The 248,678-nt window shown below is 38.5% G+C and overlaps 38 protein-coding genes, 1 long non-coding RNA gene and 4 other non-coding genes across 55 annotated transcripts; 30 read left to right on the top strand and 13 right to left on the bottom strand.

Annotated features, from left to right (window-relative positions):
• The first annotated feature begins 14,817 nt into the window (after positions 1-14,817).
• Positions 14,818-18,118, top strand: LOC112192300 (polyadenylate-binding protein 1). The gene is made up of 6 exons (XM_024331993.2): positions 14,818-15,040; positions 15,160-15,262; positions 16,018-16,088; positions 16,650-16,841; positions 16,974-17,098; positions 17,660-18,118. The coding sequence occupies exons 1-6, from the start codon at positions 14,918-14,920 to the stop codon at positions 17,703-17,705; spliced, it is 660 nt and encodes a 219-aa protein (XP_024187761.1). The 5' UTR covers positions 14,818-14,917; the 3' UTR covers positions 17,706-18,118.
• Positions 18,119-18,643: 525 nt separating this feature from the next.
• On the bottom strand, positions 18,644-20,185 carry LOC112171342. Its single transcript, XM_024308543.1, has one exon. It carries the CDS (start codon positions 20,183-20,185, stop codon positions 18,644-18,646), a length of 1,542 nt encoding a protein of 513 aa, XP_024164311.1.
• Positions 20,186-21,458: 1,273 nt separating this feature from the next.
• LOC112171351 lies at positions 21,459-22,178 on the top strand. Its single transcript, XM_024308549.2, has one exon. It carries the CDS (start codon positions 21,459-21,461, stop codon positions 22,176-22,178), a length of 720 nt encoding a protein of 239 aa, XP_024164317.1.
• Positions 22,179-22,871: 693 nt separating this feature from the next.
• On the top strand, positions 22,872-26,518 carry LOC112192372 (mediator of RNA polymerase II transcription subunit 31). 2 transcript variants are annotated; one of them, XM_024332176.2, is made up of 7 exons: positions 22,872-23,030; positions 23,131-23,225; positions 23,342-23,438; positions 23,527-23,605; positions 24,098-24,375; positions 24,523-24,583; positions 26,145-26,518. In XM_024332176.2, exons 1-6 carry the CDS (start codon positions 22,993-22,995, stop codon positions 24,533-24,535), a joined length of 600 nt encoding a protein of 199 aa, XP_024187944.1. In that variant the 5' UTR covers positions 22,872-22,992; the 3' UTR covers positions 24,536-24,583; positions 26,145-26,518. The 2 variants fall into 2 exon arrangements, with proteins under 2 accessions (XP_024187944.1, XP_024187871.1); XM_024332103.2 differs by lacking the exon at positions 24,523-24,583.
• Positions 26,519-28,163: 1,645 nt separating this feature from the next.
• LOC112192490 (glutamate dehydrogenase 2) lies at positions 28,164-31,017 on the top strand. Its single transcript, XM_024332272.2, has 8 exons — positions 28,164-28,436; positions 28,579-28,692; positions 29,283-29,579; positions 29,669-29,785; positions 29,873-30,123; positions 30,230-30,305; positions 30,392-30,478; positions 30,580-31,017. The coding sequence occupies exons 1-8, from the start codon at positions 28,329-28,331 to the stop codon at positions 30,763-30,765; spliced, it is 1,236 nt and encodes a 411-aa protein (XP_024188040.1). The 5' UTR covers positions 28,164-28,328; the 3' UTR covers positions 30,766-31,017.
• A 199-nt stretch (positions 31,018-31,216) lies between these two features.
• On the top strand, positions 31,217-32,812 carry LOC112192556 (light-harvesting complex-like protein 3 isotype 1, chloroplastic). The gene is made up of 3 exons (XM_024332378.2): positions 31,217-31,743; positions 31,853-31,990; positions 32,419-32,812. The coding sequence occupies exons 1-3, from the start codon at positions 31,383-31,385 to the stop codon at positions 32,691-32,693; spliced, it is 774 nt and encodes a 257-aa protein (XP_024188146.1). The 5' UTR covers positions 31,217-31,382; the 3' UTR covers positions 32,694-32,812.
• A 142-nt stretch (positions 32,813-32,954) lies between these two features.
• On the top strand, positions 32,955-36,938 carry LOC112189485 (receptor-like protein EIX1). 3 transcript variants are annotated; one of them, XM_040511401.1, is made up of 2 exons: positions 32,955-33,594; positions 33,888-36,938. In XM_040511401.1, the coding sequence occupies exon 2, from the start codon at positions 33,918-33,920 to the stop codon at positions 36,828-36,830; it is 2,913 nt and encodes a 970-aa protein (XP_040367335.1). In that variant the 5' UTR covers positions 32,955-33,594; positions 33,888-33,917; the 3' UTR covers positions 36,831-36,938. The 3 variants fall into 3 exon arrangements, with proteins under 3 accessions (XP_040367335.1, XP_024184602.1, XP_024184595.1); XM_024328834.2 differs by having other exon boundaries at positions 34,093-36,938; XM_024328827.2 differs by having other exon boundaries at positions 33,580-33,594; positions 33,838-36,938.
• A 4,136-nt stretch (positions 36,939-41,074) lies between these two features.
• Positions 41,075-48,213, top strand: LOC112188893 (receptor-like protein EIX1). Its single transcript, XM_040512849.1, is given in 5 exon segments — positions 41,075-42,476; positions 42,549-43,686; positions 43,819-43,828; positions 47,583-47,773; positions 47,776-48,213. Coding segments are annotated over 5 exon segments (3,066 nt in total). The 5' UTR covers positions 41,075-41,187.
• A 799-nt stretch (positions 48,214-49,012) lies between these two features.
• LOC112192710 lies at positions 49,013-52,569 on the top strand. The gene is made up of 8 exons (XM_024332598.2): positions 49,013-49,522; positions 49,802-49,941; positions 50,039-50,138; positions 50,219-50,317; positions 50,452-50,796; positions 51,277-51,369; positions 51,468-51,674; positions 52,084-52,569. Exons 1-8 carry the CDS (start codon positions 49,193-49,195, stop codon positions 52,345-52,347), a joined length of 1,578 nt encoding a protein of 525 aa, XP_024188366.1. The 5' UTR covers positions 49,013-49,192; the 3' UTR covers positions 52,348-52,569.
• Positions 52,570-52,700: 131 nt separating this feature from the next.
• On the top strand, positions 52,701-55,495 carry LOC112179598 (ankyrin-3). The gene is made up of 2 exons (XM_024318063.2): positions 52,701-53,882; positions 54,028-55,495. The coding sequence occupies exons 1-2, from the start codon at positions 53,310-53,312 to the stop codon at positions 55,354-55,356; spliced, it is 1,902 nt and encodes a 633-aa protein (XP_024173831.1). The 5' UTR covers positions 52,701-53,309; the 3' UTR covers positions 55,357-55,495.
• A 383-nt stretch (positions 55,496-55,878) lies between these two features.
• LOC112178535 (ankyrin repeat-containing protein BDA1) lies at positions 55,879-63,559 on the top strand. The gene is made up of 4 exons (XM_024316681.2): positions 55,879-56,451; positions 57,025-57,783; positions 63,077-63,092; positions 63,408-63,559. The coding sequence occupies exons 1-4, from the start codon at positions 55,879-55,881 to the stop codon at positions 63,557-63,559; spliced, it is 1,500 nt and encodes a 499-aa protein (XP_024172449.2).
• Positions 63,560-65,536: 1,977 nt separating this feature from the next.
• LOC112182818 (ankyrin repeat-containing protein ITN1) lies at positions 65,537-66,648 on the top strand. Its single transcript, XM_024321363.2, has 2 exons — positions 65,537-65,890; positions 66,316-66,648. Exons 1-2 carry the CDS (start codon positions 65,537-65,539, stop codon positions 66,646-66,648), a joined length of 687 nt encoding a protein of 228 aa, XP_024177131.1.
• A 1,080-nt stretch (positions 66,649-67,728) lies between these two features.
• On the bottom strand, positions 67,729-77,018 carry LOC112193001 (ATP-dependent DNA helicase SRS2-like protein At4g25120). Of its 2 annotated transcripts, XM_024333030.2 has the most exons (28): positions 76,571-77,018; positions 75,937-76,492; positions 75,683-75,846; positions 75,398-75,596; positions 75,090-75,146; positions 74,907-75,012; positions 74,693-74,826; positions 74,458-74,532; positions 74,167-74,292; positions 73,930-74,061; positions 73,750-73,833; positions 73,137-73,250; positions 72,903-73,003; positions 72,600-72,666; positions 72,141-72,191; positions 71,893-71,970; positions 71,088-71,297; positions 70,913-70,951; positions 70,635-70,706; positions 70,463-70,549; positions 70,319-70,375; positions 69,562-69,767; positions 69,383-69,476; positions 69,040-69,090; positions 68,667-68,729; positions 68,399-68,458; positions 68,203-68,265; positions 67,729-67,992 (listed from the first exon to the last, which is right to left on the bottom strand). In XM_024333030.2, the coding sequence occupies exons 1-28, from the start codon at positions 76,726-76,728 to the stop codon at positions 67,903-67,905; spliced, it is 3,294 nt and encodes a 1,097-aa protein (XP_024188798.1). In that variant the 5' UTR covers positions 76,729-77,018; the 3' UTR covers positions 67,729-67,902. The 2 variants fall into 2 exon arrangements, with proteins under 2 accessions (XP_024188798.1, XP_040367347.1); XM_040511413.1 differs by lacking the exons at positions 67,729-67,992; positions 68,203-68,265; positions 68,399-68,458 and having other exon boundaries at positions 68,729-68,801.
• Positions 76,881-78,753, top strand: LOC112193216 (U6 snRNA phosphodiesterase). The gene is made up of 6 exons (XM_024333325.2): positions 76,881-77,055; positions 77,141-77,233; positions 77,302-77,551; positions 77,671-77,767; positions 78,260-78,325; positions 78,419-78,753. Exons 1-6 carry the CDS (start codon positions 76,902-76,904, stop codon positions 78,614-78,616), a joined length of 858 nt encoding a protein of 285 aa, XP_024189093.1. The 5' UTR covers positions 76,881-76,901; the 3' UTR covers positions 78,617-78,753.
• On the bottom strand, positions 78,696-82,144 carry LOC112193137 (protein ORANGE-GREEN, chloroplastic). Its single transcript, XM_024333219.2, has 8 exons — positions 81,610-82,144; positions 81,157-81,271; positions 80,892-81,008; positions 80,677-80,763; positions 80,436-80,512; positions 80,017-80,144; positions 79,229-79,365; positions 78,696-79,040 (listed from the first exon to the last, which is right to left on the bottom strand). The coding sequence occupies exons 1-8, from the start codon at positions 81,804-81,806 to the stop codon at positions 78,963-78,965; spliced, it is 936 nt and encodes a 311-aa protein (XP_024188987.1). The 5' UTR covers positions 81,807-82,144; the 3' UTR covers positions 78,696-78,962.
• Positions 82,145-83,962: 1,818 nt separating this feature from the next.
• LOC112192840 (leucine--tRNA ligase, cytoplasmic) lies at positions 83,963-88,708 on the top strand. Of its 3 annotated transcripts, none has more exons than XM_024332907.2 (3): positions 83,963-84,114; positions 84,539-87,817; positions 88,362-88,708. In XM_024332907.2, coding segments are annotated over exons 2-3 (3,261 nt in total). In that variant the 5' UTR covers positions 83,963-84,114; positions 84,539-84,557; the 3' UTR covers positions 88,363-88,708. The 3 variants fall into 3 exon arrangements, with proteins under 3 accessions (XP_024188675.1, XP_040367345.1, XP_024188542.1); XM_040511411.1 differs by having other exon boundaries at positions 83,975-84,114; positions 84,525-87,817; XM_024332774.2 differs by lacking the exon at positions 83,963-84,114 and adding an exon at positions 84,140-84,429.
• A 1,691-nt stretch (positions 88,709-90,399) lies between these two features.
• Positions 90,400-90,497, top strand: LOC112183180. Its single transcript, XR_002929771.1, has one exon. It is a non-coding gene; the product is annotated as a small nucleolar RNA SNORD34 (small nucleolar RNA).
• Positions 90,498-92,854: 2,357 nt separating this feature from the next.
• On the top strand, positions 92,855-94,460 carry LOC121050990. The gene is made up of 2 exons (XR_005804661.1): positions 92,855-93,057; positions 93,782-94,460. It is a non-coding gene; the product is annotated as an uncharacterized LOC121050990 (long non-coding RNA).
• A 5,069-nt stretch (positions 94,461-99,529) lies between these two features.
• On the top strand, positions 99,530-100,507 carry LOC112171358. Its single transcript, XM_024308556.1, has one exon. The coding sequence runs from the start codon at positions 99,530-99,532 to the stop codon at positions 100,505-100,507; it is 978 nt and encodes a 325-aa protein (XP_024164324.1).
• A 9,310-nt stretch (positions 100,508-109,817) lies between these two features.
• On the top strand, positions 109,818-109,925 carry LOC112183194. The gene has a single exon (XR_002929784.1). It is a non-coding gene; the product is annotated as a small nucleolar RNA Z107/R87 (small nucleolar RNA).
• Positions 109,926-110,039: 114 nt separating this feature from the next.
• On the top strand, positions 110,040-110,137 carry LOC112183150. The gene has a single exon (XR_002929744.1). It is a non-coding gene; the product is annotated as a small nucleolar RNA R30/Z108 (small nucleolar RNA).
• An 84-nt stretch (positions 110,138-110,221) lies between these two features.
• Positions 110,222-110,314, top strand: LOC112183201. The gene has a single exon (XR_002929791.1). It is a non-coding gene; the product is annotated as a small nucleolar RNA snoR31 (small nucleolar RNA).
• Positions 110,315-112,745: 2,431 nt separating this feature from the next.
• On the top strand, positions 112,746-113,441 carry LOC112175722 (putative glycine-rich cell wall structural protein 1). Its single transcript, XM_024313451.2, has one exon. The coding sequence runs from the start codon at positions 112,812-112,814 to the stop codon at positions 113,181-113,183; it is 372 nt and encodes a 123-aa protein (XP_024169219.1). The 5' UTR covers positions 112,746-112,811; the 3' UTR covers positions 113,184-113,441.
• A 165-nt stretch (positions 113,442-113,606) lies between these two features.
• On the bottom strand, positions 113,607-115,783 carry LOC112195888 (histone-lysine N-methyltransferase, H3 lysine-9 specific SUVH5). The gene is made up of 2 exons (XM_024336121.2): positions 114,735-115,783; positions 113,607-114,605 (listed from the first exon to the last, which is right to left on the bottom strand). The coding sequence occupies exons 1-2, from the start codon at positions 115,098-115,100 to the stop codon at positions 113,982-113,984; spliced, it is 990 nt and encodes a 329-aa protein (XP_024191889.1). The 5' UTR covers positions 115,101-115,783; the 3' UTR covers positions 113,607-113,981.
• Positions 115,784-130,909: 15,126 nt separating this feature from the next.
• On the bottom strand, positions 130,910-132,359 carry LOC112171362 (pentatricopeptide repeat-containing protein DOT4, chloroplastic). Its single transcript, XM_024308562.1, has 4 exons — positions 132,287-132,359; positions 132,060-132,163; positions 131,192-131,917; positions 130,910-130,939 (listed from the first exon to the last, which is right to left on the bottom strand). Exons 1-4 carry the CDS (start codon positions 132,357-132,359, stop codon positions 130,910-130,912), a joined length of 933 nt encoding a protein of 310 aa, XP_024164330.1.
• Positions 132,360-135,703: 3,344 nt separating this feature from the next.
• LOC121049820 (nudix hydrolase 15, mitochondrial-like) lies at positions 135,704-139,094 on the top strand. The gene is made up of 5 exons (XM_040508041.1): positions 135,704-135,766; positions 137,250-137,448; positions 137,833-137,975; positions 138,677-138,796; positions 138,889-139,094. The coding sequence occupies exons 1-5, from the start codon at positions 135,704-135,706 to the stop codon at positions 139,066-139,068; spliced, it is 705 nt and encodes a 234-aa protein (XP_040363975.1). The 3' UTR covers positions 139,069-139,094.
• Positions 139,095-141,457: 2,363 nt separating this feature from the next.
• Positions 141,458-142,006, top strand: LOC121050977 (putative DNA glycosylase At3g47830). Its single transcript, XM_040512655.1, has 2 exons — positions 141,458-141,614; positions 141,695-142,006. The coding sequence occupies exons 1-2, from the start codon at positions 141,573-141,575 to the stop codon at positions 141,938-141,940; spliced, it is 288 nt and encodes a 95-aa protein (XP_040368589.1). The 5' UTR covers positions 141,458-141,572; the 3' UTR covers positions 141,941-142,006.
• A 7,137-nt stretch (positions 142,007-149,143) lies between these two features.
• On the bottom strand, positions 149,144-150,862 carry LOC112177069 (cyclin-U4-1). The gene is made up of 2 exons (XM_024315259.2): positions 150,464-150,862; positions 149,144-149,652 (listed from the first exon to the last, which is right to left on the bottom strand). Exons 1-2 carry the CDS (start codon positions 150,796-150,798, stop codon positions 149,376-149,378), a joined length of 612 nt encoding a protein of 203 aa, XP_024171027.1. The 5' UTR covers positions 150,799-150,862; the 3' UTR covers positions 149,144-149,375.
• A 7,110-nt stretch (positions 150,863-157,972) lies between these two features.
• Positions 157,973-160,440, bottom strand: LOC112193679 (peptide methionine sulfoxide reductase A1). The gene is made up of 2 exons (XM_024333933.2): positions 159,816-160,440; positions 157,973-158,449 (listed from the first exon to the last, which is right to left on the bottom strand). Exons 1-2 carry the CDS (start codon positions 160,362-160,364, stop codon positions 158,198-158,200), a joined length of 801 nt encoding a protein of 266 aa, XP_024189701.1. The 5' UTR covers positions 160,365-160,440; the 3' UTR covers positions 157,973-158,197.
• A 1,188-nt stretch (positions 160,441-161,628) lies between these two features.
• Positions 161,629-162,440, bottom strand: LOC112181865 (mavicyanin). The gene is made up of 2 exons (XM_024320266.2): positions 162,273-162,440; positions 161,629-162,075 (listed from the first exon to the last, which is right to left on the bottom strand). Exons 1-2 carry the CDS (start codon positions 162,433-162,435, stop codon positions 161,681-161,683), a joined length of 558 nt encoding a protein of 185 aa, XP_024176034.2. The 5' UTR covers positions 162,436-162,440; the 3' UTR covers positions 161,629-161,680.
• Positions 162,441-165,805: 3,365 nt separating this feature from the next.
• On the top strand, positions 165,806-168,093 carry LOC112182955 (flavanone 3-dioxygenase 3). Its single transcript, XM_024321528.2, has 3 exons — positions 165,806-166,091; positions 166,196-166,443; positions 167,172-168,093. The coding sequence occupies exons 1-3, from the start codon at positions 165,849-165,851 to the stop codon at positions 167,746-167,748; spliced, it is 1,068 nt and encodes a 355-aa protein (XP_024177296.1). The 5' UTR covers positions 165,806-165,848; the 3' UTR covers positions 167,749-168,093.
• A 418-nt stretch (positions 168,094-168,511) lies between these two features.
• Positions 168,512-169,621, top strand: LOC112171384. The gene is made up of 2 exons (XM_024308580.2): positions 168,512-168,901; positions 169,225-169,621. Exons 1-2 carry the CDS (start codon positions 168,643-168,645, stop codon positions 169,389-169,391), a joined length of 426 nt encoding a protein of 141 aa, XP_024164348.1. The 5' UTR covers positions 168,512-168,642; the 3' UTR covers positions 169,392-169,621.
• Positions 169,622-179,867: 10,246 nt separating this feature from the next.
• On the top strand, positions 179,868-182,635 carry LOC112193765 (GTP-binding protein YPTM2). Its single transcript, XM_024334026.2, has 8 exons — positions 179,868-180,038; positions 180,414-180,486; positions 180,906-180,953; positions 181,031-181,078; positions 181,466-181,537; positions 181,645-181,800; positions 181,905-182,008; positions 182,238-182,635. The coding sequence occupies exons 1-8, from the start codon at positions 180,025-180,027 to the stop codon at positions 182,329-182,331; spliced, it is 609 nt and encodes a 202-aa protein (XP_024189794.1). The 5' UTR covers positions 179,868-180,024; the 3' UTR covers positions 182,332-182,635.
• A 2,577-nt stretch (positions 182,636-185,212) lies between these two features.
• On the bottom strand, positions 185,213-187,188 carry LOC112171391 (probable transcription factor At5g61620). The gene is made up of 4 exons (XM_024308587.2): positions 186,796-187,188; positions 186,010-186,224; positions 185,665-185,925; positions 185,213-185,509 (listed from the first exon to the last, which is right to left on the bottom strand). The coding sequence occupies exons 1-4, from the start codon at positions 187,100-187,102 to the stop codon at positions 185,213-185,215; spliced, it is 1,080 nt and encodes a 359-aa protein (XP_024164355.1). The 5' UTR covers positions 187,103-187,188.
• A 3,444-nt stretch (positions 187,189-190,632) lies between these two features.
• Positions 190,633-191,355, top strand: LOC112183383 (zinc finger CCCH domain-containing protein 54). The gene has a single exon (XM_024321748.2). It carries the CDS (start codon positions 190,633-190,635, stop codon positions 191,353-191,355), a length of 723 nt encoding a protein of 240 aa, XP_024177516.1.
• A 3,063-nt stretch (positions 191,356-194,418) lies between these two features.
• LOC112171400 (cyclic nucleotide-gated ion channel 2) lies at positions 194,419-199,262 on the top strand. Of its 3 annotated transcripts, XM_040513026.1 has the most exons (9): positions 194,419-194,781; positions 194,886-195,462; positions 196,071-196,292; positions 196,366-196,655; positions 196,765-196,876; positions 197,171-197,407; positions 197,898-197,984; positions 198,080-198,571; positions 199,133-199,262. In XM_040513026.1, exons 1-8 carry the CDS (start codon positions 194,726-194,728, stop codon positions 198,560-198,562), a joined length of 2,064 nt encoding a protein of 687 aa, XP_040368960.1. In that variant the 5' UTR covers positions 194,419-194,725; the 3' UTR covers positions 198,563-198,571; positions 199,133-199,262. The 3 variants fall into 3 exon arrangements, with proteins under 3 accessions (XP_040368960.1, XP_024164360.2, XP_040368961.1); XM_024308592.2 differs by lacking the exon at positions 199,133-199,262 and having other exon boundaries at positions 198,080-198,672; XM_040513027.1 differs by lacking the exon at positions 199,133-199,262 and having other exon boundaries at positions 196,366-196,382; positions 198,080-198,672.
• Positions 199,263-200,605: 1,343 nt separating this feature from the next.
• LOC112189375 (oleosin 1) lies at positions 200,606-201,079 on the bottom strand. The gene has a single exon (XM_024328697.2). It carries the CDS (start codon positions 201,077-201,079, stop codon positions 200,606-200,608), a length of 474 nt encoding a protein of 157 aa, XP_024184465.2.
• A 1,680-nt stretch (positions 201,080-202,759) lies between these two features.
• Positions 202,760-211,129, bottom strand: LOC112181777. 2 transcript variants are annotated; one of them, XM_040514716.1, is made up of 5 exons: positions 210,737-211,129; positions 210,516-210,572; positions 210,007-210,158; positions 203,528-203,878; positions 202,760-203,436 (listed from the first exon to the last, which is right to left on the bottom strand). In XM_040514716.1, exons 1-5 carry the CDS (start codon positions 210,756-210,758, stop codon positions 202,930-202,932), a joined length of 1,089 nt encoding a protein of 362 aa, XP_040370650.1. In that variant the 5' UTR covers positions 210,759-211,129; the 3' UTR covers positions 202,760-202,929. The 2 variants fall into 2 exon arrangements, with proteins under 2 accessions (XP_040370650.1, XP_040370657.1); XM_040514723.1 differs by lacking the exon at positions 210,516-210,572.
• Positions 211,130-215,281: 4,152 nt separating this feature from the next.
• LOC112193851 (ethylene-responsive transcription factor 2) lies at positions 215,282-216,364 on the top strand. The gene has a single exon (XM_024334127.2). The coding sequence runs from the start codon at positions 215,372-215,374 to the stop codon at positions 216,230-216,232; it is 861 nt and encodes a 286-aa protein (XP_024189895.1). The 5' UTR covers positions 215,282-215,371; the 3' UTR covers positions 216,233-216,364.
• A 10,269-nt stretch (positions 216,365-226,633) lies between these two features.
• LOC112193936 (ethylene-responsive transcription factor ERF104) lies at positions 226,634-227,818 on the top strand. The gene has a single exon (XM_024334228.2). The coding sequence runs from the start codon at positions 226,774-226,776 to the stop codon at positions 227,653-227,655; it is 882 nt and encodes a 293-aa protein (XP_024189996.1). The 5' UTR covers positions 226,634-226,773; the 3' UTR covers positions 227,656-227,818.
• Positions 227,819-229,899: 2,081 nt separating this feature from the next.
• On the top strand, positions 229,900-230,866 carry LOC112164284 (ethylene-responsive transcription factor ERF107). The gene has a single exon (XM_024300524.2). It carries the CDS (start codon positions 229,971-229,973, stop codon positions 230,613-230,615), a length of 645 nt encoding a protein of 214 aa, XP_024156292.1. The 5' UTR covers positions 229,900-229,970; the 3' UTR covers positions 230,616-230,866.
• Positions 230,867-231,996: 1,130 nt separating this feature from the next.
• On the bottom strand, positions 231,997-236,918 carry LOC112194105 (ATP-dependent 6-phosphofructokinase 4, chloroplastic). Its single transcript, XM_024334385.2, has 14 exons — positions 236,538-236,918; positions 236,400-236,446; positions 236,255-236,294; positions 236,101-236,163; positions 235,889-236,026; positions 235,500-235,658; positions 235,308-235,361; positions 235,168-235,236; positions 234,597-234,726; positions 234,452-234,492; positions 233,871-234,095; positions 233,437-233,485; positions 233,110-233,264; positions 231,997-232,454 (listed from the first exon to the last, which is right to left on the bottom strand). The coding sequence occupies exons 1-14, from the start codon at positions 236,793-236,795 to the stop codon at positions 232,302-232,304; spliced, it is 1,581 nt and encodes a 526-aa protein (XP_024190153.1). The 5' UTR covers positions 236,796-236,918; the 3' UTR covers positions 231,997-232,301.
• A 388-nt stretch (positions 236,919-237,306) lies between these two features.
• On the bottom strand, positions 237,307-241,066 carry LOC112194206 (lipid droplet phospholipase 1). Of its 4 annotated transcripts, none has more exons than XM_040511453.1 (10): positions 240,735-241,066; positions 240,150-240,217; positions 239,542-239,612; positions 239,176-239,418; positions 238,520-238,683; positions 238,356-238,411; positions 238,213-238,265; positions 238,011-238,131; positions 237,754-237,851; positions 237,307-237,550 (listed from the first exon to the last, which is right to left on the bottom strand). In XM_040511453.1, the coding sequence occupies exons 1-10, from the start codon at positions 240,872-240,874 to the stop codon at positions 237,500-237,502; spliced, it is 1,065 nt and encodes a 354-aa protein (XP_040367387.1). In that variant the 5' UTR covers positions 240,875-241,066; the 3' UTR covers positions 237,307-237,499. The 4 variants fall into 4 exon arrangements, with proteins under 4 accessions (XP_040367387.1, XP_040367385.1, XP_024190245.1 ...); XM_040511451.1 differs by having other exon boundaries at positions 237,661-237,851; XM_024334477.2 differs by having other exon boundaries at positions 237,307-237,660; positions 240,735-241,065.
• Between the last annotated feature and the right edge of the window lie 7,612 nt (positions 241,067-248,678).

Genomic DNA, 248,678 nt, shown 5'->3' on the forward strand with positions numbered 1-248,678 from the left:
TAAAGGCATCAGATACAAGAACAAAATTTAGTATATACTACTTGTGAGTTAACTGTTTATCGGTTTAGTAACAGTATCGGCTCGAGCCGAACCGATATTGTGAAAAGACAATGTTGCTCCTGCAGTCCTGCCTGCTGTTTCTTGCCTCGACACTAGGTGTATTGCTTAGTCCTATCGTGACTTTAATGAGATCTTAACTCTAGTGTGTAGAAGAAAACAGAGAAAAGAGAAAGAAAACACTAAGATGAAAAGATAATTCTTCGATAAATTCATAAAGCTTGGCCAAGCCAATACATATAGATGCTAAGGTCTCAAAATGAACTGGACACCTGTCCATTGCAACAAAGGATCCAATGCACACATGATCCTATGCTTGACAGCTATAGTGACACCTCACACCCATATTCTTTCCTAAACACCTTAAGAAAAGACTAGATAATAATTCAGTAACAAAGTAACTAAGGATGAGATGGGGATCTCATCATCCCACCGCCCTTGCAAGGACCAAACTTAACCCTTGAAATCTGGAAAACGCAACTGCAAATTGTTAACATCTTCCCAAGTAGCATCTTCTTCAGTACCATTCTTCCACTGTATCAACCACTTAACCACCGAAGCATTCCCTTGTTTAAACATAGCTCTATCCAACACTTTAGTAAGAGACCAATTCTCTTTGTTAGAGTCAAATTCAGGAGGAAAGTGAGGAGACATGATGACAGACTCACCCAATTTCTTCTTGAGCAAAGAAACATGAAAAATAGGATGAACTTTTGCAGTGGGAGGTAGCTGCAACTTATACGCCACTTTCCCAATTCTTTCTAAGACTCGGAAAGGTCCAAAAAACTTAGGAGCTAGTTTGTGTGACTTCCTCTTTTTACTGACTGTTGCCTATAAGGTTGAAGCTTGAGGAACACCCAATCCCCCACATTGAACTCCCTATCTGTGTGATGCTTGTCATAATATGCCTTCATCATTTGTTAGGCTTGAACAAAGTTTCGTTTGAGAGATCCCAACAATTCATCTCTATTTTTCAACATCTCATCTACCTGATGCACAAAGGTGGTGCCTGGACTGTATGAATGCACTTGAGGAGGAGGAACTCCAAACAATGCCTGAAAAGCACTCATCTTAATGGCTGAGTGGTAAGTGGTATTGTACCACCACTCAGCCCAAGGAAGCATCTCAGGCCAACTACTCTTCTTTTGCTCACATATCACACTTCTCAAATACTTCTCTAGAACTCGATTCAAGCATTTAGTCTGACCATCACTTTGTGGGCGGTATGCAGTATTCTGCCCCAATTTTGTACCCTGTAATTCAAAAAAAAACTATACCAAAAAGCACTGAGAAAGACTGGGTCTCTATCATTGATTATATGTTATGGCATTCCATGCAACTTGAAGATTTCTTTCACAAAAAGCTCAGCTATAGACTTAGCTGTATATGGATGATTGAGAGCAAGAAAGTGGCCATATTTAGTTAACCTATCTACTACCACTAAAATAGAGGTTGATGGGAGTCCATCTATGAAGTCCACTAAAATAGCAGTCTACACTCCTTCTGGCATAGGGTTTGGTTGAAGTAGACCGGGAGGTGATAACGACTCATAGTGAACTTGCTGGCAAATAATGCACTCATAAACAAAAGACTTTACTTCTTTTTTTATGCCCAGCCATAAGAAACTTCTCGAAATTCTCTTATAAGTGCGCAGCCACCCTGAGTGACCGCCTTCCTTACCCCCATGAAATTCTTGCATTATTTTCAGTCTCCGTCCATCTTTTGCAGGAACAAAAACCATGCGCCTGTAAAGCAGCTTCCCGTTATCGATTGAGAAATGCTTAGAACAAGCTGCTCCTTGCTCCAAATTCGCAATAAGTTGCCTTGTCTCCACATCAGACCTGCAAACATCAGCAATCTCTTGCATATAATCCAAGACCGGTATGGAAATTCCCATCAATTGCTTAAACTCAACTTGCCTTGAGAGAGCATCAGGGACAGTATTGTGAGTTCCAGACCTAAACAATGTTGTAATCATACCCAAGTAACTTCAATAACCACTTTTGCTGGGAGGAGTAATGATATGTTGGTTCAGGAAATACTGAATTGTTCTATGATCTGTGACTATATTGAAATGATGACCAAGAAGGTAAGGTCTCCAATGTTCCACAGCAAACACAACCGCCAACATTTCCTTGTCATAAACACTAAGTGCCAAGTGTTTAGGAGCCAAAGACTTGCTTAAAAAAGCGATTGGATGTCTGTCTTGAGAAAGAACAGCTCCCAAACCTAACCCTGAAGCGCCACACTCAACCACAAAGTCCTTAGAGAAATCAGGTAAAGTGCAGCAAGAACAGGGGTAGAAGTCATGACCAATTTAAGATCCTCAAAAGCCTTCTCTGCTGCAGGTGTCCACTGAAAATTGTTCTTCTTAAGCATATCAGTCAATGGTTTAGTAATCACACCATAACCCTTGGCAAATTTCCTGTAATACCCAGACATTCCTAAAAAACCTCTCAACCCCTTCAAAGTCATGGGTTTTGGCCAATTCCTAATGACTTCAATCTTCGCCGGATCTACGGCTACTCCTTGTGCAGAAATTATGTGTCCCAAATATTCTACTAGTAGTCAAAACGAGCAACTCACACATATTTAAATCTGTGTGCAATACTATTATTTCACACAGATGTCAGTATGAAAAAAGCTGTACCTACAGTGCAAGCAGGAAATGTTTTTCAGTTGTCTTCAAAGAAGGTACTAATGCTCAACTCACACTGTTTTAGGGGCCGTGTGAACCATTTCCGCGGGTCCCACTATATGTCTTTTCTGTGTGAAAAGAAAAATATCATTTAAAAAAAATTGCTGCCAGATAAAAAAAAAAAAAAAAAAAAGGATGATTCACATACAATAGCCAAAATTCCACAACAGCAGAACTTGAAGTTTAGACTTCTAATTGTAGCATAAACTAACTTATACAAGAAGGATTACATTGGCAGCAAGATGAAAGTTTAAACTTTAAACCCTTGATCACCTCCAATTTTATCCTTCCATATTTTGTGCTGAAGTCCTAATCTGTTGACTATATCTGCTGATCGAGCTTGACGCCACAGAAGGGAAGCCAGTGCACAGTGACCCATTGTATTTGTGGTCAAATAAGGATTAGGATTAGAGCAGCCACACGTTCTGGTGGTTCAAAACATACTCAACTGCTACAAGAGAACCAGCTGAATGCCTGAGATATTAGAGAGATATTGGCTTTCCGTTAAAGAACAATACTCATAAAGTCCCCTAAAGGAGTTAACAGAATGAAACAAAGAAATTAATAGAATCACATTCATGTAGAACCGGTTCACAATTTGTCGAAGATAACATGTGAAATCTATATTTTTTTTTTCCCTCCACGTTTGTGGATACGAATAATAACAATGGTAAGTAATACTCTACGGTTAAGTAGCATGGTATTCCCAAGGTCGCTTATACACACTTTGTGTTGTGCTTATTGTAGGGAAATTATTCATACATTGAAATCTGAGTTCGAATTCGGTACAATTCTGTTCATCAATAAACTTCTGGGGAGTGCCAATTCGATTAACTTCCCACGTGTTTTGATCAAATCGGTTTCTTTGAGTCCTTGTTGATTGCTCTCTGCAATGAAGCAGAGGAGGAAGAAGAAGAAAATCTTCAACTAGAAAGAATAGGAATGCAGGCATCTCAACAACTCCCCCCAAATAGATTTATAAGTTGGGGAGTAAAATACAACCGTTGCTGCTTTTGGGGACGATTCGGAGCAACACAGGGCCGTGTTTGAGGCTTAAGAATAGGAAACTTTAGACTTGGGGGTTGGGACTAGGTTCGGCCTAAAAACTAGAGGCAATTAATGCTCGAGAGAACCCTTTGTTTTATTTTTTAAGGTAAGAAAATAAATTATTGGAATTAGTGTTTATTCATCTAACTATTATCAAATATATATATTTTTTTAATCATATGCTACTAAAGAATCTGCAACATATAAAATGAGATATTAGAAATGAAAACAATTAGATAATGAGAGACTACCGTACGGAGTAAGAATGAAATTAAATAAGAATATTAATAAGAAATGTTGCTAACATAAAATGTACAATTAGAGGCTAATTGATGGTTGGTAAGACTAATTAAGGATCTAAACCTTCTTACTAATTAAACCAACTCGTCTTCCCAACCGGCCGTCGATGGGAACAATATTAGACTTACGATGTACGTACTATATTACTAAAACAAAACAAAATAGGAAAGTAAAGGCTAACCTTCATGAAAGAATTGTAATTTACCCGATTTTGCTCTGCCCATTGGTGGATCAAAAGAAGAAGAGAAGGCCTAGCATGAGAAAGAAGAGCCTGTCAAATTAGCCAGGATGCCTGCCTGGCCAAGCATGAGATTTAAACTATGAACACAGAGCTGGAAGTCTCTCCAATGGAGGAGCAGGCAAGTCATCCTTGGCTACCAAACAAGACTCTTGTTCCCATGTAAGGCCTCTCTTCCTCAACATTCACTGATCACTCTCTCTCTACAATGGAGGATGTGAAACACTGCATTCTAAACTCTCTCTTTATAGCCTGTAAAAGCTGAAAAATATTGCATAATTTCTGTTTCTATTGTGTCACCTGTGTGTTTGCGCAATTTAGCTGGCATGATGGAATATATTCCATGAGGGAAGAAAAGGAAAAGCTCATGAGGGTCAATCTGGGACAGTGAAAAGCCAACTTGATCAATTTGTCCTCGACTTACCCATGATGGTTTAATTTTCGGTCATGATGGTGATGCAAAATTTAGGGCTTGCAGTGGACATGGTCGACAATAATGATGTTTCCTTGCCTCAAATGGGTTGGTTCCCAGTCGCCATTTTTTGCAAAGATGTACTAAATTTTGGCTTTTGTTTTTTTAAAAGGCATTAAAAAAGCATATTTTTTGTTCATGTGGTATAAAATAATCATTTGCTTTATGCTAGGTGGAGGATTCTAGTGGGACAATATCAACCAAGTTAAAATGCCCTACCTACAAAGTCAATGCCTTGGCCACTCGCAAGATTTTGTTCTTGTTGACTGGTGTTCGGATTTCAAATGTATACCCTGTATTTGATGTGCTATAGGAATTACCTAAATACATCAAATATGAAGCAACTATACAATGATTCGGTTGGAATTTCATCTCTTGCTTTTGGTGGTAGAGAAAGATTGTACATTTTTAAAAGTCATCGATTATTGTTCAAAGAATATTAATATACACAACTAGATATATTATCTTATCATACAACGTCATTTTAACCCAAACGTTAATTTTAAGAACTAAAGCACATTTTTAGCTTAGTAATACATTACATTCATGTCTATCAGATTTCACAATCTAAAGGAAAAAAACAAGAACAATCATGATTTTGTCTTTGCATGATTGTGGCATTCACATGAATATATATAGCAATAATGGTAATGATATACACTTCAGTTACTTAACATTTCAATTGAGCTAACAATTTATATAGGGTGAGGCTGTTGTCATCATATTAAATATTTTGTTCACCCTACTTGCAATCTTTATACTATAAAGTTTCATTTTTATCAAGAAACGACCCAAAAAACACCTCTTCCTCCGTTCGACGGAGCGTCAATGGACGCTGTCGTCGGATGGGCTTTGTCAGTAGGCGATGATGGTTGGTGGAAGGGGGTAGGAGAGTTTGGCGGCACTGAAATGTTGGGCTTTAGATCTTGCAGGAGTGGAGGGTTTGCGGTTTCGTACTCAGTCATCGGCTTGGGGGCGGAGGGAACTGAAGCGGCGATGAACAGGCTTGGCCAACAGAGGGTCGCGGTTGGATCTGGGTTGGTCGCTGGTTTGGGTCTTCGTTGCAGAGGTTGGATCACAGTCACAGTTTTAGGTGCGGCAGCATGGGATTTCCGATGTGAATTCATAGTGCTAGTCCGAAGGTGGTGGTGGTGGTACGAAAAAGGTGACGGTGCGATCGTGGCGGGGCGGCAGTGGTAGGCGTGGCAGTTTGGGGGTGGATCTACAAGATCTGGGCTTGGCTTGCTTAGTGGGCTTGGACTCTCTCTTGGCTCCTTTGGTTTGGATTTGGGGTTGGGCTCAATTCTTGGGCTCTGCCCTAGCTGTTTTTTTAAATAATTTTGTTATTTATTTTTGTTATCTAGTTTGGTTGTGCTTTTTGCGAGCAATAAATCCCTACGCTTGTTGTGTAGGGCTAGTCGGGTTTTGTGCATGTGTGTGCACTCAATGTGCCTTGTCTGCTCTCGGTAGGCAGCGAGTTCCTTGCTTTGTTAAATGGTCGCTACCTCCTAGTGGTAGGGTGAAACTTGGTGTCACTGGATGTATTTTCCAGTGGCAACATGATGGGAAAGCTATGAGAATGGATATTATGCTATGTTGTATTCAAGTTGCAGATCGAGTTATCTTTTCGTTGTGTCACTGCTGAAAAGCAAATCGAACAGTCTGGAGCGAATTCTTTGCTAGTTGGTGCGTATTTGAATACAATTGTTTAGTAGAGACTCATGATATTATTTCAGGATGTACTCTAGGTGCCTATTGTAATAAGGAGTTTAGGCTCAATGTCCTCCTCTTGTATTCGACGGTTTCATTAATCAAGACTTGAGGGCAGCCGCACCAGCCATTTATTCAAAACAAAAAAATTTCATTTTTATCCTTGAATTCAATTAAAAATAAAACCAAATGAAGTGAAAAAGATACAAAATGTAAATAAAGTAAAATACTAACTGAAAAGCTATTACCCTTCCTGATAGAAAAGCTCTGCATTTTTGTATTCCTTGGAATTTTGTGTTTGTTTCTGCAACAAAAGGCTATTACTCTCTCTTTGTTCCATGATCCCATCTAACAAGACAATTATGCTGTTGAGAGTACATTCATACATACAATGACACAGTTAAACATGAGAAGAAAAATATGTTCATATTAATCTTGCAATGATCCTAAAACAACTGCCCTATTGATACACACAAAATTAGGAAACTGAATGCCTTAATTGAATGTTTATGAGAGAGAGAGAGAGAGAGAGAGAGAGAGAGAGAGAGGGAGAGAGAGAGAGAGAGAGAGAGAGAGAGAGAGAGAGAGAGAGAGAGAGAGAGAGAGAGAGAGAGAGAGAGAGAGAGAGAGAGAGAGTGTGTGTGTGTGTGTGTGTGTGTGTGTTAGCGTTGTTGGCTACCGACAAACATCAGAGGTTTGGGTTGATGGATTACGGCTTTAGAGTGAGTTGCTCGAATAGGGCCGTTGGCTTATTTGTTTTTGTTATCTTGAATTATCATTCATTTTTCAAAATAAAGGGGTCGTGACCGCTTACCAATTTTCAGCTTAAAAATTGCCCACTTACTCTACTAAGAGTTTTTTAACCCCATTTATCCAATTTAACATCTATTCACAATTTTGCCCCTATTTTTAATTAATAAATTACATCTCTTCTCAGACTCTCTTCGATTTATTTTCTCTCTCCTCCCCCTCACTGATCTCTCTCTCTCTCTCTCTCTCTCTCTCTCTCTCTCTCTCTCTCTCTCTCCATGTCTACTGATCTGGACTTCTGGATCGGATACACACCTCTCTCGCTCTCTCTCCCCCCACCCCTGAGACGGATTTCGAACCCGAAGTCTCCGACCCCAGCCTACTCCACGACGGAGGCTCCGGTGAGCTCGCGATGGCGCTGGAAGTTGTCGTTCGTCTGGGCTGAGCGAGGGAGAGCTCCGAAGCATCAGCGATTTGATCTCGGAAGAAGAACCAATGTTCGAACCCGGCTCACTCCACGATGGAGGTTCCGGTGAGCTCGCGAAGGCTCTGCAGGTCCTCGTTCGTCTGGGCTGAGCGAGGCGTAGCTTCGAAGCACCGGCTATCTGATCTCTGTCAAAGAACCAATGTTGACAGGAGGTTTGAAGGAGGAGATGGATCTTCTCCGACTGGTGCCCAGGGCTTTTTTTTTTTTTGGGTAAACTATGGGCAGAAGAAGGAAAGAAAAAAAAGAAAAAAAATGGAAAGTCGTGACTGGGCTTGGAGTCGAGTCGCCGGAAGAATGGGTGCATGTTTATTGCCCCAATAATATGTTTATTAGGGGGCAGTAATATTATTATTGGGGAATAGTACTATGATTATTGGGTAGCAATAATATGCACATAAATTGATCAATTGTGCTTGTAGTGTATTCATTTTAGTTTTGGGAGTTTATGCAATTCAATGGAGGGCAATAATATGATTATTGGAGGCAATAATATGAGTATTGGGGGGAAATAATATGATTACTAGGGGCAATAATATGGTTACTAGATATTATTAGCGGGAAATAAATTCAGACACCGGAATCCGGTCACCAGTCCGGTAGCAGGATTCCAGATTCCTGTGACCGGTCGCCGGATTCGGGTCATCGGTTGCCGAAGTCTCATCATAGGTCACAGGAGTCTAGTCACCAGTCGCCGGAGTCCGCCATCGGAGTCAAGCAAGGTCTCCAATAACTTCTTTCTCTAAGTGACAAAGAAGGAGAAGGCAAAATAGTCCCAAAAATAAATAAAAATGAATTAAAAAATACTTAATTGGGTATTAGGGAAATAATCTCTTATAGTGTTTGGGTAAGTGGGCAATCTCTTAGAGTATTTGGGTAAGTAGGCAATTTTAAAGCTAAAATTGGGTAAATTATCATTTCCCCAAATAAATATGTAGGGTGTGATAAGTATTTGGTAGGGTAGATATAGCGCTCTTTTGTATATTTACGTTACAAAAAGTCTATATATCTCACCACATTACAAAAATTTCACTAATTTCCTTTCTCAAACTACAAAATATAAATGTTATAATCATATTAATTATACGATTTGAGATGAGATCTTTTTTGCCAACTATCGCTTCAACGCTTCACTCCAATCAGTATATAGTAAACCAATACCATTCATTTATTCAAAAACAAAATCATATATGCTTTCAAATTATAAAAGTTTATATAGATGCATTGCAAAATAAACATAAATCCAATTTCTGTCAAGAAAAAAAAAACAAACTAGAAAATTATCCACAATGTGCAATCTATTGGGTCCAAAGTCCAAACCGGAAAAAAAAAGGGAGAGGATCCTCTCCTGAGCAACTTAATGACCTGAGCTACCTGAGCTTTCTATGAGATGACGACACGTGTAAAAACATCATCTAACGGTTTACATAGTGCCACATTGACTCTTCCAACTCTTCTCTCTCTCTAACCCATAGAACCATTGGCGAAACCATAACCTCATCCTCACTGATGCTCCCGTCCTTAGCTTTAGCTTCCTTAATGTCATCACCGGATTCTGACTTCGCATCGGATTCCAAATCATTGTTCATTATAGAGATCTCAATCACAACCAAGTTCTATAGACTCTCTCTATTAAGTTTTTTGACTCGTTCTTATGAGTTTTGGGGGTTGCTCATTTCCTTTTGGGATTGGTTGCGATTGAATTGATGGGATGAAATTGCTTGGGATTCAATTTCTGGGGACGAAATTGCTTGTGCATCATTTTGTTTTGTTTTTGTAAGAGAAGAGTTGCAGGCTTATTGTCACGCCCCGAATTTTGAATAAAGAATTCAAAAAAAAAACGAAATATGAATAAACTACTACAACACAAGCCACTCAAAATTCAAATCTCGAAAAACTCGAGTTAATTATTACAACTCACTCATACAAGTAAGATTGTAAAGCTCAAAGTGAGCATAACAAACCTCTCAATAGAAAATCAGAGTATCACATGCAGCTACTCTACACAGCTCGATCGCCTTCCTGATTCTTCTGTCCTGTAGGATTACCCGCTACACCATTTGAATAGTGTACCGGGAATTGCAACAACACAAAACCCGGTAACCTTTTTGCAAAGCTCGTATGAGTAAACAAGAAGGAACTGTTGATTGATTAAATTACAATTCTTACAAATCAAGTAACATTTCAACAGTAATACGTCTACAAAGAGACATCAAACCACTCATGGAAAATCACAAGGAATACATTTTCACAATCCTCAAATCACAATACACCACACTGGTCCTACAAAACCCAACCCACATAGCACCACTTTGGTCCAACTTGACCCTACGTTAGAGTTCTAACTACATTGTTGTCTGTCATCTCGGTTATTATTTAACCGGCGGTCTTCGGACTCTCCCTATCCTCAGAGCACTACATCTCGGTTATTGTTTAACCGGCGTTCTTCGGACTCTTCCGTCCTCAGAGCACTACATCTCGGTTATTATTTAACCGGCGTTCTTTGGACTCTTCCGTCCTCAGAGCACTACATCTCGGTTATTATTTAACCGGCGTTCTTTGGACTCTCCGTCCTCAGAGCACTACATCTCGGTTATTATTTAACCGGCGTTCTTTGGACTCTTCCGTCCTCAGAGCACTACATTTCTACCCTCTAATCAACTCAGAAGGTCAACATGATTATCACACACATTTATCGGTTAACATTATCATAATGATCATGGCAATTTCTAAGACAATATCATATCTCAACCAAATTATCGTAATTCCACACACACCTCAATGTCACACCATTCCATATATATATCCACGTAAATATATATATACGTAATCATCCGCACAGGGATAATCACTAATACCAACTATAATTCACACAAGAAAATCAAGAAATTCATTTTGTATAATTAAAACATTTTACTTACTTATGGACCGTAGTTGATCAAGTCCATATGATTAAAAACAAATATTTATTCCATAAATATTTTTCACACAATTACGACAAAATAAATTAATTAAAAGTGCTCGGTTCGTAATATGAACCACGTGAGGTTTACTCACCTTTAATCCAGCTACGTCTTCTTAACAGTTCAAACAACGATTCACAATCGTCCACCAACTCAAACCATTAACCACCTAATCAGATACGATCTTAACTTAGCAAATCATTCATAAACCACACAAATACTACAATCCAATGGTCGGATTCTAAAATAAAGACGATCCAACGGTCGGATTCGAAAATAAAGACTATCCAACGGTCGGATTCGAAAATAAAGGTGATCCAACGGTCGGATTAGAAAATAAAGACGATCCAACGGTCGGATTCGAAAATAAAGACGATCCAACGGTCGGATCGAAAATAAGGACGATCCAACGGTCGGATTCGAAAATAAAGACGATCCAACGGTCGGATTCGAAAATAAAGGTGATCCAACGGTCGGATCGAAAATAAAGACGATCCAACGGTCGGATTCGAAAATAAAGGTGATCCAACGGTCGGATCGAAAATATATGATGATCCAACGGTCGGATCCTCACGGATCGCCTTTAGGATCATCCTCCAAAATTATCACGAAGATCCAACGGTTGGATCTTCCTGAATCGTCCTTATAAACATCTCCACAAAATTTCATGAAAATCCGACGGTCGGATTCTCACGAATCGCCTTCCGAATCACTAAATCACAATTATACGAAGATCCAACGGTCGGATCTTAGCCCGTGACCTCACAAAGTCACCGGGACAGTCATACGATCAACATATTAAAATTTGAAGTAAAACCGATGGTCTGATCTTCACAGATCGAAAACCGAAGATAAACGTAAAAACGTAAATCCACTATTTATCAACTTTTTCTAAAATAACCTTATAATATATCAAAACGCTCGTATGGATGCATAGATGAATAAACTGAAAACAGAACACAAAAATACGGCTGGACGCGCCGCCACGCACCGCCACAAGCGGCGGTCAAACCGGTGGTCAACAGCGGCGGTCAACGCCGGGTCAACCACCTCCGATGGAAAAGTGACCAACTACAAACGTCTTCAGAATAAAAGGGTGATCAACTTTCATACCTGGAGCTAAGTCTGGTTCGGCCTAGATCGTCCTAGATCAAGCTTTGAAGTTTGGATTAATCTGGTGCGTCTGATCAGATCCTAGATCAAATCAGGGACGTTGCAAAAGTCAAACCATGATCTAGCGTTCTATGCACAAAATCGTGATGAAAGACTTACATGGGGATGATCAGCATGAGGACGAGATCACGAAAATAGGAAGCATCGGCCTAGGGGACGCCGGAAATCTGGAAATCCGGCCGGGTCGGGTTTCGCACGGCTGGAACTTCTTCGATCAGCGTCTGGGGGAAGCGACGGAGCACTGCGACACCGGAGTGAGGCTCGGCCTGAGGCGGCGATCCCAGGGGAGCCCGGTTCCGGGGCCGGAGGAGGCCGGAGGGTGGCGTTCCAGCCGGGTCGGGTTGAGAGCTAGGCAGCGGGTCTGAAGGCCGAGAGAGAGAGTTCGGAGGGACTGTTCCGCAATTTTGGAACAGTTCCGTCCTTAATGAAATAATCAGAATTTTTTTATATTTATAGAAAATTCCTAAATTTCAAATATTCATAACTTATTCATACGAACTTTGAATATTGCGTTCCACATATGCACGCGATCGTATTGACGAGCTCTACAACTTTCATGAAGGAAATTTTCCCAAATTCAGTACGTATAAAAAGTCACTTTTTGAGACCCCCCTAAATCACATACGTTTTCAAAATAAAATCGATCGAACTAATTTCACAACTCTTCTAAGCTTCGTACTTTCGCCCATGGCCACGAGATCATTTCCAAAATGTCATCGGAAAATAGGGAAAAATTCATGAATAGTACCCGAAGTAAGGCCCACTACGAATTTTAGTACACAAATTTCCAAAACATAAACTTTGGTACATCAAATATTAAGCCCGACCCAATATACGTACACGACGTCAATGACGCCGTTAGTTTAGTGCCAGCTGTCGTATTTTAAGGGGTAAAATGGTCTCTTCACATTTTTTTACTATGAGCACCAATCTATCTCTCTTCTTTTGTTCTGGCACCCAGCTCTCTCGCTCTCTCTCCCTCAATTGGAAATCTGAAGCAGGTTCCGGGATCCGATGCTACCATTGGCAGCGGACCGCTACTCGGCTACAACTCCTCCTTTCCAGAAGCTTCCTTCACTCTAACTCCACCACCAAACTCCAACTAATGCTCTTTCATTCCCTCTCTCCCCTCCTTCTCTCGCTTTCGGACTCTCCCGACCCGACCTGCCATGGCCATGGCTGTGGCCTCCGCCTCCCTGGACAGGATCGAAGTCACGCCGCAGTAGCAGCAGCACCTCGTCATCGAGCCCTCGCCGTCCAGATCCTCCACTGACTTCGACGCCACCTCGTCCTCACTGTTCGTCTCCTGCTCCGCCGACACATCTGTTTGCTTCTCCCAACGCCAATCAGATCCTCCCCGCCTCGTCTTCACTGTTCGTCAGCTCAGGTACTCTCTCTCTCTCTCTCTCTCTCTCTCTCTCTCTCTCTCTCTTCTCTCTGTTTTGCCCTTCACCATTCTCACGGCTCTGCTCTCCTCAAAGTGGTTCGGAACAGGAGAGAGGAAATACGTTGACAAACGAAAAATCAATTTTGCCCTTCATTATGTGCGTAATGGCACGACGTCTGACGGAGTCATTGACGTCGTGTACGTATATTGGGTCGGGCTTAATATTTGATGTACCAAAGTTTATGTTTTGGAAATTTGTGTACTGAAATTCGTAGTGGGTCTTAGTTCGGGTACTATTCATGCTTTTTTCCCCGGAAAATAATATGAATTTTCGGGGTATTACACTTATGTTTTGTTTTTATAAGAAACGGAAAGGGCAATTGTGTAGTGCAGGTTTCTGATGAGAAAAGATAGCTTACATTTGGGAGGTTAGCCAGTGTGTGTGTGCATATTCTGCAAGTTCATTATTTTCCTGGTTCAGAAAGATACAACAACCTTTAAAGTAGAGTTTGTAATCTAAAAGTTGTGCGCACATAAATGATCATTATGGAGAATAAAGAACTAAAATTTCAAGTTCAAAATCTAAACTTTCTACAAGAACATGGGTATATAACATGAACTTAATTCAAGGCAATCCCATATTTGAATAAAAGTGATGTTAAAAAAAGAAATTTAAGTAGGCCAATGAGCAATTCAATCACTGACCTGGAGCAATGTAACCACAAGAACCGGCAATGATTGACATGGATTTAGCCCATTTTCCAGTTGCATCAACCACCTTAGCTACTCCAAAATCCGCTACTCTGGCTCCAAAAGTCCAAACAATTCAATCCACTCCTATTGAACAAATCAATCTAAAATGCAGATCTCCATATTCGAGGGATGAAAAACAAGCCCAGATAATTCAGTATTAATTGAAAATTGCAATGGGTCATTCATACCCAGTACCCCGGTATTAGTTGATGAAATTTTACAGGGAAGAAACCCATCATTTTGAACACCTAGCCCCATAAATTGAACCCATCAATTGAATCCAAGCAATTTCGTCCCATCAATTCAATCGCAACCAATCCCAGAAGGAAATGAACAACCACCAAAACTCATATGAACGAGTCAAAAAACTTAACAAAGAGAGTTTATAGAACTTGGTTGTGATTGAGATCTCTATAATGAACAACGATTTAGAATCGGATGCGAAGTCGGAATCCGGTGATGACATTAAGGAAGCTAAAGCTAAGGACGGGAGCATAAGTGAGGATGAGGCTATGGTTTCGCCAATGGTTCTACGGGTTAGAGAGAGAGAAGAGTTGGGAGAGTCAATGTGGCACTATATAAACCGTTAGATGATGTTTTTACACGTGTCGTCATCTCGTAGAAAGCTCAGGTAGCTCAGGTCATTAAGTTGCTCAGAAGAGGATTATCTTAAAAAAAAAAAAAAAAAAAAAAAAACCCAACAGTTTTGGACAAACGTGCAAATAAAGAAAAGGCCGAAATTACCCCCACCGTTTCTCAAAATTTCAAATTTGAGCACCGCAGCCTCTTCTTCCCAAACCCCAACTTCTCTCCCAACCCTCACAAACCCAGACCGCCCGATCCCAAATCATAAATAATATCCAGAACCAAACCAGAGTCACGGCGATGGAGGAGCAACAGGAGCACGAGGTCTACGGCGGCGAGATTCCCAACGACGACGGCGAAGATGTCGACATGTCGTCCCGCGCCGACGACGACCAGGACTACAACGACGACCCTAACTCCAAGGTAGGGCCTTAGTAATCTAACCTAATCCAAGTCTTTTTCTTTTCTTCTTCTTCTGTAAATCTAGGTTTTTGTGGAGTTTTTCTTTGTGTTGATTCGGCGTCGTTTTTGGTTGTGAATAGGAGCTGGAGGACATGAAGAAGAGGCTGAAGGAGATTGAGGAAGAGGCCGGCGCGCTCCGCGATATGCAGGCTAAGGTCGAGAAGGAGATGGGAGCTGTTCAAGGTTTCTTCTTTTGTCCAGAATATGCTTTCTTGCTTTCTTGATTTGTAGGTATGAGTTATTGAGCTAGGGTTAGGTGTGTGTGTGTGTGTGATTTTGTGTAATTTGGTGAGCTAGGGTTAGGCTGCATTCTGTGTTTAGTTAGCTTTGAGCTTAGTGATGGCGTTCTTGCTAAGGCTAGGTCAGGCTTGAACTTTTGGTTTATTTGTGGTATTGTGTGGTGAAAACTGGTCTAATCAAGCTAAATAAAGACTGAAAATTTGAGTTTCGTTCAATTTTGATGTGTTTATCCGACTATGGTTGTCAGTTGTATGTAGATATATGGATATAAACAGGTGGGTTATTGATTTGTATAATTGAGTTTTCGGAGGTTTGTTTCTCATACATGTTGTTCTGTTGTCTTGAATTATTTTAGTAGGAGTTATTGTTGTTTTGTATAAGCTAGATTACTTATGGTGCACATCAATGTGTCTGATATGATAACTGGCCAAACATTGTTAGTTGAACCTCCACACCTGGGTTGTTACTATCAACTGTGGATCTGTTATTGTTTTTTTGTAGCTCTGTCATTGGTACACGTTAGGCTGCTTTAATATGTTTCCTGCAGTATTTTGACTTTGATGCTTTAATATGCATCTGCATGATCTCTCTTCTTTGATTCTGAAAAGTATTTTAGCTTTGAGGTTTGATGTTTCCTTAAGTATATCCGTCAACATTACCCAACATCTTATTTGTTTGTGTTTTGATTCTGAATGAAGATCCCAATGGCGGTTCTGCAAGTCAGGCAGAAAAGGAGGAGGTGGATGCTCGATCCATCTATGTTGGCAACGTAAGGCTTAACGGTCCTTTTTTATTATTATTTAAATTAGGAATATATATACCTTTTCTTTTGCGTGTGATTCTCTGAATCAAAGAACTCTTTGTACGAATCATTTTTTTAGAATCAGATATCGTTGTAAGAATTTAGTTCACTGATTTTTATGCTATCTATACAGAGCTTTGCTAGTCTCAGTAAGATGTAGTTTGAGCTTTTTATGTCATGTAGCCAACTAGTTCATGGCTATGCTGATTTTGGAAGAAAAACCTGTTTAGATTATTTCTGTAGATATAGTCGGGTCAATTGACTAATGACTTTTTTGTAACAATGCTCAGTTATTATTAATGTCTATTTCAGTGCAATAGAAACTATCCATCCAAACATTATAAGTTGAAAATCTATGTAGTTTATAATCTGGCTCAAATTACTTTCTTTTTTCTTTGTATTTGGATTAAGTTCACCTGTGTTAGCTCCAGCATTGATTTTAAAGTGTTTATATCTTGATATCTGCAATATCCTATCGAAGCATGACCGAGAGTGAGCACTTAATTTGTTCTTTTCTTTTAACTTCAGGTCGACTATGCATGCACTCCTGAAGAAGTCCAGCAGCATTTTCAATCTTGTGGAACTGTGAACAGAGTTACGATTTTGACAGACAAGTTTGGTCAACCAAAAGGATTTGCTTACGTTGAGTTTGTTGAAGTTGATGCTGTGCAGAATGCTCTCATACTAAATGAATCAGAATTGCATGGTCGTCAATTGAAGGTACTTGGTTTATATATACACAACCAATCACAACACCCCGGTCCCCCAAAAAAAAACACACACACAAATTTATATAGAGAAATTTCTCTGACTCAATTATTTTATAGTGATTGATTTTGTTATTGTTTCCAGGTCTCTGCTAAACGGACAAACGTTCCTGGACTGAAACAGTATCGAGGAAGGCGTCCTAACCCATTTTTCCGATCTAGGAGGCCCTTCATGGCTGCTGCGCCTTTCTACCCCTCGTATGGTTATGGGTAAGCACTGTAATCCTTTTATTCTACTTCGATGCTTTAAGGAGGCAACCAATAGGCATGAAAATTTGAAAGTATTTGTGTTGTGGCTTTTAAACCATTTTGTGTGCTTCAGTGTAGATTAGGATTCTTGATACAGTGTAGGAATTGGTAATGCAACATAACACGTGAAATAATATTTAGTACCAAGAATATGCTGGTGTTACATTAATTTAAAAAAATAATAATAATACTGATTACCGCCCAACATCTGCCGAGTATATACTGTTTTAGTGTTAGTATATAAACTATATATTGTACATGGCATACCTCAGCCTTCTGCTGAAACTGCCTAAATTTAGAAGCAATGACAATGGCAACTGGTCTGCCTCTCTTAGATTGCATTACTGGTTCTTTGAGAATTGCTGCAATACGGACAACTAGACAGAGTTTTAGTTTTTTATGTTATTGCATCGCTGGCAACTGTAGATTTCTTATTCTTTCACTTGCTCACTCTGAGATATGGATAAACTTTGCATCAACTCCTTATTGCTCGAAGCATTGATTTGATTTTCATGCGTGCAGGAGGGTTCCAAGGTTCAGACGGCCCATGCGTTACAGACCATACTAATGATGACACCTCCAGGTGGCCACATTTTGAGAAGGCCGTTTATGTTTCATGATGGTCATAGACGGTGCTAATGATAGACCGAAATCACTAAATGGGCCACATAGTGCAAAGGCCATTAATGTTTATTATGGCGTATCTATAGTTTTGGATACTAGAGAAAAGAACTTGAACTATCATTTGCATTGCTGATCCCGACTTGATTCTTTCTCGAATTTGTAGTGCACAAGAGCGTTTAGTTTATGTGTGGAGGGGAAGAAAGAAGGCTGATATGCAAATGCTGTATTGGAGATGATTTCTTACAAAATTCTGTGCTAGATTTTTAGTCTAAAGTCAGAGTCAGTGTGGATGATTATTAACATTGAAAGATTCCTATTTCAAGGAAGTGTTTGTGCATTCAGTTATGATTTCTATTATGACTTCTTTTCCTGTCAAAGATACATGTTAAAATGAAATGATCTTAGTATTTATATCATTTACCAGGAAAAATGGGAGTGCCATCCATGCCTTGGCGGTATAAATGTGGATTAAACATGCAAGGTTTAAAGTCATTATAGGTTTATGTCTGCAGAACACCGTCTCAGATTGATAACTGTTATTTTCATTCTTTGGTGCTTGTAATACTTGAATTACACTATAACCTAAGATGACTGACCTAATCTGCTTGTTACTACTACAATTTGGTTGTGCTAATAAAACGAACGGTTCTTTTTCCGGTCGTTACAATCTGAGAGTGCTTTGTGAACTAGTGAAGCTGTTGTAAATGGTAAATCAGTACAGTAAATTGGCTAAGAAAGAGGAAACAATCTGCAGTGAACATCCTTGAAATCTACCTTCTATAGTTTTAGGCATCCAAACACTTTTTGAAAGCATCCAGTAGTGCTAGATGACGACTACAGTGACCATGAGAAGATCTGTATTCATTAGGGGACTTCATTAAACTACCTAGGAGGACGGTATCCTAAACTTTCATGGGTATACTTGACAACCTGAGCTGCATGGCTTAAACTTTTGATACCGCGACCCAGACGAGCAACTGATGGAGCTGCAGGAAGCGAATCAGCAGCACATTTGATCCCAACTTTATGCCAAAACAACTTCATACGAATCGACATACTAACCACCAACCTGCTCAAAGGAAGGGGATGCACTTTCCCATCTCTCATCATTTCATAGAATGCTGTTCTCATTGCCCACCAGCTGGTGTTCTCTGCAGCCCGTATCACAAAATCAGAAGGCGTAGGAATTCTCAGTTTTCCTTTGATATTCATGATAATGGAAGCTTGAACAAGTTCCAAGAATGAGGACCCTTGTAGAACTGGCATAGCTGCCTCACCTTCATATCTTGTAACAATCTGTGCAGCTAGATCCTTGTATTCTGGAGGAATTGGAGTGTACCAGTATTTTCTAAGACCTTGCAAGTCCTTCGCATCCACAACTGCTACTATGGTCTTGAATCTTTTAGTCAAGCTTCGAAGAGCTTGTGCAGAGAGAGCATGTTTCTTGTCCTCTAATGCAAGCTCAGAAAACTCAATCCTACTTAGGATGGTTTTCATTCTATTGATTGGGAGTCGACCTTCATCATTATGAATACATCGCAACAGCTCCACCACTCTCCGAAAAGGGTACACTTCTGAAACCACTAGAGCATCTACAGCTTCACCTCTGTTGACACAATCATATATCTTCCTTACATGATCCAGAGCAGTCCCCAGAGATGGAAAACCATGCACAAGTTTATCATGAATTGCTACAAAAAATGGATCAATCGATTGCACAAATTGGGGGACCTCAAAACTGCATTGTGCTGGCTGATTAACTTCTGGTAAATTTGATTCCACATCAGAAAGACAACTCCATCCACATTGCACTTTTTGCGGAACCAAACTACTAGCCAAGTCTTGAAACCTGCTCATTCCATTACGTTTACCATCTGAATCACCTGATGTAGCACTCCAATGGGACAGAGTCAATGGAGTTCCAAGCAGCATTAGTGATGAGCCAACATGTTGAGCTGCCCTCTTGGCTACAGACCACTGTCCACTAGAGCCAACCCCAAAGATTTCCTGTAAAACAGAAGTTTGCGCAAGGCGCTTATACGTTTCGGCTCTCAACTCTTCCTTAAAACATCGTTTGATAACTTCAAAACTCGAAACTGGAACAGGATTTTCAACACTCAACATTCTCTCTTGCACTTGCAAGTCTTTCAGGTTCGAAACATCCTCCTTGACAATCACAGCATCAGGTTTAATCTCCCTAATCAGAAGTTCAGCATCCCATGCTGACCTTTCTGAGAAATCTTGAACACAAAGTACATAAATTACTGACTGAGTTTCGGGCTCACGAACTGCGTAAACAAATTTCTTTGTGTCTTCAGGTATCGGGAGCTTTTGGACTAACTCATAAGAGACTCTCAGGTCATCAGATTCGAGCACCGAAAAGGGCCAAAGATGTTGCTTTTTCCACAAAAATGCAAGTGCCATTGCAACAACAACACTACAGATTGTGACCAACTCAGCTCAGTACTAATTAAGTGATAAGGTAAAGCTTCAAATCCCAGCTAGAAAATTATAGTTTCTGAGCAACCAAACAGTCCCTAGTTGAAAACCCACTTGAGTAACCTCAGAAAAAACTAGAATCTGAACCAAAGATTCGAGCTTTTCACTTGCATGATTAGGACATCAAGAGTTGAGCATGGAAAAGGGACAAAGATCAAGTCTTTTCCACAAGTGCCATTACATTAATACTAACACTAACGACGTGACTAGCTTAGCTCATCTAACCAAGTGAGACTTTACAAATTCAAAAACCCAGATAGAAAATGCTAGCTCAAGAAACCCAAAATCCACCTTAATATGTCTCACAAATTACTATAATCTGAAACCAAAATTTGAGAGCTTCTCACATATATACCTGATTTAGCTGATTCAAGTGATGTTCTTCTTCTCTTTGGTCATCAACATTATTGTTCCTCCGTGTTTTGTTTCTTTTCTTTTATTTTGTGAGAGGGTTTTGAAATGAAAAATCTTGAAAAGAGAGACGAGGGAGCGGACAAGACAGACAAATGTTCCGTACTACAGTACTAGCTACTAGTGAGGTTAGAGCATTGAGCAAGAAATTGCTTTTTGTTTTTGGTTGGCGAAGCCTGCATGGGTCTCCGGGCCGGGTTAGGCCCAAACATGCATTCCTACTTTGTTGCATTCCATTCATGGCTGCTGACACTTCAGCCAAAACATGCAAAGTTTTGTTTCCTTTTACGAGATTATGTGTAATTTGTTCCTAATTTTTATAGAAGTTTATTGCTATAAAATGTTTGATTTGTTTCGAAAACAGGTTTACTTATTTTGATAAGGAATCTCATGAATCGGAGATGGAAGAAATTAATATTTGTGAGTCCGAACATGCACTCCCCTATTTGATGTTAGCTAATTCTCATTTCTTTTGTCGTGTTAGGATTGCCCTGTTTTCTTTTTTGAGAAAATATTAGAATTGCCACTTAGACATGGAAAGTTTTGTTTCCTTATTTCACTAGGTTAAGAGCAATATGTTCTACCGTCTCTAGGATTCTCATTCCTAGTGCATTCCTAATAATTTTAGACCGAGGACTAGCTAGGTGATAGCTTATATAGGACCTTAAAGAATATCAAAACCTTTAAAGATCGACTAAATTTTCTGCAACCGATCTCAGTCTCTCTTAGATTTTGCTTCTATTAGTTCCAAGGTGAGAAGATTCACGAAGTTCAGTGACAAAGAACAATGGGAAAAGCATGGTTCTTGCTTACCAAACTGCACTCCCTTGCTTGGCCTGGATTGACGTTGGCTTACCCTTTATACGCATCAATGATGGCCATGGAGGGCGGCGACACATCGAAACCAGACGTTCAGCAGTGGCTTGCTTATTGGATCATGTACGCTTTACTCTCTCCGTTGGGGATGATTCTCCAACCCCTGTTACAATGGATACCGTTCTGCTACGACGTGAAGCTTGTGTTGGTGGCATGGTTAGTTCTACCACAGTTCGGAGGGGCACGTTTCTTGTATGAGAAATATGTGAGAGACCATGCCCTTAGGCTTATAGGTCGCAAAGACCATCCAAGACATCAAGTAGCAACCTCGAGACCATTTCAACCCGCACCAGGGATTTTGCCCAATGCTGGGGACACAAGTACTCATCGTTCCAACTCGCCCAATGCTCAGGATGCAAGTTCTCATCAATCTTACAAACCCAATGCTCGGGACACAAGTACTCATCCGTCCAACACACCTAATGCTCGGGACGCGAGTACTCATCAGTCCAACACTGCCAATGTTCGGGACACGAGTACTCATCCGTCCAACATAGCTAATACTCGAGACACAAGTACTCGTGTTGGACGGATGTCCTCAACTGGCGGAGGAGAGAACAGGGTTGTGCATAAGCTGGGAAAACTTAGGTCAACTTGGAAGAATCTTGCTCGTCGTCACACGAGGTGGTAGGTCGGACAACCCTCGTCAACAATTTCCTTGTATCATTCATTGTTCTAGTTTATCTTCCAATAAAAGGACGTAACTTGAATTAGTGTGTATGTTTGCTTTGTTGTTTTTGGGATACCGATGAAACAATTATTTTAGTACCAATGTTGAGAACTATAGATGAATGTAAAGTACATTGTAGTGCTAAATAATAATTGTATTGGCCACCACATGGTATAACACCAGTCTTATTAGTGATTCAAAAATCTCTTGAAAATTTAAATGAGAAATTTCATGAAACATGTGTTCAGTGACAATTAATGTGAAAGTTTTCAATCTAAGCTAACCTTGCTAAAACTTGATTTCAATCAAGTTTTGCCTCCCAATAACATTCTTAAGAAAATGCCTTGTCACATAATTTGTAAGTATGGTAGATATTTGCACTCTTTCATTTTCAAAAACTATAAGATAGGACACAAGTTTGATATGTTAATGACATTCCTGCCTCACTCATTATTGACATTCTCATCTCATAATTTATCATGAAAATTCTAAGCTCACCCTTGTTCTTACTATCAAGGAAAATATTTTTATTTCTACATTGAACGAAATCGAATCCCTATACCGCAATTCAAGGTATTTTCTCCTCAACTGAGCTAACCCGAAAAACACTAGTTGAGCAAAGTTGAATATTTCAGCTCCATGCAAAGGCCCGACCCGGCCCATTTATACCAAGTAAAACTGGTCAAAGGTGCCCTTTAAATCGTAAAATCAGGTAAGAGACTGGTCACAGCAATATATTTCAGTTCAGAGAAGAAGAAGAAGAAGAAGGGTTCTAATGGCGTCTGGCACAGAGAGTGATGAAGCCTCTGACACGTAAGCAAAACCCTAAACCCCTTTCTTCTCCTCGCTTCGCCTATAAAATCCCCAATTCAATTTCCTCTAATTTGATCGGTTTTGTGTTCGTTAATTGCAGTCCAGAAATTTACAAAGACCCAGATGATGGGAGGCAGCGATTCTTGCTTGAATTGGAGTTCATCCAATGTCTCGCAAATCCCACTTACATTCACTGTAAATTTCTCTTCTTTCACCTTGCTTTTGTTGCAATTCGATTACTGGTAATTGGGTTTTTTTTTTTTTTTTTTTTTTTACCCTAAGGTGAATTTTCTGCCCTGTTGGTATTTCAGATTTGGCTCAAAATCGGTACTTTGAAGATGAAGCCTTCATTGGGTACTTGAAATATCTTCAGTATTGGCAGCGTCCTGATTACACCAAATTCATAATGTGAGATAAAGCCCAATGTTGTGTATTAGTTTTGTGGTGTGAGTTGTGATTATTGGATGGTATAACATTGTTTGCTATAACAATTCAGGTACCCTCATTGCTTGTTTTTTCTTGAGCAACTCCAAAATGCAAACTTTCGCAATGCAATGGCACATCCTGCCAACAAGGTCGATTGTTATGCCTCTCTTGTTTGTCTATGTTTTTTATATATTGAAATGAGCAGCATGATCTTTCAATATGTTATGTTTATACCGTCTTCTTTGTCTAGCGTAGATATATGGCCGCCCTGAAGTTTTATGAAGTTCTCCTGTATTTGTGTTTGAATATGTTAGGTCTGTTTTTATTTTGGTAAAAAAGTCACTATCTTTTCTGTTAAGTATACACTGAATCGCTATCTTAATTTGCAAACGGAAGTTTTTCTGCACTATCTGAAAGCACCATTCTTGTTCTTCACACTACAATATCTAGTTTTGACATATTGTAAGTTTTACTTAACAGTGCCTGAACCTAAACCCTGCAATTTATGGGGATTAGAATAATAGGAGCAAATCGTAAAATGTCTTTTGGAGATGGAACTTAAGCAGTTACTTGTCTTTCCTGTAGTACAACATGTGAACCCTGCATAGGTTCTAAAATCTTCAAGTTCTTGTAACTTTTAGGAATTGGCGCATAGGCAGCAATTCTACTTCTGGAAGAACTATAGGCACAACCGTTTGAAACACATATTACCTAGACCTCTTCCTGAACCCGAAGCTGCACCCCCCGTCTCTGCTCCGCCTCAGCAACCTGTGCCTGCTCTTCCACCTGTGCCAGCTGCAACCATTTCTGCTACAGCTACTGCTCCTGCCCTTCCCCCTATGCAGTATGCTAATGCCCCTGGATCTGCTCTTGCAAAGAATGATGCAAGGAATAGTGCGGTTGATCGAAGAAAGAGAAAGTAAGTAAATGAACTTTATCTGGTTAGCGCTTGCTAATTGTGAATTCTTTTCTTTATCATTGTCAAACCACAAGTCTTTTTACAGATTTTGCCCAAAAGACCATACTAGACCAGTGTCCTGATTTATATGTATGGTTATTACTATAGGAAAGAAGGCTAACTTGACATAGCATACATACTAACAGCAATGGAAATTATATCAGATGAGGTAAGTTTTAACTTCTTGGTCTTCAGGTTATGAGATTAATATTCTTCTCCTTGTAAAACTTATGATACAAGAATTGCTACAATGATAGAGGCATATTTTTTCAAAGAAGATACATATTTGTTTATCTACTCTTTGTATAGAATTTCAACAAGTTCAATATCTAATTTTTCCTGTCTAGGTGATTAACATTCTTTCTACACAGTAACTGCATATTTTTTAGTATGTATGTTTGACCTGCCAATTGAAGATGGGAGATATACAGGAAAAAAAACCAAGGAAGTTTTGTTCACTTTTTTTCTTTTTTCATTCCACTGGTTTTGGTTTGTGTGTTTGAGATGTTGTTTTTTCTTTTTTTTGGGGGTGGGGGATTGGTTTTGGGATGGGGATGGGGATTTAAAGAGCTTAACTCAAAATTTACAGAGCTAAGCCCCTACTCAGAGTCTCAGACACATAACAAGGGAGTGCAAACTGTGGTTGGGGCACCTGAAAATTCCTCATCAATAGTCTGAACATGAAATGCCACTCCTATTTGTGCATTGTTTCGAAAGTTGAACCTTTTCTTTGCTTCCCACCTATATATGGCAAAGATGATTTTGCATTTTTTCTGCACCTCTCAGGATGAGAATAGCTACTCTGTAGTTGTTCTTTGAGCTGAAGTAACGATCTGAGCCTTTTGTGGGAGACAATTCTAATAATTTTTGAAGGAAATATTTTTTATATTTTATTGATCTCCAAGTTGTTTTAGGTTGGGGGTGGGGTTGTTACTGAAAATTTAAAGGGCTAAACCCCTACTCAGTCACATCACAGGCTAATGGTGGTCGGGCTAGCCAGAAATTCCTTAAACGGCTGCCAGTCTTTCTGAACATGACATGCCACTCCCAATTGTTTATGGTTTCAAAAGTCGAACCTCTTTTTGTCTTTTGTGTTTTTTCTACCGACCTCTATATTGCAATGATGATATTTGCTTTTTGTCTACACCTCTCAGGATGAGAATTGTTACTCTGTAGTTGTTCTTTGAGCAGAACTACCATCTGAGTCGAACCTCTTTTTGTCTTTTGTGTTTTTTCTCCTGACCTCTATATGGCAATGATGATATTTTCTTTTTGTCTACACCTCTCAGGATGAGAATTGCTACTCTGTAGTTTTTCTTTGAGCAGAACTACCATCTGAGCCATTGGGTGGGAAACAATTAATGAAAAGTTTATTTCATTGATCTCAAAGTTGTTTAAGTTTGATGCTTTTTAGTAGGTGGGTGTGCTTACTTCATCCCAGCTCAATCATCTTTGCCAGGCTTAATGTTTGGAATCCGGGGTGGGGTGAAACAATATGACTATATAAGATCAATGACATTTTACCATTTCTTTTAACCATTTAAGCACTGTGGATGGTCTTCAATACCTGTCAACCCTGCAGTGGAATCATGTTGCTTACCTTTCATTATTTTATGAAATTATTTGAAGAATGAACTTCCAGCGTAGCATATTGCATATTTGTTTTCTGAAGGCAGTTTATGGTTTTCAGGCATTTATTTGTTTATTGACAGTTTTGTTATTGATTGCAGGAGAATTGTCAAGAACTGAAAAAAGACGGAAACAAGATTTTCCAACTCTCACTGACATTAGTGTTAGAATCTTCAAGACAATCTTTCAGACACTTCTGAGCGGACATTGAAGTTCAGTCAGACTTAACAATACCAGGGAAACTTTTTAGAAGTTCTGGCAGTTGTCAGTGTATTGATTGTGTTATACCCTCTAAGATGGTCTGTTTAAGAGTAAATGCGTGTAAGACTGTTTAAGCCCTCTTCTAGTTTCGACAGAGTTGAGGAAGCTAAATGCCTAGCCTCAGAATGTCATTTGATTCGTGGTTGACAACATTACTGATATGCAATGCATTCTGATTGTTTGTTGTAGTTGAATGATATGTTCTTGTGTGGCATTTATTGTTGTTGGCCTTCGAAGCCCCAGGATTTTCTGGTTAATGACCCTGGAGAGAATGGTTTGAGTTTTCGTTTCTCCTCGGTTAAAGATAAACTGAACAATGGTATAACTGCTGGCTAAAAAAAATGCGAGGAACTAACTCTACTTGTAAGAGAACCAACCGAACTAGAGAATGACAAGGGACTTGGGCAGTCCGAATATTGAACAGGAAACCAAATGCCAGAAACATAACGTGTTCTAAGAAGAGAAGATATGAACCGGAGGCCCCGTTTGATTTACGAATTAAGTTGTTATGGGAATGAAAGTTTCACTCTTCATTACATTATCAAGGTTCTAACAAGAGAAGAAATAAAGCCGAGGCCCCGTTTGATTTGTGAATCAAGTTACGAATGGAAGTTTCAGTACTCTTCACCACACGATCAATTACTTCGAAACAAAAGATGGAAGTTTCAGTACTCTTCACCACACGATCAATTACTTTGAAACAAAAGATTTGCGTGATATCTCCTAATTTACAACATTTTTTTGTATCCTTTACGAATCATACTCCGCTAGACCTGTTTATATTAACCAATCCATCAGCCAAATGCTCTATACACAGTTTTGTAGAGTTCAAAAAGAAAGACCAAATAAGAGTTTGAGTTGAACAAACAAGAATATCTGGAGTAATTTCATCAATACAAACAAAAAAAATATCTCGAGTATGACCTCCTTGTCACATGACAGGTCCGTTCACCCAATCAAACACTTTTCCATACTCCTACTATTAGCCCCCGAAATACTGAATTCACGTGTGACGAGCTACCAAGTTGGACATCTTCTCGAAGAAGCCAAAATCATCATAATCGAAAAAAAATTACAAGCCAAAATCAATATGACTACAACCAAGTCATCTTGACTTTTGAGCAAGGTGGTTTTAGTCCCAGAACTTGGACTAAATTCATATATTGTCGCTTATAGAATACTTCGTATTCATAGAAAGTAAGCAAAGGATAATAATTGTTCAATTAAACCTCAAGCATATCCCTCCAGCTCTCCATCCCATCACTGCTGACAAATACGCGGCGACCCGTCCCTCCTAATTAATAAACTTTCCGCGCGCTCCGCCGCGTCAATCCCCACGTGGCCCCTCACCATTCGCCGACGCTCATACTCTATCATAGTCTGAGTTGTCGTGACATAAGTGGTGGAGACGGATTACGATTCCACGTTAATCATCTTAATATGTTAATAAGCAACAGCATGAACGCAACTTTCACGTGAAAATATTCCCCCGCATTTGTGCCTCCTTTGGGTGGCTTTGCTTGACCAAAATAACAAAACGAAAATGCATTTGATGTTATTTAGCCGTCTGTTTCTGTTATCGCAAGTCTACGTCGGTGTTCTCAATCTCTTCAATATATTCAAATTACGATTGTATCCCTATTATCATGGAGAAGAGTAACCACCAGTATGATGGCTATTTAGTCAAATCAGTCGTGAATTACCGTTAGATTTGGGATTGACCCAGCATTCAATCTTATCAAATTCCAGTAATTTTCCTTAATAGTGTGCTCGTTCTCCACCTGTCTCCCTTTTTTCTTGTGACCAAAAATCCAAGAGAGCAGTAACAGCAGCACCCTTTTCCCCGCTGCTTCCCTATATATACTCACCCACCACTGTCACTCCTTTTTCATATATACCTTGCTTTCGTCTCTTTGCTTTCTTCACCGTGTCACAGTCCCATTTCCCCAATTTGATCGCTTCTGCAACTCTTTTGGTTTTCTGGGTCTGTTAAAGTTTTAAGCTTTCCCAATTTCTAGGCAGCCATGAACGCCCTCGCCGCAACAAGCCGTAACTTCAAGAACGCCGCACGACTTCTTGGGCTGGATGCTAAGATTGAGAAGAGTCTTTTGATCCCCTTCAGGGAGATCAAGGTTTCTCATCAGCTCTTTTCTTTTGTTCTTTCTTTGTTTTTTTTTTAAGTTTTTTGAGTTTTGGTGATCAGTCTTGTAATTCTGTTTGGTTCTTGAGAAAACTAATTTCTGGTTTGATATGATCGTGATGATGATAATTTAGGTGGAGTGCACGATTCCCAAGGATGATGGAACCTTGGTTTCGTACGTTGGATTTAGGGTGCAGCATGATAATGCACGTGGGCCCATGAAGGGAGGGATCAGATATCATCCTGAGGTGATTTTTTTGTCTTTTAAGCAAGTTCTGTTGCTTGGGATGATCTGTTTGTTCTTGATTTGATATTGCATCATATATGTGATCTGGGTTTTGGTGGGGTTTAAGACTTGAAAGCCATAAAGTATTGATTTTTTTAATCTGTTTGGGTTTTAAAGCTTTAAGCTTTTTCCATGAAGCCAATTTTTGGATGTCTCCGTTTGGACCCAGAAATAGTCCCCAGTCATTAAAGAGCTTTATCATCTGAGAGATATCAATTTTGGTTCCAGACTTTTGGGAACTAATCGAATTCATGGTCTTAATGATTTATTTGATAGAAAGAAGTTAAATTTATATTAAAGAATAATACACTTTAGGTTCCTGTATTGTTCTTTTGGATTCAGATAAAAAAGTCAGCTTGGTGGTGCCTAAACAGTTCATATGTAATCATTACAAAGGCTCTGTCTTTACTGAGATCACTTGGTCTATTTTCCAGAATCCCCTGTTTCTTCAAAACACTATGAAATGTTTAGCATTTATTTTCCTATATAGACAAATGGATGTGCTTTGTGGTTGAATTCTGTATTGAAATGTTTCTTTTTTCGGGGATGAAGGTTGATCCAGATGAAGTAAATGCCCTGGCTCAACTTATGACATGGAAGACTGCTGTGGCAGACATTCCATATGGTGGAGCAAAGGGTGGAATTGGATGCACCCCAAGGGAGTTGAGTAAGAGTGAGTTGGAGCGCCTGACTCGTGTCTTCACTCAGAAAATCCATGATCTCATTGGAATTCACACTGATGTTCCTGCACCTGATATGGGCACCAACGCTCAAACTATGGCATGGATTTTAGATGAGTACTCCAAATTTCATGGTCACTCACCAGCTGTTGTCACTGGAAAACCAATTGTAAGTACTAGTCCCGGGAAACTTGGATGGAAATCTGTTTAAAGTTTAGGGTCAAATAATTAACCTATGGATTAATTTTGGAATTTTAGGATCTTGGAGGATCTCTAGGTAGGGAGGCCGCAACTGGACGCGGTGTTGTTTTTGGAACAGAAGCTTTGCTAGCAGAACATGGGAAGTCAGTGAAAGGCTTGACTTTTGTTATTCAGGTACTAATGTTCCATATTGACATCTCTTCTTTGTTAAAAGCTTCTGTGGTCAAAGTGAAAAGATGTTTTATTGGTCAACATTTATAGGGTTTTGGAAATGTGGGATCCTGGGCAGCAAGGCTCTTGCATGAGAGAGGCGGGAAGGTTATTGCTGTTAGTGACATCACTGGTGCAGTTACTAACCCCAATGGATTAGATATCCCTGCGTTGGTTAAGCATAAAGAGGACACTGGGAGTTTGTTAAACTTCAGTGGTGGAGATATGATGAACCCTACTGAACTGCTTACAAAGGAATGTGATGTCCTTATCCCTTCTGCTCTGGGTGGGGTTCTGAACAGGTCTGAGCTTTTCCAAACTCACTGCTTTCATCGTTGTCTCTTGTAGAATGTTAAATCACACATAATTCCTCTCATTTTACCTGCATTCATTATTTATGGTGTAAAGGGATAATGCTTCATCAGTGAGAGCCAAGTTCATAGTTGAGGCAGCAAATCATCCTACTGATCCTGAAGCAGATGAGGTATAAATGCACATTCTTTATTAGGGGGGTATTAATAGGAAAAATATATGGTTAGGATTCTGATGAGTGATTTCTGATTGATGCAGATTTTATCTAAGAAAGGAGTCATCATTCTCCCAGATATATATGCAAATGCTGGTGGTGTGACTGTCAGCTACTTTGAGTGGGTTCAGGTGACTACGATATGACTCCTTTTCCCCTGTTGATAATTTTTGAGTTGTGTTTGAAGATTAGGGAGTTGATCTCTAATATGTTCAAAAATTTGTCTTGTCAGAATATTCAAGGTTTCATGTGGGAAGAAGAGAAGGTGAATAACGAGCTTCAGAGGTACATGACTCGGGCCTTCCATAACATCAAGAACATGTGCAAGACTCATGATTGTAATCTCAGAATGGGTGCCTTCACATTGGGTGTAAACCGGGTAGCCCGCGCAACTCTCTTGAGGGGTTGGGAAGCATGAGGAGCTTTTCAAATCACAACCTGTTTAGCAGTTTTTCTCTTTCCCTCTTTCGTAGGATCACAGCCTAAAAACACAGCTTGGAATCCGTTCTTAGTTGCCTTAAACATTCCTGTTATATTTTTCCACCGTTGTGACATTTTTTGGTGAGGTTTTGTATGCCTTAGGGGGATTGATTTATTCTGAAAATTCGGTCTCAATGTGTCTGAAAATATTGAGAACCATTATGCAATTTAGTTTAAAGTTGTATCTTTATCCATCGGCTCCCTTGTGTTTGAATCAACTTCTTTTATCCCTCTGATTTTTCGAAGTTATCTTGCACCAGATGCATAGTGATTCTAACAATCTAACTCCTTTTTCACAAAGAACCAGTGAAATGTGAGCTCAAAATCAACTGCAGTAAAATGCAAATGGTTGAAGCAGAGGCAGTAAACTGTTTGCCCATAACTTCACTGACAAAAGCTGCAGTGGGAGGGAAGATAAGCTTTAAAATTTCCAAGCATGGGCTTCCTTCCTAGTCTCTGATCTCTATCTATAAGATATTTTCTGAAGTGAAAAAACAAGAAACTGAAGCACCGAAACATCAAGAACTGCAGAGTAAGAGCTCTTAGATAAGGCATATGGCTTCCATTGCCATTTCTGCTTCATTGCAAATAGTGTGTGGCTCTGGTTCACAACATGTAACCAAGAAACAACAGCCCCAGGCCAGACCGGCTCGTGCCCTGGGGACTAAAGAGGCCACCCATGTTTCTCTCAATGTTGAAGCGCAGAATGGTTTCAAATTAGCAGAACAGGAGAAGTCCACTTCCCCTGTAGATAGGCCAGAGGCAGAGGGTCGTGCTGACTATAAATCGAAGCACGCTTTAGATACAGAATCTTCTGCTGTCAAATTCAGTGATGAGAGGTGGAAGAAGGGCACATGGGATTTGAATATGTTCACCAAAGATGGCAAGATGGACTGGGATGGTATCATTGTAGCAGGTATACTCATTAATAATGTTTCCAATACAATTTTCTTGTTGCTCTTTGCTTCTGTCCACCTCAATCTTCTTCATACTTGATGATTCTTTCACGTGTATTGGAATTTCAGAAGCAAAGAGGAGGAAATTTCTCGAACTTCATCCAGAAGCTTCTACCAACGAGGATCCAGTGCTGTTTAGGACCTCCACCATTCCTTGGTGGGCATGGATAATGAGATCACATCTCCCAGAGGCTGAGCTGATCAACGGTTCAATCCCATACTTATTATCATCATTTCCACAAACTAGCCTTCCTTTCTTAGTTCTTTGAACTATATATTTCTTAATTTGCTAGGCCTTCCCTCGAATCATTTGGATCACGGAACGACAAAATATTCAATTTTCGAGGGGTAGAAGTGTTTCAATTGTCTTCAGTTTAAGTGAATAACTCAAGTACTCAACCTCGCACTTAAAAAAAAAAATGCCCGAACTTATAATCTGAAAACAAAACCATTGCACCAACAAGCTAACTAGTTTGGTTTTTCCTGGGAATGTAAGCTGACAAGCTTTTGTGTCAACTAAATGTGTCACACTATCTAGTTCGTTAAGTTGGTCAAAATATGTGAACCATCTAGCATTGCTTGTGATTGCATATTAACTTTAGTTCTAATGAGCATTATGTATATTAATGTTATAGGTCGAGCAGCAATGGTTGGGTTCTTCATGGCATATGTTGTAGATGCTTTGACAGGGGTTGGCGTAGTCGGACAAACTGGTAACTTCATATGCAAGGCAGGTCTCTTGGCGACGGTGATTGGTATAATACTGTTCAGGCGAACCGAAGATTTTGACAACCTTAAGAAGCTAGCTGATGAGGCTACTTTTTATGATAAACAATGGCAAGCTTCTTGGAAAGAAGAAAATCAAAATGTAACGAGTGCCTCTACAGAGAAAACAGGAAACAAGAGTTAAATTTAATTTCTGACTGAAATGTTGTATACATATTATCCCTTCCAAGAGTGGTGTAAGTTATTTGTATACATTAATCTTTTTTGGCTTGGTGACATAATCTAATATTTTGATTGACCTAATGATTTTCGCGTGGTATGCGAAACAAAAAAATGGAAAAATTGAACAAGTGGCAAGTATAGAATTTTTCACATTTCTTCCTCTGTTCACCAGTAGGCAATAACACGTACTGTACATGATACATCGCACAAATATGAGATTAATGAGCAATAATTTAATATCAAAGTACCCTTGATATTTAAGGCCTAAACTATGAAATATTTGTTCATACTTCATACAGTTCAAATATTTGACTAAATGAACAATAACCTTCCAGTTATTTGTGCTGGGCTGGTCCTGAGCTAATAGTCTCGGGCCTACTTTCCCTGTGAAGTTTTCCACATATTTTAGGTCTCTCACTTACACTAATAAACCCGAGTCATCTGCTGTGAAATTCATTCACTGATGACGACGAGTTACGCTGCCCTATGTCATGGTTTCATTCATTCATAATTTCATATACAAGTAATCTTTCTTTGCTTTCGTTCAGTGCAATTTTCTTCATCCATTACTCGGATAACTCTTTTTTTTTGGGTTAATTTTGTTTTAAAACAGTAATTGTTAGTGAATAGGGTACTTTTTCCACCAAATTTCAACAAATTCTATTGGCACTGCAAAAGAAAACAGGAACAGGCTTATTGAAATTCATCCAGACGCAGCTACCATTTGGAAGCTCCATCTTTCAAGCTTGAATGTTGAACCTTTCTTTTGTTGAGGAATAAAAAAAAGGCTTACGATTATAATTGAAGGAGAAGATGATCTAAATGCAACAAGTGGCACTCGGTATCAAGCCAGAAACAAAAGGGTAAGTTTGCTCTCCTACATAAATTTTATTAGTGCAAGTAGTTATTCCGCTTATCGATCAATTGTTAATATATTGAGTGGTATTGTAAATTGTATAAATCTATTCCCTTTTGGCCTGCAATTCTAATCTATTCCCTTTTGGCCTGCAATTCAAGTATGGAAGCAGCCAAATAATAAATAGTGTTCTCTGAGAAAGAAACAACAACAAAACCTTAATCTAACAAAGTCCTGACTTCGTGTATAGCCGGCTGCTGACCCAAAGTGACTATATTATGTTCTTGTGTAAGCTTATAGATCAAAAGCAAAAACACTAAACACAACCTGATGGGTAGGATCATGGGAGCGACCTTACTTCTCTGGTTTCTAATCACTGCAACCACTAGCATTAGCTTGTGTAATGGGAACCCTGGTGTGGCTTGCAAAGAAAGTGAAAGACTAGCACTTCTGATGTTGAAGCAAGATTTTACTGATCCTTCAAATCGGCTTTTGTCATGGGCAGGTGAAGGAGACTGTTGCCATTGGACTGGAGTTGTCTGTGATAATGTAACCGGTCACATACGCGAGCTCCACCTTGGAAATTACTCTAATCTCAACTCTTTCTCTTACTTGGGAGGTAAGATAAATCCTTCTCTGCTCAATTTAACGCAACTAACCTACTTGGACCTGAGTAACAACTTTTTCCAAGGAATGCAGATCCCTAGCTTCTTTGGTTCTCTTAATAGTTTAACTCATCTTGACCTTTCAAGAAGCTTCGAAGGAATGGTTCCTCCTCAACTGGGGAATCTCTCGAATCTACGTGATCTACGTCTCAGTGGTTATGGTTTGAAGGCTGAGAACCTTCAATGGATTTCTGGTCTTTCTCAGTTGGAACACCTGGACGCGAGTTTTCTTGATCTTAGCAAAGTATCTGATGATTGGCTGCCAGTGATACAGATGCGGCTCCCCTCTTTGGTAGAGTTGCATATGTCAGCTTGCAGTCTCCATTACATTCCCCATTTAACTATCATCAATTTTACTTCACTTGCCATCCTCGATCTTTCTTTCAACAGCTTTAATTCTTTCATGCCTAAGTGGGTTTTCAGTTTCAGAAATCTGGTGTCTCTTTCTCTTAGAGATTGTGGTTTCCAAGGTCCAATTCCTAGCAGTAGGAGCCCACACAATATCACATCTTTCAGGGAGATTGATCTCTCAATTAATCACCTTAGGGATCCGATACCGAAATGGCTGCTCAACAACAAAGACCTTACTGTACTTGATCTAGGATACAATTCTTATACAGGACCAATTCCAGGTGGCATTGTGAATATGACTAGTCTTAAGGATCTTCATCTCGAGTCTAATTCTTTCATCTCTACCATACCTGAATGGTTGTCTAGTTTTAATAATCTTGAATCCTTGGATATTTCTAGCAATCACTTGCATGGTGAAATTTTGAGTTCCATTGGAAACTTGACATCCATTGTACATCTTGGTTTAGGTTTTAATCAGTTTGAAGGGACAATCCCAAACTCCTTGGGCAATCTGTCTTCCTTAGAGTCATTACAGATTTCATACAATTCGTTTCATGGAACTCTTCCAGAGACCATTGGCCAACTCAAAAGGCTAACAGCTTTGGATATATCTTTTAATTCATTTGAAGGTGTAGTGTCTGAAGTTCATTTTACACATCTTACTAGTTTAAAATCCTTCAGAGCACATGGAAACTCATTGACTCTAAAAACTAGTAGAGACTGGCTTCCTCCTTTTCAACTTCAAAGCTTGTATTTAGATTCTTGGCATTTGGGGCTTGAACTGCCTTCATGGCTTCGAACACAAACACAATTGCTGGAGCTAAGCCTATCGGGTACAGGAATTTCAGGCACCATTCCGAATTGGTGTTGGAACTTTTCTTCCGCACTAGTTTTCCTGGATCTGTCCAACAATCAATTACATGGGGAGATTCAATATATAAATGTTGGCGCCCCATTCTCAATAATTGACCTAAGTTCAAACCAGTTCAACGGTTCATTGCCTCTTGTCTCCTCCACTATAGAACTACTGGATCTTTCGAATTCTTCATTTTCTGGATCTCTGTTCCACTTCTTTTGTGATAGGATGGACATACCAAAAAAGCTCTATTTTCTTCATCTAGGGAACAATCATCTCAGTGGTGAAATTCCTGATTGTTGGATGAATTGGCTTAATTTGCAAGCCATAACATTAGGTAACAACAATTTGACTGGAAAAATTCCAAGCTCCATTGGACACTTGCACATTCTGGAATCATTGCACTTGCGCAACAATCACCTTTCTGGAGACCTACCTCAATCCTTGCAGAACTGTACACAATTGTTAGTAGTTGACCTTGGTAAAAATAAGCTCTCTGGAGGCTTGCCTATATGGATGGGGAAAAGCTTTCCAAACTTGGTGGTTCTTAGCCTTCGGTCAAATATGTTTCAAGGAGTCATTTCGGATCAACTTTGTAATATAAGCCGTCTCCAAATCTTGGACTTGGCAGATAATGTTCTCTCAGGAACAATACCGAGATGCTTCGGCAACTTTAGTGGAATTGCAAACTCGTCAATGTCAGATGCTTTCGCTACTTATGTTGGTAACTACAGACTGTACAGAGATAATACGTTCCTGGTGCAAAAAGGGAGAGAAGTGGAATTCGGCAAAATTCTTGGAATTGTAGCAAGCATAGATCTTTCTAACAACAACTTATCTGGGGATATTCCTGAGGAACTGACAAATCTCCTCAGTTTGCAAACATTGAATTTATCAGCAAATCTTTTGACCGGAGGAATCCCTTCGATGATCGGCAGATTGAGGCAGTTAGAATCACTTGATTTGTCTACAAACCAACTTTCTGGTGAAATTCCTCCAAGCATAACTAATTTGACGTTTCTGAGTCACTTGAACTTGTCTCACAACAGTCTGACAGGACAGATTCCACAAAGCACTCAGCTTCTGAGTCTTGATGAGTCCAGCTTTGTCGGCAATGAGCTTTGCGGACCTCCACTCAGCAAGAATTGCAGTGCAAACAAGGCGATGCCACCAACACTTGATCAGCAAGACAAAGGATATGATTTACTGGAAGATGAGTGGTTCTACCTGAGCTTGGGATTGGGATTCATGGTTGGTTTTTGGTGTATACTTGGTTCTTTGCTGGTAAACATGCCATGGAGCTTTGCTTTTTCACGATTCCTCAGTAGCATTGTGCTTAAACTTTACGCTGTAATTGTTAAATATGTGTAGTTAGTTATTTTTGTGGACTGTGTTTCGGCTTGCTAAAATGAACTAGTGTACGTGTTTCTTTTGGCTTTGTCTGTAATGTTCTCTTGGTTGTCACAATAAAAGACTAAAAGTCCTTCGTTCTATGATTTTGTTGCAGTTGCTATTCTGTTTTATTGTACTTTTCTTTTTCCTCTCTGCTTTGAAATTATAAGCCTTGCTTAGTTGCTTTACAAATAAGTCTTGCAAAAATCTGATGCAGAAATTTGAGTTTATTTTTATAAAAAAAAATATACACACTATATATATATATATATATATATATATATTTGTCAACCAAAACAGAAAAAATTTACCAAAATATCCCTCAAATATTAAAAAACATTTGAGCTGAAATATTTCAGAAAGACAAAATGGTCAATTCACAAATAAAAGAAAACAAAATAAATTTAACAAAAAAAAAATTAAAAACAAAATATGTGCAGCAATTTTCTTCACATTCTGTGGAATAACTTCCTAAGTAATTATCCACACCCATAGGGTGTGTTTATAGTCTAGTTATTATTAAGAGAAGAGAGTTTGTTAGCCAAAATAATTTTTTTTTTACAGAAATGACCCCAAAAGATTAAAAAACTTTGAGAGTTAATTAAATTATAAGGACAATTATGACATTTATAAAATATATTTTTATTAAAAAAATAGACAAAAAAAAAAGCCACAGTCCACTTTTCTCTTCTATAATCTTATGTCTGTAATAACCATTTTCTTTATCATTTTCTGCAAAAAAAAAAACTTGCATGTGCAGAGTATGTGTGGAGAAATGCTAGTACAGAAAATTGAGGTCGTCTTTCCTCTTACTCTAAGGCTCTAAGCCATCATTGGTGATAGTGATGGAATCCACTGTTTGGGTTGTGTTGGGCCGGGTCCTGTTTATAGTTATTGGTCCTACTGTGCTGTGATTTTCCTCTTACTCTAAGCCTCTAAGCCATCATTGATGATATTGATGGAGTACACTGTTTGGGTTGTGTTGGGCCGGGTCTTGATTATAGTTATTGGTCCTACTGTGCTGTGATTTTGGGTACTGACTTATGGTCTTGGGCCATAGGAAGTTGGGTGCAGTCATGGCAGACGTACTGCCATAGGACTAGAGGGTGTTGCCTGTGATGAAATTCAATTCATAGACCGATGAAGACGAGTTAGACATAGTGCCATGGCATTGTTCTACTAGCAGGTCCGTGTCTGAGATTTAAGTTTGGTATATTTTTTCTTTCTACTTTCTTATTAAAATTCAAGTTTTAGTAGTAATATATTGTTCTTTGCTTGCGTTCAATTCAAATCAATTGGGTAAAAATGTTGTTAATTTTGTTACTGCAAAAGAAAAGAGGAGGAGTTTGTTGAAGTTCATCCACAAGCAGCTACCGTCTGTTATGATTGAGCCTCCTTGATGGTAGGTGTTTCTGACTCTTCACCTTTCTGATGTGGGATTTCAAAGGGCTCTAATCTAAGCCACACTTTTCCAACACGTTTCAGTTTTCATACGTAGATGGGCCATGCCAGGGGCAGAAGGTGGTGCTAGCTTACTACAAATTGAAGCCCGCTTTGGATAGAGAATCTTCTGCTGTGAAATTTAGTGATGCGAGGTGGAAGAAGGGAACATGGGATTTGAATATGTTCGCCAAAGATAGGAATGAGCAAACGGGGAATTCCCGCGCCCCCCGCTCCCGCCCCCGCACCCAAATTCCCCTGCGCCCCCGTTCCCCGTCTGGGGATATTATCAGATGGGAGACTCCCCGCCCCGCCTCCGCGGGTAATGGGCTCCCCACCCCCGCCCCCGCCCCCCGCGTTGGTCTTCTTCTTCTTCTTCTTTTTTTTTTTTTTTTTTTTTTTTCTATTTTCTATCTTTTCAGTTTTTTTTTCCTTTTCTTTTTTGACAAAAAATAATTTTTTTATTCTTTTTATTTTCATCATTGTTTTGGTCGATTGAGTATTTCAAATGCTTGAGACAGTGTTTAAGAAACGAGGAAGCAATACATTTAAAACAAATATTTATTTCTATAAAACAATTTTCACAACCTGGCGATTAAATGTAAAGTAATAAAATCCCACTGCGTCTTCTCTCTTATTTCTATAAATCCCGCTGCGTCTTCTCTCTTTTTTTTCTTCTTTTTTTTGGCAAAAATCCGGCTGCGTCTTCTCTAACAGCCAAAATCACAAATCACAATTATACGACAATCCAACGGTCTGATCCTCAAGGATGGCTTAGAGGATCGTCTTTTCACAATTATACGATGATCCAATAGTCACCTCACGGATCGCCCTTAGGATCATCCTCTCAAAACTATATGAAGATCCAATTGTTGGATTGTCCCGGATCGCCCTCAGAATCATCCTCACAAAATTATTCGACGATCCAACGGTTGGATCCTCAAGGATCGCCTAGAGGATCGTCTTTTCACAATTATACTATGATCAAACGGTCAGATCCTCACGGATAGCCCTTAGGATCATCCTCTCAAAATTATACAAAGATCCAACGGTTGGATCGTCCCGGATCACCCTTAGAATCATCCTCACAAAATTATACGACCATCCAACGGTTGCATCCTCAAGGATCACCTAGAGGATCGTCTTTTCACAATTATACTATGATCCAACGGTCAGATCCTCATGGATCGCCCTTAGGATCATCCTCACAAAACTATACAAAGATCCAACGGTTGGATCGTCCCGGATCGCCTTTAGAATCATCCTCACAAAATTATACGACAATCCAACGGTCGGATCCTCCTGAATCGCTTTGAAGGTGTATTATGGATGGAAAAGATAAATACCCCATATAAGTTTTCTGTTTTTTTTTTTTTAGAATAAGAAAATTATAAAAATGTCTCATATGTTGGTTGAAAAATAATAGTTCTCAATTAAAAAAAAAAGAAAAAAAAAGATAAACAGGGACCCTGCATGGGTAATGGGAAACCCCGCCCCCACCCCCGCACCCCCGAGGGAGAAATAAGGGCCCCCACCCCTGCCCCCGCACATGTGATGGGGAACCCCGCCCCCGCCCCCGCTTGACAAATGCGGGGAAAACCCGCGAATACCCCGCCCCCCACCCCCGTTTGCTCATTCCTAGCCAAAGATGGCTGGGATGGTATCATTATAGCAGGAATACTCAATATATAATAATGTTTTCAATACAATTTTCAATATTGTGCTGTGCTTTCAAGGCAATTTCATTTTTCTCTTTCCTTGGGTCCAAATCAAGCTTCTTCATACTTACTGATTCTTTCATGTGTATTGACATTTCAGAAGCAAAGATGAGGAAATTGCTTGTACTTCATCCAGAAGCTTCTACCAACGACGATCCAGTACTGTTTAGAACCTCCATCGTTTCTTGGTGGGCATGGATAAAGAAATGACATCTCCTAGAGGCTGAGCTAAATTTGTCTTGTCAATTTACGACTTAAATTTCTAAAAAAACAATTGCAATATGAGTTCTTTACAGTTTCGTCATGAGGGGAGAACTCAAACTTAGATCTCATCCAACAATGTGATGAAAACAAATACTAGACCAATAGTTTTTTTTTTTTTTTTTTTTTTTTGAAGAAGAGATTAGGCGATATTAGCTCATCGGAGGCAAATGATGTAGGGAACAAGTCCCACCATTTATCCCGAAGGAGAGGAGTTTGCCACATTCTAAGAACCCACCGCCCGTCCCCCTATTTTTATTTTATTAATAATAATAAAAATAAAAAAAATACAACCTGGGGGGGACATAACCTTACCCCAAAAGCTAAACCAATAGTTAGTTGATCGCTCACTTTGGTTGCAAATACTAGTGCATCTCTACAAGCTTCCCATCCCACATTATTGCAAATAGACCAATGGTGTCTTTACCCCCCCATTCTTACGTTTACAGTCTTGAGTCTGAAAAACGTGTCTGCCAGTACGTCCTTGACGGGGTGGAACTACAATGGATCTAGCAAAAGTCACGATCTGTTTACTTTTAGGTAAAAAGTTGCTCTTGTCTTTGTGAGAACCATTGAATCCTCATGAAATTTAACTCGTTTTGTCGTTCCGTGTCCTTGCCAGCAGTTTTATGGGGAAGAATTACTTTTCTTGTTCACATGTAACTTCTTATCACTTTCCTACCTTTTTCATTTGTGAAATTGTCCAAAATCAAAATAACAATGGTTACAAGAAGTTCCTCCAAGGTATTTAGGATAGTGAAAATGATTGAGTTCTGGAGTATAGAGCAGAAGAAAAAGAAAAAAAATGATGAGAGTAAGCTCCCAGTTTGGACCCTGTTAGTGTATATAGCACAACAGACGGGTCTGTTTCATACACATCAACCTTCACCAACTTCATATAACTCTTGGAGAAGTCCATGAGAACCGTCTTACTTCACACGTTACTAACCATTGCAACCATTACTACTAGTATAGGTTCATGCAATGGAAACCTGGGTGTGCCTTGTATAGAAAGCGAAAAACAGGCGCTTCTCATTTTCAAGCAAGATCTTAAAGATCCTTCAAATCGGCTTTCATCATGGGTTGCTCAAGAAGATTCCAACTGCTGCAATTGGGCTGGAGTTGTCTGTCATTACTCCACCGGCCACATCTATGAGCTACATCTTGACAACCCGGTGGCTTCCATCTCTTCCTTGGGTGGTAAGATAAATCCTTCCCTGCTCAATTTAACGCATCTTACCTACTTGAACCTAAGTAACAATAACTTTCAAGGGACAAAGATTCCTGGCTTCTTTGGTTCTCTTAAGAGTTTAACTCACCTTGACCTCTCAGAAGCAAGCTTCGGAGGAATGGTTCCCCATCAACTGGGAAATCTTTCCAGTCTAAGCCATCTCTTTCTTGGTGGCGACGGCCTGAAAGTTGAGAACCTCCGATGGATTTCTGGTCTTTCTCGGTTGGAACACCTGGACATGAGTGGTGTTAATCTTAGCAAAGCATCTGATCATTGGCTGCTAGTGACAAACATGCTCCCCTCCTTGGTAGAATTACGCATGGTCTATTGTCAACTTCATAGCATTCCACTTCTACCTATCGTCAATTTTACTTCACTTGCCATCCTTGATCTTTCTCGGAACGAATTTAGTTCTTTCATTCCCGGGTGGGTTTTCAGTCTTAGAAATCTAGTTTCTCTTTATCTGGTGGGTTGTGGCTTCCAAGGTCCGATTCCGAACAGTCCACACAATATCACGTCTCTCAGGGAAATTGATCTCTCCAGGAATTTTCTTAATCTTACGATACCCGAGTGGTTGTTTCACTACAAACACCTCACTCTTTTGGACCTGGGTTACAATTACCTTGAAGGGCCACTGCCAGATGGTATGATGAATATGACTGGTCTTAAAGTTCTTAATCTCAAAGTGAACCAATTCAATTCAACCATACCTGAGTGGTTGTATAGTTTTAACCATCTTGAGTCCTTAATTCTTTCTTTCAATAACTTTCGGGGTGAAATTTCAAGTTCCATTGGAAAATTGACATCCATCATCAACCTAGAGTTGAAGCATAATCTGTTGGTAGGAAAAATGCCAAAGTCATTGGGAAATCTTTGTAAATTGATGGTTCTTGATCTTTCATGGAACCGATTCACGGTTGGAAGGTTAACAGAAATCTTTGAAGCTTTGTCTGTGTGTGGTTCAAATAGAATACGGTCATTGTCTATGGGATCTTGTAATCTTTCTGGTCAGTTAACAGAGCAGGTAGGAACCTTTACAAACTTGAGCGTCCTTTATCTTTCTCATAATTCATTATCCGGTCCCATTCCTGTGTCCCTGGGAAATCTGTCATGCTTAGTAACATTAGACATCTCTCAAAATCAGTTCAATGGAACTCTTCCAGAAAGCATTGGTCAACTCAAAATGCTAAAGTCTTTGAATATATCCCATAATTCATTGGAAGGTTTAGTCTCTGAAGTTCATTTTACTTGTCTTACAACATTGTCAAGCTTCCTTGGAAACGGAAATTCATTGATGCTCAATACTAGTCGAGATTGGACTCCTCCTTTTCAACTTCACGACTTAGGATTAGATTCCTGGCATATAGGTCCTGAATTTCCTATGTGGATTCAGCGACAAGTCCAGTTACAGAATCTAAGCTTATCTAGTACAGGACTTTCGGGTCCCATTCCCAATTGGGTTTGGAACTCATCTTTAGTTTTTCTTGATCTCTCTCGCAATCAATTGCATGGAGAGATCCAATGTTTAGTTGCTTCCCAGTTGTCGATAATTGACTTGAGTTCTAACCAGTTCAACGGTTCATTACCTCTTATTTCTTCCAATGTACGTACACTAGATCTTTCCAATTCATCATTTTCTGGATCTGTCACCAGCTTCTTTTGTGATACAAGAAATGGGCCAAAACAACTTGAAGTTCTTCATCTCGCGAACAATCATCTCGTTGGAAGAATTCCTGATTGTTGGATGAATTGGAAAAGCCTGAAAATTGTGAATTTAGAAGACAACAAGTTGACTGGGAATATTCCAAGCTCCATGGGATACTTGCTAGACCTCCGATCACTCCACCTGCGCAATAATCAGCTATCTGGGGAATTACCTCTATCATTGCAGAACTGTACTAAATTGCTGGTTGTTGACCTTGGTCTGAATAAGTTTGGAGGAAGCTTACCAACATGGATGGGAAAAAGCTTTCCAGACTTGATGGTTCTTAACCTTCGTTCAAATAAGCTTCAGGGAGACATTCCGTATGAACTATGTGATCTCGCAAATCTCCGAATCTTGGACATTGCAAATAACAATCTCTCGGGAACAATACCAAGATGCTTCAACCGTTTTCTTGCCATGAGCACCATGACAGAAGCTAATCTTACTTGGTTAAAAGATTTGTTTGGTATTGATCCGTCGGTTCTTGATAAGCTGTACAAAGAATATGCGGTCTTGATTTTTAAGGGGATAGAATTGCGCTTTAGCAAGATTCCTTTTCTTCTGACAAGCATGGACGTTTCAGCCAACATTATATCTGGGGAGATTCCTGAGGAACTGACTAGTCTCAATGCCTTGATAGCACTGAACTTATCAAACAATCTTTTGACCGGAAGAATCCCTTCAAAGATTGGTAATTTGGATCAGTTAGAAGCTCTTGATTTGTCTAAGAACCATCTTTTTGGTGAAATTCCTGCAAGCACGACGAGAATGACATTTCTGGGTCACCTGAACTTGTCCTACAACAATCTGGCTGGACGGATTCCAGAAAGCGGTCAGCTTCTGACCTTTGATGAGTCCAGCTTTGTTGGCAATGAACTTTGCGGTCCTCCACTCATCAAGAATTGCAGTGCAAGCAAGGTGACACCACCAACAGTTGACCAGCAGAGTGGATATGATTTATTTGATGACAAGTGGTTCTATCTGAGCTTGGAATTGGGATTCGTGGTCGGTTTCTGGAGTATACTTGGTTCTTTGCTGGTAAACATGCCATGGAGCGCTGTTTTCTCACGATTTCTGAATATCCTTGTGCTTAAAATTTATGATGTAATTGTTAAATATGTGTAGCCAGCTAGTTTTGTGGATTTTGTTTCTCCGTGCTAAAAAGAACGTCTGTTCATTTGGACCATTGTCTGTAGTTCGCTTGATGAAATGAAAGAAGGATCGTTCTATGATTTTATATTATTTGTTATTCTACTTTTTTTTTTCTTTTCTTTTTTCAAACACTTGAAATTATAAACCTTGGTTTACAAATAAGTCTTGCAAGACTCTGATGCAGAAATTTGAGTTTATTCCAATCGGATAAAAACAAAAAAAACAAAAACAAAAACAAATTGAGGTTGAGCACAGAATGAAAAACAGAGTAGCTGATATTCTAGCAATAGAACAATTTTCTTTGCAAGTCCTCCTGATACTGAGGGCATCAATTAAGTGGGCCTGCCGGGTATTTTGTAGTACTTGGGTTCTTTTGGGCTGATTCTGAGTACAGTCTTGGGCCTGCTTTGCTTGGGCGAGAAGAAAAGGGTTGAGAGGAATGGAAAACATATTTACCGATAGCAGATGGTTCTGATACGTTTTTATGAGATTTGTACCAAATTGAGGCTCTGTGTTTATATTACAATTTCCATATTATTTTTGAAAAATTCTTACATACGGCAGCCGCACCACGTGGCGATGCGGCTGACCAACAAAACCCACCAAACTTTACAATTATTATGAAACTGCCCTTAATTTTTAAAGTGAAATATCCAAAATACCCCCTACTAAGAACCTGATTGGCCAACCCGTACCACGTGTCCCTTACGTCGGCCGTACATAAAACTTTCTCATTATTTTTATGTGCAAGTTCAATTTTGATAAGTATTATTATTTGAATGATTACATTTCAAATTTCTTCATCCATTTATTGGATAAAAATATTGGTAATTTTGTAGGTATTGGCACTGCAGAAGAAAAGAGCAGGAGCTCCATCTTTTACCAAAGGCTTAGCTGCTCAAACGATTCAATTCAAAACTTTTCTCAGTCATCCAGTGATTATTTTTCTTGTTATTTTTCGTGTCAGTAACACATTAAATTAACCAAAGCTTTTTTATTTTGATCTTTTTTTTATTGAGATTCAATTATATGCAACTACGAGCCCCTAATGTGAATCTCCAGTCTCATCAATGTGACTTGGTGTTCAGAAGGAGTAACAAGCTGTCAAGCTCTTATCACTTGGTAAGCCTAGTTTTGTATCATGTTCAAGGTATAGAGATTTTAAATGAATAATTTGTCAATCCAATTCACGGGTTAAATTTTTACAACCATAATTGTAAAAGAAATTAATTATACTGTTTCATTGAAAGGAGACCAATTTCATGAGGACCTAAAATTTATTCGTAACTCAAATTTCATTCAATAATATTATGAGAAATAATACTAAATCAATGGCCATAGCAAGTTGTTCTGTCACCCATTTCTTTTGTGAAGGACCAAATAAGAAACTTGAACTTCTTTATCTTGGGAACAATCATCTCGTTGGGAGAATAAATGAGAATTCCTAATTGTTGGATGAATTGGAAAAGCCTGAAATTTGTGAATTTTTTTTTTGACAACGCTGAGATTTGTGAATTTGGAAAGCAACAATTTGACTCGGAATATTCCAAGCTCCGCGGGATATTTTTTTTTTTTGGCATTGAAGAAAATATTACAGGGGAAACGAACAAAAGAAAGAACCAAAGCAACAAACAATGAAACAAAGAAAGCAAGAAACAAACTCCAAAGGCACAGCTGGAGGGGGGGGGGGGGGTGGGCAGCATCGAAAAGCAAAATACGCATTAGGGAGGGGGGAGGATACTTGCAAGGCCTCATATCACTTCACTTGCGCAATAATCAGTTATCTGGGGAGATACCGCTATCATTGCAGAAGTGTACTAAATTGCGGGTTGTTGACCTTGGTCTAAATAAGTTTGAGGGAAGCTTACCAACATTGATGGGAAAAATCCTTCCATACATTTTTTTTTTTTTTGACTTTGTCAAGCAGAACTCAAAGACTTCTTAGGCCCAAGATAAACCCCTTCGGCGCATGTGAAATACTCGCATTGCAGCACAGTGCCTAACCACTTTGACAACTTCGGGGTTCGAACCTAGGTTGGGAGTACACCCAACTAGACAAGAACCACTAAGCCACTTACAGTGGTTAAAACCTTCCATACTTGGTGGTTCTTAATCTTCGCTCAAATAAGCTTCAGGGAGACATTCCGTACGAACTCTGTTATCTCGCACATCTCCAAATCTTGGACATTGCAAATAACAATCTATCGGGAACAATACCAAGATGCTTCAACCTACTTATTGCCATGAGCAACTTGTCAGAATCTGTAAGTATATTGGACTATCCCTATTCGACACATGACTTTCCCAAAGCCAAAAGGAAATCAGAAATTACAAAGCACTAGGAGAGTATCTCTCCTACTTATTCTTGGCTTAAAGGAAATTAAAGAAGTCTGCAAGACTGGATCTGCATGATTGGATCTTCAAGAGGAAATCAAGGAGGAATCAATCTCATTGATCTTGAGTATAAGTGGTATTCATTTCATATCATGCTAGATGATTCAAATTGATATGCATGTCGATTAAATTGATTTGGTATACATTTGCATTAAAGATTTTTTGACATGCATGGTGGATAAATAGGAAGTGTTGATTTCAGTTTTTACATCTTTCCATATTTATCTTATTTGTTAATTAAGAAAAGATTTGATTAAGGAGGAGTTTTCCTCCCTTATAAAAGGTTTCGAAACTGTAGTTAGAGGGAGTGTTTTTTTTATGCATAAAATTGTTCCTATGTGAAAAACTCTCTCTACTTGTTTCATGTTTTTCCATTGCATAATCTCTCACATTCATTCTCAAGATCAGTGATTCATTTGAGAGCAAGGAAGGTTGAAGATTGATTGTCTAGAATGTTGTATTAGGAGTTAGAATAGTTGTAAAACAAGTTAGCATTTGTTGCTAAATGAAAGTGTTTGTTATGAACAACACTACTTGTATTCTGTAAACTCTGGTGTTTCATATTGGATTGTTCCTTCGTGTTGGCTACGTTAAAAGCCACACAGTGAAGTTTCCTCAGTGGAGAGGTTTACACTGCGTCAGCAACTTTTCATGTTGTGAATTATATTTTCCTAGATAAATTCATTGAAGTAAAACACTTTCATCGATACTTGTTCCATCTAGTATTTTCAGAATCTAGTAGTCTTACTGTCTCAATCTCATTGCCAGGAGGTTTATTGAATCGTGTTGACGAGGCGTAGACAGTATGCCTTTTGAAAGATGGTACGAAGATAATGCGGTCATGGTGACAAAAGGGAGAGAAGTGCAATACAGCAAGATTCTTACACTTGTGAAAAGCATGGACATATCAGCCAACATTATATCTGGGGAGATTCCCGAGGAACTGACCAGCCTCATTGCCTTGCAAACATTGAACTTATCAAACAATCTTTTGACCGGAAGAATCCCTTCAAAGATTGGTAAGTCACTAAGCTGGGTCAGTTAGAATCTCTTGATTTGTCGACGAATCATGTTCTTGGTGAAATTCCTGCAAGCATGACCAAAATGACATTTCTGAGTCGCTTGAACTTGTCATACAACAATTTGACGGGACGGATTCCAGAAAGCACTCAACTTCAGAGCCTTGATCAATCCAGCTTTGTTGGCAATGAACTTTGTGGTCCTCCACTCATCAAGAATTGCAGTGCAAGGAAGGTGACACCACCAACAGTTGAGCAACAGAGAGGATATGATTTACTTGACGACAAGTGGTTCTACCTGAGCTTGGGATTGGGATTCGCGGTTGGTTTTTGGAGTATACTTGGCTCCTTGCTCATTAACATGCCATGGAGCTTTGCTTTTTCGCAATTCCTCGATAGCATTGTGCTTAAAATTTATGCTTTAATTGTTGAGTATGTTTAGCTAGTTACTTCTGTTCTTGCTGAAAAGAACTAGTATGCTCTGAATTTTGTCTGTAAGTTCTCGCATAAATAAACAACTCCGAAAATGGAGACTTTGCTTTGAATTAGTAATTTTGTCTTCCTTCAAAATAAAACTAAAATGACACACCATGGTGGAAAATTTTGTCGACAAATAATTTATGTATACAAATAAATAACAGTAGAGACAACTTCCGCTAATCATGTTTTTGTCTATAAAAACTTCTCATAAAAAAAGAAAAGAAAAAGTATTTAAATAGACTCATATTTTAGTTAAGAAAATTCAAAACTAACCATTTGTGGTGAGAGAATTCTGTACTCAAATGATAACTAAACTATGGCCGAATGTAATGATAAACGGCTCGTCTCGCCGTGACATTGTCTTGAATTCTCAAAACTTCTGTCTTTGGAGATGGAAAATTCGACCGCCGGAGATGCAAATTCACTGCTGCCTCCTGTAGGAGTTTGGGCCGTGTCTCAATCCCAGTGTGGCTGATCATCCATCGGAACTAAATTATTTTGTTACTTAAATTTTCAAACCTGCTCTGTTAATACATGGACTAATGTTACGTGAAGTCATGAACCACCTCAGAACCTCCAAAAAAATAAAAATAAAAAAAGTTGCCAAAATTGATAAGTAATTCACCATTAGTGGTCAACATGAACTCCCTCATAAACTTCATTATCACCGATCAGTGATCGCAGTACGGAAGAAAGAAGATACAGACAGAGACCTAAATACCCAGCATGACACTACAGACAAAACAGAGATAGACCAATAATATATTAACAGATAAAACACACCTTTCCTCTCCCATCTTCTTCCCCCAAAATTCCCAATTCCCAATTCCCAAAGATGATGATGACACCATTAATGACATCATAATCACTCCCCCAAATCCGTTGCAGATGCCAAGCCCAAACCCCAAGGCCCAAGCTTTCTCATCCTCCTCTCCCCCGCAATGCCGTCGCCGTCGTCTCTCCCCAAACCCCCGACCTCCCCGCCGCCGCCCCTAGACGCCGCCTCCTCCGACCCCCTCCGCGAGGCCGAGGACCGCCTCCGCGACGCCATTGAGGAGCTCCAGCGCCGCCAGCGCACCGCCGCAGCCCGTGGCTCCCAGCACCACCCCCCCTGCGACCACGCCAACGACGAGTCGTGCGTCGCCCACGCCATTGGGAACCTCTGCCAGAGCTTTCTCCTCTCTTATGGCGTCCGAGTTGGGATTGGGATTCTTCTTCGCGCGTTTAAGCTCGCTCGCAGACAATCCTACTCTTCCTTGCTCGATCTTAAGGTATGAGATTCAGTGGCATTTTATGTAATTACACTTGCATTTCGTGCCTGATTTGATTTTGGTAATTGTGGTGATGATAGAATTTGCATCAGAATTTAGTGTTTAGCATCGGATTAGTGAATTGCTTGATTGAAGATAGTGAATGTGGATTTTATAGTCCATAAGAATTGAACTTGTTTATCTAAGAATCAAAATTAGTTACAAAATGATTATTCTTTTCTAGGCTGTTGTTAAAATCAAACTATGAAGGAATTTCATATGCTGTTATTGTTTTCGCAGCAACTTGTCTCGGAAAAAGATCTGATTGTGAGAGAAGAAGCATGCCGAATTGGCTTATTTTTTGGTGGATTTAGTGGTTCTTACCATGCTATTAGATGCTTGTTGAGAAAGTACAGAAAGAAAGAGACACCATTGAATGCGTGAGTATTCTTCTGTGTGTTTCGGTTCATGTGTTTTGACTTGTTTTGAAGCTATTATTCCTTATATATGACTTTGTTTAAGGGGATGATGGAGCAGAATCTTAGCAGGTTCAATTGCGGGGTTGTCTATTTTAGCATTAGATGACTCAAACCGAAGGCGCACACTATCTCTGTACTTGTTGGCAAGGGTAGCACAGGTAAATTGATCCATGTTGTATTTCTGGATTTTTATTGGTAGTTCCAATTTCCGAATTTATGACCCCTTTTTTGCTTCCAGTCTGCTTATAATTCTGCAAAGTCTAAGAACAAGTTTCACTTTTGGGGAAGCCACTGGAGGCATGGCGATTCTCTGCTCTTTTCTATTGCATGTGCACAGGTAGCAGTTTGTCTATATACTTGTTCAGCTTGCATTTTTCATGTTTGCCAACTCTCTCTTTGTTTTGCTCAATTTCATCAGAATTATTTTGGAGTGACTATATCATTTCTATTTAGTAACAAATTTTGTTTCAGGTTATGTACGCCTTTGTAATGCGTCCTGAGAGCTTGCCTAAATCTTATCATGAATTTATCCAGAAGACTGGTCCTGTTGCTCAGCCTGTATACAAGGCCGTAAGGGAGTGTTGTAGAGGATACCGAGTGGATATTGCCTCACTGGCTGATTACTTGGCTGAGAAAGGGAGAAGCGATATAAAATTGGAAGAGTTTCCATCCATTTTGCCTTGTTCTGTTATTCATCCCCACACAAATTCTTGTTTAGTGCACAATGCAACTGCAACATCAGCTACATTTAGGAAAACATTTCCGCTTTACTTCTCTTTGACGTTTGTACCATTTGTCGTTCTTCGCCTACAGAAGGTAAATTCCTTTAAGTTTGTTTTCTTTCCTTTATAATGATTCTTGTCTTAAAATTTTGTATTTGACTCTTCAGTTGCAATAAGCAAGATACTGGATTGTAGCAATTTATTTTCTGTGACCAACTTGCCCTGTGTGCCTTATACCTACGAAACTATGCATTCTAGGGTAGTCCTCATATATCTCATGACTTGTGCGCCTTGTACATAGAAAAGTAGGCATTTCTAGGGTACTGTTGTTGCCATGTATGCACACCATTCTGACTTTCCATGCTTTTAGCCCTTGCAACTGCCACTATAATGGGGATTACAGAGCCGTTTCAACTCATCGCATGAATTTGTAATTTTTGTTCTTATGAGATTGTTATAGTGGCTAGCTAATCTCAAGAGGATAGTTAAGGGTGCTGAATGTATGCTTTCTCATTTGTCACTTCTTACTTTTGTTGGGTAATTCTGATGTTAATTTTAACTTGATGTCCTTCAGTTCCTGGCGGCCCCTGCTCGCACCTTTATGTTTGCTGTTAAAGATTCTGTTCGCTCAACAGCATTCTTGTCTGCTTTTGTTGGAATCTTTCAGGTAGCTTTTTTCTTCCCCCTACCTTTTTTGGTTTACTAATTTCTCTTATCTGTATGATTTGCATGGTTACGGTCTTAATGTTTCTTTGTTGGTGCTAGGGTGTGATATGTTTGCACAGAAAAGTTGCATCAAAAGACAACAAGCTTGTATATTGGATTGCTGGTGGTCTATCTGCTCTTTCAGTTCTACTGGAGAAAAAGGCTAGGCGTGGTGAACTTGCTCTATATGTTCTTCCACGGGCAGGAGATTCTTTGTGGTATATTTTAGTAAACCGTCACCTGCTTCCAGATATTAAGAATGCTGAGGTATTGCTTTACTACATTGCCACTTGTTCCTTGACTTTGATCTCTATCACCATTGAGAAGGAAACTTGTTTTCAACCAATCTTGAATTGAAATTTTTTGTTAGAAAATGTTTTCCTTGTTGAAATTAGCACTCGGTGACCATTTCCTTATTTAATTTTGAATTGATTGAACAAATAGATGAGAGAGTTGTTCTGACAATTTTGTGGTCCGAGTCTAGTGACAACCATGAGTCCATTGTTCTGACAATTTTGTGTTCCGAGTCTTGTGACAATTGTGAGTCATGTTCTCAAGTTGACTGAAACAGTTAATTTGTTGTGTGATAGTGCCTGATATATTAGGTGGTAGAATGGAGATTTGAGAGACTATTGAAGTGCTTAAATTAATGTTTTTTTTTTTTAAATTGTTACAGGTGTTCTTGTTCTGTTTGTGTATGGGAGGAATTATGTATTACTTGGAACATGAGCCAGGCACTATGGCTCCATTCCTGAGGGGTCTGATTCGCCGCTTTCTTGCTAGCCGAATTAGTAATCCAGTCAATTCGTCTAGTAGGAATGCTTCCTACACATATTTGCAAACTCTTGATGCCATGAAGAAGCCAAAGCTATTAGAGAATGATGGTTCTGAAGCACCTTCTGAGAAGAAATACAATCTTGAATCAATACCGGGGCTGTGAGGGATTGAGGTGCAGACGCCCACCCAGCTCCCACATTTTGAATACATTTTATCAGAGTTTAAATAAACATTATGTATGGAGAATCAGTGACGGTTTAGGTTTATTTTTACTATCGAAAAAGGTTCAATATTTTGCTTCCTTTTTCTATATGATTTGTTGTATAAAAGTCGAACTTATGCAATTGATGCAGTTGATTTGAAAGAAAAGAATGATTGTTCCGTAGTTTCCAACAGCTTACCCTGTTGGCTGTTGCCCATGGTTCATGCGTGATTATTTTATGTTCATCTCCTGAAGTATTATAATTAGAATGTTAGGTCATCAATGAATTAATAATTTTCTATAATAATTTACCAGAATAGATTCTGACTTGTATTACGTGTGATCCAGGACTTTGAACTTTAAAGGCCGGCGCTGGTGTTAATTGTTAGCTAGTGAAGACCTTTTTTCACCTGGAGGAGTGATTGCCGCGAGAACTTTTCTCTAGTGAAGAACCGTTTAACCTGAACAGAAAATATATAGTCCAATTTAGAAATACACCATGTCCCATCTGAATGGAGCTCTCCGAGTCGGACCAAACACAAAGGCTGTTTGAGGCATACAGATGTTGCATACAATTTTGCTTCCTTTTTCTATATGAATTTTTTGTATAAAAATGGAACCCACGCAATTGTTGTACCGAAAAGAATTATAAATGGAAGGATTGTTTCCTAGTTTCTAACATTTCTCTCTGTTGGCTATTGCACAGTCCCCGCGAGATTATTTTATGGTCATAAGTCATAACCCGAGGTTCCGAGAACGGATTCTGATAATGACTAATTGTCTGATCCAAGGATTTGTATGTTTAAGGACGGCATCTGGCGCCGGTTATCTGTAATCTAGTGAAGAACCTTTTCAACTGAACTGCATGGGACTATATATTGGTCCTACATAAAGACAGATGAGATGCTTTACATAACCCATCGATGGATACTAGGCTGCTTGAGGCTTCTCAAACTGGAAATGTCAAGCTTTTGCATCAATTGCTGAGAGACGATCCACAGCTTCTGCATAATGTTTTGCTAGCTTCCGGAGAGAATCCCTTGTATGTTGCTTCCGCTGCTGGTCATGTGGAATTTGTCGAGGTGATTCTAGAGTTGAAACCAGCTTTGGCCAAAGTATTCAACAAGGATGGCTTTAGCCCCATGGATGTGGCATCTGCCAATGGCTATCTGGAGATTGTAAGGGCTCTGCAGAAAGCTTTACCTGAACTCTCCCAGGATAAAGGAAAAGATCAGTGGACTCCACTGCATCATGCTGCTAGAAGAGGGAGGGTAGATGTTATCCGAGAAATAGTTTCGGCTTGTCCAGAAAGTGTTAGAGATGTGACAAGACAAGGGGAGACTGCGTTACACCTTGCTGTTAAGAATAGCCAATTTGAAGCAATAAGAGTCCTGTTGGAATTGGTGCGAGAAATGGACAAGCTGCATGTCATGAATATGAAGGATTATCTTGGCAACTCAGTTCTTCATGTAGCAACTTGGAAAAAGCAACACCAGGCAAGTGCCTTTTGACACTTCTATTTGAATCCTAGCTAAACTAGTGAATGGGAAAATATAGAGATGCAGTTTCTCGATATTGATCAAGAAAGTATGCAGTCAATAATCTTGAAATTTCTAATTATCTGAGTACATATCTTCACAGGTGGTGGAATGGCTAGTTGGCATTGGAACTGCTCCAGGGGGTGTGTTGGAAGTATACAGTGTAAATCAGAGGGGTCTCACTGCTCTTGATCTGCTACTACTTTTCCCTAGTGAAGCCGGTGATAGGGAAATTGAGGAGATCCTTCGTGATGCTGGAGCTTTGAGAGCACGAGAGAGAGTCCAGTCTAGTTCTGATGTACCTTCATATGCTCAAAACCATAGCCAAATGGCATCAGAGACTCATCAACAGCAGCCAAATAATGCGGCGTCGACAGCACTAGATACAGTCCATTCTAGTTCGGGTCAGAATCATAACCAAATGGCACAACAGGCCCATCAAGAGCAGGTGGCTCTGTCAGCAATAGATATAGTCCATCCTAGTTCTGATGTACCTTTACTTAATCAGAATCATAACCAATTGGCACAACAGACCAATCAAGAGCAGGGGGCTTCAACAGCAATAGATTTAGTCCATCCTAGTTCTGATGTGCCTTCACTTAATCAGAATCATAACCAAATGGCACCACAAGCCCATCAAGAGCAGGGTGCTTCGACAGCGATAGATATAGTCCATCCGAGTTCTGATGTGCCTTCACTTAATCAGAATCATAACCAAATAGCACCACAGACCACTCAAGAACATCCAAATAATGTGGCTTCGACAACATTAGCTCCAGTCCATCCTGTTTCTGCTCAAATCACTGGCTCTCCTAGTCAGAACCGCCCTCAAATTGGATCACAGACTGATCAAGAGGAGCTAGACAATAGGGAGTACTTCAAATTCAAAAAGGGTAAAGAACCCGTTGATAATGCACGTACCGCGCTGTTAGTTATAGCAGTATTAGTGGCTACAGCGAGCTATGAAATTGCACTCAACCCTCCAGGCGGTCTTTGGTCTGACACAAACTTGAGCACAAATGGCACGGAGCCACCACACCTTGCAGGGACTTCCAATATAGCTTCTTATTTTCCAGTTTACACCATCTTTGGAGCCATTTTAAACTGCATTGGGTTTTCAGTTTCTCTTCACATGATCTATGTCCTCACAACCAATTTCCCCTTGCGGTTGGAGCTTATTGTTTGTGGCCTTGCAATGTACGTAACTTTCATCAATGGATTGATTACTATTTCTCCAGGTGAGACCGCAGGTTGGTACTCACTGTTTGCACTTACGCCAGCTTTGCCTCCGGTGGTACTATTTGCTGCCAGAAGGGTTAGGAAACTTTTGATCAAGCTTAGAGACCTTGCTGCCAGAACGGTTGGGAAACTTCGGATCAAGCTTAAAACCCTTCTAATTAGCTGGTGGCCGAATTTGAGTAGATTCATTTAATTTGAATTAGATTATGAGTCATGACGACCATCTCTAGTTAATAAAAAAGTAACACATTAATTTCCTGGTTTCCATGCTTTTTGAACTTTGATTGCTACAGGTCATCTTGTTCTTCATGTATGTGGAAGGAATCATTGTACTACTTAAAACACAAAGCAGTTGGTAGCTCTTTCAGCAGATACATATCAATCCTAAGATTGTTTTTTATTTCAAAACGTTGACCCTGTTGCAGATGTTGCACTATATATACATGTCAAGGAAGTCCTTGTCATACGCAACAGCTAATTTTAACTGAGATTATTCTCTGGTCAATCTGAAATATTATAGTTTTCTGGCCGGTAAACAACTCATCATAGTTTGTCATCAATAAATTAATGATATTACACTAAAAGAGTTCTGACATTTGCACTGCTACGTGTTTTAGATTCTTTATTTACATACATAATGAAGAAATCTTTCCCTTGAACACACATATAATTGATATAATAGAAGCCATAAGGAAGCTTAACATAACCTGCCAGAATGGAGCAAAGGCTGTTTGAGGCTTCTCAAAGTGGAAATATCCAACTTCTGCACCAGTTGCTTGCAGAGAATCCACTCCTACTCCATAGTCTTGCTCTAGATTCTGCAGAGAACCCGGTACATGTTGCTTCACTTGCTGACCATGTTGGCTTTGTTAAGGAGATTCTAAGGTTGAAACCGGCTTTGGCCAAAGAAATGAACCCAGATGGCTTTAGCCCTATGCATATAGCATCTGCCAACGGATATTTGGAGATTGTAGGGGAGCTTCTGAAAGTTGATCAAAGACTCTGCCGGCTAAAGGGAAGAGATCAATGGACTCCTCTTCATCATGCTGCCAGGAGAGGAAGGGTAGATATTGTTAGAGAAATAGTCTTGGCTTGTCCAGAAAGTGTTGAAGATGTGACAGTACAAGGGGAAACTGCTTTGCACCTTGCTGTTAAGAACAGTCAGTTCGGAGCTGTTGAAGTTTTGGTGAAATCGGTCACAGAAATGAGGAAGATGAACATCCTGGATTTGAAGGATAAGCATGGCAATACAGTTCTTCACCTAGCAACATGGAAAAAACAACACCAGGTATGTACAATCTGATCACTTAGTTTTCCGTTTTCATTTTTCCATCAAGGAATTGAAGCAGGTAAACGGAGTTGTTTTTCGTGGCTTTGGCAGCCTCAAGATTAGCGTTGACTTCATTGTATTTACTGATGCGACAGTCTAGCTAGCTGTCCTCTTAAATAAATATATCTGGTAATCCCTCCCTTTGTTTAATTGATCGGTTTGCAACAACGATCCGGCCAGTGCGTTTTTGTTTGTGATAATTAACAAAATACTTCTTTGAAGGCCTGAAGGGGCAACTATCCTGTTCTTTAAGTAATGAAGAAAAACTGGGATTTTCAAATGAACAATGTATAGTCAAGGTCTACAAAACTCTGATGTTAATCCTTCTAGTCCTCTGAAGGAGGAACTCTAATAAAGTACAAATGTTCAAACGTGGCGAAATGTAGTTAGTCGATCATGAACTCAAGATATTTAAATGAGTTCTTGACTTTCTGAGAAGAAAACAATGTAGTTAGAATCATGTAATCATGTATAGTTAGTTGAAGGAGTAACGCGCGTTGAGAAAATCTAATGAAGTACAAATGTTAATAGGTGGTGGAATGGTTAATTGGAATTGGGGATAGTACCCCAGGCGCAATGGAAGTGAACAACGTAAACCAGAGTGGTCTCACTGCTCTTGATCTTCTACTACTTTTCCCAAGTGAAGCTGGTGATCGGGAAATCTACGACACCCTTAGTGGTGCTGGAGCTTTGAGAGCACAAGACTTGGTCCATTCTGCTATACCTTCATTTGACACTGATAACCAAACCTTCTTGAACTGCCCCGTGGCATCAGGGACACATCAGTTGCAGCATCCAAATGATTTCATCCAATACTTCAAGTTCAAAAAGGGCAGAGATTCTCCTAGTGATGCGCGCACCGCGCTGTTAGTTGTAGCCGTATTGGTGACTACAGCGACATTTCAAGTGGGACTAAGCCCTCCAACCGGTGTTTGGCAGGACACCGAGCTGAAAAATAATGGGACTAGCAGTGAACCAACACACAATGCAGGAACGTCTATATTGGGGTCTTATAACGCAGCTGCATTTGTGGTTTTCGTGGCTTTCAACTCCATTGGTTTTTCGGTTTCTCTTTACATGATCAACATTCTCACAAGCAATTTCCCTTTGCAGTTGGAGCTTCAGATCTGTATCATTGCCATGTATTGTACATACAACACAGCGATGATTAGCATTGCACCGAATAACACAAAAGTCTTCATTATTGTATTTACTTCGGTTTTGCCTACTGCGGTATCACTTGCTGCCAAATCGGTTAGGCAACTTGTTATGAGGCTTGGAGAACCTCTGGTAAATTCAGCGCGGAGATTCATTCATTCGAACTAGCTTGGTACGGTGATAAGATGAAATGTAACTTCTTCATAAAACATTAAAACCTCTGCGGTTCTCATTTCCCTCCGACAAGCAGGTGATCGATAACTATAATAGAACTACAATAGATTTTGATAATGGCTTGTAATCTGATAACTTTTCTGTTCAAAAGCCTTGTTATAGTATCCACTGTTTTGTATAAATTCTCCATTATAAGGATTTTTTTTACTTTCCTGCATGGGTGCTAAATGACGTAGAAAATGGAAGAGCGGAGAGTGTGTTTAATTTTCACATCAGGAGAGTAAAAAAAAAAGTGTTTAAGTAAAAGATTTGAGAGAGATTGATGAGAGAATTGTATATCATATTATTGAGAATAGGAGTCCTATATATAGGGATTACAAAGTACATATTCTAATGTTACAAGGAATACTAATCCATCTATGATTAGGAAATCTAGAACCTTCTCTCCTATTGCTACTCCTAGTTTGATAAGGCACACTAAGTCGATTTTCCTTCAACACTCCCGCTTGTGCCACTCAAACTTGGTGGTGACGCTTCATCCGTTGCCTCGTTAAAAACCTTGCTAGGTAACAAAAATCATGTGGGATAAAAATAACCCTGGTCGAAGGACCAAAAGAGCACAACACGTCATTCACTCTTCAAGATCGAACATGTAGACATCATAACTCCCCCTGATGTAGATATCTCCCCCTGATTGCTACAATCGTGGGAGTTAGGATAATTTTCTCAATCCGATGCTCTTCACATGTTTCTCGAAGGTGGATTTAGGTAACGACTTAGTGAATAAGTTCGCTACATTATCCTCTGATCAGATTTCATTCACTTCAATCTTTAGAAGTGATTGTTGTTGCTGATTATAAAAGAACTTAGGCGATATATGCTTGGTGTTGTCGCCCTTGATGAAACCTAACTTTATTTGTTCAATACAAGCTGCATTATCCTCATAAATGCATGTTGGTTATCCGTGGTAGACTTCAAACCACAACTTCCTTGAATATGTCTAATTATAGACCTTAGCCATATACATTTATGCACGGCTTCATGTAGAGCAATAATCTCTGCATGATTTGAGGAAGTAGCAACAAGGGTCTGGTTTGTAGACTTCCAAGATATCGCTGTGCTTCCCATGGTAAAGACATAACCAGTTTGGGAGTGACCTTTGTGAGGGTCAGAGAGGTACCCTGCATCAGCAAAACCCATCAAAACATCATTGTCGTTTTGATGGAAGGGGATAGGGTGAGGCCAGCCACCCTGGACGGCGGCGGCGGCAATCCTTTGGAAGGTGGCCCTTGGCCTCTTAGGGTCCAATCCCAAATTTCCGTCATATCTTTTCTCTCTGTAGGGATAGAATAGACCTATATCAATCGTACCTCGTAGGTATCGAAAGATTGTCTTTACACCAATCCAATAGCTGTGTGTTGGCGCAGAGCTATGTCTAGCTAACAAGTTCACTGCGAAGGAGATGTCTGGTCTTGTGCATTGAGCTAAGTACAATAATGCGCCTATTGCACTTAGATAGGACACTTCGGCCTCTAATGCTTCCTCATCCTTTGGACGAAAATGGTCTTTTCCGGGCTCAAGACTACGACCAATCATGGGAGTACTCAGAGGCTTTGCTTTATCTTCATGAAAGCGCCTTAGAATTTTCTGAGTATATGCAGACTGATGGATCAAAATCTCATCACTACGGTACTCGATTTCTAAATCGAGACAAAACCGTGTTTTCCCAAGATTTTTCATCTCAAATTTGGATTTCAAGTATTTAGCAGTTTCCTTTAACTCACCTAGAGTTCCAATTAGGTTCATGTCATCGACATAAACTGCTATGATTGCAAATCCGGAACTTGTTCTCTTAATGAACACGCATGGGCATATTTCATTGTTAATATATCCCTTTCCAATCAAGTAGTCACTTAGATGGTTATACCATATCCTTCCGGATTGTTTTAATCCATATAGTGAGCTTTTTAATCTTATTGAAAACGCTCTCCGTGGTTTAGAGTCACTTGATTTGGGTAATTGAAGTCCATCCAGAACCTTCATATATATCTCTGAATCTAGATCCCCATAAAGATATGCTGTAACCACATCCATAAGCTGCATGTTAAGTTTTTCGGAAACTACCAAACTGCCAAGGTAGCGGAACGTTATAACGTCCATTATGGGAGAATACGTCTCCTCGTAGTTGATTACAGGGCATTGTGAGAAACCTTGCGCCACAAGGCGGGCTTTATATCTTATCACCTCATTTTTCTCGTTACGTTTTCTAACAAAGACCCATTTATGGTCAACAGGCTTTACATTTGGGGGTGTCTGCGTTACAGGCCCAAATACCTGTCTCTTTGTTAGGGAATCCAATTCAACCTGGATCGCATCTTTCCATTTAGGCCAATCTTCTCTTCGTTGACATTCTTCAACAAAGCGAGGTTCGATATCATCATATTCTATAATTTCTTTTGCAACATGATATGCAAATGCATCATTAATAGCCATAGAATTTATATCCATTATCTCATGTATACTAATGTAATTCATGGAGATCTCTCTATTCTCTGGAGTTGGTTCTGACATTGGAGCGCCCTCCAATGATGTCTCTTGGACATAACCATAATCCGGAATATTCTCATGAGGTGGATTATTTACATCGATAATTAAGGGATTATTCTGTGCCAAACTTGCTTTCTTTCTTGGGCGAGAATCCATCAAACCTATGGGCCTCCCGCACTTCTTGGCAGGAGCCATGGCCCTAGCCACAACATCACCATCGCTGTGAGAGGGGACGTTGGCGCCATGCTCATGTACTCTTGAGTTGGTGTCATGTCCTCTAATTTTAGGGACATCAATCCTTGCAGGCACGTTTGCAGTAGGTATGTGTGATCTCGTCACTTTTGAGATATCAGAAAACGCATCAGGCATCTATTTTTCTACGTTCTGAAGATCGAGAATTCTCTGCACTTCAATTTCGGACTGTGCGGTTCAGGGATCAAGATGAGACAGAGTGGGGACAGACCACGACAATTCCTGTCGTTCCTGTTAAACATTGATGTTCTTATCTCCCCCGAACGACGGGAAGACTGTCTCATCGAAGTGACAATCCGCAAATCTAGCGGTAAAGAGATCATCTGTCAAGGGTTCTATGTAGCGGATAATCGTTGGAGAATCATATCCAACATAAATGCCTAATCGTCGTTGAGGACCCATTTTGGTGCGCTGTGGCAGCGCAATAGGCACATAAACTGCACAACCAAATATGCGTAAGTGTGAGACATTAGGCTCATACCCAGTCACCATCTGGGGCGCAGAAAAGGGTTGAGTGGCAGTGGGCCTCAGACGAATAAGCACAGCTGCATGCAATATTGCATAGCCCCAAGCAGAAATAGGGAGATTGGTGCGCATTACCAATGCCCTAGCAACCATTTGTAGTAGTTTAATGGCGGCTTCTGCGAGACCATTTTGGGTGTGAACATGAGGAACTAGATGTTCAACTTCTATCCCAATGGACATGCAATAATCATTAAAAGTCTTTGATGTAAACTCCCCAGCATTGTCTAATATTATAGACTTAATAGGATGATCAGGGTGGTGAGCCCTTAACTTAATTATTTGTGCTAGGAGTTTAGCAAATGCAGCGTTCCTTGAGGATTATAGCATGACATGTGACCAGCGTGTCGATGCGTCAACCAACACCATAAAATATCTAAATGGTCCGTATGGTGGTTGAATAGATCTACAAATATCACCTTGGATTCTTTGCAAGAATGGTATATTTTCTTTAGTGTCCTTTGCATAGGATGGTCTCGATCCTAATTTTGCTAAAGAGCAGGCTTTGCATAACGAATGATGGGCTTTAGAAACAACCAATGAGGATTTTGGTTGAGCTATGAAGTCGCAATTGACTTGAGAAGTAGAAATTTGAGTCAGGGGAGCAGAGGTGGCGTCAAAGCCACCCTTGGGCCGCAGGGGGATGGCGGCGCCGGCTTGTGGTGGCAGGACTTGAAGAGGGAAGGTGCCGTGAGGCGCAAGTGCTCCACCTTGATCCAAATTTCGAGTTTTACTTCCTTTCGTTCTGAAAAAGGGATGTCTGTGTGAAGTCTTTAATATACGGATCATCATGTCACGACCTGGGTGTCCCAAACAGTCGTGCCAAAGCCTATATGTGTCGGAATCCCATAAATCATCTCTCATGACATGGTTGGATTCAATGACTCAAATAATGGTTGCATACAACCCACTAGAGCAACACATAAGTTTCTCTAACACTCGTTTATGTCCATAGTCATTAAAGGTGATGCAACGGAACTCTTGTCCATTCTCACAATGTGTTTCCACATGAAAACCATTGGCTCTTATATCTTTGAAGCTCAAAAGGGTTCTTTCAGCCCTAGGAGCGTAGAGAGCTTCAGTGACATTAATGATTGTGCCATGTGACAACAAGAATTGAGCTGGTCCTCGACCATGAAGCAATTTAGATGACCCTGCCATCGTAGTCACTGAAGATTGAGTAGGCGTCATCTCAAGAAATAACTGCCTATTTCGAAGTATGGTGTGCGTAATAGCACTATCCACGAGGCATTCTAGCTTTCCGGGAAACATATTTGAATGAATAAAGTTCGAATCAAAATTGACACTTTATTTCAATGAAAGCCAATGACTACGTCAAAGTTTCTAAATTTAATCCAAAAAGGAAAATCAAGCATAGACAAGTAGTAGTGACTCAATCTGTTTGGTAATTCCAATTTGGTTGTGACCAGGTAAGGTAAGGCGAGATTTTGGTGGAGCGTTGCTTACTTTTAAACCGTTCCCTTAGTTCAAACCTTTCCTAGACATCACAATTACTCTTGAGTACGCCTAGTGAGAAAGAGTTATAACCACTGTCTTTGTTGATACTTTCCAAATTTTTGGATTTGGATTGAAACCAATGACGTTTATATGGTCAAATTTTTATGCTTATGAACGCTCTTAGTTCGTAGCCTACGAACCCTCTTAGTTCGTAAAAATCGATGCTCACGGACTCTCTTGGTCCGAAGATCACGAACGCTCTTAGTTCATATATAGCGTGAATCCCCACGATTACGCTTTTAGCAAATCGAACCCACGTTACAGAAAGGTGGGATGTAGAAGAAAGGATTTTGTAAGTCCTCGGAAAAATAAAAATAAATTTAAATTTCAAAAATGGGAACAACTTACTAGTGAAAACTTACTCATGAATTTCAGAATTTGAAATTCTCAATACATTCGCATGTTGATGCAGGCGTGTAGGATTGCAGGTGTGTTATCGATCCTGGGTCGGGATTGCATATGCTGCTTCAATCCTAAGCTAGGATTGAAGTGGATGTTCGATCCTAACCTGGGATTGTAACTTGTTTACAATCCTGGTTGTGGCTAATGGCTCGGCGGTGCTAGGCTTGTGCACTAATAGGATAGGGCCGAGAGTGTGGCCGGTAGGTTGCGTTGCTGACCGACGGAGCTGCAAAGGTAGCTGGGATGCAGGCCGAAAGCTGCTTCAATCCGGAGCTAGGATTATAGTAGTTGTTCAATCTTAAGTTGGGATTGCAACTGGTTTGCAATCCTGGTTATGTCAGATGGCTGGAACAAGGAACTGCAGGGGCAGTATGCTTGCTGCAGGGACAGTGGGCAAGGCAGCGAGGGCTGCTGTGAGGCTGCAGGGGCAGCGATACAGAGCTGCAAGCGCACAGGCGGGCAGGCTGTAGCGAAGGAGCGCAGGGACGAGTAGCAAGGGGCGCGCGAGGGCAGGCTGCAGCGAAGGCTCAGCTAGCTCGGGCTAGGGGCTGCTGTGGTGAAAGAAGATTTTCAGGTTTTTGGTTTTGTGGTTAGAACTCGTGCTGATAACGGGTTTAAGTAAAAGATTTGAGAGAGATTGATGAGAGAATTGTATATCATATTATTGAGAATAGGAGTCCTATATATAGGGATTACAAAGTACATATTCTAATGTTACAAGGAATACTAATCCATCTATGATTAGGAAATCTAAAACCTTCTCTCCTATTGCTACTCCTAGTTTGATAAGGCACACTAAGTCAATTTTCCTTCAACAAAAAGTACAACATCTAAGTGAGTAGTTTACTATTAATTACATCGTGATACCCAATACTATTTGGTCTAGTAGCATTAATACCTCTAACTTGATTTCAAATGAACAGTGCTTTTTACACCCGGTATAATTAATTCTTTAGGTTAATTCAATTGAAGCCATTCTTAAGATGAAAAATGACTATTTTAATTTTGAACTACTTATTAATTAATTCGAAATAGATTAAAATTATGTCTCATTACTATAGTCATGAGTCCTGATAAACAATATGATGTATTTCAATGACTCTTAAAAGTTAAAACCGTTTGATTTTGACATCATAATTCTATTTAGAGGCGGAACCAGGATTTAAATCTTGGGGGGGTCCAAGCCGTTACGTATATTTTTATTTTTGAAAAAAAATACTTGAAAAATATTAGAATAAATATTGTCAGATGTGTTTGCACAGAAACCTTCTAAAATGTTTGCTCGGATAGTCGGATCCCTGTTGTATATAGATTAATGCACACTATAACTATTATTCATTTAGTAGTTTATGTTTTTTCTTAGAAAATTAATTCCCTTATAATTTATCCAAAAAATTAGTCATGGATATCAGACTTCATTGGTCTTAATTGACAAAAGACTAGTATAATTATTTTTTGGGTACAGTAATAAATCTTATTGTTTGGTGAATAATAAAGTATATAATTTACCAAATAAATAGTCAAGTAATTAGTAAACTAACTAATTTAGTTTCTTAATATTATTGATTTCTGTTTTGAACTTTGATTAGTTATGATTTATGAGTGAGAAATTATTGGGACAGAGGGGAAAGCCTAATTAGCTAGTTAATTGAGATTACCAAAACATCTAGGGGAGTCTGGACCCCTTCAGGCCTTGGAATGGGTCTGCCTATCCTATCAGAAAAATATATGGGAAGGTAAGACGAATATTTAAAACGAGATGATTAGCCTTTGTTTTCTCAGATTTTTAAGTGTCAACACTAGCCTTGCATTTCTTTCGGTCGCTACGTGTAATTTATATTATTTTCAGCCTTTCAGGGCACAATTAGCTGGCAACTGGCAAGTAGCTAGGTTGTCTTGTTGATATCAATTTGCTGTAACGGCCGGAGGTGAAATTTTCATTAGTTCCGGAAGCACATATATATATATATATATATATATATATATATATATATATATATATATAAGAAATTAAGGACAATTACTAGAGGTTGCAGATGATTTTGCATAAATGCACCTTGATTTCTCAGTCTCAACAACCAAACAACTGAAAGCAAACAATTGCACAAAGAATTGTACGTACTACTGAAAATAATAATTCAACAGGGAAGACATCCAAGACATAAGGACGTGTAATAAAAAGCTTTCCCACCATCACATGTACGTGCATCAACACATCCTTGTTATAGGAAAATTAAGTCTAACCCGCTAGAATGGATGAAAGCTGATTGAGGCTTCTCGAAGCGGAAATGTCCAACTTTTGAAGCAATTGCTGGCAGAAAATCCAGACATACTCCATAGTGTTGCGCTGGCTTCGGGAGAGAACCCTTTACACATTGCTTCCTTGGCTGGCCATGTTGAGTTTGTTAAGGAGGTTCTAAGGTTGAAACCAGCTTTTGCTAAAGAAATCAACCAGGATTGTTATAGCCCGATGCATATTGCGTCTGCCAACGGCCATTTGGAGATTGTAAAGGAGCTGCTTCAAGTTGATCGAAGACTCTCCCAGGTTAAAGGAAGAGATCAATGTACAGCTCTTCATTATGCAGCTCGCAGAGGGAGGATAGAAATTATTAAAGAAATGGTTTCGGCTTGTTCAGAATGTGTCGAAGATGTGACCGAGCAAGGGGAGACTGTTTTTCACCTTGCTGTCAAGAACAACCAGTTTGAAGCTATTGATGCTATGGTGGAATTGGTCCTTGAAAGGAACAAACTTGACATCCTGAATATGAAAGATAATAATGGCAACTCAGTTCTTCACCTAGCAACCTGGAAGAAGCAACACCAGGCAAGTGCAATTTGATCCAGCACAATTTAATAATTAACTTTAAAAAGTATTTGTACACACTAATGGCTAACCCAAATTAGTTCTTCAGTAAGTATATCGAATCTACCATGCAGCAAAGTCATGTAGCTAGTGTATTTAGACACATTGTTCCCTAGAGTTAGAATTTAGCTTTCGGTGAAATTAATTAAGTAATTAACCACCTTGTGTGGCCTTGTTTCTGATATACAGTTATACACAACTAATGTAGTGTTAACATAATTGCTGCTCCACAAGGTGGAAACCTGTCAGTAATTAGGTTTGTAATATTCAAATTCATGCATACTCCGTTCGGTTTTGTTGGTAGAGTACGTTTTACTTTTGCCTTCACTCAATTTATTTCATTCCACAAAGATTTTGTTAGACATGTTTTTCCTTAATGATCACAGGTGGTGCAATGTTTACTTGCCAATAAAGGAACTAGTACTCCGGGTACATTGGACGTAAACAGTGTGAACCAGAGTGGCCTAACAGCTCTTGATCTGCTACTAATCTTCCCTAGTGGAGCCGGTGACCTGGAGATCGATGGAATCCTGAGCGGTGCAGGAGCTTTGAGAGCACGAGACATAGCCCACACTAATCACAACCTTACCGTATTAAGTGTCCCCGCAGCATCAGAGAGCCATGATATAGTTTGCTCATGGACCCAAAAAGTTTGGTGGAGTACTTCAAGTTCAAAAGGGTCAGAGACTCTCCTGATGACGCACGAACCGCTCTGTTAGTCGTGGCAGTACTGGTGGCTACGGCAACCTATGACACTGCAATAAACCCTCCAGGTGGTCTTTAGCAGGACACAAACTTAAGCAAGAATGGGACTGATCCACCACAACTTGTCGGGACGGCGAATATCGCCTCTTATAACACAGCTTACTACGTCGTTGGGGCGGTTTTCAACTCCATAGGGTTTTCAGTTTCTCTTCACATGATCAATATCCTCACAACCAATTTCCCTTTGCGATTGGAGCTTCAAGTTTGTGGTGTTGCAATGTACTTTACGTACGTCACTGCATTGATTACTATATCTCCAGGTTTGACCTCAGGGTGGTACACATTGTTTGTACTTGTGCCATTTCTGCCTAATACCTATGGTGGTACTACTTGCCGTGAGGTTTATCATCAAGCTGACAGAACCTCTGCGAAATCGACTGTAGACCTGCGGATTTGTACTAAATTAATTTACAGTCCTAATTCGATGTGTATATGCATGTCATTTGAACATTGATTCATCGAAGGAAAGGCGATAGAATAAACTTGTTTTTTCTCTATACAAAATCATCCAAGATACAAAATAAATATGTATATCTGATCTTTTGATTCTTTTCATTAGTAGTATGAATTATTAAAAAATTTAAATAGAAAGCATAAATACAAATTATTTTATTGTTTACTCATGTATTATACGTCTCTTACTTATTTGTATAGGCTGGTGACAAAAAGCCATACATATATACAGATCGAGATGGATTAAGCTAGAAAAACTTTAAAATAAATAAATAAAAAAGCTTGATGAAAATGATGCATACCATACCATATGCATTAGTTTTGTGAGGTCTCGACCTAATCTATCCACTTATCCAAGTCTTCTATAGGAAAGAAACAGTGAGGACTGGGTATCGATGTATAGGAGGTGTGTGATACAATAGGAAGAACAAGTTTCTTCAACATATCATTATTTTCTTCCATAGTTACATAATTTCCTTATTCAATTGAGTTTAGAGGTGTATTATATACTAAAACATAATAACAGCGACATATGGGTAAAAGCAGAAAGATTACTTTTAAAAACATTAGCTATTTGGCCTTTACATATATTAAGATGAATGAAAAGACCATTAACTATAACAAACTTACTAATAGATATAAACATGAAAACTGACTAAAATGATATTTACAAATGATCAAGATTTTCTATCAGTGTCGTAAGCTTTAAGAAAAAGATCGCCTGTTTTCCCGAAAATCGTACATACATCACACTATCACAGTGACTTGTACTGCTCAATCAAACGAGAAGCATGGAGGCGCGACGTCGGAGCCACGGTGCAACCCAAACTTTGCAGATAAGAAATCTGATGATCAACATAAGAAAGGGATTAATTTGGTCTGTTCACAATCCTAGAAACCAGCATCAGATGGCACTGGATGAAGTCTTTCAAAGTTTTTTACTGCAACTGAAGTGTAATGCAAAACTCAAAGATAACAAAATGAACTTTTAAGTCTATTATTCAAGAGACCACTGTGTCCACAAAGGAAATAATCAAGTGCTGAATCTTAGCAACCTGTTTCGGTGTTGGTGCAGATGAACCCATTGAGTTCTCAATCCTTAACTTCTGGAAATGCTCCTGAAAGTATATGAACAGTTAGAAGCAAAGTTTACTTGCGCACAGTAATTCTAAACCAAGCACATACAAGTGAGAGGTGTGCTGCTCATCTGAGCAACACTCTTTCAGCACCTATGTTAAAAACTATACTAACCTGCTTTTCCCGCATCATATGAGCACGTTGATCAGCAGGTATTTTCTGCCATCTTAAAACCTATTAGGAAGAAATATTATGCTGATGAAACATAAACCATAAATCAATTTAACTAATAACTAAAATAATCTTTGTTGCATAGTATGAAGTATGAACAGAGGTTAATGAAAAAACTTGCCCATTATAAATGTTAGATCATGGATTTCTTTTTCCTTTTAAGATAGTAAGCTTCCACATATTGTTAGAAAGCCACGAGTGTAATACTTACGTATTCCGCATATTGAAATGCATCGTCACCTTTCAGGTAAGACTTCAGCAAGCGCAACACATCCTGAGTTCCACAGAAGTCAAGTTACCGTTATGAATAAAAGCCGTAGATGCATCACATGGGCATACATAAAAGCTGTTAGAGAGTTAAAAGAGGGATGCTAAGTTTCAAGCAGGCATATAGCTATTCCGCTAAATCATATCCAATTAGGAGACTACAGAACTCAACAGTCATTTAAAAGCTGCATATAGGTTAAGAGAAACTTAGCCATTCGTTATCAACTTGGAAGTGAAAGTGAAAAATAATGACAGACAACATTTCCAAAACAGAGGTAGATAGTAATTGTATTAAAATGGAAGGACTAAATTTATACCTTGTGTTTGTAGTTCTTGACTCGCAGACGTTCATCTATTACAAAACCCACCTGCAAAAGGTACAACAGAAAACAGTAGTCAGCATCACCCTTCGCTTGGCCCGCAATTTAAAATTGGAGACTGTACAGGAAAAATAGAGTTTCTTATCTGTTTCAAAAATTTGAAACTATTCCTAACTCAGCAGAATCACACAAATTGCAAAAGACTAAGCCCTATACCGTACTGATATGGTTTATCTCAAGAGTATGTCACGACTACACATCATCAAATGAAATGAGTTTTACTTCCTTACATTTAGTATTGCATTGACTATATGCAGTAGTATAAGTAAAACCAATTCACCTTGTCAAGCAACCTCTTAGGATGTTGAAATGCTTGCTTCTTAGCCCACTCATTAAATAAATGTGAGATAATTGATCTCTCGTCCACACAGAATCTATTAAACAGTGACAAAAGAATAAAGTCAGATAAAACAAAATTGATACGGATATTAGTATACCCCTCACAATTGGAAACAGAACCTTTTTAAGAAACCAGTTCCAAAGTTTGCCTCCACAAATTCAGTCAACTCTGTAGAAGCTTCATCAATTTTGCTAGGGTGAAAATCATTCTGCACCACATCTTCTTCAGAGGGTCGAATGTTTGGTCGTAGATCAGCCGACAACCCAGTAGTTCCTTTTGAAATGTCATGATGCTTTGACTGTAAATCTTGCTTTTTTATGTCAGCCTGGATACATAATCCCATCCATCAACATAAAAATTTAAATTTATACATTGTAGCAAGTACAGTTTGAACAGTTAGAAATGAGGCTTAAATTGGTGTATTTAAAGAAGTTAACAGAAGATAAGATTCTTCAATGCAAAGCAAAAGCATGTTTAACTTTTACAAGAAATCATGTGAAATATGTGCATAAAGATCCTTGTGGAACTAAATCTACCAAATATTAGATCTTATAGTACATTCTCCAAAGTCAAAAGACAACAATAAACAAGAATCTATCTTGCCGATATCTCTATATGAGTTCAAAATGGTAACACCATTAACTACTAGCACCAAGGGTGGACAATATTCTGAATGCTAAGGCATTACACCGATATGACAACTCATGCAACAGCCCTGTCGGATGCAATGGCAACTAAACATCCATTTTCAATTCTCATTCTGGAAAAGTAGCATACTTATCAAAAGATTTAATTGCAAACATTTTGAAAAACATATCCATGATTATCTATTACTTGTAAACACAGCAGTTAAAATTAAAGAACAGTACAACACACCTGTTCTTCTCGAAGATGATTTGGAATTTCTCTGAGAAACCGTGAAGGTTGAAGCATCTGGAGGAATCACCTTGTTAGTCAGCACAATAATGAAAAAGTATATAGATAAATAAAAGTATGATAAAGCTTAAAGCTAAAACGGACCTGCCAATTGGAATCCGTCAAAACATAAAGAATGAAAAGTTTTGTTCGAGCACGAGTCATTGCAACATATAATAGGCGTCTTTCCTCCTACAATTTATATGAGACAGATTACTTGAGGAGAGCGCTACAAAAATCATATATATGAAAGAAATGTTGAGCAGTTACTACATACCTCAATGGACGCCCCATTCTCTTTTGCACTACCATTGAATTCATGCAACAACGGTATCTCACATTCATTTACCTGTTATTGATATGAGCATTAACCATGAGCAATAAAGAAAACTTCAAAGGACATCTCCATGAGTCTAAGCAAACAGAAATTCTAATCACAAGCCATCACAAGCATTAGCATGTCTAATCTCCAAGTCTACAAAGAAGATGACAGATCAACTCTACAAATAAATAAATAACACAAAATGATTTCAGTCACTTATTTAAGGCAAGTACCTTAATTATGAAAACAATGTCCCATTCTAAACCTTTTGACTGCATGAAAATGAAACAGAAAGACAGTAAGTTAATACAATAATGTTTGCAGAATCCAGAGGGAAACCAATGAGAATAATAGCATATATATATAAGAATTAGGGAGTTTTGAGTGATAGATGTAGATTAATAAAACCTGATGGATGGTAGTTAAGGTAACAGAAGTTTCATTGTCATGTCTTCGGGAGCGAAAGTTTTCACTCTCCCGCTCAGATATGTAGTCAATGAAAGCTTTGAGTAAATTAAGACATCCTTTATCTCCTTCTACAACTTCTCTCTCCCCTTCTGCCGCAGCAAAATGAGTGGATAGAAAATCAGATATATCATCCAGTAGGTACTGAAGAACCTGCAATAGGAACAAAGAAAAATTACATTTCTGCCACATGGATGACCAAAGAGTAATAGAAGAACCAAAGTTAACTCAACTTCACAAGTTCACATATAGAAGAAGTTCCACAAATTATTAAAAATAAAAACACAAGAATGTCCATTGGGTAATTGCTGTTCTTTACTTGCTGTTGAATAAAAATTATTATACTTGTAATTGGAACTAACAAGTAAGCAGGAGTTCGGAGTTCAATTGTTATACATGTTTTTAGCAGTGTAGAATATTTAGAATTCCTCGTACATATCTAGTTGAATTTTATATTTCTTGATAAGTCTAATTTCTGAGAAAGAAAATCAATTTTGATAATGAAGAAAACTCATTGGAAATGCCGAAATGAAACCTTTAGATCATGAGCAATACTCACCCTAATGAAGGAGTTAATTGCAGCAGTTAGAAGATTCAGATATTCTAAGACATATCCAACAGAATGATCAACAATCAAAATCAACGAGTGTGGAGAAGAATAAATGCAAAATCATGTTATTTATGTAGCAGATCTTTCAGATTATATCATAGTCACTTCTTTGCAATCAGCTAGAAACTCCAAACTCACAGATCTCATGTCATTGTCTTCATTTAGCAACTTCCCACCATCAACATCGACGATAGCACGCTGCTCCAGAAGGTATTTCTATACATTGAAGTGGGACGAGAGAAATGAGTGATGAAACATGGAATATAAGTATGAAAGAAAGAAGATTGTATCGAGCCTCTAACCACATTGCTAATAGTTAAGTAAAATACAGCTTGATCAAAAAACCATGTCAACACTACTCAACAGTGCATAAGTGAGATTCTAACCTGTGGTACCATGTTCGCCACTGAGGTTATGACAGCTGAAATTGATTGTTCCTGTATGCATGGATAAGTGAAACTATTTAACAAACTCAGAATTGAAGTAAAGAACAAATCCACAGTTATCTCAGAATGTGAAGAAAGAGATTGCAAATGACAAACTTTACCAGTTTAGAAACATGTGGGTCTAGTCTAACAGATGCTACCCATTGTGGAATATATAGTGAAAAATTCAAGAAAAATGCATGAAAGCAAGGAGTTTTCTTAAATTTTAATGACAAGGAGGCATGAATCTATGCAAAGCCACTTTAGACAACTCAAACCAAATAGAAAACAACCTCTTCAATTTATCACACCAAAAAGATGAAATCAAGGTCCTTATTATCCACTAGAATTCAAAAACTACTACTACTATGTCATGCCAATAAGAAGCCAGAGATGCTACATTTTACCAAATATATTTACCCTGTGAACGAGTTTTGAAATCATCTCTAATGTCAACAGCACCTTGCGTCCTTGAGTAAGCTGAGGCCTGTTAGTAATCCCAGGGACCGTTAATCAGTACAGAATAAACACACTCAACACTTGTCAAAAAAAAAAAGGAAAGGGAAAACACTGAAGCAGACAAAGCTAATAATAGACATACACATGAATAATAACCTGCATAGCACATATTTGCTGGGAGGTACAATAACTTTACAGAAAAGAAAGAAAAAAAATTGTGTAGAGCTAGCCATAAAAATGTTTAAGAAATCTTGTTATACGGACCTCTTCAAGTTCCCAGAAACTTTTGCACTGAAAATTTCACCAGCAGCTGATATGAAGCTGAATTTTCTGGCGGTAGAAATTTTGTCAATGTAATCAATCACCTGAGTGAGAGACTCAGAGGTGTGAGTTGAAGCATTGAGGGTGCAAAAAAGAACAGAGTTGAAATAGCACAAGCAAATACAACTGTAACACTGAAAGGAATGTCATAATGATAATGGTACATTGAACATGAACCTTCTTCTTTTCCTCTTTCTCAAAAGGAAGTAAAGCCTTGAAGACTCGGCGATATGATCCATCATCACAACCAGGCAAAGTTGTTCTAAGCATAGCAATAATGGCTCTAACTACCTACAATAAGACAAGCACTACATCAACAACCAACAACTACATATCACAGAGTGCATCAACTAATAAAATGTTAAAAATTGATTACATAATTCATTAAACAAACCAATATCTTACTACTGTATCAGGCCGAAATGTAAAGTAAAAACATGGGGAAAACATACACCTTGCCAAATAGAACGAAAGCAGCACATTTCTTTAAGTAACATAAGTTTCATCGGAATCATTGCATATTATCATTCCAGGACAGCCATAAAGAAAAGATAAGTTCTCTCTTAGTACATGAAACCTTGTTAAGATAGCTAACCCACTTGGTCACGAAAAGCAAGAACAAATATGAGAAGGGATGAGTGACTCCGAGATTCAGGTGAAAAGGGACAAAATTCTTGTTTGCGTAATTTCAACCACATTTATACTTGCAGCCACCTCAGGCAAAATGTTATTGAAAGACAAGTACAGATAGCAAAGAATGTTGGTTTTGAAATCTTAAAATATTGAATACCTTCTTCCGATAAACTGCTACTCCATGAACATTAAAAGGTATTTTCCTTTCACGAAAGGCTGTTTGGAAGACTTTTCCTGATACCTGTAGTACAAAAACAAAAGTAAATTCAGTCAAGAAGTACCAAATGTGTTCGCCCATCCCCCCATTCACGTTAACACTAGGGAAAGTACACTTGACCTGCCTCCGGTAAAGGATTGCGATGTTTCCGAATGAGCACTTTACATTTGATTGGTTAGATGTGGTCTCCAAGATCTTGTCAACAACAAAGGCACATTGTGCATCCTCATTGTGGCATTCTTTGATAACAATCTGCATTTTGTCAGCAAAACCATTCAAAACTGTATACCACTGACTAGCTAAAAAATGGAAAATGACATCAAATAGTACTTTTCACAGCATGGAAAAACTATACACCTTGGATCCAGAAGAGTTGTCAGTGTCAACATTCTTTAGCTGACATCTGTTCTTATTGTTTTTTATGACACATGATGCAGCTTCCACAATATAGCGTGTAGACCGATAGTTTTTATTGAGTCTAATCTGAATCACAAGATACCAAATTCCACATAGCCCTCATCAGGTGAAGTTTCGTTCTAGAATGTGTACGACATATGAATATGATCTGCAGATAAAATAATTATATATAATAAAGAAGAAATTGGGAATGACATGGCAAAGCATGCCAGTCAAGTATAAAAGCAAAACCTCTTTGTAAATGGGGAAATCCTTACGGAAGGAATCAAATCCAGAAATGTCTGCTCCATTGAAACTGAAAATCGACTGCAGCAGGAGATGTGCAACTGAACTTTAGAACAGCTAAGGAGCTTAATGAGAACGAACACTGTGTGAGTGTGTGTGTGTGTGTGTGTGTGTATGAGAGAGAGAGAGAGAGAGAGAGAGAGCTTCCTTCATGTGGAAATTCAATAAATAAACAGCATACTTGATCATCATCTCCAACAATGGTTATGTGGTTGTGAGAGGCAAGAATCCGCAAAAGACTATATTGCATAGCACTTGTGTCTTGAAACTCATCTATGACAATGGCTTTCCATGAATCCTGGCTCTCCTTTAACACTTGGTAATGGAGCAAGCAATAGTCAGAACATGACAAACATGTGAAACTACACATATAATTTAATATATCTGGATGCTACCTTCAGGAAAATCCATGAGCAGCTTCACAGAGCAGCTAATCAAGTCATGGTAGTCCAAGGCATTGCAAGATTTTAAGATATCATTGTAGTTTCCAAGAATCTCAGCCTGATTCAAATGCATAGATAAAAATCAAGAGCAGTAGTACTAGTAAACATGTCTGAATCATCTAGAAATCAGCTTACCCCTATCTCATTGCCCATTTTACTGTATTCTGCAGGAGTCTTTCCAGAAGCTTTGGCCTGAAGTAGAACAAAAGTTATTGATGATACCACACATGAAGTCAATTCATTAATACACAAAGAGACTAAGAACTGAGAGAGACTAGAAGATGCTCATACAGTAATGAAAATGTGTTTTAGGAAATATACATGATCTGGGGCCGACAATTCATATTCCATTATTCTTATTATACATTTGTCATTTGAGCATGTTTGTTATTCATCTCAATCCATTACAGAATGGAATATCAAAGTTGGTATTCAACACTAACCTGAGTTACAAATTTCAGCCATTTCTTTGACGCATCCTTAAAGTGATGAGGAGAAGTTAAACCATTAGACTCTTCACTGTCCATGCCGACATTATGTTTCGGCCAACTCTTTCCATTTTCTGATAACCGCACAGCTTCAATAATTGCTCTTCTCTGTTGTCCATGTCCATATATTAAGAACTCTGGTGTGCGCTCAAGTCTAGAACAGAAGCAGCCCAACATATCAGATCAGATTCATTAATATATGCATGTTACTCAAAATGGAGGTTTAAAAATACAGCGTACTTCTCTGCATGTAATCGACAAAGCTGCAATGAAAATGAATGAAAGGTGCTGATTGTAAGTTCTTTTGCCGCTGCTTTCCCAGCCACCTTTGCAATGCGCTCTCTCATCTCGGAAGCTGCTGCTATAGTGAAAGTCATTGCTAGAATGTTGGATGCACTAATCCCCTATATGCAAACAACACAAACCAAACCGAAGAGTATAAGATCATTGCAACATACGCAAAAATACACAATTGGGAGGAAACTTGGAAGTACCTCATTAAGCAGCATTAGAACACGCCCAACCATAGTTGAGGTCTTTCCACTTCCAGGTCCTGCAGCAATCATCAATGGTGTTGCAATGTCACTACAAGCTGCTTCGCGTTGCCGGTCATTGAGAGACTGTAAATACTTCAAGTACTCATCCGGCATGCTCGGTAATCCATGGCCAGTAGAATCACCTTCACCGCCACTAATCACACGCGCCACCACAGAACCATTCACATTAACATCACGCTGAACTTGTAGAGTTTTCTGCTCGATCAAAGCGTCAATCTCCTGCAAAACACTCTCATCGAAATCATCGTCGTCGTCCAGAATTCCGGTCGCCGCCGAGAAAGAATCAACTGGAGTACAAAACTGCGGTAGCCTGATCGGAGTAGTGAACGAATCTTCAATCCGAGTAATGACTGAGCTTGAGCTCTCACAATATGAACCGGTGCTGGATTCAGAAACTGCTGAGTTGCAGCGATTCACAGAAAATGGAGATGGAGTATTTACCGTTAGCTCAGCAAGAGGAGCTCGCCGATTAAGCTGAGTAGGAGTTCGGAATCTGAAATTGAACCCACGATTCAATCAATTACTTAAGAAATGAACTTGAACAGAGTATTGGTGAGAGTGTAGGACTTACTTGCTGTGAGGGAAGTGCGCATCAGGCGAAACGGCGTCGTTACGAGAGCGTTTACGGTCGAGAAGAGCCTTGGCGGCTCTGTAATTCCGAGAAATTCGGTTTCTTTGCTCCTCCGTGAGTCCGCCTCCGCCGTGGATTTGACCGTTTTCTTTGGACATCGTGCGACGGAGGTTTGCCCGAGAAGAAGACCAGTCTGCCCTAAAAGGACTCGGTTTTCCCTCCTATCCGCAGTGGTTCGAAAACAAATGGACCTTGGGCCTATTGGGCCTTACAACTCAGGCCCATTAACCTCACTAGTAAAACCGAAGCTCTTCCTTTTCGGGAGCCAAAGATGGAGGCACTGATAGCATCTTACGGAGACACGTCGTCGGACTCAGACTCCGAGTCGTCGCCGGCGCCACCGTCGGAGCAGAAAACGTCTCAAGAATCAACTCCTGTTCTTCCTCCGCCTCCGCTCTCACTTCTCGGCACCCCCAATTCATTAGGTAACCCCTAATTTCAATCTCTCTTCGTTTCGGATTTAGCTTTTAGAGTTTTGGACACCAACTGTTCGACGTTTTGCCTCTGAAGGATTTCTGGACTACTTGCCGAGCGCTCAGCCCAGCAGAGTTAGGAACTTCCCTCATATAGAAGGAAACTACGCTCTACATGTCTATATCCCAGGTACCCCAACTTCTCTGATTTTCAGCTATGACTTTGGGATTGGAATTAGAGCTTTTGTGTGGTTTCAGTGTATATACCGGCGGCGCCGAGGAAGGAGATGGCATTGTTTATGAGGAGACTGTCATCTGTTGTGCCTGGTCTCCATGCTGTGGACGTTGATGTGCCGCTTGACGTTTTGTGCAAAGATGAACAAAAGCTTGAACAGGTTGGGTTAGGGAGAGAGTTTCATATAAGCCTGGGGAGGACTGTGCCGATCAGGGTGCACCAGATTGACTCATTGGTGGCAATGCTGAAGCAGAAGCTTCAGACTCAGAGGCGGTATGGTTGCGTTCCCTTGTTTACATGAATTTTGGTTTTGTTGATGAACATGATGCTGTGGTTTTTTCATATCCAGTTTCCGATTGTCTGGTTTTTGACATATTGTTTGTGTGGAACAGTTATTGGATTGATTTTAGCAAGTGGGAGGTTTTTGTTAACGATGATCATACACGCACCTTTGTATCAGTGGAAGTTATTACTGCTGGATTAGCTGAGGTATGCTGGAGAGCTCTCTCTCTTAATAACAATTTCTATTGTGTTGAGTTTGATATAGATGTAAAAGTTCTAAATTGCTGAAAATGATAATATTATTGGAATTTTGAATCATTGAGTTCTTGCCTACATAGATTTGTTGTTGTGATGATGTACAGTTGTACACTGAATGATCAATAATATTTGCACTTCTGAGATAATGATGAAACAGATGAGTGAAAATGTATTGTGCATATGGGGTTTGGTGTTTGCTAATGGTTTAAATATTATTCATACATACGCTACAGACATAGGAATATATGAGACTTGATGGAAATGTGAGAAGCTACGCGTAAATCATGTTCTTATTATGGAAATCTGAAACATACCAGTGTTTAAACCATGACATTTATACGGCTTTTGAGTCAACTTGCTTGTTTCATGTATAATTGATGCATGCTGGAGTTAGATTATAGTGATATCAGATGTGATTCTTTCTGCGTCATTTGGTTTCAGATAACAAAGCAGATTCAAGCTGTCAATGAGGTGTATAAGCTTCACAATCTCCCTGAGTTTTACAAGGTTAGCATTTTTAATGCCTGTTTCAAACGCTAATGAATGACTGAGCATGAACATTACTCATTGCTTGTGCACAATCTTTGATGTTGATAACAGGATCCACGTCCCCATATATCAGTCGCTTGGGCATTGGGTGACACCAGGGAATCCCTAAAGAAAGTGGTTGAAGATGAAAGAAGAAAATCTACAGTTGGGGGGTCATTGCAGAAATGTATTTTTACCAGTAGATTCAGTGGCATAGACTGTAAGATAGGCAACAAAACATATAAAATATGTAAATTTTCTGATGAATAATGTATAATCAAATTCTTGTTCTTGTATTTGACTGAGCGATTCACTCAGGTTGTGTACTGGGTTGACTTGTTTATTAATAGATATAAAGGCAATGATCATCAGGGAACCATTGACCATTTGCCTAATCTCATTGCTAAGAATTTCACCAAAGTTGATATGGATTTTACCACCATAAAGAAGTTTCAAACGAAGGTGCAAAAGATAAGAAAACCCTTCAAGTGCATAATCATAATCTTGAACCGTTTGTATATACAGATATTGCAGGGTTCTATCAGAGGACAAACGTATGACACCAAGAGAGGTTGTAACGTGTAAGTGAAGGGGCAATAGATGCCAAGGATTAATGTTAATCAAAGGGATCGATTCGAGGGTCATGCTCGCTTGCCATGGCCATCCCAGTGCATAGGCATGTAGGGCACATAACCTGCCAGATTACAGACAAGGAAATAATGAGAACTTGTTGTCTAGCATTACCCCTGACCCCTGTTGCTCAAAATATCATATCAGCCATTAGTCACATGAAGCAGCTATCCTCGATCTATAGCCAAATATATTGATGTGGCAAGCAGGAAGAGTTAATTAGCAAGCAATAAACATGTTCAAATATCAAACCTTTCCGGATCCTGAGCAGTTTGAACATCTTTCGGTTTTAGGTAGTGATAAAGGCTGTTCTCCACCATCAATGGTTGATACTGCTTCAGCAAGCACGAGGGTTCCTGTGCTTGAACACCGAGCACAAGCAAGATATCCTGCATAAATATGGAGAAATAATTAGTTACCATCAGCTATATACACATAAACTAATAAGCAGAGTGAGGATGAGTGCCAAGAGTTGAATACTGAACTGAACAAGTGAAAACATGGAAGTGTGGAAGTGGGTGCAGGTGTGTGTGTATAAGTGAATATTGAACTGAATACTACACTAACTTGGCTAAGAGTTGAAACCAAACATTGTTAGGCAACAGGTATTTAAAAGCATTTCAATGAAGGAATCAGGTCTTTTAAGAAGTAATCTGATCATCCTACATACTGGAAAAACGAAGATTTTTGGGAATGCATGCATGGGAGGGTGGGTTGTGGCACTTGAAAGGTACTATGATATACAGATCGATTACCAAAAAAAGGCATAAAAGAAGAGGAACTTTGAATTCATAGTTGATCCCTTCAAAAGAAAATTGTGTCACTTCTCCCTTCCTCATCAAAATGTTTTACAAAATGTTTGTAAAAAGCTTCTCACTTCTCGCTTGCTCATCAGTAGAATGGAGCATACAGGACAACCTAGACTCTAGCTTAAGATGCAGCCATTTATTAAGCTAGAGATATGCTAACCAATACAAATATCTCACTCATAGATATTAAAAGCTATAATAAAACCTATAACAAGAACTAAAAGGTCATACCAGTTCCAAGACAATATTTGCATCTCTTATCCTCCTGCAGTTTTACATTGTTTATTTCAACTACCATCAGTGAGGAGATCACTCCAACTGCTCCTCCCGAGAAGGATGCAACTATGGGATCAACTTCACTGCAATTTGACAGAAAAGCAGGTCAATTAATGAAACTGGAAAAAAAAAAAAAAAAAACATTTGTATGAATATCCTCATATATAACATGGTACGTTTTCTACTGTGAAACCTGAGGATCCTCATCAGTTTAGATAATTTGGTTCCATTAGTAAAACTTAATACCTTCTGCTGCCACGTTTAGTGTCAAAATGATATGTATTTCATTGCAAGATTCATATCCAGAAAGGTAATCTGAAATTTCTAGATTTCTAGATTTCAAGAAAACCAATTATATATCAGGCTACACATACCTCAACTGCATAGGCAGATGCATACTAGTTATGAAGTCTTCATATGATGTGCCTCCTATTCCCAGCCTCAACTCTAACTGAAATATGAATATACAGAGATAATTGGGAAAGGAAGTTTAAAACAATTTGACCCATGTTGTCAAAAACTTAAAAAAAAAAAAAATCACAGAAGATGTGATGTTTATGAATCATTATTAGAAACTTAAAGTAATCAACGCAAGTTAATGAACAAATAACTTACAGTGGGTGCTAGGAGGCCACCGAAAAGGATGATTCCCGCAATAAGAGAAAAACAAATAGCATAATACTGCTTAAGGTTTGCTGAAGTCTGGAACAAATGAATTCACCATGTGATTAACACTTTGCAGAGACCTTTTTGTCCTTGACCGCTTCTTTGCCAAGTTACTCAAACCTTTATTACTCATAGAAACACAACTGTTCAGATAGGAAACTTACCAAGGGAGGCAAGAATGGAATGAATGATGGAAAGTTCGGAAGTTCATTTTCTTGCTCTTCACTTGACATTCCGAGCTCTGCGTTTTTAATCCTCTGTTGTATCCTCAGCCTGCGAACCTACACAAATTGAAGTTCATTTAGTCAAAAACCAAAAACAGATTTCTGACCATAAGGGAAAGAAAAAAAACTACAAAAGAGAGCCTAATTGTAACAGTAGACAAAGTAATAGTATACTAATACTCAGAAAGTGGTACAACTTGCACACCTCTTCCATATGCAAGAAAATTTTGTTGCGACGACTCCGAATATTATCCTGAATCTCTTGCAGTTCCATTTTGGCAAAGTCTTGCACTGTTTCCGGCCCCTCTATAATACAGAATCTGCACGTTGAAGGTACATCAGATGACTATATCACAATCCAGAAACCATCTTTCCTCATCAACCATTCATCAACAACAAATAGTCCCACAATTTTTAAGACAACATCAAAACAGAATCACACTTTTGTAAGCTTAACAAGAACTACAACGCGTTTAAACATAATCAAAATGTTAGTGGATAGTGAAAAAGAATCAGAACAATTCGATACCATTTTAGTTGCCAAAAAAAAAAACCCAACTACAACAATCTAAGTTGATTATATTCACAAGCATAAGCAACCATGCACAAAGCTTTAACTAATCAAAGCACAGAACTTTATTAAAGAAAAAGAGAGTACCCAGCAGGGTTTGTTTCAGCTGAATCAGAATCCACAGATTGAGCAAAAGAAGAAGGGTCAGACTCGGACGCCATCGATCGCAATCTGAAGCTTGATTTCTGGTTAAATCTGGAGCTGTAGCTATGCAAACTATACGATCCATAGCGATTTATTATAGGTGAAACCGCAACCAATCGACCCAAAGAGAGCGAGAGCATGACTCTAGCTCTATATGAAAACCACCCAGAACAGCAGAGCCACTTTTGTCTCTGTTTCTACAGAGAATAGCAGAGTAGCTAACTCAGCTAGTTCACTGAGTTGAGCTAGGCGAGTTGAGTTGAGTTGGGAAGTTGGGTTTTAGTAATGGAATGGTGACAAAGAATAAAATAGAAGGAGCACTATATGCGGGGGACTTGTCAGCTAGCTAAACAGTAGCTTCGGACTTTCTCTGAAACTGAGTTGGTGATTGATGCTCAGGAAATTGAAATGAAAATAAAAATCTGGATGGAAATGAATGGAGGGAAACTTGGGTGATTTGCAGACCATGAAATATAGGAAAAATGCTTTTTATTACAATGAAAAACAGAGTTTTGAGTGGTCCTGGAAATAGAAAACGGATATAGGGTCTGTCCCTTTCTGTTTTGGTTGTGTTAGACTTAAACCAGAAAACAGGGATCAATCTGTTTCATTATCCAATTCTATTGGTGTCTCTTTTACTAGTGTTGATTGATTTTATCTAAATTCAGCGTCTTGTGTTTGCCGGCGAAATGAAAGGGAGTGCAAGATTGGATATTAAAGTGGATAGTTGTTTGTATGACTCGTGGATAATGAATTATACATAATGGATGGGATGATATTTTGAGTTCATTTTCATGGTGAACATGACGTTGTAAAAGTTCTCATTGGGTACGACCATGATGGAATACTTCTTTGTTAGAAATGAAATTCCAACCATATATTTTGCAATTGTGGAGATTTATTTTTTATAGTATCGATGAGTTTATAATTTCATAACATCATTTCTACATGATTGTTCGAGATGAATCAAATGACAAAAGTTTTGCATTTTCCTCCCTTGCAAATGTCCGCTCTTAGTTCACTTTGCATTAGTTTTTAGTTTTTTCAAATTCTTAGACTTGGTCCTGAGTATTGTTCATGTTGAGAAATCCAACAAAAGTCTCAAAATAGGCTTGTCTACTTACACTAGTACTCGGATTTTTAAAGTACAAGATTTAACCTTTCAATAACATTATCAATCGTGAATTTGAGTTTCGTAATTAGAAATGAATATAAGATTTACGATTGATAATAATGAGTATGAAACTTTTTCATTGCATTTGATAGTTCATAATGACAAAAAAATGTGAAAGTTTCTCATTTGTATATATGATCTAAAGAGAAATTGATATTTGCATTGCTATAAGAATGTGTGAGGAATACCAGCGTCTTCGCCCTAGTGCCGCTTCGAAACAAGGACGACGGATGATTGCTGCAATGTGGGAGTTCCCCCCACGTGGAAAGTTGAAAATAAACATTGATGGTGCATTTCGCCATGAGAATGGAGTTGACGGAATTGGTGTGATTGTGAGAGATGATGATGAAGAATTTAAAGGTGCCTGGTCACGGTCCCTTACCAATATGTGTTCACCTCTTCACAACGAGTTCAAAGATTGTAGAGCGGGTTTGCTTATAGTCATTCATCAAGGGTGGAAATATATTGTTATGGAGAGCTCTCTCTTTCCGGTCCCCGTTTTAACCAAAAAAAAAAAAAACATATTGTTATGGAAAGTGATTCAGCTGTTTTGGTTACATCATTAAATCAAGATATGGAGTGTTTTTCAAAGGATAGTTGAATTGTTGACGAATGTAGAGTTTTTATTTTATTTTATTTTATTTTATTTTGAAAAGATAATCAAAGGGTTTCACTTTTGCGCTCATGGTGACTCGAACTCATAACTTCGTACATAGGTAGTGGGTGCTCTAATCACTGAGTTAACACCACTTCGTCATTGACGAATGAAGAGATTATTTGCATGCTTTTGATCCTATTACAATTCGACCTGTATTTCATGAAGCAAATAGTGTAGCTAATAAATTAGCGCACTTTATTAGTTTATGTCAGATTGTCTACCTATATTTGGAGGGGACACTTGCCGCTTTCTTGCAGGACGTACTCGATGAAGATATGTGTAATGCTTATAATAGTGTGGGTTTCAGATATTAAGTCTCCTGATTCACTAAAACTTTATAAATTAATATAGGTGTGGAGATGAGTCTCCTAACGACTTCCAAATCCCGTGCTATTGAAAAAAAAAAAAAAAAGTGCCGGTTATCAAATATGAACAAGCAATGAAACACTTTTGTAAATGTAGGGCTTTTTTCGTAAATAAATAGGAGATTTGGGTATAAGAAAAAACAAAGGAAAATCAAATAGTGGTAAACCTACTCTTGAGAGCGGCGGAGTCCTTCACATCTGGTTTCAGCAGCCCTTCCTTGTCGCAGTTCTCTTCTGTTCTTCAAGTTCGGGTAGGTTTGGTGTTTTTCCTTGTCAATCTCTTACTTCAAAGGTTGGCTGTGTTGTTTTAGGGATATGGGCATGTTAAAAGTCTCTCAATTTCTGGGATGAATCTGATGTACTGATTCGAAAATTGAATTCCTTTAGATAAAGAAATTGAGTGGTTGTATTTTCAATTTTTGCTGCATCCAGATAAATTGGTCCACCAGTTAGTTTTAGACTTTTAGTGCTAATGTTACAGTTACACTAGTGCTGCTGCTAATACTGAGAGAAAGAATGAGAATAAAGTGGACTACAAAATTCCACTGTGCCAGTTTGATTAAAAGGTTGTGACTTGTGAATGCGGGAGTTTGTTTTGTGATTAATAAACAATTTTGATGGAGGAATAGGGCTGTTTTTTTTTTTTTTCTTATGGAAACAGTTGGTGTTTTGCAGGTACTTTACTAGTGGTGATATGGCGGAGGAAGGCGGGAAGAGCTTTGCCAGGAGAGACCGGCTTTTAGAGATCGAGGCAAAGGCTCGAAACTGGTGGGAGGAGAAACAAGTTTTCAGGGCAGAGTCTTGTGAAAAGCCTCCCGGACCGGGGGAGAAGTTCTTTGGAAACTTCCCCTTCCCTTATATGAATGGTTTTCTGCATCTCGGACATGCTTTTTCACTCTCGAAGCTGGAGTTTGCTGCGGCCTATCATAGATTGAGAGGCGCAAATGTGCTCCTGCCGTTTGCTTTTCACTGTACTGGCATGCCCATCAAGGCCTCAGCTGATAAGCTTACTAGGGAGATTCAACAGTTTGGAGAACCTCCTGTTTTTCCCGAAAAAGTGGAGAAGGGGAACGAGGAAGTGGAAGTGGAAGCCGAGGATGTCAATGCAGGTGCACCTCCAGCCAAGCATAAGGGAAAGAAGTCGAAGGCTGCATCAAAATCAGGCGGCGAAGTGTACCAATGGGAAATTATGCGAAGCTTTGGCCTCTCTGACAGTGACATATCCAAATTTCAGGATCCTTATAAGTGGTTGACTTATTTTCCCCCATTGGCAGTGGAGGACCTCAAGGCTTTTGGCCTGGGCTGTGACTGGAGACGTTCCTTTATTACTACAGACATGAATCCTTTTTTCGATGCCTTTGTGAGGTGGCAGGTTAGGAAACTGAAATCCATGGGCAAGATTGTCAAAGATCTCCGTTACACGATATACTCTCCGATGGATGGGCAACCGTGTGCAGATCATGATAGGTCCAGTGGTGAAGGAGTTCAGCCTCAAGAATACACTGTCATCAAAATGGAACTGATGGCACCTTTTCCTCCTAAATTGGGAGTGTTGGAGGGGAGAAAAGTGTTCCTTGCTGCAGCAACACTGAGACCTGAGACCATGTATGGACAAACAAATGCATGGGTATTGCCTGATGGTAAGTATGGTGCCTTTGAAATCAATGAAACAGATGTGTTTATTCTTACTCAGAGAGCAGCACGTAATCTTGCTTATCAAAAGTACTCTAGGGTCCCAGAGAAACCTACTTGCTTGGTTGAACTGACTGGTTATGATTTGATTGGCCTTCCATTGAAGTCACCACTAGCACTGAACGAGATTATTTATGCTCTTCCTATGTTGACTGTCCTAACAGACAAAGGTACTGGGATTGTGACCAGTGTACCTACCGATTCTCCGGATGATTATATGGCCTTGCATGACTTGAAATCAAAACCTGCTTTTAGGGCAAAATATGGTGTGAAAGATGAGTGGGTACTGCCCTTTGAGAATATCCCTATCATTGATATTCCAGGATTTGGAAATAATGCTGCGGAAAAGGTCTGTGCAGAACTCAAGATCAAAAGCCAGAATGAGAAAGAGAAGCTAGCAGAAGCCAAGAGGTTGACATACTTGAAAGGATTCAATGAAGGAACAATGATTTTGGGGGAGTTTAAGGGAAGAAAAGTCCAGGAGGTTAAACCCTTGATAAGGAGCAAGCTTATAGAGGCGGGGGAGGCAATATCATATAGTGAACCTGAGAAGCGAGTACTATCACGATCAGGTGATGAATGTGTTGTTGCGCTTACAGATCAATGGTACATCACATACGGGGAAACTGAATGGAAAAAACTGGCTGAAGAGTGCTTGTCCGGCATGAATTTGTATTCTGATGAGACACGGCATGGATTTGAACACACATTGAGCTGGTTGAATCAGTGGGCTTGTTCACGATCTTTTGGTCTTGGGACTCGCATCCCCTGGGATGAAGAATTCTTAGTTGAGTCATTGTCTGATTCAACTATTTACATGGCTTATTACACCATTGCTCACTTCCTACACAATGGAGACATGTATGGTTCCAGCAAATCTGCAATTAAACCTGAACAAATGACTGATGAGGTCTGGGATTATGTTTTCTGTGATGGCCCATATCCTAAATCATCTGAGATCTCATCATCAATTCTGAGTAAGATGAAGCAGGAGTTTGAATATTGGTATCCTTTTGATCTTCGGGTGTCTGGCAAGGATCTAATACAAAATCATTTGACCTTCTGCATCTACAATCATACAGCTATTATGTCCAAGAAGCACTGGCCTCGTGGTTTCAGATGCAATGGGCACATAATGCTCAATGCTCAGAAAATGTCCAAGTCTACAGGGAACTTTAGAACAATTCGCCAGGCAATTGACGAATTTTCTGCTGATGCCACTCGGTTTTCTCTGGCTGATGCTGGAGATGGTGTTGATGATGCAAATTTTGCATTTGACACTGCCAATGCTGCAATCCTGCGGCTCACTAAAGAGATCTCATGGACGGAAGAAGTTTTGGGTGCAGAGTCTTCTTTGAGAACAGGCCCCCCAACTACTTATGCTGATAGGGTCTTTGCGAATGAGATAAATATTGCTGTGAACAGGACTGAGCAGAATTACAGCGGTTACATGTTCCGAGAAGCCCTCAAGACTGGATTTTATGATCTTCAAGCTGCTAGGGATGAGTATCGGTTTTCATGTGGTGATGGGGGAATGAACCGTGATTTGGTGTGGCGTTTTATGGATGTGCAGACACGTCTTATTACTCCAATCTGCCCACACTATGGAGAATACGTATGGAAGGAACTTTTGAAGAAGGACGGGTTTGTGGTAAACGCAGGATGGCCTTTGGCTGACGCTCCGGACCTAACCCTCCAGAGTGCCAATAAGTATTTGCAGGAATCAATCATTTTAATGAGGAAGCTCCTCCAAAAGCAAGTTTTAGGCTCAAAGAAGGGTAATAAGAAGGGTACTCCAGTTACAGTGTTGACAGAAGACCACAATCTAACTGGCTTAATTTATGTGAATGAGCACTTTGATGGATGGAAGGCAGAGTGCCTGAAAATCCTCCAAATTAACTTTAACAGAGACGGTCGTACTTTTTCTTCAGACAAGGTGATGCAAGAAGCATTGCAAAAAAGTTCTATTGGTCAGTCGAAAGATTTTAGACAAATCCAAAAGCTTTGTATGCCTTTCATGAAATTCAAGAAGGATGAGGCAATTGCAATTGGGGCTCAGGCCTTGGATTTGAAGCTGCCTTTTGGCGAGATTGAGGTCCTGCAAGAGAACTTGGACTTAATTAAGAGACAACTTGGTCTTCAAGAGGTAGAAATATTGTCTGCTACAAATCCTGATGCACTTTCTAAAGCAGGTTCTCTTGTCAAACTGTTAGAGCAGAATCCTCCAGCACCCGGAAGCCCTACTGCCATCTTCTTGACCTGGTAATTATAATCCTTTTGATACTGTTATATTCTGCAGTCTTTTTGCAGTTATTCATTGGTATTTGCATATATTGATGATAAACATTTGTTCATATCTTTTCAACCCTTTCCTGCTGATATACATATATGTCCTATGTGGTTGCATAAAGAGAAATGTCGCCATTGATTTGTATTTTTGTGTATCTACCGACTTTGTATATAGACATTCGATTGTATAATATGTAGTGTTTGTGTTTTTCGAGCTCTGTATTGGTGCGCTTGAATTATATTGTATTATTAAAAAATTGCTCTGTTCTGAGTTCTGGAACCAGTTTTGTTTTACTCATCTCATACTTATGATGTTGTCCCTAATGTTATTCAGTAGTCATTCCTGGTTTCTTTGTTGTTCTCTTCACTGTAGCTTTCATTCTCCTGCTTTTTGCCGATAATCGTAATGAATGTGTTCATTTGTATTTTGGTTATCCTTTGCTTAGTTTTTATGATTATGGGTCTGCCGTCTTTTGGACTTATGCCGGATGAACCTCATTTCTGTTTCTTTGTGTAGACCATCAATAGGTGATAAAGAGCTCCATAATAGTCAATAAACTATTTTGCGGAACTGGAAGATGATATTCATGTACTCTGGTGGGGAAGGAAGTCAGGAAGTGCATATATTGCTGCCCCCATTGTTGGTTCAACGAAGTGAAGAATTGATGGTCTGGGTGAGAGTCTTTGAGAGTGTGATGCACTATATTTGAATTTTTGAGTATTGGGTTAATTCCCCTTTGACTTGCGAACTATGTAGTTTTGTTCTAGGGCTGCATCTTACGGACAGCTAAGTTTGTTCGTAGTACATCTGGATTTGTTAACTTATCAACAGTATTCTACTTTTCAACCAAATTATTTCAAGAAGAAAACTTCTATGATACATTAAGATACATTAATGTACTAATACATCAAGTAGACTAAATTTGATATAAAGGTAGACCGACTCCATGAAACAGCAGACTAGCTTGAATTGGTCTACCTCTGTATCGAGGTAGTCTACCTCTGTATAGAATTAGTCTACTTGATGTATAGGTACATTAATGTACCATAGAGGCATAGACATCTCTTCCAAGAATATGAGTCCTTGTCAACAAGTTTGATTGGATCCAAAGTATACAGACGGGAGTGTGCATCCTTTTTTTTTTTCCTCCTCTTTTTTGGTTACCTGGTGTTATATGGATCCCATATTCAACAGAAGCAATGACATATATGTCATCCTATTGGAAACACAGACAATTTCTCATGAGATATTTACTCAGGGAAGAATGACCATCCTAGCTGCACCTATTGAAGTTTGTTTAGATCCATTCAGTACATCTGGATTTGTTATCTTATCAACAGTATTCAACCAAAACAACAGTTTTTATATTTCAAGAATAGAGGATAAGTTCAGGTATCATTTGTGATAATAATCTCCTGGTTGATAGTTTGATTGGATCCAAAGTACACAGATGGGAGTGTATATCCTTTTTTCTTTTATTTTTTTTCTCTTTTTTGGTTACCTGGTGTTGTATGGAACCCATATTCAACAGAAGCAATGACATATATGTCATCCTAATGGAAACTCAGACAATTTCTCATGAGATATATTCTCAGGGACGAATGATCGGTCTAGCTGCACCATCCCTGTGAGTTGTGACCAGGAATATCATAGTGCCTTGATCTCCCTTTCTGTTTTTTATCAAAACCTTCTGTTGCTGATATTTCTGTGTTCTTCTTCTACTTTTCCTGGGGTGATCATCAAGTTATGTAGATAAGAGAGTGGTGGGATATTGTTGAAGTTTGGCGAGTAGTTTGTTGATTTTTCTTATTTCACCTGATTAAGAAAGACAACGGGAAGGCGAGGACTCAAAGGAGGATAAGCTTAAGGTTGAGAGTTGATGCTTCTGGGTCTGCTGATATTCAGACGTCAGAGGAAGCGTTACTCCAATAGTCCTCATTGTAGTTGGGATTGTATATATGGCGCATATAATTCTTTTACCCATCACTTTTACATAGAAACCGCTAACAAGGAAGGCGATTCCGACGTGTATTGCAGTCTGGTTGGATCCTTTCTTCTTTTATATTCCGATCATCGATCAGGAAAACAAGTGGAGTTGACAAAAAAACTGAGGAATACACCTGCTCTGTTGCCATCACTGACGGATTTTGCTAGTGATCGCATATTGCCATATTGTATCTCCTTCGTAAGCATTTCACAATTGAATGAATGTATTGGGCTTGGAGGCAGATCCGAACAATCTAAATTGGAGTGGGCTTTTAGCGAATAGAGGCTAAAGCCTCGCTTAAACCCTAGCAAAGCTCCCCTATAAAACTACCGCCCCTCGAGTCTCGACTCGCTTCAGTCGCCAAGGGTACTTCAATTCAAGCAATTCAGCAACTCTGTATTTCCTCTTCCCATCCCAGAATATCAGAGCTGATGATGGTTTCAGATTCATGTTTAACTTCTTCAATCTCTCTGAATAGATTTCACAATTTCTCTTTGTTTATTTTCCAAAAAACCAATAATCATATTTTCTTGCCTTTTTTTATGGTTTTCCAAAGATTTCAGTTGCTGAGGCCGGTGATGATTTAAACATTCTGTATTGCCTACATTGCTTGATTATCTGGCTCACCCAGATAGTGATAAATGAAAATATAATCTGAGGCCTCGCTGGAATCAATTTCAATTTCTCAAGTGAAATATGCTTTATGCTTTGTCTGCTTATTCTTTCTATAATCATATTCGCTTTGCTGTGCTTGAATTTTGGTTGTTTGGTATGATGGTATCTGAAGAAATTGAAAACGAATCTCCTTTCTACAAGAGTAGAGACGAGGGACAAATATTGTTCATGTCTATTCGTTGGAGAAAAAAAGAAAGATGAATGGACCAGCAAACAAGACGAAGCAATATAATTAAAGAACGAACAAACCCAAATTCACAGATCAGTAGTATAACGTGAAAGGTCTGGAGTTTGCATTTACAATCTTGAAAAATCCAGTTCTCAAAGTGTGATTTAGCGGACAGAAATAAGGACGTGCACACATCCACTATGGAATATAGGTGAATCGAATATCAAAACATGTTGTATGTTTTTCCCATTCCGTGGAAATCATTTTTGGAATTTTTTTTCAAATTAACAGAGATCATGGATAGAAGGGAGAGGACGGAGAAAAAGGGTAGGAGGAGGGGAGAAGGAATAGGAGACGAGAGAAGGAAGATCGAACAAGGAAGAAAAAGGGAAGAAGGAAAAGGAGGTGATGGTTCTCGTTTTGTTTTCTCATTTTGGAAGATAGATTTGTGATTTGTCAATTAAAATTTGTGATGTAAAGCCTTTGTGAATGGCTATTATATTAAGCAAAGTACCAAACAGTTGAATAATTCTAGTTTAGATTAACAATAATTAATCGGACTTTGATTTTATATCATTGCCTTCGATTAGGTTTGGTAATTCATATTATGAAGCTGCTTGTACATCTGGGGATATCAGATATTTATTATTTATAGAGATTTGATTCATGAGTTATCTTGTGGGAGCGTTGGTATGTAATATCATGAGAATCCTCTAGCCAAAAGAGGGTGGTGTTTATGTTGCGCATATTCTTATGTTTATGATGTGACCATGATTAATGACATGTATATCGGGTTTAGGTAATCCTACTTTTTGATAGCTAATACATAATTAACGGGTGTGTAATGGTAGCCCATTATTATTAATGGATCGGGCTTAGGTAGTTTTAGGTTTTGATAGTTAATACATAACTAACGGAGTAACGGGTGTGTAATGACAGCCCATTATTATTAATGAATCGGGCTTAGGTAGCTAAACGGGTGTGCAATGGCAACTCTTTATTAGTGTATTGGGCTTAGGTAGTCTAAGAGCATCTCCAACAGTAGAATTTATTTTTTAGTTAAATTTAGCTAAACTTGTGAATTATAGCTATTGATTTAACAATGTTGCTCCATCAATGATAGCTATTTGTAATTGATATATTATGTTTCATCGAATCATAAACTGACATGTGGACAAAAGAGGAGAGAGAAATATAACTTTTGCTTTAACTATGTAGGATTCTCTAGCTAAATATGGCTAGCCAATTTAGCTAAAGTTAAATATAGCTAAGCTATAGCTAGTCTGTTGGAGCTGAATTTTGCTTCAAAAATAGTTAAATATAGCTAAAAATTAAATTTAGCTACTCTGTTGGAGATGCTCTAAGGCTTGAATAGCCAAGACATTACTAACAAATGTGCAATAACAGCCAATTATTAGTATATTGGTCTTAGGTAGCTCAAGGTTTGAATAGCTAAGACATAGCTAACAAGTGTACAATGGAAACCCAAATTATCACATTGTTTAATTATGTGCTATGGCTTTTGTTTTGGGGAAAATCGTGTGATCATCAAACCAATGGGTTGATCTTATTTTGTTTGGAAGTTTACTTGTTAAACAAAAAGATAGATGTGCTGTTATTTGAAACTTGAAAGAGAATAGTGAAATCAATCATCAATGTACATGTAATTTTTTGAGACAATTGCTTGTTTTAATTGTAATTTATTTTAAGTTCGGTCAATAATAACGTTTTGATCTAAATTTCGAGATTGAGGGTTGATTGTGAAATCCCAAATTTTGAAGTTGCTCAAATTTTATTTTTGAGGTTGGAAATGGAAGTAAAGGTTGCTACAAGTTCTTAACATTTTTCAGTGAATTTTTGTTCCCAAACCATTTTAATGATTTTTTTTTTCAAGTTTGGGTGGAAATTAAATTAGTTGGTGACGTGTCACCTTACTATTGGTTGATACTTGATGGGCATTACTTGGTTGCCAAGAGTATTGGTTGATAGACATTACTTGGTTGCCAAGGGTAGCAGCCCTATATTAGTCATATGGACTTTGTCACGTGCAAAGAAGAAAAGTCAGCACCTTGGTGGAAATTGGAATGTTTTAAGGTTACGCATGTCACTTTTTAATTTTTTATTGGTTTCCAAATCTTATAAATAGGTTGATCAGCAGCCTTCTCCATTCAGAAATTTTGAGACTCTCTCTCGAGTTCCCTCTCAAAAATAGTAGATCATAGTAACTCCAATTCAAAATCTACGAAAAGCTATGGATTTTTCTTGGTGCTCTCTTTCTATTTTTGGAGGTTTGAGTTAGATCAAACAGTTATTTTTAAAATGTTCGTATTAGGAGACTCGATTTACGATCAGTAGTCTAGAAGACGATTCGTCTTGTCAATGTGAGTGGGTTGTGTAATATGTTTCAAATATTCTTATTTGCTATAAAAATGATGGAAAAACATGATTTTAGCTATGCATGAAATATCTCTCTATTTTCAAGGGAAGCATGTCTATTTGCAATATATGCGGGGTTTATATATATTATGTGTTGGATCCATTGTTTGACTAGTCATAGAACATGTGAACTTCTACATGGGTTATGTCGAAGAAACAGTGACACAGTTGTATAGGACTATATAAGGCCATTAGGGTGCCCGTGGTGAAAACTAAAGCCTCATGACTCACTTGTGCCATTACGCCACAGTTGCCAATGGCTCTTCAATTCAAGCAATTCATCCAACTCTGTATTTCCTCTTCCCATCCCAAAATATCAGAGTTGATGATTTACTGAGATTCAAGCTCCCCTAATTCAATTTCATATTCATGTTTAACTTTTTCAATCTCTCCAAATAGAATTTAAAATTTCTCTTTGTTTATTTTCTAAAAACCAAATCACATTTTCTTGCCGTTTTGATGGTTTTCCAAGATTCAGTTGAGGCCAGTGATGGATTAAACATATTGCCTACATCGCCTGATTATCTGACTTAGCCAGATAGTGATAAATGAAAATATAAATCTGAGGCCTCGCTGGAATCAATTTCAATTTCTCAACTGAACGATGCTTTAAACTTTGTCTGCTTATTTTTCTATGATCATATACGCTTTGTTGTGTGTACATACCAGCATAACTATGCAGGTCCAGCACACGAACCCGCCCCGGTCACCAGGACACCTGACCGCACACTACTAACCACGGGCACCCCGACATCATGGTGCTCTAGAGGAGTGGCACCTACACCTACCATGCAAGGGTGGCATAGTGCTGGAGTAAATGCCTCGATCGGTGTTACGACAATATCAGTTATGAGGAGAGGCATTCTGTCCCACATCGATCGAAGAGGAGGAAAGCTTTCCCTCAGCTGAGAATGGACAGAAGAGAAAAGAAAGAGGGATGGAGGAGGGAGAAGGAATAGAATAGAATAGAATACGAGAGAAGATTCAATTTATACCTTGCTGGTTTTCGTTTGTGATTTAAAATGAGGATGGGCTGCTCTAGTTCCATAACCATATCGGATGTATTGAAGTATATTTATGCAGCAAGGTAATGGTGTACAGCCTACACCTTGAGGGTGAGGACTTAATGATTGGTTTGGTGTTTGCCACAGAATCTGTATTCTTGATATACTTCACTTTTTGTTTTCTCATTTTGGAAGATAGGTTTGTGATTTGTCAATTAGTCTATAATGAAAATTGTGATGTAAGGCCTCTGTGAATGGCTATTATATTAAGCAAACAGTTGATTTTATTAGTCGTATGTTTATTCTAGTTTAGATTATCAATAATACATCGGACTTTGATTTTATCTGCTATCCACCTGAGGTGGATATCAGCCTGGGGCAATCTGCCGTTGATTTGTTCATTGAGCAAATTAATCCAGCCGTCCACGTTGCTGTTTGGCCATATTGCCGTTAACGTGAGACGCTGATACAGAGATGGAAAAAAAAATTATGTAGACTCAATGAGGTAGAAAAAGGGAAGGGTAAACAAGCAACTGTATGGAACTGAGCAAACTAACCCAGATTGTGAATTAAGTTTCTGGAGGTGGAAGAAGAATGAGCAAAATCAGTTCCGATACCAGCCAAGATTTAGATAAAAGTGGAAGCACATTCATAAATGACGAGTTGGTGCAGTGGCTGATGTACAAAATAAGGTTGGGTTGTTTTGGGTTCGAATCTCCTCATTCCCTTCCCTTTTTCTGTTTATTTATTCATTTGATTTTTGTTTTTTTTTTTTAATTTTTTTACCTCAAATTTTTTTTTTTTGAGAAATTTACAAGCTGCCATTTTTTCGCTAAAAATTACATGTACAGTAATTTCACAATTCTTCTTCAAGTTTCAACTAACAGCACAAAGATAAAAGTATTTGTTTACCTAGTAAACTTCCAAACAAAATAAGATCAACCCATTGGTTTGATGATCACATGATTTTGCCGAAAACAAAAGCCATAGCACATAATTTGTACTTACATGAGCATTTGCCTAACCATAATTAACTATAATGAGTCACGCTTACACTACTGCCACCGGTTCCAACAACTATCAAGGATATGACCTACGGAAACACCATCAAATAGGCTATCACCCAAGCTTCGGCTGAGCCTAAGATCACCGCTAATGCGCCGCGCTAAGGTCACCTCGCTGAGGCATCAGGAGCTGGGAATAGAAGCACATCAGTCTCACATCGAAAACAATGAAGAGATCAGTCTCTTCCTCACCTATAAAATGTTCTCTCCTCTCTCTTCATTAACTACGCATTTACTACTTACCTAACGTTATTATGTCAACACAAATACATTGACTAACTTAGGCATCGGAGTAGAGAAGACCGCCAACCGCGGTCTCCCTTTGACGCCCTGTGTATTTTATTTGACAAGTAGCAGAAACACCAAGACCTCTACAAGTAGCAGTTCACTTCGTGGACCAGCGTTAACAGAAGTTTAGCTATTGCTAAATCTCAAACATTAACAGAATTAAACAATGTAATAATATGTGTTGATGTTGCATACTTGTTAGTTTGTTTTGGCTATTCAAGCTTTAGGTTACCTAAGCCTGATATACTAATAATGGATTGTCATTGCACACCCATTAGTTATGTCTTGGCTATTCAAGCCTTGGACTACCTGACTACCTAAGCCGAATATACTAATAATGGGTTGCCATTACACATCTGTCAGCTATGTCTTGACTATTCAAGCTTAGAACTACCTAAACTCGATCCATAAATAATAGTGGACTGCTATTGCACACCCGCTAACTTTATTTTGGCTATCAAAACCTAAGGCTACCAATGTACATGTCATTAATGATTGTCACATCTATAATAAACATAAGAATACACAACGTCAACACTTCTGACTTGGGGATTCTCATGATATTATATATAATTTCAATGCTCCCACAAGATAACCCATCAATCAAATCTCCATAAATATCTATAAATGATAAGAGAGCGTCTGCTGACCACCTGGAGTGGGTATCCAAGTGGGGTTTAACAGTGTGTGTAATACACGCTCTGTTATGTTAACCGTGAAGGAATACTAAAAAAACACAGAGGACAGTAAAATTATGTTTGCTGCAATCACATGCACTGCACGTGCTACCTAACTAAGGCTTAGTTTGGCATTGCTTCCCAGGGTGCTTTTGGGGCTGCTTCTGCTTTTGGGCCAAGAGCATGGTGTTTGGTAAAATCTTTGAAAGCTGCTTTTGGTTGAAATGGCTTCTCTGTAAAGCCGAAATTGGGAAGCCACGATTTGTAGCTTTTAAGAATTGCTTTGGGAAAACACGGAGCTCCAACAGTAAACAGTTTAATGAAATCATTCTAACTGCCAATTCTGTCCTCCTCCTTTTCTGAAAATTACATCGAACCCGGTAAAACCTATCGTTTCTCCATCGCGAGGCAGACATCTCCTCCTTCCTCTTCTTCAATTCGTGGATTTTCGCCGGCCTCGCCTCCATCCTCTGCTTTACGCAGACTTTGAGTCTTCTGGGTCATGCTTCTTCTCTGCAGATAGAATCAAACGGAACCCAATTTCTCTTATTCCTCCATATCTGCACAAAAAGGAGTAAGGTATGTGAGCTTTACAATACATGACTGGATCGCGTAAGCAGAGTGAGAGCAACCAACCACTCTCACACTCAAGCTCTCTCTTCTCTCTTTCTGTAATACAAACATAGATATAGATCTCCATCTCATTCTCTGTATGGTGATCATGAAAATTTGCACATGGTTGTTGGTATAGATCGAGCTCCAATATGGCCAACTATCTCGCTCAGTTCCAAACCATCAAGAATTCACTCGATCATCTCGTTATTGCTGGTAAATCTCACCATTTCATATTCCTATTTGAGCTTCATTTGAATTTTCGCGAACCATGGAGCTTCTGATCTTTGTGATTGTTAGTAACCTCTCTCACTTTTAGGTTCGAAATTGAGATTTGAGTAATTATGAGCCCTCATTTCGGGCAATTTGATTGTAGAAGCAAAACTGCAGATTCTCTGAGCATGATTAAAGTTTGCTTTATTGTATTTCGAAAAGAATTGGTAGTTACTACTGCAAGTATGCACAATTTTTGTGCTTGGAGTTTCGGAACATATAAAAATGTTTAGAGTGTACTATCATGCATGTGATGCTTAATTTAGCTGAAGAACTAATGCGGTGATCGTTCTTTGTTTAGTGACAAGCTAGATCAAGTTATTTCTGGTCATACATTGTTAACAATGCTTGTAATGTTACATATGCATGAAACAAATAGCTGCTAATACTGTAGCCGTGCTGTTAGTGTGGTGTTGAATTCAACTAACAGAAACGAATAGCTAAGTGTGTTTGTGCTCATCTTATGTTCTTGCTAATCTTATGTCCTTGAAGCTAAGGAATTGTCTTGTGTGTGTATTATCTGTGTGTGATTGGATGATGTTCATGTTCCTATCTGGACCAGATGGAAAAGGACTTGTCCCATGTTTGAATTTGCTAGTTAGTGCATATGAGAAACAATTGATCTCTGTTATATCTATAACTGAGTATTTTTGCTCAAAATGTACTGCAGTCAGCTTGAGCTAGAACTAATGCTCTGTTTTATGGCTATTATCTCCTGTAGATCTGATATACTTGTATTTCATTTGTGGCTGGAAATTGTCTTCGTTTTTTCTGTTTAAATGTGTTGTTGCTAGTCTACTAGTTCAATAACTTTTGTTTCTTTTTTAATTTTGTAGGATCTTGATGAGTTCACACTACTACAAAAACTGCATCACACAACGGTGGAAATCTGTTGTGTGATGTGAACCATGTCTGTCGTCTATCTCGATGTTGTGTGATGAGCACACTCACACAACGGTGAAACACCGTTGTGTGAATATCATAGACACAACGCACTGCTTAAAACCGTTGCACCAATTTTGCTCATGCCAATGCCAGAAATTGAATGCCGCGCATTCAATTGTTGTGTCGATGTGGTCAGACAACAGAAGTAAGTAGGGACCGTTGTTGGTTAACTTCTCACACAACAGAAAAATGACACTCAGACAACGAGAGTAATACCACACTGTTGTTGGTTAGCTTATCATACAACAGAAAAATATGACAACTGTTGTTGGCTGTTCCTTCACACAACAGATATCTAGAGTAATTGTTGTATGTGTGAGGCTCAGTGTTAAATTCTTCACAAGTCATACAACATATTGTTTTTATACCGTTATGTGATTTAATATTAGACAACAGATATATATTTGTTCTGTTGTGTGAGTACTAATGAGACAACAAAATTTTATAGGTACCGTTGTGTGATTACAAATGATTTGTTGTGTGATTAACGTAATGTAATTCACTATTGTTTGTTTATTATCGATTTTTTACCTGAAATATTTGCACAAATATAATACTCAAAATATACTATGTAATGAAGTTCTCTAATTCAAGCATCTAATGTACCAAAAGAGCTAGCATTTGTCAATCATCCATACATTCAAGTATCTATACAATGAAACAAAAAAAGAAGAAAGTAGCTTGATGACTGCTGCATTCTAACTAACAATGAAAAACAGCAAAAGCAGATACAATATATATTTATTCCAAAAATATGCACATATGCAGTTGCTACATATATGGCTCCTACATAAATCGGTCACTGCTTTCCAATTACTCAGTCCACTCCTACATATATGGCTCCTGCACGGAAACAAGAGTAAGCTCTTCAATTAAATGACCTGCCTCGTTTACTTCTCATAATCTTATGTGTAGTGACATGCAATACAAACTCAAAACATACTCTATTGTGCTTTCAATAAAATGTTAATGCAGGAGTATAAATGCTAAATCAATTACTTCTCCCTGTTTCAAAAATCTACCTCATCCATCTTGTACTAAAATCACATCCAATCTCGGCAGTTGAAACCATTTTGTGGCAAAATGCTGTTTCTCAGAAACACTCTCGATCATAGAAGCAAGTTCCTTGTGCTGACAAGCATAATATGTTAACAAGATTAGTCAGTCACTCTGTTTCCCCAACCATTGATTGATTGAACAAAAAAGCTAATGATAATTAAGCTGCAGAGGACACACAGTGGTTGAAGATTCAGGCCTGGGTTGGTTCCACATTGCAAACAAATATGGTTGGATAATATCTGCCATCATCAAGAACACTGACAAAACCCTAGCAGCACCAACTTGTATTCGCTGCATAGAAAACTTAAGATCTTTAATACAAACGCTCAAGTACAATTGTAGAAATGATCCCACACATACTATCAGCAATCACTAAACATACACCACTTGGTTCTAATTAGTAGTGATAATTAGGGCTTAAAAAAGACATATTTACCACATTATTGTATGAACGAACCTTCCATGTAATTACATGCAAAGGAGGAGCGCAGATCAATGAGTCCTATCCCTTTAAGAAGCCGGCCTCAATCTAAAACAGATCTTTTAATTCCTGCTATCACTCCAAAAGTTTCCCAACCTCCGAAAGTGGCAGGGTCTAGTGGGAAGGCACAAGTTAGTTCTAGTTCTCAAGCCAGCCCGGCAGTTTCTAGTCAGTCTATTAGTGCTAGCAAAGAAAAAGGAGATAAGTCTTATAGAAGTTCGTCAAAGCAGGATGTTGAAGTTCAAGATAAAGGGACAAAACGGAAGTTCGAGGAGAAAGAACATAAAGAATTAATTCCGATGGTTCGTACTAGCTCCAAACCCTCTATAATCCAGTGCCATTCAAACAATCACATATCCAGTCATCACAAGAGAAAGTTGAGATGTCTTTATATGTGTCCAGTGAATGATCAACTTTTTGCAACCAGCGCTTTGGATGGACTGGTCAACTTGTGGGAAGTTCAAGGCAGGGGGTCAGGTGCTTCTCTACTTAGTACTACAGATTGTCAATCCCCAAAGCAAAGGAGATGGCCAGAAGATATTGCCTGGCATCCCCATGGAAACAGCCTATTTTCTGTGTATACTGCTGATGGTGGGGAATCACAAGTATCAGTTCTAAATCTAAATCGAACACAAGGGAAACCTCGTGTTACTTTCTTGGAAGCCAAGCCTCATGTGAAAGGGATTATTAACAGCATAGTTTTCCCACCTTGGGAGAATACCTGCTTTGTCACTGGTGGTAGTGATCATGCTGTTGTACTCTGGAAAGAGACGGATGCAGAAAATGTCTGGAAACCAAAGCAATTGCATAGGAGTATACATTCATCTGCTGTTATGGGCGTTGCTGGGATGTGGCAAAAGCAAATTATACTATCTGTGGGAGCAGACAAGAGGATTATTGGCTTCGATGCTAATATGGAAAGAACAGAGTTTAAGCATCAGATAGATAGTAAATGCATGGTGGTTGCTGAATCAAAAGTTAAAAGAGTATGAATGGACCATAAGATAAAAAAAAAATTACATGCAAATAAAATGTATATACTGCCATCTTCTATGCATCATATAGCAAAAAAGCGAAAAAGATTAACACTACGCCTTTCATGCTCAACCCTCAAAGAAATTTTAATGAGAATAGGGGAAAAATAGCAACTGCATGCAACTATTAGTTTCTTATGTGTTAATAAGCATAGGGAAAGGCCATACTGGATTGCGAGAATAAGATATGAACGATACGAGCGCTGCAACTACAGGAATTGGTTTTGTTGCTGAGGAGAAAACTGCTTGGTGAAAAATTGGAAGGCTGGAAAATGTACCCTGGAAATAAACAAAACTGAACATCAGATTTCTACATAAAAGTGCTATAGATAATATCAACTGTCATACTATGATAAAGAGATATCTCTCACAGGTCCATATGGTTGACTCCTACATAGACACTCTAGGAAAGGGAAAAGAAGACCTGAGATTTTGTTATACAGTTCAGTGTTTGTTTGGTTGTCAATTTGTCATCATTAAACAAAGAAACAAAGAAAATCACAAATATAACATTAAAACTCTTTCAAATCACTACTATCTTACTTCCAAATTTACCTTAGAAAATTTGGAGAGCATGATGAAAAGAACATCTAGAACAGAACATATAGCCAGTTGTAAACCTTCAATCTCTGTTAGCTCAATAAGACGGCTGAAACATAGTCCCTACAGAAAAAATGTAGAACTGAAAATTTGACCGGAAAAGAACTGATTATGATAAGGGTGGAAGACATCTATGTAGGAGCATAAAAAGCTGGAAACCAATGGAAATTGTTGAGTGTATGTCTCCCATGTGTTTATCAATATTAAACTAGGCATAAGATCTCCTAAAACTTATGTCCAAAATTCTATCCAAACCTGTTTTGGTACTCGCAATGACAACGCACAACTGTATAGTTTATGAATAGAAAAAGAAATGTTTGAGCACAGATATAAAACCTTACAGTAGATTATTCACAGCAACTAAAATAGCATTCAAAATTTTGGATAGGAAGGATAAGTGGGCAATACTTTTTAGATTTCCGTAAGCATCTATCAGGGTATTGTATGTGATGGTGTTGGGTCTAATGTGCTGAATTTCCATATCTGAAAGCAGAGCCTGTACTTTGTCATGTGCAAAAACATGCAGGCAAGATTTTATGAGGATAGAATAGGTATGGACGTCAGGCTGGCAATCAGGAGTATTCTTCATCTGCTCAAGGAGGGAAAATGCTTTGTCAAAGAGACTGCTCCTACCATAGGCAGATATAAGAGCAGTATAAGGTTCATGGCTGACACCACAGCCTTCGTCAATCATAGCTTGAAAAAGCACCTCAGCTTTTTCTGGTTGTTTACATTTTCCTAGCATGACTATTAGCTTATTGTAAACACCAGGATTAACACCATTATATACATTCCTACATCAACTCATTAACTACGCGAAAATCGATCAAATGGAAAAACCTCAACCTAACCAAGCACATAGATTGCTTAAATCCTAGCATAGTAAATCCTTCAACCAAATGCAGAACAACTTAACAAGCACAACCCAGATAGAAATTTCAAACACCCAATTCTCGAAAACCAAGTCAGAATAAAACCAAGGTAAAAAGGAGTGACCTTGAGAGCAGACTCCCACCGCAGAGCAGTGATTCTCTCATGGAGGGCTTCGAGCACAATCCTCGGAAGCAGTCTCCTGGAGCCTTTCTTCTTCTCAATGTGGGATTCGGTAGCTTCTCTTCGCAAAAAGACCGAAATTGCTTTCCGATAAGCTATCTTCTTGTTGGTCTCCTCTTTTCTGTCCTTGGCCTCCTTATCTTTCAGCCTCTGAAGCTCTACTGCTTTTCTCTGTGTTACTGCCAGTGTAGCGTTGTTATCTGCACTGGTATTACTAGTGGGTTGAGCATGGGGCTTCGTCTGTGCCCGAAGAGTTGCTGGTTTGGTGGCCGGAGTTGCTGGCTTCGTCTAACCCAGCATAGCGCCGCCTCGTCGGCGTAGCACAGCACGTTCGCCTCCGCCGTCTTGGACACCGTCGTCTTCAGTATCTCTTCGATTGACCCTAGTTTGAAGTCGAGGAGGAGAGAGAAAGTGGATCTGGGGCACTCTATCTCCCCTGTCGCTGAAGAGGAAGATGAACAATCTAAGAGAATGGAACCCTAAGAACCCTAAATCTAAGAGAAACTCGCAATTACAAACAAACCCAATTCAATTTCGCAGAGGAGTTTGCCAGAAGACTAGGACGGAGGATGGAGGAGAGAGTAAACCAGTGACACAGAAGACAGGGTTTCGCGTTTTGTGAGAAGAGAGAGAGAGAGGCAATACGTGTATTGACAGAAGGAACTGACGAAGTAAATGAGACTATTGGTTCCAATTAAGTTGTTTAGTGGGAGACTTCGATTTGTTTCAAGTTTCTCCAACAACGGATAAATAAAGGACTGTTGTGTGAGTATATGATGACAAAGGCGGTTGGGAGGGAAAATTTGTTGCCTGTGTATAGATTTCATCAAATTAAAATTTGTCCGCGCGCGCTGTATTGCCTGTGCTTATATAGATTTCATCAAATTGAAATTTTTGCCGCCCGCTGCACCTTGCTTCCATGCTCAGACAACAGAACTGTGACTATTTGTTGTACAAATTTTTGCATCTTACATTAGGTGTACCTAGTACGATTTCTCAAACTTCATACAACATTTCGTTATACAACAGAAAATGAAAAACTGTTGTGTGTATAGTTCAAATTCCATTTTGATGAGCTCGTTCTGAGAGGGAATTATGTGCTCATTTCCCTCCATTCTAGACCTCACATTTACACAACAGAAAATTCTTAAATCTGTTGTGCAATATCTTCCAAAAAAAAAGTTTTCAATTTGCTTACATTCACACAACAGAAACATATTTGTACCGTTGTATGATAGAGTTTGTGTTAACACACAACAGCAGATTTTTGTTCTGTTGTGTGATGGGTGTTGTGTGATGCACTTTTTGTAGTAGTGTCAAGACCATTCTCAAACCACGGCTAAAACTAATTGTCCAAAATGATGAACAGGAATGGTTTATTGTTTTTGTATCCAAGGCACATCCAAACCAAGGTTCAAAATCTCTGCGATATATCCGATATATCCCCCGATATCTCCTTTTTTCGACGGACCGATATATTTATGGGGGTAAATATCTTATCTGTCACCGTTTCTGCGAAATTTCTCCGACATCGTCAAATATCCCCGATATATTAGATATTTGCGATATATCCCGATAAAGTGAAGAAATATCTGTAAAATTTGAGGTAAAAAAAAAAAAACTCAGTAATTCTCTACGTTATAAAAATAAAAAATAATGATTATATATATAGACTACGTTATAGTACTTCTAAAAAAAAATCAAACATATATAATATATATAAGTATATAACAAACTGCAACCGACAATTCTCTATTTTTCTCCCATTTTCTCCTCTTTTCTGTCGTCCCCTCCGGCCCTCCCCACCTTTTCTTCTCTTTTCAAATGGTTAATGTAGATTGTATGCTTTAGAGATGCAAAGGAATCATTTGGGTCAACCATAGCAAGAAAAACAAGAGAAACCAAAAATACAGGTTTGTGGTATATCCGTATATGTATACATTAAAACACACATATATAATTTCTTTAATAGAAAATGTTGATCTATTATAGTAGTAACTCATTGTAGTAGCTTTACAGCTGATTGGTGGACACAATTTGGGTATTCTGCACCAAACATGCAGAAAATTGCAATGCGTATTTTGGCACAAACGGCTTCTTCTTCTGCGTGTGAGAGAAATTGGAGTACATTTGCTATTATTCATACCAAGCAAAGGAACCGTTTGGCATATCAGAAGTTGGAAAAGCTTGTATACTGCTACTACAACATGAAGCTGCGGCTGCGAGATAAACAGGCAAAGAATAATGTGGTCAATGAAAACAACTATATAGATGTACTTCATGTTGCAAGCGATCCGCTTGATAATGGCATTGATCCACTTCATGATTGGATTATGTCTGCACACCTCGATGATGAAGCTGGAAGACCTCTTCCACAAGTTGTAGAAACTGCAACTAATGCTGGAATCAACGTAGAGAGAGTCTTATCTGAAGAAGTTGTTAAAAACCCAGAAGATAATTCAGATAGTGATGATGCGTGGGGTGGTACAGCAACTCCAAATAGTTCTGATGATGGTGGAGAGGGTGGAAGCCGAACAGGTGGTGGAGGTGAAAGATATGAATATGGACAATTTTCTGTGGATGAAGGCTTCCAATTTACCTGTGAAGGTAATTTTGATCATGCCACCCAAGATGAAGACCACGGAGTGAGAACAGCTGGTCATGGTGCTGAAGAGAAGACCTGATGTGGGAGGAGGACTAGAGGTGTAACTTATGATCAAAGTACTCCATCTGATGTTTCTTCAATTGCCTTAAGTTTTGACTCTATCAGTATAGACAAAGATCGCAGTGGGATCTCAAATGAATCTCATGAAGGCAACAATCAATTTGGTTTTGATGCTTATGGATATAATCAATATGGAGAAGTATATGATCAGTCATCTAGTTGGGTTCATCTTTATTATCCCCTTATAGGGGAAACAGTCGGCAGCTCTAAAGAGATCTATAACTATCATGTTCATCACTACAATTCGCACTATATGGGTCATATGTCTTGGTCTGATTATTGCATTTTTGTAGACCAGCGAGCGGCTTTTCAACCGCCTAGAGTCTCTTTTTAGATGTATATGAAGTTTACATTCATATGTATTTATATGTAGTTCTAAATTTCTAATAAATTGACTTTTTTCAAAAACGATATTTTCGTACACTGTATCCCCGATATATCCGATATCTCCCTTTTTCAAAGTACCGATAGATATGAAAATACCGATATTTAAAACCTTGATCCAAACAATGATCAAGCCACCAAATTGGCAAATAAAGTTTATGCCAAACTTGAAGTTGATTTTAGCTCCAAGAAGAGAGAGAGGTGAGCTAACTGTTTGTATAATTAGTGGATTTAGTAATATTGAGAAATTTGCACGTACTAATAATCACTGTGTATGATACCTTGCTAAAATTTTCTGCACGTGAAGCATATCTAAGTCCCCCCCCCCCCCCCCCCAGTTTGATGGTTTTCAAGAGCAATTGTTCTCAAGTGCTCTCCAATTTAGTTATATTGAGAAATTTGCACATATGAATGATCACTGTGTATGATAGCTTGCTAAAATTTAACTGCACCTTATATATAAGTATCTTACAAGAAAAAAACATGTGGCTTCCTCAGGTGCTGCAAATTCGACCTATATAGTGCTGAAGAAACCTTTTGGGAAGACTTGGAATCCAAGATAATGGAGTGCATCAGAAATACATTGGATAAACCACATGAGTTTTCTATCTAAAATCTAAATCAATTGTACCAAAAAGCTACCCAAAGAACTTGATATGCTCAACGAGATATTGATTTTGATGAAAGTGGAAATTACTCAAGTGAAGAGACTAGTGAAGAAATGGAGGATAATGAACATGATGGAGATGGTCCGGGAAGACAAGAAATGGAGGTGTTAAGAAATGCAATTGCACAAAGTCTAATGAATGCATCTACTTAGCATTTAGTTGCAAATTTCAAGTGACTTTAATATATTTTGTGTAATGGTTCCCGTTGACCTATGGTCGGGAAATTAATCCAAATATTCTAGACTTATTTTTGTGTAATAGTAAAACATAATATGCATATTGAAGAGTTTAAAGTAAATCTTTTATTCGGTCCAAGCAAGGGTACAAGAATAATACATGAGAAATTTTTTTAATTGGTATGGTTAAATAAAAAAAAAAAAAAATTATGTATTTTAGTAGCATATCTTAGCATGTATGACCATTTTGGTAATTATACTCATCCAAAGCACTTTTGTCTTGCAACTTACCAAACACCTAGAAATTGTTTTTCGTTCTCACAGCACTTTTAAAAACAGTTTACCAAACACCTCAGTTGATTCCTCTCACAGCAAGTTCGGAAGTGATTCATCTCACAGCAAGTTCGGAAGTGCTTCCCCTCACAGCACAGCAATCCCAAACTAAGCCTAAAAAAGGATGCGGACGGCCATTTTGGGAGGAGAGAAGAGAGATAGAATCAGTGTTATCCGAGTTCCGACTACGAGAGATTGGCTGGAGCTCGAGAACTGTCTAAGCCCGCATGTTTGCTCGCCGCCATGGCCTCAGCTCAAACCTTACTTGTTTTGGTCCAAATTTCAAGACTAGAGATTGATAACCCTTGATTGTGAGATTCCAAAATTTGAAGTTGCTCTAATTTTATTTTAGAGGTTGGAAATAGAAAATAGATGTCGGCACAAGTTTTAGCATTCCTACCATTTCTAATGAATTTTTTGGTTCCTAAACTATTTTTAATGTTTTTTTTTTACAATAGGTCAGTAAACGTTAATTGGTTGCCAAGAGTAGCAACTCACATGTCGACTTAGACCATCTCCAACGGAGTGGTCTTTTTCCATCTGGCAGCCCAACGTCTACTTTTGACTGTCCAAATTCCTCTTCAACCCATATGCCATTTACACGTGTATTTGACAATTTGAGGCTTTCTGTCAAATTTGACAGCCCAAACCTCATCTGTCTTTTTTTATATTATATTATTATTTCTCTCTCTTCTCCCTCTGCTTTCCCTTTTTCCTTCTCAGTTCTCACAGAACATCAAAATCCCTAAAATCCCTGAATAATCAAGAACATCAAAATCCATGATTAATCAAAAAAAGTTATTTCTACTATCTTCTTTCATCGACCTCATTCTCCACATCTGGGTCCTTAGCATCTCCATCATCGCCTGTTTAATTTACCAATTGGATGAATGATTTTGCAACAGCAATTTTGGATTGAGGGGCAGCACCCAGCACCCACAACGAAATCAAGACCAAGATCAACAATACCAGGGTTTGAAGGAACTCTTCGGCATAAGCCTGAGTTAATTGATTCTAAAGCTGGTTCTTGAAAATTTCAGGGTTGAATTGGGTTGAAGAAGATCCGCTTGACGACGGTGAAAAATCCATCATTGATCACTGAAAATCGTCTTTGACTCTCTTTCTTGATTTGCCTCTCCCTCTTTGTTAAGCCTCTACAACCCTACAGTTCTACACAACTCCTATTGCTACTCTCTTTCCATGGCTTCTTGAAGAGAAGAGATACAGAAGAAAAGAGATAGAGAAGAAAGAGAAAGTTAGTTTTATTATATTTTAGGGTAAATTACTATTCACACCCTGTACTTTGGGCGCGTCGACAGTTTATCATATTCGCTTTGTTGTGCTTGTGTAAATGAAGAACTTGAAAACGAATCTCTACCTACAAGAGTCGTCAGAGAAAAAGAAAGATGAATGGACCAGCAAAGAAGACGAAATAATATAAGAAAAGAACGAACAAAGCCAAATTCATAGACCAATAGCTCCATAACGGAATGAGGAGATGCACAGATCCACAATGGAAAAATATGTGTAATATACCCATATAGCATGACTGAGCGAGATAACACTTAACTTGATTTCTGAAAAAAAATTAAACACATAACATCCATGCAAGTGAAGCTAAGTATATCAAAACATGGTGTATGTTTTTCCAATATGTGGAAATCAATTTTTTTTTTGCAAATTATCAGAGACCATGAATTTTCACTCATAAATCAAAATCGTGGACTATAATACACCATTTTAAAGTCAAAGACACATGTTTATATTTTCTTACAAAAAACTGTCATTCAAATCATAAATTTTAAGTAATTTTAAAACTGACAAAACTCAAAAATCTTAACTCAAAATTTTTTTAAAAAAAATTCAAAATCAGAAAAATAAAAAAACCTGGTTGAGGTTTTTATGATCCATCACTTTAAAAGACTTTTGAAAATCATGGTTATTAGTTGTGAAATTATGGAGTAAAATTTTTTTAAGAAATAAAGGCCTAAACATAATTAGGCACTTTGATGAAAGTGTCACACGATAATTTCATATTTGGATTGTCTAAGTATATCACTAAACTAGTTATAAAACAACCAGGGTTGTTCTCTTTGGTCCGTAAAAACACGGGAGCTCTAGGGTTCGTAAAAAATAGGATTTGGTTCGTTTGCTTGTCCGGCGGCGCCCCCACTCTGACGGTGGCCTCTCGTCTCATCTGCGGGTGGTGGGTACTGCCGGACAGGTATGGTTGGTGGTGGTCAGCGGTGGGGCTATGGCAAGAAACTCTCTTTCATCTTATGACGGTGGCAACGGTGGCTTCATGGTTTCCAGTTTTTGTGGTCAGCAGCAAGTGAGGCCCTTGGTGGTCAGTCTGGGTGGCAGCGATGGGATCTAATCACACAGTTGCTTGGTTTGTGGAGGGCTGCTGCGCAGTGATTGGGGATGCATGGTTTGGTCGGTTCGATTGAAGTGCACGGTCAAAGTAGGTTTGGTGGGATTGGTTTGGCTGCGCTCGACGGGTCGCCAAAATTTGGGTTAATCTTGGAAGGGGACATCAATTTTGGAGGGGATTGAGAAAGTGGTTGGTGAGTATATGGATTTGGGGGAAACTTTGGCTGATCTGGAATTGATGTCCAGCGGGTATAAGTTCATACTGTTGGTGACTTTATGGGGTATGAGCAGGTTCTCTTCTCTAGTTGGAGTAATTGAAATTTTACAGAGTCATCCAATTTTTGTAATTTCTTGAATTAATGAATTTCTTCTATTCCTTTTTTTTTTTTTTAAAAGGTATATCACTAAACTAATCATGCCATTCAAATATATCCCATACTTCAATTGATAGTTAAAATTGAGAATGTGCTTAATATCCATTTAACAATTTTGAGTAACTCAATCGAGTCAATTTCAAACTAGTCCTTGGGTAGACAATAACAAGACAATACAGCTATACTATAGTATAGAGATGAACATGTTTCTTAGCCTCACCAACTTTAACTTTCTAAGCATTGTAAAGTTAAACCAAACCATTTTCTGTCAAACCAAACCATTTTTGTTCAAGTTAGGATCGAGTTTGGGTCGGGTCAAGATCCATATCTTTTTGAAAAGCCCAATAGATTGCTTTGCTGTGTAACCTAAAACCCCGGCGGCCCATTGAAGACTCATTCCACTCCAAACCCTAGCTCCCTTCTTCCTATAAAACCACACCCAAAAACCTCCTCTGCAGTCAAACCCTCATCCCCTCTCCTCCGCCTTTGGTACCTTCTACCCTTCATTCTTGGTCTCTCATTCTCCAAAACCCAGCAACTATCTTTTGTTTTTTCTTCTTCTGCAAAATTTTGAGAGAGAGAGCTGGCAGTGATGACCCAATAAATTCAAGCTCAACAGACCGGAATGCAGGCTTCTCTAATATTCTTAGAGATGTTTGCGTGTCGACAACCCCGCTGAACTGAGCCATCTCTCTCTGTTTTCTCCTCTTCAAAATTTCTTTACTTTCTTGAATGATTTGTCTTCGATCTTCAAAATTTCTATGCTTATCTGAATGATTTGTGTTTTCAAATCTGTGGGAAAGGAAAGTTTGCTATGAGGATAACAAGCTCCCTCTTCTGAGTATGGTTGAGGAAAATTGTTGGCAGAATCGAACCAATATACAATCGCCACCACTGAGTCAATCTTCCTTTCCCAGTTTTTCTATTTGTTTTTGTTTTTGTTTTGTGTGTTCTGTGCTTCTGAATCTAATTAGTGGTGTTTTGGTTAGATTGGGATGAAGCAAATATCAAATAATCCAACACTTGATCTGAGATATTCGTTATCGAGTGAAGCTAACTGATATCACTTCTGAATCTAATCTCATCTTGTGTTTTTGTAAATTAGTGAATCTGTGTTCACTGTGCTAATGTTTTACATCGTGTGATGAAAATGGAAATATCTTAGGACACCTTCCTACACAGTAATAATGTCTGCTGTGGATGAGAACAACTTTCCATTCTGATGATGATTCGAAATAATCTTTTTTCAAAATATGTTCTTTACATTTTGCATAATGATTTTTGTTTTCGACAAAAAAATTCTATCTTATCATGTTCTATTACTTGTATTTTGTTGGCTTGAAGACCGATCTGGTTCCTACGATATTTAAGATCCTGGAGGCTACAAAGTCTTGCACTCTCTTTACCTTTGGACGAGTTTTTGTGACAGAATATGGAAATGCAATTCTATTTTGATGTTGGTTCAATTTAAGTAACGAGTATTCCTGGGTTTGGAGGTTTATCAATCTAGCAGTTTCTCGAACAAAAATACAAAGTTGGATTGTTAAATGGCAATGCAAAGGGCAACGGAAATGTTGGAAGAGCACAACTAAGATGGAAAAGAGTTGAGCCACTTGTTAAGAATTGGTGCGTAACTGGATTAGACGATACTAATTGCTGTAAATCCAGTCTTTGTTAAAATTTGGATTTTGAATCCTCCTGAAATGAAGTTAGATGGGATTTTGAATCTTCTGAACTAGTATGACACTTATTGCCCAACCCTGCCTTGCCAAAAGGCCAAAAGTTGTCAGCAGTATATGCTCAACTTCCATTCGATTTTCTTCAAATGACATGACGGCTTTTGTTGCTATGGCAGTCGTCATCAATGGATAAATCTTTGATTACTTTCAGAATGTGCTCTATAACTGAGCTATCAGAGTTCAAAATTGAGTTTGACATAGCCTGCAAAAATATTTGGTCACAATTTAGGAGGGAAGAAACTATACGGCCTCTGTTTCCTTTCCTTTCAGTCTTTCTTTAATGCACTTCGGACTAGACCCTAAACCGTATTGATTGTTAAAAAACTTAAGTAGGTAGTGGATCACAGTGAGAATGCACCACAGTAACTGACCCCATATAACATGCAAAAATTCTAGCCCATATTTGAACTAGTTGCCTTTGCCATGCGCGGCATGTAATGCTTCACACTAGTACTGCTCTCCAGATTCCAGACAAAATACCGGACTAATCAAAACTTTCCATTCCTGCAACTTCCCCTAAACCTCAGCTCAATCATTCTTCAAATTTCCGGGAAGTGAAAGTGTGGTCCATTTGTAAATGAAGATATTTTCCCATCAACTGACTACCCCAGTTGCCACCTGCACTATAGTCACAGTGTTTCAAACTATCGAAATTCGATGTGCACCCTCAAATTTCTATCCAGATTTCCCGAGTTTCAGATCATTCATCCGTTGCACACGCGTCGCGATCATAGTCACTTCCTCAAAGGATTAGGATTAAAAGCAAGAATGAGGTAGTCAGAGTTAAAGAGGCACTGAACCACGATGGCACAATTTGATTAAAAGCAAATTGCAAGCAACTGGAGCTGTTTGGCTTGCTTGCTTACGTTTGCCTTGCTACCTCTCCTAGGTGGAATCAACTTTCTCATATACCAGATTTCTGCTTCTCCCATTTAGGCTTCCATTACATCCTATAACTTTAGCTCTAACTCGTACCAATTATGGTGCAATTACTGATTGCAAATTAAGTTGCTTTGTCATTCAAGATGTCGATCGCATGCGTCTTGACTCTTGAGTGTTTTGTTCATGTCGAAGCTAAGAATTGAGAGCGACTCTGGCTAATGGGTTTGTTATGTATGTAGAATAGGTATGAACAGAAACTATTTTGAATTTTGATGACTTCTCGTGACGAATTACGCAAGTGGATTTCACATCAAAAAGTATATACATTCTCCAAAAAATCTATGTCGATATTGGTTTTGACACATAAATCTTTCTATTTTTTATTAGTTGATCATTATCTTATGTTAAAAAAATGATTCAAAACGTTTCATTTTATAAATTATCAGTTATATATAATCACCATAAAATGAGAATTATTAGTTTTGTATAATTTCTTATTTGTTCGATATATTTGAGTGACTTTTTTTTTGCAATTTATATTGTAACACAAGGTACTAAATTAGCTATATTCACGGTATCAACTATTTTCAAAATAATGATGGAAACACTTTAACTATTAATTCATAAATTAAAATAAGAAGCGAGAAATACGAAATCTCATTTTCATCATTTGCCCCTCACTTGTTCATTTTCGGTTTCTATAGGTAAACCTATGATATTTTATCATAAAGCTTCAAAACAGAGATGATTATGAGGAGTTGTAATCAAGTCGGTGTGGTGCGAATTATCTTATAAGCTAACGTGTGCACTATATAGGCTTTCACATTATTAGTGAAATGTTAAGGTCCCGGTTGTGGATATCCACATCAAACCGCATTATAAATAGAGCACTACCAAGCATGCACAACTTACAAACTCACATGCAAAGCTTCCCAGCACAGCCTAAGAATTGAAAATGCAGCTCAATACATTTCAGTTCACCCTCTTCCTTTTCCTCTTCATCACCACCACCACTTGGGCTTCTGTTAGCGGTAGCGGCGGTGCTGCGGGCAGAAAGGTCATGTCCCGAGAAGCGTGGGAGACAGGGCCGACAAGTAGTGGTAGTGGCTCTGGCCATGGACCCAACTGGCAATATAGTTGGGGGTGGTGGAGTACTAGCCCGGGTGGTGGTTGGGGTTCTGGTTCTGGATCATCTGGTAGCAGGTCTGCTAATGGGTTTGGTAGGGGCTCAGGTTCTGGATATGGTTCGGGGTCTGGTGGTGGAGGAGGTGGTGGTGGTGGTGGTGGAGGAGGAGGAGGAGGAGGAGACAAAAACAACCATGGCTGAAACACTGCTGGCAAGTTCATGATCCGAGTGATATGATGATTTTATAAGCCTTTTATATTCCTGTATTGCTGTGTGTAACATTAATATGGTTATGACTCTGCTATGTAACATTTGCAGTGCTAGTAGTTTAAGTAGCAATCTATCTCTCTCATCATTATCATAAAGTAAAGCTTATGTCTCTGTCTAAGAAGATAATAGCGTTGATGGAGGTGTGGTTTTAACCATTTTTTCTTTATATAAAAAGCTACGCTTGAGACCTCTCCCCTGCTTCTTCCTTTTTTTTTTTTAACATCAGAATATAAACAATCATCACCATGATTCCTCTCCTCTGCTAATAAGGAAGAACAGAGTACAATCTGAAACAATGATGCAATGATTGAATAGTACTAAAACACAAGCATACATGGGTAGAAAGATTAGAAATAACAATGGAAACTTGTCAAAGTCTTGCTCTGTTTCAACTGAGATTAACCAGCTAGTTTGGTTCAAAAGAGAGCAACAAACACCTATCAGAGTGTTTTATACTAAGCTCCTGGTACTATATACATATATCCCAGTCTAAAAGTAGGTAGTCTACTTCTATATTCAAGCTCCTGGTACCACATACATACATCCCCAGTCCAAAAGTAGGTAGTCTACTTCTATACTCACTTGAAAGAGTTTGACTTGATTCTGAATGAGCTACAACAACAATTTGTACTCATATATATTCCTTCCACTAACCTTCATCAAAACATCCTCCTACACACTATATCAGCAGCAACAACAATTCTTCATCTTGGCATCACCATCACCATCTTAACTGTTGCAAACTGTGAGTTTTGGTTGACCCGAAATCCTCCTCAACGAAAATCTAAACACAAATTTACCATAAACCCCTCTTTCTCGCCAAAAATCATCAACAATGTAGAGACCATCATAAACATAACCAGATTCCTCCCGAAATTTATAGCTCCGGATTACCCTCACAGGATTTCCTGCTGCCTTGCTATTCATCAGTGCACGGTTTCCACGGTCGGGCTTTTGATCTATTGGTTCCCCTTTTGAAACCTTTGGATTTCCACCTTGACCTGTGTATATCATGACATCAGGTGATTCTGTCTCGTTCGCATAGCGGCCAGATTCAACAATACTTGTGGCAATCATTTCCCCGTCCTGTGTCATATAATCAATACCGCATTGAAAGTGACTATGAAGACCAACAATAGCTAATTCAGGTCTATACCGAAACTTGTCACCAACCTTCACTCCTGGAATGTCCCCTGTTTGTTTCTTTGTGTTGTTAACCCATTTATGTCTCTTCTTAAGATACATTGCTGCTTCAACATACAATTTCCAACCCTTTAGTCTGTTGAAATTAGCATCGCATTCTCCACCCATCTCACTCAAAGTCTCTTGATATGCAGCCAAAGCTTTCTTCACCTTGTTATGAGCTTTATCAACCACACTTGCAACACTCAACTTGTGACCAACAACACGCTGCTCGCATTCTTTATCCTTGACGTCTGGAACCAAACTCTTTTCTTGATATGCAGCCAAAGCTTTCTTCGCCTTGTTATGAGCTTTATCAACCACACTTGCAACACTCAACTTGTGACCAACAACACGCTGCTCGCATTCTTTAACGTCTGGAACCAAACTCTTCTCTTCAGCATCTTTCAAAGAAGAAACTACCGTCGGCCCACAACCTTTAGGAAAATCTCGAACAACATCAAGATCAACTCGAGGACTAGGCAGGGAGCAATTGTTCCTTGCTAATGTGTTCATATCTTCATCACCCTCTTCACATTCACTTGGCTGCACTGGAGCCACAAATCGTCCACAACCTTCAGGGAAATCTCGAACTGTATAACCTCTAGGCCTCTTAAAATTGGGGCGAAACCCATTTTCTTTTTCAGGTGTTTTCAATGTAACCATAATGCCTAGCTTCCAATAATTTCTCCCCAGAAAAAAAAAAAAAAAGAATCAACACCTGTGCAATAGAAAGTGGATCAACTACCCAGAATATCAAGTTACATTAAACACAAACAAAACGGCTAGAACATTCGAATAGATCTTCACAATCATCACAGACGTAAAACCCAGAACAAGACGCACATCATTAGTAACATACATAACTACAACTCATATCATTGCCCATGAAACCCATTAACCAAATGTTGAAACTCAATAAATCAGTGAAGAAAATGTACTGCAATCTCACTCATTGAAATTCAAGGAAAACAGATGGCTTATAAAGCCTTACAAAGAAGCTGAAAGGCAAACAGCACTAACTAGAAACATGGAGCATGATCCCCTTCTAGAAAAAGCAAATAGCAAATGGAACATGTAATCATGAATCAAGGAAAGTCCAAACCTACCGCACTACCCTTTTGAATAGGAATTATTAACACAAAACATATTTTGATAACTTTGGAAAACAAGCCTTGTCACCTCCAACACAAAAAGTGTACAACAAATAATTTGACACAAGATAGAAAGAAGAACACCTAGAAATATAGACACGGAAATATAATGAAGGCACAAAAACAATGAAAATGAAGAAAAATAAAGAAAAATTACCAGGTACAGTAGAAGTGTAGAACCTAAGAACTAGAACTACAGGTAGAAGTAGAAATGGAAGTAGAAGAGCCGGAAAGGAGCAGACAATAACATTTACATCATCAAAGAAGAAGAAGATCTTGGTTTTCCTTTTGGATATTTACAAGTGGGAGAGCAGAATCCTCTGTGAGTGTTCCTATAATAGGGAAGCGTGGGCTCGGGGTGAAACGTGTCGCCCGTCTGTAACGGGCGTGTCGCAACCCTAGCAGTTTCAGTGGCGGTTTGTATTTGAATATAAGACCTCTGGTTTGGGAGTTAATTACAAGATTGCCATCCTTTAACACTGAACAGAGTAAGGTTTGTGGTTTTGTTCGAACATTACTGGAATGGCAATTTGGTAATTAAATTTGATAGGCGGTGGTACAAAAGTAAATGAGCACAGAAGAATCTAGGGGAAATGTGAGAGACCGATCGTGGAAGAGTGGGGAGGAATCGAGTGTGTGTAGTTGTAAAATAGGGGGCGTACGCTCGTGGTTCATGTCCACTCGTCACGACTCACGACAGCGACTTCATGTTAGAACCGCCTGTTTTGAATTTCGGGATGGCATAGTGGGATAAATTAAGGCCTCCAATTTTCGATTCATTTACAAGATAATAATTCATTCAACTGTGTTCTCACCGCCAAACGCGACCTAAGTGGCCTGTGTTCTCACTGACAAACGCGACCTAACTCACCCAAGTCCTACACATCAAGTCATCAATGTACGCCTAAGTGTCTGGCCTAGTTGCTAATTCTAGCTGCTATTCTTATATATTTTGTCGAGTACTACTTTCTTTTTAGGAAAAATCGTTCGAGCAGTATCTGACTTTTTCCCCATTCTAAACTTCAGTACCTCACGTTCAGAAAATATCAGAACGGTACCTGAGGTTTTGACCCCGACCGAAGATTGGCACCTGGCGCCGTTAGCTCTGTTACAAAAATTAACAACTGAAGGATAATTTCGTCTTTTCATATCTTAATTCATTATTCTTTTATCTAAACTTTTTTTTTCTTTTCTATTTTTCTCTCTCTCCCCACTGTTCCTCTCTCTCGTCCCCATTCAAACCCAGAACTCTCTCTCTCTCTCTCTCTCTCGTCCTCTCTGGTCTATTCAAGTTTGGAGTCTTTGGACTACCCACTCTGCTATCAGTTTCCTCTATTTCTCTTCTCTGATTATGAATCTGTATCAGCTATCTTTCCTATCTATTTATTTCACACAAAAATCAAAATCCAAATCATATTCTGATTCAAGAACACAGTGGCCCAACAAATCACATTACCCAAATCTACCAATTATTCATTGAAACAATCAAAACCCAAAAAGCATAATCTTCAAAAGACAATAATTGCAAGTAAACTAAAACAGGAAGCTTGGAAACTTGCCGGAAATCCCAAAATTATTCTCCCCTTCGATTCTCTCTCATGTCTTATCATCTGGACAAACCAACACTATGGATAGGTCGGCGAGGTCAAAAGGAAGCTTTTGACACCAGTGAGACGCTATGACCAAGCTGGAATTGGAAAACTCGCCGGGGGACCCGGAGAAGTTTCCGGGCTTCTTCCTGCCTCCATCGCCAGTCGTTCGGAGCAGGGACGACCAAGCTCCAGTTAGTGACGCCGAGAGGAGTCAGACGTCAAGTGCTGGCCGAAAGTGGAGATACCATCGGTCTGGAGCCATCGTTACAAAACAGTCGAGACTGAGGTCGGTCTGGGATGTAATCTAGTGCTCCTCAAGCTGGTTCAACTTATATATACTCAAATCCAACGGTGATTAAAATCGATGCTCCAGATTAAACCGCCTCTAATTTCTATTTTTAATTATATTTTTGGATATTACCTGTTAACGTTAGTGATCCGTGGGATCTCTAGTTAGCTTTAGAGAGAGAGAGTGACACGAGATGTATAGTGGTTCGTCTCCCGCCTTAGCGGGAAACTACGTCCACTTGAATGTTATACTAGTGTGTTGAGCCTTGCGGCCCAAAGGAGGATTACAAAAGATGTAATGGGATTGGATTGGAATGGAATGAATGGTGTTTAAGTGGGAGGATAGTTCCTTTTATAGGTGAAGGAATGCTCTTCCTTTACATGGTTTTCGATGTGGGACAAGTAACCACACAATTCTAGCTAGTCCAAGAAGCATGTAGAAAGCCATGTTGTGGAGGCATCTTGGCAAGGGCGGGAACGTGGCTTCCCGGCGACGGATTTGCCTCTTCCTGATACCGTGGCGTAGCTTGAACATAGGGCTACAAGATGCAAGTAGCGGTTGGGCCTCACCATGGCTTGTGGGTGTCCCAAAGAGGGTGTTAATTATGCTTGGTGAGATAGCAAACTAGCCTTGCTAGTAGAGGTATCTACAAGTCCCCGAAGTCCCCAAGTAAGAGGAGTTTCTTGGTTGGGGAGTTATACACATGATGTCACCAAGCATAAGTAACCGGGCGGTACGGAGCCCCTACAAGTCCCCGAACTCCGTAAGCAAGAAGGGACTCGTTAACCTGCACAACAAAGACAAAAAATAGGCATATGTAGAATGCATATGTAGAATGCTCGTGGGTTGCCAGGGAGGCATGAGGGGAAGCTCGGGGTGCCGGGAAGGCATGAGCGGGAAGCTCGTGAGCGGAAGCTCGTGGGTGCCGGGAAGTCATGAGCGGAAAGCTTGTGAGCGGGAAACTCGGGGTTGCCAGGAAGGCATGAGCGGAAGCTCGTGGGTTGCCGGGGAGGCATGAGAGGAAGCTCGGGGTGCCGGGAAGGCATGAGCGGGAAGCTCGGGGTGCCGGGAAGGCATGAGCGGGAAGCTAGTGAGCGGAAGCTCAAGGGTTGCAGGGGAGGCATGAGCGGGAAGCTCGTGGGTGCCGGGAAGGCATGAGCGGAAGCTCGGGGTGCCGGGAAGGCATGAGCTGGAAGCTCAAGGGTTGTCGGGGAGGCATGAGCGGAAGCTCGGGATGTCGGGAAGGCATTAACGGGTAGCTCGAAGGTGATGCCCTGAGGCATGAGCGTGACCGTTGCTAATTATGTTGGGCTGTATGTACAAGTCCCCAAAGTCCCCAGTCAAGGAGGGTGTTCTTGCGGGTTGATACCAAAGCGTAGCTTTGTGCTGTATATCAAGCATAATTAGTTCGAGTGCGTCGTCCATCTAGAATTGTTAGAGCGAACGCTTTTGCCCTTTCGGGTGGGCCCCTGCTAGGCCCTGCGAGGAGCCCCCCACTCCTGGCTATAGACTTCCGGATGGTCAGAAAATTGTTTGATGAGGGGAGCTGCGCGGAGCAGAGGGTGTTGGGTAGCGAGCCTAATCTTAGATACCGAAGCGTCGGGGTTAACTGCCGGATCAATGGCTGCCGTGGGCTTTGTTAACTAGTCCCTAGCTGTTTTCTCGAAGGAGAAACTTGACTGCAATGCCCCGTAGCGGTCATTGTCATTATGAGGCGTTGCCTTACCGCCTGGCGGTTGGTTGAAAAATGATAAACACATAGGGCAAGTAATAAAATCTTGTTTGAGTGTCCCATACTTATTTAATTTTGCAATTAAAATAGAAGCATGGCTTATGTGTATAGCATGTACTTGTAATGTGGATGCTAATATCATTTTTGCATTTTTGTAGATATGCTAATGGATCATTGAGATCGGTATGTGAAGCATGGCATATCTAGTACGTGAGATCTAGAAAGTGTTGCCAAATCTACGAAATGTTGTTGGCATGCTTAAAAGTTATGGAAGCATGTAAAGATATATCAAGTGTGATATTCTATAAGTATGCTTAGAAGTAGTAAAAGCATGGTATTGGCATGGCGGTAGCTCAAATTGAAAGAGCGTAAAAGATAAGATATAATGACTTATCTTATGCCGAGCATGACGGTCCATTTCATCGGCGAAGCACCATAGTAGAAAGCTAATGATTTCATAGACTGAAACGATGCTTGTGCCTCCTTAACATAAGAGAAATGATTGGTAATCAATCCATGTAGTTTAATTGATTAAACATGTGTATATGTAGCCTCGTGTTATGATGTTAAAAATGCTACAACTCTACGCAATTGTTATCTCATATACACGGACAACGTCAATTTACGGTTACACGCTTGAATTTTGTAAGCATGGCCATGTGGAAATTTGTACTTTATTTGAATCATGTGAAGCAAAAATCTGAGACCGTCCGATGTCAATCGAACGGTGACTGACCAAATAATATTTGGTCAGTAGGTGACCAGATGATCATGACTGTCTTAGGTATTGTGCGGTCCAAATCTGTGACCAAACATCACTGATTATCAAGGATAATTAACGAACTCACAGTAAGGCCATGCCCATGAGGTTAATAAAATATGTGTAGCATGTGCACATACAAAGTAGTAAGGTGTTTCATGGTATGTGAGATGAATTTGTCATGGCATAGATGCATGTGATAAAGATGATTACAAGTATTGCATGGCAACAAGTAATCGATTAAATGTTCATGCACATGTCTGTCTTAAAATTTCAAATTGACAATGACATCCTGACATCTTGTAGTGTAATTTATAATAAGATGGTACACTGACAAGTGCTAAACATAACGTTATGAGCTGCCATATAGTACCTTGGATTCATGATAATGACCATACGCCCTAGTTGTGCAGTGGGTTATGTATAAAGAATATGTTTAAAGTAGCTAAGTTGTGTGTTCCATCTGTGCAAACATAGCCACGTGTATGATGTTTCTAATACATGGCATTGGATCAGAGCCTAGCAAGGCATGCATATAATTGAAACCGACAAACAGGTCTGTCACTTGCATGCAATATATTATGATATCGTGTTTGGGAGATACTGATAAATTATAAGTGGCTACTGGCCACGGCTCTGCTAGGCACATGGTATTCGCATCAGATAAGGAGAGATTAAGACTTATCTCGCTATTTTTCAGTTTGGTTATGAACGAAGTCCGATGAGATCAGGTGCTTAAATCAATATGTTCGAATTAGCCCCATTGAGCAGACACGCGAGGCGGGCTCTGAGATGGATCGAATTGGCGGCTGTTCCAAATTGCAGCAGCAAACCAGATTTGAGGTAGCAGATCCCCCGTTTCTGTTTTTGCAAGGTAATAAGTGTCCAGCGGTAGTGAAGCTCGGCGCTGATGCCCATCGGAGGAGAAATCTGATCGAAGGAGAAAACTCGGCAGTGGAGCAGCTCAGCGGAGGAGAGGTTAGGCTGAGCGGAGCTCAGATACTGGAGGAGAGCTGAGCGGTGGCTCCTGGCGGACTGGGTTGTCGTTGATCGAGCCGAGATGGTGCCAGCGGAGGAAGTTGGGCGGTGGTGATGGAGTTTGACCAGTGGTGCTACTCGGCGGAGCGCAGTAGTGAACCTCGGTCAGCGGTGAAGGGTGAAACCCAGTGTTGAAGTTTAGCGGAGGATCTCAGTGATGGATCCCGGCGGAGCGGAGCTCGATTTGGTCAGCGGAGCTTGTCCGCTAAGCTTTGGTAAGCGGAGCTTGTCCATGGCCGGCGGAGGCAGGCTAGCGGAGATAGTCTAGCGGAGTGGAGCTCATTGCTCGGCGGAGACCACCCAGGTGTGAAGCCCAGTGGAGGAGGACGTCAGCGGGGGTTGCTCAGCGGTGAAGGTCAGCGGTGCCGCTGATGGATATCTACCTGAGCTTTGTTTCCTGCTGACGAAGCCTAGCGGAGAAGTTTCCGCTGATGAAGCTTAGCGGAGGAGGCTATGCACGGTGGGTCAAGATGGTCAGCGGAGGAGAGTTCAGCGGTGGAGCAGCTCGGCGGAGCGGGGCTCGTTGATGGAGCCTGTCCTCTAAGCTTTGGTTAGCCGTGATCTGTCCATGGCTGGCGGAGGAGCTTGGTCAGCAGAGTGTTGTCCAGCGGGTCAGTGTGAACTGTGGCCAGCGGAGGCGGAGCTATTGGTGAAGTTCGGCGGTGCTGCCCAGCGGTAGTGAGGCTGGTGGAACGGAGCATTTGGCCGGCGAAGGTTTGGCCAGCGGAGGTTTGGAACTCAATGAAGCAGAGGTGCTCGACGGTGGAGCAGTTTTGGCAGTCGGTTTTGAGGCTGGCGGAGGTTTTGCCGCCGGTTTCTCCTAGCGGTGTTGTAGCTAGCTGACCTGGTGCTCAGCGGAGAGTTGGTGGTTGTGCTTGCTGGTAGGCTGGCCGGAGTTGCTGGCGGTAGGCTCTAGCGGAGGAATATGCTAGCGGATGTTTGGCGGAGGCTTGGCTCGCTAGCGGATCGGAGGTTGGCTAGCGGAAGAAGTGCCGCTGATGGTGCTCTGGCGGAGCAGTTGAGCGGAGTCCGCGGAGCTTTGCCGCTTGTGGTACTGAGCGGATTCTTGGCTGCTGGTGGTGCAAGTTTGGTGTTGCCGCTGAACCAGTGTGGCGGTGCCGTTGATGATGATTGAAGAGTGTTGGTGTCCATAGCAAATCTCTGGTTGTCCAGAGAAGATTTGACCTCAATTTTTTTTTTATTTTTTTTATTTTTATTTTTTTTGTAGTTGGCGTTGACCAAAAGTTGATCAAGCCTTGATGGGCGTTGACTTTGCCTACGGGCGTTGACCGACCCCGCCGGGCGTTGACCAGCCATGTTGGGTGTTGACCGGCCCCAATTTGATGTTGAATGAGCGTTGACTCGACATTTTCGGGTCAAAGTTCGTGGTAGGTGACGAAGCCTTTGTGCTGGCTTCCCACAAACGGCGCCAATGTTAACGTTAGTGATCCGTGGGATCTCTAGTTAGCTTTAGAGAGAGAGAGTGACACGAGATGTATAGTGGTTCGTCTCCCGCCTTAGCGGGAAACTACGTCCACTTTAATGTTATACCATGTGTTGAGCCTTGCGGCCCAAAGGAGGATTACAAAAGATGTAATGGGATTGGATTGGAATGGAATGAATGGTGTTTAAGTGGGAGGAGAGTTCCTTTTATAGGTGAAGGAATGCTCTTCCTTTACATGGTTTTCGATGTGGGACAAGCAACCACACAATTCTAGCTAGTCCAAGAAGCATGTAGAAAGCCATGTTGTGGAGGCTTGGCAAGGGCGAGAACGTGGCTTCCCGGCGACGGATTTGCCTCTTCCGGATACCGTGGCGTAGCCTGAATATAGGGCTACAAGATGCAAGTAGCGGTTAGGCCTCACCATGGCTTGTGGGTGTCCCAAAGAGGGTGTTAATTATGCTTGGTGAGATAGCAAACTAGCCTTGCTAGTAGAGGTATCTACATTACCAAACTTCCAAAAATTATTAAAAATAGCTCGGGTGTACAAAAAAAATCCTCTAAAAATTCTACAATCTTGAAACAACATCTAGTTTAATCGTACGGGTTCAAAAGATAAAATTTGGCAACCAAAAATTTAAATAATTTTTCAAAACTAATAGAATTTTTTTTATTATATAAAAAAAATCAAGAAAACAAAAACTAAAGGGTAAATTGATCATTTAATGATTAAAATATGCCAACCATCAGTTTTTGTAACAGAGATAACGGCACCAGGTACCAATCTTCGGTCGGGGTCAAAACCTCAGGTACCGTTCTGATATTTTCTGAACGTGAGGTACAGAAGTTTAGAATGGGGAAAAGATCAGGTACTGTATGGACGATTTTCCCTTCTTTTTACACTATTTATTCTTAGAAAATACAGTATAAAATTTCTATTTTTTATTCAAAATATATTTGGTATATGTTATATTCAACTTGAACATCATATTCAGGGAAGAAAAAAAAACTTAAGCCCACTATTTACACACACACAAACTGTTAACTTGAAAATTTATAAATTTAATGATATCATAAGTATTAAAACGAGTTAGTCCATTAATAAGGCACTATGCGGCTGTTTGAACTCAAAATGAGCATTTTGGCATGACAAGGCGTGTCTTGGAGAAATTGAGCAACTATCAGTGGCTCAAGCTATATATTGTCGACAATTTCGAAATATATTATTTAGAGCCTAAATAAAACCTACTTGCAGAATTATGAAAGATTATGCGAGCTACAAGAAAAGGAAATGATGGAAGCATGAAAATGAAAATTCAACTTTAGCACATTTTCCTACTTCGGCTAGGAGAAACCGAGCTAAACAAAGAAGGAGAGGCGGCAGACTAACCACACGAAATCCAAATGACCTAAAACTTTCCATATTCATTCTAGACATCCCAAGTATCATTTCTTATAAATAGTGCAAGAGCTAGTTTGGAGTAGAAAATCTTCAAACAATCAGTCCAGTTTTCTGAAAGACAAAACTGGAAAACCGGACCTACAAGAAGTCCAGCAGCGTTTCCGGCCCAACCACATGTAAGTAAACTCTGAAATTTTACCAGAATGATCTACACTCATGGTGGATCATCTGATATGAAGAAGCTGAAGGCCCATTCTGAATTATTGGTGGAGATATAATTGAAGGAATAAAGGAGCAGAAAGTGACTCAAAACCACTCCAAAATTTATCATTTTCAACTCCATTTAGTGCTCCACTATCTCATTTGTTTAAGGCCAACTAATATGGCTTGGTAGCCTATATATAGAGGCTACAACAAGTAACAACGCACACAATTCATCAACAACAATCTCTACGATTATCCAAGCCTCTCCAGAACAACCCCTCTCATTCTCTTACCGCTGACCACACTCCAGTCCCAGAATCCTCAGGAGCTAACTGTCAGTACCACCAAACCCTCTGTTAATTTGCTTCAGTCCTAGTCTCCTCAGGAGCCGACTGTAGTACTTCGACCACAACAGTTACGGAACCAGCCAAGCAAGGGTAACGCCCTCGGAAACCAACCAAGCTAAAGTCACGTTTTAGCAAGTTCTCCTCACTTCCCAGTGGTTTTCGCTCTGCTCGATCTACGACGTCGAGTATCGATTGTGATTTTGAAGAAGCTCAGCAAAATTCTTGGCCCCGAGGCACAAAGAATCCCACGATGAGGTTGGTGCTCTCCTCGTCCACAATCCCTTGAAAGAAGTCAAGTTAAGGGACACCCCCGATGACCACACCTGAACGGTGCTAGCACGCCCACGCAAGAAAAGAGACTGTTAACAAGAAAAACTGGAGCCAAACAACGGCCTTTAGCAATACTATCCAATCATAACTAAGTTTGACGGCCTTTAGCAATACTATCCAATCATAACTAAGTTTGATTTTAACTTGAAAATTTATAAATTTAATGATATCATAAGTATTAAATGCGAGTTAGTCTATTAATAAGGCAATATGCAGCCTTTAGCAATACTATCCAATTATAACTAAGTTTGATTTTCACAATTTTTACTTATTTTCTTTATTTATAAGTGTTTTGAGGTCACATTTAGATGTATACTAATTGCTGATTTTGAAAATAACAATATTCTTTGATGAAACAATGCCTATAACGAAAAGGGTGTAAGATCAAAGGCATAACACTCTCCACTCCTCTCTAAACAGCTTGTTCAAAAACCAAGAAAATCCATCAATTTATGAAGAACTATATCAAAAATAGAAAACTAAAAACAGAGGGCAGAGGCCTTAGCTAGAGTCCAAGGTTAGGACTATTGGCTTGATAAATTTGATGGAGAGAGCCACTACTGAGCTGTAGCATTTGTGTTTGACCCCTTGATTTACTCTAGAAATGGAAATTTTGTAGTTAATTCTGACAGTTGATGGTTTCTTATTATGCCCTTCTGGATAGGCTGGTAATAAAGGAATTGACATGCAACGTGGACCAGGCCACAACTGCTTCGCTCCTACTAGATCGTCGCCACTATTCTTGTCAGATATTCACCATTGCATTTTTTTAAAGGGATTTGGAACCCAGCCTATTTGGGAGGCTTAGCCCCACACCCGATTATATTTATTGAATTAATACTTTGCAACTGGGGGGGGGGGGAACATAGTATCTGAACCCCGTGCTACATTAGAAAGATTACAAACATCCCCATAGAGAACATCCCGAATAATAACATGAGTCTCATCTAATCATACATCAGAAATATAATTAAAACTAGCAAGGTGCGCTAACCTGTTGGCTACACCATTTGCTTCACGAAAGATATGACTAACCTGACTTGAGTGAAAAGATGTCAAATATGACTTACAATCATCGATAATACGCCCAATGTTAGATCTATCTTCCACCTCACGTTGTAGAGTAGTAACAACAAGGGAAGAATCACTCTCAATATCAATAACGATCATGTCCTGATGGATCGCCAATAAAATCCCAGTCTACATGCTTCAGCCTCCATATGTAAAGCAGATGAAGCATGTGGGAAATACCTAGCCAGAGCTGACAAACACATCCCATTTTCATCACGTATCACAACTCCCACTCCACCATCACCATAATCAGCCTGGTAACTCCCATCCACATTCACTTTCACCATTGCATATTGAAGTAGGAATAAATTATGTAACCAAAAAAAAAAGTAGGAGAAATTATAAGGTAAATCTTGAATTATTGAGCATTTTGACCAATCCTATTAGTCTAAGTAGTGTATGTCAATGCTAATTTGATTCAAAATTATTTAGTTATAAGAGATAATGTTGTAATAATGTAATATTAAACTAAATTTTATATGTATATGATATATCGTGTCACGAAATCTATCCACGACACATTTTTACTAATAACAAATTACATATAAGTTATTGACAAAAGATGACTTAACAAATACATCATTTACAGATTGAATTAAACATATAAGGACTAAATCATACAAATAAGGACAATGTACTCTCCACTTGCCACATGTCATGAGTTAATTTACTTTTTTCCCTTTAACTACTTTTTTGACTTCTAATCCCTTTATAACGATTAAATTTTACAAATAAGGACAATCTTCTATCCACTTGCCACATGTCATGAGTTCATTTAATTTTTTATCCTTAATTACTTATTTTGAGTTCTAATCTCTTTATGTTACCTTTTTTTTTACTGAGAATAATCCCTTTATGTTATTTCTAAAAAAAAAAAAAAGACTCTTCCTTTTACACTTTGCTAAGAGAGAGGATCTCAGAGCTCTTCGTCAAACTTCTTTTTCTTCTTTATTGCTGAAAGTGTCCTTGGTTCAGTAGCAGCTTCATTTCCAATAGTAGGAGCAGTAGCAGGAGCAATTTTCTTGTTTATTGTTGAACGTGTCCTTGGTTCAGTAGCAGCTTCATTTGCAATAGTATGAGCAGTAGCAGTCGTAGGATTCTTTTTCTTCTTTATTGCTGAACATGTCATTGGTTCAGTAGCAGCTTCATTTGCAGTAGCAGTAGCAGGATTCTTTTTCTTCTTTATTGCTGACTTGGTTCATAAACTTTCGCAAGTGTACGAATCGTTGTCAAGTAAGGGAAATATTGAGCCCAAAGATTATCGTACCACGGGGATTAGTGGCTAACCCACAATCCTTGGGTAATCGGAAATAAAGACACTTAGCAAACAAAGAAAAGAAAAAGAAAATAAATAAAAATGTTAATCTAAGGCACCAAGCCTTAGAAATGCTCGGCTTTGGTTTTCACCAAAGCCTAATCAAAACTAAGAGCCTAGTGGTGGATATGCACAAATGAGTCGAAATTTGTAGGGGGTTTTGAATTGGGAATCAACTAAATTAAATGCAACCAAAAAGTAAACTAAACAACTAATTAACGAACTAGAAAAATTAAATTTGGGTTTTCAAATTAATGGGAACATGGGAGTGTCGGGTGATTCACACTAACTATCTTGCAAATATCAATGCCAATTTTACAAATGCATGCATTTCCTATATGTGTCAAGTCCCGTATCTAGTACCGGTTAAGGCTACTAAACCAATTATCCTTTCGGTGTATCGATTATGCCGGTTAAGGCCACAATCAACTCTCTAATTTGGGCATTACGCCGGTTAAGGCCGCAATATCTAAAATTAGAGGCCTAGAGTGCAAGATAATAGAGACCCAAGCAAGCTTAGCTACAATTAAGCTAGCTAATGGTCACCACACTTAAATCCTAGATGCAACAAGACCAATAAGTTGTCAATTTATCAATCTATTCATCACAATTGCCCACAACATAATTTCAAAGGGTGACAAAGCCTAGAAACATGCTTCTAAGGACCAATACATTCGGATTTAAAGCATACACAATGAAAATTGCATTTATTAAAATTAAAGCATCAATATTTATACAAGATGAGTTAGGGCTTCACAACCCTAACTCCCAACAAAGAAATTACTCACAACCCATAACTATGAACATCAAAGATACAAAATTCAAAGAGAAAAGATTATAGAAGTGTAGGAGAACACAAAGGTAGCCACAATTAGCTAGGAAGCTAATATGACTTCCCTTGAATTACAACTCCCACAAATACCTAAAGCTTGAATCTTGTAGCTTTTGATGAATCCTTGAAACTTGTGTGAGAAATTCTATGAATACCCAAAAGAAAACTAAAACTATTATGAAAAATGGAGGAGAAGGAGGAGAGGAGAGGAGAGAGAGCAGCCCAAGGGGGCTGCCTCTATTTGGTGTGTGCGGCAGCTGTTAGGGTCTTAGAGAAAGAAAGAGGAATATATATGGGGGTTAGGTTGATCTGCTTCAATGAGAGGGTGAGAGGATAGATCGGATGGGTGGCTGTGATTGCAAGAGAAAGAGAATGGACGGACCAGATATCAAGTCTCGACCAAAGAGTAGATAGAAAGGTCACGTGGGCTAGGCTTTAATTGTGAGAACCATCAGCCACCGTTTTCACTTTTTAGAGTGAATGGAGATGAGAAAAGAAAGCTTAATGCCATGTGTCATGGGCTTATTAGATAAGCCAAACAATTAGAGAACGTGCATGCATGCTGAAAGGCTTAATTAGCCAATTAAGCCACTAATTAATGAATTAAGCTCCCTCTAATTCCATGTTTCATTGACCATAGTTGACCGATGCTCTACTATTTTGTCCTTTTGTCGGTATACTCCAATTTGCTTCATTTTCGTACTTTTTCTCTCGATTTCCGCAACTCCGCTTATTACCTACAAATAAATAAAAATGGATTAATTACATAATAATTGACATGAGGATTTGCTTATTTATAGTGTTTTAGATATAATTATACGCATATAAATGCGTATAATCAATTGCTGAACGTGTCTTTGGTTCAGTAGCAAATTCAGTTGCAATAGCAGGAGTAGTAGCAGTAGCAATTAGATATGTGATAGGAGCATTTTAATGCGATATTTTAAATGTTAATTCCTCACATTTTGCTTAGTTATTCCTTAACGAATCGATTTTTAACTTAATTTCTATTTTTAGGTACATTGGAGTAGATGAAGAAGAAATGAGTGTTACGTCCATAATTACCTAGAAATGATGGAGAATAATGAAAATGCACTAAAAAGTCAACCTTGAATATTTTCTTACTCCGGCTAGGAGAATCAGAGCCAAGCAAGGAAGAAGGAGCGGCCACCTGACCAAATGAACTCGAAATGAGCTGAAACTCTCCAGATCCATTCTAGACACCCAAAGGATCATTTCTTATGAAGAGTGGCAGAGAAAAATATGAGTGGAAGGCCTTCAAACAATCAGCCCAATTTTCTACAGAAGCAAAACCGGAAAACTGGACCTGTAAGAGGTCCAGCAGCATTTCTGGCCCAACCACATGGAATAAAGCTCTGAAAATTTGCCAGGATGATCTACACTCATAGTGGAACATTTTTTATGAAGAAGTTGAAGGCTCATTCTGAAGTTTTGATGGAGAAATAATTGAAGGAATAAAGGGGAAGAAACTGACCTGAAAACAGCTCAACACCACATATTCATGTTTCCCACCCATATGAAGAAAGCATTTCTTTTTCCTTGGATACATTTTTTCTACCCTAAAAGATCATCATCACTTCCACATTTTTTCACCTTCATGCTTTGCTTTCATCATTACCTCATCTTTTACATATTTTACAAACCACTCTCATACTCCACTTTCATTATTTTTCTTCATCTCATCATTTCACTCTTCTTTTTCTTCCCTATTTAAACACCTTCTCCTCTCACTCTCAATCACCAATTTCTGAATCCATAACACAAATTCCTTCATCCATTTCATCTTCTTTGTCTCTCTATTTTCTTTCCATTTTCCCATCCATCCTCTAGTCATCTCCACGAGTTCAAGCAAGGCCAAAGGAAGAAGAAGAGAAGCCGTGAGCATCACCATCCATATCCATCCTTGAAGCTTGCTTTCGAGATTCAAGAGCCCACAACGTTTATCATCCATCTCATCTTCATCCACGGTGTAATCCGATTCTCCTTTGTAACCTTTGCTTTGAATTTCGTTGGTTATGAACTAGTTGACACATGTGTTTGAACAAATATTAATTTCTGGAATTTTTATGATTAATTGAGAATTTTCAGATTCATATTATTGTTCTTCGAGAGTTGCTTATGTGGGTTTGTTTAATTAAATTTGCATTATAGATATCCTTTGTGTATTAATCTTATTTGGGTCGACACTTATAGGGTTTATGCATAATTGTTGCTAGGTTTAAGAACATGAAATCGACTTTTCGTTTTGTGTAAACTTGAACCAAAGTAGTAAAGGTTTTGGACAAAGATCGAATTTAATTAACGAGGATTGCAATTAGGTGGACTTTTACATACTAAGTTGTACACTTGAGTTGATAGCCTTTCTCTATGTGTAATGCATTAAACATGTTATGATTGACTAGCTTTCTAGGGTTTGATTGCATGTTTAATAGGATTAATCTAGGTGCTTTCACTTAGATTAATTAGCATTGAAAAGTAAAATATGGGAAATTGTTTGCTTTTAACGTTTCACATGATCAACTCCTCTCTCATGACTTAGATGAACAATATTAGGGTTTGAATCAATTTTAATCATATGTTTCGGTTTTTGATCTTTGTTCTCTCACTCCATTTGTATTTTTATGTTTTTGCATTTTAATTATTTTGTTAACTTAGTTTTATTTTCGAAAATCCAAAAACAAAATCCCCCCTTTTTTTCGTAAATAATGTTTATAGTTGTGAATATATTTGTGAATATTATACTTTGTTTTAATTTTAATTGTTTAATTGTTTGACAATGACAGGTGTACCCTCAATCCCCGGAATAGAACGATCCCTATTTACTTATACTACTAACGATATTTTCAGGGTTAAATTATGCGCTTGCTAAAAGCGCATCAATATGTCAATCCATGAATGAAATTAAAAACATAGAAAATCGCATTATTTCAACAACAAGATTACCAAATTAACCAGTAGCAAGATTACCCTTTTGCACCTACACACAGTAACATAAAGTTCATTAGTTCATCTTGTTCATAGAAAATTGCATTAGGCACTGCATATGGTATCCAAGAGCTGAATAATAGTTTTTAGTTTGCCAAATGAAGTAGCAATGAGATATTGGGTGAAAACATGCACAATGATGCATAAAAACAGATAAAACTCTGTTCACCAAATAATAGCTAGTCACCTAAGTTGCATAACTGAATCAACAAGAGAAAGGCACACATAATTGAATAACTTTTACCTCTAAAATAGAACAAACAATGAGCAAATTACAGACAAACAAACTCGAGTCCATGCCATGTTCTCTAATATACTTGTGTATATCCTTGCCTTTTTCCATCGAGCCACTACAAGCACAAGCATGAAGTATGCTTGTGATTGTATAAACATCTGGGCTAACATAATTCTCTTCCATTTCACAAAACAACTCGATTGCCTTGTCCGAAAGACCTTCACGAACATAACCTGCTATCATCGAAGTCCACGACACAACACTTCTTTGACCCATCTTCTCAAACACTCGAATTGCATCACTCAAATCGCCACATTTTGAATACATATCTAGAACATTATTACAGAACATAACATCTATGTTGAAACCAGATTTTATCGCATAAGCACGAACTACCCTACCTAATGCAAGATTTCCACAGCCCGAACACGCCATTAGAACATTGATAATCGTAGCCAAGTCCACATCAATCCCTGGACAAAACATCTGCCTGAAAACCTCCACTCCCTTCTCCGCAGCACCATTTGACACATACGCACTAATCATTGAATTCCACAATATAACATCTCGGTCACGCAATTCATCAAACACCTTCCGTGCACTTTCAATTCTTCTATTCTTGAAATAGAAAGCCATCAGAGAATTCACCACAGTATTATCATAGCTAAAACCCAGTTTACATACATACCCATGAACACACTCACCTTCCTTAACACACCCAAGCGCAGCAAAACACTTCAAAATACAAGAAAACGTATACGAATTAGATAGGATACCCAACTCCTGCATCTTCCCAAATAAGTACACACCTTCTCTAAAATATGAATCTTCATCGAAAACCCGCCTCGCTTCTCTTAAATCTCCACAATGCACATACATGAACACTCTTCTTTCCCCAAACAATTGTCCCACAAAGCCAACTTCCCCAATCTCTTAGCCGAAAAACAAACCCTGTCTCCGCCACCAAACACCTTGAACTTTCTACACTCATAAAAACACTTAAACATATCCATTGGCATCCTATGTTGCCACAAAATAAACAATCAATCATTTGATATCACAAACACATACAAACATGTCATATACTTATCAATGAGCACACACCAGAATACACATTGATATAAGCATGATAAAGTGACTTGGAAAACCAACCTTTCTCAGTTGCTTGGAGAGCCATCTGGAAATGAGTAGAGTGCAGCTGGAAATGATTAGCAGGAACTGGAATGAGGAACTCAAAAAAAGCCTTCTGTGAAGCACTCAATATGTGAAAAGCTAGATGGTATTGCTGCTATATTTTCAGCGTATCTTGAGTGTACACAGGGACTCCTATTTATACAGAGAAGTAGATCACTCTAAGCTCAGTCCCATCAAGGAGTTAGAGTTTCAATCCAACCCTACTGCATATGCATATCTTCTGTTATCTAGATATATAAGATAACAACATTAACCCTTTGTATCTATCCAAACAGAATGCTTAGATAAATATTACCAAGTTTAAATTAAATTGTTTATCTCTTGTTGAATGTCCTACTTTAATACAACAGTTGTTATGCTAAACGAAACTATCTTCAGTCCACTCTAACATTCTCCCACTTGGACTGGAAATAGTTTCTATAACAAGAAGTCATATGGATTTAGGTGTAACAACAATTCTTTATTGCGCATTGAGATAAACAACAATTAATAGGCTAATAACATGATCTGTCAAAATGCTAGAATGATACAGAATTAAGAAACAAGCTGTATTAATGAAGGCACAGCAGTTGCAGAACTACTTGTATCATTTTCACACCCCACATGAATCACTGAAGATATCAGAACCTTGCAAAAGTTACCTGATCATTCTGAAGATTTAACATTAATGCAAGATGGTCCTCTTTTTGGGTTCTGTATGCATGAACCCGAATACATAATTTTCAGTCTGAAAATTTTTCCTTCATGTACTCACTTTCACAACCTGTAAGCACTATAAAACAGGTATATATATTGCAGCAACATATCAAAGCAAAAGCTACAACTGTCATATCATATTCAATCAATCAAAATATGAATCTCTATATGTAAAACAATATGTAAAGCTGCAACTCAAAACTGAAAATTCAATTTCATTCAATTCCAAAATTCCCAATCAAACTTAAAATTCAATACAATGAGAAAATTACAGAAAACAAACTATCTTATTCAAAAACAAAACACTCCCACTGATCTCAAGCATCCAAGTTTGGCAAAATGCCAATTTCAGTAGCGTGTTGCTTGAAAGCAGCTACTGTCATGGCCTTTGTAAAGGGATCAGGCAACTGAAAATCAGTACCAATCTTCAAAACTTCAATTTCCCTATGCTTGACTCTTTCTCTCACACTGTAATACACTAATACTAATACTTAAGGTCTATGTGTTTGGAGTTAGTAGACTTCTTATTGTTCCTGGTAAAGAACACTGCACGCAGCTGAATTGTCACAGTAAAATTTCAAAGGTTTTGAAACAATGCTGTCCACTGCCTTGGTTTGAACCAGAATTTTTTTCAACCAAAGTCCTTCACAAACAGCCTCATAGATAGCTATAAACTCAGCCTGCATAGTAGAAGTGGCAATCAAGGTTTGCTTGACACTTCTCCAAGCAATGGCTCCTCTTGCAAGTGTAAAAACATAACCTGAGGTAGACTTTTTGGAGGAAGGAAAGTGACTAGCAAAATCTGAATCACAATAGCCTACAACCTCAAGTTCCTTGACTCTTCTATACACTAACAGATGGTCTTTGGTTCTCTGAAGGTACCTCAAAATCTTCTTGCCTGCTATCCAATGCTCAGGACCCGGATTGGACTGAAATCTTGACAAAATGCCTACTGCATAGGCTAGGTCAGGTCTAGTGCACACTTGCGCATACATCAAACTACCTACAAGCTGTGCATAAGGCTTAGTCATCATATTCTCTCTTTCTATATCATTCTGAGGGCATTGTTCCTTAGTCAATTTGTCACCCTTTGACATGGGAACCTCTCCATTTGCACAACTCTGCATGTCAAATCTCTTCAGAACCTTATTAATATAACCTTGTTGTGATAGCCCCAACAAACACTTTGTTCTATCCCTCTTGATCTCAGTCCCCAAGACATAGCTGGCCTCACCTAAATCTTTCATGTCAAATTTCTTTGACAAGAAATCCTTAGTAGCTTTCAACAACTCCAAGCTGGTACTAGCAAGCAGGATATCCTCAACGTACAATATTAGAAAAATAAAATTTTTCCCTTCTATCTTCATATACACACATTCATCCACCTGATTTTCTTTAAAGCCAAAATTACTAACCACTGCATCAAACTTCAAGTACCACTGTCTTGAAGCCTGTTTCAAACCATAGATGGATCTATTCAACTTACACACTAACTTTTCAGTTCCAGGTTCAATGAAGCCCTCAGGTTGCTTCATGTAAATCTCTTCCTCAAGCTCACCATTTAAGAAAGCTGTCTTGACATCCATTTGGTGCAGCTCCATGTCATAATGAGCAACTAAGTCCATGACAACTCTAAAAGCATCCTTTGTTGAAACAGGAGAAAATGTTTCGTTAAAGTCAATGCCTTCTTGCTGTGTGAAGCCTTTAGCCACTAGCCTGGCTTTAAACCTCTCTATACTCCCATCAGATTTGGTTTTGGTTTTAAATACCCATTTACAACCTATGGCTTTGTGATTTTCTGGCAGCTCAACAAGTGTCCACACCTTGTTAATATGCATAGACTTTATCTCAGAGACCATTGCCTCCTCCCATTGGTGAGATCTTTCACTTTCAATGGCCTGTTTGAAAGTTATGGGATCATTAATCTCACCAATGTCAAAATCTGCCTCCTGTAAGTAAATATGAAAATCTGCAGCTAAAGCATCTAAGGCTGATCTTCTATCTCTTTGTGATCTTCTAAGAACAGGTTGTGGTGGCGGCTGTGCATTTGCTAGTTCTTGAACTAATGGTGCCTCCACAACATCAGTTTGAGCATGGTTTTGAGTTACATGTGTAGGTTGAGTACAAAAATCAGATAACACAACTACCGGTTCTGAAATAGGAGCATCTACAACATCTGTCTCAATCTCAGGTAATTCATCAAACTCAAAATCCTCAAACTTATCTGTAAAGTTGACCTCATCAATAAATACTGCCTTATTGGTTTCGATGACTCTGGATGTATGTGTAGGACAATAAAACTTAAAGCCTTTAGAATTCTTTGGATAGCCAATAAAAAATGCAGAAACAGCCTTGGAATCAAGTTTAGACTCTTGAGGATTATAAGGTCTAGCTTCTGCCTTGCAACCCCAAACATGAGTATGCAGCACACTAGGTTTTCTTTTTTTTCCAAAGCTCAAAAGGTGTTTTGCTCACTGCTTTGCTAGGTGTCCTGTTGGTCAAATAATTGGCTGTTTTGAGTGCCTCTCCCCACAACATCCTAGGAAGGCCTGAAGTCCTCACCATATTCATAAAAGTCCTGTTTCTCCTCTCTGCAACCCCATTTTGCTCGGGAGTTCCAGGTGTAGTGTAATGCGCCTAGATGCTTTGTTGCAGAAACAAGGCAAAAGGCCCTTTGTGCTGGCCAAGCTCAGTGTACCTCCCATAGAACTCACCCCCTCTATCTGATCTGACTATTTTAATGACGGTGTTCAACTCTTTCTCTACTTCAGCTTTATAAATTTTAAATTTCTCTAAGGCTTGTGCTTTTTCTGAGATGAGATAAATATGGCAGAACCTTGTGTAGTCATCTATGAATGTGATAAAGTATTTATTACCACATAAAGTCTGAGTCGCAAAAGGTCCACAAATATCTGTGTGAACCAGTTGCAACACAATTGTGCTTCTAGTTGCTGTTTTCTTTTTCTGTTTTGCATACTTGCCCTTAACACACTCAATGCAATCAGTCAAGTCTGAGAAATCAAGTTTAGGAAGAATTCCCTGTTTAACTAGAAGAAGCAGTCTCTCTTTAGAAACATCACTACTACAAAAAGTTAATCACACAACACTAATCACACAACGGAACACAAATCATCTGTTGTGTGTTTAAGTAAACTTTATTGCACAACGGTGTTTGTTAACTTCTGTTGTGTGAATGCCAACAAAGTGAAAACTTTTTTATCAAAACTACATTGCACAACGGAAATGAAGTAATGTCTGTCGTCTGAGTCTTAAAAAATTTAGCGGCAGATTTCCCTCCACTTTGGAGTCTTGGTTGGCTCTTGAAACACTTAAAGTTGGGCTACTAGGACAACGGGTTTTACTATTTCCGTTGTGTGATTGAAAAACTAGGCATCAAAGTTTGTGGAAGCTTGCTTGAATGACTTCCCCTAGATAAGCCTAATGCAAGCTGTTGTAATTGTACAACAGGTTTAAGATTTTCTGTTGTGTGAAGATGGAACTGGGTGGCAACATTTTGAGCTAAAATGCTGAAAGTGCCATGTTTCCCTCCATGATTTCACATTTTGATTTTTAGTGTTGCACTTAGACAACGGTTGGTGAGGTTTCTATTGTGTGAATAACTTTGAATTTTTTGCTAGGTTTAATTGCCATGCCACATCGTGTCCAAAAGGGAAAAGAAAGAAAACAAAACCTAGCTAGCCTCTCGACCCTCTCTCTTGACAGAAAACATCTCGACCCTCTCTCTCGACAGAAAATTAACATCTCGACCTCTCAGGTTTTGAACCCTCTCGACCCTCTCTCTCTCAATTAGATTTAGATTGTTGTCCTTCACCATCCTCCTCCGCCTAAAATGTCTGCGGTGCCCCTAATTCACTTTTACTCTCTGAAAAATTGGGATTATGGTTTTTTGCTGAATCCCCAAATTGTGCTGAAGAGATTGGCGGTGGTTTGGGTTCGGCAAACTAAAGACCATCTCGCTTCAATTTGTCATCAGTCCCTTCAATTTCAAGTCCTTCACCTCTATCCGTCCATCGTTTCCTTCTCTCTTTCACCGGTTATTCTCTTAGCTGAGCCTTCCTCTCTCAAGCTTTCACTTCCATTTCCTAATCCTATTTCTATTAGACTCATAAAATTCCTCAATCTCTGAAGAGCTAATTTTGATTTCAATTTTTATCAGGACGCGAACAATCTCAGATGCTCTCAAATACTAGGCTCAGATGCTCTTCGAGCTCCGAATCTCGAGGCTCTCTCCCTCACTCCTCTATTCTGTTCACTAGTCATGGTGGGTCGAGCCCTGAATTCCGACCACCTTGGACAGCCTATACGAGCCGGTGACCGTGTCACTAGACCTCAATTTGCTGGACAGAGATCCCAGGGTTAGCCGCTGTGGTATGGGCTTCGAGCCAAGCAAATTACGATTCAATTTCGATATCCTAGTCTTAAGGTTAGTAGTGATACTAATTGCCTTCAATTCTAGTCTTAAGATTATAGCCATCTTAATTTTCCTATTGCTGTAAATCATGCCATCCTATTAAAGCACCTCTCGAGATGATGCCTTCTGATATATGCCATGTACTTCAAGTATATGATTTGTGAAAACATTAATGTTGTATACTGGCAGTACACTGATCCCCTACATAAGAACTATTTGTTCTGTAAAACCCATTTCACTTTTGTTCCTGATCCCCTACATAAGAACTGAGGAAGATGAAGAAGAAATAGTAAAGATTTTTATTTTTTATTTTTTTGGTTTTTGGCAGGTGAGGTTTCTTTGCTAGGTGGGAAAACAGAGGAGGGAGACAAGGATGATGGTGACACAGCAACAAGAGAAGCGAAAGAGGAGATTGGTTTGGATCCTAAGCTTGTGAATGTTGTCACTGTTCTTGAACCATTTTTGTCAAAGGTAATAGCTTTTATCTTTTTTGGTTTGATCAAACACTTGGTGGTTGATGTTATTTGTGTTATGTCTGTATATGACTGAGCTTACTTTAGTCTATTCCAAGTATGTAAAGCTTGGAGCTTTGGGTTAGTACTAAGTTTCAATTGGTGCCTTGAGCTTTTCTCTGTAGTTGAGGTTAAAGCTTGAGACTTTCAGTTAGTACTTTTGTTTTTGCAAACGAAAGTTTAAAGTTTGGAAACTTAGTCCAAAAAAAAAAAAAAAAGAGGAAATAGATTGATAGATTAGAGGGGACTATAATGAGTGTCAGACCAAATTAAGAATTTTCTAAGAGAGGTTATTAGAGGTGTAATGTCTATTTAGTTGCTTCCTGCCGTTCTCATTTTTTTACTACTTTTCATGCGTATCTGATTTTGAAACTAGAATTTCAAAATATTTGATGTTCTTGTAATCCAGTTTGGGTTTGATGCCATACATCTATGCACATAAGGCATTCCAAAATGTAGGAAGTTCTAATGGGAAAGAGAGTGGTTAGTCTGATTAGTTGCATAAGTGTCTAAGATTGAATCACAAAGATAGGACTAGGGAAAGAGCAAGTACTTCGTGTTATTTCCTCAACTGATGTAATGCAGCATACCACGGTCTCCAACTTTCAACTTGAAAAAGGTTTCTAGACTTAAATAAGTTATCCTTGGATTTCTGTGCAGCACCTACTGAGAGTTGTACCTGTTATCGGTATACTTAACGATAAGGAAGCATTCAAGCCTGCTCCAAATCCGGCCGAAGTGGAATCAGTATTTGATGCTCCCTTGGAAATGTTCATCAAGGTTTTTTTCTCATTAGTTTCACTTCTGTCCGAGTCAACATATGAAATTGCTTTCATCTGTTTTATTGATCATTGTGTATCCATTTGCTTCAGGATGAAAACAGGAGGGCAGAGGAGAGAGAGTGGATAGGTAACAAATACCTGATTCATTTCTTTGACTATGAAACCAACAACAAGAAGTACATGATATGGGGCTTAACTGCTGGTATCTTGATTAGGGCTGCATCAATTGTATATGAACGGCCTCCACCTTTTGTTCCTTTTATTACTTGAACTTTGTATTGAGATGGTCTGCAAGCCTGCACTGTGTTAGGCCTTTTTTTTTTTGGTATATGGCTTTGGTGCTTTTAGTATCACGACTTTCTTCTTGTTCATTTTTTCAAACTACTCAGCTTCATGAATTTTGGTCTTATATAACTCAATTCAGACTATTATACTTAACTGCTCAGTTTCTTAGTTATTCAACTTGAATTTCTGTTTTGTCTTTGTTGTGGAAGGAAGAAAATGAAACACCTGGATGGACCCAACTGAAGCTTCCTGGTCAAGCTCCTTCTGCACGTTGTGGCCATACCATCACATCTGGAGGACACTATGTACTTTACCTGTAAATTGATCATCCCAGGTACTTTACCATGGCATCTAATTTGTTTGATTTTTTTCATTTACCATGGCTTCTAATTTGTTTCATTTATTCTTTGAAAGTAGTTGATTCCTTTCATCTTCGGGGAGCCACTACTACCATCTAGATTCACTGTTAGTCAAGCTCAACCTGAACAATCGAAATCAAGAACAGTGAAAGCTTGGTAAGATTTCAGTTAAGTAAAATCAAGATGAATATCATAGTTGTTCATCTTCTGTTCATATACCCAAAGTGATTACCTTTAATTCACTTTCCGTTTTTATGTTTTCAGCTGTAGTAACTGATTTTTCAGCTTTTATTATCTTTCAAGACAAAACCTTTTATTGTTTCTTTGTTTTATTATCTTGACCATGCATCATAGTCTAAAACTGAATTGCTACCCTACTTTTCCTTTTAACAACCTCTAGCTTCTCATATATATACTCTTTTATAGTGGCAAGTGAGAAGGATGATATGAATGAATCACAGAAAGATATCCTAGTGTGGAAAAATATCCTTGTGTGGAAAGATCTCCTTGCCAAGCCTCATGAGTGGTGGGACGTCAGATTGAAAGAGGTAGCAACTTTTATATGGTTAATTTCAGTTGACATTTTTATTTAATTTTGTACAAATGGTGATATAATCCTTTCATGTGTAAGCAATTTCTCATACCCTTTCATAATTTGTGCTCAGGGTTCCCCAAAGGTTGCAGCCTTTGAGCGTAAGAGTAATGGTGAATTACGTATGATTGATGATTCAACTCCCGAGGTTTCTCTCACTCTCCCTTACGCCAATTTCGATTTTCTTAATGTGGGTTGCTCCACTTCTTTATTAATCATCTGCATCTCTATGCTATGTCACTGATTTAAGAACCAAATTTAACCGAAGAAACCAGAAAAATGATGTTACCAGCAATATATGCTTCTGATGCAACTATATATCATTATTGCAACACCAGTCCAACCTTAACTAGTGAATTTATTTAGAATTTAAGTTTCCGAATCAGAGCTGAAGCGTACTTGGTGTCAATTTCCTAGTCAAACAGGACAACTTTTAGTCAATCATATTTCAATTTTGTCAATGATATTGTTTGGTTTGATTGTTCTTTCTTAATTTTAACTGGATGTAGCGTTGATTTTAGTAACTATTCCCAAGGATCCTACACATATCCTGAAGCTAGTATTGGAATATACCAGATTCTGCGATGCAGTCCACCCTAGTGTAGGTCAACAACTGATCTTAGTTCAGTCTACTCAATCCAGATCCAAAACTTGAAATACTACTTGAAAGGTTGGGGCATGTGTCATTCTGGTTTAATTGTCTTGACTTGGTCTCTACTGTATCAACATCATCTTAATTCTGCCCTTTAGCTGTTGCCCGAGTTTGATATTTGAGTTGGTTTATATGATTGTCATTGTAACAAAGCCTTGGTTTATTTTCAGCTGGACTACATGGTATTTTGTTGATTTCATATAGCTTAAAATATATTTGTTCTGTGAATAAAACTGTGAACTTCAAACTCTGAAATATCTGTTCTTATTTTATGATTGGTTTATGATGCAGCAGCTAGCATTAGGTGGAGAATGCAACTTGGGAAGAGGTAAAGTTTTGAGCTTTAATGGTTTTGCCTCGGTGGGTTTTGATGCATTTGGAATATTGACATGTTGGTTGTCAATATTGAATGAGAAAGATTGGAACTTTGAAGTATTTAAGGACCTATGCATGTTTTTAGAGATTTTGGGTGTGGGTTTGTGGATATGGATTTGGACTTGCATTTTTCATTGGCTTTGAATTGCATTGTTTTGTTTTGTGATGAAGGTTTTGGCTGCTGATTCACAAAGCTTAGAGAGTGCCATAAGATGTGGTGGTTTAGCTAAGACCAAAGCTTTTTGTATTAAGAACATGCTGAGTTGTTTGCTGGAGAAGAAGGAAAAGATTTGCTTGGAGTACCTGCGAGATTTGTCAGTTGATGAAATTAAGGTTAAGCTCTCTCATTTCAAAGGAATAGGTCCAAAAACGGTAAATCTTTGTTACTGATGTTGAGCTGCTTTGCTTGGGTTGAGATGTTATATATGGTACTCTGGCTTATATATTTCGTTGTATGCGTTCTTTGAGATGATAACATTCGGGAATTGGATGATAGGTGGCTTGTGTTTTAATGTTCCAACTTCAGCAAGATGATTTTCCTGTGGACACCCATGTGAGTAGTTAGTAATATGATGGTTCAAGTGATTGATGATTCGTCATGTGCTTATTTTGACTTTTGGAATGGTTATGCAGGTGTTTGAGATTGCAAAGGCTATGGCTTGGGTTCCAGTTGGAGCAGACATGAATACGACATATCTTCATCTTAACCAATGGATACCAGATGAACTTAAATTTGATCTGAACTGCCTTCTGTATACACATGGTAAGCTCTGCCGCAAGTGCATCAAGAAAGGAGGTAGCACTGGTAAGCAGCAAGAAAAGGAATACGAGGATATCAATTCCAACTTCATGTATGCAATCTGCAATGAAGTCGTGTAATCAACACTAGTACATAATGGACTAGTTATTAGCCATGATGCAGTTTTCTCTGCGTCTACAACTTTGATTTCCATTTGAATGGGTAGAATTAGAAACAGTTATGTTATCTCAGTGAATTACGGAGGCCAATCGACTTTTATATATGTTAATATTTGCTTACAGCATCAATTATTGAATTGTATTTGCATTGTGTTTAAAAGTAATGCTTAGATATCTAACAACCAACAACATAAACCAATGCTAGTTGTTGTGTGAACTAACAACCAACAACAAAAGAAAACAAAATTATGTTGTATGAGATTCATAACACACAACAGAAATAACATTATCTCTATTGTCTGAATAATCAACAGACAAGGGTGATAATTTCACTTCAGTTGTGTGAGATTCATAACACACAACAGAAATAACATTATCTCTGTTGTCTGAATAATCAACAGACAAGGGTGATAATTTCACTTCAGTTGTGTGAGATTCATAACACACAACAGAAATAACATTATCTCTGTTGTCTGAATAATCAACAGACAAGGGAGATAATTTTACTTCAGTTGTGTGTTACTTACCTCAGACAACAAATATTAAGTTATATCCGTTGTCTGTTAGTAGTCTCAGACAACAAATAATGAGTTATATCCGTTGTGTGTTATGAATCTCAGACAACAAAGAATAAGTCATACCTGTTGTGTGTTATGAATCTCAGATAACGGCAAAATTTCATCTTCTTTTGTCTGAATGTGCCGAGGCATCGCCGCGCATGCCATGCCAGGCACATGCTGCTGATGCGCTAAAAGCAAGCGCATAATTTAACCCTGATCGTTAGTAGTATAAGCAAATATGGATCGTTTTATTCCGGGGATTGAGGGTACACCTGTCATTGTGAAACAAATAAAGAAAAGTATTATTTACAAAAATAAAATAAAGAATAAATATATACAAGTGAACAAAAATAAGGGGGGAGGGTTTTAAGAATTATAGAATTGAAAATTAAGATAAATAAAATAAAGAAAATGTAAAAATATATATACAAGGGTGGATCGCAAGGAACAAAGATCAAAACCACATCCATATGCAAGAAATCCAATTACAATTCCTATAGTTGATTTTAAATGTCATGAGAGAGGAGTTGATCATGTGAAACATTCGAAAGCAAATGATTTCCCATATTTTACTTTTCAATGCTAATTAACCTAAGCGAAAGCACCTAGATTAATCCTATCAAACATGCAATCAAGCCCTAGAAAGCTAGTCAATCATGACATGTTCAACGCATTAGACATAGAGAAAGGCTATCAACTCAAGTGTACAACTTAGTATGGAAAAGTCCACCTAATTGCAATCCTCTTTAATTAAATTCGGTCTTTGCACAAAACCTTTACTACTTTGATTCAAGTTTACACAAAACGAAAAGTCGATTTCATGTTCTTAAACCTAGCACCAATTATATCAAAACCCTAAGTGTTTGCAACCACATAAGATTAAAATACAAAAGTTTTCTATCATGCAAATTTAATTAAACAAACCCACATAAGCAACATAAAAATCAACATATAGAAATCACAACTTTATCTCAAAACATATAAACGGGCTTTAAACTTTGCCCTTAACATTATTTGTTAACTAGAATTCATAGTTCTACAAATCTAAACAAAGAAAACCAAAAGAAATTACAAGGAAAAAGATAGAATTACACCATGAAGGGAGTGGATGATGAAGAGCTTGAGACGTTGATCTTGAATCTTTAAAGCAAGACTTCTCTATCACGGCACAAGGTGGATGATGACGGCTAGGAGGCTTCATGGCTTCTTCTTCTCTTCTTCTCTTTGCTTAAAAATGCAGAAACTTAAAACTAGAGAATGGAGAGAAAAATGGAAAGGAAATGGAGAGACAAAGAAGATGAGATGGATGAAGGAATATGTATAGGAAAATGGAAAGGAAATGGAGAGACAAAGAAGATGGAATGGATGAAGGAATATATGTAGGAAATGGTGACTAAGGAAAATGGAGAGGAAATGGTGAGACAAGGAGATGAAATGGATGAAGGAATATATGTAGGAAATGGTGACTAAGGAAAATGGAGAGGAAATGGTGAGACAATGAGATGAAATGGATGAAGGAATGTGTGTGTCTTTGTTTTTGCCTCTATTTATAGGCTTCCAAGCAACACTATTTGGCCTTTAAACAAATCATAATGGGTTAGGTTTGAGCACTTAAACACTTGGTGGATATGTTAGGTGAGAGTACTTAAACACTTAGTGGATTTGTTAGGTGAGAGCACTTTCTGTTCCTTTATTCCTTTAATTTTTATCTCCACTAAGAACTCATTTTTAGCCTTCGACTTCTTCATATGAAATTATCCACCATGAGTGTAGATTACTGTGGTAAAATTTCAGAATTTATTGTCATGTGGTTGGGCCGGAAATGCTGCTGAACCTCTTACAGGTCCAGTTTTCCGGTTTTGCTTCTGTAGAGAATTGGGCTGATTGTTTGAAGGCCTTCCACTCATATTTTTCTCTGGCACTCTTCATAATAAATGATCCTTTGGGTGTCTAGAATGGATCTGGAAGGTTTCATCTCATTTGAAGTTCATTTGGTCAGGCGGCCGCTCCTTCTTCTTTGCTTGGCTTGGTTTCTCCTAGCCGGAGTAGGAATATGTGTAAAATTGATCTTTTAGTACATTTCCATTTTTCTACTCCAATGTACCTTCATCTTTGCTCCCCTTGGTGTTCGCAAGCTCCTCTTTCCATTTATGAGTTCATTTCCATATTTTAGCTCGAAGGTCCTGAAAATAGAAACTAATAAGAAAAATAGAAACTTTCCTAAACTGAAAAATAGAAACTACCGAAAATGGAAACTTACTAAAAATGATAAATAGAAACTATAAAATAGAAACTTTCTACAAATAGGAACTTTCCCAATCAAAGAATGAAAACTTTCCTAAACAGGGTTTTAATAAGGAAATAACGCAAGAAATGTAGGGAAAAGCAAGTAAAACGTCGCATTAAAATGCTCCTATCAGCTGCGCAGAACTCACACAACGGAAATAGGTATTTCTATTGAGCAAACTATTATCACACAACGGTGAAATCACCGTTGTCTGATTTTTCAATCACACAACACTCACTTAGACCACGGTGAGCTTAGTCATCACACAACACAAATTCACCGTCGTCTGATGACCTTTTTGTAGTAGTGCATGACATAACCTTCTGTGCCACAAATAAGCAGAATTTTCTGAAAACTTTCTTTTAATTAGAACCAATCACAGTAGCAGAATCAATACAACCATCAACCACACCATTCACATTTTCAAGCAAAAGCACTTGTTTAGAAGCTGAAGATGCAATAGAAGATGAAGCAGGAAGCACCCAATAATCATTAATAAAAGAAGCATGTCCAACAAACTAGGATCCGAGGGTAATTTTTATTCCAGAAAAATCTACTAAAAAACTAAACTGTTTCTTGACCAAAGCACTAACTGAAATGAGATTCCTTCTCATCGAAGGAATATAATAAACATCTTCTAAATAATAGAAAACACCAGGCCTAAACGCTAACTTCACTGTCCCAACTGCTTTGACAGCTACCCTCATCCCATTTCCTACATGGATACTAACTTCATTTGGCCTTGGCTGCCTCTGGCTTTGGAACCCCTGCAAGGAATTTGTAATATGGATTGGTGAGGCTGTATCAAAACACCAACAACTAGAACTAGTGTTAACTAAATTAACTTCAATGGAAAAAACTAATTTGTTACCTCTTTTCTTAGCCTTCCAGGTCTTATAGGCCCCACAGTCTCTCTTTATGTGACCTTCTCTCTTGCAGACAAAAAACATTTGAAACCCCCAATCTTCTTTTTCAGGTTTTTTGGTTTCTTATGCAGATGGTGATTTGCCTTAGACTGATTCCCAGATTTCCCTTTTTCCACTGAGGTTTAGCAACCAAATTCACAGTCACCTCTTTCCCTTTCTTAAGCCTCTCATGTTCTTGTACACAAACTGCAATTAATTCATTCAGGTTCCACTTATCCTTTTGAGTGTTGTAGGTGGTTTTCAGACTCTCAAAGTATTGGTCAGGCAGGGATTTAAAGGCAAGCTGAATAAAGAACCCCTCATCTACTCTCATGTCAAGGTTGGCTAGCTGACCTTGAATATTCATCATCTCCATAAGGTGCTCTCTCATATTCTGATTCATGCTAAACTTCATGCTGGTCAGTTTGTCTAGCAGCATACTAGCCTCTATTTTGTCATTGGTAGTGAACTTCTCAGCTATGCTTTGAAGGTACTCTGAAGCTAAGGCTTTCTCAGGAATGGCACCCCTCACTGTGTCAGACAAAGTTTTCATAATGGACAATCTACAGATTTTATTTGCCCTGGCCCAATCTTTATGAAGTTCCTTTTCTTGGTCTGTACTCTCATTGGTTACTACAGGTTCAGCCACAGTTAAGCACCAGTCCACACTTTGGTCAAGCAAATAAAGGTCTAGGTCAGTCCTCCACTTCCTGTAGTTACTACCATTCAGCTGAACTATGGTGTTGATGCTCAAAACTGAAAATAAAGAAAACAGGGAGGTCTAAGTCTCATTTCTAGTTAAATTCAAAACAAGAAAATAACCAGAAAACTTAATAATCTCAAGGTCATAAGCAATGAAATTATAACCTGTACACAAGACATTCAGAGTCTCATACCATATCAATACCACCAACCATCAGCAGCATAACACATTAAGTTACAATATGCATATCAGAAACATTGATATATAAATCTAGGCATACTGAAATCGTTTTTCAATAGCAAGAGTACCTGTGTGGCAAAATACATGCTATTCTTTATTTTCTTTTAATTGTACCATATTGAAAACAAACACGATATAAATAGACAAATCAACACCTGTTTGGCAAAAAGAAAGTGTCTAATTATGCTTTATATGTCTGAATACAATATGTACAAAAACCACAGTTTGTGTTTAAATGATGTAGAGTTAATAGCCATCTGTGGATGATACAATCATTATCTAAACACAATCTATGCAATGTTCCAGTTTTAATATCTTCACAATCAACAAAAATTTTCCAAAATTCTTTGCTGTGTGCAATATGAAAATTAAAAGGACTTAAGTTGATATTCAAATGAAAACTGGTATCCATATGCTCCAGACCATAAACAAGTGTTTACTAGGAACTCTCTTTTACTTGCAATAAATAATTGACAATCAAACTTGCAACAGGGAGATAGTCACAATCATTTAAAGGTCAAAAAATTCTCACAAGTGGATTTCATAATCATGTCATCAAGCAATTTTACAATCTGCAATCTATAGCATTAAGCAATTATATAATCATACAATTTCATTGAAAGCAACTTTGACAGAATCATTGACCCATATTTCGTTCAATACATATAAGCAAAGCTAATCAACCAACATGAAAACAATCATCAAACAATTCGAAATTTAAATTTCATCTGGGCACCAACCTAGTAGCTTAAATGCCCCCCCAGGAGAGCTCTAGGGTTCTTGACATGTAATTCAAAATGAAATTAACAGAAATTTCAATCTTCACAGAAAACATACCCGGATGCTTTCCGGCGCTGCAAAACAAGTGTTAGCGGAAGCAATTCTATACATACAACATGTTATCGAACCAATCTGAGCAAGTATCATCAATCAATTCGAGCTGAGCAATCCGAATTCAACAAAATCAATTTCGCCTTGTAAGAAAACCCTTAGCCCCAATTCTGTGCTTTTTTCTCAGAAAACGACCAAAGCATAGTCGACCAAAAGGGTCTTATTACACGTTCTTGTTTTAAAAATGGGTTGGGTCATGCTCTTTAGGTCCAGAAACGGGTCTAAGCCCAAATGATTTGTTTCATTTCATTTTCACCAAAAAGGAACATTTCTGAAAATAACATAACATGTAAACAACGACTTGTGCAAAATGATTTGTGGCTTTGATACCACTTGTTGCCACAAAATAAACAATCAATCATTTGATATCACAAACACATACAAACATGTCATATACTTATCAATGAGCACACACCAGAATACACATTGATATAAGCATGATAAAGTGACTTGGAAAACCAACCTTTCTCAGTTGCTTGGAGAGCCATCTGGAAATGAGTAGAGTGCAGCTGGAAATGATTAGCAGGAACTGGAATGAGGAACTCAATAAAAGCCTTCTGTGAAGCACTCAATATGTGAAAAGCTAGATGGTATTGCTGCTATATTTTCAGCGTATCTTGAGTGTACACAGGGACTCCTATTTATACGGAGAAGTAGATCACTCTAAGCTCAGTCCCATCAAGGAGTTAGAGTTTCAATCCAACTCTACTGCATATGCATATCTTCTGTTATCTAGATATATAAGATAACAACATTAACCCCTTGTATTTATCTAATCAAAATGCTTAGATAAATATTACCAAGTTTAAATTAAATTGTTTATCTCTTGTTGAATGTCCTACTTTAATACAACAGTTGTTATGCTAAACGAAACTATCTTCAGTCCACTCTAACATCCTACCCACCTCATCCTACTCCCAGTTATCCAAATCCATCCTCAGTATCAGAATCGTTGAGCAGGCTGAGTTCAGCGAATACGAGGACTTCAAACCCCCAACCATCAAGATCTTGCTCCCAGCGAACCAAACGAGGTCGTTTCAAAATGTTGAGCACGCCCACCTATTCCTGCTCCTCAGATTTGAAATGGAGCACGCGAACAGCTTCCACTGGCTCCTCCACGGCGAGCCAACGTCGCAGAGCGTTAAGACCAAGTCGGCCACCAAGATCGGACTACAGGTCTTGGACGGAAGATTGGAAGAGAACAAGTAAAACGACGGAGAGAGAAAGAGAAATTTTGGTCAGTGGCATACTCGTAAATATTTCATCAAATTGAGCATTTTGGTCATTTTTCATTAAAATGAGGAGTCAGTCTTGCATCATTTAACTTTTGGGTATAGGCTCACCTCGTTATTTGTATAAATCTTTTTGAAAGTGAGTTTTCTGTATTTACATCTTTACTCATGTGCTACCATGTAATTTTCTATATTACTAATTTAGTCAATTTTTTTTAATTTTCATTTTCTTTTCTCTAATTTACTTTTAAAATAATATTATTATTATATTAAGTGTTATCATTCGCGAAGTTAGAAGCCAAATTATACGGACGTACTATAAACCTATAAACAAAATCAAAATGCCTGAAAAGTGAAAACTATAAACAAAATCAGAATTAGAAGAAGAAAAGTACAAGCAAAGCATAGTCAATCAAGAGAGCTTTTGACTTCTTGTTTTGGCACCATACAGACAGAACCATGCCTCAGAAAACCTACCGTGGACGTAAGGAACTAACATCACAGAACAATAGTCAACAAAAACCCACGTTTACGTCTTCAACCCTTTTCTAGTTTCTAATTTTCACCAAAATTAATGCCTAAACTGCAGCAAGCTGCTTTTGATGGGTCGATTCATCTTCATTGAAGGAACAATGTAGCTTCAGACGGCTAGCCAAATTTAGAGGAGATTCTGCTACTTGTAGAGGAGGAGATTGCAGCAACATTTCTCTTTGCAGGTACGAACAATAGGCGAAAAAGTTTTCGGTTGTCACGTTTAATTCGAACCCTAATCCGAACAGGAAATCCATCTCGAGAAGGTTCATCTCTTTCGTGCTGATTCCTCCCACTCTTGCAAAGTAGGCATTGTTGTAAGAACTGAAAGGAGAAAACCAATATTAGACAAAATGATCAACTAATGGAACAAAACAAGAAAAAACAAAGCAAACCATTAATATATTTACGATAGTCATTGCTGTCAATATTAATAAACCACCATATATAGGATCAAGATTAGCTTATAGTTTAAGGCACCATGACTATTTCCGTGATTGAGGATTAGGCAAAATCCACAGCACATGGGATTGATTGCTGTGGATTGATTGGGATGTCATTAGCGTTCAATAAGGAATCCCTTCTGTCAGGATTGTAACTTTGCCAAAAATGTTCATGAAATTTTAGACAAGATCGAACAACAAATCTTAGGTAAGCTGTCCACTAGAAGACGAAGGTATTCACATGGCAAATCCTTCCCTCCTATTGGCTGTGGTTGCTTCCAAATTGGTGACCAATGGGATTTGGCTAAATTTGAAATCCACCAGAAAATTCCAGTTGGATTCTGATTCATATTCATTTCCATTACTAAATCTGTCATCAAGAATTAAACTAATACTCCCTATTGTCTATGAGTCTATGATCACAAGTTCAATTTACAAATCGAAAACATTGAAATTCATAAATAGTTGATCTATGAATGTAGCCACAGTAAATTAGTTATTTAGATCAGAGTACTAAATCAACTAATTAATGTGTATATGGAGAAAAACCTACCTAATTTTGGGTTTATAAAACTCTGATTCATCCAAGCTTAAACCCTTTAACTAGACCAAACCCAGAAAAACCCACCAACAATATCAATCATTCTAGAAAAAAAAACCCAAAATCCAAAGAGAAATGAATCAATGCTTACACGTCATCCATGAACTTTGCAGAGACCAAGACACTAGTGATGAGCAATCGGTGAACATTGAACGAGTTGATAGGCAAAGCCTTCTGTCTTTGTGTGAACCGATCCAGATATACATAGGCCACCACAAAACAAGAGGGGCTACAATCTGCGTACTTGAAAATCCTCTCCAAATAGCTGTGGATTGAGATTGTGGGTTTTGTGAGGCAGTGAAACACCGAGAGCTTCTGCGAGTCGAGCCGCCGGTTCAGGTCGTTGGACTTGGCCACCCGGTCGAGGACGTCAGAGAGGAAAGCTATCACTCTCGGCATCGCTTCTGGGCTCTCGAGCTCAGACATTGTTGAAATGAAGATTGAAAAGTCTCCGCTGATGAGGCTCTTCTGTGTTGGCTTGGCTGGTTGTTATATATAAGAGAGGTAGGAATGCGCGTTGTGTTTAATATGATGGATTAGTTACTAAAGTAAGAGAGTAACTATCATTGTGTTTCTGTTTTTAATTGATACTAATTATGATTGGTAAGTATCAAAGTTACTACTAGGTTGTTGGTATTCTTGGTAAGTTGGCAGACTTGATATATTGGTTACAACTACTAACTTGGGTATCAAGTCAATAAATTTTGTGATTTATTTAGTAGATTTTTATTTCTTCTATTTTTGCTAGAATGAATGATCGAAAGAAGCATGTGGCAGAATGAGTCCATTTATCTGACCGAATGTAAAGAAAAAATAAGAATATGTTGAAGGAAAATCAAGTTTAGTGTGCCTTATCAAACTAGGAATAGGAGAGAAGGTTCTAGATTTCCCAATCCTACACGGATTGGTATTCCTTGTAACATTAGATTATGCACTTTGTAATCCCTATATATAGGGCTCCTATTCTCTATAATGAAATACACTTCTCTCATCAATCTCTCTCAATACCAATATACTTAAACACGTTATCAGCACGACTCTAACCACAAAACAGAAAACCAAAACTCATTCACAAAGCAGCCCCTAGCCCGAGCTAGCCGAGCCTTCGCTGCAGCCCGAGCACCCGTGTGCTTGCAACCTTGCACAGCAGCCCCTGCTGCCCCCCCTTCCTGCAGCCCTGCGTTCCAGCCTGCTGCCACCGAAGCATCCCTGCTGCGCAAACAAGCCAACGCACACCCACTGCATCTTTTTTCCGTTCCTGTGCACATCCGTCTACTTTCAAGCCTCGAAACGTCTAGTTCGGAAGCTCAGATCGAAAAACTTTCTTCATCAAAGTTGTTCGTCTCTGTCTCTTCCATCTAACCTCCGAATTTCAGCCTTATCGGAGATATATTCAGATCTGTACACCAATCGAAGTACAAGCTGTTCAGAACAGAATCTGCTCCGAATTTTCAACAAGTAAGTATTCAAAAGAGTAAGTTTTGAAGTTCCTATAATTCGAAATTTAAATATTTCTTCTTTTCTCGGGGACTTGAAAACCTCCCTTCTTCTACATCCCACCTTTCTTATAACGTGGGTTCGATTCTTGAAAAGCGGAATCGTGGGGATTCACGCAATTAACGAACTAAGAGCGTTCGTAAGACTTCGGACTAAGAGCGTCTGTAAGCATCGATTTAACGAACTAAGAGCGTTCGTATGCTACGGACTAAGAGCGTTCGTGAGCATAGATTATGGTCACGAAACTTTGATGTAATCATTGGCTATTATTAATAAAGTATCGATTTATTTTATCTCATGTCATGGACATATTTTTCGAACTTTATTACTTCAAATATATAAGAGCCAATGGTTTTCATGCGGAAACGCATTGTGAGAATGGACAAGAGTTCCTTTGCATCACCTCTAATGACTACGGACATAAAAGAGTCTTAGAGAAACTTATGTGTCGATCTAGTGGGTTGTATGCAACCACTATACGCATAATTGAATCCAATCATGTTATGAGAGATGATTTATGGGATTCTGACACATATAGGCTTTGACATGACCGTCTGGGACACCTAGGTCGTGATATGATGATCCGTATATTAAAGACTTCACACGGACATCCATTTTTCAGAACGAAAGGAAGTAAAACTCGAAATTTGGATCAAGGAGGAGCACCTGCGCCTCACGGCGCCTTCCCCCTTCAAGTTCGGCCACCACTAGCCGGCGCCGCCATCCCCCTGCGGCTCCAGGGTGGCTTTGATGCCACCCCTGCTCCCCTGACTCCAATTTCTGCTTCTAAAGTCAAAAGTGACTTCATGGCTCAACCAAAATCCTCATTGGTTATTTCTAAAGCCCATTATTCGTTCTGCAAAGCCTGCTCTTTAGCAAAGTTAGGATCGAGACCATCCTATGCAAAGGACACCAAAGAAAATATACTATTCTTGCAAAGAATCCAAGGTGATATTTGTGGACCTATTCAACCATCATGCGGACCATTTCGATATTTTATGGTATTGGTTGATGCATCGACACGCTGGTCACATGTCATGTTATTGTCCACAAGGAACGCTGCATTTGCTAAACTCCTAGCACAAATAATTAAGTTAAGGGCTCACCACCCTGATCATCCTATTAAGTCTATAAGATTAGACAATGCTGGAGAGTTTACATCAAAGACTTTTGATGATTATTGCATGTCCATTGGGATTGATGTTGAACATCCTGTTCCTCATGTTCACACCCAAAATGGTCTCGCAGAAGTCGCCATTAAACGACTACAAATGGTCACTAGGGCATTGGTAATGCGCACCAATCTCCCTATTTCTGCTTGGGGCTATGCAATATTGCATGCAGCTGTGCTTATTCGTCTGAGGCCCACTGCCACTCAACCCTTTTCTGCGTCCCAGATGGTGACTGGGTATGAGCCTAATGTCTCACACTTACGCATATTTGGGTGTGCAGTTTATGTGCCAATTGCGCCACCACAGCGCACCAAAATGGGTCCTCAAAGACGATTAGGCATTTATGTTGGATATGATTCTCCAACGATTATCCGCTACATAGAACCCTTGACAGGCGATCTCTTTACCGCAAGATTTGCGGATTGTCACTTCGATGAGACAGTCTTCCCATCGTTAGGGGGAGATAAGAACATCAATGTTCAACAGGAACGACCGGAATTGTCGTGGTCTGTCCCCACTCTGTCTCATCTTGATCCCCGAACCGCACAGTCCGAAATTGAAGTGCGGAGAATTCTCGATCTTCAGAACGTAGCAGAATCGATGCCTGATGCGTTTTCTGATATCGCTAAAGTGACGAGATCACACATACCTGCTGCAAACATGCCTACAAGGATTGATGTCCCTAAAATTAGAGGACATGACGCCACCTCAAGGGCACTTGAGCATGGCGCCAACGTCCAAAGTGGTAGTGACGTTGTGGCTAGGCCCACGGCTCCTGCCAGGAAGCGCGGGAGGCCAATAGGTTCGATGGATTCTCGCCCAAGAAAGAAAGCGAGTTTGGCACAAAATAATCCATTAATCATCGATGTAAATAATCCATCTCATGAGAATATTCCAGATTATGGTTATGTCCAAGAGACATCATTGGGGGACGCTCCAATGTCAGAACCAACTCCAGAGAATAGAGAGATCTCCATAAATTACACTAGTGTACATGAGATGATGGATAGAAATTCTATGGCAATTGATGATGCATTTGCATATCATATTGCGAAAGGGATTATAGAATATGATGATATCGAACCTCGCTCTGTTGAAGAATGTCAACGAAGAGCAGATTGGCCTAAATGGAAAGATGCGATCCAGGTTGAATTGGATTCACTAACAAAGAGACAGGTATTTGGGTCTATAACGCTGACACCACCAAATATAAAACCTGTTGGCCATAAATGGGTCTTTGTTAGAAAGCGTAATGAGAAAAATGAGGTTGTTAGATACAAAGCCCGCCTTGTGGCACAAGGTTTCTCACAACGCCCTGGAATCGACTACGAGGAGACATATTCTCCCGTAATGGACGTTATAACGTTCCGCTACCTTGTCAGTTTGGTAGTTTCCGAAAAACTTGACATGCAGCTTATGGATGTGGTTACAGCATATCTCTATGGGGATCTAGATTCAGAGATATATATGAAGGTTCCAGATGGACTTCAATTACCCAAATCAAATGGCTCTAAACCACAGAGCGCATTTTCAATAAGATTGAGACGCTCACTATATGGATTGAAACAATCCGGACGGATGTGGTATAACCGTCTAAGTGACTACTTGATTGGGAAGGGATATATTAACAATGAAATATGCCCATGCGTGTTCATTAAAAGAACAAGTTCCGGATTTGCAATCGTAGCAGTTTATGTCGATGACATGAACCTAATTGGAACTCTAGATGAGTTAAAGGAAACTGCTAATTACTTGAAATCCGAATTTGAGATGAAAGATCTTGGGAAAACACGGTTTTGTCTCGGTTTAGAACTCGAGCACCGTAGTGATGGGATTTTGATCCATCAGTCTGCATATACTCAGAAAATTCTAAGGCGCTTTAATGAAGATAAAGCAAAGCCTGCGAGTACTCCCATGATCGGCCGTAGTCTTGAGCCCGGAAAAGATCTGTTTCGTCCAAGGGATGAGGACGAAGAACCCCTAGAGGCCGAAGTGCCCTATTTAAGTGCAATAGGCGCATTATTGTACTTAGCTCAATGCACAAGACCGGATATCTCATTCGCAGTGAACTTGTTAGCTCGACACAGCTCTGCGCCAACACGCCGCCATTGGATTGGTGTAAAGACCATCTTTCGATACCTAAGAGGTACGATTGATATGGGCCTATTCTATCCCTACAGAGAGAAAAGGAATGACGGAAAATTGGGATCGGACCCCAAAAGGCAAAACGCCTCCGTCCATGGAATGGCCGCCGGCCATGTTGCCGGCGCCGGCGCCGCCGCCTGTCATGATGGTCGGCGTCCTCCTATCTCCCTCCATCAAAACGACAATGATGTCTTGATGGGTTTTGCTGATGCAGGGTACCTCTCTGACCCTCACAAAGGTCGCTCCCAAACAGGTTATGTCTTTACCATGGGAAGCACTGCGATATCTTGGAGGTCTACGAAACAGACCCTTGTTGCTACTTCCTCAAATCATGCAGAGATTATTGCTCTACATGAAGCTGTACGTGAATGTGTATGGCTAAAGTCTGTAATTCGACACATTCAAGGAAGTTGTGGTTTGAAGTCTACCACAGATGAACCTACATGCATTTATGAGGATAATGCAGCTTGTATTGAACAAATGAAGTTAGGTTTCATCAAGGGCGACAACACCAAGCATATATCGCCTAAGTTCTTTTATAATCAGCAACAACAATCACTTCTAAAGATTGAAGTGAAACAAATCCGATCAGAGGATAATGTAGCGGACTTATTCACTAAGTCGTTACCTAAATCCACCTTCGAGAAACATGTGAAGAGCATCGGATTGAGAAAATTATCCGAACTCCCACGATTGTAGCAATCAGGGGGAGATATCGACATCAGGGGGAGTCATGATGTCTACATGTTCGATCTCGAAGAGTGAATGACGTGTTGTGCTCTTTTTGTCCTTCGACCAGGATTATTTTTGTCCCACAGGGTTTTTGTTACCTGGCAAGGTTTTTAACGAGGCAACGGATGAAGCGTCACCACCAAGTTTGAGCGGCACAAGGGGGAGTGTTGAAGGAAAATCAAGTTTAGTGTGCCTTATCAAACTAGGAATAGGAATAGGAGAGAAGGTTCTAGATTTCCCAATCCTACACGGATTGGTATTCCTTGTAACATTAGATTATGCACTTTGTAATCCCTATATATAGGGCTCCTATTCTCTATAATGAAATACACTTCTCTCATCAATCTCTCTCAATACCAATATACTTAAACAGAATATAATTTTTCGTCACCCATCACGAGTTAGTAAATGATTGAGTTTAGTGTTAATTAATTTTTCTTGTATTTGATAGGCTAAATATTCAGGCATTGCTCATTTTAGGCAAGTCACCTGTCACAGAGTTTATAAATATCCTAAAGTAACGTGTATTAGCTGTGGATGGAGCATATTAGTAAAGCAGGCTAATGACTTGACCTGGTAAAGAAAAGATGTGACCGCTCATATGAAATAATATTGTCAAGTTTGCATGCAAGCTGGCAAATTATGCTCAAAAGCTAAGTGTGTATATATCACGTGGGTTGATGCAATCCGGATGCATGTGGATCTGGGTTTGGATATAACACTATATCCAGATTTCAGAGAAGCAAATATGGTGAAGATTATAGCTAGCTAGGCCAATATTCAAGGAACTTCCAGCTGCAATAATTTGGAATATGACTACTGGCAATGGCTCTCTTCTACATTGCCAGCTTTCTTTGCCAAGCAAACCAAAATTAAAAATATAAAAACCATGAAGCTTTTCGTTTGTATAATCTGATATGTCCCCCATTATTTGAAGTGCGACTGCAGTAATTCCTATATTCCGTCACCTTTTAGCTACGCAACAGCACACTGTGGGGCGTCTTTGCTCCCTCCCCTTTTTCCATGCCAGCTCGTTTCTTGCAAGACTCGCTTATCTTTCTTCTTTTGAATTCAAGAACTAATACTAGTAGCGAAGCATTGGTTGGCATTCGCAGTGTGCTGGCAACACGGATCGTTCTTTGTTACGTTGGAGGAGATCGAAAAATGACATTAGTAATAGCCATTTTAACTGATTAGCTAAGGGATTACGAATGCGATAAGTTTGTTTTGTACTAGGATTATCGATTTGTCTGACGACAGCGGCGATCCACCAAATTAACAGATCAGTGTGCTTGCTTTGTTGTCGACGCACAGCCAACTATATCCACGATCGATCATGATGATGATGTGATCCCGAATTCCAAGTGCTATGGAAATAAACTAATGAGGATTGGATATGGATTTCTTACAGCAAAAGGTCAAGCTATTCGTGCTGGCATTACCATAATCTCTGCAATATGACAGTGCCGTCACGTTTGATTTATTGAAAACATATATGGGTTGGATCCATATCTTTTCTCATTAGTTGTAGTTAGGATGAATGTAGTGATAAGTAAATTCTGGAATCTTGCACTAGGAAAAGAACTAAAGAACACAATTAGTGTGGAAAAGTGAGCAAATACCTAACCATGTGGGTGGTCCAACTCCAACATAGAAAGTTCTTAACGTTGTACCTTTCACGGTTTCACCACGTGTTCAGTACTTACTGAGCTCTCAGAATCAGAATCATGAGGTTATCGCCAAATTGCATAGCTAATTAGGTCTCAGCATATATATGACGGTCGAGAATTACCAAATATATATAGCTGAGATCAAGGTTTTTCGGAATTTTGATGGACTAAAAACTCGTCTCGAACACTCAATTTTGTAATCAGCAATATGTCTAAAGCATTCTTTTGGAAATAATAACAATGACCCTTTGGGCTATGAAAGCATTCCCCCAACAATTAGAAATGCGATTTGAGCCATTAGTTCAACTTCTGGAGCAAAGATTACACGGGTTTGGTCCTTGCAAAAGAGCAGCCTGCCTGGAAATTGTGTGCTAATAAAACTAATTGCCAGCAGTTGAAAATTTCTGATAGTAGATTATAAGAGTCGGGAAACACTAGTCTTTTCTTATTAATCCACGCTCACACCGTGGATACAATCATCAAGCACACTTAGTCACTTACTAGACAAAGTATGTAAAAGCTAGTTACATGCAACATATATGGGCGAGCACAAATCTATGAACAATCCCAGGGCACGCTCTGCCCTTCAAGGCAGTAATAGCATATGGATTAGCCATAGCATCGGATTGGATCATTGCATCCCTTCTCAGTAGATTGCCTAAATCCAAAGCGGCCCCCTTTGGCAAGGTACTGCTGGTGGTACTCCTCTGCTCGGTAGAACTTCTTGGCAGGAAGAATTTCTGTAACAATTGGTCGGTTCACGACCTTCTGGTGTTTCTCGAGAGATTCTTTTGCTGCTTGCTCTTGCTCAGGTGTGTAGAAGTAGATTCCGGATCTGTACTGCGTACCCACATCACCGCCCTGCACATTACAGATGAGAAATCATTAGGTTCCTCAGGCCATAAGACAGAAGTATGTTTTGAATCACACTCAAATCAAGGAAATCAAACATTTTTCTCTACAAGAATACACAGGAATCAGACAAATCTATGTATATAACATCAATATCAAAATCAAGCTGGACTGTGCAAATGAGGGTCAACAAAGCAATAAGAGCGATAAGGTAAACTGGAGAATCATCTATGAGCCAAGTCTACTGTTTTGGGAGTCAGATGACTGCAAATAATGATTTTCATTCAATCCCAGTGGTTATAAAGATCCATCATGAGACTGCAAACATGTTGACACACGCTACTATATTAAAGTCTAGTTCAAGAAATTGTTCCGCAAATGTCATAACCCCCCTTGTATGTTATCTTCAACCCCTCATGGGAAGTATCAGAAAATGTTCATGCTTTGACAACTTGAATCAAACATTAATTAGAAATGAAATTCAAAGGAAAAAGAACATCCTACTAAGCGGATTTGTCTATCCACATAGGATATTTGACCCCACAACAGTAGAAGCCTCACTGCGCCAGCCTTGTTTTATATGATCGATTACTACACTTCAGGAGGGAAATTGATCTTGGAAGCCTTCTAAAAAGATGTCAGACCAACAATCAGACTATGTATAAACCCCGCTAGGCACCCCTTAATCCCTTTATATAGTGCCTCTCATTTCCTCAGATATAAATCTAATGCTTGCCTTAACAATAGAGGAACATACCAGGACAGCTCTAAATAGTTTAAAAATAATATCTCCGGAAGCTAAAATTACGAAGCTTTATAGAAGTACATATTAAGTCAAGAATTTTTCTTTGGTTTGAGATGGAACTAAATGTTTCCCTACTTCCATTTTCTAACTTTCAGCCTCAAGCATTGCCTGCACCAATTCATCCCAGTCTATCCCTTCTAGGCTTCTATTCTAGAGATTATACGGCTCCTAAGCAAAACATAAAGGGCAGAACAAGAAACACAGAAACATTAGATTTTGAATTCTCAGAAGATTACTTCAGATAACAAATAGCTTTCCTAATTACATAGACTGTTACAAGCAGCAAACAAAGATGAACGCTTTCGCTACAAGAACACTACACACAGTTATGTACAGGGCAAGCCAAGCAAATCCATCAGTCAATACCATATTCACAGTAGCAAATGCTGAATTGAATTGAATCACAAATGAAACTAAGAACTTGCAACACATCACTTTCCTTACAATCCAAGCAAAACCCACAGTTCATCAATCGAAACCCACAATATATCAACAGCCAAACCAACAAAACCAAAAGCAAATAAATTTCATCAAAATTAGCAAAACCCACAAAAATTGAAACCCACGGACCTGGCGATTGAGCGTCGTGGGATCATGCCTGGACCAAAAGAGATCAAGCAGAGTCTCAAAGCTACAGTCTTTAGGGTCATACTGAACCCTCACGACCTCAGAGTGACTCGTCGTCCCGGTACACACGTCTTCATAGCTGGGATTGTGGAGCAACCCCTGAGAGTAGCCGACCTCCGTTTTGGTGACGCCGGGGACTCTCTGAAATGCCAATTCTACCCCCCAGAAGCACCCGGCTCCGAACTGCGCGAACTGCTGACCCGGCGCCGGAACGTCGTCGTCGGGGCCCTGGGCGATGGCGGCGGACTCGGAGTTCGGGTCGGGGGTCTTGGGCCCGAAGCCGAGGCGGTTGAGGATGTTCATGGTGGGCCTGTGGAGGGAGATGGGGCGGCGGGTTTGGGGGAAAGGGGAGGTGGGTTTGGGGCGGAATTTGGAGAGAGAGAGGAGGAAGGAGGGGGAGGAGAGAGAGAGTTTCGCCGTGGTGGCGGAGGTGGTTGTGGTGGTGGAGAGGAGTGGTGATGTGGTGGAGATGGTGGCTAAGGTTTTGAGCATTTTTGGGTGTGACGTGGCGACTATTTGGGCCTTTTTTTTTTAATAATATTTTTGGGCAGGTGATGACTGATGACTTGATAAGCTACAATGGGTTTCGTGTTGGGAAGTAGATTCATTTATTCCCATTCTTTTTTTGTTTCTATTTTATATTAACAAATTCTAGAAATTACTACATTGGTGCACAAATGGTAAACTACGAATCTTTTACTTTCAAGCGGTTAAAAAACATATTTCTTTGCACAAGCTTAGTAGCAAGGATTTGTAACTAAGTGAATCAGATCGATTAGTTTGCATCAGTTAAATTTAAACCGTTAAATTGTGATGGTTTTAGTTTGTTATCTTCAATAAAAAAAAGTAGGAAGCAGAACTCTATCTCTCTTAGTAAAAGTACGGTTCACCTAAAGTAAAGATGATAGATTAGTTAAATATTAAATTGTTACTTTCTTCAACCGTCTTCATCTTGTTGGTTTTTTCTTTTAGTTAAATTACTTAAATATTAAAGATCTAATCTCTAATCTTTGATTAGTTATATACTTATATATGTTAATGAATTGGTGACATTAGAAGGTTTTCCAAGCATAATGTCCAAGTGTTCTTTTCTAATTTTGTTTAGTTTTCTTAATATTTAGATTATTTACAAGTTGGAGAACAAAAAGTCAAAAGCTTACATTTGCTTATTAAGGTCGGTTTAAGCAAAATTACGTGTTGGTGTTGTTGAATGGTGGTTAATCTTACTTACAAGCACACTTTAGATGAATATATTATTGTTTTTTATTTTTTTGATACGAAAAGACTAACAAAATAGGCTAAAGGGAGGCTCCTCTAGATGAATATATTATTGTTCTCATAATTGACCCGTTTCTTTATTCCAAATAAAACTTTATTTTATTTTATTTTTTAATTGAATAAAGGATTGGGCGGTATTAGTTTATTGGAGGCAAACCATATATGAAACAAGTCTCACCCTCTATCCTGAAAGAGAGGGGTTTGCCACACTCTAGGAACCTACCGTCCATCCCCCTATTTTTATTTTATTAATAACATAAAAAGAAAATACAACCTAAAGAAGAGGGAGGGGACATAAACCTTACCCCAAAAGGTAGAAAGAAAGACAAAAGAAAGTGAAAAAATTAAAGCACAACCTCAAATTTTCTTTGGTCCAAATGAAACTTAATTAATATCTATTCACATTGACATTCATAGCTATAAAAATCTTACTCAGAAATTATATTATATATCTTGATTTTCAAAAAAGTAATGCAGCTGCCAAATAAACACTGATCATGATTCATTAATACAAAAACTCAAATTGAACTTCACATCCATAGCATGGCAGCTAAAGTACCGAAAACAATCAAGACAAGAACATTATCAGAACCACCATGGATGCTGAGCCCAGCTGAAGTGGGAGTGTTGTTCTTAGAAGAAGGGTCGTTTGGAAGAGAGTTTGGCCCTTGGTCCGAACCGGTTGACGACTGCGGTGCCCTGGCCGGCGCATAAGATAGTTGGTTACCTTGCACGGGTACTTGAAGCTTCATCCCTCCCAAGCAATAGAGCTTGTTACCACTCACAAAATACCACTCACCAGGTCTTGTCAATGTGACCGTTGTGTTCCCTCCGGTATATGACTTCACTACATTGGTCGTGTTGCAGCCCTCGAAGTTTTCTTTGGTCACTTGATTGACACTGTTTGATGATGAATACTGGAACCCTGCACAATCGAAGACAGAGAAAATTTATTGGGTATCGTTCTGTTTTATACATATCTAACATGTTATGTTGTCAAATTTTGAATATGATCAGAGTTTCGGACAACCTATTTTAAATTTTAATGACTTACCTGATAGTGTCTAAATTGACAGTTAAATAAAGTATATGTATTCTACTGTTTAAAACAAGCTCGCTTACATAAAACATCGCCGACGACGAACTTCTTGTCTGAGGCCCATGTAGGGAGATCAGTGCTTATGTCCCAGCCAGAGTTACCACCCACCGTGTAGGTTGTGGCAGCATAGCATGTTAGTGCAAATCCAAGAACTACAAGACCACAAACCAGAAGAAGCTTTGCCATGATGTCTAAGCTGATACAGATGAGAGTATTAGAGGGAACCATCATTTACATATATATGCGAGGATTGCTTATGATTATTAGATCACCAACTTCACCGGTAAAGCAACCAAACTTTTGAAGAAGTTGGTGGGCAGTTAAACACTCTCCCAACCCCAAATTCTCCTTTTCCTTTTAAAGAAATTTTCTTAGCTAGCTACTAGCTATAGCATGTTCAATCGTTCACTTAAACAAGAAAGACATATAGGAGCTCATATTTTGCAAGTATATCCAAACACTCAAACGAGTATGGCAGATTTTATATCAAATAACAATAAGCTTTAAACAAAAAAAAGTTTTATTTTTGAGTTAATTACTGTTTACTCCCTATATTTATATGGTTTCGTCGTTTCAGTCTCTGACCTTCGAATTTCACCTAAAAAGTCTTTGAACTCCCAATTAGTCTATGTCGTCAACTTTCAGTCAAAGACCCCGTTATTTTGCTGACGTGTCATTAATTTCAAGCTAAAATGTCTATTATACCCTTATTTACTCTTTTTAATTTATTTTTTTCTTTTCTCTACTTTTTTTTTTTTTTTTTCCTTTTTACCTTTTCTTCTTCCAGCTCTCTCTCCTCTTCTTTTTATCTCCGCATCACCCCAATCTGCCATGGCTAAGCCAGGGACCCAAGTCATCTGCATCTAACGAGTACACTTCGTGCTTGTCACCGCCAATAGAGAATCCAATATGTGTGTCCGATCGGGATCGATCAATTTGACCTGATCTTAATCCACCCAGATCCAAGAATCCACTCCTGCACCACCATAGCCCCAGAGCCCCCGTCATTGCTCCGATAAAAACAAATGGCGGGTTCCTCATTCGGCCTACCATAGCCCCAGTTCTGGTTCGAGGTCAAGTTGGTCAGGCTCCGCCGCGACCGAATTGTAGTTGTTCCCGATTCCATGAAACTTCCCTCCTTCTTCTTCAAATTCCTTCTCGAGATTTGAGAAATCCCAATCGTATTGGTAAATCGACTCCAGCCGATAACGCCGCCTTCCATAGATTTTGAAGGTTGTTCTGCTCTTCTACGTATTTGGGTTCCGGCTGAGGCTGCGAGGCCTTGATGCTCTTGGCGCGTGTGGCGATGGCTTTGGGTTTGGTGGCGGCCTCCTCCTTCACCGCCGGCCAGGCCTTTCTCTTGGCTCCTTTCCTTATTGTAAGTTTTGAATTTTGAACAGAGAGAGGCTATGGAGAATTTTGGGTTTGGTGAAGAAGGTGTTTGTTTTGGTTTTGGCCAGTAACCTGACCCGTGGTATGGTGCCATGCAGTGGCGCGACGAGCTCGTAATCTGGGTTTTCAGTTGACGACAAAGCTCTTGGTTTCAATTCAGAGCTTTGGGATATTGTATTTCAATTTATAGATTTGAGATGATTGTTGCTTCATTTACTGGTTTGGTTGCAATTAAATTATAAACGTGAGTTCAGCTTGTTTTTACTTCTCTTGCAAATGGTGGAGGTGGTGGGTGGCGTTGGAGTTGGTGAAGGAGGAGAGGAGGAGATAATGGAAAGGAGGAAGAGGAGGTGGTGGTGATGGTGGTGTTGGCGTTGGTGAAAGAAAGGAGGAAGAGGTGGTGTTTGGTGTTTGGGAGGTGACTGAGGTGGTGGTGGTGGTGTTGCCATTGCCGTTGGTGAAGGAGGAGAGGAGGAAGAGGTGGTGTTTGGGAGGTGAGAGAGGAGGAAGAGGTGGTGGTGGTGTTTGGGAGGTGAGAGAGTGCGAGAGAATGGAAGAGAAAGTAAAGAGAAAAATAAAAATAAAACAGAATTTTTTTTAACCGAGGGTAAAATAGATATTTCGACATAAAATGGCTTCCACGTTAGCAACTTAACAGAGAAATTGACGGAAAATTGACGACATGGACGAATTGGGAGGAAATTGAGAGTTTAGAGACTTTTTAGGTGAAATTCAAAGGTCGGGATTGAAACGATGAAACCCTATAAGTATATGGAGTAAACAGTATTTAATCATTTATTTTTCTTCATTGACCGTAAAAATGAAGGGATGCAACTTTCTTTTGCAGCAGTCCCGTATATGTAGGAATATACCAAGTATGGGATCTCAATAACTTGACTTGCAACTGATCATATAGAAGAATCCAAACAACAAATTGTTGATTCAAATTTTATGTGCAAAAATAAATGGTGAACTTATCCTTAGTTCACTTTCTCAATCCCAATTGCCAAGAGTATGGCATTGTCAAGATTGAATATAGATCTTCAAAAGTGGAAAACTGTCTTTTATCTGCTGCCCTCAATAATTGCAATACCGTTATATTCAAAGGCCGAGAAATTTTTCTATCCTATAGTAGAACCACGTAGGACTACCACATGGTATGCCGCCCCAATCAGAACTCCCCACGTGGATTTTTTTCCCCAACTCATATCAGGCCTCTCAAAGGCCTGTCTACAAAAGCACATTGTTGTTTCATGTAGAAATGTACCTAAAAACCAGGATCGCATTCATGGTCACTTGCAGTTTGAGCAACATTTTCGGATACTTAGACTTGCTCTGGTTGTTTTTAAGCTAAAAGACATAAGATGTTTGATAAAATGTCTTAAACAAATGTTTAATACGCTAAGAGGACCAAGATTGGTAAGTTGGCATGGGATGTTCGGCAAGGCCCTCAATGAGACATTCATAATCCAAGAGAATGCTAGAAAAGTGAGCATGAGATGTTTGACGGAAATGCCTCAAAGAAACACTCCATTATATATTAAAGGATGATCAAGCTAGATGAATGATTGTAATATACTAGGTAGGAAACTGAATCTCAATAATGTCACTTGCACTGATTGAGATGGATTGACAAGATTGTTGATTACTTTTGAGACGATTACAATTATTAGTTCATTTCCCAATCCCAATTTCCCAATAATAAGGCATTGGCATGCTTGAAATATCATCGGTGATAGGCATGCTTGAAATATCAAGGAAGAAGGTCTTTTATCTGCTGCCATCAATAATTGTAACATCATAACCCTGTGTATAGAAAGTACATTCTTGTCTCTTCTGAAAAAATAAAAGAACCCCAAAAAATTGGGACTAGATTCATTTTGTTTAATTTATAGCCCCAAGTGGCATTTCTCTATTTTAATCAGACTTGTAGAGGAAGTGTTTTTGGTCCTGGTTTTGATCTTACTATCCACGCCATTATGCGCAACTGCTTTGTTCGTCTTTTAAGTAGTATAGTTTATGATAAAAAGGTCCAAAAGTTGGGTATGTATACGAAGTACTAGATAATATAAGACTTTTGTGACACTGAAAGTTTGCTATGTAAACCCCTTGTTACAGGTTTTGTGAAATTCATTGTCATCTCTTTGTATAGTACTCATATTCATCTCTTTCCTTCTGTGTTTTGCTTGTCTCTGAATTGCTCGAAGATGGGGGATCAAGACAAGAGCCGTTCGAGCTCATTTCCAATGGAGAAGACTGCACAAGAGAGGGGCTTGCCCTACGTGCCCGAGTGTTATGTGATTCCAACTTCACACCGTGCCAGCTTAACTCCAGAAGTTGCCAATGTACCCACCATCGATTTTGGTAAGCTCAAACAGGGTGCTGATGAAGAAAGAGCAACTGTAATCCAAGAAATTAGAACCGCCTGTCGTCATCTTGGATTCTTTAAAGTAAGCTAAGCTAGCTAATTTAGTAAAGCTTTCTTTGTTACTCAATTATTATGGTCTTCATGGCAGTTCATGTAGTGCTAATTAACATGCATTAATAACTTTAGATTATCAACCATGGAATCCATCAATCGGTGCTAGATAGGGCGCTGGCTATGGCTTTGGAGTTTTTCGAGTTGCCTGGTTCAGAGAAGGCAAAGTTCATGTCTAACGATGTTCACAAACCAGTGAGGTATGGGACAAGCTTCAAAGATGGAGTTGATAATATTCAATTCTGGAGGGTTTTCCTCAAACATTATGCTCACCCCTTAGAAAATTGGATCGATTCTTGGCCAAACAATCCACCAAGCTACAGGTACGTGCATAAATTTCTGATCTCATCATCGCTAGCTATAGTTGCCACGTCTCTCATTAAAGGCCATACTCTTCATATTTATATAGGGAAGTTGATCAAGGCAGTCTTTTATTTTGTCGACATCCATTTCTTGTGATCGAAGTTAATTTGTTGGTTCTTTTGGTAGACTAGTGTAAACATCCTCACGTCAGTGTGCATAAATGCATCATATAGAATATTTTTTGTTGAAATATCTGATAATTTGTCATATGCAGTGATGTTGGTCCATGGAACAAATGGATAACCTTTGCCCTTGGGTTTGTTCTTTTCCCTGATTAATTACATCACCTTTTCAATCTTTAGCTCGAACATTTAATTTATGACTTCATTAAAATATATAAATGTTATAAAATTTACCTTCTTCGATTGCCATCACATGAGTAGCATGCAATGACGAGCATTTATAACCGCCCCCCTCATAATCTTTTAGAAAGATAATGAAATAATTCTTTTTATGTTTTTCTCATTCTTAGTTTTGCCGTTTGATACAATTTTGCAAGTTCATATAATTTTAGAGTGAAAATGATAAACCGGAACATGTAAATCAGCTGGTTAATTTCATATAACTTTCAGCTGGTTAATTTCATACTTTCTGCACATACTTAATTAACTTTGTATTTGAGCGGCCAGACGACACCACTTCTCTGTTTAAAATCACATGGTAATATGTATGCGATCATTTTTCACAGGGAAACCATGGGAGAGTACTGCAGAGAAGTAATGAAACTGAGCTTGGAAATAACAAGTGCCATCACCGAGAGCCTAGGCCTAGGTCCAACCTACTTAACCAAGAAAATGGAAAACGGAATGCAAGTGATTACAGTCAATGGCTACCCACCGTGCCCCAGGCCAGAAATGGCGCTAGGGTTGCCGCCTCATTCGGACTACAGCTGCTTCACCATTGTGCTTCAGAGTTTCCCTGGACTGGAAATCATGCATGTTGAGGATGGAAAATGGAAACTAATCCCACAACTTGAGAGTACTGCTCTTCAAGTCCATGTGGGTGACCATTTTGAGGTACTAAGCAATGGGTTGTACAAGAGTGTTGTGCACAGGGCGACACTGAACAGCGACAGGACTAGAATCTCCATTGCTAGCTTACACAGTTTGGGACTCGATGAGAAGATGAAGACTGCCGAGGAGCTTGTGAATGAAGAACAGCCTGCGAGGTACAGGGAAAGTAGCTTCAGAGATTTTCTGAATTTTCTCTCAAGCAATGATATAGCAGAGGGGACCAGCTTCCTCAACTCACTCAAACTAGCATAAATAATGGAAATTCTACTCTAGCTAGTTATATATATAGCTCTTTTGTTGTAAGGTAATGTTTAATTTATGTTTCTAGATTCAGATCCTAGCTAGGAGTTTGATTTAGGGCACAAGCCTCCAGAGAAGCTTAGAAGTTTTCTGTTCATTTTTTTGGTTACAAGGGAGGCCAAAAAGAAAGAGAGATCCAAACTCTAGCGTCCAAATGCAGGTGGTGAATACACAGTACTAGAGCCATGCACAAGCCCCTACAAATCTTAGATATAATGTGTTCTTTCTCTTTTTGCGTGTGTAGCCTTACAAAGGCAAGAACATGTTACGGTTTTACGGAGAGGCTTCTGCTCACACCTCTGGTTTGTATTTCTCATGTTTTTATGATAAAATATATGATTATTTTCTAAGATCAAAACCAGAAAGGAATATTTGAAAAACTTATTAGTCCACTGTCCACCTATCTCTATCTATATGTTGGGTATAAAGAGTAAAGGCAACCTCAAATTGAGGCAGCAGATCCAAATAGATCATTTACTCAATTGCACTTGTTAATTTCTAGGTCCATCCCAAATTCCCACCTATATATAAAAGAGGGTACTAGTGGATGAAGCATGTGGAAGAAATTAAAATAGGAACTGAAATGCAGTCAAATATTGATCCAACAAACTAGTAATCTGATCCCAAATCGTAGCCGTTTTCCTTGACCATTGTCACAGTACTTGAATGAACAACGCCCACAAACATAACCACTATATCCACATGTACAAACCCTTTCAAATTTACCCCTTCAATAACCTTTCTTGCTGGCTAGTTTTTATCATAGTTGAGTCGCATAATTTTTACCATTCTCACTCTCTTACCTTCAATATTCAAGTGATCCGTTGGAGTTAGTAAGCTATAAAGATGCATAGATCCGCAAGCTGGACCAGGGCGGATGAGTACTATGCGTCGTCACCGTCGCCCTCAAAGGGCCCGTCGGGGCTGCGAATGTCGGTGTCATTCTTCCAAGGGAGTGATAGTCAGCTGCCGATTTATGATCCGCCCATAGCCGAGTTGGCCAAGAAGGAAAAGGCTCGCGTCAACTTTGCCGAGAATGCTGTCCATGTTATCCCCTTTGTGCTTCTTCTATGCGCTTTCATTCTTTGGTTTTTCTCTAATCCAGGTAAGTTTTGCGGATCCAGACTATACTAGTAAGTACATTTTTGCATGGTTAGGCCGGGCTAGCTCCTCTGTAATGTTCATTGTACAAACTTCTTTGAGACATTTTACTAACACTTTATCCGCATAATCTTGCTAAACACAAAAGATATAAAATTCTTTCATCGCTTGCCATTATACAATTGGGGTAGTTGCCTACGCTCACCCTTGAATCCGGCGGTTGAATCTCTAGCCATTACTTGTGAATCAGTAATCGGTTTTTTGGTTGACAAAATGGTAAACTGAACTGAATTGCTACATGTTTGTTTTGTTGGTACTGTGTTGCAGATGTAGATGTGAGGATGAAGGATCCAATAGCAGCAAAAAGTATTGAAGGACTGACATTAGAGGGGGAGATTGAGAACGATAGCGATGGCACTCAAACAGGAGCTCTACCCATTGTCGATTTGGGACTAGACACCGATCCAACAAAGCAAACCAAATATAAAAGATAGAGCTTATTGCACGAATTGCAGAACAAAATTGCAGACTATATATAGTTATATACAGAGATGCAACTGTGACGATTACTTCTGGAAGTTAATTGGGTGCAATGAAATAACAAATGTACTTTTGGTTTTGTATTTTCCCATACATTGTTCTGAAGCCAAATTTATTGATGCTTTTTTGGTAATGTAAATTTATGGAGTACATTAGCTAAATTAAAGAAAAAATATTTTTCCAATTTGCAACTCTGGTTTCACAGATAGATGACGATATCTTTTTTTGGTTACTTTAGATGAATAGATATAAAGAATGGAGTTAAACCATATAGCATGTTTGCTGCCCTTAAGGATAACTTTAAGAGAATGTGAGAAATAAGTGAATCTCAACTAATAACTAAATAGATTACATAACATTGGATCCATATTTACGGGACCGTCAACATGAGTGACTGCCATGAGCCAAAAAAACCTAACCCCTAACCAAATTTTATGTTCATACCCGCGAGCTACAATGAGTACCAACCAAACCTGTACCGATACAACCCAGCCACTAACATTACGATGAACTATTTTTACCCGTTCGGACACCGCGACCCAATACCGTCAGATCAAGTGTAAGGGTGATTCACCATCACGTTGATAACCAAAAAGCACCAACCAACGACCAGACCATGACACACCAGAACGACCATGACACCATAATAATGGCATCAACACTACCCAGAAACCCCCAAACCCTCGCTCACAAGAGGAGTGACTTATTTTCACCAAACCAACAACTAGAAAAAAAAAACATTAACAAACTAAATTGGGAACAACAAAACACCCAAGAAGCCCAAAAACAGTGGGCCGGCCCAAACCCCACTTCCCTAGGGCACAAGCTGCAAGCAGCCACCCCCGCCTCCTGCAAACCCCTTAGCCATCATGTAGCTGCCTCACATCAAAAGCCGCCGGGCTGAAGTCTTCCGCCGTTGCACAGCCTTGACACGCCACAACCAACCCTTACACCAGGCAGACAACCACAAAACGATCCCAAACCGAAGCAGAGACAGATCCATTTCGAGATCTCCACCTCCTCGATCCAATCTAAACCGCCACGGCCACAGCCCACGCAAGATTGGTGACGTCAGAAACCACCACCGGACATCCAAAATTTATCGCTGCTGCACCTCCGTCGTTGCCCCAGATCCAAGAGGGTCAGATCGAGATCGATCCGCCCCGCCCAGAACTGAAGACCCATCCACCCTCACTGGACCACACCGCTGCCCTAGAACCTTCCACATATTCGAAACATCATCCTCTCCTGGGCTGGATCGCAATGGCTGGAATGCCGATAGCGTCCAGCCGGGAGAGAACACACACCGTTGGTTTTTTTTCCTTGGTGCGTGAGGGGCGTTCTCCTTCTCGAGACATACGTCTATTAAATTTAAATATTAAAATTATAATAATTTAAAACTGTGCATTAATTATCTTCAGCCGTTTAATACACTTGTCCCTCACAGTTATTAAAAAAAAAAACTATCCCTTAAGTATGTAGCTCTGAACCAAATAGTATGTAAATCTGAAAACTTATTTACTCATAGTTCATTGTTTGAAAGTTGCTAATGCTACATCCTTACACTGCAAGCGTCACACACAGACATACTTATAGTTTCGACAAGGTTGTTCACACTTGCCAGTTGCCACAGACATAAAATGATATGAAACAAATGCAAAAAAAGAAGAAAATATATACACGTAACACGAAAATTGATAAACCGATGAAATAAGGGTTAATGCTCATACACCCCAAATCTGGGAAAATACTTCTCATACACCCCAGTGTATTATTTTTGTTCCCTCTTACACAACTTTTTTTCATTTTCTTTCTTACCTACCCATCTTTTCAAAATTCCTACCATTAGTACCCCTTTGCTGTTTTGGTCTGTCAGAGTCTGCATCTGCATATGTCTCTTTCATAAGTTTATACTATATATGTTGTTTTAGAAACGTGGTGGGCCCATCAGAGTTTGTTTCATTTGAATATATATATGAAGCTGACAGTCATCCTCTAATTCGAAAGGTAAACGGTACAAATTACTATTCATAATTTCAATAGTAGACAGACTTGAGTTAGTTGCTATATGCAAACAGACTACTAAAGAACTGCAGAAAGAGAGAGAAAAACTGAGAAAATTAAAAACCTATCGGGACAGCCTTGATAGAGAATCTCCCAATTACTGGGATATTATTTATAGACTTCAGACTAGAATCTATAAAATAGAAGAAGAGATAGAAAATCTCCTATATGTTCTGGTAGAGGAACAAAAACCTCTTGATTTTTTTAGCATTGGTTAGATCCGCACCTCACTGGTATCAGAGCTTGTAAAAGGCTCAAATGAGAACCCCTCCTTAATGGGGACAATGTCAGAATTGTTATTAGAGAAAATAAATTCTCTACTGAAATCTTCTGATGAGAAATATCAGAAGCTGTTACTAGAAGTATCTAGATGTCAGTCGACTCTAGAAAAAGTACCTGCTATAATCCACCAATTGGAAAGATTGGAAAACAAACTGGATTATATCAAAGATCTTCCAAAAACGGAAGAAGAAAAACTGACGAGTGTCAGTAGAAAAATCAAAGAACAGCAAAAAACGCTGGAATCTATACTGAAGGACAGGAAATTGCCTACAGTAAAAAAGAAGACTAATGGGTTCAAACCATTAGAAAAACCAGACTCAAATCGTGTTCCTAACATGATTTTTCTGGAACCATCTACTAGTCAGTCTAGTATCCGGTATGAAAACCCGGAGAATACAGAAAAAAGAGAAATGAAGATGTTAAGCATCTTTGGGAAGAAGAAAGGAGTTCAACTCCTAAATTCTGAAGAATTTGAATACAATGAAATCGAGCATGAGGTAAAAAACTCCTCAATTCCAAAGCTAGATTTCAAACAGATCTACAGACGGGGAACATTTGACTTGATGGATAGCCATCATTTCAAAGTACTTGAATTCACAACCCCCTCAACAACAGGAGAAACAGATCTCTTAATGATCACCCCTGCTGAAGTTGCCAGAGCACAAGCAAAGCAGTACCAATTTATGCACATTGGAGCAGTCCAAGTCGGCATAAAACTGTTGGCAAGAGAAGGCATCAACTGTTCAGTCCTATGTGTCCTGCAAGACAACAGATTGACAGACTTCCAAGCTAGTCTGTTGGGAACTCTAGAAGCATCACTATGCAACCAGGTAGCATATTTCAACTGCTTCCCCAACTTCTCAACCAGCTTGAAGGATGCAGCCCACTGCCTCAGACTGAGAGTCAAGACAGACGGGATCTCAATGAAAGAAGAAATGCAAGAATTGGCAATAGTATACAGAGTGTACTATAAACTGATGAGCACCACAGTGGAACCAAAAACAAGGATCTCCAACATCCCTGGTCTCACTACTGGATTCCTCACCAGCCAGAAGAACCATTCACAGCAGATTCACAAGGTTGCTTGGAATGAAGTGACTTTTCCTCTTGAATGGAAATTATCCGGTCCAAAAAAGCTGCCGGAAAGAGCAAAAGCAAAGATCTACGAGAGTAGACGCACTGGAGAAATCAGCCTCAACTTTGAAGATCACAGGAAAAGTGATGTCTGTCCTGAAAATATCAGGATAAACAGCAATCTTCTGAGAAGAAGCTACAGCACCAGAGAAGCCGGTGTCAGTGGTACAAAACCCACTATTGAAGAACCAATATCAGAAGAAGATTTGGAAGCTGATCTACTCAGACCAGTCCATATGTTCAGAGCTGAGAGGCTCTATGATCTTTACAAAGAAGCTGAGAATTGTGAAAGTCCTGAACGATTAGAAAAACTAATCGAGGAAATGAAAGAATTCAAATGCAGAAAGACAAGAAAAGTCTTTCCTTACCAAGATGTTGAAATGGAAGAAGGAGGAAGCTCCAGAACTTTCATAAAAAAAGAAACAAGGGAAATGAAACTCCCAGTTCAGAAAGCCCCCAAGGGTAAAAAAGGAGAAATTAAGAAATTCTCAAAGATTAGTCCCCGAGGACAATCTGCCAAGAGTTCCGATTACGAACTATGGCATCTGGTTGAACCTAGACAAGAGTCTAGACAAAAGAAAAACCATTGACCAATGGGTAGATAGCCTGATGATGGCTTCTGCACTCACCCTTGGAAAATTTGAAGCACCAGATTTGCAGGTGTACTATGAAACTACTCTTACTGGAGTGGCAAAAAAGTACTACCTATCTTTCAAAGAAACTGCCAGAGGAAGAGACTGGCTTGAAGAGATAAAAAATTCAAAGTCTCCGTATGATTTTGCAGTACCCCTGTACGATCAGTTCTGTGGAGATCTCTCAAATCTGAGTGAGAAAGCCAAAGAAACGGCAAAGTCGAATATCTATGCTCTCAAAATCTGTGACATGAGATATTTCGAAGAGTACCTGAATGAGTTTCAGGAATATTACTGTACAATTGGTGAACTAGAGAATACTGATCTAGTTAATCTGTTGCACAGAAAGCTCCCTGAACCATGGAGAACAGCTGTGAGAGAAAGCATAGCTGAGAAACCAATTGAAAGATTTTCAGTTGGAGGGATTGCCGACAGAATCCGGCAACTACTGAAGGAGCAATGCAAAGCCAATCTTAGAGCTAAGATGGCCAAGAAGCAACTCAAAGGAGTTGAAAATTTCTGCTATAGAATACTTGATATACCCACAAACTGGGGATGTCATGAATCCGAATTCCACAGAAAGAAGAAAAAAGAAAAATATTACTCTAAAAAATTCAAAAAGAGTAATCAGAAGAATTGGAGATTCAAGAAAAGCTCCAATTACAAGAAGCAACAGGATAAAGATCCAAAAAAGAAATTCTTCAAGAAAAAGAAGAATACTCAGCAGCATAAACAACCTAGCAAGAAAGCTTGCAGATGTTGGTTGTGTAAAGCTGAAGGGCACTATGCCAATGAATGCCCAGAAAAGGGTAAAAGATCTACTAAAGCTCTCTTTGAAGAATACGAGCAAATAGTAGAGGTAGCAAACATGAAAGGCTACGAAATAGCCTATTCTGATGATGAAGATGACGACAGGTCAGTCTACTCTGCCTGGTCGGAAGAAGAAGAAAGTTCATCAGAAGCGTCTGAGATAGATTCTGAAGTAGAGCACTTCGAATCCAGACAGATGAATGTGTTGAAAGTCAAAAATTGGGAAGAAAGCAAGACAGAATCCTTCATGTCTTCTTATCAGGTCAACCCTGGTTCATTCGTTTGTGACTACTGCTTTTGTCAAGAGAAGAATGGTCTCCCTATGTTCTGTGAAGAGTCTAAGAAGACGTATCACAAAGAATGCTTCATAGCTGAAGCAAGAAGAAAAACCAGGAATGGTCTTGTCAGCCAATGGGTTGAGCAAGAATATGAAGAGTATTTCGCTGAGAAAAAGGCGAAAGAAGTTGAAACTCTGTTCCAGGAAACCATGGAACAAACAAAAAGAGTTGAAACAACTATGTTCCAGGAAACCATGGAACAACCATTTTCCTCAGAAATAAAGGAAGAAATCATCGGTGAAGAAACGATCGATGAAGATATTGAACTGGTTGAAATACCAGAAAAAGAAAAACTGGTGAAACAACCACCAGAAACTGTTCATCTCTTGGAAAGACAAGAGATAGCTGCAGATACAGGCACTTGGGATCTACTTGGCCAACCATCCGGCAAGTTTGATTACAAAGTCAGATATGATCCTCCGTCCTGGTATACTGATCCAGACAGCAAAAGGATTATTCCTACAGATTGGGATGATAATGAAGATGAATCACCCACTCAGGAAAATGTTCCAGAAGAATGTAAACCATTCATTCCCAATGAACAAGCTCAAGAAAATGAGCTTCAGCAATCGAAAGTCGTCTCTACAAGTAGATACAGCAACTGCATAGAGATTGGACTCAAGTTCCCTGATCACAGGAAATATCATCTACATGCTTTTGTAGATAATGGATCAGGATTTACTGTTGCAAAGAGATTTGCAATTCCAGAAGAACTCTGGAACGAAGACAAAAAGAAGTCAGCTACTGGTGTTACATTTGATGGAAGCCATCTCACCATGAAGAAAGTAGCAAAAAATGTTCATATCACCATCGGTGGAGGAACATTTATCATCCAGAATGTTTGGCAATCTGAAGGCCAAGGATCCGATTTCTTGTTGGGCAATGATTTTATTCTCCAACAACGATTCATTCAGGATGAAGAAGCGATAGGCTTCAGAAAAGGAGAACGGGTGTTCTGGGCAGACCGACTCACACATGCATTCAGCGTGGTAGGTCCCGGTTTTACTACTCACTATCAGAGATCGCAACAGAATAGTGGTGATCTTACCCCCTACAAACCCAAATTTCAGCCCATACTCCAAATAAAACAACAAGAAGAACTGCTTGTTGAAGAATCTTCAGAAGAAGAAGAAGAAGAAACTAGTGAAGATGAAGAAGCTAGTTTCATCCATGAGCACAACCTCAAGCACTTTCAAAACAAGCTTGAGTTGCAGCAAATTCCCACTCCTGAAAAAATCTGGAAGTTCCCAGACAGGATCCCTGATGCTAAGAGTCTAGAGAGATTCCTTGGTGTCATAAATTATGGGAAAGATTTCATCCCTAGAATCTCAGGGTTAACAGCAATGTTATCTTCCAAGACAAGTTCCAAAAGAAAATGGAACTTCACAGAAGATGATGAAAAGATCGTGAAGCAGATAAAAAATCTCTGCAAGAACCTCCCTCCTCTTCAACAACCAGAAGAGAATGATGAAATTATCCTCCAGACAGATGCGAGTGATAATTACTGGTCCGGTGTTGTTCTAGCGAGAGCGCCTGGAACTAACATTGAAAAGATCTGCAAATTTTGTAGCGGCAAGTTCAGCCCTGCAGAACTGAATTATCCCACAGGGGAAAAAGAAATTTTAGCTGTCAAGAAAACGATTTTAAATTCTCCCGCTTATCTGGGAAAAACCTTTACTGTCCGCACCGATTGTGCTAGAGTAAAGAATTTTAAAAATTTCAAACTTGACAAACCTGCTGATAGAGGAAGATTAGCAAACTGACAATTATTTCTTAACCAATATGATTATACTGTTGAATTAATTGCAGGTAACAAGAACTATCTTCCAGACGCATTGACCAGAGAATTGGCAATGTTCAGCCAAAGAGAAGATGACGAAGGTCGTAATCCCAGAAGCAGAAGGATTGAGAAAGAACAGGAACCTGAAGAGGATCCAAAAGAAACCAAGGAGAAAATCCTTAAAAGGTTTCTGCTAAGCTCAAAAGGCTTGGCCTCAACTGATCAATCCCAGGGTAAAGGATTGGCTAGCCCGTCTCAAACGGCAGACGGTAAAGGCACATCAAGACCATTGATGGCTGCTGCTTTGCCAAAAAGCAGACCAACTCCGAGTGGAGTTATAAATGTTTTTAATTATGAATTAAGAACTTTTGATACTCCTGTGTTCATAACTGGCAGGAGACTAGCTTATCACCAGAAGACAATCCTGGATAATCTCTTATTTGCCTTTCAAGAAAGAAGCAGTGGATTAATGTTCCCAGCTCTGTTCGCATTAGCTGAAGAACTCTACGAGAATGGTAGACCACAAGGTGAAGAGCTTCATACACAGCAGAGTGCTGTAAGGAAAGAAAAACTATCCTTCCTTGAAAGTCCAGAAAGTGCTAGGGTCCCTATCATGGCACTCAATGAATCAGACTGGTATGAATTCCATAATCTGATAGGAAGGCACAATCCTGAAAACCTAGTTCCCCCAACCCTCTTCATTGTCTCAGGACCATATGTTGGAAGATACCTGGTAAATGTTCAAAGTGAACATCCTCAAGAACACAAGCTTTGGCTTGTTGAAAATGGTTTTGTCCATAATTTATGGACTAAAACTAATGATGATCTAAGAGGCTTGCCGCCTATTATTGTCAACACGGTCAAGAACATCAGAAAAGACAACTGTATGCTTCGTCTGAAGTTCAGATCCACTCCTCCAGAATGGATTCAGAAGACAGATGGTGAAGTTGAATATCTTCCTCCATATCATTATGTGAGAATTATTCAAAGAAGATATCTTCAACCAGCCTGTGTAGCATACAATGGCCAACCAAATTCTAGCATCCCCTGGATGAAGGCCATGACTCTTGACTACATCAAAAAGATCATCTCTGAAGATAGCAGCAACACATTCCTGGCAGCAGGAGAAAAAACGATTATCACTGCTTACGATCATCCTGACGTAGTCAGCAGCGATATATTCCTATCTCTAACCAGAAAAGAGATAGACTCGACAATGGCATGCATGCGTTGGGTGGAAAAGCTTGAAAATGACAACCACTACAAGATGTATGTTGATACAGACGTCGAGGATAATGCAACAACCACTCGCATGGCCCAAGCAGACAACAACTCCTTTGTCTTTGGCCGCCATTCTGAAACGGACGAGAACATGTGAAGCTACAGGTGAAGAATCAGCACCAAAATTGCAACTGTAGAACTTTAGACTTTTCTAAAGCTACTTTTGCTTTTTCCTTTTCAAAAAGAAAAGGTTAAGTGAAAAACATTTCACTTTTTCCTTTTGCTTTTCCCTGACCGACCTCCACCAGCAGGAGCACTACGAAAAGCAAGAGTCACGGAGTTGTCCTGTACATTTTGTATTTTGAATTCTAGTTTGAGTTCCGCTCCCTATATAAGGAGCTTTAGCTTCTCTTAGAAGGCATTCGAAGTTTAGATCAGAAAAACTCCTCTGAAAATAAAAATAGAATAGCAGTGTGCTTCCTTTCCTGTTTAGGTGTGAAGTAGTGTGCTTTCAGTACAAGTAAGTAACTGTTCTCATTATTATGGATAGCTAAACAGCCATTGCTGTTTACCTGAGAATGAGGCTCTGATTGTTTAAAGTTCATATGTATATTTGAGTAAATAAATTCAGATAGATGTTCACCCACTTCTTTAATTTCTAAAATGTTTATGTCATTATCTTTACATTTCGTAATCATCTTTATCATGCATGGTTTACTATGTCAAAGCTTGAACATTCGAATGCATGCATCTCATGGAAAGCTAAAGTTCTAAAGCCTTACTGTTTAGCCAAAAAGAATCAGTTTTAAAACAGAAAAATTAGGACAAGCAGCAGTGATTCCGCCCTGTGAGTAGCCGTTTAGACAAGAAGTCGTTAGGTGAAATGTGGCATGTTGAAGGCTAGTCTTGTTTTTGTTTTGAAGTTTTTACTGTTCCTTTTTGTTGAATAGAACGGTAGAAGAATCTAAGGTCAACATAAGATACAGAGGGCATTTGTTTGTTAAAACTATCCCTGAGAGTCTTTGTCTTTTGTCAATAGTGAAATACCAAAGTGTTGGGCAGTTGGGAAAAATACCAAGGATTTTTGGGTATGCGGGAATTACCTCATGAAATAAAGACGAGAATTAATGGTAAAAATTGTGATATATCCATTTTGTCTTTCAAACCGCTCTGAGTGGTCATGCACAGTCATGTAATCTCACATCAACTTCAAGTTTCTTGGGGGTTCAAACGTTTAGGTACTCGAGCAAAGAATGAATTTCATATGTGCAACTCTTTCGAGTTTCGACCAGTCAAATATTGTAGGCTATCTTTTTTTCTTTTTTCTTTTTATGAAATTGAATTACTATGGTGACAGAAGCATCATTTTCTATAGGCAGAAATATCACTTTGGTCATCGAACTATGGCTCGCTCGACACTTTGGTCATCCAACTTTTAAAAACTTCATTTTGGTCATCAAACTATATCATCGCACATCACTTTGGTCATTCCGTCTGTTTTCTCTGTTAACTCCAAGGGTATTTTGGAGATTTAAAGATTTACTCGCCATTTTTGTAACTTAATCCAACTTTTCCCGCCTAAACATAAAAACTTCATCCAATTTTGCCAACTTTTCCCTCTTATAATTCATCGATTTATTAAAACAATATTTTTCTTCCTTTTATATTCCCTCACTTTGAATCATTCTCTTACTCGATTATTTTTCTCTATTTTATGCTTTGATTACTGATGATGAATGCATGAATAAAAGAAGCGAAAAGTTGGCAAAATTGGATAAAGTTTTATGTTTAGGCGGGGAAAATTGGATTAAGTTATAAAAATGGGGGGTAAAACATTTCATCTCCAAAATACCCCTAGAGTTAACAGAGAAAACTGACGGAATGACCAAAGTGATATACAGTGAGATAGTTCGATGACCAAAATGAAGTTTTTAAAAGTTGGATGACCAAAGTGTCGAGCAAGTCATAGTTCGATGACCAAAGTAATATTTCTCCCTTTTCTCTAATATTAACCAAGTTTGAAAAAAAAAAACAAAAACAAAATCCTCCAAAATTGGTACTTGAGATTATGGGCCACGATCGGCCCACAGGGCGGTAAAAGTCTCCGTCTCCAAATTATTACGGGGCTTTTGGTTTCACCTCTATATATATCCGCACTTTTCGGTTTCATCATCACTTTGTCATTTTCCAGTTCTCCCTTTTCTTCTTCTTCTTCTTCTTCTTCGTCGTCGTGTGAAAGAATCTAACCTGGTCTCAACGTTCCCTTCTCGCCGGACCGGTCCAATCCCGGTCGCACTCCTCCTACCTCATCAAACCGCTCCCAGCCATGAATCCTGAATAGTAAGTCTCCGATCTCTTTGTATCTGAATCACTCCGTCGTTTTCCTGACATTGAAAAATTTAATCTAGATCCGTATTCATTTGTGTATTTCTGTTCAATTTTTATTATTATTATTATTATTTTTTTGAAATTCTGTTTGTTTTCTCGATTTTAGTCTTGAATTGTGGTTTTTCCTTTAATTTGTTTAAGCTAATCTAGTTAGATGGTGATTTGAGGTAATTGCTTTAGGTAGACCTCGGTGTATGATCTTGATGTTATGGTTCGACCGAGAGTGTTGATTGTTAGATTGTGTCTAGACTTGTAGAGGTTGTATGTGATTCGGAATTTTGAGTATTGCGTAGAGTTGATTGTGTTGAAATGTTTTCTCGTCTGCAGTGATTACTTGTTTAAGCTTCTGCTGATTGGAGACTCCGGGGTTGGAAAGTCGTGTCTTCTTCTGAGGTTTGCTGTAAGTTTTTGAGACTCTGGCCGTTTGGTCTCTGCCGCATTTTCTTGATTTATGCTGCTGCTAAGAAAACCGTGTTGCTTATTAAATGTGATGTGGATTGTATATTGGTGATCCAGTGTCCGATATGTGCATCTCGGATTTCTTATTGAAGAGTTTGAAACAAGTCTTTATGCTGCACATTTGGTTGTTACTTGCTGAAATTAAAATAAAAAATTATTCTTGTATGTAGTAATTATTAGTTGAAATGCAGCTGAAACAAATTGTTTGTTATGGTGAGTTCTGAGAAAACAGCCTGTTGACTTAACCATCTATATCTTCTATTTCTGAGCATCTGCTGCTTAAGTACAATGTAGTTGATCATTACTGGAGCTGAATCCATGAAGATTATTGCTGACTATATTATCTATTTAATGATACAGGATGATTCATATCTGGACAGCTATATCAGCACAATCGGAGTTGATTTTGTAAGCTCTATTCTTGGTGTGAATATCTGTTTATCATAAATATGACTTCCTAATCATTTTGTTTTCCTTTTCTGTAGAAAATTCGCACTGTGGAGCAAGATAGTAAAACAATCAAACTTCAAATTGTGAGTCTCGCTCCCTCCCTCAAATCAGTGTCTGGGAAATTATGCATTTTGTAGTTAACCAAATCTAAAATGATGTGAAATCTTGTGGCTGGCTGGCTTGCTTCTTTTTTATTCCCTTTTAAGTACTGGTTGGTCCGTTGGTGCTTGTTCCGTTTTGTGTTTGTGTCTTTTCTTTCAACATTCAGCAATTTAATTTAGTAGGATCTCTTATTCCATGAGGTTCGTTACATGTTTGCTTTTGGTTCAATTACCTCTCTTTTTGAAGAAATCTATAGTGCGTGCATATTCACAATGTTTATTTTGCACTGGATTGTATGAAATGCTTCCATTTAGTCCATCTAGCTTATTAGAATTATTTTTCATAATTTGTTCTCTGCTGACTTGTAGTGGGACACTGCTGGACAAGAACGTTTTAGGACAATTACTAGTAGCTACTACCGTGGGGCACATGGCATTATAGTAAGTTTCTTCTTCTTCTTTTTTCCAAATCTTTTCTGTGAATACAGGATTTCGTCTCAAGTTCTGGTACAGTGGATTCTGTCTAACAGTTTTGGTGCATGTTGCAGATAGTCTATGACGTGACAGACCAAGAGAGCTTCAACAATGTGAAGCAATGGTTGAGTGAAATTGACCGTTATGCCAGTGAGAATGTAAACAAGCTTCTTGTTGGCAACAAGTCTGACCTCACTGCTAACAAAGTTGTGTCTTATGAAACAGCTAAGGTGAAAAATTGTATACCCTCTAATTTCCCTGTTTCCAAAATATCGTCCAATGAACTCCTGAATATTTAAATCACTATTTCCTGATTCCATTGGTTTGTTGAAAGGCATTTGCTGATGAGATTGGGATTCCTTTCATGGAGACTAGTGCAAAAAATGCTACTAATGTGGAGCAGGCTTTTATGGCAATGTCTGCTGACATCAAGAATAGGTAACTTTTGTATATCTTATGTCGTGTATATTTTTCCTCATTTCTACTGTTGTAGAAAAAGAAAACTTTCAAATGGGACATGATCTTTGCACTGTACAGTCTGGTGCAATTTTGAATTGAATGAACTATGAAAGGATTAAATTCATTGACTATTGCTATCACGACATAATTGTTCTAGAAGCTCTCTGGCCTTTTCAGATATATAATTGGTTTTCATTACATATTGCAGGATGGCAACTCAACCAATGAACAATGCGAGGCCACCAACAGTGCAAATTCGAGGACAACCTGTCAACCAGAATTCTGGCTGCTGCTCATCTTAATTGGTTTCGATGCTGATCTTCTGTGGCATGCGCACATGTAGGAGAAGGCTTCTCATTCTTCTCTAAACTGTAGATGACTACTTGTGCCTTCTGAAACCATATATAATGACTTGCTTGTCAGTATGTTTTATAAGTTACTCTCAAATTCCATTCTTTTTAGTCTTTAACTGGTATGTACAAAATGATGTTCGGTTCTCAGCTACACTTTCTTCTGTTTCAAGTGACTCGTTAAATTGGAGTTAGTGTTTCGTGTGGATGCTTAAAATGAAATCTGTGCTTCTGATGTCGCTACATTGATCACCTATTTAATGAGTGCTAATTTGTTATTATGCTTATCTACTATCGTTTTCACTTGGTTCTTTTTTTAAAATTTGACTTTCTAGCCCATCATCTTTGACCTCTTGAATCATTAATAACTGGTTACAAAACACGTGATGGTTTAATTAGAGTCCCCGCTTTATCTCATTAAGTTTGAAAGATGGTTATGGGAAAATGCTCATCATCAATTTAAACAAAACTTGCTAATGAAGAGTTCTTGTTGGCGTGCTCTTGTGCCAATATTTCATTTGGAGCAATCCATGTCAAATATGAAAACAAAAGCATATATATCTGGGTTTCAGAAGCTCTAATAAATCTGTATTAGACTTTTTTCAAACCTTTGAATTTACAGTTGAACTGTACAATTTTTACGGGGTGCATCCTCTTCTGTACTCGTCTTCAGTGTTTGCAATGAGTCACAAAAACATTCACACAACCCAATTGGAATTCCAGATTTCGCCAGAGAAGGAGGTCGGGCTCGCAGCGTCTCCAAAGGCTCCGAAGGAGGAGGTCACCTCGAGGGAGTTGATAAAGGCCACATCTCACTGAAAAGAGGCTAGTCAGGGTAATGGATCAACAAGATAAAACCACCATGTGAAGAAACCTAGTCACGGTGATGCTTCGAGGTAAAACCACCATCTGGGAAACACTGGTTTCTTCACACCAAATGCTTGTGGACATACCTTCTTACCAACTCCTCCCAGAGTCCCAGTTAGGCTGGGTTCCAAATCCCATTTTCGAAAAAAGCGAAGCACATACTAATTAAACGCCTGCATTTAGGAAACCCAACATTAGTCTAAATTTGCATCTAGCTACCAAGTACGGGTGGACAAATCAAGTGGTTTCCATGGTGGTCTTTCTAATAAAATTATTTAAAAAATTGATTCAAGGTACCTTACATCACTGCTTTCAGCCATATTTTCCTGAATACCGAGAAAAGAATGAACGAAAAAACTCTCAGATAAAAATGATGGGAACAAGATTTCAGAAAGAAGAGGTATTTAATTTCCTTTAAGAGTCCCAAACGTAAGAGATCAAGAATAGAGACAAGATGAGACTAGAGAAAGACTGAAGAAGAAGGAGAAGATGAAGTAGTAATGGTAATGGAGTTGAAGCCTCGCTAGAGCTCTGGTTATATATAGAATTTCACTCCTGGTGGTGTTTGAATTCTAAAACGGTTTTTGACCAAAGAAAAAGAACAGAGAAATCTAGCATGGTCCAACTTTCAAACGATTCTCTGTGCTCGATCACATGCATGCATTCCCCATTATTTTCGATTTCATGGACCATCATATATATGCTAGGAAGTCTTCTTTACTAGTTCATACGATCTGCATTTTGGAACTGATTCTCTGCACTCAAAGTTATACAGAGTTCTGGTTTTCTGACTAGTCTTTGCCCATTGAGGTGGTTTGGTTCTGTTTAAGAGTCAGTTAAGTGAGCTACAGTTCCAATTACTTGTACAAGGGCTAAACAAATTGTCAATTTCCCTTGAGATTTACTTCCTTTGGTAAATGCTTTCTAATTGGGATCCGTAATGAAGTCTAAGTAGCTTTTGAAGCATGCCAATATCTCCAACGAGAATCTCTTACTACATCATTTGGAATACAACTCTCCATCACAACTAACTAAGCTCATTTCATCATCATCAAAAGATTAGAATTGATCATTTGAAAGAAAAAAATCGCATTATACAATTTTCCTCGTATCAAACAGACTGCTTGTTCTTTGTTTTCTCTTGTCGATCATTTGCGGCCTGCCTGAGGAAGTACTTATGTGCATGACTAGAAACTTGTGTTGGGATTCTAGCTAGCTACCTTTTTTTTTTTTTAATCAAATAAGGGATTAGATGATATTAGCTTCTTAGAGGCAAACAATGTAGGGCATATATAAGTCCTTCTCTTGATTCCGAAAGAGAGGAGGTTGCGACACTCTAGCGACTCATCAAAATGAAATTAGTGTTTGGTGTGGATGCTTAAATGAAATATGTATGCGTTTCTAATAATGTCATTACATTGATCACATAACTGACATAAGGTGTTAATTTCTTGTCAAGCTTCTGAACTCTGGTTCATTGTTCTATTGTCCCACTTAGACTTCATTTGGTTCACTAATCCAACAAATGCAATCATGCTTAGGTCTTTCTAAAAGTCTTTTTTTTTTAACAAGCTTTTATCCCCAATTGAAAAAATCTAAATAATAATAAATAAACTTTACTCAACTTGTTAAGCTTTTGGGTTAGCCCAAATGATGAGAAAAAGTGCGGAATATACTAGTTCAGGAAAAAGTGGAGTACCACTTTCACGGTGGCAATTTACATTAATTAACTTTGAAATTTGAATCATGAGTTAGTGGAGTATAAATCCATATAGTCATTATTGAACTCATGCAAGTAACTTAGGTCATATCATTATCAAAATAACAATATTGATACTAATAATTTGCCGCATTGTACAACTCAACACCTCTTTAATGAAATTTGTAGATTATTCTTGTAATACTTCTAAATACAGCTTGAAAATCAAAACTTCAAAAAGAAAAAAGGGATGTAACATGTCATTTTCTATGTGACTCTGATTGCCCCAGAAGAAGAGGATGACAAATTGGCTCCTTGAGATGGTTGTGGCTGCCCAATTTTAAGCTCTAAAGCATCTTTCTTAGAGATCGACGAGTTCCTACGATGAACTCCCATCGACGGACTGCTTGGGAGAGACTTCGGTGATGATGGAATCCCTGATGGGTGAGAAATAACCGGTGGACATGTAGCGAAACTACCACCCTGCGTCTTAAGAATGTAGTGGAAAGTTGGACTGCCATAGTGCATTGCTGCTGTATATGGTACAGTCCCAGGCATTCCCACCTGCTGATGGAAAGATGATCATTAAACTACTTAATTATAAACATTAGTGCAGAAGATCGATATGCCAAACAGCGTGACAATTGCTGATATTGTACCACTACACGTTAATGAAAGTAATCAAAGTACCTAGGCTAGTAATCTTGAAATCTACTTACCATGTATGGGATAACTGGAGCGTAATTAGGAACACTGCAAGATGCTGCAGGCATTTGAGCAACAGGTGGGGGGCTATCCAAGCATAGATGTGGAAATCGGTTCAGGACCTGACCTGGCATGCTTGCCTGTTGCGAGTTCGTAGTTGTAGTGATTTGCGGCAGAACTTTAGAGCTGCTACCTGGTGATGAAGAAGAAGAAGAAGAAGCTTCGGCTGTTTTGGCTGTCGGTGAGAGTGGAGAATCTTGATGAGCACATTGTTCCTACAAGTTGATCAATAACCGATCTGTCATTTACATCACACCAAAATGCACAGTAAGTTACTGATTGTGAAGAGAGGGGCATACAGATAGTTCTTTGAAGTGCAAATCAAATAGACTTGTTCTTCGTTTACGCTTGTCGTTGGTAGCCTGCCTAAGAAAGTACTTCTGTGCATGACTTGCAACCTGTGTTGGGGTTCTAGTTGTCACAAAATTTCTTGCAATACCTCTCCAATCGCCTTTCCCAAGCTTTTTCAATCCGGCTAGGAATACTCTATGCTCTTCCTCAGTCCAAGGTCTCCCTGGAGATACATTGAAAAAATAATTCAGAATTTAGTATTGTTTTAAATCCAAAATCATAATATTGCTGTCAATCTTAAAAAAGCCGTAATTTAAGAAGGTTCATAACATTTAAACAAGAAGAAAGACAGTTGGAGAAGCCAACTTATATGGATTAGAAAGGGGGCTTATGTATCAGTGTGAAGACTCATACACAACAAGAAACACTAATATGAATGCAACTTTCTCATCAAAAAGAAAAATTAAAGACTCATAGAGGTGGGGAATAGAAGAAAAGCAATCAATTCGAATCCAGAAGACTCGTATGCATAATTAATAGACATTCAAATCCAGAAACAAATTCTGCTAATTTAAAAGTGACAATAAAATGTAGACGAAATTTCATCAAGAACTAACATCAACCATAACCACAGAGAATATCACATTTAAATGCAATAGTGATAAACCTATTTCTATATATTATGTAGAAACAAACAAAAGGACCTATACGACATATTCATGATCCCTCCAACCCATCAAGGAATTAATCAGTAGCCATCAAAAACTACTTGAAATCTAGGTACAAGTATGTACCTTTTTTTCTTTCATGGGCGGCTTTGCGTTTCTTGTTATGGATGAGGCCGTCAGAGAGGTAGCCGGCATCGTCAGCTCCGACATTGATGTTGTTGTTTTGGTCTCCGTTTCCGGCAGACTGGAGATTTCCCATGCTGAAACTCTTCTTCATAGAATCGTCCTGTCTTTCCATTATGTTCACCCCAAAAAGCTTCAAACAAACCCCCTTGTTGTTATTGGGGGTTAAATGCCCTATGTGGTTGCAAGTCCTAGAATTGTGCCCGTTGTGACCGCAATGCGAACACTTTCGTGCCGATTCCTTCACCATTGTAATCGGCAAAAGGAACCACAAAGATTGAAGAAGATGATGACGGAAGTGGTATTGTCAATTGGATAGCTTTTGTGTTTGTGTTTTTTCGTGTGATGAAGTCTTTGAGGTCTAGTATTTATGGGCTCTTTTACCTTCCTTTTCTATAATAAGTCTATGATATTTACATTAGTGTGATAACAAAGCAATAATGGGATGACGCTATTACCCTTACCAACGTTGCCTTGGAGAACAATTAAGGAAAGCACCAAATCAAGGGCTGTTGTTCCTTCTATTAGCAGGTCAGCACAAATCCGAGCCGTTGAGTGACTGTAAAAACACGGATTAATTTCTTCTTGCAAAAAATAGATGCCTCGTGGCATCGCGTGAAATCAGTACTAGTTTCACGCGATGATTTGTGCCTTTCTAGAAACTCGGTCTTCCAGCGAGTAGGGCACTAATTTTATCATTTTACCACAAAAAGTAACAAAAGTGGGAAAAAGAGAAAAAGGGGATGTTTTCACCTTTTTCCAGCTTCTTTGTTGATGCCGGTCAAAAACCCAAATTCCAATTTTAGATGTCTAATTTGGGGGATAATCAAAATCTAATCAATACAGCTAATATTCAGTTTCATTAGTATATTGAGATACAGAATCAAACGGTGGGAGAAATATCCACTATATGAGGGAATAGGAGACAAAATATACTCAAATGGGAAATTTCTAGATACAGTTAATATACTTGAACTAAATCATTGTGATCTGTCTAGATAAATGACTAAAGATGGTGGCGTAAATTACGTTCGTTTCCTAGACTCAATAACAATGTTTGGTCAGTTAATTAGGGATAAGCTTATTTAGTTTGGGAAATTATTACTTTCTTACTTGTATGGCAAGAAACTAACTAACATAGTGATCGATTTATTAAAAAAACAGGTACTCTTAAATTATAAAATTTATAAAGTTATACTTCACGGGAGATGAAATGAACCCTCAAAGTGTGATTCTTGGAAAAAAGTTATTTACAAAGTACAAACCACCATGTATGCAACAAGATCAATTTCAGATTTTCATGTTCAACTTTTGAGTCAAGCGTTTGTTCGAAGTTGAGATTTTTTTTTTAATAGCCAAATATATATGCAATATCTAACATATATATACTAGACACATGTAAGCGTTGACAACAATTTACTGACCAAAATCTTACGAATTTGATAGCTAGGAAGTAATTCAGTAATTTGTATACTTCATATAAACTAAATTAAACCACTACAAAGTATGAGTAGGTAATAGAACAACATACAATTTGGTACGAACTCAAAACATAACCCACATGTTTTTAAGCTTATCCTTAATTATGAGCAAATTAATGTTGTTAAGCTTTCAAAACTCCAAATCATCTTCGGCATCTAGATAGCTTATCCTTAATTCTAAGCAAATGTTGTTAAACTTTCAAACCTCCAAAGCATCTTATTATGTATCTAGATATCTTATCCTTAATTCTAAGCAAATATTAACAACAGCCTGTTAAAACCAAATTGAGATGGAATATCGATCCATTCACCATTTCTAGTATTTTGTTTCCAATTCACAATTTTTTTTTTTTCACCATCTCCTGACGGTAACTGATTACAATATCAATCCCCATAAAAATACCACTAGATCGGGCACCCTTTTCTAAGCATCGATCAAAAAGTACGTTCTCCTCCCTCAAATATTTATGTCTAACAATCTGCAGCCACCAATTATTATTTGATTCCAAATCCAGTTAGGGCTCATGATTCCCGGCAGTGTGTGAGGACTAGTTTCGAACAAATTACATATCACCAAGCTAGATTTTGTACGTTAAATCGATCACAATTAACAATGAACTTGGTTTTGAGTGCGCACTATACCTCGCGTTCTCTCGTTCTTTCTTTTTTAAGAAGAGAAGAGAACGACACGAGATATGGGTTACGTTAAAGGAGTTAGTTCCGGAGCTTTGTCGTTTGGGCATAAAACCACGGAGAAAACGCATACTGAAAAGGAAACGGACAAATAAAACAGTGGTCAGCTTTCAGGGTTTTCAGGGAAAATGTTTGGCATTTTATACGCCCCCTTACTTATCAGCCCACCACGTGTTCATATGCATGCGCTTCAGTTTCACAAAAAAAGCTTACTGTTTTCCTTGTGAAGATTCTATGCTTTTCGATCGGTGCAGAGGAACAAGACGATGCCCTTCCCTGGTTCTATGTGAATAATTTAACTGATGCCATGCAAACCCCAAACCTGGGCTCCACCGTCAACGCAACCGTCATCAGTAGCGAGCTCAAGGCTCAATAGAAAATGCAAAGACAATATCAAAGTGAGGGTTTTGGGTCAACCCAATGGGGAATGACGTCGAGTTTTTTTAGTAAATTTGTCTCCAACTACTAGTATTAAATTTACACTTTGTAGAATAAAAGATAAGAAAGGAGTACATCTGAAAAAGAGACAAGATAAATTAATTAGCTTGGTTAAATGCAAAATATCGTAAGTACATAATTGAATGATATATATTTTCTTTTCATCACCTTTGATTAAAAAAGTTAATAAAAATAAATTTAATAGAAAATCTTGCATAATGTTGTAATCCACACTCGTAAGTTTCTTCCTTGTACTATTTTCTTTCTTATAGAGAATAATATCAAGACACTTTGAGCACAATGATGGATGATATATACTTATAAAATAAGTTAATAAAAGCAAAACTAAATAAAAAAAGTGATAAAATTTCAATCACAAATTAAATGGCACTGTAGCTCTTGCCACTTATTATTTTCTTTTTCACATCCTTTCTCTTTGCTTTGATTTTTGGCAAAACTTTCATCACCGTGCCTGAGCTTTCTTGTTCATGATAAACTCAATTTTCCTTTTTCCAAAAAATTGGACAAGTGGATTAACTTGGGAAAGAACTTTGAGTACAGAATCTAGAAAATTTACTTTGATGGATTTGTCATTTAATTACAGAACCCCTAAAATTAAAAGACTCGAAAACACTTGCAACACATTTCGAACTAGCCCAAGGACCATTGAAGTCCCCAAACCCCAAAACACGTGTCCCACAGAATCCATGTCCATGTTTCAGCTCCATATAAGTCAGTCTACTTATCACTTCCACGTGGACTCACCCATGCACTTTGCCATTTCCCTGCCAAAAACGCCGCCGTTGTGACCTCCGTTAGGGTCCGTCACTTTGTTCCATCCCTGACTCCATCAGCTCGACATGTCCTCCAACACATGGCGAAAGCTTTTCCTCTAGGCCTAACAACTGGCTCCAAATTACACTAGGAAGCAGAATGCATGCAAATCTCAAGTCCCGGACGATCCGCCAAGGAGTCCTCTCCGTCATTAACGTTCGTAACCGCCGTTAGACCATGCAGATACTTTAACTCAACCAGAGTTGAGCTCTTCATGTTATAAATGCACCCCCTTCCTCTACTTTCCTCATCGCTCAGAGCCATCGATTGAGCTCAACTGGTGGCATTACAAAGAAAACACATTACATTTGCAATCACATTCCGCTACAGAAAAATGTTGAACGGGTACCAATTCTACGATTACGTTCCTGTTCCCGTTCCCGTCGAGCAGTACTTCCACCATGGCCATGACACCGGCTTCTTCAGCTCCGACGAGTTCCGGATGTACTCCTACAAAATCAAGCGCTGCCCGAGAATGCGCAGCCACGACTGGACCGACTGCCCCTACGCCCATCGCGGCGAGAAAGCACAGCGCCGCGACCCGCGTAGGTATCCCTACGCCGCCATAGTCTGCCCGGCCTTCCGCAACGGCGTCTGCTACAAGGGCGACGCGTGCGAGTACGCGCACGGGGTGTTCGAGTACTGGCTCCACCCTGCGCGTTACCGCACGCGCGCCTGCAATGCGGGCCTGTTGTGCACCCGCAAGGTCTGCTTCTTTGCTCACTCCCCGGACCAGCTGCGGGTCCCGCCACCCGAGTCGACCAAATCGTTCAAGTGTCGACAGCACCACAACAACTTTGTCTATCGCCCCGTCGGAGATCACTTGCTGATGAGCGGTGCCAATGGAGCCACCTCAGTGCGGTCGCCAGAACGGTTGGCGACAAATAACAATGTTATTGTCGCCGACAGGTTCTCTGAATTTTTGAGCAGTTTGAGGGCATTGAAGTTAAATGATCAGGAGGGCAATGGTGGTAGTGGTGAGGTGGATATGAGGGTCGACGAGAATGGGCTGCCGGAAACTTTGGAGGTTGATTGGGTTTCGGAGCTGTTGCAGTAAATTTCTTGGGGGATTGTATTGATGAGGGGAGTCTGGAGTCATTAGCTTAAGGTTAATTGACTTGTTAATTATAGTGTTTAATTTAGGTTTGGGGGTATAATTCTAGTAGTTAGTAATTACGATCAAGTACTTATGGGGTAGGTTGTAATTCTATTAGTTAAGAAGATGCAGTCTAGAGCTGAAATCTGGAGCTCGAATAATGGCTGTGTGTGTAATATTAATGTATTGGTTATTTGGTTAAGGATTAAGGAGTCTATATGTTTCATAAGTGCATAATAACATTATCTTTTATTTGTGCTTAATTTCCTACAGTTCTCCATTTTTTTATGCTCGATCTATATTATAATGACAATACTGTGAAACTACTTTCATAAGTTCTAAAAGGATACAATTAATGTTTTATTTGTTTAATATATTAGTTTTTGGAAAATACTTCAGTACATTAATGCACTGATATATCAAGTAGACTAGGTTCAATACAGATGTAGACTAGCTTGGTATAAGGGTAGACTAACTCCATACATGTCTACCCATGTACTGAGCTAGTCTACCTCTGTATTGAATCTAGTCTACTTGATGTATCGGTACATTAATGTCTTGTAGACGATCCCTTAGTTTTTATTTTGTTTCTGATGTAGAAGGGCTATGATTTTATGAAAATTAAAGGGAAAGATCTAGTGTAAACCTGTTTTATTTTCACTTGAGGGTTAAAAAAAGGAAGACAAAAAAAGAAAAAGAAAAATTTGTTATTTGTCAGCCTAACCGTTCCGCCGTCCGCACCGACGTGACTGCATCGACAAAAGAGAACAAGATAGCAAGTAGCAAGCTAAAACAGCAACCCGTCTTACCCGCAAAGTTCACACCATCGATTTTCCTACTACGTACTTAACATCGAGGACTAGTTTTTTTTTTTTTTCCTTTTCTTTTTCCCTGTCTATTTCTACAGTACCTGTAAGACAAATTCAGTAAAAATGCCAAAAGAGAGAAGATTAGAAACAAATAATGATGAAATCGAGGAATTAAGAAGTAAGTTAAATTGAAAGTAAAAAAAACATAAGTAGATGGAAATTGAGCTTTAGATCTGAACAGTTGAAAATTTTGAGATAAATTGTTAGATTTACATGTTAATTTTCGTGGCACAATACACAATAACTAATTCATGTGTCAAAAACTCAAAATCAAGACTTACCACTTACAAATGTCACTAGATCAAATAGTATTATACTCAAAACAAATAGTACGATCAAATGAATTTTGATTTAAAAAGAGGATAAAAAGATGCCCTAGTGGGTTACGACTAGATTAGATCAAGAGTTTGATTCCCCTCTTACCTAACAAAAAAAAAATATCCTGCTAAGTAACAGAACTCTGATTACAATCACGAAAAAAGGAAATGCACATATCACCCATAATATGTAGACAATGAAACACCACCGATGAACTATTGACTCTGACGTCCAACATTTTATATGTCTGGAATTCGTAAATCAATGACTCTAGATACAAACTTGTTATGTTGTTATGAACAAATAACGTGATTGAGTTTTGAGAGATAAGTTCTTTTGGCATATGTTTTAATCACATAAATCGAACTATAATTAGGCATACCACTTTGAAAATAAGGAAATAAAACGCTCACCTCGTTAACAATAGCCACCGAGAGATGAACAAATTTTCTTTACCAGTATAAGCAGCATATCCAGACTTATTAGAAGGGGCAAAGTTAAATCGATTATCTAGAGACGGAAATTTTTTCTGCTTAGAGATATGCTATAAATCTAGATATTTTTCTAGAAAGAACGGATCTAGATATTTAGAAAGGCGGGGATACAAAATCAATCTATATTTTCTCCGACTTGGTTTCCTCATAACCTCTCATCTTCCTCTCCCTCTGTGTTTCTTGCTTTCCCTTGGGTAGCTAGGTGTTGGTATATATAGAGATTTAAAGGAAAGGAAAGATCGCACGTCTCTCTGTGATTACGCAATTTAATTTAATTTTTTACTAAAAGGCATAAAAAAACTCCTGACCGACAAGTCTGGCATCTTCCTTTATTTATCTTTTTTCTCTGATGCACCGATAACTCGTGACTAGCAAATTTAACGTCTTTTCTTTTTTCATCTTTTTCCGCATAACAATGCGTCACCGGTGACCGAAATAGTAACTTAATTTTCCTTTTATTATTTGTGTGTATGGATTAGAGTGATTAGTCTTCATGTGTACCTAACTACTCAATCCCACTTTCAGTTCCCTCGAGTAGTGAAAGGAGCGTCCGAGTGAGAGGGATTCAAATAGTTCATAATTTGAGAAATCACTATAAAATTGAGTCACTACCTAGTTGTTACAAACTTAGAGATACACAACTGATCAAGTAATATTTTTTTTCCCAAATAAACATGGAAATGTCAACTATTATTTGATTTAATGATAAGACATGTTTCTCTAACAAAATGTAGGTATAAATTCAAATTTTAATGATAACAAAAAAAAATTGTTAAGCAAACATGCAGTGCATTGAGACTGCAGAAAGAATACTACATTGAGAATTTGAACTTGCATAATATTAATTGGAAATTTCATCTTAATGAATTTCTAGTCTATCTTAGGATTAGATGACATTTAATACCACAAATACAGGCCATGATACATGTATAATTTACAACTCATTTTAACCTGTTCCAGTTACCTAAAACGCACCAAGACCGTAGTTGCCTACCATCTTCACCCAAAATGCTTGAAAATGGCAAAGGTTAACAAGCATAGCAATTAGCAAGCATACATATATGTTATATTAATCATAATGATTAGAAATTAACAAAAATAGATAATGTACCAAATCAAAAAATCTGACACCTCTCAACTTATATCTGTTACCATTTCTGTTCATATAGACATTAATGAAAATCTGGATTATTAACTTTACTTACCTTATAAGTTAATCTGCCAATAATCTTATCTAAATAAAAAGCAGAGAATCGAAAGAGAGGGGGGGAAGTTCTCCCATCTTAATTTACTACAGATTCTTGCTTATCCCTGTAAACCCGAGAGAAGCTCGACACCTGCATAATGACTTTGGATTGAAGCGAAACGCAAAGTGAAACAACTGTGGAATGTGGACCATGCATCCAACACGTTATAGACTCTTCACGTTTTTCTCCTCCTGGGTTTTTTTATCAGTATCTGTGTGCTGACATGGTCTTGAGCTAGGCGATGATGCCAACACCTTGATCGTGGCGGGACCCAACTTGAGCTCAGTCAGAAACGCCCCGACAACCACCACTTCGCCACCGCCACCTTCGTTCGCTACGTGCCTCGCTCTTCACATCTCTTCCGACTCATCATCCTTATCCCCACTAACTTCTTCCTCATAATATGAAACGCACTTCTCCACCGCTCCCAAAAACCATGTCGTCACCATCGCACTCCAGGTTTTACTCATTTTCAGCAAACCTTTTCTTTTGCTTCTCACATGGTGCCGACGTAAATTGTATTAAATTTTTTGTGGTTTCTTACGTTTTTTTTTTTTTTTCAGGTCGAATAATGGCAACGGAGACGACTCGTTTGAGTTTAGTTCCCCGGAATGCTATGCTTGCACTCAGGCGGGTCATCCGGTGTTTCACTCCACCCGCTGCCGTGACCCGATCCACCATTCCCAGCTGCAATGGGAGCGCTCCGCCGGTTCTTCTTTGACCCGGGTGGAGACCCCGACGGACCTCAAATGCAGCCCCACCGATCTGACCCGGACCCGGGTCATCGACCCGCGTAGCAACTACGTGAAAAGGTTGAACCGTGTCGTCCTCATGGCACGTGGCCTGGCGGTAGCGGTGGATCCGCTCTTCCTCTACGTCATCGCTTTGAGCACGAGTGGGGCGTCCTGCTTCTACATGGACGTCACCCTGGCCTTCTACGTGACCGTCATTCGCACGTGTCTGGACGCCTTACACGTGGCCCACATTTTGCTTCAGTTCAAGCTTGCATACGTGTCCAGTGAGTCGATGGTGATTGGCTGCGGGAAGCTCGTGTGGGACCCGCGAGAGATTGCGTGGCACTACATGAAGTCCTTTAGGCGGTTTTGGCTCGACGTCTTTGTCATTCTACCTATTCCTCAGGTACCTGAAAATTGCATTGGTTTTAGATTCCGGTCAGATTTTCAAGTCTAGGCATAAGATTTAGTAGTCATTTCATAATCCTTATGGAGAAGTTTTATCATATGAGTTAGGAATGTGGGGTTTATGAATCCATGAAATTTTTTTTTTGGCGAACAATTCATGGAATTTTGGCTACGCTGTGAAATGCAAATCTTAATTGGCATCATATTCATCTGTTGGATAAAGAAATATGACACTAGGTAAACTGGACATGAGATTCTCAAGTGTCTGAGTACGAGGCGAATGAGTAAAATTGTCCTCAAAAGGAAAAAAAAATGTAAAGAATAAACGATAACAGAATTAAGATTCGCGACCAATTTTGATAATATGATAAAACGATCAATTTACAAACTCGACCACATTTATATATATGGGCGCGCGGTTTTGGAAATATATATATCATGAAACGAGTTGTTGAGGAGGGCGTCGGACTGTCGGAGTTTGGAATCCTGAGCCTGTTGGCTAATGAGCTTATTTGTTCAAGCATATATATACTATGAAATTAGGTACATTATCTAGTCCAAGCTTTTAGTCCATTAATTTGTTCAAGTGGGATATCTGATTTGCAGATTGTAATTTGGCTAATTGAGCCAAAATTGCTTAGAGGAGAACGGCCGACACAGATAATGGTGACCGTTTTGCTAACCTTCTTGTTCCAGTTCACCCCCAAGGTCTACCACATTATTCACTTGGCCAAAAGACTAAAAAAGGTCACAGGTTACATCTTCTCATATGGCAACATTTGGTGGCGTTTCAAACTTAATGTCATCGCCTACTTAACTGCGTGTCACGTAAGTAACTAATCTTTTTACTACTCATTTAACTATTACTATGTTATCTTAGTTCACTGTAATTCCTGTGCAGATTGTTGGAGGAATTTGGTATGTTCTTGCAACACAACGTGTAATGTCATGCATCCAAGAACAGTGTGAGAGTATTAAAAAGTGTAATCTATCTCTCTATTGCTCAAGGGCAATATTTTCCCATGGAAATTTTCCTGAAGTTAAAAAAATTCCAAAGATAAAGGCAATGTGCTTTGATGAGGACACTGAATTTGGCTACGGAATTTACCAGCCGATCCTTCTTGTCTATAATGGCAATACACGTGCCGTTAGGATCCTTTATCCCATTTACTGGGGTTTAAATAACCTAGGGTAATTAACAAAGCTACAAATTAAAGCATCTACTGAAAATTGGATTTCGATCAGTCTTGTTAATTATTAATTATATGTGGCATATGATCTGTTGATATTGATGCTGCAGCTCCTTTGCCAACAATCTAACTCCTACAGGTGACTGGCTGGAACTGATATTCTCTTGCTGTTTGTGTCTGGCGGGCTTGAGCCTCTTTATTACTTTACTTGGAAACATCCAGGTCATTCAAATTTCTAATCATATATGGTTAATTAAGTTTTTAATCATTTTGAAATTAGGTCGCGATTTAGATTATGTCTTTATGAAACAATACATCAATGAGAAGTTAGTCAGATAAGTCTGCACATTCTAAAATGATACTCTGTTGTCTGTCTAGTAATCTAGACCTTTATATAAGGTCTTAATTTGGATGCCCAAACTAATAGTTTGACAACATAATGTGTTTGATTTGTGATTAGAGAAATTTTCCCTTCCGACTAATATCTTGAATGTGAATGTACCTGTAATTATGTAGTTTTTTCTGCATTCGATCATGTCAAACAAGAAGAAAATGCAGTTGAAATATCGAGACATGGAATGGTGGATGCATCGTAGACAGTTGCCGCATCATTTGAGAAAGAGAGTTCGACATTTTCAACGCTGCAGTTGGGCAGCAATGCAAGGACTGGATGAGATTGATTTGATCCAAAACTTTCCTGATGGACTCCGAAGGGACATCAAGCGCCATCTTTGCCTAGATCTTGTCTTGAAGGTAACTATCTACTTAGCAATTTAAGTATATAGTTTTATCATAAGTTATCTCACTATCATGTTGGCTTCAACAACTTAATCAATATATGCTAGTAGTTATGTTTAGAAATGTTGTTTTGCTGTCATATTAATACATGCATGCTGTTTTTCGAGTAACGTATAATAAAAAAATGTCTCTGATAACATAGTCGTGCCAAGAGCTTTTGTGAATCACGAATAAAATGTTTATGTCGTTTCATATAAAACACATGAGACATAGTGGTGAGTAATCACACTAAATTGGACCGTTACTATAGTAATTGCTTATACTAATACATAAACCTGATTGTCTCACCGAAAGAAAACATTTCCATGGTTTTACATTTAAATCCTGTGAGCACAAGTTATCATGTCCCAAATTCATGAATTTCTTGTACCTCTATCACATGGCTCATAGAATTCGATCATCTAATCACATACCAAAATACTTTGATCTTTTCTTCTCTTTTTAGGTACCGCTATTCCACAAGTTGGATGGTGTTATTCTTGACAACATATGTGATCTAGTCCGTCCACTAATCTACTCCAAGGGTGAAAAGGTGCGACACTGCTCTAGTTTCTTACCTATTTTCGATGTACATTTTTCATTTTCGTCTTTTCGACTTCTTAATTACTTTTCACTGTAATTCCCTAGATAATTAGAGAAGGAGACCCTGTCCAAAGGATGGTGTTCTTGGTTCATGGACGCATAAAACGTAGTCAAGGCCTGAGCAAAGGGTTCTTAGCCACGAGTGTGCTAGAACCTGGTGCCTTCTTTGGGGACGAGCTTCTCTCGTGGTGCCTCCGCCGTCCATTTTTAGGCCGCCTTCCTCCCTCATCCGCCACATTCACTACCATGGGACCTGTTGAAGCATTTGGCCTCGACGCAGAGTTTCTTCGCTACATTTCCGATCAATTTCGGTACAAATTCTCCAGCGAAAACCTCAGACGGACGGCGAGGTATTACTCGTCAAATTGGAGGACTTGGGGGGCTGTCATCATTCAACTTGCTTGGCGTCATCACAGGGAGAGGACTAAGGGTAGTCCAACACCAATACAAAATTGGGATATTGAGAACCGGCTTAAAATGTATGCTGCCATGTTCTTGTCAGTAAAGCCTCAGGACCATATGGACTAGCTAGTAAAGGTAGTGATCATATCAAAGACTACTCTTTAATTTGGGTCTTGACCACCTGACCGGAACTGAAACTTCAATAAAATTGTGAATGGAACTGACTTTGGTTAAGCTGATACTGGGACTTTATTTTGTTAGTTTGATTCAGAACTGATGAGGGAGAATAGGTCAAATATATATAGATGGTCTTATTAGTTCTCAAAGGAATAAAATGAAAGCTTATAACATATCTCTCTAGTTCATTTTAGATGGTGATGTTCCAACAGAAGCTCCAAAAGCTCATTCCACACAATTCATTATCCTCCTCATCAATATCCTGATATTTGAGACAAATTTCTCCTATATCCATAAATTATGTTAACCATGTTATAGGAACAAGAACAACCCAAGTTATAAAGAGTTAAAATGAATGCACTGGAAATCTCTCTCCATTCAGTTTTCAAAAACCTCAAAGATGCACAATTTTGAATCAAATCTCTAACAAAATAATACTCGCAAATAATCATTGGATTGCAAACATGCTGTTAACTTAACCTATTGATGACTTCTTTGTTTTTATGACATCTCTTGCAGATAGTATCGTTGTAAAATACTCCAACAAACTACGTATCTTGAAAAGTTTTGGTGCTTAATTGTTGTAGACCGCGCGACGTACTCGTAGAGTGGTTGAGGTTAATTGACATCCCCCATTATTGGGTGGATCAAGATTAATTATGACGGCGCTTGGAAACATGAAGAGGGAATTGGAGGATTCGGAGCTGTCTTTCATGATTATAAAGATCAGTTTATTTGTGCTTTTGCTTCTAACCTGGATATTCCTAATTCTATTGTGGCAGAAGTAATGGCATGGCAGTCATTACGACTATTGAGATTGCTTGGCTTCACGTTTGGAAACACAGATGGCTAGAGGTAGATTCCTCTACTGTATTGGATTATATTCGCTCTCCTTCTCTTGGCAACTTCGAGCATGTTGGTTAAATTACTTATATAGGATCTCACAAATGAACTTCAAATCTTCACTCATATTTAGAGAAGAGAATAAGGTAGCAGATGCTCTAGATCATGGAACATCTTTGTCAGAGCAATTATGGTGAGATATGCCTCCTCCATTTCTCTTGTCGTTCTATGAGAGTGATGTTTTAGGTCTTTCACAGTTTAGATTTCGTTGACCTGTTTGTTTTACTTGTTAATTTATTCTGGAAGTTTTGGTTAGGTCCCCCTCCATTTTCATTCATATTCTTTTGGCTTAATAAATTGGAGTGTTAGAGAGGTTGTTCCTCTGCTATCACTCATTACAAAAAAGAAAAAAGAAAAAAAAAAGAATCGTTGTAAAATACTCTTTTATCTGGCAAAAGATAAAAGATAACAATTTTAGATCGGAAAACATGAATCAAAAGGGAGCAAACTTCTAGCTAAATAGGTGATGTTAACCGAATAACTGAAAGAATGTCCTCACTTCTACTACAGAACATCATCAATCGACCAGCTTGCTTGATTACAAACAAGATCCAACACAACCTCTTGTCAAGGTAGACTAAAACTTCTCCTTGTAGGAAAATGTCACCAAGAAAAATTACCCCCTTAGAAGTGAAACGATTTTTACTCTTTTCTGCACATAATATTTCCTGCCACATGGTTCACAACCTGTCCATGACAATGCCATGCATCACGACACGTATCCTTATCTGCACATAGCCAATATACCGTCTTCACTCTTTTTTTTTTTTTTGAAACATTCATTCTTCGATCTCATGCAAAATACCAGAGATTCAAAATACACAGTAATTTTGAATTTTATTTCTTTTTCTTCAAAATAAGCCAAGGTTTCAGACTCTCGGTTCACAGCTCATTACAGAAAGTAAAATACACAAGAGAAACCCAGAACAACAGGTTTAACATACAGACACACACAACTACTAATACGTACTACGAGACAAAGCCACCGGTCTAATGCAAACAACAAATGCGCGGGCCTAATCTCAGCTATGAACTTCCACCGTACGATCTCTACCCCACACTCCCACCACCGTTCAGCGACGGTGCCGATTAAGAACTCTGATGTTGACCGTGCTGACCGCGGTCAGAGCCCATATGCTGTTGCCCAAACTGCTCAGCTCTATCCTTCATGTCCCTGGCCTTCCCCGCCAGCTTGTGTCGTGCCGAGTCGAGCTGTTCCGCGCCGGGAGGCTGGCTCCCTGTCACGTACTTGTAAATCCACGACAAGACACTGATGGCCGCCACGCCGAACCCGCCGGAGGCCAAGAAGCCAGTCATTATGAGCGCCACGGTGATCACAGCCGGGACGAGGACCGGACTGAAGATCACGAGGAGAGGAGTGGCTATGGTCAAGCATATGACTGTGCCGGCGAGGACCAAACCGGAGAGGACGAGGAGTGAACCCCCGGCGGTGACTGCGGTGGCGGCCTTGGCGACCTGGTAGGACTTAGTTTGTTGGTGCTGCATGCCTTGTTGTCCCTGAAAGGGATGGGACTGCAGGTATTGCTGGTGGTGCTCTGCCATTTTTGATGAATGCAAAGAAACTAGTTGAGGAAATGTGTGAATGAATAAACAGAAAAGTGTTTTTAAGAAATGGATTTTGCAAGTGAGGGAGGAGAAGAGGTGTGGAGGTTTGTTATATAGAGGGAGGGATGTGAGGTGGGGAGGCACGTGTTGAGGAGAGGAGAGGTACGTGTTGACGAGCTTCTCATGCAGGGGCTGCATGTAATGAAAGGCGTTTGTTTTGCAACACGTCGTTCTTGTCCATATTTGAAATTTGATGAGTAAAAAGATCGTCGTGGAGAGTTGCGAGGTGATAGACTGATAAAGACGAGACTGCTGGTATGTCAATATTGTAGGTCGTAATGTTCTCATTTTGTCAAAATTCAAATGCCAAAGGTGGTTGCTCAATTTTCACAAAGGGAAATTTTTGTTTTCTGGTCAATACATGAGACTAAGTGACTAACAAGTCCTAATTCTCTACATGTCCACTTTTGAGGTAAAGAAATTCCAACCTGGCAAGAAAACTTAATTCTTAACCCAGGGTTGAGTATGTGAGAGGCTAAAACACTCTGATTGGCAATGATGATCCTCCTTGTCTTCATCCAAATAATAATAATAATAATGATCCTCCTTGAAATGTTATTTTCATCAGTTTTTTTTTTTTTAAAGGATTTTCATCAGTTTTAAATGGTTGCGGAAGTTGCTTTAATTTGCATGGTGACCGAGTCACCGACCATTGTGCTCAATCTTTAGTTAAGTAGGTAAATTCTATAGCTCGTTGGATTATGCCCAAACATTTATAAGATCTTGGGCGAGCCGGAATTAGCAACCTTATTCATTAGTACTAGTCTAAATTGACAAACTCTCAAATTGAAGTTGTTAACCAACGAAACTGTCTTTATCTCACAGGTTAAGAAGTGGTGCTGATACTGAAAATTATTCTATGCACCGACGGTGTAAGTGACTCAACTCTTATAAAATAATCTCAACCCTTGATATTTATTATCAACTTTATTTTTAATAAACAAAAAGTGTATTTAATGCAATCTAACCATTCATTTATGTTGGTGCAAGTGCACGGCGGTGCTCTGAATAATCTCTCGTGCTGATACACCATGTGAATAGGAAAGCTAGGAGCTGATATGAGGGTTAGAGCTCACATCAATCATGTGTAGTAGTGATGACTGATGAGCTCAAAGTCAGCGTAGGCAGAGACCAAGAGAGCCACACTACGGTATATATGTCGTGGCTTATTTATGACAATGGCGCAGAATTCAGAACACTAGTGCTCCCCCTTACTCTTTGTGCTCCTCTTCTGTCCGACTCCTCCCATTCCAAAATTGAACCACTAATTGTCCTCCTGTAATTTGAAAACCAAATATTAGTCATAAACTTGCTAGATCTAGGTTGAGCAACCCACTGGGCAAATTAAGACATTAAGGTTGTGTTTGTTACGTGGGACTATTATCCCCCACCTTATTTCCTATAATAGTCTAGTACTCTTCTAGCCTGAGATATGTTATGTTAATACCTGACCCATGTTTGGTACTGCTTAGGACTAAAGTGCAGAATAGTCAAAATAGTCATATCCCATGTTTGTTTGTGCATTGGACTAAAAGTTGGTAATTTGTAGAAACATTCACAAGTCCACCTATTAATACAACACATGCTAATAAAGTTCCGTGCTTGTAGTTAATTTTTACACATTCACAAGTCCCTAATACACAGATTTAACATTCACAAGTTCCATCTATCAATTACAAAAATGAATGTTGATCTAGCAAAAGAAGGAGCTTGCCCAACATAAGCTACTGCAGCAACTCTTGCAGTTTTCCAAACAAAACAAAAAAGAACATATCCTCATGCAGCAGTTAGGTAGATCCTCTAGCAGTGCCCGCAAGCAAGTTATCCACATACACTTTTCTCACTTCATCATCTAAGGACATGAACGCAGAGATATTTTGGGGCTTATCCAAAATGATTTTCAATGCCTCAATTTGGTCTATAACAGAAAGTCCCATTTTCTTAAGTTCCTTGGCAATATCAGATCGATCTTCATTACCTTTCACTATAGCATCAGTCACTGCTTGCATTCTTTTTCCAGATTCTTCAAATAATTTATCCAATGCAATCATAATTTTATCTTCATAATTTCTTTTCCTCTTTTTCTGACTAACCTGAGATTGTCCTGTGCTCATTGACATGGGGCTTGTGTCATTCTCAACTTCAATGCCATCTTCATTGTTGCTCTGCTCCTCCATCATATCAGCAGGGACCTCAGCTCCAATTCCAGTCACACGGTCACTCCCAAAGATGGTAGCTAGTCTATCAAATAATGGATACTTCTTGTTTCTCCATCCCTTTGCCTTTTTGTTATGCTATGACAGAAAATGCATAGGAATCACCATCACAGTGCAGCAATGAAACCAGTTAGATTAAAAATGAAACTTAATGAAACTTACTCATTACCTGCAAATATGTATCCCATACTTCATTACTATCAACTTCAATGCACTTTTTGATATCATTCCATGCAAATCCACTCTTGTTCATCATGTCATAGATTATGCTATAATCTTTCTTCAGTTTCTTCAACTTTGACTCAATATGTGGACTTGCCTTCAGATTGGAATTGGGACATAAAAGATTTAAAGCATTCTCGATTTTCAGAAAAGTAGTAGATTTGAAACTTCCAGTGTCGCAGCGTTGTCCTCCAGCAATGATTCCGTCAAGAACATTCAACAAAGATTCTTCTTCAAAGTTGGTCCATACACGCCTTGACTTCCCTTGCTCTGTATTTTCATCACCACTTTCCATTTTCTGCAAAAAAAAAAAAATCAACATCTCATGGTTAAAGAAGCATAAATATGATCAAACTGCAACAATTTTCTAGTTCCAGTTTAGTTTCCACTCACTATCAACTTTTCTGCTTTCCAAAACTAATCCTAATCTCTTCAGAGTATTTTACTAATTTTCTTTGGCAAACTGCACATTTTTTTGGCCAATCTGCAATGTTCCCAATTTAACAAACTGCTGCCAATACTTGATCAATTTTAAATATGTGCTATGTGACTATGTCCATGTTCAGTGTGAGCTTTCAACTGCAACAATAATTTGCAATGCAATGTCAAAGCAAACAGAAGAAACAATGCAAATAAACTAAGCTAACTACCCACAAAAGAGAAAACTCGTAAACTAATGCAACCAAAACTGTAATGCAACAAAAATTGAAGACTGTAATGCAACCAAAACTGTAACCAAAACTGTAATGCAACAAAAATGGAACCAAAACTGTAATGCAACCAAAATCCAAGAGAAAACTCGTAAACTAATCATCCAATGCAAGAAAACAAAACTGAAAAACCCACACTTTCTCACCCTCCAACTTGATTCTCAGAACAAAAGAACACAAATTCACAAATCATGAAACCATAAAATCAAAAGGCCAAATATATCCTAAAACCATAAGAAGGTACTGATAAGTCTGGAAGTCCTTCATAGTTAGTTTTATAGATTGTCACTCAAGCAAAGCACCACGGTCAGTAGACTTGCCAACCGGGGTTGAAGTTGCAAGGAAATTCACATTGAATCAGAAAGGCAAAAACATATCACTTTAATATAAGGGCAACCACAGCTCCAAACAAAAATGAAAAATAAAGCTCGAGAACTTTTTCATGGCAATCAACTTCGTTTCTAAGCTCACTTCATCCAGTCAACCACGCACCATTTCCTTCTCATTCAATCATGCTTAGAATTTTTTTGTTTTAAGGATTCCTAAATATTTTTTGTCTACTCTAGAGTTCAATGACAGTACTGTAAGTCCCATCTAGTGAAGGGATCTTACCACTTGAAAAACATAAACATCAGCTAAAAGAGCATCTGAGGGAAACAAGAGGGCCACTTAGAGAGCAAGACACATTCGATCAACATGATGAATAGTGAATCTCAGCGTCATAGACAATAAAAAAGGGTCAAGACGACATTTTAAGAGCCCTGCAGGTAATGTCATGATAGTCACATTATATAACAAAGGTTGATAAACAATAATAAGGCTTCAATAAGTCTGGAAGTCTAGACTGCTAGTTACCAATTGGGTTCATGTTGCAAGGAAATTCACAGAAAATCTAAAAGAATGGCAAAAACAAATTACTAGATTTTAAGGGAAACATATATACGCACATACACAGTCCCTACCTCGTTGAATCCAACATCAAAAGGGGGAAAAAGAAGGCATTTTAATCTAATCTCATTAAAATGCAACTTCTTTTAAAATACAATACAAGACCATTCTCAAATCATATACAGTTTCTTTCAGCTAGTATTTCAGAGCAGAGCACCAACAAAAAAGAAATTTAAAAAGAAACTACCATACATGAAAAATCTTAAATCAGTTCAATTCCCAAATGATCAAGGGAACCCATGGTTTGAACATATTAAATGGCTGAAACCAAAGGAACAGATCACAAGAACCAAGCAAAAAAAAGACGAATGACTCTTCTAAAGTTAAAATGCATTCCCATTGTCATTCAAGCCAGCCAAGATGTCAGAGCAATATATCAATAAACACTCTAGAATCAATTCATAATGATCAAGTGTGAAACATAATCGAGTCGTTTCTACACAAATTAAGACTACGTCTTTACACTCCTAACATTAAAATGCATTAATGTATTCATACAACAAATCAAAAGCTACATAAATAATGATCCTTAGTACTAAAAGGCTTATAAAGCAGAAACTGTATCATTTATTCTCTTGAAGCTGGAGCAGCCCTTGCAGCTCTTCCATCCCCTGCAGCTCTTGCATTCCTTGCAGCTCTTGCAGCCCTTGCAGCAGCACCTGAAACCCCTGTATCTCCGGCAGCCCTTACAGCCCTTCTTCCCGTCCATTCATTATGCATTTGTAAAGCTAATTCATTCCTCCAAGTAGTCCATTGATTAGATGCTTCAACCGTGCCAACTACATCAGCTTCTTCCCCATTTTGTGCTAGAGATTCACATACTGCATACTCCATCGGATCAATGGACATCTCTCTCCTAATAAAATTATGCAAAAGACAACAAACCGTAATTATGCGGCATTGTGTCTTTATTGGATAAAATGATGGACTCCTTAGTATTCCCCACCTTCCTTTTAGCATTTCAAAACACCGTTCTATCACATTTCTTGCCTTGGAATGCTTCATGTTAAAATATTCCACATGATCAGTAGGCATATTTCTTTCATCCCATTCCGACAAATGATACCTTGTTCCTCTATATGGTGCAAGAAATCCCTCACCATTTGTGTAACCACCATCTACAAGGTAATAATAACCTAATAGCCAAAATATAAATTCCTATTAGTGTGTGAAATGAACCAAAACTGCAGTAATTGAATGTGCAGTGTTTATCCAATAGCCTCACCAGTGGGAACTCTTAACCCATTCGGCCTAGTCACTGCATCGTGAAGAACTCTAGAGTCCGATGCAGATCCCTCCCAACCCGGTAAGACAAATATGAACTGCATATCACGAGAACAAGCAGCTAACACATTTGTAGCGACTTCACCCTTTCTTGTGCGGTATCTTGGCTTGTCAATTGTAGGTACACGCACTCTAATGTAAGTTCCATCTAGTGCCCCCAAGCAATTCTATTAAAAAAATATGTATATTCATGAAGTTTATAAACTGCACACATAGATGAACATGCAAACAATCTGAAACAATGCAAATAAACTGCAGTCTCTACAAAAAACTAACCTTAAAGCACTTCCATCTACGATCTGTGCAGTCAGCAAGTACCGGATCAGGTACCCTCAACAAACTACCTTGCAATCGTAAAATACCTTGTAGTATAGAATGGAAATACCTACTAATAGTCTCTCCGGATCGAAAAAATCTACCTCTAATAGTACGATTCTTCACATGATGTGAAAGTATATGTAAAAACATACATACTTGCTCTTCCACAGACACCAAACCATCACTCTTTATATTTCCATATGAGCGAAGCAGTTCACACAAAAGGCCAAAAGTCCTTCTATCCATTCTTAATTCGTGTACGCATTCGGTGTCACTATTGCCTATAATACTATCTAGATAACTCAAACGAGTCTCACGTCTAACGAATGAACGATTATTTAGAGCATGTCTTTCAGCACGTCTTCGTCTCAAATTAAACATCAGTAGCACAAGCATAGTACACGCACACATTGTCTCTAGGTGCCACAACTCCACCAATAAGAGCAACATAATTTGCCTTCGATCCATATCTAAGATTTCACAGTAACATCCAAAATCAATGAAAACAACCAACCAAAGAAGAAAATAAAAACACAGACGTTGTTCAAAGAAAAAAAATCCAGAATTGATCAACTTCCAAAATCAAAGAACACAACCAACCAAAGAATGCGATAAAAACACAGACATTGTTCAAAGAAAAAAAAAACCTAGAATTGATGAACATCCAAAATCAATGAAAACAACCAACCAAAGAAGAAGAAAGCAAACACAGACGTTGTTAAACAAAAAAAAGAAAAAACCCAGTCTTGAAATTTATCAATTCTTAGCAAATCCAATCTATCCAAGCACCAATTGTTATTACCCATAAACAATTGTTAATAGAAAATCAATCCATAGTATTTAATTTAACAAATCACATTAGATACAGGAGAAGAAGAAGCTAGAGGGGTCAAAGGGAAGAGGGAATCAGAATCAAAGCAAAAGGAGCATGAGAAAGAAACGAAATTGAACCTGGAAGTTGAAGGAGGATGAAGCGCGAGCGATAGTGGAGACACGAGGTTGAAGCGCGAACGAGAGGGAGAGACGAGGCTGAAGCGCGCGAAATAGATCGAGAGACCCACGAGTGTTGTTGAAGCCCTTGCTTCCACAGTCCGATGAGTTTTGGGGGGTTTATGCAAGAAGGTCGGGAGCCTGACGCGGGGACTCTCTTATCTCATTTAATTGAGTCCCGTGTGTGCCAAACGTGGGATACAACTAATTTTCTTATATAAGCTACTCCAAGCCAGTCCAGTCCCATGAAACAAACACGGCCTAAGTGGCTTCCATGGTGTTCTTTTAGACAGAGCTTCTAGTAATTCTAATAGGTGGTTTGGTTAGACCATAATCCTATGATTCCTATCTACCGGAGTAACTACCCAACAGCCAAGGGTATACTATAGCCCTCTGTTTTTTGTGCAGAAAAGAGAACAAAAAAATGAAAGGCTGGATTAAATGGATTAAGCTTTTTGGTTTGGTTAAACTCACACAACCATTCCCAAATTATCAAAATTGAAGGCATTGAGCTATGTGATGCTGTGTTTGTTGTTGTTGGATATGATCTGATTCAATCAATCCGGCCTTGTCATTTCTTATTTTTGCTTTAGTCTCAAATTTCAACATGCAGCATGATTACTCGCATATCAGCTCAGCACTCACCCTCTCCATAAAGTCTTAAATTTTGGTTTCTTTATAGATTTCAAGTGAAGTGTTCAAAGATTGCAGAGTGCAGGGCAAAGTCAGTACTTAACTCTACAAGTACCATCCAAAGCTCAATCTCCAAATGGACTCATCCCAACAAATTGTTTTGAGCTTTACTATTTAAGCCTCGAGTTACTTTTCCTTCACTAGAAATGCCTAGATTGAACTACAGTCATGAATAATTATAGTTCTTGAGAAAGTTATCATTCACTCCATAATTTGCCTAACGACATGTGATATTGTGATTAAATGCAAAAATTGTTCCCTATCAACTCAGGAAATTTCAGACCCTAGCCTAGCCTCCTCAGTTTGAGTGTGTATTAGGCTTCTCATCTGCTTATTCCTTTTTCTTCTAGAAAATAACTGTAAATTTGGAGTTAGAAACAATGACGAACATAAGAAAGTAAAAAGAATCTGAACAATGTTTAATACAGAGATCCTGAATCAATATAAACAGCAAATGCATCCTCACAATACAAGTTCTACCGAAATTCGAAAAAACCCCAATAAGAAGGCCCTTTCTGCATCAGTTGATTCACAAGTAAGTAGGGAGGGAGCTTAGCATTTCTCTTCTATCCAAATTTACTTCTCTAATTGTCTGCTACTACTAATTTAGAAACCCTCCAAAGTTTCAAGTAGAATTATTAAATCTTTAACTTATCTGCAGAGTAATAAACTTCAATACCACAACTCTTGCGTATTATTCTTTGATGCACGCAACTAGTTTTATCAATCCTACAATCCTTCCCGTAAAGACGCGCCTGCATGCCAAAAAAGGGGAAAAAAAAACATTCAAAATTATAGCTATCATGCGACTTGTTGAGAATATATACATCCTACATGTGAAAAATATGACATTGCCTATGAGTTTATAAGGGTTTGGGCCACTCCATCCATTGTCAATTGGTTTTAGATATAAACCCCAAATTACTTTATCATGATATCAGAGCAGGTTAGCCACGTGTGCATGCCTAACGGCCACATAGGCTTCACGTCACCCAAAGTTGTCCACGTGTATGGCTTGAAAATTCACCACACGTGCGGGGGCGTGTTAAGAATATATACATTCCACATGGGAAAAATGGGACCTTGCCTATGAGTTTATAATGGTTTGGGCCACTCCTGCCAATTGGTTTTGGATGTGAACCTCAAATTACTGTATCATGACTTACTATTTGTTTTTAGTATACAATGTAGATCTTGAACTTGATCCTCTTATTCATCTTTATTTCATGGCTCAGAGTGTTCCAACTCTTCTATATGGATGAATTACAATTTACAAGTATAAATTGAGACGTTGCTCAAAGCCTTAAAGCTCTCTTTCCTCATTCGGAAGAGTTGAGGTATTGAACTTTTAGTCCATTCCTCTTAATATAGTTTGGGTCTAGTTAATGCGGAGAGATCACCACCATATTAGTTAGACCAAGTTTGGTATCATTTAACTTATTTAAAAAGTTGTATCAGTAGTAAACAGCAGTTCTGAAGTTACCTCATAGAATCTTTCCATATAATTCCCGCAGTCATGTTCTGGAAATTTAATGTAAGTTGAATCATCGGCTTCTTCCATTGGATTTGGACGACGAATAATCATTGACCCTGGAAATTTCTTCACAAGCTCATCCTGACGTTGACTAGGAGTACCTAATGAAACATATTAATTTTATGTAAAAGATAAACATTGATGTTAACATTGCCAAGAAACCAGCAGAACCATGTAGACTCATATATCATACATACAAATATAAAAAATAAAAATAAAGATACATGTTCTAGCAGCTCCATGAAGAAGGAGATCGATAACCAAAATCAAAGGAAAAAAAACCTAATGTCGACGACAGAGAGCTGGTACAATAAAGATATGTTTCACCCACGTCCACACATTCAATTGATATATATATATATATATATATATGTGTGTGTGTGTATATATATATATATATATGTGTGTGTGTGTGTGAAATTAACTGATTACATAACAATACAAAATAAGAAACTTACTCTTCGGTTTTGGTTTTTCAAAAAATAAATCAGTGAATATGGAGAACAAGTCGGTTTCTGCAAAAGATTGATAAAAGCAAAACACAGTCAATCTAGTGCATCGAATCTAAGAACCCTAATGATTAAAACTCGAAATTCAAAATTTAAAACCCTAGAGTTAAGGAAAAAGAAAGGAGAAAAAAAGAAAAAGAAAAGACGAACAGAATTTTGAGAGTGCTAACCTTCCGAACTTGATTGAGCCATGAAATTCCCAGTGGAGGAGGACCGGAGCTGCAGCTAATCGAATAGAGCGTAGAATGGAATGACTCGTAAGATTAAGAGGCTTGAAAAATTGGTCCAGGTTCAAGGCATAAATGGGAAAGCCAGAGCTATGGGCCATAACGAAGAAGAAAAATCTTAAGCCATTTAGCATTACCGGCCTATGGATAGGCTTCAACTTTTAGGCTAAGGCCCACTTAAGTGTGGCTGTGGGGCTACCTGATGCCTGTGAAAATCTCTCTAGTTACTGTGGGGTTAGTATTAACAGGATGTTCACCAAAGATGGCTGATTAGGAAAAAAATAAAAATAAAAATTGAGGGCATAATTTCAATTTTCTTTCTCCAGCTTTACAGAGAGATTGATGAAAGGTAGATAGATGATGATGACGACCATTACTTGTAGCTCGCTTGGTTTGCAAATTTGAAGATTTGGGAAAATAAACTTATTAATTTATTGTATTCGGTAAATAAGGAGAAATGAACACATTTAAAATTAAAAAAAAAAAACAATTAACACATTTTTCAAAAAAAATAAATATATATATATACAAAATTAAAGCAAGCATTGCTACTTTAGGTTAACACATCAAGATGAACAATCACCCTTAAGTACACTGGACTGGCTTGATTAAGATACGATTAGATATTTTACCAAAGCTAAGTGTTTCATCAACTTTCTTCTAATATAGTTAGGTTAAGAACCACAGACACTTTCTTTGTCAAAAAGGAGGAGTTAAATAATTAGTCTAATCATAGTAACAACTAAAGTGGTGATGGATAGGACTGGAAAACTTCATCTAGGATTCAATGTTCGTCACTCACCAACCCCCAAATGACCCAATTCGGATGGAAAATCAGAGACCAACTCGCTTTGTTTTGTTCTGTGAATCACTTTTTCATAGCAATTGATGATCCAAAAGATGCTTTTGGAAAAAGAAAATGTGTTCCATGCACACTGCTATTTCACTCGCCAAAAGTGCGACAAGGTTCAGTGTGTCACACATATTAGTGCCAATTATACATAGTGGGTGTCTTTTTGGTTAGTACGCATACTAAGTATGTGTGATTTTGGATAAAATTCAAGTGGTTTTTCTAAATGGATGTACCACTCATGACCTTAACCACCCAATAATTGCCAAAAGTTAGGCATTTTTGCTACTGTAAGCCTGTGGCTTTTGAAGATCAAGACCACGAACAATCATGGTTTCTGGGAAAGTTTTGGAGAAAGTTATCGTTCAGTCCATTTGGACAATTTTAGTCACCGTGGTCATGATAGGGTTGCAAGAATTTAGGTTAAATGAGATCATCCTCGAAATTATTCCCTCAAATTTCAATGGACTAAAATTCCTGCAGCTTAATGTGTAGCACATTTTCCACCTTATTAGTTAACTTAATTATTTGATATATAAAAATTGAATTTAGTAGTCTAATTAAATTTATTGGTTTTTCTATATTGTGACACCGGGTTCTTAGTATGTTATATTAAGAGAAATTAATTTTATCGCTGATGTTTTAAAAATTTTGATCATATTATTTAGTTACATTCTATTTCTTGCGAAAGCGTTTCAGCTTTCAATTTTAACTTATTTGACTCAATTTGTAGTTGGAATTTTGGATCTATTTTCCTGGCCTTAGCAACAAGTCATTGATTAAATTATTGTGAAATTTCACCTATAAAATTCAATTTTCTACCTAACCACCTATGAGTACATATTGTATATGTCAACCTCCTGGGATCATTCCAAAGTTTGGAGAGCATTTTTGTTTTCGTAGAAATTCTGTTCATAAACCACATAACACATATTTTTAATTTGGTTGTAAGGTACTAAGGTGGGAACTGGGTCTTCAGGATCAGGATCAAATCCATTCACATGCATGATTATGATTATTCCCTTCACTTTCTGAGTTGGGAGCTTTGCATTAAGTTTGGGGCAACTAGTAACCTTCGCGTCAAGGCGTATGAAGTCTTTCAACGTAGAAATTTATGGCATCTGAAGCTTATTTAATTAAGTAATTAACTCTTTATTTTTTTTTTATTTTTTTTTAGGGGGAAGACGTCAATAGAACCACACACGCACCCTCATGCAGTGTATCTCATCTTTATCAGACTAATCACTGCACCGCAGACGCACGAACCCTCGAACCCTCGTGTTAACAAACAAAGGTCTCTCAAATTTACTGGCCACAGAATGGAGCTGAGAATCAAACGCTAGACCTGAGGGTTTCAGACTATGCCGCTCGACCAGCACACCACACCACATGGTTTTAACTCTTAATTTTGTTAAGACAACCCAATTAGTGAGTGGCTAAGTTGACTAGTTTTTTTTGTTTTTTTATGAAAGATTAAGCTGACTAGTTATTGTAGGTATTGATGACAGATTAAATTAATTAAGAATACCAAAATGTTTGAAAATTGGAGCCAGATAGAATCAACAAGATTGATGAATTTGACGGGTATGAAGGAAAGATCTTTTTAGATAAATAACAAGTTAGCAACTCAAAAAGGGTTTTGCTTAGATGATAAAAACAAGGAAAACTAGAGAAAAAACAACCGAGGGTTAGGGCTTTGTTGTGAAACGAATTTGAAAATTTGTAAAAATTAAACCTATCACAAGCTTCCTCTCTTTTGTCACGTTCAAGATTATGCTATCCAAAATTGAGGTATGTGGTGATAAAAATAATGATGTTATAGGTGGACTTTTATCGATTGAAAATTGTCCTTGACCAAAAATAGCTTAAACTATGGATGTGGCCTTGGATCTTCCAAGCCAGTTTAAACACAAAACTGAAGCTCTGTGTGATAGTCTTTGACAAATATATGTATTGTATTACGTCTGTCATTGTTCATAATTCAACTTGCGCTACAACTAAATATAGTTATGTACACTTATTTTTCGAATCATATATAAAGAAGAGAAAGAAAAGAAAATTAATATGGGTGGCAACCAATTGGGACTTGGATGATGAAGATTTGGAAATGATCAATGAAGATGATTTTAGGTTTGGTGCATCACTCGTGTCTTCTCTCCTTTATCCCAAGGATAGAAGAGCAAAACTCTTAATTCCCTTAACGCTAAAATAAGGGAAGGTTTTAGGTAGTTGATAAATTACAAAATGGCTTAATATCCTCTCTAGCTATATTAGTCAAGTAATATACCGTAGGTATATTATTATTAGAGCAAGTTCACCGGTTGGGTCACCGGGTCACCTACTATTCACTGCTTTTTAGTGTATATTTTTATTCTATGGGTCACGAAATACACTGTGCCCGTGACCCAGGGCACAAAATACACTGTGCAGGTCACCATGGTAACCCAGAACACTGTATAGGGTGACCCAGGACATGAAATACACTGTGCTCGTGACCCAGAGGGTGAAATTAACACTAAAAAGCAGTGAAAAGTGAGTGACTTGGTGACTTAGTGACCCAACGGGTGAACTTGCTCTTAAGTCACTACCACAACACAATCGATAAGAGAGATGAATGACATTGATCCACCTAACATCATTATTTTGACCAAAAACATGGTTCAAACAAGACCACATATAATACGCATGCATGCATGCTTTACTATAATGATATAAACACCAATTTATAGTTCATGCTAGTACCATATAAGTAATAATGGCAAATGAAAGAATTAATAAAATAACTCCCCATGGTTAAGTTTAATAAGAATAAGGGTAATTGTTCTCTGCACCAGATTTCTCTGCTCACCAAACCCCTTGAATATTAAAACCCCCAATTCTGGTCCCCGTTAACCATCTATATTAAATTCTTAAAAAAAAAAAAAATCTATATTTAACATTATACATAGTTACATACTTTACTGAATAAGCTGCGGACCAGAGTTGTCAACCCAAGTTTATTGTACACTAGTCCATCGCACTTTCCGGACATCATAATCTGAACGTAAGAAAATAACTTTCGCATCCAAAAAAAAAAAAAATTAATCTGAACGTAAGAAACCTAAGAAATGAGGTAGTTGCAGAAAAGAAAGGGATCGATGAAGTAGAAAAATCTGGCCGGAAAGTTTTCGGATTAACCAAAAAGAAACACGTAAATCCCTAGATATTTATGCGTGTGAGATTCGGGTCGGTATGTTGCTGTACAAAAACATCAATGCTGAATTGCAGAGTCATACCCCTCTATCTCCCGCTAGCTCCCTCTGTTTTCACACGCCTGGAAATTGAATTGGAAATATCGACAAAAGAAAATGGACTACTAGCTGGGGTTGCTCTCGTCCATATGGAATGGAGACCCGTAATATTCCACATAGCAGACGATTTCCCATGACGTCAGCACTAGCACGTAGCCACCCCTGTCCTTCTTCCTGGGCCCTGAAGCCTTCCACCCAGTTTGGGCACTTCATATTCCATTAACTAATTTTCAGAGAGAATTAATTTAGTGAAAGCTAATTGGGAGTTAAAATATCTGCGTTTTCCTATTGACCGCCTCACGTTTTTTTCTATATATACCTCTCATTCCCTCCTTTACTAAAATTATTCAACCTGCTCAGTTCTCCTTCATTCATCTTCCCTCTTTCTCCATTACCACAGTACCACAATTTAATTTGTCTTATAAGAAACAAACCACGATGACAGAGCTAAATGGTCTTCACGATCATTTTCTTCCTCATCCAAACTTAATCATCGACCCTCTAACAGAACAGTGGGGAGACTTGCCCTTCATGTTCGACGATTTCGATGACATGCTCGTCTACGACTCCCTCTGGACCTCCTTCAGCTCCGATTTGTCCACCCCCTCCATGGAGGACTTAACCACCGCCGTCAAGCCCGAGCCGGCCTATAACTACTTCGATGAACTACATCAAATTTTGCAGCCTCAAGAGTCATCGATTCTACATGATCAAGTTTCCATCAACATCAGCGCCCCAAATGAACTATCATCACCGGAAACTGAATCAACAGTCTCTCAGACGAGCTATGATCAGCTACAAGAGGAAGTCCCTACCCCAAAAGTACAGAAGGTACTTGGCGGCGGTACGAGTAGCGTTTCAAGAGGGAGGCATTACAGAGGGGTGAGACAGCGGCCGTGGGGAAAGTTCGCCGCCGAGATTCGAGATCCAGCGAAGAACGGGGCTCGAGTGTGGCTTGGCACCTATGAGACCTCCGAGGAAGCGGCTGTGGCTTATGACCGAGCCGCTTACCGGATGCGTGGTGCCAAGGCTTTGCTCAATTTTCCACACCGAATTGGCCTGAATGAACCGCCACCGGTTAGGGTCACCGGCAAGCGTAAAGACCCTGATCAACAAGCCGGAAACAGTCCCACATCGACGACTACAAGAACGCCGAACTTGAATAAGAGAACCAAAGCCAGCTTGGCGTCGCCGGCGCCTGATATGGGAGCTGATGCTAAGTTTGAAAGAGATGATCGTACCAGAGTAAATGTCAATCGTACAAGACATAATAGTAATGTGGGTTTACTAGTCAACTGAGAAAATGTTGATAGTTAATATAACCACCGATCTAATGTGATAGGGAGAATGTTACTCTTTCAGATTTACTACGGGTTTGATCAATGATACATAACATGCAAAATAAAGTGCTTGAGAGGATGTTCGTTTTTCCCTAATTTTTTTAGCTACATCTCCAAAATTCCAAATGTATAATTTGCCAAAAGAAAAACGTCAGATGTATCAAAAAGAGATGATGCCAATAAGAAACTTTTAACTTTACACTTAAAATGAGTAATGATTTCATAAGAGAATTGCGTTAGAGTGAAAAAACGCAACAATCAAGTAAGTCATATTATATTGATTAAAATAAATGAAATTTATGATTGGACTCGCTTGATATAAGATTGTGTATGTAGTTAGAAATTTTTTGTCTCTTTTAGTGCGTGACGATAAAATCATGTATCAATCATATATATGGTATATAGAAACAATGCAGAGAGTGACTTCCATAAGCAATGGAAATGCGTCCATTCCATAAAGCCAGCAGCAATGGAACACCAAGTTAATCTTTGCAGTATGAGAGTTAATGGCTACCACTGGGCAAGCTGCACCAGACAATCACTACAAGTTGTGTTGTACAATTCTGAATGTATTGACAACCGGACAGAAAAATCAATCGGGATCTGTAGTCTTCACTTTTGATTCTTCTGTCTCCTCCGCCTCCCAATTTGGGGCCGGCGCCGTCAGGGGTTGGTGGCTTGTCCATTAATTATCTCCAATTTGTAATTTAGTATTTACAATGCATCTTAAAAAAAAAGCATACACTATATTTTCCTTTGTATAATTTAAAAGGATTGTAGATCCTCACGTCTCATTAATCATTTAAAAAAATTAATTAGCAGCTATGGTGGCTATGCACGTACATATGTTTTCGCCTACAATAATAATATTATTACATTCAAAAAATTTCTATTGTTACTTGGTTTTACTTTTATTGTCAAAGTGATAGCGAGCTATTACTTTAGTACCTTTTACTATAAATAAATGTTGGATAGAGTTTTGAATTCGAATTAATTGTTGTAGTGGACAAGCTAATATATCCACATTAATTAAATTTGTATCATTTCTATGATATGACATGTGGACGTATGAATTATAGATATTTTTCAGATATTTTGAGCACTGAACTACTTTCTTTTTGGCCAATAAGTAAACTATATTCTATATGTCGAAGTAGAAAGGTATGTAATTGATTCATAGACAAATGTTTGACAAATTTGTTACGAATGGACTGTTTCGAAGCAGCATAATATGATAATATTAGTGTGAAATTAGTATATTTATATTCATGTTGTCACATCTGAGAGAAAAGACAATAACAACCGCCGGAGATGCTCTTTTTAACACCATTACTTATTTAAACACAAACTTTGTATCGGGCCGCTCAAGTTTTGTGGTTTTTTTCATTTTGGGACATTTAAAAGAGTACTGGTTACTATTTTTTTTTTTTTAATTACAGTGCTAGTTATTTCTTAATTCTCTTACAATAATAATTTTAAACGATGAGAGTTAAGTTTAATAGTAGTCAATTATTAATGTGTATTTCATTGCTATTATATATCCCTGCCATGTGCATATGATTCACTTCAGTCTTGACTGTGTTGTTGACACTTGGTTTTTGGAGTTCAACATGTCGTAGAGTAATCTTATTTTTTTTAATAACCCATAGAGTAATCTTATTTCGCAATAATCTCTGGTTAAATCGTCTGAATTCATTCCAAGATCTATGGTCTATCAGGAATTGAACTTAGAGCATCTTTAGCAATGTTAGCCATTTTTGAGTCAAATTTTAGCTAAAATAGCTAAAAAGTCATTTTGGCTAGTCACTTTAGAAATACGTCTGTATCAGTGCTCTCTATTTTAAATAATTTTGAATTTATATTATTTTAAAATGAAGATTAAATTGTTTAAATGTATTTATAAATTACATAAAATAACTCAAAATGAATGTTTTAAATTATAGAGAGCCTCATCTTGCTCTCTATATTTAGGAACGAGATAGCTAAAAATTATAATGGAGAACCACTTAGGAGTCTGGTGCAACTGCTAAAATGGATAAAAAGCTAAACATGCTCTATAAAATATCTAAGGAGCCAAAATAGAGAGTCTGCTAAAGATGCTCTTATTATATATTTGTCTTTTTTTCTTTCCAATGATTGGGAAATGCTTAAATTCTTTTCTGTAGTTGGAAAAAAAAAAACACAAATATACTAAACCCCCAACCTTTAAGTCTTTAATTACAATCTAATCGATCTAAATGGTGAAATTTGAAAGACAAATCTTCTCAGGCACGGAACCGGGAGGTGGCTGAGGTGTACTGTAGCCCACCCCATTTGTGAGAGAAATATATACAGGGTATAGAACAGTCTTTCGCCAATATCCCCTAAAGTCCTTTCCCTCTCTCATCTCTAATTTATTTTCTTCTATTCTTCTCTTTTGTGATTCTTTTCTTACTTTTTTCTTTCCTTGTGTATTTAGTCCTTTCCAGTTCATCTAAGATAGACTTCTCTATCAGACCAAAAATAAATAAATGAATTCTCCAATTTTATCATTTTTTCAATTAAGAGTTTAGCATTGAATTAATATAGGATCTAATTTAGATTTTCATCAAGGAAATGTCATAAAACTTATTAGTGAATTTGTTTTTTCCTTCAAACAGAGAACTTAGTTTGATTCAACCTATCTTCTTTTACAATCCTGATGTGTCCTTGGATCTTCTAAAAAGGAGTAAAACCCACCACTAGGGTCAAAACTTTCTTGCACCAGACAAAATGATACATAACTTTCAAAAGTGATCAAAATGATACCTAAATTTTAAAAGTGATCAAAATGATACCTAAATTTTTTAAAACAAATCAACTTGATACCCAACTTTCAAAAGTGATCAAAATGATACCTAAAGTTTTAAAAACAAATCAATTTGATACCTCAGTTTACTTTTTCGTAACTTTTTGTTAAAATTGATCACGTGTGGTGTAGTTGAGTCATTTAACTTATTGACGTGGCTCATATATGGCCTATGCTTTATGATGTGGTGTTGAGATGCTCTGCATAGTCAATTTCGGAGTGAGTCCCATTATTAGAAATCTATCAAATAAATAGTTTTTCAACAAATAATTTACATTCATCATTCTAGTCAAAAAACTCGTTGGAATGCATATCCATTCTAGTCAAATTACATTTTCTAATTTGTAATCCACACTCCCTCTTTTATTCTTTAGTCAAAATTCTCATAAAAAAAACAAAATATAAGAAAGACAAAATTTAAGTTATTAAAAAAAAAACATAAAGTGTGAATTTCACTTCACTTGATTATCAGTCATTCATTTAATATACATAAATTTTTTAAATTCGATGACCGCTACGTTTATATTAATTTATTAAATTTAAACCAAGTAGCCAAGAGTATAGTCCAATATAAACAACAGTCTTTTATCTCTAGTGGGGTCTTTAATTATTTGTTGATCGGTCTGGTTTTTAATTTCAGCCCGTGGAGTTTGAAATCAAAAGCATCTTCTCCGTATGAATGTGCCTTATATAATGCATTATGCCACTATGTACGTATGGCCCTATGTATGGGACACAGATGGAGTCTGAGGGATAGCCCTACTCACAACTTTTTCCGATCATTCAATTTTTCCAACTGGTTGAAAACAACGACCTAAAGACTACTACTTCTCAAGTCAATATGTGACTCGATCTCTTACATTCTTTTCTTGTTCATTAATTTTCTGGGTTTCAAACTTTGAAATACATTCACCAACCACAATGTCAATTACTACGTACAGTCTTTTCCATATGACATACAGATAGGTCGTTAGAATTGAACGGTTACAATTTATACATAGCCACACATTACACAAATCATAAACCAGCCCAAGTTATACATTCCTAAATACGTCTATCGGTGGCCTCGATTGCCACTTGAGTGGAGTGGGTACCATCACTACAATTACCCTTCCTAGGTTAGTTTTGCACGTTCGAACGTTAAGTGCATTTGATTAGAAACTGTAGACCTCAACAATCATCCCAATTATATTGTCTTCTATATTTAATGCAAAGTTAAAATATACAGTAACTTATAAGATAAGATTATATAGAATGTCTTGAAGCTGTCAAAATGGCCGGGCACTGTGTTGCAATGCAGTTGAAGCATTTCACATGCGCCAAATGAGTCTATCTTGAGTCTATAAAGTTTTTAAGTTTCTCTTGACAAAATAAATAAAAAGATAAAAAATGTTCATAATTTTTCAGTGAACATTTTAATGTTAAATCACCCTCATGCTTATTTTACTTTATATGTACGACATATCATGGTATATGTATAAGTTTAAATTATTAACTGATGTTGATTGCATGGGCGGCTCTTTTGTAAGAGTGATTTTTTTTACAAATTACTGAAACTAGTAAACTCACAAAATGAATAATTTCAATCACTTTCGATCATATAATTAATTAAACTACTTAAGGATTTTGCAGGTCTAAGTGATATATATGTATCTTTTTGCCCAATTCAAAAGTGGTTTTTTCCCAATTCAAAAGTGGTATCTGTTTTAAATTTTTTTTTTTTTCACCAAAAAGGACAATGGGTTCTCAGAATATTTGAATTATTCTTTGGTTAGAGTTTTTATGTTTGTTTATAGACCAATGATAGATCCATGGAAGGAAGGTTGAAGACGCTTAGAAAAAACAAACTCAAAATTGAAGGTAAATTGAAGTGAAAGCAACTCTTGAGTCTAAATTCATGTGGTACGTAGCATATTTGAGTAGCCAGCTTTGTATCGTCAATAGTCATACAATCCAACGGTCGCGGGGTGTCCAACATGCATGAAAGTCTTGAAATTGATAGAGCAACGTAGCTTAGCTAGCTTGGTCTGATGTACCATCATGTACTGCGTATTTAAACTTGGTCAAATGTTCAACCTTGGCCAGTTCGTCGTCGTGGATGACATGGAGTTTGAATACTGATTCATCAGATTTTGCTACCATATTTGTAGTAGTAAAGCAGCAACCGCAAAGTTTGAGAGTCAGCAAGCAAAGTAACAAGAGCTACTTTGGACCCCCTTCCCCCAATCACATTGAGAGTTGTGTCACTCAAAAATACTCTTGTTAATTACCCAGTATTGAATGCATTTTGCATTGCAATGTTATGATTATATTTTAGAGCAAGTTTATCCGTTGTGTCACTGAACTCAGGGTCTCTAGGTCATTGAGTTAGACACTATTCACTGTTTTTTTTATGTTTGTTTCCGACTGTTGGGTCTTGGTCTGTTTCCAAACTGATTCGTGTCACTCTGGTTCAATTTCCTGACCTACAAACTGATTCACAGTGATCTAAGGTCAGTTTGAAATTTGATCAAATGACCCAGAACCAACTGATGGAAACAAACATAAAAAAGCGTGCAGTGAACAATACCTGACCCAACAACTTAGCGATCTTGACTTAGTGACCCAACAGATAAACTTGTTTTTGCGTTTCTCACTTTTATCTTTAGAAATAGAAATATCTTTCCATACCCAAACGCAAACAAATATGCATCTGCTGCCACATTTCGTATTCTCATTAATTACCTCAGTGCTGGAACTGTTTACGCTACAGATTTTCGTTGTTGTTGACTGGAACTGCTAGCGTGATGTCAAACTCTGCCAGACTGCCACATATAAACGCCGTCCATTAATTGTGTTCTCATTTGAAAAGGAGACGGAGAAGAAAGCCATGCAGAGCTCTCATAGAAAGCCTATAATATGATCAATGATGATTCATGGCCAGCTCTGAAAAACTCTGCAACTTTTTGCAGTACATACTCTTAAACTCTAACAGTCTGAGTCATGGCTAAGCTAGCAACTGGCCCAGTTTTCTTTGTATGAGTACCTAACGCAACTTACCTTCTGAAGATTTGACCAACCGACGTAAGTAAACAATCGAGTTCAGAAGTTAGATAGGGTGAATTTTTCAACGTGAAATTACGACAACCCATAATCAAAAGTGACTTTTCGTTTTATAATTAATTAAACATTTAAAACATGTCGATGTTCAAGTCAGCTAAACTCATTATATTTGGCAAATGTGCAATGCATGCATGATCATATACTTATCAAAGCATAATATTCAATTCAATTGGGTCGATACCAATTTCAATCATGCTTCTCATAGGTCTGAGCTAGCTGTAACATTTGTCCCATACACATTTTCCTTTCTCTGATTCCTTTGAATTCATCAGATGTACGTATGAACTTCTCATTCCCCCACTTATAATATACTGATATATATGTTTTGTAGTGTTGTCACATGCATATTACGAATTAACAAAGACAAATGGAAGAACAAATGATTGGCCGAGTTACACTCCTCTTATTGGTTTAGTCTTAGATAAAAAGAAAATCATAGCTCTGCAATTCAATGTGAGTTATAAGTAGAGCTGCCACTTGGTTAGGTAATTACCGAATCGATCGAATACCAACTGATGTTTTGTGTTTGGTAAATCGACTTTTTAGTTATCGAAACCAATAAAACCGAAATCGAAAATTACCGAAAAAGTTAGTTTTGTTTTGTTAAATACCGAATCTACCGATTATCTAAATATTAGTTTTATATACTATAATTTTCAATACATATATATGCATATTAAATAATAAATAGAAAAACTTTCATAATAGTATGAACATTACTACATATACTCCATTAATAATACATTCACTGTAAGTAATATAGTCAAAGATAGTTAAATAACCTAGCTTTATTGAAAATGACTCAAACTTGATGTCATATGTACAAAATAAAACTTTAATAAGTAGATGAATATAAAGTTTATGACTATAAAATTGAAAAACCTATTACTGTCCATTCTAATTTATATTACAAAGAATTAGTTGTTCTAAAGTTGGTAATACCGAATTTGGTAAACATGATTAAAACCCGAAACTTTTGGTTGATAATTAGTAGCTCAATTTTGAAACCGAAAGCTTTGATTTTGAAGTTGATAATATCTATAACCAATTTGAACCGACCGACTGATAGCCCTAGTTATAAGTTAACTAAATGGGACTTTTAGAGTTTTAGTCATTTAAATAACCTTTTCATAAAGTGATTAGACTCCTCTGCCTATTGATGGAATATTACTCAATGACTTCTTCCAAATAGTACGTACCTTGCTGTTAAAATACTACTAATTACTTACTAAATTTTAAGAATAATTACAATAAATGAATCATATTTTGAGTACCACTTATATCTCACTTTATGTGATAGTTGGCGTAGCATACGGTCTAATTTATCAGAAAATTACATTAAATGCCTTAATTGAGCTATTGCTCTGTAAGGTGAGATGCATGTAGTTCATTGAGCAGGCTAGCATTATTCTTCTCCAAACTAAATAGTCAAATTGGCCTTTAGCATGGTCTAAATACTTGGATTATATATATTTTTTCCCAAGTTATGAATGAATGAAGATAGGTTGAACACGGGTGTATGAGACATAAACTACTATGTTTATGGAATTTATATAAGATCTTTTTGGAGGTTAATGTATACTTGATGTGAATACACTCGTCAATCAACTTTTATAGAATAACTTTACCGCATTAATTGAACCCATTTCACATAAGGTTGGTGGGAGAATCCAAGTTCAATAATCTGATGACTTTAAACGTACAGCTGATTAATCACATACTACCTCCACTAATCAAATATTTATTCTTGACTAAATGAAAACTTGGAAAATGGCAAGTTTGTCATTATGTCCTAAAAGCAAAGATCCAAGAACCATAGTCTCTATACGTCGGCTAAATAGTTATCAAAAAAAAAAAATGTCTACATTAATATGTAAACATGCATATAACAATTAGTTAGGATGATTATCAAAGGACCATCTCAGTATCTATAAATTAATACAAACGGTGGCGGTCCAACTAAGCCACAGCTCAAAGGGAAGCAAAAATCCAAAACATCATGGCCAAAAATTAAATCAGTTGGATCAGCCAAATGCCAAACCACTTGGTTGACGGTATATATCATACTAGGGCCTCTATGGGGACAACAAAATTAATTTATAAAAGCCATGAGGAGCAAGCAAGTTGATCGAAGTGACTTTAAGTTGCAAGTGGAGGCTAGGATTCGATGAATGATGATCACATACGAAGAAGTTTGCATGAAATGTACGAAAGCTCCTCGATCGTGATTTGCTTACTTCGAGCTTGAAATTTCTGCAAAAAGTTTGATTTTAGAGACAGTTTAGTCAAGGTTAAATCACACGTGGTTTTAATTTGAATTCTCCCCTTTGAATGTCAAACAAACACAAATATATTCAAATGTGATGCGTATTGAAAAAGTGAAACATTTTATATATTTAAGAAAAAAATGATATATCATTTTACCCTCGCTAGTAAAATAGAGGACAGTACAAAAATGTGTTGGAGATTGATAGATTATATCATTATAAAATTGAGAATTATATCTTCAGCTGTACTTAATAAATCAGAGTTTGAATGACATTAAGAAAGGTAGAATGTGTGAAAAGAGAAATGTAAAATCAGGTGAAAATGAAATAAAAATATACGTATGTGTTTTGAATTATTAAAAATATGAGATGCATAACTAGTTACTTAAGTTAAGTTATAGGGTTAGACAGATTGTCAAATTGACCCAAAATTCTCATATTCAGGTGAGAGAAAAAAAAAAGTTTTATTTTAATACCCTTTTACTTGCCCCCAACTTGAGGTAAATGAAAGAATTTTGTGGAATTTCATGATTGTTTTGTCCTAATCAAAGAAAAAATTTGTTTATAATTGCCTTGGATCAAATGTCAATGCATGTCGATCATTATTGTCATTGATAAGGCCATTAGTCCAGCGGCACGTGTGCGGGACTGCAGTCGTCACTGACCACGCTCGTCTTCAGTCAGTAGAAACTTTTACATTCTTTGAATCCAGAGCTAGCTAAAAGCTCGTATTATCCTCTGTGTTTGAATGGCACCTGCGTTTAGAATTTAAACTATAATTAGTACAATCATGCTCTCTGTCATTAAGTTTAAAATAGTACTAATGATATACGTATCAGTAGACGCCACAAAAAACAAGTGACGATCCATGGTAAGACACAAGCTCATGTTTTATACATACTTCTTAATTCAAACACGTGGACTGCTTACTACTCGTTAATTATGTCTTAAAGTAAGGAGGACATAATCATAGCTATTTTATACGCTAATTATCTTTTGATTTAATCAATATTCGGATATTGAGGTACGGTTGAGTCTTTGACAAGGTTCCTAACCTCTGTTCTTATTTTTTTAATATCCTCTTACTTTGACAACATTTGTTACTCTAGCTAAACCCTAAATGGTGTTTGATTTTCCCTAAATTATGAATTTACCTGATTGAAATTTTTTTTGGAATGTTTATGCTCTTACTATTGAAAACCAAGGCAATGTTTGTATGGGTGAGATTCTAATGAGGAGTTCATGATGACTTTTAAATTAACGGTTTTTGGATGACATGTGTATTGTAAAATTAATATTTCAACTAAAAGTGGGACCACTCATCCATCTGTTGATTTGAAAATCCTCATTGAATCCTTATTTAAAACTCTTCAATAGAGCCTCTCAAATGTTTGTCTATCTCCCTAATGTATTTAGGTTTCCATTAATTTTTCTATTAATAATAAAGACATGTTGAAGAAATAGTGAATTGTCAAAGAACTTTTTCCACTCTGGTATCCTGAGAAGCACGCTCTAGTCTGTCGTCAATTGACTCCATGACAAGCTTTAATTGGCAGCGATAGATGATCGATGAAACACACATAAAGTGACAAGTTTGCTATGAGGATACAAAATCTTTAATCACTATTCTTGTGCCAAAGCATTGTAAGAAGAAAAGAAAAGATTGGTGGAGATGGCCGGAAAGGAAACCAATAAAGCGGTGTTGGAGTTATCAAGTTTTTGTAGACACACTGTTTTGAAACTTTTTACCATTTTAAAGAACACACCTATAATACTTTGATAAAGAAAAATATGATGAAGATGAACAAGATATATAAGACTTACTTTTCAAAGGTCACGGAGTAATTCTTTAAATTGCTTTGCAAGGAGTAAATTAATAATCTAGTGTGGAGAAATTGCGTTTGTTAAGCTTTTTGCTTAGGTGGGTTATGATTGTTATCTCTTTGTTACGAGCTCAGGTAACCTTTATAAAGTTTAAAGCATTAGCTGGAAGTAACCTGGAAATTGTTAATTAAAAACGTGAGGGCTAAAACAACAATAGAATATAGCCTCCAAACAGTCTCCAGTCCACTATCGACTTTGTATATTCCACCAAAAATCCAAAATGATGCTTCCTATCTCTGTCCTCGAACCTAATGTGAAGCCACACATTCAGACCTTTCCCCAATTAGCGACTCCTTCCCATCTTCTTCCCCACTTCGCATATATATAACCACCCTCACACTCCTCTTTTCCACTCAAACCACTACTCTTCACTTTGAATTTCAAACTTCAAATTCCTTCCGAGACTTCCAAACATAAAAAATGGAACAAGCTTCTGCCCTAGACATGATCAGCCAACACCTTCTCAGTGAGTTTAACTCCATGGAGAGCTTCATCACCAGCCTCAACAACTGCACTTCCAACATTGATCAAACCCCTCAATATCAACAAGCTGATGATTCCTTCAAAGTCTCTGATTACTTACTCCCTTCTGAACCCGAATTCGAGTTCGAAACCAAGCCTCAGATTGTCCACTCCGAGCCATCCCCAAAGAAAAATTCGACTCTCAGTCACCGCAAGCCGACCATCAACGTGGCAATACCAACAAGGCCGGCTCCAGCTGTGGCGCCTGCTGTTTCTGCGAGCGCCACAACTGCTCAGAGTTCGATAAACTCTGAGAACGAGGCGAGGCACTACAGGGGAGTCCGTAGACGCCCCTGGGGCAAGTACGCTGCCGAAATTCGTGACCCTAACAAAAGGGGGTCACGGGTTTGGCTGGGGACCTTTGACACCGCCGTTGAAGCGGCCAAGGCTTATGATCTCGCGGCGTTTAAGTTGAGGGGGAGCAAAGCCATCCTCAACTTTCCTCTTGAAATTAACAGCAACATCGCGGCGGCTCAGCCTCTTCAGGCGAGCGTAGTTGGCCGGAAGAGGAGGAGGTCTGAGAGTGCAGAGGGTAACAGTGAGGGTGTGGAGAGTAATAAAGCGATGAAGAAGGAGGAGGAAACCATAAGCAGCTGCAACAGCACCTCACCAATTAGATCATCCATTTCATCAGCCGCAGCAGTTAACTGTCCATTAACGCCGTCGAATTGGACGTCAATTTGGGATAGCAAAGATCTTGACGGAATTTTCAGTGTGCCTCCTTTGTCACCATTATCTCCTCACCCCTGTTTCGGATACAACCAGCTTTTAATTCATTGATTAATTACCAGAAACTATAAGAAGTTGTCCATCTGCAAAAGAGAGTGATGATGATGATTTAGGAGTTTGCTACTGTAAATATCTTAGAGATGATCGATGAGTTTAATTTCTCTGTACTACGCAATATCGTGCTCTTCTTGGAATTGTTTATTCGTTTATTATATAATGAAATTGCTTCTGATTTTCATCAACTTCTTTAAGCCTTTTGTTTTGGTTCCTTTGATTATAAATATAATGTGTTGAGACTTCAGATCATCGTTTTGGTAGTAGCAAAATATAAGGTGACCGTTGCGTATGGGCAACTTGCAACTATTTGTCAGGATTCAGGAGATAACTATTCATTACTGTTGTTCTGTACAAATTAATGTCAGGATATTGTAAGAGCAGCTAGGATGATATTGTTAATTATGTTTATTCATATATAATTAGCCTTCAAAACTAATTATATATGTAGCATGTCTCCAATACCCTCCAGTAGATTCTCATGAACATGTACATTAGTTCAGTAATACAAATTACGGAAAAGATGATCTCGAATGGTAAAAGAACTTACAACGGCTTTACTAATCTTAGTATCTTACAACGGTACGTTTTTCCATTGTAAGATTAACTCCCAGTTATTTTTGTATCTGTTCAACACAATGCGTCGGATGTTGAAAACCCAAGATACCGAACTACATGCATGTATTTGGGACAGACAAGTGGATGACATTTTTGGCAAGGTTCAATAACTTCAATTTATGTAGAAAGAGATGTGAGCTTGATTTTGTACTGGCCATCACTAAATTCCTTTATGAAACTATGAAAGGTTGTGCCTAGTTCTTTACTAGTAGGCAAGAGGAGAAATCAAAAATTGCTCTACTTCCGGTCATTTGGGTTCGTCTAGCAACTTTTGATAATATCAATATTTCTCATAGTACACGAGATATCGAAGAGAGTGTCAGTTAGGTCACTGATCAACTGACTGGCCATATTTATCAATAATTTGATATAAAGATGAGTTTACTAGATCACAATTATTTCGACGGAGACATTCTCATGGTACAATAATTAGGTGATGAGATACCGAACAAATTGTCAATTAGGTCACCGATCAATTGAGTGAGAATTTGTCTAGTTGTCAGTCGGATGAATGGGATGGTATTGCTCATTAGTCACTTGTTCTTCTACAAAATCTAAGCTTCATATATAATTATGTCTCCTACTTCTATTTTATGAATTCATTTTTATGAAATGCACCAATAATAATAGTTTTTCTTGATATTATTTATAAAAATTGAGATATGAAACTAGTCAAATTAAGAGACTCAACATCACGCTCATTATTTCGTGAAAAAAAATTCTCTAGATGCACATAATTCATAAGTCTCAAAAATAAAAAGAATAGAAGAATCACAATTTCCACAAATTATATGATAAATTTTATGAGTCACACCACTACGTACACTTACGAGACTGATGAATAAACTTTAATACGTGTATCGCATTAAAAATTAAAAGATGTTTAATCTCTATAATGACAACCTCAACCACGAAGTCTTTCGGCTCTATAGTTATATTCAAATGTAAAGATCATAAACCAGCTGGTGTTCTAAATATCAACGAGTTAACAAGGTTAGGTTAGGTTATCCAGAAATCCGGTTGTAATCTCTGGCAATTGGATCATTTAATGAAATGTACCATGTTATGCAGTTATGCACTGTCTTCTCATTTCAAGTTGATGATGGTGAAGTCTCTCTTTTACAGATTTTTCCATCCTTTGTATCTAGACAAAGAGCCGAGCTTCACCATTGATGTCTTATTGATCACATGGACAGCGATATCTCTCCCTCTCATTATACACATTATGAGTTGGTTGCAAATGAGGGCCCCTATTTCAATACTAGTTGCATGAAACTTGTTGTCCATGACTGAAACTCTGGTGGATGATGATGTCCTTCCCAGTCCTTGTACAATGTCTCCATTATACACAACAGCTAAGCTCTACTAGTACCAAGTGGATAGCCCAAAACAGAAACAAACCCTCTTTACACTATGGGTTGCTCTCATCATCTTCTTCATTCTTTAATGATCCCAAGGATAAGATCTTATCATGAATCACTCAGGCCACAGTGAAAGGTCATGATATCCCCTTTTTTTATGGTGAAAACTGAACAGTGATCCTATGCTGTGAAAATGGTAGATTCCTAACCCTCATAAACAATAGTAGCCCATAAGGTCTTTTTCCTATATAATATATAAAATTGTTGCCCAGCTTTCTTCAACCATAGTCTATTCCTTTAAAAAATACTCTAGGATATGCTCTTAGTTTGAAAATGGCAGCAACCCAAGAACAAGATGAGTCAACTCTCGAACTCATACGCCAACATCTCTTAGGAGACTTCACCTTCACAGACAGCTTCATCACCAATCTCAACTACGAACAGAGCCCAGAAATCTCCTACTTCCAACCCATCAAATCCGAGTACTCCATATCCGAGTCCGAGTCCGCCTCCCCCGTTTCAAACTACCTCAACCCGAAAACCGAACCCATAACCGAAGAAGAACCCATGAGCTCCAAGAGCGAGCCCAAGAGAAAGTCGAGTTCTTCCAACTCCAGCTCATCGACTGGCGAGGCCGCCAGGCATTACAGGGGAGTCCGGAGAAGGCCGTGGGGCAAGTTTGCGGCGGAGATCCGTGACCCGGCCCGGAAGGGGAGCCGGGTCTGGCTGGGGACGTTTGACACTGATGTGGATGCTGCTAAGGCCTATGATTTTGCTGCATTCAAGCTCAGGGGAAGGAAAGCTATACTGAATTTTCCGCTGGAGGCCGGAGAGTCCGACCCGCCAAGTAATACGGGTCGGAAAAGGAGGAAGTCAGTGAAGCAAGAGGAGGAGGAGGAGGAGGAAGAGGCGCCGGCTCCGGAGGCGGAAGAGGTGGAGGTTCAAAGTTGGGTAGATTGGGATGGAGAAGATGCCTGAAGGCTCGTCTGGTTTCTCACGATCATCTACTGCTAAGAATATGAGTGGGTGTGGATGTATTGCTTTACTGAATGAATTACTACAATCAGATGAGAATATGAGATGAGAAATCAGAGTGATAATTAGACCAATTAGAAATAAGAATGCTGCAATGTGTAATTATTGTTAATACAATCTTTAGCGTTTTAATAACTTTTTATCTGTATCTTTAGTGTGATAATAACATGATACGGAGTTTGGATGTGTATGCATTACGGAATGCGGATAATTAATGTGAGTTGAGAGTTATCTCGAGTCTCAGTCCATTACAGTTAATCAATGAGACATGAGAATTCGAACAACGAATACACGATCTCGAGTCTCAATCCGCAATGGAGTAGGGGTGGACTTACTATATGGGAATTGCAACGTCCCTAGTCCCTACACACACATGCCCACATAAAATGGGAGTTGTAACATCTCCACCTAAAAGTCCGCTCTCCACATAAATGAGGCAAGAATTTGTCAGTCTCCTCCATTCCCCTGAGTTCACATCTTCACCTTCTTTATCAGAAAGTCCCAGAAGATGCAAGTGTCAAAATGGTGTTGACAAATCACGGATTCAGATTGCAAAAGTTATGAGGAAAGGTCAACGAGCCTAAACCAGAAGCAAAAAATATCGCGGGCAGCTAACATAACTAATTATATACCCAAAGGCGGAAAGGTATTCACATGACTTGCATCGGCATAGTTATGATTCTATCAACAACTTGCATCACAAAGGACCCCAGATCATATAAGACATTGTAAATGCCGACTTTTTCCGTACACGACTTTATAATAAGAGCCAGCACGCAACCCCTTGAAATAACGACAGGTTGCAACTGGCATGTGTAGTTTTTGTCTATATAAATATTTGGATGAGAAAATTTCGTTCCTTGGGGCTCTACTTGATGGAACATGCAAGTTGAAACTGGATGATCGGGACGAGAGATATTAGATGTTGGGGTATTGTCCTCATCATCTTATCCAGATTGTTTTAAATGGCTAAATGTGACACAACTTGATGCTAAAGAATAAACTATGGTAGAAGATATTATATGCTGACCGCAAATGATCGAGGAGGTTCATCTTCTCCTTTTACTATGGGGAAAGATGTTGCCTTCGAAGAAATGCTACATGCTATAAGGTGGTTGAATATCACAGATGCCTTGGAATGTGAAATGCGGAAGAAGATGATGACGATGCTAATGTGGGCATTAACAGCGTTGAGGGGGAGAGAATATTTAATGTGGAATTCAAATTTAATAGATTTTGGTTTCTGTCAATTACAACAAATTGCGAGTGTAACCTATAACAAGAAATCTTGAAGAATGGAAGAAAGAGCTGAGAAATAGAGGAGTTATCAAAAAATTGAGAGGGAGAGAATATTTATGTGGAATCGTTTTCAAATGAAATTTAAGGTAACTTTAATGGTTTCCTATTTTTATTCTAGCTATTTCTCCCACTCTTCTCTCTTTCTCATCCTCCATCTTCCCTCTTTCTGTTAAATATCTTTACAAGAATCTTACCGATCCCTAAATTAAGTGCACTAGGAAACTGGATGGTATAAAACTACTTTGGAATGGTAATACGGACCTGCCCGCATATGCAAGACACAATGTTGTCCTGTTCATTAGCGAAAGAATTGAGCTCAGCCGCATCAATTTATGTAGATGTATTTTCCAAGTTGCTGTTGATCAGATCAACTCTAGACTGCAACTCATTTCTCTCCAAAAAACTAGGCTGATTCGTCGATGCAAGAAGTCTAGCCCACATCCGATCTGTCAACTTCACTGTGTTTTGCGTCTCTGTCACACGCTGCAACACCAAATATGCCATTTATTACTATATACTTTCTACCTTTTGGTCAATAATAACCATAGACATGCAACAGCAACAACAGAAGGACAAAAATAGCACCCTAACTGGCATACAGATTAAAAGCTATTAGCCTGGTAAATTCTGTTCATGGGCCTGAGAATTCAGTTAGATTGGACATGCGATGTAGTTGTGCTCCATGACTCCATGAGTCTATTTCAGCTCTCTAATCTGTGTAAAGTTATAGCCTTTCACATTTAGTTTTGTTTTTAGTCAAAATAGTCATAGTTCTTTTCCTTTCTCTGTAGGGTGTTGGGTTTAGTTTTTCACGAGTCTATTTCAGCTCTCTAATCTGTGTAAAGTTAGAGCGCGCCTTTCACATTTAGTTTTGTTTTTATTCAAAACAGTCATAGTCCTTTTCTTTTCTGTGTACAGTGTACAGTGTTCGGTTTAGTTTTTTTTTGTACTTGACTCCTTAGTAGGAAAAGTCTACTTTCATGCATACTACCGAAAATTCAAGCAGATTAACTTACTAAACTTTTACGGTTTTTATAATTTCCACGAGGACATAAGATAAGAGAAGGAAAGAAACTATAATCATAAACCAGAGCCGAAATCACCCTGCAGAAACAAACTGAGCAGAAAAAATGCTTACAGAAATTGGAATATAGGCATGTCTGCTGTTAACAGGCCCAACCGTGAAGCCACTGTATCCAGCCATGGCCCCATGAACAGCACTATGAGCCAGAAGAGTGCAGTATATATTGTCTGATGCATTACTTGGAACAGCTCGAATCATATATGTTGGATCTACACATAGAAAAGCATTGTAGGAGCACTATATTAAATACAGAAGTAGCATCCAGAAACTAACTGATATTAAAGGAAACATTAGTAGAGATCACATTCACTGAGATATATAATGAAAAAAGAAAAGAAAAAAGGCGACAGAACACACAAATTAACACTGTTTCAAATATACCTATATATTTCATATTTACCGCCATCTGCTGACCTTTTGTAAAATGATCCTGTGTCAGTAACAAATAATAAAACTGAGTCGGTAGTATTCATAGTATTTATAGGAAAACATTAACTCGCAACACACTTTAAACAAGTCTCCCAAAATGAAAAAACAGGATTGAAGATAGAGTGAGAAGAAGCTCTCTCTGGATTTAATGACAAGCCTCAGAGCAGAGGAAGCCAATACTATCCAGATTTGGGGTCAACAATGATGGAAATAACCTCATGTAATTTTGTGAATCAACTTCCAAAACCACATAAAGTACTTCAATGTATAGAATGGACAAATGCTTCAAATACAATAGTACATGTGATACCCACGTTGACTGTTCCAAAAGCCACACTCATTAAGTCATGAATAAGATGAAATTATGAGGAAAGAATCTACTATACCTTAATCTTTTGGGTTAACCATATACCAACATCTAGTAGCAACTTATTTCCAGATGCATCTTTCTCTCCAGCAGCATGGATTTGCTGGGCAACATACTCCTGCCCGGCTCCTTCTGCTACTACGATAACTATATGTCCATTCTCTTTAAGACGCTGTTCAATAAATTCGAAAAGCCCACCCTGGCCTTCCAAATAGAATGGAGATTCTGGAATCAAGCAACAATCCTGTTACATCCAATCAGCAGTTATGTAGCGACACTTTTAGTTCTTTCCAACCACAACAATTAAACCATAATGCATGTTCTTAGTAGCCATATAACATTTCATTCAATGGAGAATGGATGATAAATATCCTTGAAATGAGGATAGCTCCTTCAACCTTATATCTCTCACATAACAACATAGCTTCAGTTCCATAATTATTCTGCCATTACTTTCGCTATTCATATCTCTTACCATCGAACACACTTTTGGATATGCTCCTCAAATGATATGATATTTTAAAATTTGACAGGTTTTTCCAGAGCCATGGAGATTATAAGGAGGTTAATGTTCTGGAGAAAGGGGACTAAAAGTCTTACCACATCTCGACTTGCCAAAGTTGCATATAATGCAATGAAGCCTACAGGAGAAAAATCGGGAAGTACAGGAAACATGTGTTAGCAACCTTATAGCTACATTGGAATTGCACATGAGTTTATTGATTTTATCATTCAATACACATACCACTGAATCTTCCCATCAGTTTGACAATTCCGATTCCATTTTCCACACTTTCAACCTCCACGTGTGCAGCATTAATAGCCCTCTGAGCTTCTTCAACAGCAGTGTCAAAACCAAAAGACTTGTCTATCACCTAATTCAAAATTCCCAAAATCATACCACTAAATTACTAGACCCGTTGTATCTAAGCTTAAAAGTCTTAGAGAATCCACAAGTAGAAATCCTTTCGGAAGTAATTGGATCTCTTAATCAAAGAGACAAGGGAAAATAAACAGTAAGGTGTTCTATTTAAATTCTATTCCCATAAGATTGTTGGCAAGTTTACAAGTTTTTATTTTAAAACTTAACAGGATTCATCCATATTAAATATAGGTCTCCTGCATATGTGCACAAGAAATTTGTAGTGTACTAGAAATTCATATTGGGATCATGAACCTGCCCAATAAACGCGAGTATTTAACTGAAAAATTTAGAAATGGCATTAAAACTTAACATCACTTGGAGAAATTAGCAGCATTATACTTTAAAACTTAACATCACTTGCAGAAAGGGCATTAAGGTTGATAGAACTTACAGCAATATCATTGTCAATTGTTTTAGGAACCCCAGCAACTGCCACTTGAAGACCACGTTTCTCAACTTCCTTGACAAAATAGGCGAATGTCACAACATGCTATAACAACGAAAATGAATTCAGCTTACAGAAATATTCACCTCATATATTAGAGCTGCTCCTTTTTGGGTGCCATCACCTCCAATTATGTATACCTAAAAGCCAGATTACCAACTTCCTTCCATTAAATTCTTTCTTTGGCAGTTGGTGTACCACTTCCATGAACTATAAGTAATCTGAGCAGTACAAAGTCCCAAACAAATGAGAAACAGGAGAATATATGATAATTCTACCTGATTTATTCCCCGGTCCTGTATGTTATCAACTATCTTGTTGGTATCATGACCTCCTCGTGAAGTGCAGAGAAAGGTGCCACCCCGCTTATGGATATCATTGACAACTTTAGGTGTCAACTTTAATGTATTTTTAGAATAAAAGCCTCTATATCCTCCCTGCAAGTTTTCAACGGTAGCAAGGGAATGTTATAATTCTTGAATTGTAACTCTTTACTCTAAAGAATATAGTATCCAGATACTAACAATTATACCAAGAAAAGGAAAAGAGAGTTAGTTTTCCTTCAGGTTGCCAACATCAACATGAAACAGAAAGGCTACAACAAACTTTTCATATCCTTTCACAGCAAAAATTGTACAGAGCTGGAGACAGTGTAAACAAAACTAACCTCAATTCCAAGTATATCCTCAACACCATACATGTAGCTCAAGCCACATACTATCTCTCGAATCACAGTATTGATCCCCGGGCATAAACCCCCACATGTCACTATACAAGCACGCACTTCCTCCGACTTGAAATAAACCTAGCATTCCAAAGATCATGTCACTATGCTTTCCATTCTCCCTACACACAATGTAATTCAGAGGAAAATTGTACCTTTTCCCGAGGCCCTGCACGTCGAAAATGTACCCCTCTAGGACCATCATCTTGAACAACAACCTGAAAACAGTGTATGATACAGTCATTTGTATACTTAAAGCTTAGCAATAAGGATTCTTGTATTTTGGAAGCACGAAAAAGGATTGCTTACTTTCTGCGCAACCGCATCCGCAGGGCTCACAAAAGTTTTCCTAGCAATACAAATATAGAGCATTTTGTATAATCACTGAAATTGAAGTTTCCAACGGCCAAAAAAATAAAAAATAAATAAACAAACAGAATAAGCAAACTTTTACTTGACAACTGCATAAGCTTGGCTCTGTTGCAATGGATTCGGATATGACTGAAAAGGAAGAAGAAGAAGAAGATAGCATTCATTAAAATTAAACTTCATAACTAAATGAGTACAGAAATTATGAAAAATTGAAGATTACCGGCAAGTTTGGGAGGAAATCGGTCAAGTGAGGAACGTCTTCGAGGACGAAGCCGTCGTCCTGCGGCTGATGATTCGAGCTCTGAGATCGGATAGGCCGGTTTTGGCGGGAAAGAGACGGAACGAGGAAGGTTCTGGATTTGAGGCTCGGACGGCGGAGGTTACGGGGCGAAATTGAAGCTTGGGATTTGGAGCCGAGTCGGCGGCGAGGCGAAGGTAGGAGAAGAGAGGAAGACGATAAAGAAATGGTGGAATCCATTTGGAAATTCTCAGGGGGAGTTACAGTGAAAATGGAGAACAGCTGGGAAATGGCGAGCCTTGGGAGTCCCTATTGGTTCGTTAACGGCGTTTTGACTTCAAGAAGGCAGGAGAAGATGTAGTGAGGACACTTGGCTGGTCAAAGTAAACCGCCACGTAGCTTGTTTTGGAGAATTCCTGTTTGGATTTTCTTCTTATTGCATAAATTACTATTAGGCACCAGTTTTCTTTTCTAATTATAGAGAAACCCCTTAAATCCTGTAAGTCTAAAGTAAGTTATAGACTTACAGTTACCCACCGAAGTTTTTGAAAGACGGTAAGAGACGGTAAACCTGATGACCGGAAAGAAATGCACAATTTTATTAGCTGAATCTAGTTATCTCTTATGGTCTCTTAAACTATGTCTTAAACAAGTGGGACTGCCAATTAGGCTATTAGCTTTAGAAAGTTTTGAGATAGTTTCTCCGTTTACGGGACTAAGAGGTTCACTCTAGCACTACTCGGAAAACACATATATAAAACTAATTTCATCTTAATAATGTTGCGTTCAAAATACAATACAAACAGTAACGAATAAATTAAATTTCTGTTGACTGCCTGCTGCTTCCTTGAACACATTTTTTGTGTAAGGCTCTCTGGTAGCGAGATCATACGTGCAGGCCCAGCTTGTACTGAGACGATGGATGTAGTCTAGTGGTACAGAAATCATAGATTTCTCAACAGCATAAGCTCGAGTGTAGCATTGAACAACAGAACCTGGTTCCAATGACATTTCTTCGAGTTATTATTAGATTTTAATGGAGGAAATGATCAATCATATGACGTATAACATCTTCGCCTTCTTTATGTGCAGTTTGATCTTTTACCTGCAAAATGTTCAGTGGAAAGTCATTTCTTTAGTATGGTCGGGCTGGTGGGTGTGTGAAGATATGTGTGTACAGAGAGCAAGATAGAGAGACCTGAATGACACTATGAGCAGCAAATCTCTGTTTGCTGCAGTGGAAACTAACATCTACTTTTTCCCATGACACACGAGATAGGCCCGTCACTAGCTCCCCTGCACAATGAGTCCCCAATTAACAATACTGTATAGTTGAGCACAAACTTTATATACTGGACTCTGGAGAAAACATAGGCAGTAAGGCATCAGCAAATTAAAGGACGTAGAACATCTGATCAACAATAAAAATGAAGAACATAGAAATTGACTACAAACCTTCAAGCTGGTCACAGTCATTGCCTTCTGCTGAAGTGGGCTCACACTGCTCAGCATCATAGGCCTTGCAGTGCTCTTCATAAACTATATGTGGATATTTTTCATCAACAGTATCCTCCCACTAATAAGCAGAAACCAATGTTCATTATATGACAACCAGTAGAATCTGAATTAGAGTACAGAACTTGTGCAGAAGCAATACCTTCGGCAGTTCACAAGTACGTCTAATGCATGATGTTCTCCAGCCGACAATATCTTTAGAATACTCGTTATTGAAAACAAATGGTTGATAAAACTGGTAATTCCGCATTAGTAGAAGCTATATTGCTCATAAAAAAAGGATACGGTCATAGCCCACGTTTGAATATGCCACCCTACGTCTGAAACTACGCAATGCCGACCTGTCAAAGGAAGAAAGCTCATTCCATGAGTAATCAGATACATTCTCTAAAAACGTAGAATCTCATGATCCCATTTGTAATATACAATTGTAGATGTGAGTAACATACATGAAATAACAGCCATCATAATCTTCTATCATTCGTTTAAGCAGTGGAGGCTTGCCATCGTCATCGTCATTAAGAAACAGATGCCTACCTGTTCTCCTAAATATCAAATGGATAACTGCACTAGCAAGTTTTTCGAAGGCAGGTACGCCAAAAAGAAATGGCACCTACAAAAGTGTGAAATAATTATTAAGTAAAGTGGACTGCACATACTTACCAACTGGGTTACAATTAAACATCATAAAATAAGAACAGCCCAACATTTTTCACTGCTGCCATAACTAAATTTTCCTCTTCTTAAATCAACAGAATCAGCCAAATTAGAGAGTTCTTCAGTTGCCTGCTAAATTTAGTATACCAAAAACCATCTAATCAATAGAAGCCAAGAGCCAGCTCAAATGTTCTTTCAATCTGTTTTTGTGAGGTTATAATTTCTATTTTCCACAAACAAGCCAAGAAACACCCACAAATAGTAACGTCTTCTTGCAAGTCCCTTGTCAACAGTACAATTTGATTTCTTCTCCTTCCATTTTTTTTTTTGGAGGACGAAGCAATCAGATTTTTTTTTTTTTGGACTGCAATTAGGGTGTTAAAATAGATAACCTTCAGGAAATTTACATACATTCTGAATGAACAAGTGGAAAAGGCAATTACAGTACCTGCTTGTTACCCCTTGAACCAAGATGAGGTGTAGCAACAGTGATGAAATTCATAGGCTCCAAGCCACATATTGTACTCCTTGAATCCTCTTCACAGCCATTAGGATGTGAATTTTCCATATTTTCTCCCTTAGCAGGTCTATATAGTCTCCCAATTGCATATCTTGCCACTAACCCTCCAACAGAATGTGCAACGAATGAGATCTTACGTAAATTTGGCTTTCTTTGAACCAGTTCGACAACCTAAAATTAAGTTATATGATCAACAACGATACAGAGCAAACAGCAGATCATTCATTTTGAAGAATGAGGTACGTATAGTTTATCCAATGTGTGTGTGTATTAGGAGGACAGAAAAAGTAGAACCTCTCCTGCCAAGCGCTCTCCCATTACATCCACACCATCCAGAGTCAGCGTAGAGGTATTCCGTTCACTACCTGAAGACCAATTTCAACAACTTAGTTTGTCTACAACAATATCAAATAAACCACACAGAAGTATTAACATTGTCCAAATTTCACTTATAAAATTATAAGCAATTGCTAAGAAGTTGATGCAATTGAAAATATAAGAAACAAGCAAGGAAATTAGATTCCCAAAAACACGAACTTTGGGTTTAATCCCTACTCCTACAGTAATGCGAATGGGAAATTAATAATAACCACAAAGGGAAAACTACAAAGTCAATTTGCAAGAGCTTGTCCAGTGACTCCAATCCAAACAAGCAGCAGGATGATAATAAGGATGGGCCCACATTTTAAACCAATCTTTCCTTCTATGTAGAGTAACAATAAGTGGCAAGCAAAATTTCAATAATATACTTTGGGAGGAAATAAACAAAAACTTGACTTTACGGATCACTCCTTATATCATAATAACATCAGTAACAGAACGAGATACACACAACAATTTCAGGACTAGGAAGGATAGCAGGTATCACAACTGAATGCGCATTAAAAGAGAATGGTCCTTACAATGAACAAGAACTTTGTCGGGGAGCAATTTAACAAACTGCTCTGCTCCAAACTTCCAATCTGAGGTACTGCATTAGCCAATACACAACATTATCAATATTTCGCAGATGAAAAACTTCCAACACTAAAAAGTAAACGAGTTTAATATAACACATGGCTTGAAGTGTACTATTTAAAGAATTATTTTAAAGTAAAGATATCAAAGCAGATAACTTCCCGAAATCCGGAACGAACAGCTAAACAGAATTTTGTACTTTTGCCCAAAAAGAAAATACAAAAATTAGTTAAGTATATAAAACAACAATTATGCAACAAGAACAAAGTTAAGGACAAAATTATGGAAAAGATTCACCAAAATAATGAAAAATTAAAGTAACAACTCTCGATCAGATTACTGAAAACTTGAATTGTGCCTCATTAACCAGAACCACCGTCTATATTCCTCGAAAAGCAGAAATCTACCTTATGAATTCCAACAAATTGAAGCCAAATAGTGCCATAGCAGTACAGATTCAACTTTCTTAGAACGAAAATCATGAAATTGAATAATTCGCGATGAAATTGAAACGCGTTTTTAAGGCTGACCTTCCCATAATCCCATGGACCATGACGACGAGATGGTCAGCGGATGAAGAATCGGATTCCTTAGCACTCCAGACGTCGCGACTGCCATTAACCGACTCCGACGAGCAAACTCCGTTCTCCTTGACGACGCCGTTTTCCATTGGTTGCTGTGATTGCTATAGCGGTTGTTCGGCTACGCGCATTGAGCGAGAGTTATAGGGAGTCGGAGAGAATCGAAACGATCGGCGACGGAGGAGAAAAAGTGGGGGAGATAAATGGAAGAAGAGAAAGGCCGGTGTAGAGAGTTAGTTGTTGCGAGACTGTTGTGATATGAAGGAAAAATTATGAAGAAACCTGGGAATGAAGGAAACTAAATAATTTCCTAAAAAGAAAATAAATTACAAATTATTATTTTTTTTTCTTTTCAGAAGAGTAATAAATAAAATTACTGTTGCTGTTAAATGGGAGAAATTACTATATAAAAAAGAAGGAGGAGAAATTACGCATTGACATTTTGTTGGGGCTTTTGTTTGGTGAGTGCGCTACTGAGAAGAGTTATTTAGCAGTTTCATTTCTAGTCATGACCAAATTTACACTTGTCATACTAAGAAAATTATATTCTATCGGGTTGGCCGTTTACGATTATTTTGTTAAACACCATAAATCTTTTAGTTATAAGTGAGACTCTATAACTCGAATTATCTCAACAATGTATTTCGTTTTCAAAAAGTATGGACTCATATATAGCATGCAATGCAGTGATGATCACTAGGTGACTGAGAATTTTGTAGTCACCACCATTTGATTTAATATCTAGGCTTGAGTTCAAAATAATGAATTATAAGTAATTTATTCTCAAATTTTGAAATTAAATCTAACGGTGGGTGACCACAAAATATGTAATTAATAAGTTATGAATGACATGTGAACCTTACTAATTGTGTAATGTATCGCAAGTTAGTATTTATGAGTCCTATTTATTATAAAATAGAGAAGAATTGAAAAAAAAGAAAAGCTATTTGCTTTAATAATGCAAGGAAGTAGTTGCTTTAATAATGTTTTTGGATAGAAGTGGTTAGTTATTTTACTTTGGAAGAGAGGCGGTTTGTTTTGTTTTTTATTTTTTGCGAAAGAGGCAGTTTGTTTTGTTGAGTTGTGAATCCATGACAATGAATGAGATCACAGTATGAAGTGTTAAGAAAAAATGATGAAGAAACCTTAGAATGAAGGAAAGTAAATAATTTCCTAAAGGAAAAAAAACTAACAAAAATACTTATTGTGGAGTTTAATGGAAGAAATTACGAATTGACATTTTGTTGAGGCTTTTGTATGGTGAGAATGTTATTGGAAAATATTATTTAGCAGTCCTGTTTTCAGTCATGGCCAAATTTACACTTATGGATAGGATTTTTTATTTTTATTTTGTACCACTTATCGAGCATGACGATGAAATTATTTTCTATCACATTGTCTATCCATGATCAATTTTTAAGTGGCACAACTTTTTTAATTACAAGTGAAACTCTGAAATTTTGGTTATCTCAACATGGTACTTCGTTTACGAAATATGAATGCATATGTAGTGGGCAATGTACTGCCAGTTTTTTTCTATTTTATTTTATAAGCAAAGATAAACAAAAATAAAAGAATTAAAAAATTAAATATGAGAGTCTCTCAGATAACCTGATCCTGATGGGTCAAATATAAATGCATTTATGACATTAAGCAGAAGCCTATTTTCTTAAGTTTACTCATTCGGTAGAGAGTTATCCATATCGGCTGAAATGAGATCCATGAGGCCTATTTTTAATTTGTATAAAAATCTACAATTTTGTTACTTTTCTAATAAATTAGAAAGAATAATGAAAAAAATGCTATTTGCTTTAATAATGCAAAAAAGTGGTTAGTTATTCAAGCTTGGATTAGAAGAGGCGGTTTGTTTTGTTGGTCGACATTTCCTCTTTTATAAAAAAGATTAGTGGATGAGACGTGAATCCATGACAAAATGATGAGATCATAATGTGAAGCGTTAAGATGAGGAAACGTGTTGCCTTCTGCGGTACTGGTCGGTAACATAACGCGGGTGACGCAAACTTGCAAAGCCAGCTACCTATATATCCAAAAAAAAAAAAAAAAGGAAAAAGCCAGCTACCTCGATGATTTGCACAATTAGATTTCAGCCAAGTGTCACATTTTCATTAGAAATAAAGCAGCAACAGATCTCTCTCCTCATGTGCCATATTTTTTGGGTCAATTTTACCCTTTGTCCCTCCTCATGTGCTGAAATTTCTTCGGCCTATTCCCTCTTCTCTCTCTCTTCCTACCCAGACCAAAATTCTCAGCAAATTTTCAATTTGTGTTTCATCTTTCCTTGCTTTCTCTCTTCTAATTTTGTGCCTTCTCTTTAAGCAAGAAGAACCCAATCGTATTTCATCTTTCCTAAATCCCAAATTTCAATTTTTGCAATGCTCTCTTTGAATTTTCAGATCCCCATAGAGGTGGTGATGACGGCGCTCACGGAGGTCATTTCCCTTCTCCGACCATGGAAGTTGGGTCGTTGACAGGCTTCTGGGGCGCCGAAGCGGGATGGTGGGTCCATGAGATTGCCAGGCGGGTTTGGATGGCTGCGAGGCGGTGGGGAAGGAGGAGGTTTTGTGCTTTTGGTCGTTGCGTTATCTGGGGTGGTTAGATCCAAGACCCAGATCGGAATTAATTCATGGTGGAATGCTTTGGATCAAAAATGGAAGTCGGAGGGAGTGGTGGAGGAGGCAGAGTTGGCTGTGAGACATAGGGTAAAACTGACCCCCGAAAATGCAGATGAGGAGAGAGAAGTGTGTTGACTGAGTTATTCCTTTGTCAAATGAAAAAGTGACAGATGGCCGTGTGTATGTAGCATTCCCCTTAGAAGGGTCTAATGGTCTAGCTCTGTAATTTGTTTTGCCACATTTATCTTCAACTATTAAATGCACTTGTTTTTTCACGGTCACTTTAAAGAAATAATTGTGTATATTACTAAAGAAAGTGATATATTTTTGAAATTTCTAATAAAACACAAAATGAAGACGGTTGGATTATCCTAATTATCCGATTGCCTCGACCATTTTTTTTTTTTAGTCGAAGAGGTCACCCATTATGCAGCTAAGCAAACAGTACAAAAACGATCCCCCCCTATGGGGGCGACAGAAAGAACAGTTCCTTAGAAACTACTACAAAGCCACCCCTAAATAGAGTAAAGCTAAACTAGTAGTCTCCTAGCACACCCACCTTCTAGGATTAAGCCCAAACAAAGAAAAGTAGAAGCCCAAGGAATAAAAATAACGCCTCCAATATAGGGGCTCAACGGGTATCTCTTTTATTTGTGATCTTTCCCACTCAAAGCAAGAAACAAACAGACCCATTATCTTTTAGAACAAAAAGATAAAGGATCAAAATTAAAATAACAAATAAAACTAGGGTAACTACCAGGGCCCAAATTGGCACCCTAATAATCAAATTCCAGGCCCAACCCAACCACCTAGGACAAACCCTAAGTGAGAAAGCAGCCCTGCCGCCGCCACCAAACACCACCCGCCGGAGGACACCGACTGCTCAACCACTACTTTGGAAAGCCTTCACCACTGTTCTCCAAATTCCGGCACCGGAGATGAGAACATCCCAATACCAGTCCCAATCAACCCACCTAAGACATACACCAAGTGAGAAGACAGCCATGCCACCGCCACGATGCACCATTGGCCGGAGACCCACGCCCGTGCATCCACCACCACTGGTAGCACGCGGACCCGATTCGTGGCCAAACAGCTTGATGTCGCTTTTGGGAAGCGCACAATTTAACCCTGAAATATCGTTAGTAGTATAAGCAAATAGGGATCGTTCTATCCGGGGATTGAGGGTACACTTGTAATTGTGAAACAAATAAAGAAAAGTATTATTTACAAAAATAAAATAAAGAATATAAATATATACAATTGTATAAACAAATAAATAATTAAAATAATAAAGTATTATTTACAAAAATAAAATAAAGAATAAATATATACAAGTAAACACAAATAAGGGAGGGGGGGTTTAAGAATTATAGAATTGAAAATTAAGATAAATAAAATAAAGAAAATGTAAAAACATATATACAAGGGTGGATCGCAAGGAACAAAGATCAAAACCACATCCATATGTAAGAAATCCAATTACAATTCCTATAGTTGATTTTAAATGTCATGAGAGAGGAGTTGATCATGTGAAACATTCGAAAGCAAATGATTTCCCATATTTTACTTTTCAATGCTAATTAACCTAAGCGAAAGCACCTAGATTAATCCTATCAAACATGCAATCAAGCTCTAGAAAGCTAGTCAATCATGTCATGTTCAACGCATTAGACATAGAGAAAGGCTATCAACTCAAGTGTACAACTTAGTATGGAAAAGTCCACCTAATTGCAATCCTCGTTAATTAAATTCGGTCTTTGCACAAAACCTTTACTACTTTGATTCAAGTTTACACAAAACGAAAAGTCGATTTCATGTTCTTAAACCTAGCACCAATTATATCAAAACCCTAAGTGTTTGCAACCACATAAGATTAAAATACAAAAGTTTTCTATCATGCAAATTTAATTAAACAAACCCACATAAGCAACATAAAAATCAACATATAGAAATCACAACTTTATCTCAAAACATATAAACGGGCTTTAAACTTTGCCCTTAACATTATTTGTTAACTAGAATTCATAGTTCTACAAATCTAAACAAAGAAAACCAAAAGAAATTACAAGGAAAAAGATAGAATTACACCATGAAGGGAGTGGATGATGAAGAGCTTGAGACGTTGATCTTGAATCTTTAAAGCAAGACTTCACTATCACGGCACAAGGTGGATGATGACGGCTAGGAGGCTTCATGGCTTCTTCTTCTCTTCTTCTCTTTGCTTAAAAATGCAGAAACTTAAAACTAGAGTATGAAGAGAAAAATGGAAAGGAAATGGAGAGACAAAGAAGATGGAATGGATGAAGGAATGTGTGTTAGAATGAGAGGAGAAGGTGTTTATATAGGGAAGAAAAAGAAGAGTGAAATGATGAGTGGAAGAAAAATAATGAAAGTGGAGTATGAAAGTGATTTGTAGAATATGGAAAAGAAAGAGAAATGATGATTACACCCTAAAACATGGAATGTTTTTGGGTGATGATGATGGTGGATTAGTGTGAGAAATGATGGAGAAAACATGATGATTACACCCTAAAACATTGAATGTTTTTGGGTGATGATGATGGTGGATTAGTGTGAGAAATGATGGAGAAAACATGATGATTACACCCTAAAACATGGAATATTTTTGGGTGATGATGATGATGGATTTCCTACTCATTTACTTCAATTTTATCTCCACCATTTGTAGGTAAGTGTGGACATAATGCTCATTTCACCATCATTTACTCCAATGTACCTAAGAAAATAGAAATTGAGTTAAAAATCAATTCGTTAAGGAATTAACTAAGCAAAATGTGAGGAATTAACTATTAAAATATCACATTAAAATGCTCCTATCAAATTCCCCCACACTTAGCTTTTGCTAGTCCCATAGCAAAACAAAACAAAAAAAATCCAAAACAAAACAAAGACTTGACAAAAAGCAAGTAAATGACTCTATTGCTCCTAACTGTTGTCTCAGAGACTCCAAACTCATGGCTTTCACGTTAAACACTTAATCAAAATCACAAAGATAATTCCATGGTTAATAAACCTGTGACATTCATATGACTAAGCAAGATATGGAGAACTTAAGTTATACAGTGAATGATAGCATGTTTCGAACAAGTCCAATCCAAACTCACAGGGCATACTCTCGATTTTTCTCTCAGAAATGGCTATGCTTAAAAGCTTCACACTCAAGTATATGCAAGAGAACAAATTGTAAGGCAACAAACAGCTTGCATATTTCATCAATAAAGACATTTTGTGAAGAATTTTTAAAGACCTCATGAAATGACTAAGTGCACAAATGGACCTAAACCATAAGCTCGACTGCGTAACTGACTCCACTAACCAAAGACTGCCCATCTCAAGGATCAAGTCAGCACTTAAAACAGGTTGTAATGGGGCTAAGCTAGGGTTTTCGAAATGAAGATTAAGGATACAAAAAATCCTAAGGACCTAGCAGAGCATATATGGACCACCTTATGTCACCATTTTTATGGGCCAATTATCATTGTTTTGGGCCCAGTTTCACTCTAACAAACATGGGAATGGACAAAGGCTTAATTTTTCAACTTTGAGCCTTCTACAAATTTGAAAGTCCAAAACCACACTTCAACAATTTCCCAAGAGTTTTCATTTCAATTTTTCTTTTCTTTTGCCGCTTTTTCTTTTCAAGGCAAAATTTTTTTTTTCTTCTTTTTTTTTCTTGGATTTTCCCCACCCCACACTTGTCTTTCATCGTCACCCCTACATACTATGTCATGCTCTACTAAGTCCTTAAGACAAGGGTAGAGATATCCTGTACTAAGCTCATGGTAGGGTAGTGAGGGTGATGAAACAAAGGTTTTCAACGTAGGCTCAAAGGGGTTCATTCTAAGGAGTCCCACGACGGGCACAATTGGGGACACATGCTTGTTTGGCTATGGTGGTTACCCTAATGCCTTCTATCCTATCCAGGATCAGTGCATATTATGGCATACAAGTTTTGACAGTCACAACAGCCGAGTTCTAGTACTCTCTAGTCCATTAAAATCTATGGCACATGATCATTGGATTTCCAAAGAATGATGAGGTTTTGCAAATACAGCCATGAAATTCTGAAATTATCAGTAAGCACTCAAAAAGAAAGTATTTTAGCTCAACAGCTCACTTGGGTCAAATGAATCAGACTTAATCCTAGCATGCTTAATGAACCAAGTTACAATCCTATCTCAAATCTTCATACAAGCATCACAATGTCGATTAACCACAGAATTCAATTAAGTCCTATTTTGATTGTGAAAACCTTCAGCCATGAATTCGGAGACATGTTCATCCTAGACGTTAGGAGCATCCTAAGACTCAAACAAACAAAAACACTCTAAAACCAACTTTTTTTTTTTTTTTTTTTTTTTTTACAATTTAATTCAATTTCAACACTTAGGTACGGGAACAGGGAGTCTCGATGTGCAATGGGACTGAAACAGCTACCCTTTTTCAAGACTATGTTTAATCCAATATACCTTAGTGTATCACAACATCAACTAAAAACACAATCCAACATCAACTATTTTTCATTTTTTTTTATATATACTAACTACTAAAAACACAATAAAGCAATAATCCTTCCCCCATAATTAATTCATGCATTGTCCTCAATGTATAAACAAATATAAATCATGCAAAGCATAAATCAAGCATAGAAGAGAAAGTTAACACAACGAAACTTAAAACAACTTAAAATTCATGAAAATAAAATAGAAGGAAGAGTTCAAGAAAGCAAATCTGCGTTTGATGGCTCCTCCACAGATACGGTTGAAATGGGTTGCCTCCCATGCAGCGCTTAATGTTTAAAGTCTTTCAGCCTAGACTTGTATCTCCATTTACTCCTTTGGAGGAGCGGTATGCGGGCGAGTGGCAGCCCTCTTGCTGGTTTCAGCTTCCTGAGGAGGGTCCTCATGGTGTGATGCAGTAGCGTCCTTGCGGGGAAACCCAGGAGGATAACTTTGCAAGTTATTGACTTCCTGAGCAAGCTTGTTTATTGCAGTGTGACAGCGGATCAAAGAGCAGTTCATCTCAGAGATGTAATCGATCATGCAATTGACTCTCCAATCTGTCACCATAATACCATCGCGGAGAGAGGAACGCAAATCATCAATCAAATCCGACAAGCTTTCCAGGGTGGCCATAGGCCGAGGAGCACGAGCAGCTGGTGAGGAAGAAGACTCTCCGGGATGCAGTCTGGGAGAGCGACGAGGCAGAGGAGGGGGACTGCAGGTACGCTCACGAA

Source organism: Rosa chinensis, chromosome 1 (assembly GCF_002994745.2).
Source record: "Rosa chinensis cultivar Old Blush chromosome 1, RchiOBHm-V2, whole genome shotgun sequence".
Classification (NCBI taxonomy): Eukaryota; Viridiplantae; Streptophyta; class Magnoliopsida; order Rosales; family Rosaceae; genus Rosa; species Rosa chinensis.

Excerpts from the sequence above, each read along its gene's own strand:
- LOC112192300 (XM_024331993.2), top strand. The coding sequence starts at position 14,918 with ATGGAGGAGCAACAGGAGCACGAGGTCTACGGCGGCGAGATTCCCAAC. Across the intron at positions 16,089-16,649 it reads GATCCATCTATGTTGGCAAC|GTCGACTATGCATGCACTCC; the intron begins GTAAGGCTTAAC and ends TTTTAACTTCAG. Across the intron at positions 16,842-16,973 it reads TGCATGGTCGTCAATTGAAG|GTCTCTGCTAAACGGACAAA; the intron begins GTACTTGGTTTA and ends TATTGTTTCCAG.
- LOC112171342 (XM_024308543.1), bottom strand. The coding sequence starts at position 20,185 with ATGGCACTTGCATTTTTGTGGAAAAAGCAACATCTTTGGCCCTTTTCG.
- LOC112171351 (XM_024308549.2), top strand. The coding sequence starts at position 21,459 with ATGGGAAAAGCATGGTTCTTGCTTACCAAACTGCACTCCCTTGCTTGG.
- LOC112192372 (XM_024332103.2), top strand. The coding sequence starts at position 22,993 with ATGGCGTCTGGCACAGAGAGTGATGAAGCCTCTGACAC. Across the intron at positions 23,031-23,130 it reads AGTGATGAAGCCTCTGACAC|TCCAGAAATTTACAAAGACC; the intron begins GTAAGCAAAACC and ends CGTTAATTGCAG. Across the intron at positions 23,606-24,097 it reads TGGCACATCCTGCCAACAAG|GAATTGGCGCATAGGCAGCA; the intron begins GTCGATTGTTAT and ends TGTAACTTTTAG.
- LOC112192490 (XM_024332272.2), top strand. The coding sequence starts at position 28,329 with ATGAACGCCCTCGCCGCAACAAGCCGTAACTTCAAGAACGCCGCACGA. Across the intron at positions 30,306-30,391 it reads CTGATCCTGAAGCAGATGAG|ATTTTATCTAAGAAAGGAGT; the intron begins GTATAAATGCAC and ends TGATTGATGCAG. Across the intron at positions 30,479-30,579 it reads GCTACTTTGAGTGGGTTCAG|AATATTCAAGGTTTCATGTG; the intron begins GTGACTACGATA and ends TTGTCTTGTCAG.
- LOC112192556 (XM_024332378.2), top strand. The coding sequence starts at position 31,383 with ATGGCTTCCATTGCCATTTCTGCTTCATTGCAAATAGTGTGTGGCTCT. Across the intron at positions 31,744-31,852 it reads GGATGGTATCATTGTAGCAG|AAGCAAAGAGGAGGAAATTT; the intron begins GTATACTCATTA and ends TTGGAATTTCAG. Across the intron at positions 31,991-32,418 it reads AGAGGCTGAGCTGATCAACG|GTCGAGCAGCAATGGTTGGG; the intron begins GTTCAATCCCAT and ends TTAATGTTATAG.
- LOC112189485 (XM_040511401.1), top strand. The coding sequence starts at position 33,918 with ATGGGTAGGATCATGGGAGCGACCTTACTTCTCTGGTTTCTAATCACT.
- LOC112192710 (XM_024332598.2), top strand. The coding sequence starts at position 49,193 with ATGCCGTCGCCGTCGTCTCTCCCCAAACCCCCGACCTCCCCGCCGCCG. Across the intron at positions 49,942-50,038 it reads AAAGAGACACCATTGAATGC|AATCTTAGCAGGTTCAATTG; the intron begins GTGAGTATTCTT and ends ATGATGGAGCAG. Across the intron at positions 51,675-52,083 it reads CAGATATTAAGAATGCTGAG|GTGTTCTTGTTCTGTTTGTG; the intron begins GTATTGCTTTAC and ends AAATTGTTACAG.
- LOC112179598 (XM_024318063.2), top strand. The coding sequence starts at position 53,310 with ATGGATACTAGGCTGCTTGAGGCTTCTCAAACTGGAAATGTCAAGCTT. Across the intron at positions 53,883-54,027 it reads CTTGGAAAAAGCAACACCAG|GTGGTGGAATGGCTAGTTGG; the intron begins GCAAGTGCCTTT and ends ATATCTTCACAG.
- LOC112178535 (XM_024316681.2), top strand. The coding sequence starts at position 55,879 with ATGGAGCAAAGGCTGTTTGAGGCTTCTCAAAGTGGAAATATCCAACTT. Across the intron at positions 56,452-57,024 it reads CATGGAAAAAACAACACCAG|GTGGTGGAATGGTTAATTGG; the intron begins GTATGTACAATC and ends AAATGTTAATAG.
- LOC112182818 (XM_024321363.2), top strand. The coding sequence starts at position 65,537 with ATGCATATTGCGTCTGCCAACGGCCATTTGGAGATTGTAAAGGAGCTG. Across the intron at positions 65,891-66,315 it reads CCTGGAAGAAGCAACACCAG|GTGGTGCAATGTTTACTTGC; the intron begins GCAAGTGCAATT and ends TAATGATCACAG.
- LOC112193001 (XM_024333030.2), bottom strand. The coding sequence starts at position 76,728 with ATGTCCAAAGAAAACGGTCAAATCCACGGCGGAGGCGGACTCACGGAG. Across the intron at positions 74,062-74,166 it reads ACAACTCTTCTGGATCCAAG|ATTGTTATCAAAGAATGCCA; the intron begins GTGTATAGTTTT and ends GACAAAATGCAG. Across the intron at positions 67,993-68,202 it reads CTGCACCAACACCGAAACAG|ATTTCTTATCTGCAAAGTTT; the intron begins GTTGCTAAGATT and ends GTTGATCATCAG.
- LOC112193216 (XM_024333325.2), top strand. The coding sequence starts at position 76,902 with ATGGAGGCACTGATAGCATCTTACGGAGACACGTCGTCGGACTCAGAC. Across the intron at positions 77,056-77,140 it reads CGGCACCCCCAATTCATTAG|GATTTCTGGACTACTTGCCG; the intron begins GTAACCCCTAAT and ends TTGCCTCTGAAG. Across the intron at positions 77,768-78,259 it reads TTACTGCTGGATTAGCTGAG|ATAACAAAGCAGATTCAAGC; the intron begins GTATGCTGGAGA and ends ATTTGGTTTCAG.
- LOC112193137 (XM_024333219.2), bottom strand. The coding sequence starts at position 81,806 with ATGCTCTCGCTCTCTTTGGGTCGATTGGTTGCGGTTTCACCTATAATA. Across the intron at positions 81,272-81,609 it reads GCTGAAACAAACCCTGCTGG|ATTCTGTATTATAGAGGGGC; the intron begins GTACTCTCTTTT and ends TTCAACGTGCAG. Across the intron at positions 80,145-80,435 it reads CATCTGCCTATGCAGTTGAG|TGAAGTTGATCCCATAGTTG; the intron begins GTATGTGTAGCC and ends GTCAAATTGCAG.
- LOC112192840 (XM_024332774.2), top strand. The coding sequence starts at position 84,380 with ATGAGAATAAAGTGGACTACAAAATTCCACTGTGCCAGTTTGATTAAA. Across the intron at positions 84,430-84,538 it reads TGTGCCAGTTTGATTAAAAG|GTACTTTACTAGTGGTGATA; the intron begins GTTGTGACTTGT and ends GGTGTTTTGCAG.
- LOC112171358 (XM_024308556.1), top strand. The coding sequence starts at position 99,530 with ATGAGTCCTATCCCTTTAAGAAGCCGGCCTCAATCTAAAACAGATCTT.
- LOC112175722 (XM_024313451.2), top strand. The coding sequence starts at position 112,812 with ATGCAGCTCAATACATTTCAGTTCACCCTCTTCCTTTTCCTCTTCATC.
- LOC112195888 (XM_024336121.2), bottom strand. The coding sequence starts at position 115,100 with ATGGTTACATTGAAAACACCTGAAAAAGAAAATGGGTTTCGCCCCAAT. Across the intron at positions 114,606-114,734 it reads TTGATAAAGCTCATAACAAG|GTGAAGAAAGCTTTGGCTGC; the intron begins GCGAAGAAAGCT and ends GCTCATAACAAG.
- LOC112171362 (XM_024308562.1), bottom strand. The coding sequence starts at position 132,359 with ATGGCTCTCCAAGCAACTGAGAAAGGTTGGTTTTCCAAGTCACTTTAT. Across the intron at positions 132,164-132,286 it reads TTATATCAATGTGTATTCTG|AAAGTTCAAGGTGTTTGGTG; the intron begins GTGTGTGCTCAT and ends TTATGAGTGTAG. Across the intron at positions 131,918-132,059 it reads GGGGAAAGAAGAGTGTTCAT|TGTTTTGCTGCGCTTGGGTG; the intron begins GTATGTGCATTG and ends TGTATTTTGAAG.
- LOC121049820 (XM_040508041.1), top strand. The coding sequence starts at position 135,704 with ATGCGCCTAGATGCTTTGTTGCAGAAACAAGGCAAAAGGCCCTTTGTG. Across the intron at positions 135,767-137,249 it reads TTGTGCTGGCCAAGCTCAGT|GACGCGAACAATCTCAGATG; the intron begins GTACCTCCCATA and ends AATTTTTATCAG. Across the intron at positions 138,797-138,888 it reads CCTTGGAAATGTTCATCAAG|GATGAAAACAGGAGGGCAGA; the intron begins GTTTTTTTCTCA and ends CATTTGCTTCAG.
- LOC121050977 (XM_040512655.1), top strand. The coding sequence starts at position 141,573 with ATGTTCCAACTTCAGCAAGATGATTTTCCTGTGGACACCCAT. Across the intron at positions 141,615-141,694 it reads ATTTTCCTGTGGACACCCAT|GTGTTTGAGATTGCAAAGGC; the intron begins GTGAGTAGTTAG and ends ATGGTTATGCAG.
- LOC112177069 (XM_024315259.2), bottom strand. The coding sequence starts at position 150,798 with ATGTCTGAGCTCGAGAGCCCAGAAGCGATGCCGAGAGTGATAGCTTTC. Across the intron at positions 149,653-150,463 it reads GCAAAGTTCATGGATGACGT|TTCTTACAACAATGCCTACT; the intron begins GTAAGCATTGAT and ends TTCTCCTTTCAG.
- LOC112193679 (XM_024333933.2), bottom strand. The coding sequence starts at position 160,364 with ATGCTCAAAACCTTAGCCACCATCTCCACCACATCACCACTCCTCTCC. Across the intron at positions 158,450-159,815 it reads CCACGACGCTCAATCGCCAG|GGCGGTGATGTGGGTACGCA; the intron begins GTCCGTGGGTTT and ends TGTAATGTGCAG.
- LOC112181865 (XM_024320266.2), bottom strand. The coding sequence starts at position 162,435 with ATGGCAAAGCTTCTTCTGGTTTGTGGTCTTGTAGTTCTTGGATTTGCA. Across the intron at positions 162,076-162,272 it reads CGTCGTCGGCGATGTTTTAT|GGTTCCAGTATTCATCATCA; the intron begins GTAAGCGAGCTT and ends TCGATTGTGCAG.
- LOC112182955 (XM_024321528.2), top strand. The coding sequence starts at position 165,849 with ATGGGGGATCAAGACAAGAGCCGTTCGAGCTCATTTCCAATGGAGAAG. Across the intron at positions 166,092-166,195 it reads GTCATCTTGGATTCTTTAAA|ATTATCAACCATGGAATCCA; the intron begins GTAAGCTAAGCT and ends TAATAACTTTAG. Across the intron at positions 166,444-167,171 it reads AACAATCCACCAAGCTACAG|GGAAACCATGGGAGAGTACT; the intron begins GTACGTGCATAA and ends CATTTTTCACAG.
- LOC112171384 (XM_024308580.2), top strand. The coding sequence starts at position 168,643 with ATGCATAGATCCGCAAGCTGGACCAGGGCGGATGAGTACTATGCGTCG. Across the intron at positions 168,902-169,224 it reads TTGGTTTTTCTCTAATCCAG|ATGTAGATGTGAGGATGAAG; the intron begins GTAAGTTTTGCG and ends ACTGTGTTGCAG.
- LOC112193765 (XM_024334026.2), top strand. Across the intron at positions 180,954-181,030 it reads GCACAATCGGAGTTGATTTT|AAAATTCGCACTGTGGAGCA; the intron begins GTAAGCTCTATT and ends CCTTTTCTGTAG. Across the intron at positions 181,079-181,465 it reads AAACAATCAAACTTCAAATT|TGGGACACTGCTGGACAAGA; the intron begins GTGAGTCTCGCT and ends GCTGACTTGTAG.
- LOC112171391 (XM_024308587.2), bottom strand. The coding sequence starts at position 187,102 with ATGGTGAAGGAATCGGCACGAAAGTGTTCGCATTGCGGTCACAACGGG. Across the intron at positions 185,926-186,009 it reads TGCACTTCAAAGAACTATCT|GAACAATGTGCTCATCAAGA; the intron begins GTATGCCCCTCT and ends ATCAACTTGTAG. Across the intron at positions 185,510-185,664 it reads CTCCAGTTATCCCATACATG|GTGGGAATGCCTGGGACTGT; the intron begins GTAAGTAGATTT and ends TTCCATCAGCAG.
- LOC112183383 (XM_024321748.2), top strand. The coding sequence starts at position 190,633 with ATGTTGAACGGGTACCAATTCTACGATTACGTTCCTGTTCCCGTTCCC.
- LOC112171400 (XM_040513026.1), top strand. The coding sequence starts at position 194,726 with ATGAAACGCACTTCTCCACCGCTCCCAAAAACCATGTCGTCACCATCG. Across the intron at positions 194,782-194,885 it reads TCGTCACCATCGCACTCCAG|GTCGAATAATGGCAACGGAG; the intron begins GTTTTACTCATT and ends TTTTTTTTTCAG. Across the intron at positions 197,408-197,897 it reads GCCTAGATCTTGTCTTGAAG|GTACCGCTATTCCACAAGTT; the intron begins GTAACTATCTAC and ends TTCTCTTTTTAG.
- LOC112189375 (XM_024328697.2), bottom strand. The coding sequence starts at position 201,079 with ATGGCAGAGCACCACCAGCAATACCTGCAGTCCCATCCCTTTCAGGGA.
- LOC112181777 (XM_040514716.1), bottom strand. The coding sequence starts at position 210,758 with ATGGCTCAATCAAGTTCGGAAG. Across the intron at positions 203,879-210,006 it reads ATATGGAAAGATTCTATGAG|AAAATGGAAAGTGGTGATGA; the intron begins GTAACTTCAGAA and ends TTTTTTTTGCAG. Across the intron at positions 203,437-203,527 it reads TATGGGATACATATTTGCAG|CATAACAAAAAGGCAAAGGG; the intron begins GTAATGAGTAAG and ends TTTCTGTCATAG.
- LOC112193851 (XM_024334127.2), top strand. The coding sequence starts at position 215,372 with ATGACAGAGCTAAATGGTCTTCACGATCATTTTCTTCCTCATCCAAAC.
- LOC112193936 (XM_024334228.2), top strand. The coding sequence starts at position 226,774 with ATGGAACAAGCTTCTGCCCTAGACATGATCAGCCAACACCTTCTCAGT.
- LOC112164284 (XM_024300524.2), top strand. The coding sequence starts at position 229,971 with ATGGCAGCAACCCAAGAACAAGATGAGTCAACTCTCGAACTCATACGC.
- LOC112194105 (XM_024334385.2), bottom strand. The coding sequence starts at position 236,795 with ATGGATTCCACCATTTCTTTATCGTCTTCCTCTCTTCTCCTACCTTCG. Across the intron at positions 236,295-236,399 it reads CAAGCTTATGCAGTTGTCAA|GAAAACTTTTGTGAGCCCTG; the intron begins GTAAAAGTTTGC and ends TTGTATTGCTAG. Across the intron at positions 234,727-235,167 it reads CAATTGACAATGATATTGCT|GTGATAGACAAGTCTTTTGG; the intron begins GTAAGTTCTATC and ends ATTTTGAATTAG.
- LOC112194206 (XM_024334477.2), bottom strand. The coding sequence starts at position 240,874 with ATGGAAAACGGCGTCGTCAAGGAGAACGGAGTTTGCTCGTCGGAGTCG. Across the intron at positions 239,613-240,149 it reads CGACAAAGTTCTTGTTCATT|GTAGTGAACGGAATACCTCT; the intron begins GTAAGGACCATT and ends ATTGGTCTTCAG. Across the intron at positions 238,412-238,519 it reads TATGATGGCTGTTATTTCAT|GTCGGCATTGCGTAGTTTCA; the intron begins GTATGTTACTCA and ends TTCCTTTGACAG.